The sequence below is a fragment of the Bradysia coprophila genome, unplaced genomic scaffold (assembly GCF_014529535.1).
Source record: "Bradysia coprophila strain Holo2 unplaced genomic scaffold, BU_Bcop_v1 contig_297, whole genome shotgun sequence".
Taxonomy (NCBI): Eukaryota; Metazoa; Arthropoda; class Insecta; order Diptera; family Sciaridae; genus Bradysia; species Bradysia coprophila.
In genome coordinates this window covers 6,056,554-6,300,346 of record NW_023503555.1, presented here as the reverse complement: position 1 = coordinate 6,300,346, position 243,793 = coordinate 6,056,554, and the positions used below count along the sequence as shown (strand labels likewise).

The window sequence follows — 243,793 nt, the reverse complement described above, 5'->3', positions numbered from 1 at the left end:
ACCATCAGGCAAACTAGAGCATCTAGAGCAAACGATTTTGATTTTGTCAATAAATTTTAAATTATTTCACTATTTGACCACACATAATTAGCCAAGAAACATCGAAAGCATCAAAAAGCAGCACATTAGACAAAATCACAAATCTATTTACACAAAGAAGCACAAAAACACTTTCAGAGAGCGACGTATAAACACGTCCGTTCACTATGCCGTTCACAGCAGGTCAACATTAATTACTTTAAAAAAAGCATTTACCGGATTTTCCAGATTTGCACATTTTTTTGTATTGATGGGGGCCATCTTGAATTACAGCGCCACCTGCATATTTTTTCAAGCACTTATATTTTTCTCGTATGCAGAAAGGTTCAAGGAACACAAGATTTTTTTCCCACTCAATTCGGATCAAAATTCAATTTTATAGAGCCGAAAGAAATTTTAGCTGACTGCGGCTCCCTGGCGCAAACCAGGTCGATCCCAGCTTGGCAACATTGCGATTCGAGTTCGTGGCCGACCCACCTACGATAATCAACCATAAAATCGCTTTTTACATTCAATATGAGCTAAGGAACAACTCGCGCCAGACTAATTTTAACAATTTTGTTAATAGTACTTTCCTCAACATCTGCCACTTGTGACGCAAAATTTTGTTGGTAAAATTTTTCTAAAAATTTTTTTGGCTTAATTTTTTAATTTTCTCAAACTTTTCACATTTTTTGTGTAACATTCCACAATTTTTTAGTCATTTTTTTTACTTCCAATGCCTCAACATTGAGCAACTTCTGAATTTCGTGAATTTTTAGGAATTTTCGGAAAATTTTAGAAATTTAGGGAATCTTAAGGAATTTGGGGAATTTTAATTCCCTAAAATAGGCCATGGGAAACGTCAGATTTTTCGTCCATAAATACCGAATTTTACACTAATTTTCAGTTTTCCTTTTTTCAATCTGCCAGATGCAAACCTTTTGAAGTTTCTTTAAATGTAAACGTAAAGTTTTTCTTTTCTTTTGAATTTTTCAAGTCCAAAATATGGCTATTATGATACAAAAGTGTCAAGAAATTTCATGTGTAAATTTGAAAAAGCCTAGAAGGCTGTAAATTTATTTTAAGTATAAAATATTTGTAAAAACTGTAAAGAATTTTGATTTGAATAAACTAAATTGATAAAAAAAAACACTTACACTAAATCCTGACAATAAAGGCATATGTCAAATGTGCCTATCACAAAACATAAGACCCGAATTTCTATGCAATCTTTTGCTATTTAACGAAGGGATGAGGTGGCGTTTGTATCGAACTTTCGGTTATGTTATACATGGTATTACCGCTCATATCATCGGCAACATAACTAAAGGACGTATCGCCGATATCTCAGAAACTACTCATCCGATATTGATAAAAGTTTTTTTGCTTGAAAGAGAGTGAAAAGTTATGAATCTTGAGCCTGACGTAAAGCGAATCGATAATATGGTTCGGAAGATATTGTCGAAAAACTGAAAAAAAAAGCTTTTTTCAAACCAAATTTGTAAGATATTCGAGCCGATTTTGATAAAATTTAATTTTTCATTGAAAGGTAAAGTAATGAATTTTGAGTTCAACATGAAGTTAATCGGGTTCGGTTTGGCAGTTATTGTGGAAAAACTGAAAAGCCTCTAGAGAATACGACAAAAAATACTGATTTCACTGAATTTTTTTTATGCTCAAAATTCGGAAATTGTTATTACCTTTCAGGATTTCTTTTTTTCAAAATCTGTTCAGTAGTTCCTGAGATATCGGAAATACGCCCACTATATAAACGACGAAGTACCCAATCGACTTCATGCTTCGAATTTGACACATCATAAGTGGTTGCGTGTAGATCATTTCCACGCAAATTTAAATTATCGGTAAAAAGGAAAGTAACATCACCAAAATTATTAGATTATTATTAGATAATCTAATATCACCAAAATTATGCAAAATTTCAGACATTTGTTTGAACAGTTACATGCGGAAATGGGAAGATATGACTCACCCTTGCAATATATATGCATAGGCGTCGACATCTTCATTGGACTTCGACTTTTCATCTCCAATCCACAAACGCCATGTCATCCGTTAATCACTGTTAATCATGTTAATCACCGGTTAATCACCCGAAAAAAGAAGTGGTTTCCCCCTCGTAGGAAACGTTCACTGATAGACGGTAAATAAAATCACCGTCCTTTACCCAGTGGCTCATAGTTTGAATGTGAATTCCCATAAAAATTCAAAAAATCGGATCCCAGCGCTTTTCTATGCAGCGCTAAATACCATATAACTAAACGCGTGGATTACATGATACTCTTGAAATTCCAAGTATATAATTCCGAAACAAAACTTGCATGTATGTGCACTGTTCATACGATCAAGGTCATGCAATCAGAGTAAAAACTAATCAATATCACATATAGACAGACTGTTATGATCAGAGCGAGAAAACTGAAGACTATAGTTATTATAACTTGCCTTGGGGTACTTGTCAAAGTATTTACTTCTCTTTCAACGTGGTACGTTGAGAGAGTTTAAACTTGCCTTGGGGTAGTTGTCAAATATATCTCTTTCTCTTTCATCATAACACTCTATAAGCAACATTCTTCTATGCTCGATGTGTTGAAACTGAGACCTTCAACTCCTTATGAAGTACAATTTCGATTTTGGTGGCTTTGCTTGGGACTAAGTTCTATTAGAAATTGTAGCTATGTTGAACCAACGAATTGCTATATTTTGAGAACGTAAAACACTATAGAGATGTTGCTCGTATGAATGCTCTGTTTTTAGTTAATTTAGTTCGTAGAGTGAAAATACTCCTTGCTCGATTTCCAACACGATGCTATGTTTAAAATCAATCATTTTTATTTGAAGTTATTGTCTACTAGTTTCTACAAATGTTCGAATGGTTTGCAAAATATCATGCGTGTCCAGAAAAATTAATCCGCAACGCTTGATCTTAAGATCGACAACTTTTCCTTTGAAGCAACATGCTGAATCAATTCTGATATTATTTCCAGTTACATCAACTCTCATTACTCCGCAAGCCTACAAAAAAGTATTAGAGTAATATAATAAGTCTGCAAAAAGGCTTGCTTTCACAATTTTTTTTTTGTAAAACGAGATTTCATTGATTCAAATTGTGAGTTATCAAAAGCCAAAGTCCACTCCAAGTATAATGAGACCGAAAAAAGTACATAAATCAAAAACATATGAAATTGATATTGTGATTATCGTTATAAAAGTGGGTCCGGATTATTATTTTATCAATGCAATTAGTAAATCCGACTTGTAGGAAGCCAGCGGCAGTGAGCTGGAATAGTTTTACTAAGATTTTAATGAATAACAAAAACATCCTCCAAAAGCACACGTTGGAAAATATAATTTTTGGATCGTTCAATATCACATTAAAATCTTAATAAAACTATTCCAGCTCACTGCCGCTGGCTTCCTACAAGTCGGATTTACTAATTGCATTGATAAAATAATGATCCGGACCCATTTTTACAACGATAATTACAATAACAATTTCATATGTTTCAATTGAAGGTTAACCACGTGTTTGTTGAGCTAGTCGATGTTGTTGGACGTCGAATATCTTATTATAAACCGAATGGATTTTTTCCGGCTCCATGTAGCTATGTTTCTGCTAATTAGATCTACAGATTGCAGTAATAAAACATTTATCCAGACGCGCTTTTAGAATAATAATCGAAAAATAAATAGAAAATTGACTCATCCACGTGTGTGTATGCAATCACAATTTTTTGACAGAACATTATTGTTAGTGTTTGAAATTAGAGGACGCCAGCTTTTTTGGACAAAAACGATAATGCCCCACAATAACAGTAATTCCCAACAATAATGCCCCGTCAAAAATGGCGACCATTGTGAATGCATTCACATGGACAAGTCAATTTTCTATTTATTTTTGATTTTTATTCTAAAAGTTCGTCCGGATCTATATTTTATCACAGCAATCCGTAGATCTAATTTGTAGCGAGCTAGCGACAATGAGCTGGAAAAAAACTATTCACTTTACAACGCGCTGTTCGACGACAAACATCATCCACTACACAACAAACACGTGCTTAACCTGCAAGCGGAACACATGATGTTTGTCGTCGTACAGCGCGTTGTAAAGTGAATAGATTTTTTCCAGCTCAAAGTCGCTAGCTCGCTACAGATTAGATTGCGGATTGCTGTGATAAAATATAGATCCGGACGAACTTTCAGCATAAAAATCAAAAATAAATAGAAAATTGGCTTGTCCATGTGAATGCATTCACAATGGTCGCCATTTTTGACGGGGCATTATTGTTGGGAATTACTGTTATTGTGGGGCATTATCGTTTTTGTCCAAAAAAGCTGGCGTCCTCCATTATCGTTTGTGTTTGAACCATCTTTATTGGCTGACGACCCCAATTAATTCATTCTAAGATCCATTAATATGAGATTCGACATTTATTTGCAAGAAATTTACGAAAATTAAAAATTTATTTATTAAATACGGATACATGGTCCGCCATTTCGATGTAAGTTAAATGAATTCAAATGTGCAATATGGAATAGAATCAATTCGAATTGGAATCAAAAATGTATCCATATTTCATAAATAAATTTTTAATTTTCGTAAATTTCTTGCAAATAAATGTCGAATCTCATATTAATAGATCTTAGAATTATGGCAATGAGCACAGCCCTGCTACTAGCATGAACACTGAATTGACAAATGTCAAATTTGGAGGCTTTAGTGATACGAGCTACCGCTTAGGATTGTTTGTATTGTATGTTTTAACTCATACAACAAAAACAAGTCATCTATCTGTATAACAGAAACGCAGTGCTGTGCAATGAGTTAATTTTTAAATTTCAAACAGCGATTGCTGATATATTCAGAGATGAAAAAGTGTCTGATATTGGCGGCCTCACAGATGTTAATCTTAAAAGCAACATGGCGTCAACTAACTCATTAATGTTGCCTTTATCGTAGGCATTTGCCGTTATCGTACGGATTTAGCATTAGTGTGTGGCATTTAGCATCAAAAGAATCTGCCGTTCTCTATGACAAAATCCCTGAATCTTACACGGAGAACACAAATTCACAGTAAACATCAGTAAATATTTACTCGAAACAATGTATAATGCTTGGAGTGGACTTTGGCTTTTGATAATTAGTTAGCATTATTTTCACTGTTATTGGTTGTGCATTGCTTGCCGAAAAACATTAACTTACTGCAGTTCTTTCCGAGAATAAAATGATGATTTCCCTCGTTTCGATTCTTTCTGATTCGTATGATATTTGATTTTTCAGCATTTTCGACAGAACGCTTTTAATTGCATTTGTGTTCACTGTTCCATATTCATTTATATCCGAACAAAATTTAACTACATCATTGATAAGGTCATTCAAATCACCTGGATTCCAAATCTGAAACAAATTTACATCATTTTTTCATCAAGTATATTCCAATTTGCAGCTGTAGCAACTACTATTTTATTAAATTCTTGTTCCTTTGTAGCAAGATACCGTGCTAGGTCGCTGTGCTGAAATTCCTCGAAATGTGCGCCAATAGTTCGTAACAAAGATACATATTGCCCATCAGATATTTGTTCATCGGCAACATTGACTGTGTATTGATCGTCAATGTGTAAAACAAATTGGATAACTATATTGGCAAGACTTTTGACCAATATAGCCAAATAGTAGGGTAATTGGGAAATTATATGTAAAATGTTGGCACGAGTTGCTCTCGCATGTTCATCATCTGCAGTAGCATGAAAAATTTGAGAATTCATTTCTAAGAATCCAATTTGCTGTTCGATTCACTGTCAAGAAAGAAAAAGTCAGTCAGGTTAAAAATCGTAATTTATGCACTGTAGTGCGCATATATTCCTTTTGCGTGCGTAAATATTTATTCGATAAAGTGTAAAATTGCTACAGTACATAAAATCTTGTTGCTAACTTGTGCCTAAACTGGAATTTTGCGCTTCGCCTTGGGTTGACAATTTTCACATCTATTGCGCAAAGTTACATTTAGGCACATGTTAGCAAAATAGCTATCATCCATCTACGGGAGTCAATATTTTTGTGACTGTGTCTAGTTTGCAATAATGTGTGTCAGAAATATATTTACTCATATCCTGACTTGTAGCAAACAATATGCAATATAGCAAGTCACTGCCTATCTTTTAGAAATTTTTTCTTGATTTTCTAAAATTTTCCAAGAAATTTTCTTTAGTTTCTTTAATTTTCTAAAAATTTCTTAAATTTTCTAAATTTTCTCGAATTTTCTTCAATTTTAAAAATTTTCTTGAATTTTCGTAAAAATTCCAATAAAAATGATTGATTCTGCGTGAATATAGATTCGAAAACAAGTGTTGGCCGACCTAGGAGTTCTGGGGCCAAAAACAAATTTATCACTTATTTCATAGAAACGAAAAAACGATGTTGGAAATTTTATTTCATTCATTAGCAACTTGTGCAAATTCATCGAAGGTAGATCGTGGAATTTTAAATCATCTTGCTCCTGAGTGACATAATTTGACGTTTTTCGTTACTTAAAAATTTCGAAATTCTCGTACTCTCATAGAGAGGTTTTATGCGGCTGAAAATGGATTTTCATATATATTTTTTCCGACGAGATCGAGCAAAGATTGTTGTTGAAATGGTTGCAGAGTGATTTCTTTGTGTTGATTTGGTTTCGTTTCATTTCATTTCGAGGTTTCGCCTCGTTACGATAAGCTAACGACTAGTACCGAAAAATTCTGCTTTGCATCATTCGTACTATTAAGGAACTGCGTATAATTTTCTTTTACCCAATAGAATCCAACGTATCAGAATAAAATAAAAAGCAGCAGAAGTTTTTTGAAAAAGTTGTCAATATTCGCCGATACTTAAAAACAATCGCTAAAACGAACTGGTGTGCATACGTTATTTTGCACCAGCTGGTCACATACAATTCCAAATGGGACCAGCTGGTGCAAAATAACGTATGCACACCAGTTCGTTTTAGCGATTGTAGTACATTTTGTTACGAGTGATGAAAAGTTGAATTTTTCGGTACTAACCGGTCCGCCTCGTTAGGACAAACTTACGACGTGTACCGAAAAATTAAACTTTTCATCACTTATAACAAAATATACTGTAGTTTTTGCACAAGTGGGCTCAAATTATTGAAAATTTTGTAGACTAGCTAGAAAAGAAAAGCTTTTGAAAACTGTGAGTGACAGGTGAAACAATCCAACCCAACACAACCCAATGTGATGGGTTGGGTTGTTTCACCTGAAATTGAGGAAAATGACTCAATCCGTTTAAACCGAATTTAGAATAAGTTACGAATATACACGTTTTCGCAACAAGTGACGAAAAGTAGGACCTTCCGTTGCCTTTATTGCGAAAAACGTTGTATACAACTCGGTTATAAATAATTTTTAAGGCACACGATGTGTATTGACAATCTACACATCATTTCATTTCATTTATTTCAGTTTAAATTCGATTATAAATACAAAAAACATCTGCGTAGCTCTAGTGTGACGAAGTCAATTCGAAAGAGCTACATCTAGTGCCTAAAAAAGCATTTATCACTCGGTTGTATAAATAACTATTTCCATACAACCTTTTACAGTGCGTGTGAATAATTCGCAACGGAAAAAACTGAAAATTCGTTAAGCGATTTTGCTCAATATAGCAACAAATTTAACTCGACTTTAAAATTAGGAAGAAAATTGGTTTTAAGAGAGTTCCGAAAGATTGCGTGTCTGCGTCTAAGATATCTCTGAAATACATCTATACTAACTTAGTTAGCAGTGAATATTTGCTTCGAGCAAAAAAAAATCGTTATAAACCAATTTGAGTTGCTCGCAAATAACTTCCAAGAAAGTAAAGCGGTCTTTCAGTTTATCTAAGACATGATGAATTGTTAATGAGTCCTAAGTGAAAATATTTGGTAAGAACTTTAGCAGAAAGCCAAATTAACAGTTTATGCCACAAAGCTTATTAAAAACCCGTTCGATATTTTCATCAATTCCAGTCAGAAAGCTAACACTAGCAGCCCATTTAATCAGCCTACAGGTTAAAAATATGAGGATATATGAGGACTTAGATATAGATTTATCCTTTGTTTCCATTCCATATGAGGGGCGATACTCAGAAATAACTGGTTTCCAAGTAAAAATAATCGTACTCCGGTTTCCGAAAAACCGGGTATCGATAATCTAACCGGTATTGCATTCCCTAAACGAGAATCGAGAATAATACATTCGATCTTTCACACATGTGACAAAGAGTTTCGATCGAAGTCCATGAGAGACGAGTTTCGACCCAAAAATGATGCCTGTTGCGTATTATCTACGTTTGTTGGTCAAAGAGTAATTTCAAATATCATAATTCCCTTGACTGAAAGTCAGGGTCTTATGAAAGAAAATACCCTTAAATGTCCGTAACGCTAAGTTCACTTTGATATTTTGAACATGTTCTACATTGGCAAAAAAACGTTAAATACAGAAAACGTCCGTACACTTGTGGACTCGATAACTCGAGTAATTCTTTACCGATTTGCAAAATTTTGGTTTTAATCGACGGAGAATGAAAATCATGAGGTTAAGTTCGTAGATGGGCAATGTTGGAGTAATGAGATGGGAGTAATTCTCAAGAGATTTTTTTACTTGTTACCGCGATAACTTCCATAATTCTTATCCGATTTTCAAATTTTTTGTTTTATTCGACGAAGATTGAAATTCTTGAGGCTGAGTTTGCAGATGGATAATGTTCGAACAACGAGATGGTAGAAATTCTACACAGACGCTTTCTCTTGTTACCACGCGATAACTTGAGTAATTTTTACCCGATTTTCAATTTTTTTGTTTTAATTGACAGAGAATGATAATGGAGTAGTGAGTTTGGAGTAATTGTAAACATAACTTGTTATACCACGACATTTTTGCAACGGATTTCCAGAAACAATTAAGAAGTACTTCCCAAAAGAGGTTTTGCTTGCTTGCTTGAGAAACCGATAGCTCGGATTCTCAGATGCTTCAAAAATCAATTTCGACCAGTAGCGTAATTCATGTGGTTTAACTCGAACATTGGAATTTAATTGGACTAGTAATCTGGGATATACGACATTTTTTGCGTGAAATCCGTATTCTGAAAAGAATTTTTTTCGTTCCTAAAATCTTTGAACATGTGTGAACACGAGTTTTATTTTTTCATGAGGTAGGCAGGAAATACGCCACCTTTTCAGCGCTTTTAGTAGACTATATAGGAGACTCATATTAGGTGTTAAATGTACCTCGCTGGACCTTCCACTCATTGCCTCATTGCACTTTTTAGGAGACAATATTCAATCGTTGTAAATATTGTTTATTTGTATTCTTCTCTGTATATAAATAACATACTCAAAAATACCTCTCCTGATCACATCGTGTTATAATTTCATATTTTCCATGCTTAGACTTATGAATATTTGAACGAGTATGAACTTTGCGGCCAGAGCGAAGCGAGGGCCGTAATTCACACGAGTATAATTTATTCAAGAGGTAGGCAAGAAATAAACCATTTTAAAAGCGTTTTAAGTACTCATATTTATTGGATGTAAAACATCGCTCGCTGAACCTTCGATTCACGCAGCTTCTCAGAAAATTAAATTAATTTTGAGTTTTCTAAACGCCCAGTGAAAATAAAAGAGATACTCAATTAATGATGTAGCAAATAGACCATTCTTGTTGCGCTTTTTCATATGACTATAATTTTATGTTCTTTATGTTTATGTTTATGTTTACAACTGGAATTGGAATTATTGAAAGTCAGTCAAGGGAAATGACCCACCCAAGTGGTGGGGCCTAGTAATAATAATAATAATAATAATAATAATAATAATAATAATAGCGTATGGTTATTGTTCAGCCGGGAGGACACACTTTAAGTGACAGATTCAGCTACCATTTGCTGCTATAGCTAGTGAAGGTACTTTTACATGGTATTGTAATGACCTAACACTAGGGACCACATGCTTAACGTGAATTCCGAACCGCGCCTTCTAAGTATTTTACACTCTGAATGATTTTTTGAATATTGCGCCTTAGTACCTATAGCAGTGCTGAACTCACTAAGCCGTGTGACAGCTCTACACACACAACCATACCAGATTTTTATGAATCGATTCAACCAGCTGTGTATTTGTGTACACGTCTGACAACCGATTTTTTTTCTGGCCTGGTTGAGACTCGAACCACCGACACTGACATCTGAATCGAGTATCGAAAAACAAACGTGCTAACCATTACGCCATTGACTCGTAATCATAATAGTCATTCTCTATGTATCGTTGCTAATTTGAAGTGCAATTATAAGTAAAGCTTATATAATTTTCTAAATTTTCTTAAATTTTCTTAAAAACTTTTCTAAAACACAGGCAGTGATAGCAAGAGAAGAGATAAACATGATTTCAGCTAATTTGACATAACTAAACACATCAAAAGTTTTACTATCGTAGATGCGTAGATGAACTCTTCCACACTATAGTTTGTATTATCAAAAACAATTTACAACACAGTCGCTGAATAAAGATATTAGATTAGTCAAAATCAGAGATATGGGCAATTTATAAGTATTTTCTTGATAACATTGTGTATCTAGAGTTACTGGTTGTGTAGGAATTTCGGCGAAAATACTGACGAGGGTAATATTACCAAAACTTTAAATTACGAATGTTACCAAACTTCATGTTACGTAATATTACGGGGTAATATTATGAACTAATATCTGGGGAAAATGTTCACATGTAGTTTTTTTTTAATAGAAAAAATTTCACTAATCTGTTCCGATTGCGAATCGTCAACAATCATCATCTCACTCGTACCACAAATTCTTTGAATTGTTAAATTCATACGCTAATAAATATGCATTAACTCTCAATCAACGATCAATTATTTGACGTGAATATGGTTTCGCGCAAATTATTTTCGATTCATTTGTAAATTAATCTATAATAAAATGAAGAATTACACAAAATTACACAAGTTAAATGTAGTTCTGCTGGTACGCCGAAACTGATAGAAGGATTTAAAATTCTAACTTCAATAAGTCGAAGTCGTTATTTTACTACCTGCCGCTGCCCCATGCGAAAGTTGAACATTACATTGCAATGTGCCCCCTACGAAAATGACATGTGGACTATTATTTGGAAATGTTCTGTGAATTTTCATGTGAAATTGAACTTTCGGATGGGGAAGATAGTGAACCAGACTACATTAGATACTGTTACGTATTTCATTAATTCGGAAACAATGTTTAATTTCATTCCAAATATAGACTTGATCAGGTTCCTTTGGAAACAGGAACTTCTGGGACTTGCAATAAAACAACTTACTATGAGAATGAATGTTCTGTATTAAATATTGACTTGTTCACTTGTACAGCCATCGATTGGCAATGAGTTGAATAATCGTAAATCTGACCGAACCAAATATAATGAGACCACAGTGTGGCGAATAAACATTCGGCAGTGATGACAGCTTAATTATTACGTGAACAAACAATTATGTGTTACTAGCAAACTTACTCGTGAGTTTTTGAGCAACTTGCTTGGTAACTCTTTTTCGACAAGTGTAATAGGCTACCTGCACGAGTTGTCAATACTATTTTATTCGGATTATTCAGGTCCTAATTTTACTGATTTTACTAATTTTTACCCATTACTACAAGTTTTGTTCGCTTAATTACGTTAATTAGTATTTTAAACAGCAGTTCAAATTTTTTGTAATTGTCGATGTCATAATTTTCATTTACCAGTAGTTGTTTACATCGGAATATGTATTTACTATGCTGGTGCATGTAATAAGGCTATTACATGTATAGGCAATAACCTTTACATCACTCGCATAGTAAAACGTCGTACTACACACGGAAAATAAAGTGATAACTCGTATCACGATGAGTAAAAGTACCTCGGGCTGCCGCCCTCGGATACTTTTTCTCATCTGGATACGAGATATCACTTTACTTCCCTTGCATAGTAATGTACTATTGTTAATATTTTCGTTTTTTTGATGTTGGTACGTAATAGTGACAGGTGTCTTACCATAGTATGAGTGTTACGTATAAACGATCGCACTAGTCTGACTTCAGACATTCCTCTTAAAATAATTTTCTTAATTAATTTTTTAAAAAACCGAAGGGACATTTTGATAACGTGTAATGGTAAATGTTGTTTAATTTTACATCAAATTTCATTCAAAAATGGTTTAAAAAGATTTCATGATTTCATTTTCGCCTTCGGCTCGAATGTGCAAACTCTACACTTGTCGGAAAGTCAGTTATCGAAGCTTGTTGCTCAAAAACACACTTGTGAGTTCACTTTTATCAGCAAATTGTTACTTCATGCAATGAATTACTTTCGCAGCATCCAATGTAAACTACTATAAATTTTCGTGTTATTCGTGTTTTCAATTTTTCGCCACGCCCCAGGTCACTTCTACAGAAAAAATCTTAAAAATAGATTGTTGTATATTGAAGAGACGTGAGTTGTATCTGAATTGACCGCTTCACAACCTTACTCTTTTTGATTCTCGTTAATTCTCTAGCTTAATTAACAAAGTTAATAAACATTCCTTTAACACATTAGCGCCGGGTAAGGTGGGATGTGCAAAGTGAAACGAAACAAATTGAAAAAAACGAAAACAATTCAGTTTTGATGACCATAAATTTTTCAACGGTTGTGCCTTGAATTGTATTAAGGCGAAGTTGGGTCTTTTGAATTTCAAACAATATTGACTGGGTCAGCTCGTACTGACATATTGTATTTTCCTGTCAATAATCTGTGACATCTTCACTTCGTTCAAAATGACAGTTTGTTTTGTTTCTATTTATTGGTTTAGTTTACCGTATCTGCCGAAATTACTTTTTATTTGTTATCATCGAAAAATGTGATAACAATATGAAGGCGGAGAGGTGTACAAACATAAGCTCAATTTAGATACCTTCCCGTGTCGGATGATATTTGGACGTGATCGATTTTAGAGGTAAATATTCAATATCGGAGCAGAACTAAAATAGTCAACAACAAATCCGGTCCATGCTACAAACATGTACTCCATAACCTAGTTTCCGAGCTGTGATCAAATTCGAAGTGAAGCAATACAAGCTAATCCCGAGAAATCGTAAATGTCCTTTGATTTGAGTGTCGCAAAATTTAGATGCTGTGATGGTGTGTTGCTGATATTTTTTTTTAATTCTTTAGCTCGAGTATTTAGTACATGTTTCGGTTGGACACTGTTTTGTTTTCGGTACGTAAGCTGATCGGAAGATTACAATCAAAATTGAGTGAAACCATGAGTGCAATCGATTATTTTCTCTTTTCAGATGACAACCTACGGACAGGGATTTTCGGGATGCAGTTTCTCGTATGGTTTCGGTTGGACACTTTTGTTTTCATAAATCAATTATCAATTCGGTACGTAAGCTGATCGGAAGTGAGATTACAATCAAAATTGAGTGAAACTGAAACATCCATGAGTGCAATCGATTATTATTTTCTCTTTTCAGATGACAACCTACACCTATACTTTGGGATGTCGTTTCTCGTATGGTTTCGGTTGGACACTTTAGTTTTCATAAATCAATTCGGTACGTAAGCTGATCGGAAGATTACAATCAAGATTGAGTGAAACCATGAGTGCAATCGATTATTTTCTCTTTTCAGATGACAACCTACGGACAGGGAATACTTACCATTATGTTGGTTGGCTAAGCAGTTTCTCAACAGGAATATTAGAGTCTGAACTCCTAAAAGTCGTTATTTGTTGTGATGTAATTGTGTTTTGTTGAAAATTAGTGTTTCGTTAATTGCTCCACTGAATAGAGAAATCGGATATCGACTAAAAAATCGTTTATTTCTTCATGTTCACAAAGTGAAAAATTGATTTTCGTGGGTATCCCACCAAATGTTTATATGTAAAGCCAAAGCTCAAAAATTTTTTATTTAGACGAATGTCTTGCTGGACTCGTCATATTTTCTCAAATCCATCTTTCTCTCTCTCCGAGAATTGGCCAGTTCTTTTAACATCGCTTCCTTGTAGAAGAAGACAAGTTTTTTTTTCATTTCGCCTTCAAAGAATGCATCATCTCGTTTCACCTCTACGATCTGGAATTGACGTTCTCCTAGCCAGATCATTAAATATGTCCATTTTCGTTTGGTGATATGTAAATCACCTTGGAGCTCAATGTACCACGCACTCTTTTTGTTTATAGTTTTTTCTCCGGATTTTACTGTCCAAAATTGCAAGTTTGCCTCATCTACTTTTTTTTGGTACTCTTTTAAAGGACACTTGATGGAGAGGATGCGATCAACTCCAACAAGTTTGAAAGGCTTGGCACCGAGGAACGGTAGTTCATCGTCGATAAACATACCACTTTCTTGGAGGATAAGTTCCGGAAAAACTCGCTCGAAACGTTGGAGCGCCTCGCTCTCTTGGACTCGCTGATGCCGATTCTGCGCACTGTTCCCGAACTGGGTGTTCGAGTACATAATTTCAGCTGCGAATGGAAGAACACAAAAAATTATTAAATGCGAAGGATGACTAGTGGTTTTGACGGGTCGACTGGGCCGCTTTTCATTTTCGATTTGCATTAGACTCATGAACATTTTGTATTGTAATCAAAAGTGTGCGTTTTTATGAGAAAAAGTTGTTGAAACGAATATAATCTTGAAATGTAGAATTGTTGTCTTGATCTCATACCTAATATGTTTGTGTAAAACTTCGGGCCTCTTGAGTTGATAATATTGCAGAAGTAGTGCGACAACAACATATCCCTGGACTTTTCGTGGTAAAATGATTCATCATATTTAGACAACTCCTCGATAGACTCGCAGTGCATCTGATTTCGATATAACTTTTCCAGGATTCTGTCTGTTGCAATTTTGAGTGCTCCAGGTTCCAAATCATCTGAATAATCACCACCATATGCCTGAACACCTTTTTCAGCATCTGCTCGTCGTGTTCTAGGTTTCTTCGCCCTAGCAACTGCAGTCTCTTCACATTTGCGTTTTCGTTTGTTTTCAAGTTCCGCAACGGCTGGTATGTCTGAGACTCCTCCGAATTTGTATTTACGGTATTCGGAACTTGCGTGACAACGACTGTTGAAGTGAACAACACCCATTGCCACTCGTGCAGTGTATGACCCGGCCAAAGAAAAATTTATTCTTTTTCCTCCTAGATACTTTGCTACGTAGCTGTTAAGTTGCTCGGCTGGGTTGTTGGTATACCCTGCCAGCAAGCTCTTGGTGTTGTTGCCGAAGGATGACTGCAGAACACTCTGTATTTCGTAGTACAGCCCGTCGTCCTTTAAACGCTTTATGGTGTCAGCTGCTTCTGGCAATGTTGCCTTCTCGCAAAAGTAGTTGTCGCACTTCTCATGATAACCGATATAATGGTCCAAGACATTCAGTATGTCTTTCTCGAGATTACGGGACTTGATTGCAAGTGTTTCATCAGCATCATTCCAGTGTTTCGTAGCTGATCGAATTGCCTTAGAAATTTTCGCACACATATCGTCGGTGATGATAGACTGTCGGCAACCGGAATCAAATTTCGTGATCGAACCCAAATTGTTAAACTTCTTGTAGAAGTTCCGGTACAAATGATTCACACATTCTAGTTTTGCGACGAATACATCCGGGTCCTTGTATATTCGAAGGTCGCGAATCAATTTGTACGTGTTCGAATCGCCATCGGAGATCATCACGTTGAATCGGGCTCCAAGTACGTCACACTCCTTAAATCCTTGGATAATAATGTCGCTTTCCATGCCGCTAGACGGTCCACTATAATTTTTGTTGCATCTGTGCTCTTTGACTGTTAATCCTCTACCGTCGGCAATTTTACAGGTGTGACAGTACTTATTTCTCGTATCGAAAAATATCACCTTGTTGGATCGCAGTCCAATGATAGCGGCGCATCCGGACAGCGATGAAAAAAATCTGCCATAGGATCGCTTACCCCAACTACCATCAGTAATTATTTCAATGAGGGCGTTTCCTCTGGAGTCTACTTTTCCTTCAGCTTTTGCGAGCTCGATTTCCTCTAGAAGGGCTTTCATTGATGATTGTTTCGCCAACTTGAACCAATCTTCTTGTTGCACTTTCTCAATGGAATGGAACAGATCGTAGCTCATTGAAGGAACGTTCAAGTTGGCGCAAAATTCTTCGACATGCGAAAATCCAAGTCCCACAGAATAGATGCCGAGCACAACATCTCGATTGATTCCCAGTGCATTTCGTTTTTTTTGATCTGTTTCGATACGACTAATAATGCCACAAACATCACATTTGAACACGAAAATCGAGGACATGCCCTTTTTGATTTCGTGTTGAAGAGTCATATCTTCAAAGTGGCAATCGGCTGAGTGCTGGCCAGGAGCTTGTATTTGTTTGAATGTATATCCCATGTCGACGATTCGGCGGCCAGACAGTTCTGATTGTGGCTATAAAAAACGATTTTTGTTGACTGTTTGGGACATGAGCAAACAAGTGAACTCTGAACCGCAATAATTTTTCTCGAATTTAAGAAATGCGTCCGAAAGGAATATACAAAAGTTCCGACTTTGTATTGGTACAAACAGGCCTGGTTCAGGAACACGACTACATGGCAGGACCTATTTTTGCTAATGTCATTCCGTAAAATTCCTAAAAATTATCAAAATTCATTCGAAGGATTTTTTTAATTGAAGAATTTTACGGAATTTAATTACCATTAATAGGCCATGCTACATAGACATCATCGCAGATCGACAATAGAAACAAACAATTTACACGAAAATTCATATATTGGAACACAGAAACGAGGGTACAGCACGAACACGTAGATACGGAAATTATCTTACTTCAGAAACGTCTTGATTTACTTCACTTCCCGACGGCAGACCTAATTCACTGTCAAAACCAGCGGCCTAAAACAATGATTTCATGTAATTGCTTTCAAATTTACATGATGAATCGACTCACATAGACTTCGTCTTCTTGTCCATCAACTAAATCCTCTTCATAGTTGCCACAGTCTGTGATGTGCTGTATCTCTAACACGTCATCTCCGTTCCGAATTTCAAAAGCACCGAACGAGCTATTGGAACTGCTATTGGCATCCTGAAAGAAGCCAAATATTTCAGCACATTCCTTCAACCTGTAACATGGAATGACAAACACTTACGATGAACTTTCCGTCATCATCTAAATACATTTTCTCCCAATCGTCGACGCCTTGCAATTGCATTTCTCCATCGTTGTCGCTCAGCTCCCCCTCTTCGAGATCATTAAATCGACTTTGTCCTTGAAAATTATCGGACGTGCTCGCGATTTTGACAAAATGATTTTCGGTTTGATTTTGAATCGAATGAACCTCGATCTGCTGGAAACTTTCAATGTCCTGCAGAAGAAGCAACGTCTCATTACCCTCCTTCGCAACAATCGATCAAATATAGTTGAAAAAGAGAACCTGGCACTGTTCGTTATCGTCGATGTTAAGATCCCACTCATTGTCGCTTTGCGGTGAAATTGGTGAAATGAACCGTGTCTGGAAATATTTGAAGAAAATGGATGTCAGTCCACAGAATTTGGAGAATGATTTTCTACACAAGCTGTTCCCAAATACCTCGTCGATATCCATGTACATTTTCTCCCAATCATCGTCGAATTGTTGGTTAGTGGAATGAGTCTATAAGCATTCGAAGAAAAAATATTAGTAAGCTGGAGGCCATCGAGAAATAAAATGTTGTAGAAATAGACTCGTTCTGCATCCTTCCTCAACTGTTTTGTAAACTGAAAATTGCATTCAGGAAGACATTCGATACTAATGGTAACCACAGATCAGGCGCGCCGACTTTTGGTTTGATCGTAACATGAACTTCGTATTTACATTTTCATGTTTGTGCAATTTACCTCAATTTCATCACCGGCAACCGATGGTTTGGCGACGTTGTCAGACATGGTTCTATATTTGTACAGAACGAATGAATTCGCAATGCAATGATCGACCTCAACGATGCTCCGTAATGTAACCTTAGTCAATCACTCCGCGTTCTAAATAGTCTTGGACTTTTCTATCAAACTGTTCGATATGTAAATGAAGTTCACTCTGAACAAACTGATTTTGTTTTCGTAAAATTGACAATGAAGTTGACAGTAAGAACAACTCTGTCTACTCAGTTGTAAAATTTTGACCGCTCTTTGATGTATGGCTAATGATTAGCGAAAGTGTATTCGAGTGTCATTTTAGAGCTTGATGTAATAACAATACGATTGGCCAAATTCTACATGCTTACTTTGAGGTTTGAATGCGCGAGATTACCTTTTCTTCTCCTTAGCCTGGTATGTGAAAAATTGAACTCTTCCTGATATCTTTCTGACGCAAATTATCGGTACATAGAACTCAGAATTTTTCATTGTCGGCATTGTGGTAAACCTTGTATCATATCAGGCGGTGTAATAGTAACATATCATTATCACTATTTGTTGATTATATCCTTCAAGGATTTTTGTTTTGAAATAATCTACAGCTTACAAGTTTATACTTACCAGCTTGCACTTGAATATTTTCAGAATTTCAGCTCACTCATATTATTGCACCCGGTTACTCCACATTGAAATTCGCGTATTATTCTTAAATAGTCCTTCATATTATTATCAATTTCTTTGATGAAAACAAATAATTAGTAATTTTGGCACGATAAACAAAAACCAAAACAAACTGACACTTTGAACGAAGTGAAGATGTCACAGATTATCGACAGTGCGAGCTGACCCAGTCAATATTATTGTATGAAATTCAAACGACCCAACTTCGCCTTAAGGTAACTTATCTGGGTCCGTGCTATCAAAAAATGATCTTGGTTCGCTTATGGGAATTTACATGCAAAAAATTTGATAGCACGAAGTTTAATTAGATGTATCTAGTTTCGTGCTATGACTTTTGTATGGTAGCACGAAGTAAGATTCATACAAAAGCACGAACCGCGATCAGCACGAAGCTGCATCATCAATAAAATATAAGTTGCTCTTAATTATTAAATCTTTTTCATGAAATTATTGATTTAATCGTTAATTAATTAAACATACTTCAAGTTGACACTCAGTCTAAGCCAATTCCAACAACACTTTCCACGTTATCAATGCTCAAACTCAAAATGTTGTGAAATAGCACGAGCTACGATAAATTACCTTAATTAAAACCACAGAATTTGAAAGTGTCGTAGCAATAATTTCGATGTTTTCAATGGCCAAACAATTTTGTGTATTTTTCACATATTTTACAAATCACTAGGTCCAGCCATAATTCAAAAATTGAGGAACCATCACCTGATGACCAAAAAGACGAGGATATTGTTCGATTAATTGTTTTCCGGCGTTCAGAATTAGTGCGACTCAATTCTGTCAGTAAACGATCAGAAATCAATTTCATTGAAGCTCAAGAAACATGAGAATGAGTCGAAAATCATTCAAATTTGTCTTAATGTATATAACTTACCGGCCAGAAAATTTTGAAATTGATTGAAGTAGCCGTTGTATTATTCTTCTATTGACACCGTAAGTGCGGTCGAAATTCAAAATGGAAAGTGCGTAATACTTTCTAACTCAGCGTCATTTTCATACAAGGAAGCGTTGAAATGTACTTTTCGGTTCCCTTTTTCATCGAATCGTTCACTAGAAATTCAAATTTTAGGCACACTTACGGCGTGAATTAACTAGGTTGTTATCGGAAATTGATAAGCAGTGAATCAGATGTTTCTGGAGACGAACGTAAATGGAAAAGACACGCAAGATGGACACATTGACGTATATTGAATCACAGTTCGTCAATGTCAATGGAGAGTTCAAAGGGTCCAACCGGCCTAACTAACGCAACGTTACACAACAGAGTAAAGTAACCCCGGTGTGTTTGGGACTAAGCCTCGATGTGTTTGGGACTAAACCTGCCTTGCCCGTTTCTCTTCTATATACTCATTGAAGAGTATAACCTGAAGTGAATCATAATTTGCCGATCCATAAAGCAATCGTTTATTTTACTCTGCCGTGAACGTTATCATACCCATTCACGATATTATGAGAGCGAATTCAATTTTATATTCATTGTTCAACTTTGTACTCGTTCTTTCTAAATACGCGCATTTACGGCTTTAAGAGTCAATTTGCCAAAACTTCGAACAACTTAAAAACAAGCCATCGGCGATTTTTGAAGGGTATATAGTAATTGAATCAGGGGACCCTCCTGGGGCGCAATTTCGGCCACTTTTTATCAATCTTTTAGCGATTGATATTTTGACACTTTCAAAATATACAAATTGTAAATAATATGAACTAGTACAAGATCGAAATTATTCCAGCAACATATCAACGTTATTATTACAATTTCGTCCGAGGTTCAACATTTTTACTTTAAAAAGGTGTTGACGTTATAGCTTGACCCAAAGGCACGGTGCTTTCCGTGATTAGGCAATGTAATAGCAATTTATGCGTCTCATCTTAATGATTATGAGAACACTCAATTGTTGTAGTGACGCAATAGACTTGATTAGTAACATAGCACTGCTTCAACATTTGAATATTTCGTTTTTTACTTGCTACCCGTGTTATGGGCTAAGAATGTTGAAGCAGAGCTGTGTTAGTAATCATTGATAGTATTTTGTAATGAAATATTTATAGTCTTAAATGATATGACACCTCCGTTTGGTAAGGAGAACCATTTTACCTGTATTTTTGTAGATTTTTATATGATAACCGGGAAACTACGCGAAAGAAAGTGCTTGTTGTAGAAAGTATTTAAATACTTGAACTACTTAAACTAAAAAGAAGTCACGTTTTTGTGAAAACCTCCAATTACGATCTTCATTCATAAATAAGATTATTAGTTATGAAATTCTTTTAAATTCTTAAAGTACGATTCCTCATGCGGGATTTGACATTTTTTATTATAAGTTTATTGCGTAAACCCTATAATACCGTTTCTTGTGCCATATTTATGTTCGACCTACTCATGTCTCTTAATTTATTAGCGAATTTAAAAATATTGATTTCGATAGTCATCGATTTTTCATTTGTCCGGTCAAAATTCGAGATGCGTTCCATCGGTATATATTTTGAATGTTGCACAAATGTAACGTGAACAGCAACGCTTTTACAATGTTGACTTTCCATCTAGTACAATTTACTTTTGACCGTGTTCGGTAGTAAAGACGTTAAATCAGCGCGACAAATTCTTTTAAATCAAGTTAGCCATGCGAATACAAAACGACGCGAGTGAGACTTTTTAGTTTAGTTGTTCGCCAAAAATAATCAAGATGCGCCAGCGAATTTCGCTCTTCCAAAAAGAAAGATTAGTGAGTCTGATAAAAAATCATTTTATAAAGAAGTGCGGATATTATGAAAACATTGGAAACAAACAAATCGACACGGAAACTTGGATTGAAATTTCCAATCGACTGAATACAGTGGGAAGGTGTAGGAAAACATCTTATGAATGGAAACAGGTAAACCAAAGTTCATAGATTTACATATATTCTGGTCGTATAAGCCAAGTTTTAGTGTTTCAATTACATGAAATGCCGCGTACGAAAATATGCCAAGATGGCTCGCCGATATGGAGGAAATGTTGAAGACAATTTGTCGGATACCGATTGTTTAATTTTCAAAATGTTTGGATGTGGTACTGATGCTTACGAGAACGATTTCGTGGATGACATGGACTGTGACGAATACGACGATGGGGATAATTATGACACGAACGACGACTGCCATACTAACAACGATCCGGTGTTCGCTCACGCTTTTGCAGATAACACCAATCAAAACGTGGCCCCTCAAATTTTGACTGTGCATTCAGCTGATGGTTTGAAAAGCTTCGATGATTCAATGATAGCTTCTGTTGACGATGATTTGTGTGAAACTGAACAGTTCGAGACCATCCCATCCGTCGAAGGAGAACCAAAATTTCGTTTACTACGTGAACATGTTAATTTAGAAGAGAGTGATCCAGGATGTTCTGGTGAATATTCTAACGAACCTGTTCATTTACTAGACGGAGGTAGTGGTCGAAAAGCTGTTCGCACGCGTGGAGGTGTTCGTACACGTGGAGGTGTTCGTGGACGGGAAGATGTTCGTGGACGAGGAGAAGTTCGTGGACGAGGAGAAGTTCGTGGACGAGGAAACATTCGTGGACGAGGAAACGTTTGTCGCCGTGGAGGTGTTCGTGGGCGAGCAGTCGCTCGTGGGAGAGGAGACGTTCGTGGTCCAGGAGGTGTTCGTGGAAATAGCCAGGTAATGTAAAGGAAACTTCAAATTAGAAAATATTCCATCCAATTCAAAGTCGGTGAACCACATCCAAAAAGAACGGTTGCTCCAGCTCATCGAAAATAACTTCTTGTTATCGGTTGGACATTTCTCCACTTCAAATGGCGCAGCTGCAAAAAAACAAGTCTGGGAAGACTTTGCTTCTGAACTCAACAAATTGGGTCCATGTCGAACAGGAACGCAATGGAAAAACGTAAGAAAATCCCTTATGTTTAGATTTTATTTCGTCTTCGGCTAATCAATTCCTATTCAGGTTTTTGATTACATAAAATCCAGTGCGAAAGCTAAGCTTGCTGATATGCGGAAAGACGTAAATCAACGGGGGGTGTCACTCACTCGTCTGGAAGAGAGATTGGTTGCCATTTGTGGACTTAATAACATAGATGGACAACAACAGCTAGGAGAAGGTGGCTTCTGCTACAGAAAGGTAATATACCAAATAGATTCTTTTATCATTCAAAATCCTCTATCATCATTCGCTAGAAGTGTTTCACATAAGATTTTGTTTCGGAAGTACTATTGCTTTCAATAATTTAACGCTTTCCCATTTTCCGTCGCTTTCTCAAGATTTAAGCCTGTAAAATGATCTTTAAAAAGCAGTGGAAAAAAGCGAAAATGATTCAGTTGCAAGCCATTAAGAAATTAAAATTCAATTAACAAACCTCAATATGTGAATTGTACAACTTTTATGCATTATAGACAGTACAAGTGTGTGACCTAGGTATCCCAGAATCGTCGACCGTCAGAGGATCATCTGAATTCGAAGAAGTGAACGATGTGAACATGTTTTTCTCAGACCGTGGCATGGACTCAGAGGAATATTTGGACGGAACAGAAACTCACGACATACACAACTCCACACTTTATCGTTCCACAGTTCCGAAAAGCGTAAGTATAAACCCAAGACAATGAATCCTGTTTATAGTTACAAGTTTCATGATCTACACCTATAATAGTAGATTACGTATCATAACTTAAGTTGTTTTACTCATACTCACTGAGCACCCTGGAAATGAGCTTTAACGCTCATGTGAATGATGTAATGACTCATTTCCCGGTGTAATAGTACATTAAGGATGAGGTTCGAAACTGTTATTTTGACAAATGGGATCGTTATAGTCCGATCCGAAGAGATACATTTGCAGTCATTTGGCATTTAGTTTTCCTAGTAATTGAATCTACTTTTCATTCTTGTCGGTGTGGATTTTGCTTCGAATATCTTTTCTGTCCTAATTTAGCTCAAAGCGAGCATTGAATCAAGCAATCAAGCTCATTTAATTCTTCGTCACTTTGCATTTTGGAATTGTAACTCAAGATTATTTACACAACAAATTTAATCATTTGAAAAACTTTAGGAAAGTCAATATTCAATTCATGAAACTTGAATGTTGTGCACTGTGAGTGCTAACGACATGCTAAACTAAAAATTCAATTGACATATCGAGGTTTGTAAAAATTGTTACATTTTTATGCACTACAGAATGTGAGTGATCTCGCCATCGCAGAATCGTCGACGCTCAGAATCTCGCCCGAATTGGAAGAAGTGAACGACGTGAACATAAATTTGTCAGATCGAGTCATGGATACAGATGAACATTTGGAAGAATCAGAAGCCAACAGCTTCCCAATTTCACCTACTTATTCGGTTAACGATGAAAATGACTTGCAACACGAAAACCTTTCCATCTTTCCGAGAAGCGTAAGTTCAAAGATTCTATGTCCCAAATATACGACGTTTCACATTAGACCCCTTTCCAAATCCGTAAAACAGAATTGACATTTGGTACTAAGCAGTAAGAGGGGAACAATTCAACCAATAAATAAAATAAAATTGTATCACGTGTGTTTTCGTAGCAATACGTGACATTCTTTGGAGCCGTTATATTTTCTTTGCGTTTTTGTAAATAGAATTTTAGATCAGAATAAAAAGGTGGTAGGAATTTGTAGTGTCGTACAGTTTCAAGTAATGTTGCAGGTTGACAGTATGTTGTTGACTAAAAAGGCTTAGGAATCGTAAAATAATTTTTACAAAAATGGATTTGAGGAACTAGAATGAGTGATTTAGACCATTGCGTGTTTTTCTGATCAGTTTTATTAACTCTGATGATTGCTGAGCACAATTGTCTTCGAAGGATTAAATATTACAAATTCTTATTATTTCAGAGCTTCTCAACTCATATAGAAGATCCACGGGAAACTGTCACAAGTGGCGCGTATGAACGGATTATCAATTCAATTATTGACACGACATCCATACCGTTACGTGGATCGACCATAACGGCTGTCACACTGGACGGGCGAAACTCTGGCAGACGCTCCTCTGCTACTAGAAATGAAAATTCTCGTAACCAACAAAGATCTGCTGGTAACGAAAGTCCCTTGCAGCGTGGTCAATTTGCCAGAATTGATTATTCTCGTAGTCAGCCACGATCTGCTGGCAATGAAACTACCATGCAGCGTGGTTTCACTGCAACCATTGATGATTCTCGTAGTCAGCAAGGATCTGCTGGTAACGAAAGCAGTTTGCAGCGTGGTCAATTTGCCAGAATTGATTATTCTCGTAGTCAGCCAGGATCTGCTGGCAATGAAACTACCATGCAGCGTGGTTTCACTGCAACCATTGATGATAATCGTAGTCAGCAAGGATCTGCTGGTAACGAAAGCAGTTTGCAGCGTGGTCAATTTGCCAGAATTGATTATTCTCGTAGTCAGCCAGGATCTGCTGGCAATGAAACTACCATGCAGCGTGGTTTCACTGCAACCATTGATGATTCTCGTAGTCAGCAAGGATCTGCTGGTAACGAAAGCAGTTTGCAGCGTGGTCAATTTGCCAGAATTGATTATTCTCGTAGTCAGCCAGGATCTGCTGGCAATGAAACTACCATGCAGCGTGGTTTAATTGCAACCATTGATGATTCTCGTAGTCAGCAAGGATCTGCTGGTAACGAAAGCAGTTTGCAGCGTGGTCAATTTGCCAGAATTGGTGATTCTCGTAGTCAGCAAGGATCTGCTGGCAATGAAACTACCATGCAGCGTGGTTTCACTGCAACCATTGATGATTCTCGTAGTCAGCAAGGATCTGCTGGTAACGAAAGCAGTTTGCAGCGTGGTCAATTTGCCAGAATTGATTATTCTCGTAGTCAGCCAGGATCTGCTGGCAATGAAACTACCATGCAGCGTGGTTTAATTGCAACCATTGATGATTCTCGTAGTCAGCAAGGATCTGCTGGTAACGAATGCAGTTTGCAGCGTGGTCAATTTGCCAGAATTGGTGATTCTCGTAGTCAGCAAGGATCGTCTAACAATAATTGTCTCCAGAATACCGCTTCCACCAGCAATATTCAGGATCGTCGGTTGCACAGAGCCGTTGATACTGTACCGCAAATGCCACATGAGCAGCGTTCACTTCGTACGGGTAGAATTCGTGAAAGGCATAGAAACGTAATTTCCTTCATTTCATCTAATTTATTTGTATTCAAGACTATTTTAGGGAGAGGTTAAATTATTTCAGCGGTCATTCACAAAGTACGCACGCTTCGAAGGGGGGGGGGGGGGGGGGTTAGACTAAACCGCGCGCTCCATACATTATCAAAGAGAAGTTTCATACATTTTTGCGCGCATGGGGGGAGGGAGTGTAAATTCGTCATTTTTAGCGTGCGCACATTGTGAATGGTCGCTTAGTACAATCTATGCAAATTTGGCAGAATTGAGTGAAGGTTTTTTAGAACACACTGTGTGACTGAATTCAAAAGAAGTTTTATTTTAGGCTACCCAAAAAATTAAACCTGAAAAGCGACATTTTTCATACATTTTCAAGATTCTTCAGAAAATGATGAAATAAAATTGTTGCCTACCGGCGTTTTTTAATTTTTGATCGATAAACAACATTATTCCATGGGGAAGGATTTAGCTTAGCACTGAGGAATCCTAAAATAAAACTTCTTTTGAATTCAGTCTCACCGTGAACAATCTTCAGAACGGTTTTGAATATATTTTGAAACTGGTTTTGAGATCGGGGGATCAAGGCTTATCCATACTTGTATATAAGTATGTATGAGTTCCATTTCGTCAAGGCCGTTTTCAACAGAATCTCAATATTTCACTGTTTTTATTCAATTTCTTAATCGTTTGTAGAGATTCACCAGCTATGATATGGTAGAAAGATCCATGAACAATCAAGAAAGACTTATCGAACAGAACAATCAAAACCATTCGGAAATGATTTACGTATTTACAACAGCGCTCAATGCACTTGGTGGTTTGTTACGACAATACTTAAATAACAGAAATCCTTAAAAATATCAATTTTTAAGTCACATTGCGTTTGTCACTTCAATTGCTTTTAATTTTTATCTGTTTCACTTAATTTTTTCGTCAAATTTAGTTTTAATTTTCTTCTCATTTTACTTTTTATTAACGTCTACTTTTATATTAACCTTGTTGGTCTTAGCTTTAGTTTTTTTTTCTTTTTTTTTCTATTGGTTTGACACTTCAAATTGCTTTTAATTTTTCACTTGTTTCACTTACTTGCTTCTTCTTTTTGTCAAATTTAATTTTAATTTTTCTTCTCATTTTACTTTTTATTAACGTCTCCTTTTATATTAACCTTGTTGTTCTTAGCTTTATTTTTTTTTAATTTCATTTCATCTGTTCACTGAACACTGAAATACAATTTTTGAACAGAAAAAGAATGTTAGGCTGTTAAGCCTTGCAGAAAGATGAAAATCGAACTTTCTGCAAGACTGAGCCATTCAACAATATATTGAATTTTGGTATTAGCTGTATTTGTATAAAAAAAGCTATTTCGTTCATATGTGTTGATTTTAGTTGTAAATTTACTATTATTTTACAATCAATTTATCAGAGTCATTTTGACGAAAATTCTGAATTGACTATGTGAGTGGAAAACATTCCATGTTGTATATAGTAAAATTATTTTAGAAAGCCTTCTAACGATTTTATTTTCCAACATCTTTAAACAATGAATTCGACTTCATAAGACAAAGACAAACACACCGACAAAAGTTACCTGAATTGTTTACTTTACAATGATTGATTCTTTTGAAAAACAGCCTACCGAAATCGGACCCGTTTTCTATTGGAATATTTTTTATGTAACCTAGAAAGGACTTCGACCCTAGATACCAAAACTACTTTCAAAACAATTCTTCGAAGCTTGTGTGGCTGGTGAAAGGTGATCAAAAACCGAAAACTTGCACTTTTCTTACAAAAATTTCTCCAGTTAAAGCACATAAAATTACCTTTTAAATGATACCTCACACGACCACACAAAGTGCCTCGAGAAATTTCTGTAAGAAAATTATAAGTCTTCGGTTGAAAACTAACTGCACATATTTCAGTGTGGATGAGTTTTAAGACCAGTAAATCCCTATTCGGCTCAATAGTACATGTGATTACCTTTCTAATGACTTCTCACACAACCCTGTACGGCTCGTGTAACTGGAGAACTTTTTGTAAGAAAAGTGCGGTTCATTTACTTTTGTACAAATCGAATGACTTTTGTACAAATTAAATTCTTTTTTGTACACAAAAAATGACATTTTGTACTTAAAATTTCCATTTTATACCATCCATTTTGTACTAAAAAAAACCATTTCGTTACTTAAAAATTACTTTATGAACACAAAATGTAATTGTTTGTACACTGAAAAATTGGCGGAAATGTGCCACAGTGTACATAAAAAAAAACATTGTACCCAAGGTTGCATTCATCAACCACTTTTTTAGCGACGCTATCGCTACCGCTAATTCATTGGATTCGCTTAGTAAAATTAAATGAGCGCGCTAATCCCCCGAACATTCAAGGGGGGATACTCCCCCCTTGACCCCCCTCTGCGGGGGCTGCCGCCCCTCGACCCCGCTTTTTTATTTTTTCAATTTCTTCACGGCCTGCGGCGCTGACTCTTCCATAAAAATAATAACATTATTAACATTTGCTATGGTGTACGTTCTTATATGGATCAAGTGATTTATAATTACAACCAATTACAATTTCTATATCTTCCAGTTACAATAAAACTTGATATATGATCTAAGCTACTCGATATAGTCGGTCGGATATAGTCGAAGATACTTGGATACAGTTGAATAGTCTCAGATATGGTCAAATAGTCGAATATATTCGGATAAGTCCAAATAGTCGAATATACTCGGATACAATCGAATAGTCGAATATACTCGGATACAATCGAATAGTCGAATATACTCGGATAAATTCAAATAGTCGAATATCTCGGATACAATCGAATAGCCGGATACAATCGAATAGCCGGATACAATCAAATAGTCGAATACACTCGGATACAATTGAATAGTCGTAGTCGAATATCTCGGATACAATCGAATAGTCGGATACAGTCAAATAGTCGAATACACTCGGATACAATCGAATAGTCGAATATACTCGGATACAATCGAATATACTCGGATATAGTCGAATATACTCGGATACAATCGAATAGTCGAATATACTCGGATACAATCGAATATACTCGGATACAATCGAATAGTCGAATATACTCGGATACAATCGAATATACTCGGATACAGTCAAATAGTCGAATACACTCGGATACAATCGAATAGTCGAATATACTCGGATACAATCGAATAGTCGAATATACTCGGATACAATCGAATATACTCGGATACAGTCGAATATACTCGGATACAGTCGAATAGTCTCGGGTATAGTCGAACAGTTGAAAATACTCGGATATAGTCGAATATACTCGGATACGGTCAAATAGTCGAATATACTCGGATACAATCGAATAGTCGAATAGTTAGATGCAATCGGATACAATCGAATAGTCGAATAGTTGGATGCAGTCGAAAAGTCTCGGATTAGTCGAATATACTAGGATTTAGTCGAATATACGCGATGTACTCGACTGTACTCGGACATACTTAAATATAGTTGGATATAGAATTTGTTTTCTGATGTTTTCAGCTGTGGCCAATTTTGCTCATACAGATACAATGTTTTTTTATGTACACTGTGGCACTTTTCAGCCAATTTTTCAGTGTACAAACAATTACATTTTGTGTTCATAAAGTAATTTTTACGTACGAAATGGTTTTGTTTTAGTACAAAATGGATGGTACAAAATGGAAATTTTAAGTACAAAATGTCATTTTTTGTGTACAAAAAAGAATTTAATTTGTACAAAGGTCATTCGATTTGTACAAATAAAATTAAACCGAAAAGTGCAAGTTTTCGGTTTTTGATCACCTTTCACCAGCTACATAAGCTTCGAAGAATTGTTTTGAACGAAGTCGAAGTCCTTTCTAGGCAAATACAAAAAAGTCCACTGGAAAATGCGTCCGATTTCGGTAGGCTGTTTTTCAAAAGAATCCCTCACTAAGAAATTATTCAATTTTGATTTTTTGATTAATATTGATAATTACCGATAACTATTTGTTTACTTGATTTCTTTTTATTGATATTTTCAATCGCCTCTCATGCCTATTACCACAGAACATAAAAAAACATAGAAAAATTGAAATCAGTAATGTCTTTGACGAGTTTTGATATCATGCAAACATATTTCGATTGATGTTCTAGATTTTTACCATGATCTGTTCTGATAGTTAGAATGTTGAATAATCGATTTTTGCGTATATATGATCAATGATGGCCTTTCACATTTATTTACATTTTAACATTTCTGTTTACACTTTCATATTTGATCATTGTTATTTTTGGCGATGTAGATCCTAATGATTACGAGAATTATCAATTGTTGCAGTTACGCAATAGACTTGATTAGTGATCATTGATTGTATTTTGTAATGAAATTTTTGTAGTTTTTACGTGATGCGGCAATGAATACAGCTCAGATGAAATTTGCATTTACATTGCCTACTCACATAAAGCACAGTACGTACGTGAGTCCAAATTTTTATTTTGACGAGTGGAGACGTTATAGCCCAACCCGAAGGGAAGGTCGGTATTCCCACTCGTCTAAATAAAAATTTGGACCCACGGACGTAATCTAATATAAATACAGTAATGTTCCAATAAAAATCGAACAAAATTAACTACTAATCGCGCACCCCAATTCCATTATGGTGCACAGACCAGACGTTTCGATGCTACTTCTAACGGCTGGCAAATTCTTAAAATTCGTCTTTTTCATCGTGTCCTTGAATTCAAATGTAATTTCTTGTTCCATTTCACCTGCATTTCTGACTATTTTTATGTAACAACGGTGAAATTTCGCAAAAGAAGTACTTGTTGGAGAAAATACTTAAAGACTTAAATGCTCGTCAACTAAAAAGAAGTCACGTTTTCCTGAGAACTTCCAAGTAATACATATTCTCGTATTACTGAAATTCACACGAATTTTCTTCAAAATTTTTATTCATACAATGGTCAATTGGGCTGGCACGACGTTCTTTTCAGTGCTTAGAATTATTCCCTCGATTATATAAATTAAACTCTGAACGTTCTTTTAGATCTCACAAGAACTAAATTTTCATAAGCAAATACACAAGCGGATACTCGATACAGAGCTCTACACTGGACTTTACATTCGACCGATGATGGAATGAATAAAAAATTTTCTGAAAATAATGATACCGTGTGTATGCAAGTGTGTGTTTAGACTTAGGTTGGGCGAGTGCTCCATCCACGCATAATGAGTTTTGTTTGTATGGGTGGGCCAGCTCAAAATCAGTTTAAGAGAATTCGATCTGAAAAATGGTTGTCCCTAACTATCGCAACTTTTCAGGCAAAGGGAACTAGGAATAAAAATTACAGAATTACAGAAATAAAAATAAACAACGGCAAACACTTTATAAAAAATTATGAAACTTATGTTAGCCGTGTTTTGTGCTAATGATTTAGCTCTTAAAATTTTGGTTATAATTAAGAAACTCGGGAGTTCGGTGATGAAAGTGAATATTTTATATCTGCAAATTAAATATAGCTTCGAAGTATATGTGGGTTTTATTATGTGGGACCATTAAGATGGAAGTGTGGAATCGTGTATATCCTGTTGATCCCTGATTCATAATTAGTTTACCGACATTTTTACTTAACTCGTTGATTTACTTCAAAACCTATAAGATCTAAAAAATATTCAGAAAGAAATGTTTTTACATCTTTATTTTCATTTAAATCGACAAAAAAATTTTGCAGATGCTCTCTTCGATTTTATATTTCAATTAACGAAATTTATTGCGACTCCATCTCTGATTCGACGACCTCGTTCCAACTCGTTACAGTTAATAACCATGTCAACGTTGTAGTTCTCAACCTCGTCATCGAAAATGGGTTCAATGTTGTCGACTGGGTAGTCATTATCGATGAGAAAATTGTGCAACACGGAGCAAGAATAAATAATGTAGCCGCTGATAAGAGGTTTGTAACGTAATTTTCTTTCGTTGAGTAAACACCGAAAACGAGCTTTCAACAAACCAATCACTCTTTCCACTAATGAACGCAATTTTCTGAGTCGACTGTTGAAAACCGTCTCTGCCCAATTGCAAGGTGTGTCGTACGGCTTTAAAAGCCACGGCTGCAACGGGTATCCGTGATCGCCGATCAAATAATACTTCCATTCTTGCCCATGTCTTTCTGACATTCTTTTCAACGTGGAATTAGCGAGAGACGACCTCCAAATTAGAGCATCGTGTGTTGAACCAGAATATCTAGCATTGACGTTCAAAATTCGAAGCTGGGTTGAAACGACAAATTGTGTGTTCAATGAATGAAATCCCTTGCGATTTAAAAATGCAAATTCGATCAATTTGGGCAAAGCAGAAAGGGCAATATGTGACCCGTCTACAATCGCGAAACAACCTGGAAAATCACTATGATTTTGAAGTTCATCATGTAACATTTTGACCTCTGCTAGAGTTTGAGGAAATCGAATGTGTTCGTCAATCATTCTCGTTGCAATTGCGTAGCTAATCGATCGAACGCATCTCGACACTACACTTTGGCTGATCATGGCCATACCATCGGCTGAAACTCGACGCTGATAACTGCCACTAGCGTAGAAGTTTAGTGTTGCACAAAATTGGATTGTAAGAGGGATTTCTGGGCAGCAGTTTATGTCGTTCATATGTACTTTAAGCAAATCGAGAAAATCCAAAGCCAGACATCGAGTGAAACGATACATTTCAATGAAACTAAAATGAATGGAAATACGCTCATGGTAGAATGTAGTCATAAAATCGAGTCTGTGTCATTTCAATACCGTTCGTCTGGAGTATCGAATGGATCCAATGTGTCTCTTAATGACCTTCGAGTCACTGCCATATAAACTTTGTTCCGATGATACTCATACGCCGACAAATTAAACATGTTTGTTTGTTTATTTATCAAATCACGATCACTTCTGTCAATTCGTTACAATTCGAATGTAATGTAATTGTAAGTAAAGGGAATCAAGATGTCCATGCGTTGGTAAAGGAAATATGCTAGAGTAAGTGTTGATATTGAAATGGCAGATGGTGACATTAAAAAAATGCTGGATTAATGTCGCTTTTGTACTAGTTCATATATTTGCAATTTGTAAATTTTGAAAGTGTCAAAATATCAATCGCTAAAAGATTGATAAAAAGTGGCCGAAATTGCGCCCCTGAGTCATTTGCAACAAAAAAAAATCCTCGAAGTAAATAATTATGTTTTCACGCCAGAAATAATGAAAAATTGTACTGAGTGAGGGTGACCAAAATAGTTTTTGTTGCATATCACCAACAATGTGTAACGCATTGATGTGAAATTATGGTGGTTGGCAGAGGTGTTGAGGACGCATATGTTGACCTTTAAAAAATATCGAAATTTTTTTATGTTATCGGTGCAGTAGCTATTTTAGGGGAAAAAAATTCCAACTTTTGGAGAGTGTTTAAAAAAAATTACAATGATAGACTTGGAAGATATGGGTATCGTTGCGTTGGTAGTGACATCTACTATCCATGACACCATGAACCTACCGCGGCACGACTTTCGTTGAGCTTCAATTTTGATTGAAGTGGACTAACTCAAAAATTCTGTAGAATTCTAATTTTTTCGCCTCTATTTTAATTTTTCTGACGTATGAGACAATTTTAAGTCAGGGCTGGAGTTACTGCCACCTTACGCTTCGGGAAATTTTGCTCAGGATTTAAAGCGTAAGGTGCCAGTAACTGCAGCCCTGATTTAAAATTGTCACATACGTGCACAAAAGTAAATGTTCATATACTGTCAACAGTATTTACTCATACCAACACTCTCTCTAGCAAACAAACTCTCAGCTCTCTGTTGCATATTCACATCTTATTTCTTTGTATTCTACAAACACTATTCTACATTTTGACTGACTGCGCTGTAATTTACATGTAAATTCCAGAGGCTACTTGATACTTTCATCACCTTAAAAAAAGTAGTTTGATTGCTAGAGAGGGTATTGCTCATACCCTTCTGTATACTTTTGCATACTAAAAGTCAGTCTGTCATGAACTCTCGTTGAGGCAGCATCCTTGTGAGGTGTCATGTGAGACCAATGTTCAAAAATAAGAAAATTCTCGAAACATTTTCTTATCAGCACACATTATACTGTTAATTCCGTTGTCGTTTTTCTCGTTAGGCGTATCTGTAGGGCTTTCTCTTGTTAGGAATATGTGTAGGGCTTTGTCTCGTTAGGTATTAGGGTTTGTCTGGCGACAACAGATATTAACGGAAAAATGTGCAACTGAAAAATTTTGTTTCATTGCTTTTCTCATTCTTTAATGGCAATAAAGATGGTGAGTAAACGAAGATGGACAATAAAAACCGAAAATGTCATATTTGCAACAATTTCAATTTTCTCACAAATGTCACCAGTGCGTCCTGAGTATATAAAAGTATACGATGATATGCTAAATCAGTACATGAAAGTGGATGACGGTATACTGAATATTCATATACTTACATATACTGGTTTTGTATGGGAAAAAATCGAAAAAAGGATATCCAAATTCACCGTTTACAAGGAAATAGTGATATACAATCGCTAAGCCAAACTGGTGTGCATACGTTATTTTGCACCAGCTGGTCACATACAATTCCAAATGGGACCAGCTGGTGCAAAATAACGTATGCACACCAGTTCGGTTTAGCGATTGTACTTTCATACACTTTTTCGTCGATTTTTTTTTTTTGCTCGGGGTGTCAGTCTGATGAAGAGTGTCAGTGTGATAAGAAGTGTCAGTTTAATTTGGAGTGTCAGTGTGATAATGAGTGTCAGTTCAGTGTGATAAGTAGTGTTAGTGTGATAAGGGGTGGCAGTGTGATAAGGAGTGTCAATGTGAAAATGAGTCTCAGTGTGATAAGGAGTGTCAGTGTGATAAGAAGTGTCAGTTTAATTTGGAGTGTCAGTGTGATAATGAGTGTCAGTTCAGTGTGATAAGTAGTATTAGTGTGATAAGGAGTGTCAGTGTGATAATGAGTGTCAGTTCAGTGTGATAAGTAGTGTTAGTGTGATAAGGGGTGGCAGTGTGATAAGGAGTGTCAATGTGAAAATGAGTCTCAGTGTGATAAGGAGTGTCAGTGTGATAAAGAGTGTCAGTGTGATAAGAAGTGTCAGTTTAATTTGGAGTGTCAGTGTGATAATGAGTGTCAGTTCAGTGTGATAAGTAGTATTAGTGTGATAAGGAGTGTCAGTGTGATAAGGAGTCTCAGTGTTTATAAGTAGTCTCAGTGTGATAAGAAGTGTCAGTGTGATAAGGTGGCAGTGTGATAAAGAGCGTGAGTGCCATAAGGAGTTTCAGTGTGATAAGGAGTGTCAGTCTGATAAAGAGTGTCAGCTTGATAATAAATACCATAAATCTGAAAGAGTGTGGGACATATCGCAAAATAAACATTTCGGATTAGATAGATGTGCATAGTCTGCTATTACATACTGAGAACGGTGAAAATAGTGCTTCCAACTTGTTTTGTATAAATACATAGGGTATCCAGAAAGGCTGAAAAGTTTTGGGGAGGTCACAAAGATAGCCATTTTATGGCAGCAAAGTTCAACTAATTAATGTTTTCCAATTAAAGAAAAGTTTCTCATATTCTCCTAATTTTACGTACAATGTTAAAAAGCTCTTTCAGTAAGAATCCACTGTAGTATCGTCACATATTATGACCCTAGCCGTGAAGCGCAACTATCATTTCTCTGGCTCTATACAGCATTGGATGAATGTAACCTCAAAATGATGTACCTTACGTGAACACGAGGCTGATGTAACACGCAGGACGGAAAAATCTAAAATTTATTGATCGGGAAGGAATCCTATTGGTAAATGTAGACTATGCTATGAGACGGGCTAACGCGTACATCGTCACCAGCAACAGGAAGAATGAAAGAAGCTACGGGCTGTAGAACACAAAATTTATTTCATAAAAATATTTTCATTTCGCTCGTTTCTTCACCGGACTATCATGTACTCGATGCAGAACCTTCAATAAAACGATCTTTTACTTTCAGTATAGTTGCAGCAATTTCACCCATTTTAAGGCCATTTCGAGGATCACATTTTATGTGTTTGATTAACTTAATGAAAGCGTCGCTCTGTCCCAGTAACTCTACACCCTCTTGTTGGTAGTATCGGCTACAGATTTCATATTCGTCTTCGTAACCTGTTTCTTGCATTTTATGTTTGTTGGTGATGAAGTACTTCATTTTGGCACTATCCGAGCTCATTAACAGTCGCGAGTATTCTAAAACGGAAGGAGAGAAAAAAGTTTTGTCTGAAAATGTGTTCGATGTGTGCAATCAACAAAGATTCGTTTCGTACCTTGTTCCACATCGTTCATTATCTGGGCTATTTTAATATCGGCTGATGGGTCCTGTTCTCGATTATCGCTGTATTCGAACTCATCTGAATCAGCCGATTCGTCGGAAGAATCATCGCTAATTTCTTCGTTTCCATAATTATCATTTCTTCCATTGTCGCCATGTGTCTCATCAGGTGGCTCATCGGTAAAATTAAAAATATCTTCGACTTTAAGCGCTGCTACCAAATCCGAACCGGCTGCAAATTTATCGGTAGCTGGGCCGCTTTTACTTCGATACAGCGATCCTAATGTATCACATTTGCGGCCGAAAATATCGAAAAACTGATTCCCAAGCAATTCCAGCGAAATTTCCGTCAGTCGAAAATTCAAAACGTCCATTTGATCAACCGTTAGATTCATTTATAATTAAGTGTAAACGTAGAACACACACAAGACAATCAATAATGACACTTTAGGCTTAAACGTTTGTCACATGTGTGACCACAAAAAAACAGTTTACGGAAATAATAATGATCTAGAGAGGTAAAATCAAATTTCCATCCAGAAACACAAAACAATCTGATCTGTCAAAATTGTTTGTATGTTTGGTATGTTTACAGAGTCAGTGTTGCCAGCATAATTTTGTGTCAGGTAAAATTTTAGTTCTGTCAAAGGCTACGTTCATCAAGACTGTAAACTTGGAGAGGTCACACAGATCTTCATTTTATTAGATACGCGGGAACACATCACTTCAGATGATCTTACTTGCAAAAAAAAATTCACCACATCATCAAGGCGACGAAAGTTGAATTTTTGTAAGAAATCGGCCATTTTATCATCAACTGTGGTGTGTCACCCGCGTATCTGTATCTACGTGACCTTCCCAAAGTTTACAGCCTTGAGGTTCATGAGACCACGAAAAATGCATGAAAAATGTTTGTTTGCATCATATGTATAAAAGGTATTTGACAGTTGGCTCATTGGCTCATACATTTTATGTCAAAATTTTTAACTTATTTGTCATTTTGCATGGGTCTATTTTTCAAGCTTTTTTCACAAACTGTGTACTCATCTTGAATGGCTTTTTGGATTATCATAAAGCAGACAATCACAATAAGATATTATGTATGACTCCGTTCAGCACAGTTTCAACGTCTCTTACTGACGGTAAGCATAAAGCATCAGAAAAAGAAAAACAAAAACAACTCGGTTTCAATGAGTTAGGAGTTGTAGAGAGTTTAAGTTCCTTTCTTCTTAGCGAAAGACGAGGAAAATTACACCAGAGAATGTGATGTAAACCTAACGTTCATGTATGTGTAGCTAATATAACTTTACGTATCGTCTCAGTACTGGGTGAAATGAACAATTATTTTATTTTATTCTGCTACGATACTTTACATTTTTTCAATTTTTCCTTTGTTTATTTGACAGCTCGCTCTCTCACGGAGTACTTTTTGTTGAGTGGAATGGACACTTAAGTTGCGGTTATGTTTGATGACAGTCGGTTGTTTTCGGCCTGTCAAAATTAATCTATACCGTACATACTACATACGCTGCTACTGAAGCCAAAATATTTAATTCATAAAGAAATTGTCGTTAAGAGATAAAATAATTCACGCCGTACTGTAAAAACAATTTTCGACAAGCCAAAAACGAATGAGAGCATCATAGCTTTTCCGATCATTTCGTAAACATAAATGTTTTGGTTATGGCTCTAGGGATGAAGTTTTGACAGCTCAAGTGACCTTGTAAAAGACCTATTGTGCTTCAGAATTTAAATTTTGAGTGGATTGAAATGAATTGAAAAATTACGTCTTTTTCCTGTAAGATTCATAACCCATGATTGAAAATAGGGACCCTGATATGAGAATAAGACAAATGGGTTGGCCTATAGAGGCGCCACATTTTTTTCATAGTACTTCATTCTATGTGGCTTATTTTCATGTGACCAACTTTACATTTGTCATAACAGAACAAATGTCACCATATGAAGTTGGTTCACATGAAAATAAGCGCAGTGACAGCAGTAATTTTATGACAGAATGTACTAAAATATGGGAAAACTCTATTATATTTCTTCTTAGTTTCTAAACATCATTCTCCTACATAGTGAATTTTAATGCTCGTCTTTGATAATATCGACAGTGTTACTGAAATTGAAATTCTTTCCAATACGGCATCACTGAACATTGACATCTAGGGTTGAGTTACCGATATAATAGAAATAACGAAAATGTCAACCCTGGATGACATGTTTACAAATGACTCACACTTGAAATTTGCGATTGATAAAAATAATTTTTATTATTGTTCTTTAAGATGGGATTATTTGGTAAATCGTCACAAAAGGACCCAAAAGAGCAGGTAAGCATTTCGATGGACGGTTTCGATTTTTGAAACTGTTAAAATGAGACTTAGACTGAATGGAAAAATCAAAACATTTCTGATCTTATGATTATTATGTGATAGAGGTGATGGTAAACATATACCATCGGTTTGTTTATGTATATAGTGTAACTGTGATAGCTGTAAAAAATCGCATTTTAGTGTTTCTTTCGAGGTTCTTACAAAGTTTTCTTTCCAGGTCAACGAATGGTGCCGTAAAATACGTAAAGAAGGTAGGTACACATGTTTACCATAATACTTTCAATGTTCGATTGCCAACATTATCGCTGACAAGAAGGGCCTTTTTCGCCGATTCTAATTTGTGTTTGCTTTAAGTGCACCCACCTTATGGGTTTGGTGTTTATTTTGTGACGCACTTATGACTACAATGATAAAAAACAGTTTAATTAGTCGAAACATTCCGGTTTTCCTTCACGAAAATGAAATTTGCATTTTTCATCCAACAAGAAGGTCAAGTCGATGATCAAAAATTTAGTTGCTTGGAATGTACAACGCAAAGCAGTCTGTGAGTGAGAGAAGGAATGGCAGACGATTCGACCTTGGATTTATTTTCAAGCGATGAACAGTCGATGAAATTGAACAGTTGATGGGATATTCTACTCTCAGATGTCAGCTATCAAATTTATTAGGCCCGACTTGCGATTATGGGCCCTTAAATTTTTTGTGTGAACGAAAGACATTTTTACCAATTTTCTTCATTATCTTCGGTCCGGCCCTGCGAATTCCCTTCTCAACACGCCAGTCATTTTGTCATACTGACATTGCTCTGCATGGAAAAATTGATGAATTGAGCAAGCGAACAAAATTGATTCCACCTGAATCTACCGAACCTTTTCCATCCAAAATCTCTGCTCTTCCACAGGAAATCAATTAGAACGACAAATCCGTGCAATCCGTGCCGAAGAGGAAAAGGTAAAAAGGACGCTAAAGCAGGCGGCTGCCAAAAATGACCGAGAAACATGCACCATACTCGCAAAAGAGGTCGTTCGTGCACGGAAGGCCGTCAATCGAATTTACACCAGCAAAGCGCATCTGAACTCCGTTCAATTGCAAATGAAAAACCAACTGGCTACTCTACGCGTAGCCGGTTCACTGCAAAAATCCACCGAAGTTATGCAGGCCATGCAAAGTCTTGTTCGGCTGCCGGAAATTGCTGGTGTTATGCGTGATATGTCCAAAGAGATGATGAAAGCCGGTATTATTGAGGAAATGCTGGAAGAGACGATGGATTCCATTGAAGACACCGAAGAGTTGGAGGAGGAGGCGCAAGGAGAAGTTGATAAGGTTTGTGATGGCTGTCGGTTTCATTCGTTTTCGATTTATTAATTCGATTTTTGCGTTTAGGTATTATGGGAATTGACGGAAGGTAAATTGGGCGAAGCGCCTTTGCCACCAACAACAGCAGCCGCTGCCAAAGAGGACGTTCGACAGCCTACACCCGAAGTGGAAGATGAGACGGAAGACTTGACAGAAATGCAGAGTCGTTTCGAAGCCTTACGTTCTTAGAGAGATTTTATTTTGTGATTTTTGTGTTGAAAATTTTTATTTTTACTTTATTCGAGTTTGCAACTAAATTACTACTTAGCTACCTACACGTTCTGATCGCTTAACAAATATTTAATGAGAGAAATTGCTTTGTTAATGTATTTCCAATGAAGCGGTTGATTAAACGAGCTGTTTTCTGCTAAATGTAACAAAAAGAGAATTTCGAGATTGTTTTTGTCTTCACCTCAGTCAGTTCATTTTGGCCCTAGACAACGGAAGAACCTTAGACGTGACAAACGGATACTAACATAAAAACCATTTTTCATTCATTCTGTAAATAGTCTTCATGAAGTCAAATGAATGAGGACCTACTAAAAGTAAGGAAAGGAAAATTTTCAAGGAAAATTGTTGCACGTTTTAGACAATTTTGTACTAAAAATGTAATTTGGTTTCTATCGCTCCATGCTGCTTGAAGACAATTAATAATACAAATCATTGAGAGATATGGGTCTTCTGGTCAGTAGTTGTACGTCGACGCACTAATTGGGTTGCAACACATTTAATTGGGGTGTGGTATACAAGGAACCTAAAGGGTAAGATTTACAAAAATTCCGCAGATAGGTACTGTTGTTAAGCCGAACTCTCCGAACATTTACTTTTATTTTATTTTCGGTTATAACTCCAAGGCGAGGCATCTGCATCGAGTGATGCCTATACTCCACTTGTAGGTCATTGAGAGGCTGACATTCATACAATATTTTAACTTTTAAAGCCATGTCTTGTATATTATACTTGAGCAATTACAACGCACTTCAAGCAAAAGTGATCATAATCGACGGCTGCCTTTTGTATGAAATGGTTTTTTTTACAGTAATTTACAGTTGTGTGACACACTGTCAAGTTTCAGGACTATATTTGAGTACCGCTCTTGAAGTATGTTAGCTATTACCGAAAAAGTACACACTGACATCACTGCTCTTTTGATCTGCTTACAGCGTAAATGGGCGACTTATCACAAAATAAAAATAAAAATGTGTGTTCTCTAGAATCGAACGATGCTCCTGGGTATTGACACAGACAGACAAATATCATTATTTTGTAATTGTAATTCTTGTTTAAAGAGCGAAGAGCCCAAATAATTCGCATTCGCTTAACGTTCGAGTGGCGTGGCTTCAACATCGATTCACCACTACAAACCTAAAATTTCTCGTATTGTTTCGAATTATTTTGCTGAGGTTTTCCAGTTTATGGATTTGTTTAGACAGATATACTAGGCTTAATGTGAGAAAGAGAAGCAGAAACTCAGATCAAAGATCGCTTGTTCCAGCTCCCTGCGCTCACTTTCATTGTCTGCGAAATTTCCTGTTCAGAAAGTCGTTGCGGCATCTAAAGATGTCAGATTTTCATCTTCCTGTCACATACGGCAAGCAGATTGAAGATTTTCAGAAATTAATTTCATAAATCTTTTACTTAAAATTTATTTTAACCATATTTGTTGGTATATAAAGACCTTATTACTCAGTCCTTGTCGTTTGTTATTGAGGTCGTTGTTGATAACAAATGACAGCCGTCTGTAACAGGGTAAAGATCAGAAAACCCGGATTTTCGTAACATAAGGCTGGTGTAAAGTGGACAATCCCTTAGTATATGCACACCGGTTTCAGGGGCTAGACCACAAGAGCAGATAAGATCGATTGACTTACTTTACAGATGAAACAAGAGGTAATGTTAAATAAACATTTGAAAAAAAATTACCTTTCTCATTAAGAAAAGTCTGGCTTCCGCGGCCCTGTGGAATTTCCCAAATGTGACCCAACTAAAAATTCCTCCATCCATTTTTCTTTTTGCTATTTCTACAATCAGTTGCTCCCCGTTGAATTAAGTGATGCGACAACCACTCAATAGAGCAGTGTGTAAGTCGAGGCTTCACAATGTGAAGTTCACATTGACTTACTGGAGGGTTGGGGGATTGTGGGTTCGAAACTCAACCGCAACACAAATAATTCGTTTCATCAGGTTGTGTTGTCCACAATAATGACATCTGATTGAATCGGTTATTAGGTTGCGTCTTGGATTTAGTATCTATAACGTCTCTTTGTGTCACATGTAATTGTTCGTAGGTAATGTGATTTAGTCAGTTAGACGGAAATTTAAAAAAATTATTTAGGGAGCACCGTGATTCCCGTAATAATTTTGACCTAAATTTAATTATTTAAACTCACCTTACCATATTAAATCATCATCACCAAGCCCATGCTCCATTGCATCGTTTGGACATTAAAAAACGCGTATGACATTACGACTAATTCTGTCACGTTTTCTGCTTAAAATATCACTCAATGCTTCATATAAAATCTCTTACTTCATTTGTTTAGTCATATCTTTCACTATATATGATTGGATTGACCAGAGTTTGTCGCTTATATGTTTGTTGTCATTGTCGATAACAGATGAAATATCGTTCTGAATTCAGTTTTGTACCGTATTACAGGGAATAACCTAATGAACACATAGGGTGCAAAAATTCTTCAGAATTTGAATTTTAAGCTCATAAAATGCTTGGATCGTTGCTAAGCTGACTGCAAAGATATTTTCCCCTTGAATTTTTGCTGAACGCAACATAACATAGAAAGTCTTCTTCAATTAGTATGAGCATAGGTTCGAAGTAGGTAATTATAAGACTCAAATACCATTCTTTACCTGTCAAACTTGATTTAATTTTGTTTCGTTCGGCTGAAATGCTACGCTTCATTGCCTCTTGTCCCATTATTTTTGGATTGGAATGTAAGATAGACGAACACATTTTAGGGGATCTTAGCTATTAGTGTATTTTAGCAAATTCTACATAGATCGTAAATTGCATGTTAGTTGTGTAGATAAGTACAGCGTTGTAGTAGTTCATTCTTCTTCTTCTCCATTTCCATATTTTTCTTCTTGTTTGGTTTGATGATTGGAATTTTGTTGGTAGAGTAGGTGTATTTCCTCACATTTTCCTTCTTCTTGGTTTAGTAGTTGTGTGATGGTATCAGTTGAAGAGATTTTTTTTTAAATGTTCTACTAACTTTTTTATGCTACATTCATCAATACGGTTAATTTCAGTGGTTTTTGGTTTCTTCTTTTTGTAATATTATTAATTTCTATAATATTTGTTTGTTTATAATTTTAAAATTCCATATTGTTAGTAACGACTAATTTTTTTCTGTTTTTTTTTATCTTTACTTTATGGTCTTAACTTTATATGCAATTTATAATTTATTAATCGAGCTCATGTGATGGTAATGTTTATGGCTTAAGCTTAAGTCATCCACGTGTTTTTGTTTTTTTTTTCATTTGTTTTTTAAAATTTAATTATTTTTTCTTTTTAATTCAGCGATTTAATATATCAATCAACGCATAAATTCTAATCAATTTCGGAGGGGTTGAAAGGTGTATTTCGGTTTATCAAATATGTCTGAAAATATATTCATTTTCAGAACGAGAATGGAGATCGGGGCGATGGATTGGTGGGAAGGGAAGGGGATTTGAAATAAAGTTTAATAAAAATTCATTTGGGCGGGATGTGTGAATTGTGTTTTCTTATTTTGATGTTCTGAGTGGATACCCGTGTGGTACCAAATAAATTTTAATTAAATTGTTTTCTTTATAGTGTAAACTGTTTTTTTTTATTGTTTCGGGTTATAGAAAGAAAAAGTTGGTACGTGTAGTGTTTGTTAAAGATGGTGAAGATATTTCTTTTTCAATTTTGTAAAATGTTCATTGAATATAATTGGAAATTGAAAATTATTTTAAAAAAAATAATCAGAGAGACGAACAAATTAGAGAAAATTTGAATTGTAAACAATTTAGATTTTTGTTGTCATTTTAAAATTCATATAATTTCGAGCACACGATGGTTAGATAAAACATATTTATACAAATTTCAAAATTTTTCAAAAATGTAATTTTGTGTACAAGTCATATAGGTGTTTCGGATGGTGGTGTAAGAGAAAGACCATGGAGGAGACATTTAACTTTTACTTAAAAAAAATTAATCCAAAGAAATTTTTCAAATTATTTCAATCAAATCAAATTCAAAACCTTTTTTGCATCTTTTTCCGTTGGTTTTTTTACTAGGTATTCATTAAAAACTTTGATTTGTTTTTTTTTTTCATAATTTTGTGTTTGTTTTAACGCGATTACATTATATTAGGAGCGTGTTCACTTTAATTTATTATTAAACTTACCTCGTTAGCTTATTCCCGTTTCCTCTTCAATTTTTTTCTTCTTCTTCTTCTGTTAGTTAGTTTAACTTGAAAGCATTAACACACACTTCTCCATTATACTCAAATAGCAAATATATTTTCATTCCGGACAAATGAAAATGACGACCACATTTTTTGTGTTGTTATTCTCTTTGGATTTACATTTATCTCGTAAATATTATGCTTTTTCATTAATTTAATTTTCTTTTTGTTAATTTAAATAATCAGCTGTTGTTTTGTTCACAATTTAAAGGTAATACAATAATCTTAATAATTCATTTTATTTTATTTTTCTTCTTTCATTTTAATCATAAGCTAATTTCTATCGCATTGATCATAAATGGGTGCATGGGGGTTCAATTGGAGAGATTGGATGGTTATGGGTTGTAAATTGATTAATATAGAAAAGGACACAAGTTTCCAGGTTGTGCAGATCTATATTAATGATTTATCGGGGGCATTTTGTCAGGGGGTGGGAGGGAGATTTTCTGCACGCAGACTGATCGATTCAATAGAACTAAAATTAAACTCTAAACTGTCTAATCATTTTTTTTCATTAAATTTTTTTTTGTTCAATTTTATTTTTTATTAATTTTTCTTTTTTGTTTAATTTGTTATTAATTCATAGGTATATTGTGTTTTGTCTCTACTCGATAATATAATTAAATGGTTTTTTTTACTCATTTTTCTTTTCTCTTTTTGCTACTGAGTTTTTAATTATTTGTTTTCTCTTTAAGTACAAACTAATTTGATTTTAATGTAACTTGCTTTTAAGTTAAAAATATTTTTTTTGTTTTTAAAATAAATTTTTATTTATTACGACATGCATGTCTCTCGTCTAATCATTTTGAGTGTTTTTTTTTTGAAATCAGATAAAGTCATAATAAAATTACGAACAATTTACGAGTTTTACATCAAACAGCTTTTTTCGTTTTTTTTTTTGATAAAAATTTAATTGAATTAAAAATTATTTTTTTTTTTCTCATTTTAAATATAGATCCGAGAATTAAAAAGTTCTATGAAAGCTTTGAAAGCAAAGTTTGCTAGTAATTGTTTTTTATTATTATTTTAAATTATTTATTTTTATTCTCATTTTTGATTTCAGCTGTTTTTAAACTTACAAATTCATTTTAAAATCTAAATTTAAACTTTTAATGTTGATTGGAAATGCTTTCAGTAAATGACTGACTGGTTGAAATTGATTTCGGATTCCGAGTTTTTTTTAGGAGGACGCGGGTGTGGGAGTTTTTTAATGCATAGTGTATCGTGTGTGTACGTGTCTGTCTGAGAGGAAATGTTTTCTGGGCTAAATACCGAATGAAATAACACCTAAAATTGTTTATCGTTTATTCGAACATCACTTTTATTCAATTTGTTTAATGTCTTTGGGGGAAAAAGATCGAAGAAAAATTCAGTGTGCCGCGCTGCTTTCTTACCTAAACAGTTTTTACTATTTATATACTTAACGTACTTAAACACATAAAAACAAATAAATCCTTAACCGAAATTCTATAAAAAACCAAATGAAGACAAAAAGTTTTATTTAAAACAAAACAAAATAAAAATTGAAAATTTTACATTTTGATTACATCATCCATGTCCGCACACTATATAAAGTTGTAGAAATATATTGAGAGGAATGGATGGACTTTTGACTAACACTAAAATGAATGTTTTGTGGATATCTCATGTTTTCCATATTTTTTTTCATGGTTTTTCTTATTGTGATTTCTCTCGGTGTTTTATGTAGTGATATTTTACATGATAACACATTTTCCTTTTTCGGCCCATGGATTGTTTTTCTTATCCGGAGCGTGGATCAGCGGGTCATTTTTTTCGTTTTCTTCCACATAGTCTCGCATTCTGTAATTGAAGATAAGAGAAAAAGAAATGTAATGAAAAACAAAATGAAAATATTTTCTGTTGCGAGATAATATATAAATCTCGTAAAAGAATCCTTCCGGTTTTAAGGTTGAGTTCGTTTTTAATACAATTTTTTTTTGGCTGGGATTTTTCCGAGTTGGGCATTTTTTTACTGCTTGCTTTTGTTTACATTTGCAATTTTTATTTTAATTATGTTTACCTTGAGTAAGCTTTTCATGGAATATTATTTGTAGATTCCAAGCACATTGTTATTTTATTGAAAAACGAAATACAAATAACAAAAAAATTCATTTCTGGATTTATTTGCAGATTTAATTAAATTTTTATGCTCTAGATGTCCAAACAATGTAATTAAAGGCCAGGTTTTATGTTAATAATATACAATTAGTTAGAAGGTCGTGAACCTTTACTCCAATTAATTTTAATTTGAAATATTTCCAGTAATCAAAACGGTTCCCACGACAAAAGATTGTTGTAGCTAAGTAAACGTACAATCAGATGTGCAGTCAAATTAAAATCTTCTGTTATCCATTCTTAAACATTTTTTCCTAATAACTACAGACCAACGTCCTATACACACACAGTCTATCTTTGAGAAAAAGTTTCTTTATTTTCTCGAATTTTCCTTTATTTCTCAGTTTTGATGAATTCACGCCGTAAGTGTGCCTAAAATTTAAATTTTAAGTGAACGATTCGATGAAAAAGTGAACCGAAAAATACATTTCAACGCTTCCGTGCATGAAAATGACGCAATTTTACCAACGTTTACAATTTCAAGAATTTTTTTTCTCGAATTTCTGGAGTTTTCTTGATTTTCTCGAAAGATTGCCCCGTTCCTGCCCGTTTCCTCTTAAGCGGACTTAAAAAAATCTGCATTAGACGAATTACTCTGATGGCCAACGACGACAAACATTAAGCGTATATCATTCGTGCCCCCTGTTAAAAAGTGTGGTAAGGTAGTTATACAGCGGGCTCGAATATAATACGTGCGAGACGTATTTCGATTTGACAGATTTAAAAATATGAATTTTATTGAATTTACCTACGATTTACACCATATTAACCAGTTTCCAGAAGTTATTATACATTTTAGCAGTTATTGGTAACAAATACTTTAAATTAAAAATTGACTTCTTCGGGAGTTGAACCGGGGACCTCTCGATCATGAGCCAACGATCTTTCTAATGTCGCAGTGCAGTAGTGTTGGTTGACATTTCTTATTGTTGAAGCGTACTTTGAAAGCCATAAACGTGTGTGGCGTATAAGTTACCCAGAGCACGTTATAATGTAACGCACAATAATAGTGATATGTCGTTTTTTAACATAACTGAATTTAAGTTCATAAAGCACGCGTAATTAGCTACGACTTGATGGCAAGATGGTTATGGACACTTATTATCAAAATGAAATTACTTAATAAAAAATGAAAGTATTTTGACGAGAATTTTTCTAGTTTACTATAACTACTACGTGTTAAGAAATATAAATATGATACAAATTCAATGTCTAAGGCCAACATCCACCATATGCGTTTAACATACGTGATGTGCGTTTAACTTCCGTCCCACTCGTAAGTTATTCATATTCCACGTATATCACCACAATACGTAACGCATGAATATTCAAATCTGACAATTGGAAAACGTAACTACGCTTTCAACGTGTTCCACGTATAGATAATATTGCCCATGTATCATGTGCGTTAATGAAGTATATTCCACCTTCCCGACGAATTTTACACATACCCGGTGTATTGTATGAATTTTCTTTTTCTGGGTGTAGCGTCATATATATTAAATGTCAAATTGTGCGAAAGCAATTTATTAAGCTATAACATTCCAACAAATTATTTTTAATGGACGCATAGCCGAGCGCATAGCGTGACTCTTAGCAAGAAATGGTTCCACGGTATGTCTCCAAAATTAACAGATTTTGTTATAAGTCTAATCTACGAAACGTACAGCCATCCATAAAAAATACGACATTTTAAGACATTCCCTCAAACACACGAGATACTTGAGAGCTACCTTGTTGCAATACATATTTTGATGAAGTAAACATACATTTACAATGAGCTAGCTCGATCAATTTGTTCAGCGGCAGTGATTGCTGTTAGTTTTTAAGTCTAAATTACACATCGAGTGTCAGCACCACTGTCAGCTCTAAGAACTGTGGGTAGAAAAGACTGAAACTAAGTGGTAATTCAGTGTCATGCTTTTAACTCTCTGGGATTATATATACATGCACTAGCTTGAGTGTTGCAAAACCAATGTCACTTAATGTAAGTAAATGGATTAAACAGTCTTAAAAGGAACTTATCCGACACAAAATACAAAGTTAATTCGTAAGTATTTCAATCTTAAAAGTTTAAATGAAGTGCTCAGCTCTTTCAAACTGAAAGAAATTTTTCTTGAAAACTGAAAGCTGACCTAATCACCACAGCCACTAACTGTCCCTCGAGAGTTTTACGAAAAAAAAACAAACAAAACAAAAATAAATGAAGTAAACTTATCACTCGAAAAATATTTCCCCCGACGGCCGTCGTCCAACAGTGACACGAAGATCTCTGATAAAACCTTGAAACAAGGAACTGTTTCAGATGAAAATAACCAGATGAATTTACCAGGAACATTTAAATTGAACAAAACAAAACCGAGTCTTACCGTACCTCATAGTTCATCCCTGTTCGTTGTGCTAGCACGGAATATGTATACATTTTCAAGTTCCCTATAGTTTCCAAAATGTATTCGAAAATTCGATGCTTTTAACACCATTTTCATGTATTTTGTATGATGCAAAGCAGAGAGCACTTGTAAGCCAGAATTTTGTATTAATTATGTAAATGTAATTTCCAACTTTATATGCCGGGAATATATGTATAAATACATATGTAGAGCAGAGCATTCAGATAGTGATCCCGGACAATGGTAATATTAATTAATGTTTTGCAGTTTTGGTGTCAAATGTATATTCCCAGCAACATATCATATGTGTGCTCCATTATTTAGAGTGATGCTTTATTATGCACACACCGAATGGCATTGTTATTTTAAACTATAATGTGCATTTCCATTTCGAGAATAGGCCTGACAACAATTGTTCCGAATTCAAATTAAAAACCAAAAACCGACCGAGCGTTAATTTAAAACACTTTTTAGCAATTGCATTTACAACTTGTAGGTGGAGAGCCCGCTTGTGTATCAGTTCATTAGTAGGCTAAGGTTTTTGTATCATTACAGAAGTAAAACATTTTGAACTGACAATTTCGAATTCTAGTCTAGGCCTTAACTGAAGAGACTAAGTGAAAGTCCGCGTATATCGTTGAGAAATCTGACACATTTCTTAGGGATTAACAGTATGCGACCGAATGTTTTTTTTTTTTGGATTAAAATTTATTTCCCTCTGGAATTACATTGATTTAAACCCGAATCATTAGGTTCTAGAGAGATTACATTTTAATCTTCCAAGACATTAGATCAGAATTTAAAAAACATGAAATATGAATTTTTTCCCCTTCGGGACAGCTGTCGATAGTCTTTACACTGTATTTACACTGAGCTATTGCGTTCTGAATCTTACCGAACTGTTGTTACCGAGAAAAATAACCCTCTAATAACCCCCTAATTAAATGTGTTTTCTAATTACAAATTCAATGTGCGAAAATTGTGAACCCTGGGCTCGATATCTTACCTTTGTTTTTACTAGTTTGTCCTTTGTATTTGAATTAATTTTTTTTCTCGAAAAATCGGTTCGACGATGAAACGAAAACTTAGATGGTCTGTATGACAGGGACAGAATCCGTGCTCCCTTCAAACATATTCTAGTTAGGGTTGGGTGTGGTTTTGTTTTACAGTGAAATGATCGGTCAATCTAAATGACTACAATTGTAAACCAGTTTCATTAAAAATGTAAAGCGTGAAATCATGTCTGTCACTATCATCATTTTAATCCCGATTCCAATCAACAGAAGATCTAAATTTCCTTAATCATTAGCAGGGGTTAAAATGTAATCCTAGACTTGCTGAAAGTAATCCCTCTCGAGATTAGAATTTTAATTCCTTATTTTTATCTGGAAACTTACAATCTAAGTTGACTGATATAAGCGTATATATTAGATCCCCCTAGCTTTCCCAACAACAAAAATGCCAGAATAAGCCCTTTTCGACTTATATGGAGAACAGCACGGCATAGACATAACCTATATACGATAGTTTTAAAACCGTGACCCTGCGAGGGACTGATGTACACTAAGGCTCTCTGTCTATCAATTGAAATGTAAATACAAGAAGTCATAGAGTATCTGGCACATGTATGCCATATTTTCATGTGAAGAATAATGATTCAAATTATGATGATTCATCGTCGGAAAACGAGAGAAATGATAAAAATAAAACGGTTGAGCAGGCACTAGTGTACTACAACTACATATATAATCTGAAACAAAATACGAGTCAAGTTCGTTCGATTTTATTTTGTCACTAACATCTTATCCACCGTACAAATAAATCGATAACATGATAATTATCTGCAGACATTCTTTTGGGATTACAAGAACATTTGAACCGAGCGAACAGAAGACAAGGCTCTATTATGCTTGCTCTTACATTTTTGTTGAAGTACATTTCTGGAGTAGTTTTTTAAGATCAAGATTATTGTGCACAAGCAAAATCATAAAATGTTTTATATCTCAGCAAATATATAGGCCACCCTACATATCTCACATAGAGGATGTGCCATCATGTATGTATGAGTGGTGTGCTAAACAGTTTCGAATCTTGCGGTAAACTTTTAATAACATTCTCATTTCTCATAAAGAAAAGCGAACGGTGTTTCTGACACTTATTTGTTCCAACATTATAATATTTAGCATTAGAGTCATTGATTTATTTGGCTGCTCTACACTTAGTCAAGAGCAAATTTTTTTTATGATGATTATGATGAATGTTCTTTGGTCGAACGTTCGTAAAATGGGTGAGGTTTTGGTGATGAAGTGCTTTGCCGTCGGTATCTTTGAATATATTTTTGAATTTTGGATTGAAAAACTATTTTAAGTTTTGAAATTATCCGCACGCGATTTTTTCTCAATGAAATCGAATTAAGGATTTTATGTAGCGGAATTATGTAAAGAAAAGTTTCTCGTAAAATTTATATTCATGCATTGTGGGCTGGGTGGTGTGCAGTGTGTGCATACATCATAATATAAAGTTTTAGTGTGGTATTTTCGCCCTGATAAAACTTTACACCGATAGAGACATGGCGACAATGCATTTAGAAAATGGTATTTACTTTGCCAAGCACAACTATCTACGGAAAATGAAATAGCTGTACGTGCATCGATTCAATGATCAATGTAAACGATTTTAAGTGTTGAGTCGAGAGAAAAATGAATTCCCAGTCCAATCACAACTCGTAAATTAAATGTATCCATCAGAATGATCCATAAAAATCGTCGAGGCAAGGATAGAATTACTTATACGATTATGTGCAAGAATTTGCTTTAAAGCTTTAAAAATCACCAAAGCTAATCGATACATTACCGCCCCATATACAGATTTAGTCAGGCGACATGTTAAAATAGATTCACTTCTGACCTTGGATGTCTTCGAACATAAAGTAAAACACTGATAGACTCTGACCCGAATCTGGGATTATTTTCCTATATTTTCATGAATTTTCTCATATGAGATCATATGCAAAAAAATATTTTCCCAAAATTAGTCCCTGGGTCAATCAGACCATTTCTAACCCACTTCACACAAAGCCACTGATAACTGCAACCATCAATGTCAATAATGTAAAAATACATCTGCTACTTATACCAAAGACAAACGTAAACAAAGTCATCAGACTAACGTGATCTTATATACCTAAATGCGGCGTTAAAACAAATAAAGTAGAAGATTTCACATCGAAATATCTTGACAATCAAAAGAAGAAATAGAACCGATAATTTAATACCACTAATATGCTAGTTGTCCGCGAAGGTTAACGAACGTAAATTTAACAAACTCATAACAGCTAACCGTCCAATATTATTATCGGGTCTATTACTTCCATAGATAAAAAATACTTGAATCGGTTGATTTCAAATCTTGTACTTCAATTGTTTTAACATGTATTTTTCTTTATAAATGACCATATTACACAGAGCTCGTCATTATTTTTGTCGTCGTTATCGATAACAGATGAATAGCCGTATGTGACAGGTTAGAGAAAGATTTTTCTGGAATTTTTACAAGTATTCAAGAAAATATATTTCCTCTCACTGCTGGTAACTGATCAAATGAGTTGTGTGTCTAGAAAATGGGCTGTACGATTGGACTAATGATTGAAATATTAACCTATTATAAACGCGCAGGGTAGCAATATGTGGTCATCAAATCTATTAATTAATTTGTTAACAGTATGCTACATATATAACCTCTAGGTTTTATCGTGCGCCATCAAACCACCTAGCATAGAGTAACAAAATATAAAACGTGTCAAATCTCTACTCTATTTTAGACCACTAGTACAAAGAACTATTTCCAAGAATATTTTTTGGAGAATTTTTCAGAATGTCGAGAATTTCAAGAACTTGAACACTTCAACCATTTTCATGAATTTCGAGAATTTTCATGAACATGGAGAATTTTGAAGGATTACTAGAATCATCTTCATGTCCTGACTATAGTACCATTAATCACAACACCAATAATGGTACTAATGGTATTAAATAGGAAAAGATTTCGAGTCGAAGTGTTTGACATTCTGAATATCCTATACCATGCTAGGTGTTTTGGCGTAATACTACAGCCTAGCAAGAACTCATCGTTTATTTTCATCGTCACTATCGTAAACAAATGATTAACAAAATTTCCACTTTGTATTTTATGTGTTGCAAAAAAAATGGATTTTCTCAATCACATCTCACCTCTCCCAACACCATCGATAACCATTGCGACAAAAGGTCTATTGTTTTAATTAATATCTGGAACGGAACGATGATCTTCCATTCTATTTACCAACAAAGTATAATCCCAAAATCAAACCCATGCTACAAAATCGATAGATATTTTTGTTTGAAACGTCCGAATATGTAGGTGTAACATAACATGGTGCTCATTGATTAACACCCTTGTCATTTATATATGTATGGTACGTTCACCGTGCTGTCATGTTCATGTATATTTCATGTATTTTCATGTATTGTATTGCGAAAATGTCTATCGTATGCTTACGCAATGGTATATAGAACAATCTCATTTTCAATCTAATTTCTCCGAAATGAAACATCCCCACACAATTCGGGTTTTTTTTCCTCTGTGCCATGCTCCGATTTTGTATCCGTTGTGGTTTTTATATCCCGAAAACATATATGTGTATAGATATAAAGTAACACATCGAACGGCACTTAAACAATATCTAAAAGCTTAGCTAACACCACGCTTGTTGTGTTTCTACCAATTTTCATAACAAAATTTTTTTCCGTTTTTTTCCAATTCATGAAAGTTTAAAATGGAATAAGCCAATTTCACGTTTTGAGTGAAGGAAAAATGATTCAACAAAAATCGAAAATTAATGCGATTTTGTGAAATATTTATTTTCTTTCAATCTTTTACACAATAAACGTCCATTTCGGTTTTGTTGAATTTTAAAAACGAAAAAAAAAATGTGAAAACAGCTACGATTTGTACGTTCCCATCGCACGAACATTGTATATGGGAAATGTTCCATCAACTCATAAAACATTTTTTTTTCGGCTCTACAATTTCCCGTGTATGTTCAAACAATTAAAAATTAGGAAAATTGTTTGGCCATGTGGCACTACCCAGAGAAATATCTACTTTGTAAGCTTTTACAGTCGCACATATATAAACCATTATTATTGAAAGCACCCTCGTACTGCCAATTTAGGAATGTTATGAGTTTCCATTATTTGATTTTGAGTAATGAGCCTCAACACAAATCCAGTGAATTTATATTCCAAAAAAAAAATCGGCTAAATCACCAGCCCATTAAATTCGGTCGATTCAATTATTAGCCTTATGCCATTACCATTTAACTATATTTCCATTTAACGATTCGATACATCAAGAACATTCCACATATATTTGGATGGGAAATATTTAGCATTAGAGATAATTAAAAACATCAAAGTAAAATGACTTTGAGACTATTTAGGTATACTATAGACTATACTACAGGGTCGTCAACGGTATAGGTAGCCGTCACGGTCAATTGTTATTAACAACTCTTACAAATAAGGCGGCGAACTGTGGCAAGCGTGATCTTATATAAATCGTAATGTGCGTTTAAACTATTGAAATACTAGATTTTCCATCAAATGTTAGGAAACGTCATAAACGAATGAAGTAACAGATTTCGTGATATTTGATAATTTACGATTTTCTGATAGAACTTTCAAGCAATACACAGTGTAGGCCTGGACTGTCCAAACTGTGAATTCGGACGATTCCCTTTGGTGTCCTTTGGATGTTTGTGATTTTTTTTATTACATTTTCTGGCATTATTTGTAAACTTTATTAAGACGCAATGGGGCTTTCTCGAGCCAGTCCAACAACATTTTCTATCGAATTCAAATATTTTGTTTAGCAAGGCTGGATTGTCTTCTCTAAACTACATACTTCAATAAAACATACTTCATTGAACCTTTAAAAAACGGCTAGTCATTTGCTATTGCTAACTTAATCGAAAATGAACGCTGAGATACGGATAGTCACATACACGTTTAGATTAAGATGCATGTTAAAACAAGTGAAGTAAAAGATTTTGTATCAAAGACTAGGTGAGTCTTTATATAAAGGAAGAAATAGATTGTATCGTATCTTACACTTTGCATACATTTAATGCTTACGCAGTGCCAATTTTAAGAAATTAAGTTCGTGTTGTGCAGTAAAAATAGCAACGATCGCTTGTAAAATTTAAGAATTTAATTCTCCTTAAAATAGGCCCTGGGTTACAGTAACAACGATGGCTGTTTGCAAAAGATGCAGAAAGGTAAAATTTTTGAACAATGCAGAATAGACTAACTAAACGTTAAACAACCCAACGGTGTTTTTCATAATCATAAAGCCATTCCGTTACGTATCTATTCTACTCCCCATCTTTCCTATCTAGATGAAAAGTTTCATTTCAAAATTCTTCATTCGTAATATTCATCAACGAACACTTTCCAAACAATGGGCACGGGCAGTTATCCTTCTTTATCACAAAAGTAATGTTCCGTACCAAACAAAAAGATTCCTTTTATCTCGACACAACGGGGTTTTTAATAGCATTCTCATTATGAAAAGAATACTTAATAAAATGCAACATGAAAAAAACCGCCTTCCTCATTATTAAACTCGCATGTGCAAGAGGAAATGTGGAAGTGACTCTTCAATTTAAACACAAAACCGGGAATAATAGGAAAGATTTATATAAAAAAGAACTCATGAAAAGTGTGAGATGTTGGCGGTTTAATATCCGTCGGAGAATTGCTTCTACTCGTACTATACCATTGTGATGTGGACTGCAGAGAATTTCGTTAGAGGAGATTATTAAATCTCAGTGTAGCTGTATCCGATAATGACGAGACTGTCAGGCAATTAAGTTTCTGTAAGCTCTTGTGAGAATTATCTCACAAAAAAACTAATTTTAAAAAAAATTGACTTGCGCTTCCTACGTCCTGCATAGTTTACCCGTAAGCAATAATTTATAGCTTGAAATTCGCTGTTGATATTTTGTTCATTTTTCTTTTATCCTCTATACCCATCAACTATGGAATTCTTCCTTTATGACGAAAATTCCCCCCACCCACTCCACTGTTTCTATTAAAAACTTTCCCGCCGAACCTCGTTACAAAACACACAATGGGTACAGAAATTACATTGTTCGATATTGAAGATCTTTTTGTGGAAGTGGAACTCTAGAATATTACCCTGGCTGATACACACTGACGGCGACGACGTATGGAATCGAGATTTGAACTATGACATATGGATATCAAACGGCACACCCTCGAACATATAACAATTCGAAAAAGTGAAAAAAAAATCTTTTATGGTTCTCTAGTTCAACATATTTTTGAATCTGAGAAAATCTGTGCTGTGCGGAATATGTAGCAACGGAATAATAAGAGGAAGATATTCTATTCTAAATTGGCTAGTAAATAAATCTAAAGCGAATAACGTTATACTCATCGAAGACGGAGGAAAAAGGAGGCAAAAGAAGAAGACACACACACAAAAAAAAACACGAACGAACTCCATTCGGATGAATAAATTTTTAGTGAATAATATTATTGAAGTGAAATCTCTCTTGAAAACATCGAAGATAAATTTATATTTTTCCGATATTGAATTCGAAATTGATGGTAAACGAATTCATCATAATCAATGTATGGAAATGGTTGCATCGTATTACGGGTGGTGTATATAGGCGAACGATGATTCGATAGTTTTTTTTTGTTGTTGCTTGTCATTTGTGTATTCCTAACAACTCGTTTGTATATTTGTACATAATCTTTGGGTAAACATGATTGATGACTGGAACAGTCACAAATTGAAGTAAATTTTAAATTTTCACAATAAAAATCTATTTAAATTTCAACTGAGGAAAGACGAAACGAGGAGAGGCTACCCACTATATGCATTCTATCTGTTATCGATAAAGACGACAAAAATAAGCTACATACTATTGGAAGTTTGGTCTTATCAAGCTAAATGTACGTTTAAGCTTTTTTTTTTTTTTTTTTATTAAATGCAGCTGTATTACTAAGTAAAACACGTACGGGGGCCACCGTTTGGGCCCATTGTGCTAGCTGTAACGTTGGGTTAGTCATTTACTGTTGGTTCGAACCGCCCTGTACTTGCAATGAAGTTCAGGATGTCCTTTGGATGTAAGCTTTTAATCAGGTCATACCTGATAGTGTACCCACCTAAGTGAATCCTTCTTTTTGTTATAAAAGCCGGACATTCGAAGCTAATGAAGTAAAAGAATTTTCATAAATTTCTTTAAAAAAATTTAGATCGAAAGAAGTACCAGATTCGGCAATAGGGTAATATTTGCCGTCTACGAAAGATTCCAAGGAATTGTTAACTTCACTATTTAAAGAAACTCTAAAACAAAACATGTCCTCAATTTATCTGTCAAATCTAGTACTTCTTTTATTCCAAACATTTTTAAGGCATTGATGCGAAATCGTTTACTTAATAGGAAAATGCTGTTTGGAAACTAAATCTTAAATGTTGTAGATTTTTGGATAATAATTTCTATTAAATTTCTCGTACATTTTGTTATATTTATATGTTACGGCATAGCGCTGCTTCTAGCATTAACATAGAAAATATTTGGAGGCTGATTCAGGCAGGAGTTATGCTTCCTTGGTGTGAGTTAAAACAGACAACACACACATGTAAGAACATTTGGAGACTTTTTGACATTTATGCAGAAGAGCAGTGCTATGGTTATGGACGACAAAAATAAGCGATGCGTTATGCGGCCTTTGATCTTATGTTTAAATGTACGTTAAAATGATGTGCCATATTTCGCATCAATTACTTAATAATGTTTAGATCAAAGAAGTACTAGATTATGTAATTACGTCAGGAACATGTTTCGTTTGCCGTCTATACGAAAGGTTCACACAAGAATTTTGAATTGTTAGAGCGCACAATTTGAAGCAAATTTGTACCTAAAAAACTTGAGATGTCTGGACCGGAACGACTTCGAGTAAAGAATGCAAAGACGAATTTTCCCCTCCATATCAATCGGTTAATTATAAATGGAACTTAATAGGTCGATAGAGTTTCTTTGTTTACTGCTTCTACATTGAATAATCAAAAATGTTCGAGCTTGAGTGAGTTCTGTGAATATATTTGCACCGGTTGCCAAGCTGTTTATTTTGAGGTGGTAGAAACTTTCGGCACAAATTCATCCATTAGAATTTCAATATCAATTTTCCAATGTTTGTCTTGATCAATTCGTCACAACAATTTAATGTTTAATTTTCACAGTTCATTGCTATCTGACTACGTTCAGCTCGCATATTACCCAGTACACCCAGTTCAAATTAAATTTTCTCAAAGTGACTTTCAGTGCTTTACGTTCCACTGACTCTCTCTCTATCTATGTATATACATCTCGACATAAATAATTTTATATATTTTTACCATCTGGTTTATTATCCGTCTGTCCCCTCACTTTCGCAAACGCTCTCATCATGTTGAATATAAAAGTTTTACGGTGCAAATGAAAGGATATTAAGATGAAAAAGAAAATTTAATTTCAACCCATTAGCCGTACTATCGAGTCTGTTCGGGTTCACCTGAATGCAGTATAATAACGGTCGCAAAATTGTACATAAAATGGAATGCAACGTAATTATTGTTAGCAGTGTCGGACATGCACTTAACGTATATGTATCCCTAGCGTTCCCGAAACGTTTCCGTTTTGATGCTATAAATTGTTAAATTTTTGATAATGTCAAACGGATAACGAGCTCAAAAATGAGATGATGATGGGACGAGGAGAGTAGATGGATTGTTTATTCAAAATATTTATTTTCTTTCCGAATTCAGAGTATAATCGCTTCAGGGTATAGAGAATATGTTGTCACGTGCGCTTACCATGTGAGTGGATCTTAAATGAAAAATAAACCGAAAAACGTTTTTTTCTTGTGTACACTGTACACTCATAGAAAAGAATTGTTCGAATGGAACAAATTCTCGAATGGAATCGAAAAAATATTTGAAAAAAAAAAATCCAATGGAAGTCACAGCCATTATGCTATAAATAATACCAACCGAAAGCAACGTGCTACATTATTTGAAATGTACTTGTAAAAGAAAACCTTGTAAGACATCCACAATTCATGCAGTCCACCGGATTGTACCTCATAAATAAACTGGACAAAATTGCGGATAATTTATATGTTTCGAAACTTCGAAAAGAGCTGAAATTTCCTCAACCAAAAGTATTTCAAGATTACCCTTGAGAAAACAGAGAACATTCACTTTTTTCTTCATCCCCATTTCGGTATCCAAACAATACAAAATAAAAGTTTTTAAAATAGCGCTGTGTGACTATTGTAATACGAAAACTTTACAGTTTTGAATGTTGTTTCTACACTTAAAATGTTGTGTATCGATTTCGGTTGAACTGTTTATAAATGGGCTTACGTGCGGCAGCAAAAATGTACATTTATAATTTTTCAACAGTTCGCCTTACCAATTGGAAAGTGAAATTATCGATTCGAGGGAAAAGAAGAACGAAAATTACCAGCAATAGCATTTCAAAAACGCAAAGAATTATTGCTTATGTGTGTGTGGAAAGAATGTCTCGTTTTTATAATAGAAAATGTTTTACGGAGTGTCAGAGTTATGGTTTCTTTCGGCGTAATTTTGTGGAAACTTTTGCAATTTTGCAGGAACGAAATGACCTTTGAACATTTCAGCTTTCTCTCTGGCTCTTTTACAAGACAAATTAGTAGTATGTGTTGAATCGCAAATTGACACACGATCAGTGGTTTTCTTCGTTGATACTAATAGATGTATGGGGATGTGGAGACCTTGTGTCGGTTCTTTACATTTTTTAAAATGTTTTTGAAGCGACTCTTTCAAAAAATATTTTTACAAGGGCTACCTGGCCCGAGGTGGTACTTACTTCAAAATAATCCCAAATTCACTGGGGACCCTTCGAATTGGTCCATATATCAAAATTTGTTATTAAACTACAGACTAGGTTCTCACGAATAGTTGGAAAAATGTTATTCAATCATCACAGGTTTAACCTCAGACTTCACAACTTGAGCGGAATCAGTCAACAAACTCAAAATCAAGAAAATTTGGGAAAGACACATTTCGTTTCAGCTGATACACTCATACAAACGAAAAGGCTGAATTTGGGATTGAAATAGTTACTTGTACGTTGTAGTGGTAAAACCGTTCAAAGACGTAAAAATGCCTTTGTTTCAAACAAATTGTTTGAATGAGTAGATCAGTTGAAACGAAATGCGTCACTAATTTCAAAGTCGCCGACTGTAGCCCCCTATTGAGAAATCTCGTGCGAAGCTTTCGTAAGAGTTAGAGCTGTCGCCCGGAGTTGCTATCACTTGCATATCAGTGTAGTCTACAATCAAAACTAAAACTCTGCGTGGTGAGACAGATGTACTAGCACCTCGATTTAATCATCAGTCCAGTAAACAAATATTATGTTAGTCGAATCTATTACTTCTTTTGAACAAAAATATATTTTCTATAAATTGATGCAAAATCTTGTACTTCGTTTGTTCGGACAAACATTTTACTATCAGTATAAAACCGCTTTAGACAAACCTCACCGCTCATTTTTGTCGTCTTTGCAAATAACAGATGACTCCACTGGTATTTAGAATAACGTCAATCACGTGTGTAAAAATTTGAAAAAAATCCTCACGAATTGAAGGCTGCCTGTTCAGTAATATATATTATTCACCTAGGTGAAATAATAGCAATGAAAAAGTGCTATTATTTCGCCGTCGGTAGATAAAATAGCATATACAACTCTGTCCAAATGTTTATTTAGACACTTGGGGTTATAACATTCACCTTCGGCTCATGCAATGACTCCCAAGTGTCTAAATAAACATGTGGACAGAGGTGAATAATCTCCTATTATCTCCCTAGACCAATAATTTCCCACTAATCCTTCTAGACCATTTTTGTTTGTCTCGGTATATATGTTCTCGGCAGATAAAAAAGTGTTTGCACATCTTACCAAAATTGTTATCTTGACGTGTAGTCATTACGATTCTCGCCTTAGGGCCTTAGGCTCGACCAGCAATACCCACACGTCTCGGTAACAATTTTGGCAAGAGGTAATCTTATATTACCAACAACTACCTAAATCACGAAAGGAAGAAAACACTCAAATCACGTATCGACACGGTATTTCCATTCAATGTCGCAAACATTTCATTATTTTTTACCTTTACAACATAATTCCATCAAAGAAAAACAAGAACCCGGAGAACATACTTTGATCGATCTTCTAGGTGTCAAAGAATAACTATTTTATGTATAACTAAAACATCTCACTCGAACGGTAGAATGACATTATTTGCTTTCCATCTTCCAACACACATTCCTCATCTATGCAAAATAGTTTGTGCTTTATTTTATCTGCACATGCCTTCGAGAACATTGCAAATAAAAATTTACGAGAGCATTTTTCCTGAGATGGAAGAAAGAAATGAAAAAAAAACGAGGAGAATTTTCTGCAGGTAAAAAATTTCCTTCCGTATGGAATTTTCCCTCCAGCGAATTGATAATGTAGTGGAATATAAAATACATTGGGATCCTACAAAAGAATATAATTCTCTTTCAGAATTAAATATAAAAAAAAAATTATTCTTTGTGAATGTAAAAGCAACAAACAATTTTTTGTCGGAAAATGTATGCTAAAAAAAAACGAAAAACGATTTCTAGTCCTCTTCTGCACGTGCTGTATATGGTGCGGTGTAATATAGATTTGTCGGAGATATATTGTCGTCTATTTTACGTATACTTATTATAGATATTGACTCGACCTTCTTTGTACTGACCAGTAAAAGGAAAGAAAATGGGTTGAGTGTCCAACATCGAAAAAAAAACTTTTATCAGCAAAAAAGTAAATGTTTCACTGAATCGAGACCATTTGTCATTTGTGCTAAATTAGGTAATCGAACCAATCTAACGAACAGATGCTCTAACTAAGTTACTGTTTTGCTGCTTGATTTGAGAAATCAATTTAAGTGAACAAAAAGTACAGGTGACATAATACCCAAGAGACTGGTTCGACAGCAGAAAAAAATATGCCTTCGTTGATGTTTTAGTAAATGAACTGTCCATTCATCCGCATGCATTATATTGCTATGAATGTACTATTATACACAACGCCCACACCATTGGTAAACACTCATTAGTTCGCCAAAGCATTCACACTTGAAACTTTTTCTTATCGTAACAGTAAATCGACAATGAAATAAAAATAATTTTTCTGATCGATAAAACACGTCCCAATCACCCAACGAAAAGAACCACTTTGATCCCTCAAACAAGGGACCATTAACGCATCAAAGCAAATCGTAATCAGGGTACATCTATCGAAAATTTATGTATTTATATAGAATCTGTATTATAGATGACACACCACTCACAGTTTGTTTCGTTCGTCTAAGACGGAAAGTTTTGCAAGAGAAAGATATTTTGATAACATATCAGGAACATAAATTAGAAAGTTTGTGTTGTTTATTGTTTTGTAGTTTCAAAGTGAAACCAGTCTATAAATGGGAAATAATGTCGGGAAATTAATCTGAAATCTTGTCACCCTTTTATATTGATAGGGAGCTTGTTGTAGTGGTTCAATGTGGTGAGAGAACTCGGGGGTCGTAGTAGATTTGACTGAATAAGCACAGCATTCAATAGATAAATTGATTATTTTCCTTGGAGAAATTTGCTCAGGTCGACTATTTTCTATTCATTCTATTACAATAGCTTGTAATAAATTTGGCAGACTCTTGTCAGCACGATGAGGACAGCCTTTTAAAAATAATTGCAAAAGTTGCTGCAAAAAATCCTAATGAAAATTTTCCTTTTAAAAATTTTGCACCAGGGGAACAAAATATGAAATTCTAACAAGTGCGAGGTTTATTGGTTAACATTGGTTATTTGTGTACCTGTTTTGGACGATTCATTTTAGGCAATTTCGCGGATTGTAGGCCGAACGAAGTGAGGCTTACAAGCGAAAGGACCTTAAATCAACCGTCCCAAACAGGTGCACATGTAAGTTTTCATGCAGAGGGCCAGAAACCCGAGAAAATTCGAAAAATTGCTCTCATTTCCGGCCCCGAAGCATGAAAAAATAATTCACGCCGTAAGTGTGCCTAAAATTTGAATTTTAAGTGGACGATTCGATGAAAAAGTGAACCGAAAAATACATTTCAACGCTTCCTTATATGAAAATGACGCTACGTTAGAAAGACCTCCGCACTTTCCATTTTGAATTTCGACCGCACTTACGGCGTGAATTAGATCGAGTTGGAATTTCCAATTGTTTCCCGATGGTGAGTTGAATTGGTCACTTCTCAGAGTGAAAGAAACGTAGATGCTATTGGCACGTCATTTCGCCTGCGAATAGTCTTTGTAAAAGGAAAAATTCTATTGACTCGGCTTCGCCTCGGGTCGACAATCAACATCTAGTGCGAAAAAATACCTTCATACCTACCTTGGTAGATAAATAACTAAAAACAAATCATCGTTTTCATCACCTTCCGCCGCTATAGTCCAAGATATAACATATTTATCATAATGACCGAATCTATTTTGATCAAAGTATTCCTAAAATCCTCAAGTTAAAAAAAATTGACCTAAAATCTTTTACTTCATTGACTGTAACATATATTTTGTTATATAAGACTACATTGACCAGAGCTCGTCACTTATATTGCTTCCGCCTTAGTCGGCAACATATGATGATCATGATGACTAAGTTCAAGTTTTTGTTTTAACATTGCGACTTTATGAGTACGGCTTAGCGACGCTAAGTATGCTTCTTCATAATGTGAGGTATGATTAACCCTATTTTCTGCACTCACAAGGTAATGACAAAATTAATAGAAATTTTCTTCCCCGAACTGTCAACATGGTTTTGTTGAAAAAATCTGTAATAAATTGATGTTTTTGTTTCGTGAAGAAAAACGATCAATCACATAGATAAAAAAAACGTTGTGTTCACCTCCGGTAGAAAATAAGAAACTACCACCCGAGCGATTCGTTGCCCTCGCTACGCTTCGGCCGCAAAGCTTGTTGGAATTTCCTATTTTCTTCGCTCGGTGAACAAATAACTATTATGATTGTTACGTGGTCTGTATGGGTGCGATATACCAGGTGAATATGTTTTTATTTTGCTCTGAAGTATGTTAAAACGAATCGTCGAATGTTCACTGAGTGAAGTAATTTTCGTTCGTGAACGAGACCCTAACATCAGGAATTTTCCAGGGGTGTCAGTGAAGTTATTTGTGAAGTTCTTTAAAAGTTTAGGGTAAAGTAACCACTTTCGGCGTTTTCGTTTCTTTTGATTTGAATTAAGTGAAATAATTCGTGCGCTCCACATAACCTTTTATGTTCGCTTTTCATTTCGCTTTTCGCAAATCCACTAAAATTTACGAAAAGCCGATAAATTTAAATTGTTCAACGGAACAAAAAGTTATATACAGTCAAACGTATTACGTAAACACCGATGGAATCTAAAAGATAATTCAGTTATTCAGTTCATGGTTTTTCACCGTATATTATGACGTTCTATCGCTATGTGTTAACCATGTTCGACTGATATAAACGGAAAATTTATACAATACAAACGACATCACGATCATCCAGTGAATTACTTCAATTATGTCAATCATAAATCACGAAAATATAACACACACAAACCATAGCCAAATAATATGGCCAAAAACAATTGGGATTATACAATTATATGACGACGTCAATTTCTACATAAGTATACAATGTGTATGACACCACCGGCACCATGCATCGGAATCGACAATTTAGTATATGGTGTATCAGTTTTTGGTTTATTTATACGCCTTTGATGGCAGTACTTCGTTTATTTCAGTTATTAATTATTAGTTTTTTTGTCAATCGCGAGGTTGTAAATTATGCGGCATCATGCATCATGTACACACAAGGCAAAGCAGCCGAGAGAAGTCGCTGTGGTGTGCAAAGAACGTTTTATTGATTTTGTTCCTTTGTAATTAGCTAATAAATTTGAATATGTCGATTGTCGACACTATACTAGTCACAACGCCGCGAGAGTAATGGGTTCTTGAGTTAATAAAAACTTAATTGAATTTACATGCATTAAATTCATAGAGGAAAAAATTATTTTCTCATTTAAAAGTTCCTAAAAATTGAATTTATTCACTCGCTTAGTATGAGCAATTTAAAATTTAAGCGACAAGCAATTTTACTAGACAGCAATTTCATGTCATCTTTACGCTTCTAATCTTCACCGAACGAAATATCTCTGGAGAGTTGCGGGACCAAGAAAACCACCTTTTAAACGATTATTCTAATATTTCAGTGGTGCTCCTTTTTCATCAAAATGAATGTGTAGTATTCGAATACTACATCGTAGACATATTTGAATGTCTTCTGAAGTTTCATCATATTTTTGATTTAGCTTCGATTCAAGCTTTATCAATTTTTTACACTTCCTGCCGAGGTCTTTCAAACAAACATAACCTTGAAAATCTAAACACTCAAAGGTTGTATTTTATGATATTTTTGACTTATTTCACCTTTTTTAGTGCTCTTTTGCAAATATTTTTCCTCACTGGTCTCGAATTTCCTCAACTTTTATACTAGACTTCATAAGGATCTGTCTATAGAAACCACATTTGTTGAAATTGGATGAAATTTGAGGAAATTTTCGCTAAAATTTATCATTTTTTGCATAGTTTTATGTCGCGCTGCAGCGTAATTAAAATCATCATTGATATTTTAACAATCCCTCGTTGGAAAGTTATCGATGAGTGCGAATAAATATGATGAAATGTGACTATTTTAGTCATGCACAAAGCGCTACAAAAAGCGATAAATTTAAACGAAAATTTCTTCACATTTCATCGACGAGATGTCCAATTTCAATTCATGGAGGTTCATTTTGTATAAGGAAAATGCCACTTTCTGGGTTATTGTGAATGACACGGCACGAAACTCCTCTACTCCCTCGACGAGCTCGAAAAAAGAGAATAAAGTTTCAGGAAATTTGATATCACAGAACAAAAATATTTGCAGAAAAGCGGTAGCAACTGAAAATATGTCGAAAATATCCTAAAATTTCAACTAAAATTGTTCAGATTTTTGTGAATGATGGCTGTAGAGAAGTACATTTAGTGCAAACAGGGAGGTAGTCTTCGAATACTTCTTATTCTTTTTGATAAGAGAGGAGACTCTCCAGTCCTCTTCAAGAAGTTTTAATAAATTAAGAAAATATTAAAATAAAGATTCAAAAGATGGTTTTCGTGCTCCATTCCCGCGGCTCCCCGCTCTTTTTTCGTGTATTTTAAAATTATGATAAACAAAAGAAGGAAGAAAAAATATTTTTCCTCGGCTATAATTTGCATTGTACGCCGTCGTTGGAAAAATATTTCTGAAGAAAATGAAGAAAAAAAGAGATCGTTTCGAACATAAATAACGACGAAAACGCAAAGTAAATTTAAAACAAACAACACTCCACTTATTACGCAATTTATAACACAACAACAATCTCACTTTTAATAATATCAAGCAATTTGCATATATCGCAATGCCGAAAATGGGAGATAAAATAGACGTCGACATGAGCCACTTAAGCTCCATGTCTTTACTGACTATCTAGCATTCGAGGCACACTTATTATGAATCTTTAGAATAGCACTCTCTGGTATAGTTTTATGTTAGATGTGTGATATAATATACATCATACAAAGCAATGGGAATTAAATAAATAAAACATTTCTGTGATGGTGGATAAAATAGATAAATCGCTGATTTAATGTAATGAATCGATGAACAGGGCGATGAAGAAAATATATGGCGGATTAAGTAGAATTTGTCTGATGTGATGTGAGACTATGAGTGGAGAGGAAACGACCTCGATCGTAATATCATGTCACGATAATATGTAGCTGAAATTGCGAAACTTTGTCATTTTGTCTTCATAAGAAATTGCCAGTGTTCAAGACAGGGACCATTTTTACGAGTTTTCAGAAAATTTCTTTAATTTCAATTTCAATTCAAATTCAATTTTTCCAAAAATGGTTTCCTTGGTAATTTTTGAGATAGTTTTCGGTCGGTGAAATTTCGAAGTTTTGAGATGGAAACTGCATTTCTCCATAGAAGACGGAATTTCAAAATTTCAACTAAACTTTTGTCATAAGATGTCGATCCTAGAAAATAGTTCTATGAAGCCTGAGCTGAGCATCTATTGAAATGCATTGGAGTCTAATTTGACTAGATAGGTATTCTCGGTAATCTATTACTTCGTTTGTCATTGATAGAAAATCTTTTACTTAATTTGTTTTAAAATGCGTTTTTATACATAAACCGACAGTCTAGCTCATCGCTTATTTTACTAAGGTCGATGCGAAGTCCCAATAAAATATATTTTTTTAAACATTAATTTGAATGGCGTATGTCATTTTGGCTTCAAATATCGACATCTTGTATGAAGATTACCTCAGTCAAGTCAACTCAGCCCTGCCTGGCGCAAATTACAAAAGTTTATGAAAATTGAGAAAACTTTGCTACCAAAATAATCCCTGACACAAGGAAATAATTACCACCCGCGAAGTAACAGACAATAGACTAGCTGTAGAACTTTGTCTGTCATTAACTATGCCATAATTAATTTTGTTTGGAAGTTAAACAGAGAAGTGTTTGGTTGATATTCTTGATTATGCCATGCCTTCGAGTTGTGAGAGCATTTTCCCTCAGTCTTTGTACATAAAATATTTTACTACTCCAATTACTTGCCGTCGCAGTCTATACGTAATTAGGAACATATAAGTTATTTCGTATACATATTACATACCTCCAGCTATATAAAAGAGCTCACAACACATCAGTCTTAATATATCTTATGTGCCTAATGGTACATTCATACATTATACGTATCTATTTACACGACGGAGTATAAGCTGTTCGAAAGCCGCCTATTCGAAATTAAATGCAAAAGGGTTACGGCAAAAATTTACACATTTGTACATTTTATTTGTGGATGAGGAAAAGAGACATTACATCAAACCCCCCCCCCCCTCGCATCATTAATACTCATTTATACAAATAGCTTCAATAAGATACACACACACATACACTTCATGAATCCTATGCGGATTCCATGTGACAATATGCGGTTGAAGCGGAATATTTATTTTAATTAAATCGTGAGAAAAGGAATTAAAATAACTTTACCCGTTGATGGTAACGAAGCGCGAAGAAAGTTAGTCCTCTACAATAAGGGCTGTTTAGTCTTTTACAACCGGCATACTCATATAGAAACGTTGAATCTTGTACTTCGTTTCAGTATCGCCCAGTGGTAGATGTCAAATCTTCTACTTCTTTGGTTGTACGTTTCGTTATATATTTATATAACAGAACACCAGTCTTAGCTCATTAATTTGTTCGTCGTTCTTAATAACAGATGAGTAACCGTTTCTGGTGAAGTGGACAGAACTTTCTCGTTTAATTGGTAGAACGTTAATTCAGAAGATTCAAAACTAAGCAAATTCTCGAAACGCAGCAAAAAAGACAGAAGAAATGTCAGAAACTAACGAAAAAAGGTGGTCAATCACACTTACTACCTTTACTGTTGTGCTGAAGGCTGAGGCTGCAAACACTTTAAAACAGATTTTCTCCAACTTGTGTTAAACTTCGTATGTTAATATATCCCTTCCTTCGTTAAGCAAAAGTAACTGTTTGCCCTTTGCCACGAAACGATTTACACCAGAATCGCGTAAATAAATTTTGCGACATTTAAGATTTTACAACAAACAACGTGGAACTGGAAAACATTGTTCATCTAACATCAGATCACACGCCGGTTCTATTGACCCTCAATGCATCAGTTGTACTAAAAAACAAAAAGGAAAATCTCACTAATAAATACACAGATTGAAACTTCTTCAGGAAATTAGTGGAAGAGTCAATAAACTTAAACGTCAGCCTAAAAACAAAACAGGAAGTTGATCTTCAGTGTGAAAAATTCATCAGCCTGCTTCAAGATGCAGCAAGAAAATCAACTCCGAAACTAAAACCAAAACCCATTCAAGAAGTATATTATTATAAGAGACTTAATCAAAGAAAGAAGCAAAGCACGGAGATACTGGCATAGAACCAGAAATCGGAATGACAAAAATTACTTCAACCACATTAGCAACAAAGTCAACAAACTCATAAAACTGCATAAACAAAAATGTTTAGACAAATACCTGAGTAATTTGGGATCGGGTAAGGAAAATGATTATTCATTATGGAAAGCTACAAGAAAGTTCAAGCGACCGTGCGTACAAAACCAACCTATCAAAGACTCCAATGGAAAATGGATAAGGAAGGATAGCGAAAAAACGGAATATTTTGCAAAATACCTAGCAGAAGTGTTTCAACCCAACGAGATACAATCGAACGTTGATACAACAAAATTATATCAACCATACAAAAAAATTAAGAAAATAACTCCGCATGAAATCGCAACGGAAATTGACAAGCTAAACAAAAAAAAGGCACCAGGAGTAGATGAGATTGCTCCAGGTGTATTCAAAGAACTGCCAAAACAAGCCATGTATATGATCACATATATTTTCTACGCCTGTCTAAAATTGAAGTGTGTACCAGGGAGCTTCAAGATTGCACAAGTAATCATGTTGAGAAAACCCGACAAGCCAGCTGAGAAAGTTACATCGTATAGACCAATTTCACTCCTACCAACAATCTCAAAAATTTTCGAGAAACTACTGATCAAACGTATAAAACCTCTTGTGAAAATCCCTGATTTCCAATTTGGGTTTAGAAACAAACATTCAACAATAGAGCAAATTCATAGATTGACTACTACAATTGAACGAGCGTTCGAAAATAAGGAATACTGCCCAGCAGCATTTCTAGATGTATCACAGTCAATTGATAAAGTATGGCACGAAGGACTCATTTACAAATTGAGCAAAATACTTCCAGAAAACTACTGTAAATTGCTTGAATCATATATGTCGGAAAGGAAATTCCGATTGAAAAACGAAGAAACTTATTCCAACTACTATCCAATCAGGGCAGGTGTACCACAAGGAAGCGTACTAGCTCATCTCCTATACACGATATACACTGCCGACATACCCGTCTCAGAGAACTCTTTCATTGGCACATTCGCTGATGACAAAGCGATCATGGCAACGGATTCATCTCATAGTGAGGCTGTTAAAAAACTGCAAGAATCATTGGATAAAATAAATCAGTGGACCATCGATTGGAAAATAAAACTCAATGAGTCAAAATCTAATCACGTCACTTTCGCATTGCGTCACATAAATAGCAATCTCCGCATCTTCCTAAATAAAAATCCAGTTCCACAGGCAGAGTCAGCAAAATATCTGGGACTAAATTTGGACAACAAATTAAACTGGAAACATCATGTGAAACAGAAAGCTCAACAAATTAAACTGAAATCAAGACAAATGTACTGGCTAGTTGGATACAACTCACAACTGAACCTGTATTGCAAGAGATTGATCTACAAATCAATATTAGCACCGATCTGGATGTACGGTGCAGCACTCTGGGGCTGCGCTAAAAAATCAAACATCGAAGTCATCCAAACATGCCAAAACAAATTTCTACGAATGATACCCAACGCATACCGTTTTGTGACGAACAAAGAAATACACAGAGATCTAGAAATAAAATGGGTAGCCGAAGTAATTCGAGAATATGCCATCAAGCACGAAACGAGGCTGTTAAACCCCACCAACATAGAAGCCATTCTCCTGCTCGACATCACAAGCGAAGTAAGGAGGCTGAACCGACTCAAACCACACGAATTAACGTAATGAGGAATCCGAACACTTCATTTGGGCCCGGTCAATGGATCGTCAACCCGCTCACGTTTTACTAATTTCGATGCATTCGTAAAGAAATTAGTACACTTCATCAGTAGTAATAAATTAACGTCAAGCTAAGATTGTACTATTCATACCAATAAAGGTGTTTTTTGAAAGAAAAAAAATTAAGATTTTACTGCTAGTCTTCGAGTCGCTTTAACATTTAACGTTTCAGACGTTTCTAAGGAAGCACATTCATACTCTGCAATGTCAAGTCAAAACTCCGTAACGCATTTGTGACCTTGCTTTTAATGAGCTTTCGAGAGCTTTAAGCTTCTTTTGTATTCCACTGAAATATTCCATTGTTCCAATGGAACGCTAAAGAAGGATCTCAGAGCTTTCAAGCTCTCTAAACTAAACATGCAATACGTGTTTGGCTGAATCGGCAATAGTTCTTACCGAATATTTGACTGTGACAATGCGCGCTTAATATGTACCCTTTACCAAGAAACATTTTTTTTTTAAGTTCACTTCATATCATCAGTCATTTCGAACTTTTATAGTTTCCGATTATACTTGCAAATGGAGTTCTACATTTCAATAACATCTTTACTGCCGTCTCACAATCCGATTGTGTACGTACAACACAGTCATGCATTTTTTCGGCAAAATTTATTCTCCCCGAATACATTCGATCTTTGAACAACAACGTTAACATTGTAACCATATCGAAATGAAAATTAGCAACAGCTTTCTTTGACAAGCATTCAAATTAAACGAAATGTAAATGAAAAATAGATTTAATTGAACGAGGGGCCCTCTTCTATGTATATATCGCCTCTAAAATTGGTATTATAATTACTTATGGTTTCGTTTCTGTGTTTGAAGTATACTCTAATCTACGATAAAAATGCGAATGATCTGAGCCGGCGCACCACCCAATGTTTATTGATAAATAAACCACTTGAACAATGAACAGTTCCAGTTGGACGACTAACGTAAATAAATATTCGCCATTCGAGAACTATGCTAATGAGCTAACATGTCAGTCATATGATTTCTACAATTTATGGAAATAATGTATGCTTAGCGTTAGGTCTTTGCATAGTAAAACACGACAAATGTGTTACTGCTCCGAATTAATGTACATAAATTATTAAGGTTACACGATTTGCAAACTATTTCAACTATGTAACCCCGGTATATTCCATGTGTGTATTACATATAAATTATGCACTTCTGTGACGGAATTGAACTGTTTCTCGCCCTCTCTGTGATATCGTAATGAGGATAAGATTATTACACAAACTAATGCGAAAACGTTTTTTTTGCATTCTAAAGTGCTGTTGCCAGGAGAGCCTCCCACGCATTCAGACCGCAATAACATTAACGATAGAATGCTTTATCTCCTATGTGTGGTAGTTTTGTCGAATTTCTAGTTCGACAAACCTCTCCCACACAGGCCACTGCTCACACCCTGAAAGTCTAAGAGGGATTTGAAAATGACCGTACCGAAATCAAACGCATTTTACATAATACTTGGAAGGGTAATTGCATGTACTTTCGGTACATTAAGGGTCTTATTGGGGTTATTCAACTACAGTTGAGCAGTTGAAAAATGGGTAAAAATATGAATATTTCAGCGAACTCTTCACGGTACCTCTGCATCCGAAGTACAATCGGTTAATCGGTAACATCCGACCCGACACGTAACAGACGACAATGTGGCAAAATCACTCTCAATATATGGACGCTAGTCTTAGCTTCATTCATGTGCATGTTAAGCGAATCGTGAGAATAATGTAAGACATTTTTGCATCGAAAATTTTCACAATTTTATTTTTCTTATGATTCGCTTAACATGTTCATGCATAAAGCTAAGACTAGTCTCGTTATATTGAGAATTTCTTTGTTGAGACGTAGTAAATGTTACTGACGTTTCTTGTCGCGAACATTCCTATTACAACAGTGTCACTCAGGATAGCAACGTGGCCAAGGCAATATGGTTTGTGTCGTATAATGTATGTAATATCGTTCTTTCGCCCTTTCGCCACGGAAAATAATTGATTTGGATACGAGATAACAAATTACCTCGGTTGAATCTCGGGTTGTATAGCAACACATTATTCCGTGTTTTGGCATAGAAACTGTTCATTGGGTCACAAAAATTGCTTGAGACTTTGCATGCAACACGAATCTTATGCTGATATATTCTTGCGTACGATGTGTCGAGTTCGCCTCGGGTTGACAATCGACATCTAATGCGCTAATATACCTTCATATGATTCTAGTTACATAAATACCTATTATGCGTCGGAATAAGTTTAAAATTTATGTAATCTAAATGAGTTAGTCGTTTGCCACATTGATGTTGTGTACATAATGCACAACGTTCTTGAACAATAGAAACCATTGCCAATTGAAACACACACAAAAAGTTGGAAGAACTCACATCAAATGCAATCTAATAATTCCGCTAAATAACATTCCAATAAATTAACCGAACAAGAACAACACTCATTCCGATTCCCAGTGTGTGCTGGCTTTTTTTGCCATATCAAGTACATATCAAGCCATATAGCCCCATATTGATGGTGGAAAATGATAGATCAATAAACAGAACTGAATTCTAACCAACTCTTATGTCGTAAACAATGAAGTCCATTTGTATAATTGCTGTCTGTCTTATACACTATCAATTTATACCTGTGTTTAGAGTACGTGTTGGGTGTTTTTGCTAAATTTGTTCGGTTTATGTATACTGGCTTGATATATTGAATTTTCTATTTTGGAAAAGCAACATTGAACGCGACTTGAACGGTATGTTTCGCTTTCTATATTATACCATCTGCCCTATTCGCTATTTTTGTTAGGTATCACTAATCCTACCCAGTCGTACAATACTACCATGTAGTTATGTTAATGCATCAAGCGAAGAATATAAACGTTGAACTATGTGAGAAACTATTCGTGTTTGTGAATTTATTAGGTGAAGTTGTGGAAATGTATTTTTATAATGCTCCGGCTACGAATTTGTTTCCATTTTTTAATTCGTTTAATCACTTTCAACTTCAAACCCATCAATCCATTATAGTGTCGTTCTATAATTGTTGCAAATGTAAACGAATTCAGTTGCTATATATAGGCAAGCACCCGCCGCCCGCAACATTTATTTTATCTTTACGCTAATAAGGCTTTACAAATCGTTAAAAAAAGAAACAAAATCTCACATTAAATATCGATAGCTTTTGTTCCCATTTTAGATTATAGTGGAAGCGATTACCCAACATTAAATTTGAATATTCGTCGGTGTGTTACGTTCATGTGAGGTTGAAGTCAAACGATTTTTTTTTTTGAATTATTGAAGTGAAATGACAAATGGACGTTGAAAGACAATTTAACGCTGACAAATGAAAAGTAAATCGGTTCATGAAAAGCTCATTTATCTATAATAATGCTCGCGCTTCACTAGGCTATCTCTATTCATAACTCAGTTTTTTTCTTCGCCAGCAAACATACACCGGAACAATGTGACATTGTAATGCTGGTCAGTAAATGTTGATATTATAAAACCATCCACGAAAGACGCCTGCTCTTCTTAGTGGGAGTGGTGTGTATGGAATTGGTATTCATTTAGGCAAGTTCTATGAAAACGTTGGACATTTGGAATTAGGTTTCATTTGGAGCTCATGTAAATTCCGAAAATAGAATTAATTGGCGTCTCATTAATTAAATGGATTGTTACGATGATCTGCAGGTAGTGATAGATAGAAAATTTAAATTCTAATTTCGTCTGCATGTCCATTAATTTTTGAATTAAATTAGAATTAAACGTTTCGATTTTTTCTTGAATTTTCCTACATTTTCGTTCGTTTTCCCAAAAATATATTTTTACGAAAATTCTGGAAAATGTAAGAAAATTTAGGAAAATATGGGGAAATGATTTTCCAAAAATAATGCCTGCATCCGATCTACATTCTGGATTACTTGAAATCGTAGAAATTCTAATTTTTTTGGTGAGTAAAATTCTAGCTGCATATGGCGACTTAGTAGTTCAAAATTTGAATTATGTGTCTTCTGCTTTGTGTAGTGTGATACGTCAATACACAGATGACGAGATTAATATTTACATTGGTTCACGAATTGAGACCTGTTCAGGGTTAAAATTACCGGGGACGACGTGAACGCGAAAAGTCGTAATTTTCTCGTAGTCTCGCCAACAAAACATATTTAGCTGTTTTCATTAATATTTGTGGTGTTAATTATTGCCTATAGTATTGGAATTGACTCATCGTAGCCTAGTGGTTGCGGATTATATAGAGTTTTATGATAAATCGACAAATCTACAGATTTATTCAAAAACAAATCAACGCCACGATAACATAACCTGTACCGTGCGATACGAAAAGACAATTGTCATTGAAAAGTCACGTTTGTCCGCTGTGGATGATGATTACCCTGACTACCAGTGTGTCCACAAGCTGCTCCTGCAACTATGAAATCATCACTTATGTACCGAACGATCCCAGGATCTACCGTTGGTCATTGCTATCAAAACATTCGTCGTATTCATACGCAATTATGTCCGATGAGTGACGACATACAATTTGATTTGCTATTTGTCAACGTTTTCTTTGTTTTTGTTAAATTTAATGTGAATTAATTTATCTTTGAAGCTAGAATTGTCTCATATTGTTGTGTTAGCTATGATAAAACATATACGAGTAAATAAATAAACCGCGATTGTACAGCTATATTCATCTGTACATCTGTTATCGACAACGACAGCATTAATAAAAGACGAGCTCTGACTTATGTGCGATCTTAAATAGCAAAGTGCATGCTTAAAACATGAAGTAAAAGATTTCGCAATGTCAGCAAAATTTTTACTTGAAAAGAAGTAGTAGACATTGTTGTCGTCTGTGAATGGTTTACTTCTCAATCTTGGATTTTCTATGATGTGGAGCATATGATGTGGATGTAGAACAAATGCTTATGACCAATGGACCATTCGCAAATTTGTAGCCTACATTTAGGAAAAGAATTCGTTTTTTGATGGTTTCTCTAAACCAATTTTTTTTTTAGAATAAAAACCACTAAAGCACACAAAAAGGGGTTAAGTTTGAAGGAAAAATTGGTCTGTGAGTCATAACTTAACCTGTGTAGATTACTAAATTTACACAATCTACAATAAGTTATCACCCACGAACCCACGTCTTTAAAAGTTACACATTTTTGCGTGCTTTAATAGTTTTACGTAAAAAAAGTGGATTTTGGTTCAGATAACTCATCAAAAAACATATATTTTTCCGCCTAAATGTAGACTAATAATTTGCTCATTGCTCTATGACCTTGTGAAATATGAAAATATTGCACAAGTCTCAATCCTACAGAATGATTCGAAATTTAATCTCCTCGTTCGATTTTATTGCTACCATATCCTGCCATTTCACTAGTTGTAACTTTTTATGAAAGTCATAGAAAAGAACTGCAGATGGATTTTAAGAAAATTAAATTTTTTTCGTTAATTTGTCTGTCAGCAGATGGTTGTTATGTGAAACCATTCAATAAAGGAAAATTCTTGTACAACTAAGCATTTCATTCAACTGATGAAATTTATATGGCTCAGAACTGTACAGATATAGATGTAGCAACGATAAAGGTACACTACACACTACCTATAGAGTCAACTAAAAATAGAACATTCGAAAGTCACATTTTTTCTGTGATATCGATTCATTTAAAGATGCTGGACATAAAGAAAAACGATAAGCTCAGCATTATGATTGAAATCAAATTACATGCCACAACTTAGAAAATCTCATCAATTATTTCTCTCTGGGTTTCATTGGTCCAGCAAGCACATTTTCGCAAAAGCTGAATGAAATCGGAAAAGCGAAATGAGAGACAGGAAAGAAATGTCTTTCCTCCTTTTCCACGTTGAAAGACATGTTGACAATTTTAATGTCGTAATTGTGTGTTTGTGCTGGGAAATATTGCCGAGGCAGAAAAATAATCTGAAAATGGCAAAGAAGAGGAAAATCGTTTTAAGGATTACCAGAAAAAAAAGTGGAAAACGATTCAAAAATTCTTTTGACGTCCAACATTTCAAAGCGTTTGTAAAGGCTGGTACAATTAATGGATTGACAACAGAACGTTGGGTTGACCAATGGCAATTCAGAAATCCACATACAAAGTGGTAGCCAGTGGTTGTGATACACCACACAGTTTTGATAAACGAATACTGAATGTGAATGAGCTTATGTATTTTGTAACGGATCACATAGCCCAGACATTATGATACCAATGTCTAAAAATTCAAATTCAAAAATTACCCTTCGTGATATTCTGTAAAGAATTTATGAACTTCTGGAAGAAAGGATACAATTTCGAATATTTTATGACGAATTTTTTGCGTAGGGGTAAAAATTGTTCATTTTTGTATATTTATGGTTATATCCGTCGATAGCAATGAGCTGTGTATATCACATCCTATAACATTACATCATATAACCTTGTTGCTAGTAGAAATAGAAGCAAAATATTTTCTTTACATAATTTGTAACCGCAACCGCGAAAACCAGAAACAGAGAGTCATATGTCAACGACAACGATGAGAAAAATAAACTCCAGCTGGCGTTTTCTCATTACAGCAAAATAAAAGTTAGAACAAAATTGAAGTACAAGATTCTATATGAACACCAGACGTAGCAGATGAAGAGTACTAGCGTGTGATTCCGTGATTTGATTGCACTTTTATACGCAGAGGACGCAGATATTGATAACCCGACGTAACGAGCGACAATCGTTACTCACGGTTGAAAGAAAAAACTTGCATTAGTGATTCACATACCTGTTTTGGATGAATCATTGAAATTTCGTTTGATGTAGACCGAGCGAAGCGAGGGCTTCATCCGAAAATACCTTATATCAATCGTCCCAAACAGTCACGTATACAACTTTAAATAAAAAGTGCGGTTTTGCGAGTAGGTAAACCACGATACACACCGAACAGATCAGACGTTTGTCGAAAAATTACTAAAAGCCATACACGAAGGCATGAACGAAACTGTGAGTTATTAGCTGAGAAACGTTAGTTAGACACAGGTTGGTTTGTGTCGGTGGAGTTAGTAAGTATAGACTTTGAACTTTGCTCATATTATTAACAGAAAAGACAGTGCCGTGTATAACATTTCGAGCACACTGGACCATCATAAGTAAGTAATTACAGAAAAAAAATGGCGCAAAAGATTTAAATGTATCAAGCTGTGCCATTTTTTTTTTCATGAATTCAGAGGGCCTCATATTCTCTCAGAGCCCTGGACCATGATCCACTTGGTATCCATGCATCCACGGCTCTGCAAAAATGTTTCATCTTTTTTAAAAATTAAATCTCGAATAGCAGAAACTTGCACCAAGACCTCGGTACAGAATGTTAAAACCCAACTGACGTTATTCAAATTATCGAGAGTTTTATTAAATAATCATCTGTTATCACCAACGAAGACAACAATAAACAATGACCTCATGCTAGTGTTCTTTTATGTGGAGATGCTCGGGTTAAATTTAATGAAGTAATAGATTCTGCGTGAAAAAATAGTTTAAACAACAGAAGTAACACATTCAATGATTATACAAAGATAGCATTGTCAAATGGTTAAATTGGAAAGTGTCCTATAGCACTTATGTATACATTTAATGAATATCTTATCCTTGAACATTTCCCCGACGGGATATTCATGATCGACTTATATTCTCTTTACGAAACAATTTACGACATCGAAACGCAACGAAAATTAATAATTCAAAATTATTTTAGGCAAATGAGATTGTGTCCATATCATTATTCATTAGCGGTAAATTCATCCGAAACGTTTAGACCTGTCTTCGGGGGCTGTCTGTGTGAAGAATTAATTGGAAAATAATTTTCATTTACAAAATCCAGTGAGAATTTTTCATTCTTTCTTTTTTTTGGAATATTTCAACATTTAACGTTCGCCGTGTAAACTGATTACCCAATTACGGCATTTTCTCGTTTCACTTTTGATGGGTACGGTATTATAACTCGTGTGCCGCGCCGTAATTCATAATTGAGTTACATGCGTGAACATAATTTGCGAAATTTAATTATATAATAAATGTGTACAAGACATTCGATCGATGGGGCGCCGCACATAACAACAATGAAGATAAGAATTTTATTTTTTGGCTAAAATTAATAACGAAAAAAAAACAACTTTCTTTTCTCAGGGAAATTCAATTTTAACATGTAAACACAAGCACACAGATCATCATCGAATTATTTTCAGATATATTTGTCGTATAAACATCATCTAAACAAATATTCACCGAAAATTTTTCACTTTAACAAAGAGAGAGACATTTGTAGGTAGCATGTAACGTAACACGCCCCACACTTTTCACGTTATATATATATATATATATTTTCTGCCATGTAGCTGATAACACCGCGTACACACATTTTATATCACAACCATTTATTTTTGCTCACCCCTATTTCTTGCATTATACCGAGAGCCAGTCGATTACATGCAATGGGGTATACGGTACATACATATACAATCGGTGATGTTAATTTCAATTTTTCGTTTAATTCCTCGTCCCGGAATTATAGTTACCAACAACAACAAAAATGTTGGTTTTCTCTTCTTCCAATCAAAGAAAATATTCAAATAAAGATTATGGTGAATTGTTACTTACGCGGCGATTGATTTAGATAGGGGCCAACGCTCCATTGAAGCTTGATACTTCATATTTTCGATCTGCTTTTTAAGCGCGTCCCGGTCCATAGTTGAAATGATACTGGGATCCATACCGCCTAAAATCATACCACATATCGTTGAAATACGGAGTGAACGATTCGTTGAATTGCCTGATGAAATAGAAGGGAAATTTCGGTTTTTTTTATCGAATGTGTGTGAAAATGTTTTACAGAATTTTTTTTTTGTTGATTTTCTTGTTAATGTCTGTATAGGTGGATTAGATGATGTGATGAGATATAAGATTAATTTAGTGCGGGATCTATTGAGAGGAGTTTTACGTTTTATAATGGATGAATCTGGATGTTAAGCATTTACGTGCTTGCGGGTGGAAAATCGTTCTTTTCATCGAATTTCATTCAACACGTATTAGTCATTTACAAGTCAGCGCACGGTAAATAGTATTTTACATAACTACTGATAAAAAGATGAAAAATAGAGTTTTCGTGGGAATTTTGTTCATCCGAGGCGAAGCCAAGGTCAATAATCATACGAAAACGTGACCTTTCATTTTTATCCCGAGTTATGTAATCCCGACTATAGCATGTAAAATAAAATACGTACACTACGGAAAAGCTAGCTTACTCTATCTGGAGATAATATCCCTCGCCTTCGGCTATGGATATAAACTTTACTCTCGTAAGTATGCAAATTTTCCCGCAGGTACGTAACATTAGTATATTACTTCCGATATATTACTACCTCGGAAGTACAATGCTTTACGTGGTTACGCAATGTAAATGAAAATGAAACATGCCGTAACACGTAAATTATATTATTAGATAACAAGGGATGAAAAGTCGAAAAGTCCAGTTTTCGTGTGAATTTTGTACATCCGAGGCGAAGCCGAGGTCAAATAACAGACGAAAGCTTGACTTTTCAACTTTTATCCTCAGTTAAGTATTTTGATTTAACATGCTAAAGGCTTGAAACATGGAAAGTACGGTTTTCAATGAACGTAGCTGGTGACTACATAACTCGGGATGTCTCATTTTCTTGTGTTCACACAAAAAAGTGGACTTTTTATCACTGGTCATATAAAAGACTATTACATAACAAGCAATAAAACATAAAAAGTCCAGTTTTAGTGTGAATTTTGCTGATCCGAGGCGAAGCTGAGGTCAAATAACACATGAAAACATGACTTTTTAACATTTTCCCGAGGTATGTAATGGATTTTACATGCTGAGGGTGTCGAAAGTAGTGCTTGAAACATAAAAAGTATGATTTTCGACACATGTAGCATGTGAATAAGGAATGGGATCTCTGAAAATATGATAAACGAGAAGTGAAGTCATGCAGCGAAATAAATAAATTTCAATCAGAGGAAGTTCTATACGGAACGGTTACACGATTTAACGCCTGCAAAGCGAACCAAAAAACTGTTTTACTGAACCTGTGTCGCATTAGTCTCACTCGGTGATGAGTTCTCTAAGCATTTGGCGAAAACCCCAAGCTAGGACCGTATTAGGGGCTTTAGGTGATTTGCATTACGAACGGGAATAGATTTGTGAATCGTTCTCCCCCTACAAATCTTATAATCGTGATCTTTGGTCGTTTATGGTTACAGACTAATTCCAGTTCGAAGTGGAAACAGACTAGTAGTTGTATGTTAGTTATATATTGGATAATTGTAGAACATAATTCTGAGTCTGAATCACATTTGAAACCACACAAAACTGCCGATCACCTTTGCGGCATAGATACCAGAGATCATGAGTAAGACGACCACAAACTACTGACGACCTATACAGAAATAATTCGTTCACACAACAGATTGTTTGATCAGACAAAATTGTATATTTTTGTTTAGAGCAAGTGTGCTCTCTGTCTGTTCGTATTGAATGTAGAAATGTAAGGTAAGCTAAAATTGTGTGAATTATTTGTAACCATACGTAAGACGAAGAAGATCACTGCGTATATATGCCCATTAATAATGTATAGATAAATAAATAAACAAAACGTTTTGATTCTGTTCAAATGCACGGAGCGTAAGAGTGTTAATTTTTGAATTGGAAGAAGAAGAAAAAAAAAACGATTTCCAGGTCGACATTCTTTATCGTGCACAGCAAGGTTAAAGATATATGTGTGGTGAGGTGGATGTTGTCGCCGATCTTGTGATTTTCAATGATAATATTGTATGAATGACCAATGAATGCACTTAAATCAAGCACAATTGAAATGCCAGAATGGAAAATTCTAAATCTAAAACTTACCATGAAACAGTGCCAGTTTTTTTGGGTGCAATTTGTAGTGATAGCATGCAATAAATGAAATTAATTGAAAATGTGAACGAAAAGCAGTTTAGAATATCAGAATGGCAAAACTCAATAGAATTTTTTCGTTGTGAGCAATTAACATGTTGTTGTTATGTGCATGGAAGAGGAATCAATGCCGCATTCATATTTATAGTTTCTGTTTACTTTCTGTTCTTTAACTCGGTTAGATATCTTTTTGTTCAATGCTGCACTGTCTGATGACGACAGAGATTTGTTATTGGTACTATCAACAGTGCCGTCACTTCACACAATTTGGATATTAGCCTAGGGCAAAATGGACTCAAACTCAAAATGCTCTATTTGGGAGGCGCGAAATTCTCTCTTTGATGGGGAAAAATTCTCTGTTTGGAGTCGCAAAACTCTCTGTTTGGGGCACAAAACTCTTTGTTTAGGGCGCAAAACTCTCTGTTTGGCGGTGAAAATTCTCTGTTTGTAGAGGAAAAGTTCTTTGTTTGGTGACCAATAAAATTCTTTGTTGTGTGCAACATTCTCTGTTTGTAGACGTAAAATTCTCTGTTTGAAAATTCTCTGTTTGGTGCGAAAAACTCTCTGTTTGGGGACATAAAGTTCTCTTTTTGGGGGTTCAAAATTTTCTGTTATGAGAAGCAAAATTCCCTGTTTGGAGACGTAAAATTCTCCGTGTGAAGGCACAAAATTCTCAGTTTGAGGGCGCAAAACTCTTTGTACAAAGACGCAAAATTTGAGAAGGAAAATAGTTTTTAAGCGAAACCCCTAATATAAATGGGAAAGACATTTTTTTTGCAAGGTTGGTATTGGCACGAGTATTACTTTTTCAATATGGACACTTTGGGCAAGTGTTCGTGGTGCCCGAAAAAAACTTGCAAACAATGACTAGCACAACATTTTTTTTGTATTTTTCAAAGCACCCGCAGCGTCACAATTAATTACTCACCCAAGAAGATTGTTAATGATCACCCAGTTTCAAGTATCTTCTCAAGTCTATCAACCAAAACTCTTCAACTATTCATCACAGCAAAAATTCAAATTTCATCCGCATAGTCCAAATGATCCCGTCTCTATACTCACCAAAAACTTAACGAATTCAATGCAACATACAACCCTAAAGATAAAAGTTTTCCATTTTCCAGTAAAATATTAGCGCAAGCGCTATTTTCCGCAATCAATAAAATTGGTTCGTTTCCGTGATACGAACATTTTTTTTTGTTCATTTCCAAAATGTACACAACGTAAAAGTCTTCTTTGTAACTTTTTGATCCAACAAAAAAATGTTTTTTTTTTTTGTTATGAGCACCATATGGGGTGACTTGAACAATAGATGGTTTATGCACTGTTTTGTTAACAAGTAAGGTACGGTACAGTGTTATGAATTGGGTAGAATTTTAATAACAAAAAGTTGTGCACGAAAAATGTGTTCATTAGCCAAGTGGATACACGCAAATGTATACAACAATGTGTGCAATATGTTTTTATGCGTCCTTTGCTTCATATTACTGTCAGCGATCGGGTGTTTTATCATGATGTTGATGGCTCATGTGGTAGACAAAATTCCATTAAGAGCGAAATGGACTTGTCGATTTTTTTGTGTTTAGTAGAATCTCCTCTAATTTGCATTCATGAAAGCGATTTTATGCTCAGAGGATGTACTCTGTACGTACACATATAGTATACTATAGTTACTGCTTTAAGGTAAGCTATTTATCATACGTTATCGACAGCGTTGAACGCTGAGCGTTCTATCTAATGTGGTCGAATACAAAAAAAGGCAGGTCAGAACGAATGAAGTAAAAGGTGCTGGGGAAGTAACAGATTCGATAATTACACTGGTGATTTGCTAGCCGTCAGTAACATAATAGGTTGGAGGTATACATTAAGAAGGTGCTACCCTTTAAGTCTGGCTTCGTCAAAATGCAAACTTAAAATGTACAGAGAATGTTGGGCGCATTTGCATTGCTGAAACACGTACAATCATTTAGAATTAAATTGGGGGATTTTAAATTTCTCGAGTTTCCGTCCACCTAAAAGTTACACTACATCATTGCATCAAAACTCTTGCTTTCAGGATATAAAGGTTTGGAATGACAAATATCGCATAATAGAAGAAAAATAGAAAAACCAAGTTTTCATGTGTTTATTGACATCGACTATTATTACCTGCAATGTGATAGAGTAAGCGGACGTTTTTCAAGTTTTCCACGAGGACTAGCGGTGCGTAAAGGGTTAATTGTGTGTGAGAGAGGGCATAACGTAGGTTTTCTTTGGTAAAAGATCTAAAAATTAAAAACTTTCATACAAAAATCCAAAAAGGCCTACGGGAATCGCACGAATTCACAGTATGGCCAGTGCTGGGCTGACAATCGCTGGGTAATCAAATCGCTATTATATCCGATCTAATTGTTATTGCTTTGGTGACAGGATCGTAGCTACATGAGAGCGAAGGTGAGTTGAACCCACCCTGGAAACTCTAGGCGATACTCTGTAAACATTTTATCTCAAACAAAAACTTTCTTATATTGATTTTCGACCAAGATTAACTGAAAATTTTCTCAGAATTTTAGAAGATTAGAATCTGTTACTATCGACGGATCACAACTCTTGAGGAATTATTCTAGTAGAAGGTACAACAAAGGATCCAGAAATTATGAGCCTGTGACCAATTTTGCTATTAAAATGTGTTTTCAAACAATCTGATTTCAAAGAAATTCAGAAGTAAAAGATTTTGTTTCAATGTGCTGAAAATCCTTAAAGGTAAGAAGAAGTAATAGATTACATGAGTTACTCTTATGATAGGATTGTTGTCTGTAAAATGTTAATTGATTGACAACATACGTGATAATTAATGTCAATTAGGTAGTAAGGTATGACTACGAAGTAAATGAGACCAGGACATCAGATCAAGATTGAAAATACTCATAACATTGGAAAATTGCAGAAACATTGCTCATCACATTATTTTGAAAGTGAGCTAAAACAATTGATCCAATCTATTTAAAAAGAAACTTTTTTTGTATTGTTAATGCAAATAAAGGTTATACTTTCAGCGCAATGATGTTTCATTGAAATCCGCTATAAAGTTTCTGAACACAACAAAGCTAAAAAAAAGACTGGCAAAATGTGAAAGCATTTTTCCTCCATCCATTCCTCCATCAAATGACCTAAATTGTTTGTACAATGTATATTCTCTAGCAAAAGTGCAACCACCCACCCACACACATGTTATGTATGCACTTATTATCGGCATATTATGCATTCATTTTTCACCTTCAGCTATAGTTATGTTGGGAAAAATTTCCCGACAGCATTTATCATTCCAAATTCGAATTTTATATAGAAACTCCAACACATGAGTCTATCTATTCGCCAACAATTTTAAACTTTTATTATGCCACAAATGTGTATAGTAAATATCCTGAGTTATCTTTTACCTAAAAGGCATAACAGCATGCATGCATTGCATATACATTGCACATCAGGTGGAATTGAAAAGAAAAATCCCCGGAAAATTTGGTGGCGTGACGCAACTCCCTGATAAGTGCTAATGAATCGATGAACGTCTTCTTGGTGTGATTATAGAAGTTAACTTTGGATAGTTCGATAGTTTGAATTCCAAATAGACGAAATTCATGAAAAAGAAGTTCTAGATTTAGCGTAACAAGTACAAGAACTATCGTTAGACCCGTATGTCACAAATTAGTCTCGGTAAATTTTTGGTGTGGGTAATGAAAAAAAGTTCACCAACATTTTGTGGTAATTTGATTTTCGTTGAGCACGTGCGTCACGACTGTTGTACTAACGAGAGACTATGTACCCTGATGAATACAGTTCTGGCACAATAAAAATAATAACGGAAACATACCTATGATCGAATGTATAGATGTATTCAAACACAAGTTCTTTCTGGTAGAGTTCGTAGATAAGCTGGTGAATCGATGTTTAGCAAGCAGATTACTTCGAAAGATGAACAGAGATTACAAGTGTTAGGAGATTATCAAAGCCTTTGAACTCGTCACGAAATTTAGAAATAGAGTGACAAAAACCAACGCTATGGATTTAAGAGATGTTGTTTAAGAGCACTGAATACCTCGAAGTACCAATTGTAGCATCTGTGCGTTTTTCATTATGTGTTTGATGAAACAGTTTTACCGGAATTCTTTAAAACAGTAATATCACGGCAGAGCAGTCGAGACAAATACGTTCAAAGAAGTGGCCTGATTCCCGTTGAGATTGTAACATACTTTTAATGTATTTGTATTACTCCAACCAACTTCATATTCCTACTTAAGAATTCACAAATGTGTCAGCCATATTAAACCAGCTTTGAGAATTATACGCAGCTTATGCAAACTTATGCAAATTACTGCCTTTTCTAAGAGCTAGTCTACCATACCATGACATCGAAATTTAGTTTTTATTGAAAGATCACCCATTTGTGGTGATTATTGCGGATTTTTAGCCCCGTACGAAGTACAAAGGGGCTTATAGGATTCCGATGCCGTGTGTAATTGATGGAATTCGAAGCAAACGGTAAGAATTCTTTTAAACGACCGTGACCGTCATAGCTTCACAATGAAATGTCGGTTTAAAGAATATCTTGGCCTAGAATAAGTTAATAAGCCTTAGTCTGCCATCGCATTTCTCCGTTTAGCACTCCGTTTACATGACAGTTGGTTTCAAACGATGAAAACTTCGTCTCTTGTAAATTGTTTAAGCGAGCTGTTACATAAACGGAGAGCAAAACTTATTTATGATTCGATTTCATTTATAAACGATGACTATAGTCATCTGTTGTCGACAACGACCGACAACGTTAAATAAACGATACACGGTTCTCTTATACATATAGTAAAATATATAATAAAACTAAAGAAGTACAAGATTTTACATCAAACGCTAAGAGTTGGTTTAAACAATTGAAGTAATAGAGTGTTTGCCTATGTTCATAGCTGACGAATCGGCTTAAATAAAAATTTTGTCTGTCCGTCTGTCACGTCAATATCTTAAGTAAATCAAATCCGATTTCAAAAAATTTTATTTTCGCTGAAAGGGCGAAGATGGGCGATTTTGGGTCGACCCCTCCCGAGCTGTGGCCCCAAAAGTGCTTTAACGTTTTCCAAAGATTTCTATGGCCATTTAAAGGCTACACTTGTAAGTTATACATCAAATGAAAGGTATTTACAATACCTATCGACAAAAAAAAAGTTTGTGGAAATTGGATGACCGACTCGTGAGTTAGACCCCTTGGTGTGACCTAGGTACAGGGTGGCAAGCCGTTTTTGAGCGTAGGTTGGCCAAATTTGAAAGGATTTTGATGGATTGTGCTTTATTAGATAGGTATTGACCGTACCAATCAGGGAAAAAGTTTATGAAATTCGGTTCACCGGAGCGTGAGCTAGGTCTCTTGGAGTGAGCTTATATGTGGCTACTCGGCCGTACAGTCAAGGTGGTCCCAACATCAGTTTGTATAAGATACACATTTCGTATAATTTTACACCAATACACGTATGCGTTCGCTTTTAATAGTTCAATTTGCCCTCTTAAAAGGTCAAACACACATACCAATAAAAATTTCGTATTTGATGTTGGGACCACATATTTTACGTAATTTTGTTCGAAATTTCCTCTCTAGGTATAATTACTCTTAGCTCGGATATCACACTCTTCACTTGTAGAAAAACAGTTGCCGAAACAAAAATACCAGTGGGAGTTTATGAGTATCACAAAATTGTTTCAGAATCAATGAATTACGTATCATACAATGAATTTCACATACAAATTCACGAAAATATTCCATTTGTAATCGGTCTTGTTCGCAGGTGGCAAACTGATGTGTAATGTTCAACTTTCGCATGTGGCAATAATAGTACATTACGTCCGAGGTTCCAAATTTTTATTTTGTCGAATGGGGACGTTATGGCCCGACTCGTCAAAATAAAAGTTTGGAATCTCACGTACACGTACAGTGCTTTACGTGCTTCTGGTCGGTAAATGCGTAAAATGCACTAAAAATATTCACAAGTGCCTGAATCAGATTTTATGCATGAAAAGTTTTCATGCGCTACAAAAACGTTTCCCCGTTTAAAGAATGCATCCGCAACGTACACAGCAAAAATTAACGCGTCAAATAACGCATGAAAGTGAATTTTTTTGAAGCATTTGTCCCGGGCCTACCGATCGAAAGATGTAATCGACTTAGTCTCTAAACTGTTGGTGCTGTGAATACTTAAATACAGAATCATAACATGTCATACTAGTGAATTATAAGAAAAATGAAAATTTATTCAATTAGCTCCGTTCCGAATAGTTCTTTGTTTTAATTTATCACAAAACGCTTCGATCGTCATCTCGAAAAGAGAACTAAATCAATGAAATTTAATTTCTTATAATTCACTAATATGACACGTTCCATTGCTGCATTTAACTAAAGTCTGTCGAAGATTAACTAGTTTATTTTGTCGGCTTTCTTAAATGTTCTTTTTTTGTCATTTATATTTAATTTCCTTTGTATCAGCATGACACTGAAACCAGTAGAACGAGCTGTTAAGAAAAACATCGTTGCGTCACCCGGTTTTATCGCTTTAATCCTTTTTCTTCATACATTATCCCATCGAACTTGATGTATAATGTAGCATAGCAACACCATAACTATGGCACTATTAAAAAATCATTGCAAGAATTGTCGTAAGAGTTCTATTTATTGAAGCGAAACCCAGATGCAACTGACAAATGCATTTCCATTTTCAAGTTTGATATTTTCAATTTATATTTCTTTCCTGAAATTTTCCTCTACTTTTATTTATGTCATTGGATTTTACCAATGGAGTATTAAAAGTAATAATTTAATGGTTTTTCGGTCGATACGTTCTTGGTTTGTCGAGTCAATTGTGTATGGTATCGACAGGAAAATGTTGAGAATTTTCATATGAAAGAAACGTACAAAATTATTCAGTTGATAAGTAAATTTCATTTGAATTTCAATGACGAGTATACTTCAGCAGACCGTAACTTCGTCTAATTGAAGTTTTTAATCAAATTTGTTGGATTTTAACGATTACATCGATGTGAATCATTTTTCCCGGTAGAATTCGATTTCTACGGAGACAATAGGATTCATCATCGGTACTTACAACCAACTTTTTTACTCATTCAACGAGTTTCATTGTTGGAAATGTGTTTTGAATTTTATTTTTGTTGGTTTTTTGAGCAAAATTATTTCCATCCTTTTGTTTCACTTTATCTCCAATTACAAATTTCATATTACATTCAGTGAATGAGATCACTCTGTTCTACGAAACGGCGAATTGGATGTAAAATTTTGTTCCTTCAGATTACAGCAAAATGACAATGAAATTGAAATTGAATTAAAACTTTCTGCACAACTCAATTATATAAGGCGCGCGTGAATGTTGGACAGTAGCCATACAAAAAATAAACTTTAAATTGAGATAACAATGAGAAAAATTGTGTTTTCAAACTGCCACTCCAGCAACGAATTACAGAAAGGATTTCGAATGACGCTTTCAAAACTTTTATTGTTTGCGATGTTACTGTTTTGGAGCTCAGCCGGCATTCGGACACATTTGAAACAAGGAAAATAATGTCACACCAGTCAGATCATAAAATAGAATTGTCAAATTTTTGCCATTCAACGGCAAGAAATGAAACTCGAATGGACGACACATTAGTCTCCTTCGAGAGGGAATAAACCTTTACCGTTGCTGGGCGAATCTCTTCTCAATCGTTGAAGTTTAACCACATTTTAATTACTGTTTAGTGTTTACATTCGTTCTACAACCATATAGTCTCTGGAGTATCCTTCAAATTGAAACCTTAAGTGTCTGCTTATGTGGGTTTGATTGAATTTTATGAGCAAATATAATGTACGCGAAGCAATAACTTTGTTATTGAGTGGGTGGAACGAAAACTTCGTGCCGTCTGTGCTATACATTACAGTAAACCATTCGAGACGCTTTCTGGTAGCTGTAATAATACTCAAAGGACGTATTGAAAGTCATCATGAAATTATTACGGGCATAACTTCAATAAAATTTTGTTTAATGAAATTGCATTTGTGGAACTTCAGTTGTGTTTCACTTGAGATTTAAAACAATTGAAGATCACGGCATTTAAACTGCGTTGCATGTTTCATGCAAATGACTTTTTGAAACCACTCGTCGAAAATAAGCGACTGGCTCTGGGCAGTGTTCTCTTTTATAGCAGAAATATAGGGAAGTAAAAGATGTGACCAGTACTCTTACACGGGTGCGAGTCCTAGACGATGAAGAGAACTGATGAACAACTTATCCTAAATTTCTAAAGAAAAGTGCTACGTACCATGTACGGAGCGTTGCGATAAGGCGAACGATCGAGGCGAAGATATAACTTTGTGTTGAGAAGAGACTTTGGTGAACCGGATGTTATGACAGTGGTAAAATTTCAACTGTTGAGATTAACAGATCACCTGACAACCTGATCACCTAAAAACAGGACCATTCCATTGCTATTTCGAAACAATGCAGATGGATTCACTGCGGAGAACCTGACCTCCATGCGCTGGGAGAATTTAGTTCAAGACAGGCGACGTTGGATCGACGTTCTCGAACAGGCCCACAGGTCCATAGGCGACCATAGCGCCGGAAAATTAAGGTGAGTAAAAGATGTGATACCAAACACTACGGGATACCAATCGAAATACCTAACTAATTTAAACTTCAAATGGCACAATCTACAGAAGGTTAAACTCTCCGATGTCTGTAAAACTATATAAAATGCAATATCCAATGGAATAAAGGGTTACATACCCAGTTTGCACACATCACAAGCAGAAAGAGCAAAATTTTTTGTTTGTAATGTTGCTCCTCATACAGAGTTCTAATCTGATATTAATTGTGGATAAATTATGGAACATTGTTCGTACAAGCCGACATGGAGCTAACACACGAAGGGTGAATTTTGAAGGTTCGAACCGAAGGAGCCGAAGGCGAGGCAGCACTACTTACACATGCAAAAATATTTCCTGTGATATTATCATCAAATGAGCGTGTTCTGCTATTTTTTGTTGTACTTTTTATCTACCTTTACGTAAAACGTAATCCTTCTATTGTAAGAAAATTTGTTAAGCTGACCCCTATTTTGTACTTCACACTAGTGTAAAAAGAAGTGATAATAAAGAACTATTTAAAAAAAAAAATCGTAGAAAATAGGTTTTCACGAATCAAAAAACATTTAGGAAATTGTGGGGAAAAGTTAAGAAATGTGAAAATGTTTTTCCTAAAACAGTCCCTGTTTTTTAATGAAGTGGTTTGTGTTTTAGTATTTGCTGTGTGGGAAAGATAGTCACCACACGACAGTTGAAAATTTAAATAGTCGCAGTGGCATTGTTGATAGTAACTTATTTTTTGAATATTTAATTTTTTTGATTACATGAATGCTTTGCTACCAAACTGTTTGATTTGTAATGTGTATTTAGATAATATGCATAAATAATACGAAAATTTAGAGGTACTCGTTTCCCCGTAAATCGATAAGTTTGTAAGTCAGAAAATACCTCATTTAAAACATGTCTTACAAAATCCTCTATAAGAACGTATTTGTAGGGGCTCTTCCTACACAATTATTGACACGTTTGAGCTTGATTTCAGAATTAACTTTTGTGAATGTACATCAGAGGAAATATTTTTTTTTAGTTTAATGACCGATTTTCATCAATTTTTTTAAATAATTATTTTAGTTAAAATCCCTTCCTTGGACAACTCAAATATCGGCAGAGTTTTCTTTTATTACTCATATTTTTTAAAATACCACCGGGTCTGTCATATCTCCTAATTCTCTCATTTTTAAGAGAAGTAAGGAAAATATAGAGAAATAATATACATTTAGAATAAAAAGACACCTTTGGGTGTACATTGGTGTAGCAACATCGATCGAACTTTTAATTAAATGACAAAAAATAGCGAAATGATTAATCTTTTGCACGAGGCAAGCACATCACATGATATTTCCAGAAATATGATGCGAAATCTGCTACTTCATTGGGTTTAACATTCTGTTTCCTATAAATACGCCCATAAAATAAGTCAGTAAATTTCAGTAATCTACTATTACTTACATCAATTACTTACTTACATACTTACCTCCCTAAATCTACTCTCTCCTTGTCAAACAAAATCACCTGTAACCCCTTACAAACGACAGGCGTATCATGATGTAGCATTTATATATATTATGCACCTGTTGCCAAGATTGGTATTTTGACGTGTAGGACATTATTGCCCTAGCCGAAGGCGTGGGTCATAATACCTACACGTCAAAATAACAGTCTGGCAATAGGTGCATATCATATTTTATCTGTCGAGAACAGATATATCGAGATAAACAAAAACTCCCTAGAGGGATAAGCTCGAGATTATCGTTCTAGACAGATAATAAATATTCAGGGATTCCACGGAGAATTTAAAGTGAAAAAGTCGAAAAGTGAGCAAATGTCACGAATATAGTTACTAGAAATAGTTGATTTTCTGATCAAAAAGTAGGTAAAAAAGTGAATTTTCGGGAACTTTTGTACCCTATTTTTCCCCAAAGGCAAAGGTTATTCCGCGAGTAAGTTTCTAAAAACAAACCCAACTATAAATTTGTTGTGTCACAGCACTTATCGAATGAATGTCCTTGTGAGAAAATGGATGTAAATTCAGAAAGCATCCAGGTGTCCAGGAGAAAGACATCGAGAATTTAATGATTCTGGCTAAGGAAATAGAGAGAGCTAGAGAAATCTGTTACCTAAATCTTACATTTGCTGTGACTCAGTCGGGAAGGCTTGACAAAAATTTGTAACGTTCAAGAGAAATCGGCAATACTTTAATGAAGGTTACTTTGCTGTAATTTTTGTGGTGAATCATCAGTATTTCAATAAACAAACAATTTGAGAGTTCAACATTTTTCTAAACTCTTGTACCTCTTGTTCTTGTGTCTGCCGTTTTCATGTGATGTTTGTTTCATTGAGACTTAATATGTACCTTATCTGAAACCTGAATAGTTACCATGAAAGTTGGTAAGAAAGTTGCAGGTTACCTGTAACTCACCTGGCATCTTCTGGAATCTGGCACACGCGATCATAGTATGCGCCCTTTTACTACATGTAACGAAAAGTTACGACTGTGCCAGATTCGCTCCTAGAGGTGAATCTGGCACACCATCAATTTGCACGGTGTACCAGATTACCCCACACCAACACACCTGACAGCTTTGAAGCTTTGATCAGATCCCTCCATCATAATAAGCGTACATTCTGTTTGAATGATTCAAGCAAATGGTACAAGCTCATAGTGAGGATCAAAAGTAGATTGGAATCGACCAAAGTTTCTGCGTACACTAACTCTAGAGGTAACATTGATAAATGCTAATGTATAAGACTAGAACAATAGGAGAGTATCGAGCGCCGCAGTCGAAATTTTGCAAATATGGTTTCCAACCTGCTTTAAGTGGTTTTGAAAAAAGTGAGTGAATGGACTGAAAATAGTTGAAAAAAGTGAGAAATCGAGCAAATAGTTTCTCACTTTTTCACATGTTGAAATTAGTTGGAAAAAGTGAGAAAAGTGAGTGCGTGGAATCCCTGAATATTATGCACGTTTGACAAAGCGGTCGAGGCTTGCCGAGACGGCTTGTCATACGTGCATATTCTTTTTTATCGCATAAGCGAAAACGAGACAAGAAGATATGCGAATGACACTTTGACAATTTACAGAAGTATAATGTTTGTTTATATATCCTAGGTGAATAATTTTTTCGGGGAATCACACCGCGTATGCGATAATAGTACATTTTCTACCTTGGTGTATATTTCGAGAATAACTTCGTATGTACAATTGTATATAACGAGCGCTACCGAGTGTATATACAATTGTACATAAGAAGTGATTCGAGAAATATACACCAAGGTAGAACAATGTTTTATCTCCTGCAAGCTGATATTTCATACATTAGCGAAATAACCACAAAAATTTGGATTTAAAATTAATTAATTAAGCATGTTGTTTTAAAACGCATTCACAACAAAAAAAAACATCATACAGAGAATCCTTTATTTACTTACTCACACACATATACTATCCACCTCAACATTTCGTTCAAATCACATCATTCCGACTACTCTGATTATTTGATCGATGTAGAAGTGACTAACGAACCACTACCGACACCAATTGCATCGCGTTATGTGATTTGTTGGCGTAGTGGTCAGCATGTTTGGTTGATATGCTGCTGGTCCCGTGTTCGCTTCCGCCTTTCGGCGATTTTTTTTTTTCAAATATGTAGATGGAAAGTAAATTTACCCTAGGTGGGTTATGTGTGAATTATCCAATCGTATAGGCTGTGGTTATGTATGTGTTTGTGTTTATATGCAGAAACGCGTAATGTATGAAATATCAGCTTGCAGGAGATAAAATCTATTACCTCCTTGGTTTACATGATTTACTGGTGTTCCCATCGTAGTCAGAAATTAAACAAAATCGAAATCGGAGGATTGAACCCCACACAAATTATTGGTTTGACTCAAAATCATTAAATCTTCTTTAATAAAAATTATTTGCTGAAATTCGAGACACTTATTTTGTCGCCACTTTGAAGGCTTTTTCATCGACCTGGCGATCTAAGTTTCTGTTTAATTCTACGTCGAAGTTGCCAAAATTACTTTTTTTCAAATATCAACTAAGAATGGTGTAATTCGAAAGGTGGTGAATCTGGCAACATAGCAAAAATAGTTATAAGGCGATCAGATCACTTGGATGGAACAGGTCGATGAAAAAGCCTTAAAAGTATCGATAAAATAATGCTTTCGAATTTTACCTAGTCGAATACCTTTACGAATAATTTTGCAAACAAAGATTCAGTGGTTTTGTGTCAAAACAAAATTTCTTGAGAGGTCTCTAATTTTTTAAGAAGTTTAACAAAATCTTTACAAATTCATTAATTATTGTTGACGTTGCTATCGATAACATATTTACATAATGAATGCAGCCTGCCCTAAGACAAACAGATGTTGCCTTTATCTACCCCTCGGTGTTTCAAATCATAAGAATGGACAGATTAACAGATTAAATGAATTAAATTATAATTTACAATCAGCACATCCCGATAAAAAAAACCTTCAACAACAACAACGTTGTTCTACAAACCAGCTATAATGTGAAAATAAATTAAATTCGTTGAGAGGTATTTGCACAAACAGATGTATTGTACTGCAATGAACAATTGAATTTTTCCACTTAACCACAACCGTCCAACGGACTCTCACACACCTCACACTCTTCAGGAACATAATAATTAATTAATTTCAACAACACAATATACACACTACAGGCATTGCTTTTCCCATCACTACAGAGATTAGATCTGGAGAGATAAAGCGTCCAGGGGACAATACGTATAATAAAAAGCATAAAATGCTAACGCAAATTTTTCTGTCCATTCGTTATTATTTGTAAAAAAAAATATTTTTAAACTTTTCCCCATCATTCTGAATGACTCATTATTCAAATACAACACAGCTTTCTTCCACATCATATTATTATCAGCAACGCCGAAGAAACATTTTCGTTACAACAGTGTTTCGTATAAAAACCTAAGCTCTATTACAGGTGAATTTTATCGGCACTACCTCCAATTAAAACTTGTTAATGAGCATAACAAATAACAAAACTTGTAGTAGAATGGAGTGAAAATTGATAAAATTCCAACAATTTGTAATTGGAAGGCAAATCACACTGTAACCACTAAAAATGCACTATTCATCGAGAAAATTGGTATTTTAATCAACGACTCCTTCACAACTCTACGTACCCGACAAGTAAATATTTTCACTGTTCACGCAACGACTGCCGAATAATATCTAAAAATGAGTCAACTAAATTTAAATAAATATTAATTGAATTTATTGTACGACTCGTCGTTTTAATCTGCAACAGTTCGTACAGTAAACTAGCTCATCAGAAATCGTTTTTGAAACTGTTAAGTTGTCCATTTTCAAACAATGTGGAAAGCATGAGGTTCTATAAAGCTTTCTCTAGTCAGGTGTAATAAATAGTTGTCGGATTCTACATTCGGTTTTGTCGAGTTGTAGTTCAATGACTCAATGAATCGGTTCGTACACTTTTTGTTTTATCATTTCGAATGCGATCTGTTGAACTTATCTTCCACAATTTTACAATAGATTTTATTGTCAACCAAACAGCATACGTAGCAAATATAAAATTCATTAACAAAGTATTAGATACGACGGTTATCACATGGATGTTGCAGATAAAATGTTAATCGGTTGTTGTGTAAAATCCATTTCAACGTTGAATTCCGCTACCAGTCTGGTTATATAATAAATATACTTAGCATTGCATTGGAAGTTCTGTTCACTATTTTCTGTGGATGGTACTGTGTTTGTTGTCGATAACATAAGGACGGTTATATACTTTACATTAATATGTAGTAGCTCGACACTCAGTACAGTGTGTATAATCTACTATAGAAAAGAATGTAGGTGTAGGTAGGTATGGGAAGAACGAAAATTGAATGAATCGTATAGTTGTTGTAAAATGTATAGTAATGTGGAAGCTGATGCTTTTTGTTATGCTTTTCTTTTGTATAGTGGATGGGTTACAGCAGCATCGAAGTACATCATTTCGTTGAAAAGCTATCGAGGTTGGAAACTCCTCTTTCGGTGGTGTAACAATTTGGTGGGTAATTCCACGTAAAATGTGACATTTTGGTTATGAGTAGTAATTTGATTTTTTCTTCTAGAAATCATCATTTAATTGATAATATTGTATAATATCGTGTTAACAACAAACAAAAACATGATTTTTTTTATTCAAATGGAAATAGATTAGCAAATAATCGAAAATTAGTGACCTTTTTAGTTTTTGAAATAATTGTCATTTACATAACTAGTATTAAAAACTTTATAATCATATTTTTGGGTGAAGATAGTACATGCGAGGCAATGCTGAGATCACAAAAAACACGATAACGTGACTTTTCATTTTATTCCCGTGTTCGAAACTCACAAACTTGACGGGCTTACCACCTCATAATGGCAAAATATTAGTCTTTGTGTTCTCTATCCTTTTGTTTTTCATTTTAAAGAGAGAGAGAGAGAGAGATAGAGAGAGAGAGAGTTACGTGTACTGTACATTTTGTCGCAAAAGGGTACACCTTGGCACACCACAGTACATTTTGGCGCAAACAGTACACCTCGGCGCACCACAGTACAACTTGGCTCACCACGGTACGCCTTAGTGCACCACGACCACGCACATTTTATAAACTTCTATACAGTCCACTAAAGGCCCAAAGCTTCAGTGTGGGCTATAACACTCTAATTATGTAATTTTTGAATTGACTGTGTGGTAAGACTAATATTATGCATCAGCTTGGAGAGGGAGTTTGAGTTTATCATTGCACCGACACATAATAAATTATACGCAAATGTGTCCAAATGTTTACTTTGACGAGTTAGTGATTGTGATCCTAAGCCGGAGGTTGGGCAGCACACAGCTACATAATATTTATTACTCGCGATGTCTTGCGAAAGTAAACTTGAATGATAGCGTCAAGCATGTAATGACGAATTTTCGCAAGGGGGTGCGAGTGAAAGTAACATGCTGAGTATGTCTAAAGAAGTAATCGTGCATAAATTATGAAACGGACGGGTTTTTTTTCTTTCAAATAAACAAGAACATCGGCCTTGCCTCATTAGGACAAGGCCGAAAAATTTCAGGTTTTCATCACTCGTAACAAAAAATACTATTAGTTTTAATATCTAACAATATCTGAGCGAATCATTTAAAAATTCAAATCCAGGCATTATCCGTAAAATGTAACACCACACACATTTTTGCAATACGTTCTTTTAGATCTTCTTTCTCCCACTATCTTTTTTCGCGCCAAATTGTTACGACCACAATCAAAAATTTCTGAGACAATATTCAATTGCAAACAAATTCTATTGTAATTGAATTTGTGCAATTTATTATCGGAGCAGAAGTTCATGGATTAGTCTAAAAATTTCAAATTATCGGCGTTAAGTAATATTACAAATCATATTACTTTAGTGATTAGCAAACAATGCCTGCGTCATCGGCAAAAAGAATGGCAAAGTTAATTGAACGGTTGAAATTGAATGGATTGTACGAGGAGTACAAGTTGAAAAGAAATGAAGCAGCAAAACGGCATCGGTTGAACAACAAAATAAAAATTGAAAGTCTACCAAAGCAAAAGTATGTTCAGAAGATTGGAGAGTGCCGGCAGAATGTTCGAGAAAGGGTTCGGAAGCACCGTTTGAACAAAAAGAAAACTTCTGAAAGTAATGCTGTGAAGGAGAATATGGCAAGAAAAAAGCGTGCTGAAGCTACAAAGAACAGGGTGCAAAAGTGTCGAGAACGAAAACAACTTAAAATTGCTGCCGAAATGTCCGCTAAAGGAGTGTATAACACTGACGCTGCTTTACGAAAAGCTACTTCGCGTGCTAAAACAACTTTACCAAAAAATAAATCAAAACGTGAAACCGTACTAATGAAGCTGAACGAACGGTATTTGCCGTCAATTGTATCGTCGATAGATAAAAAGGCAGTAACTCGGCCGAATGCAGGTTTGTCTGCCAGTGTTACAGATTCTGTGATAGCATTTTACAACCGTGTTGACATAAGCAGTCAAGCTCCTGGGCGAAAGGATTTTGTTACTGTGCTGGACGTCGATGGAAACAAAATTCATCATCAAACGAAATATCTGCTTTACCCGATCCGTGAGGTATATGCCAGATTTTGCGAGGAACATGAATCTATTCCGCTAAAGCTGAGCAAATTTTTTGAGTTGCGGCCTAAGTACGTTCTTAGTTCAAGTGAAACTCCGGCGAACCTCTGCCTGTGTGTGTATCATTCCGACTTCATCGACGCCGTAAACTCGATCAGAAAAATAATTCCTGAAATGCCAGAGTACGATGATAAAAATAGTTTTTATGAAACTTTTTTTTGTGATACGATGACGAAAAATTGCTGGTTGAACGATTGTGAAAATTGCAAAGATTATTTTTTCGATACTCTGCGTGCAATAGGCGAGACTCACCCACAACTGCCGGTAAACTGGCATCAATGGGTCAAGGATCCCCGATGGAAAAATGAGCTGTTCAAAGGGACGTTGAAAGATTTAATCAACCACACAACAGATATTGCTCCAAATTTTTTGCACCACAATTTTATAAAGAGATCGCAAATGAAAAGTTATTTGGAGATAATTGAAATTTCAAAAAGCAATCCGAAAATTTGTGTGGTTCATTGTGATTTCTCAGAAAATCACACTTGCGTATCTCAAGATGAAGCTGCCAATGCACACTGGGGACAACCACAGGTGACGCTATTTACTTCGGCCATATGGTGTTCTCTGTTCCAAAAGTCATTGGCAATTGCTTCTGACAACATGACTCATGCAAAAGAGACAATTGTTCCGTATATCGATCGGTTGTTTGAAGAATTACCGAAAGGCTCAGAAGTTGTACACGTCTGGACAGATGGCCCTAGTTCGCAATTCAAAAATAAATTTATGGTCGTCGCTCAAAATGCTCTTCAAAAAAAATACAATGTGCAATTGTATTGGAATTTCTTTCCAACGTCTCACGGTAAATCTGCTGTTGATGGGATCGGAGGAGCTATAAAACGTCAAGTGTGGTCCGCCGTTAAAACCAGAGTGTCTGTAGTTTCGAATGCGTCAGAGTTTATAGAAGCAGTCGACAAAAATTCGAAGGTTCAGATGATTCACATGGACAATAATAACATCACCGATAGGTTATCTGCTTTGAAGGTGGAAGATAAATGGAAAAATGCTCCTAATGTCCGTGGAATTTTTAACTTTCATCATATTCAAATCATCAACGGAAAAGTTTGCGGTTTTTTAACAACGGCGGAAGGAATGAATGCTTTAAACAAAAATTAATGTGACTTGGTCGCATACAATTTCACACTTGATTTCACACTGGCCGTTCAATTTTTTTTTATTATTATTTTGAATTCTAAATTGTTAATTAAAAAAATCTTTTCGAAATAAATATGCAAGGCATATTGTTAAAATTCACTTAATTTTTTTTTTAATTAAAAAATATCTATTGTGATAAAAAATATGAATATGAAATAACAAAGATCTAAAAAAATGCAAGAAATGTTGTAAAAATGTATAGTTTAAAACACTTCCAAAAATGAAGATTTAAAGAAAAGTAATATTTATTATAATATTTTTATTTCCTTCAAAACATTTTAGAAACGAGCCGTCAGAACAGTCGGAGCTCCGTGACCCTAAGTCCGTACATGTAATGCGTCCGTAACCACGATGCTAACGTAACTCTATTGCGTACTTTATTGTCCGCTTGGCCCAAGTACGGCACGCGCAATTTACTGAAAAAAATTCTCAAGAATCCTAAAAGCTCAAAAGGCAACCAAAAAAAAAAAATATTAAAATTATTTGATTGAATTCACTGGATGAAATTTATTCGATTTATGTATGTCCAAAAAACACTTAGGGCCGAGTACCGGCCTCAGTCCAAGGTCCCACATTTGAAACTTTTTACCAACATTCCAGTCACCATTCAATCATCTCTCTGATGAACCAAAAACTAGCAAAATCGGATGAGATTTACTCGATTTATGTGCAAAAAACACTTAGGGCCGAGGAGCGTTCAACTTCTAAGGCCCTGATTAACGATCCCCTGCCTGCTATCAAAAGGTATATTACAATGAAGAATATTGGTAAGTGAGACTAAAGCTTAAATCAAAGCTTTTAATACCGAAACCCTCGTGAAACACTAATTTCATTGTGGATGTGCTTAGTGATCACCCGAATGTAACGTAATTGACGCTAAAAAGTTGAATAAATCTACCAAGGTCTACCCTAAATGGTCATTTTCGATGTAGTTTACCTTATCCTTACTCAACTAAGATTAAAACGCAAAAAAAAAAAAATAGAATCACTTGGGAGCACTAAGTATCTAAAATTCCCATTTCAGTAACAATGTCAAATTTTTTCTCAGTGTATATTTTCCTACTGGATTCCAAAAAAACAAGGTAAAATGAAAGTCGATTATGTTGGCAATATCCCAAAGTGCAATAATCACACTCAGAGGTAGGGATCACTCGTATCAAACCTTAAAAAAAAAAACAATTCCGAGAATATTATGTAAAATGTAACGTAATTGACGATGGAATTACCCATATGGGAAAAATAGATGGATACACGATAAAAACGACTGTGTGACCATGTCAGTACGGTCAATAAGTGACGGAATTTTAATTTAGTTTTCTTTTCAAAGAGTTTTCCATTTTTTTTCTTTTTCCCATGTCGGAACAAGGTCTGTATTCGACATGCTATGCAGAAAACTACAGTTCTTCAGAGTAAAACTTGGGAAATTCGCCGGCATTTCATTTTCCTCGTAATTTTCTCTATTTGAAACATTCGCACAAATCACTTGAAAACTCTTTTTTTTATTCTTATTCCCTAGCCAGGGAATTGTCTCTCGTTTCAAAATGAGGTGGTAAGTATTGGCTGAAATGTTTGCACTGGTTTGGGGTAATAGTTCTTTGCTAACCCGGGGAAAAAAAAGTTAGAACTTTCATTTCGAGGTTATTCCAGCGTATCAAGAGCCACAAGTCACCCGAGAAATAGTTATTTACGTATCTGTGGTGGACGGTAGATTTTAGTCAATTCCACGAGTTGCAGCGAAGTAAGTGCGACAAACGAACCGTCCACATCAGATGCGTATGCAACTTCGGGAGCAAGGAAACTTCGGAAGCAACTTCAGATAGGTGAGAAAATGAATATTTCGACAACGCAGACCGCTGAAAGCCTTTGTTGTGTGTTTACCGTTTGAAAAAGGTTGGAAATTGCATTTCCTCGGGTGACAACATCCTCGAAATGCAGTTTCCCACCTTTTTCTCCATCGCTTAACAAATAACTCTTACATATGACGAGCGGATCGAAAATCATTCGTTTTATGAAATTCCATGACCTTTGAATGTAAAATGCAATATATAACACGGGAGTAACACTCAGTTTCACCTCGGTTTAACAAGACTTCACACATAATATTGACATTTTTATGTTTTCTCCCTGTCTCCTCGTGTAAAAGTAGCATGACTAAACGTCCCAGGTCAACAAGAAAACACATAGCATGACTAAACAATCGCAACACTTATCTTACACCACAAAAGTGTGTGTAGTAAGAGAAGCAGCGAAATATTTCGCTCTTCAGAATTAAACTAAATTAACAATTATCATGTTTCAATCTGTTACTCGGGGAAGTGTTTTTTGGGCATATGTAAGCACAGCTCTTACAGTCTGGCTTTGGCTGAACTTCACTCACGGGGTCCCCTGTGATCCAATAGTTGTTTGCATGAAAAGAGATAAAAAGTTGAGAAGTCCAGTTTTTGTGTGATCCGAGGCGAAGCCGATGTCAACAATCTCAGGAAAACTTAAATTTTTCTTCCGAGTTCTGTAATGGATTTTCCATACTGTGAGCCACTAGTGTTTTCCCTAGTCATGTAATAAACCACTTTCGATCCTAGGGAACTCAAAAGCATATGAAATAACTATTACATTTGGTGCTTTTGAAGAAATGGGTTGAATGCCCTCCAACGTAACCCGACATAATTTCTATGTCGTGCAATTACAACCAAACATGCATTCACTAAAATTGGAATCAATTTCGAAATAATTTTTCTGATTAAATAATTCAACTAACAAACTAAACGTACCACCGTATTTGTTTGCTGCTGAGAGAAAAGCCAAAGCAATTGAAGAATACAAACGAGTTTAGCATTCGATCAACAAAAACATCGCGTGCAAAAGAAATACAATAGAATTTGATGCCATATTTTATCAACGAGAAAAATGTTTTGTCTGGCTGGTTGGTTTTACTTTTTTCACATGACCAAAAATGAAAAGAAAGAACGCGAAAACCGCCAAAATCAATATGCATCGTCATAAATTGATATCAGTGATGCTAAGTATATCCTGTATGAACTGTTAACCACATAGATTGTGCTTTGAAATAAATTGAACGTAATCTAAATTACAATCTTGACACGAGGCGGATGTTATTTTTGGAGGGGAAGTGCGATATGTCGATAAGGATTTTGTTTTTACAACGATATGACTAGGCAGTTGCTTTCTCATTATATTGAAATTTCAATTGAAATTTATATTATGGAAATATTGAATCAACTGGTAAAATTAAAGGAGAATGGAAAGTCGAACTGAGAGCAAACAACGTCATTAGATGGAAACATTTTCATCGAGAATTTCATTGTGCTGTTATCGGATGTGTTTGCTGTCTGGATAGACTTTTGTGAAGTTATAAGATGGTTAAATAACTAATAATTTTACGGTTAACTAGATGTTACTCCGATTAGACGCTGGTCTGATTATTTTTGATTGTCGTAAAAGAAGGTAAAAAACGTTTCAACAGCTCAGATTCTTCGAATTCTAGTCGGAGCGGCGGCGGAAAATGACTTCTAGTGAATCTGATTCCTCTAACATTTAGTCATCTGACATTCGTTGACGATAGAGATGAGAAAAATAAGCGATGAAGTACGTTTACTGTTTTACATATCAGACCGTGTGTTGAAACAAATGAAGTAAAAGATTTTACACTCGGCAATTATGCTCAACAAAAGAAGTGACAAACGATATACTTAAACAGCCTCGATGAAGCGGGTAACAGTGGCAGAGTCGTTTTGTCGTTGCGTCATATTGCGACAAATTGGTACAACGAAAAAGTGACAGTTGAGAAAATTATAAATCAGATTTCTTGTTTTGATGTGGTTGATTTTGATGATTTTTCGTTTTTTGTGTGAAAAAGTGTGCAAAATTATGATTTTATTATTAATAATTGGTTAGCAATGTACCATCCGTGTACAGTGTGCTCATAGATATTAAAATCGGTGTTCAATGTTTTCAAAAACGTAAAAACCCGTGGCTAATGTTCTCGCTTTCATAAACATTAAAATTGTTTTTATGTGAATAGATCCAAAGAAACTGTTACATTGAGATATGTACCTAGGATAGCACTCACACGACCTGATTCATTTCCTGTGCTATAAACGGTCTAGATTCTAGGCATGAGACTTTTTCTGAATCTGTTTATGTGATGAGATTTTCGCTGTTTCAGTTCCTGTGATCAATCGATTAAAAACCTAAACCCAACCTGATTTCAATTAGACTTTCTCGTTTCAGGCTAGGTTTGAGCTGTTGCGAGTATTAATTAGAAAAATGCTGATTGTTTCTTGTGTACAATCAATTAAAATCGAATTCTTAAAAATTCAAATTCAAAAATGTTGCGCTAAGAAAATCCAAATTTTACGACAGAACCACTTTGTCGCATTTTCTCATGTCGTAAATTTCTGTCTCTGCCACTGTTACCCGCTTCATCGAGGCTGTTTAGTTAAAACTAAGCATCTGAGAACAAGCTCAGAGTAGGACAAAGAGCAATGGAACGAAGTATGCTTGGTATTTTGCTTAGAGATAAAATGACGAATCAGTGGATTCGGCAACAAACGAATGTCGTATACGTGGATATATATCTCTGAAGTGGAATTGACCTGGACACTGATAGATTCACAGACGAACGTTGGACCAAAACCATAATGAATTGAAGACCACCAATGACACGACCATTGGGCAGACCACCAGGAATATAGACGAACTCGATCAAGCGAATGGTGCAGACATACTGGCAGCAAATGGCAATGGATCGTTCAGAATGGAATACAAAAGGGGAGGCCTACATCCAGCAGTCGATATCAACGGGCTGATGAAGAAGACAAGAAGAAGATGCTTTGATTACCCAAAAATTAAAAATAACGAAAAGGTGAACAGTTAACACTGACCTTGAGAACTTCGATGCATATATCATGAGAAAGATCAAGATTGAAGTTTTTTAAGTGTTACGTTGTATTCAAAGTCATGCCAGCAACAAACACTGAAATCCAATTGATGTTGCCGACGCTGCCTGTTTACAAATTTCGCACATCATCAAATTATGCATGAGAAGTACATTGTAACCAATCTCTAAAATCACTATACATCCTCACGCAACATAACACACGTTACTCATTCCGAATGCCCCGTTTTCGTCCGATTTAATAATTTCATTACTCCTCCGATTATTCAATTTATTTCATTTTAATGGGACCTCCTCCAATGGAAAATATTATTGTCTCATATTTCAGTATTTTGTTATGAACCGTGCGGTCCAACCATGCTTTGCATAGTGCTACATCTAGCCGTATTATACGATCATATCGGAATAATTCGATGCAAAATTGTTATAATTAAACGGCTTTATTGCGAACAGAGAAATGAAATTAGTTTTTATTGTGCAATGGAACTAGACAATTTCGGACCACGAATTCAAATCGTTGGGACGAATTCATGATATTAATTAATTTTGTTTTAGAATATATCTAGTGAAGTGGTGGTATCATATTAAACAAATACTGAAATTTGTATGCAACCGAGCGTAATGAAACTACTAATTTAACTCGATTATAACATCGGAGAAAGTTTATTTTATTTATTTATTTTACTTGTATAAAGATAACGTATACGGTTGAGGATATAGTGGTGGTTATGTTAGGTGTATAATGTTCCTAACAGAAATTGAATTATTGATTTCGTGCGGCTAATTGAATTAAAACCCGACTCTGAAAACTTATATGTATTCCAGTTTGTTTTATCCAGTGGGGCCAGTTTTGTTTCAATTTATTTAAGATCAATAGCCGTATTACACGAGTTATGGTGATGATTTGTTTACACTATAAGCCCACCAAACCCTCCATGGCATTCGAGTTTATTCAACCCAAAATCATGTCCGAAATATTATTATTGCCGTATCAATAAGTAAACGCAAATCGTTTCAATTTTGCTGATGTTGGTTGGTTGGTTTGCCGATCAAAACCCTTTTCCATTGATATGGTCAATTTTGTGTTGTTTAACACGAGGATAGAGAACTTTATGTGCAAAATTAACAACATATTGAATGGTTTATGGTGATGGTTATGTGGTACATGTATTGTAATTGCATATATATGTTATATACGCCAGGGTATTGTTTACACAAAAATGAATGAAGGTGGGAACGAATAAATTGGAAAAATATTTGTAACTACTGGAGTGCTGTTCGTCAGAGAATATAATTTAAAAAATAGCAGCAGTTGTTGATTGAATTCTTCAGTACGACATGATTATCGTCGAATCTATTAGTTCTTTTGATTTAAATAGATTGAACAATTTAAACCAAATCTTTTACTTCACATTTTTACTTAACATTAATTCTGACATACGTATAAGACCACATTACTGGGCATATTTTCGTGAAATTGATACTTGGAAATTCTCAACTCTTGAAAAATCTAAAAAAAAATCCTGAAAATAGGTCACATTAGCCAGAGCTATCATTTATTATTGTCGTCGCTGTCGATGACAAATGATAAAGTTATGTCGATCGATATTTCATAGTATTCAAGAAAGAGCTAAATTGATGTAATCCTTATCGGTCTGGGAGAGACATCTGGGAGAGACTCTATTGCTCGCAAAAAAAATCAAAACGACAGACAACCTGTTTCAGACGGCTGTCATCTGTTATCGACAACGACGGCAAGAATAAACGACAAGCTCTGACTGATGAGATCTTATATAGCAAAAAGCATGCTTAAAACAAATGAAGCAAAAGATTTCTGAAATATATGTCTGAAAATCGTTGATCAAATGAAATAATGGTTTGAATTCATTTGTTATCGAAAGACAAAAATAATGACAAACTCTGGGTAATATGGTCATTTATGTGGTAAAATGCATGTTAAAAAATTGAAGTACAAGATTTTAATTCAACAGATTAAATAGTATTTTACATGACTAGGGATAAAAAGATGAAAAGTAGAGTTTTCGTGTGAATTTTGTTGATCCGAGGCGAAGCCGAGGTCAAGAAACACACGAAAACGGGACTTTTTATTTTTATCCCGAGTTATGTAATGGATTTTACATGCTGAGGGCGTCGAAAGAAGTGCTTAAAACATGAAAAGTACGGTTTTCGACGCATGTAGCATGTAAAATACTTTGATCGATGGAAGTAATAGACCCGATAATAATACTGGTCATATGCTTGCCGTCACAGACTTTTGATCTAGTTTATTACAGTAAAAGAAAGTTGCAGGGTCTTGTGGCGATCATAGATTGCTTTTAGATTGAATTCAACCCAGTAGACTCTGAACTTGATTATAAGTACCGTTACGCTGAAGAAATAAATTTATTTTGGTTGTCTAAGAATAAACAACGAGGTTCATTTCTTACCCATAAATTTGGTTATATTTTAATAAAATGGAGCGAATATTAGTTGTTGAGAACTGTGCTTCGATTTGAAGAAACCAGAGTTCAGATCCAGCTTTCCATAATTGTGACATTTTGATTTGTACGGTATTTGCGCGAACTCTGTTATCAATTTGTGCGTTGGGTGGTAAATCTCCAAAAATCTCATCATCGAAGATGTTATCATCTTGTTGTCCTTCAGCCATTAATGTTAACAAAGTTTGGGTGAATTAAAAGGTGGAATTTGTCCTCACTCATAGATCGGGACAGCAGAACAGTTGTTATCAAATATTTATTAGACAAAGAGACTAATTCCAGATTTAAAAAAAGCGTGGAAGCGTTAAATAAAGTTTGGTAAGAAATGAAACTCGTGGTTTATTCTTAGACAACCAAAATCAGAATGAATTTATTTCTTCAACGTACACAGTACTTATAATCAAGTTCATAGTCCACTCGGCTGACTTCAATCTAAAAGCAATCTATGATCGACACAATCTGACACCTTATTTTTGTCGTTAACAATGTCAACAGATGTTTAGCCCGATCTTAAAATCTAACGTCAAACGTCACTTATTAGCCCTGCATTTTTTACCTCTTTAAAAGTTTCCAATCGCAACAAAATGACGAAATAACTTGAAAATGGAATGAAGACGAGACGTTAGAGAAATTTTGAAAACACAAACAGACATCGCACATATGTATATGATCTTTAACCCCCCAAGTGAGTAGAACTGATAAGAAATGCTTAGTCTCATCTCGAATTTCAAGTCAGTTCGTTGGTGTTTTTCAGTTAATACGTTTGGTATTTTAGTAACGTGGTAACAAGTAAAATAAATTCAGTGAATCCTTTCTGCGTAGTTATTTCCTGAAAATCCATATCCGATTGTTGTAAAAGACACATATTATCATAGTTTGTAGTGAACGTACGGGTGTAGACTTCAGGATATATGATTTAGTGGGACTTTAGTATTCGGTATTGTGTTTCTAAATAACGTGGAACGAAGAAGACTTTTCATCATTTCATAGTGATTGATCTCAACGGAGACATTCGAAATGTTTTTGTGCAAATCTGTTTTTGTGCAAATCTTTAAACTCCTTTAAATGTTTAAAACCCTTTTTACCAGTGATATGATGTGGCTCCCAGTTTGAATGATTTTTTTTTTCATTTACTTCCCAATGAGAGACAACATGAAGACAAAAATTCTCTCTTGCGCATTTTAATTCTCTCGCGAAAAGTTCAACGGAAACTTTTGTCAGTATATTGATAGCGATACTATACTATTGGTGCACTAGACCGACAGTCTGGAGACGTTTCATATAGATTATGTTTGAATGAGTAAATGATTATGACCGTTTTGATGACGTTTTCTTCTACTAAAAGATCAAAGATCGTCCAGCAGAAATATGTAAATGCGGCTTAGAGTGGTTTGCGGCTATTCAACTGTTATAAAAAAAAAAGTCAAAAATAGACGACCTACACTGGCTAATGTGATGTTACATAGCAAAATTAACGTAAAAAAGAAATTACGTAAAAGATTTCGCTTCAACCAACGTATTGAAAAGGGTAGCGTTAGATCAAAGGAAGTAATAGACCAAATTATACGAAACATCAAACTTTAAAAATTATTAACCTGTTACAGACGGCAAGCACATGACCAGTATTTTATCGGGTCTATTACTTCCATCGATCAAAGTATTTTGAATAGGTTGATTTCAAATCTTGTACTTCAATTTTTTTAACCTCCATTTCACTGTATAAAAAACCATTTTATCCAGAGTCTGTCATTATTTTGGTCGTCGTTATCGATAACAGACGAATAGCCGTTTGTGACAGGTTGAGGTGTCGATGCTTTTGATTATATCTTTCCTACAGGAACCTTTTTTCAAAAATATAGGACAGCATTAACTACCACAAATGTTTTAACTTTTGACAGAAATTAGTTTTGGTTGCAGCAGCTTAACCAGCTCTTAGAAAACTGAGCAGTTTATAAAAATTTCGTTAATCTGTTCACTTTTCGCACTACAACCAAAACTAATTTCTATTTAAAGCTAACACATTCTCGGTCGCTATTGCGGTCGTACATTTTTCAAAAAGGATTCTGATGAAATTTTATTTCTGGTGATTTTCTTGATCCTTGTTAATAAATTAATTATTGGGATATTCTTCGGTCAAAAATTAAAAATGATATACGAGACACGCAAATGTAGGCCACACCGATGCCTCCTTAAAAGATATTCCAATATAAATGAACATGACGGATCTCCTAGGAAAGTTCTGTCATCAATCAATAAAGAGTTCGGTGATGTTTTTCTTATACTTCGCTCGAATAACGTAAAGACTCAGTTATATCAATCATCCGAAATATCTGTGATAAATCCTAGTCAATGTTTCTAACTAATAATTTAACCGGAAAAATGTCTTCGAACTCATTTTTCCGCTCTATGTGATAATAATTGCAGAGACATAATTTGGAGATGCAAAAGTCACAATACTTTATCATCAATGATAAGATCGAGGTTGAGTGGATAGCCGAAAATCGGTTAAAAGTCACCAGTCGTTTTCAATCAATAATAACTTGTTATGTCCCAGTAAAGACACACCAAGTGTACTGGACGTAAAACATTTTCACTCTTAAGCTGAATGTCGACCGGAAATTTTCAGTCAACCGACAAAAACCCCTTACATCTCAGCTCGTCCGTGTGGCTTGTCAGAATCATAATAATTGTGTGTGGCTTGATGTGAACAATATCGGCTACTCAGACATACCTCGTTGTCATAAAACATTATTTTTGATCGAAAATGACGGATGAGTTTAGGCCTTTTTTCGGCTCTTCGCACTGGATCACAAATTTGATTTTTTTTTTGTTCAGTGAGAAAAGAATTATTGTCCAATTCAAATTGACATCTCACTGACAGCAACATATGATTAGGACACTTTTCGAATCTATTACTTGAATTGTTCACACCGATTTCTTCAAGCTGAAATGAAATCTTTTACTTCATTTATTTTGAATCGTATTTTGCTATATAATTCATAGGTAGCTACTGATATTCATTTATTTATGGCCGTCGTTGCCGATAACAGATGATGATGTCGTCTGAGCATTCAAAACTATTCACACTATCAGCCGTTGACAAAATTTAGAGAAAAATAGCAGGAACATTGCTTATCGAATCAAGGAAATTATAAATTATATAAACAATTGACGACTTGGTACAATGTTTGAATAGATCCAACCATAATAATACCACAAGTTTATCATCTCCTGTTACTATCTATGTATATATGTGTAGAAGCCAAGCCCCTTTCTTACCGCAACGAGTGTTTCTTTAACATTTTAATTCCTTATCAACGAATACGACAACAGTAAGAGGAATTTTGGTAGACCGATAAAACATCTACAAAATTCAACTTATTGATTCCCTTGGGCATTCGACTGCCCAAAGAAACGACGACGTAACTAACAACAACATAATCAATTTTAATTCGGATTTAGTTTCGAGATATTAAGAAAATGATAAAAACATAATCAACAAAAATGTGGAAAAACGAGATGCACATCGGAAAAGACCGAAAAAGTGTACACAACATTTCGACAATGCTGGCTATCAGTGTATTTATATTATCAACATTGTTTGTCCCATTCAGCGAAGCGGAACAACGTAGTAAGTGAATTTTGTTGTAAAAAGAAAAATTGTATCGATAAGAGCGTACATTCATGAACACAGATGTTGGAAAAGGTCAGGCCATGACTCAATGTAGATAATTGCATTTAATGGCAAAGTGGTTGCCATGGTGTAAGATGTTATTGAATCAAAAATTCTATCAATGGATCTTCGTGCAATTTGTTGTTAGTTGACCAGAATGAAAGTGGCTCCACACAGATAGCAATATGGACGTAGATCTTAAGCTTTAAGGGATTAACAGTACAAGACCGAATCTCTTTCCGAAATTAAAATGTAATTCCCTCAGTAATTAGTTTCCTTCATCCGCAAACCATTAAATCCTTAATTAAAAATCCAAAAATATTTCAGATTTGGTGACGACATCTGTCATTATTAGAGGGGAAAGCTTTTTTAATCTTTACTCTGATCTATTCTTCATGTTTTCTGAGTTTATTTCGAACCGTTCGTTACAGAGAAAAAGAACCCTCGAGGGATCAAAGGTGAATTCTAATTGCAAATTTAATGGAAAGCCGTGAGTCCACTTGCGACATCTTACCAAATTTTTTAGTTCTGCAAAACCTTGTTTGTGGAAATTCGGTTTTAAATAAAAAAAGAGGATCGGCTTCATGCGAGAGAAAAGAACGTGATCCCTTTAAATATATTCTAGACAGAATGAGGCTTTGTTAGGTCTAGGACGGTTTTTGTTTGCGTGGCTTTCTTTTCTAATGAAATGATCGGTCTAACCAAATCATTCAAATTGTTGAACGGAGGACGTTAAAAAATGTGAAGTGTTTACAGACGAGAATTCATGTCACTATTATCATATTAATCCCAATTTTCAACGACAGAAGATTTGAATTTCCTTATTCCCGAGCAGGGAATTACAACGTAATCCCTCTCTGAATTAAAATCAAACAATCAAATAGTTTATAAGCACTCACAAACAAAATTCCCTTTTTCGTGAAGGCAGGGAAAGTGTGGTCGGAAAATAGGGAGACGAGATTTGTAGATGGCCTTTTTTTCGCATGAATGTAAAATCCTGGTCGTCCTTCAACCAATTAACACTGTGAATGTTATTTTCGGCATTTCCCATTTCTACTTTCACTTTTCGTGACGGCCCGTACAACTCTAGGTATAACATCGATCTACGAATAATTTTCACATTTTACACAAGAATTTTGTACACCAGAGAATCCCCAACAGCAACAACCCTTACGGCAACCCATCTTACATTATTTATTATCGAAAATTAGAGGGTGATTTATCGAAATGTTGTGCTATAGAATGAAAAATTGAGAATTTTATTGGAAAATTTCTCTCACACAAAAATAAAATCGTAAAAAAGTCTGTGCAAAATCGTTTACCGCTTTCGGGGGTATCTGTAAACATATTTACGGAGTGAGGTAATAAATAATGAAGTCCAATAACAATGTTACCGCTTACTACTTTCACTATCTCTCTGATAAATATCGTTCAACCACCCCACCATCATCGAAATATTTTACTGAATTTTCATTCGATTTTTCAGATCCAATGAAAAATCCATACGTATGCGGACGACCGGAATGTTCTACTGATGGGAATAAATTCAACTATGCACACAACATGAGATACAAATACAATTATCATGTCCATGTGCGATCAGAATTTTCCGGGAGCGGAGAAAACAGTTCTGATGTGTACATCTCGGCAAAGCTTTTGCTTACATTTCCCAGCAAATGCCAAGGTGTGTTATTAGTGCAGAACGTTGAGCTGAGGCATATGCTACCGCCCGAAAAGACTGACGAAGTGGAAACCGATTATTATTTCGACTATTCCGAAAAGGAGGATCTGTCATTGCATCCGAAAAGCTCACAATTTGGTGCAGACATTCAAGAGCATGAATTGAGGTACAATTGCATTCGGTGCATTGTCTCTCCACATTCAAAAACGTTGCGGGAAAACTTATTTTTTTTCAGATTTGCTTTCCACGACGGAGTCATTGGCGAATTGTGTCCGGATGAAGCCGAAGAAAATTGGATCGTCAATTTTAAGCGAGGCATTCTGTCGTCCTTGCAAAACACAATGCAACGGTTCGATGTGGATTTTAATAGTACGGAAAGTGATATTTCCGGTACGTGCGACGTAGCGTATTCGTTGAGCGGGGCGGAGGGAACCAGTTTGATCATAGAAAAGCGGAAGAATATCGAATCGTGCATCAATAGGTACAAGACGAATTCGATTCTGCAAACGACGCCGTACGATTTTCGAAAAGTAAAGAAAACATTTGGGATTTTCAAGTGTTGCCTTAACTCACGGTTGTCTGCTTGTTTTACAGAATTTTGCGATTTGGCCGCTTTTACGATCGCAGAGTTCTTGCAATGTAAGTGAATCGATGGAAAATGTAATTGTACAGTCGACGTCAGTGAAATTTAGGCTGTTTTTCAACTGGTCCACTCATACAATTAAAACAGCTTTATACAAGTGAAATAGTTACACAAATGGTACTGGTAAAACCGTATATATACGTAAGAGCAGTTTGGTTCGTATGACTGGACATGGTCAAGCTGAAAAACAGCTAAGGCAAATTCATGACTAAATTTCACTGACATCGACTGTACAATCACTGTACATCACCGACGCAATTTTTATCTTTAAATTTGTGTTAATCTGCCCTTCCCGCCAGCTCACCATCGACCACAATATCTACAAAAATGTGAAATGCTACGAACGCCATGTACTCGTCCCCTTTTCAAACAATCAAAGCGGAGCGGCAACTGAGTCATTCATCGAACTGAAACTGACCGATGAGGAGGAATACGAACCGTCCGGCTTTGAAGATGAAAAGGAAATCAAAACCAGATCGCCGCTGTTTTTCAATCACTATCCGACACCGAAACCGACACACAATGAGATCAAAGCTTCGCGTGAACTGCTGCGACAAATGTGCAAACTTGGCTTTCCGGATATTCAACGGGATTTTATCGATGCGTTCACGAAATTTCTGCAAACTGCTAGGCTACTGTCGCACGAAGCACTGTACCAATTGTTGTCGCGGGGAATAAGCATATGCGAGAATGGAAAGTACGTTCAATGTGTTGGCTTTATAATGAAACTCATTCGAACCTATTGTTAAGCATAAAGATTTGGCGAAGTGTCCACCACCCTGAGAGTCGTTTATAATCAATAAAGAATAAAATACGAGAAAGAAAACCTCGTCCCATAGAAGAATTAACGAATTCAATTTTTACCCACAAAATCCTCGTTGAGGAACCCAAAACTCAGATACAGTATTCTAGGAGAGGACATTGTAAGATCTTCCTTTTGAACGGTATGGGTCTTCACTATTTTTAGTAATTGGGTAATGTTCACTTCATAAAAGACGTCCGTACTGACCTCACTTACTTTCGTTTTTCTTATACCTTTAGCATTGTTTCTCCAGTTTTGTCAACCCCTTTCTCACCCTAAATCTGGACGTCTTTCATGGACATCCCTTTTAAAATACAAATTTCACTCACTTGACTCACTGAGATTAAAAAATATTTTTTCTCTTTTACCCAAAATTACACAGAAACCATTTACTTGAGAGTCTACCATACATCGGCAGTACTGCATCAACACAACTGATGCGCGATCAAATTGTGAAAAGGGCAATTCCAGACGAAATGGCCAAATCATGGCTCATATCTATGTCATATCTACCAAGGTAAACAAGAAATCGCCCGAGAGATAACACCATCGCAAATCTAACATGATTCATTCTGCGCATAGGCCAAGTGAAGACATCTTAAGCATTGTATATAGTCTGATGGAATACGGAACCGACCGAAACGAACCGGAGTTTATCTTAGCAACGACAGCCGTCGCTCATACATTCTGTCGCAACCATTTGAACTGTAAAAAGTCACCGGAACTTCAACAAATCGTTACATTTTTGGAGAGTAATTTACAACTTCATTTGGATAGAATTGGCGATGATTCAACTGGTCAAGAGAAGGTAATTGTTCATTAAAATCTGAAAGGTTACGAGAGCAAATATCCACCGATTGTATCGTTGCGTAGGCATTGATTCTACTTAAAGGTATCGGCAATGTGGGAATACTGAGCAAGGAATTCGTTCGGCCTTTTCAAAATGTTGTGCTTAATGAAACATTACCGACGGAAATTCGTCTTCAAGCGGTTTATGCCCACCGTAGATTGGATTGTGAAAGTAACAAGTAAGAATCAAACAATTTCTTAATTATTTGGCCCAGCCGGGTGACTAGAGCGCGAAATTATTGTCTGTCTCGATGTAATCATTGTTCCTCCTTTTCGTTTAAAGTAAAAGGCAGTGGTATCGAGGCTGGGAACAGGTCAGATCAACCTGAATTTTCCTGAAATCTGATTTGACCTGAACCTGATTTGATAAATTTTGAGCTAAACTGACCTGAATCATATAATATAGAAATTAGGTCGACTTATCAGATCAGGTTTCAGATTTCATCAGTTAGGGCCGACCAATACTGTTCGATGCACACAGATCAGTGGATCCTTTGTCATAACCCTGTCATCATTAAATTGGTCAGGTTACAGGTCGATCTATTTTTTTTACAATTTTGTATGAAAATTACTGAAAATTGCAGGTCAACCCCTAACCTGACCTGACAGGTATCAAACATTTTGGTTCAGGTCAGGACACGTCTCTTCACAAAAAATACCTGACCTGACCCGAAACAGGTCATCTAGTCTTTCGACCGCAGGTACCTTTAAAATCTGTTACTTCATTGGTTTGAACAAGCTATAAAGAGAACGCTGTTCAGAGTTCGCCGCTCATTCTTGTCACAGTTGTCGATAACATATGATTTCTAATTGGATAATTTCATGACTACGGCGGTTGCGAACACATTAATTTCTGATGGATGTCTGATACGACTAAAAATTTCATTTAATTTTCGAGTCAACTTGTCCACCTGACCTCCGACCTAAAGTATTTGTGGATAATCTACAAGTTTTTTCACGTTGACTTTGAGATTCGATTTTTTCTTCCGATCGCCTGTCGCTATCTCTAAGTCATTAGCCTGCTGCGAAGAGGAAAGATTTGTTAACTTTTCATCTTCACTTAACAGATCAGGTCAGTCGAGGTTTTTGTTTTTCAGGTCGAATCAGATTTCGGATTAATTCAGGTCAGGTTAAAGTTAAACCAATCAGTATCAGTTCAAGTCAGGTTCAGGTAACAACCTGACCTGATTCCGAGCCTTAAAAAGTGTCCAAGCATTTGTAGGTTTGATAGGTCTTTCTACAATCTCAATTGGCAAATATTTCGATTTTCAGAGACTTCTTTCTCGAGATCTACGAAAACTTTGCAGAGAACACTGAAATACGTATAGCATCATACCTACAAGCCATGCAATGTCCCAATTACATAGCAATCAAATCGATTAAGTATGTCTTGAAGACGGAAGAATACAATCAAGTCGGATCATTTGTATGGTCACATTTAACCAATTTGGCAAAATCATCGTCTCCGGTACGAGTCGAAGCGCAAGGACTACTGCTCGATCATGATCTGGGCACCAAATTCAAATTGGATCTGCGGAAATTCTCTCGCAATTTCGAGAAAAGTATTTTCTTTGACGAATACAATTTCGGTGCCAGTTCAGAAGCGAACTTGATCTTCGGCACGGAATCTTATGTACCCCGAACGGTTTCGTTGAATTTTACGGCTGATCTGTTTGGTGAGTCGGTTAATCTGTTTGAGATTTCAGCGAGAATGCAAGGATTTGAGCATATGATCGAGAAAATGTTCGGACCGAAAGGACCGTTGAACACAGAGAAATTTGCGGAACATTTCAAATTTCTGAGGAATTACTTCAATAAGATTCCAGTTGTGAATAGAGACGACAGTAAGTTGCTTTCGAAAGTGTCAAAACTAGGTTCTTAATTGCTTAACCTTACAGTTGAGAATATCGAGAAAATCAGATTCAAACGGGATGCGGTCTCGGCAAATGACGATGATGAAACTCCTAATGATCAAAAAGGCGCCATTAGTACAAGCATCCGCGACCTGGATTATAAATTAAAGTAACCACGAAACCCTCCAAACTCCAATTAGTATTTGTAACGTCTCCACCATTGAACAGGTACAACTTTAATGATCCCCGCGCCTCGTTCGGATTGAAAGTATTCGGAAATGACATCAAACACTTCACTCTACAAGGAGAAGCGAATGTGGCACAAGCGGTACTCCAACACAACCCCCTGAATTACATTAAAGAAATACTGTCGGGAAAGGAGATCACCTACACCAAGTCTGGCGTGTTCCTCGATGCATCGTATGACGTTCCACTAAGTTCCGGTCTACCATTATCCATTCATGCATTTGGTGCGTCGTCCATCGATTTACGAATGTCCGGCTACTTTAAAGGACCCGACTTCTGGTCGACATACAAACTACACGTCGAGGGAAAGCTTAAGCCAAGTGTGTCGGTCGATGTGATTGGAACAATGCAATCGGATTATTTCTACGGTGCAACTGGTATACGCGTGAAAAGTAATTTGTATTCGAGTTCATCGTACGATACGCAATTGAAAATACGAGGCGCAAAATTGGCCTCGGTTCAATTCAGCTTACCGCAAGATCGGAACGATATTTTCAGTGCCAGGTCCGAGATGTTGGTTTTACGTCACGATCAAGACATTGTGCAGAAGGGAATCCCGAAACGATACTCCAACTCGACTTGGTAAGTGCTAATTTCTGTTTGATTCTTGGGAGAAAGCTCACAACGTACTGGCTTATGTCTAGAGACTCGAGGGAGAATGTATCTAAATGTTTAACTGCAAATTGTAAACGTTTTTCCAGTACCTGGCCATTTATTGACCGTGCACTCGGCCTTAAAGTATGCGCTGAATACAGTTTACCGGATGTGAGTAACTCAACGATTCAACTACCAAGTTTAATATTGACTGGACCGATCAACTTGAACATCCACCTGGACAAAGCTGACCTCACAGCCAAAACATTTTTGTTCGAGTATCGGTCGGAAAACCGCACAAATGGCTCGGAAACATCGTTCGTGTTCCACACTCCCGATTCGGTGATCCCGCGAATTTTTAGTGCCAACCTAACATCGGGTGCTCAGAATTGGGACGTATCGATGTCCTTCAGGAATGGCGACTTGGTCCATTCTGCGTCGGGAAAGTATCGAAATACGTCCGACGAAGTCAAGTTTGAATTCTACTTAATGCTGGACGGTAAGAAAAACTTTGAACTGGAGGCTGGCTACAATAGATCTGTTGTGAAGAACGGTTACATGTACTATCCGGGAATCATACTTAAAGTGAATGAAGACAGAATTGCCGGCGTGTCAGGTACGCTAAAAATTACGGGAAAACGGAATATTGAGCAGTACGATGTGAATCTGGAGTTTCAAACGAAAAAACTTCGGGCACAACTGACCGGTCACGTTATCAATACGGAGGCTTCAATTGAGAACCATTTAATGTTACAGTATCAGGTGAGATATGCAATCGTGGTGTTGCACCACAGACATTCCGTCCCTTTAAAACCAGGTCAGTTTCTAAAGTTAAGTTTCGCTTGCAGTTTCTGAATCACAAGGTCGAACATGTTACACTTGACTGTGAATTAGCGAATCGAAGCAAAGATCCGACAACAACATACCAAGGATCGCTGAAAGTAATATCGTCAGCTTATCCTAAATATAATTTCGGAACCGAACTGGACTTCAAGAAGATAGAAGGACATTTAGTCACAACCATCAAGTTCAACAATAACGATGCCAACGTAGCCGATGAGCTGAACACAATGGTGCTAACGTTCAACTTTGCTAAAAGTGAAGGCGATCCCGTTCGACACATTGTTTCAAAGACATCCGCATCAGTTGCTCTTCAACGGCCCAAAGGACCTATCGATCTTAAATTCAAAATTATGTGAGCATGCGACTGCTGTTTGGTGAAAAATTAGTCGTTAAATTTACAATGAACTTACAGGCACGAAGAGAAGATTCACCGGGGAGTCGAGCACAACTTTTTCTGTGTCTTAGGCTATGCGCCACAGAAAGAAGCGAAGGCATCCTTTTCACTGTACCGAGCAAGTCGTTCGCAACTGATGGTTCATGTGGCTATGAACGTTACAATACCAGACTTTGATTCGTGTGCTGCTTCCGTCAAGATTTCAGAGAAAGCACGCAATGACTATAATGTTAGTGTGTGCATTTGAATGCAAAGCCGGGCGAGAGTAAAATTCGAATTTATCTTTCAGATCAATATCAACGGTCGCTGGTTCTCCGGACATTCCATCAGCATACAGGGCGTTTATCAGGACAGAAGTTCAAACGTGAAAACGTATCATCATTTGAAATTGTCCGTCATGAGTCCATCGTTCAGCGAAACAAACGTCGATCTGCGCTACTGGAGAGATGAAGCTGAACTTCAGTTTGAAGTGCAGGCTGACTACAATCAACAACCGTACGGAGTGTTGATCAAATTCTCCGAACGTATCGAAAACGAACAGAAAGCGTTTGCTCAGATCAAATTCCGCGAGAAAGTTTATTCGATATCGTCGAACTTGATGTACGGACCGCCGAAGCAACTATTTTTGGAAATTCATCTGGACAATATCAGAGATTTGCATCTAACCATCCGGGGTGTGTCGAACGAGTTGAGGAAGGAAATCGGATTCGAAATACTGTGGGACGCCAATCGAGATCCGACGCAAAAGTTTGCCGTTTCCGTCGAATTTAACGCACCACGGAAGCGAGTGTATGATGGCAATTTTCAGTTATCCTATCCCGAAAGGACGTTCAGCGGAACATTTGATCTCGATGCGTCCACAAGGGAATATGCGGGATCGGCCAGATTCAGTTGGAGTGCTTATGAATCGATTGAAGTGAAATTACAGGCGGGCTCGAAAATGGACGATGTGAAGGATGTGTGGGCATTCATAACCGTGAGCACACCCTTCGAAGGGTGGCGAACCAATCAATTGAACACTGGATTTTACTTCCATGACAATCACTTTTTGACCAACGGATCACTATTTTGGGCCAATAACCAAAAGCTTGCCCTAGCTGTGTTGGCAGACTACAAACATGTCAATCCAATTTTCAATCTGGAATTCAGATTTGATCTTAACAGCACGATCAAAGACGTTCCAACAGCTAGTGTACTTCTGAAGCATTTCCAAGACAGCAAGAAAATCGACACGGAAATCAACATTAGACATAAGGTGAACAATGCTGGCGAAACAGCTCCAACGGTTTTTGCAGCAAAATCCGCCTGGTTGATGGACTTCAATTTACATTACAAAAACGTGTCGGGCAAAGTGGAACTAGAATCACCATTCCAGGGATACAGAACCGGTTCGTTGTCGACCAGATTTTCCATCAGCGATAAACGGGAATTGAATGGCGGAGCTGATTTGGCCATCGAAGATAAACGATTCACGTTGGCCGTTCAAGGATATGTGAAAAAATTGACCGACAATATGCTGGTGGCGAACATTACCACTCCGATCAAGAAATTTAAGACCATCGTGGGTCGGTTCGGCATTAACGAAAGGGAACGACATATTGTGGCTGAAATAAGGGCTCCTGATCGAGCGTTGGGAATTGAGTTGCTCTTTGCAGTGAATGCAGTGGCGGATTTTAATACGAAATTCAATTTGGAATTGCCGATGGAAGGACTGGAGAAAGTGACTGCAGTCGCAAAAATGAAGCCGGAAACTGTCGAGTTCAAGGGATGTTGGGATAAAATCGTGCTAGGCTTTGAAGGCGTATGGAGGTAGTGCCATTGCCACACTTATTCAATAATCAATTCTTTACTTTAATTTCAATTGATTTTAACAGGCATGCCGGCTTAAATGACTTTGAATATTCTTACAAAGTGTTCACACCGCTGGCAAATCTAACCGAAAATGGTGTCGTCATTAAGCACATCTATAGGAACCGCTTTGATTTGGACTCTGAATTGTCGCTGAAATTAGCGTCTTTCAATGTAAGTTACCGTAAGAGTCCCCATTGAGGCGTCCGACACGAAACCCATTTGTTCTACCACTTTTGTAATCTAGCACAAGAAGGGCTAGAAGGGTAGGTTGGGCGTACCTGACAGATTAAAAATTTGACTTGTCAGGCACACCTAACCAGCCAACGAAAAACTTTTAATATCATTCCATGGCCTTTTGAGGGACTTAAAGTACCATTCAAAAATGATATTGAAACCTTTGTCTCCCCCAAACAGATTGGAATCTTGGTCAACGGTCAACCGAAACCAAAAATCTTACGCCAACTAGCAGCCTCCAAAAGGGATTCGCTCTACAGAAGCATATTGCGAACCGATGAATACTTAGGCACTGAAGAATCTGAAGATTCTGAAGAGGAATCCGAACCATATGAAGAAGACGAAGAGGATGACAGTTACGAGACGTGGAATTTCAAAGGAAACATGGAGCTGTACACATACGTGTGGCCGAAAATCGAAGGTTTCATTGATGTCGACGAAATTGAAGACGTTACCGTCGGAAGTGGAAACTTAGTTCTGCCGCAAGGGGTCGTTAAGTTCAAAGACTTTCTCTACTATCCCGATTTTCTGACGATACGAAATACGTTCGAAATCGACACTCCCTACGAAAAGTTGAAGGAAATGAGAGTAGTTTATCATCACACGGCAGAGCTGGGCGCTCACTATATCAATGGTATGAGCATCGAGTTCTTAAGCATGGCAGAAAGGAAGGAAATCGGATTCGCTACGAATTTTACTTACTCAACTGGTGACACTGAATTGCGGAACTATGATCTTGGCGTTGAGGTTAAGCTACCTTCGAAAATCCTACCCAAAATTGACTTGAAGGGTAACGTTGAAATCGACGACGGTGTCTACCGTGGAAACATTTCGGTGAAGACAATCAATTCACAGGTTTCGTTGGCCGGAAATTTTGAGAAAGATGAAGGTTACTTGGATACTGATCTAACGTTCAGTCTGATCGCTCCAGAGGTGCCACAGTACCTATTGAGAACGTTCTTGAAAAAGGACAAATCTGAAATTGAAGAATCGCTGAATTTCGGCTACGATCTGCTGGAAAATGGCACTGAAAGTACGTTACACATTGACACAATTTGGCATGTCGATGTGCAGCGTGATCGTTATGTTAAAGGTCAGTGCAAGATTAAGACGAATCTGGTGCCAATTAGTTCTCTGGAAACATCTGTTCTGTTGGAAAGAAAAGACCAGCTTAGCATGGCCAATCTTATGTTGATCTATACAACCGATGATGTCGTATCGGACTACCGGGCTCGGTATTCGAAAAACGGCAATGCCGTCACCGCGGAGCTAATATCACCTAGCCGAAATTTCGGAAACATATCATTCGTTGGGCAAACGAGCAACACCGGCGTTCCTAACGAACTTCAATTAACGGGACAACTTCATAAGAACTATCAAATGTACAACGTTGATGGCATTGTTCGTGTCCTTTCCGACATTCCACTCGAAATCAATCTAACGATGACTCCGCTGAACAAACAACAAATTCCGGCTAGGCTGCTTTACACCTATGTATATTCCGAGGAGACCAAAACGCAAAATCTTCACTTCAATTTCAAGGAAGACGAAACATTTGTTCAAATCGATGGATCAATGCAAACATTCCACACCAAACATTGGCTGTATCAACTTTCCGTTTTAACATCAAATGGAATTCTGTCGTCCATTCCCGATTCAAATAGAATCGGTCTGAACGTATCTTCGACACCGACTGGAATAAATCAATTGCAAGGCAACTTTCTGCTTGAGACTCCTTGGAATCATTTGGGCATCGATGCGGTCAAGGTGAATACTAAGATCAAAGCAACAGCAACGTCTGGCGAAACTCATACATCGTATGCACTATCGCCTATTGAAGGAAAGAGTATCTTGTCATGGTCTTGGATTCCAATGGAAGATATGCACTTTGCTATCGAAAATTCCGTGGCGACAAAGCACGATCCACAAATTCAAGACGAGCGCCCGAAGTTGCTGAAGTGTGGTCTCAAATACTTGAATCCCAATCGTAATCGTCAACGTTTAGCCTGTGGCGCTCATGTGAATGTTAACAACGCTTGGCAGCTGGAAGCAAATGGTTCGCTAATGCATATATCGAATGAGGATATTGGCGTGAACATCCAGCTTCGTTTACCGAAACCCATTGGTGATCTGCATAAGTTAAGCGGTCGATACAGAGGTAATTTTGGAACGAGTGATCCGAATCTGGATGTCAGCTATGAGGCTAAGTATGAAGCTGAGGAATCGAAACGACATTTCGCCTCCAGAGGCCAGTACCGCAATGTCACCGATTTACAGGGTTTGATTCTGGTCGAATGGGGTGATGATGTTAATGAAGATGTCATAGAAACGAACGTGCAAATGTTGCGTAAAGAGCAGAGAAGAGAGGTGTCTGCTCGACTGGTAACACCTCTGTACTCCGAGGACACGCTATTCGCAAGTGGTTTCTTTGATCGCCGAGATCCGTACTATTTAGTGGCTGGACACGTAAACTATCCCGCTTCCCGACAAATTGTCAAAGGTGATGTGGCTTTCGCTGCATTGAGCGACATGAAAGGTTTTGTTAATACAACGACACCGTTTCAAAATTGGACGTGGATCCATGGAGACTTTGACTTTACCACAACGGGATCCAAATCGAGGCGCTATCTCAAAGCTACTTGGCCGAATGATACGTTCTCGTTCGATTTGCACAGTTACTACACATCCACGGGTCTATTGAATCGTAACCTGAATGGAAACATCAAACTGGACTTTCCAGTTAGCACCCGACACTATGCAAATATCGACTACAATCTGAACACAAGTGAATCGGTTACTACGGGAGCGTGTACCATCGATTACAACAGTAAGAAAGTGTTAATCGGTCAATACAGCTGCAAGACCGAGTCTAGAGCCGGATACGACAAGGATTTAGTTGACATAACACTGCAGAACGACTTCAAGCCGATCGGGATCACATACCTTCACGTGGCACAGAACACCGGCATTGATTCACCGCACTACGATATGAAACGTGCTGAATTGTTTGAACTAGGTAACACTGCCGGGAAAATCAACGTAACCGGAGAATTTCACATTCGCTCCACATTGACCGGCCAGGACTACAAGGTAGTTGCTATCCATCCGAACCGAACAGTTATCTTCACATCCGACTTCGATATTCTGGACAGTACGTCGAAGCAAAAATCGAGATTAGAATTGGCACCGAACGTGTGGATTGCCTACGATTTAGTGGTGACGAACGAGACTAGACTGGACAACGATTCACAACGATTCACATTGGAATTGTCCTATCCGAAAAGGAATCTTTCAGCGGAAGGATGGTACGCTGTGACTGATAATTCATTAGACTCGGATCTAACATTCAAATGGGTGAAGAACGAAGACAAATCTGAAGAAGAGAAAGTTGATGACTACGACGAATACGTCGATCCGGATGCTATTGACGACTCTAAGCCGCGAATCATGAGAGCCGCATTGCAGTGGCGTAATGAACCTCTGCAAGGAATCGATAAACTCAATCAAAGCGCCGTGTTTTCGATTCGTCATCCATCGTTTCAGCAGGATGTCACATTCAAAGGATCTCTTTACCAAAGTCCGATCGATTTGATAAACGCGAATTTGATCATCAACTACTGTGAAGAACCAGATCATCTGTTGACGATGGCTGCTGTCGCTAAGGACCTGACTTCATTCGCTGGTTATCGCAATTACACTTTCAGCATTCTTGGTAAGCACGAAGCGTCGAAATTCGATTTGAGCGTTGAAGGAACAGCAGGAGCTCAGCCTGGTTTGTACGAGATGAACAGCAACGGAAAATACAGCCGCGATTATCTATCGCTGCAAGAAGGGCTACTGATGGCTATGCTTAATTTACGCTCGAAGGAAATACTCTACGAGAAGAGTTCCCCGTTGGAAACGTTTAAACTGTGGGCCAAAGGAGACGGGCAATATCCGTACCTGACGATTAATGGATCGCTCGAAAACACTCCCGACGAAATCGATTCGGAAGGAACATTCTATGTGAACATCGAAGAAAAACTTGTGAAATTGGCAGTGAACATTACCCGAGACGCGAGTCAAAATTTGCTAATGCTCGGCTCGATACCGGATGCCAGAAGTGCATCGTTCGATTTATGGAGAGATTACGAAGACATCCGTGTGGTAGATATTGCGTATTACATCCGAATGAATCATTCACGCTTGATCAGCAGTCAATTGATATGGAGACCAAAAATGAAAGCTGAAGTGGGCGCTAAGCTTCAGAACATCACGACATCGATCTACGAAAAAATGTCCAAAAATATCGACTATTGGGTAAAGACACTGTACACTGAATCGAAGGACACTATAAAGGGAGTCTGGGACATGGCTCAGCCACATACACAAGTCTTTCTGGACGACGTTGGGTAAGTAGCAACGCAACAACTAAGTTTGTTCACCTAATGAAACGAATGCACCTTTCAGAGGACTACGTGTACTTCAAGAAGACATCGAAGAGTTCCGACTATTCCTCAACCAATCCTACGAGGCCAACGATTTCTACGTAAAAACTCTGGTTAACATAACAATGACCATTCTTGACGAACTAGCCATTCGTGACCACATCGACTCGGTGCCGAAAATTATTAGTGAAATGTGGCAGGTGCTCGGCAATTCTGGCAAAGCCCTGAACAAAAGCTTCGAATGGTTGGTTGAGTCCATTAAAACGTCCTACAAAAAAGCAGTTGAATTGTTGTCGGGTCTATTCAACGGTGAGGCTATGGTACATTTGTCCGCTTTGATGGAAAAAGGTGTGCAGAACTATGACAAATTCGTGAAGGATTTACACCTGACGTTCATCAAATATGTCGAAAATATCTGGACAAAGATAACTCAGTCGATTGTGGCTTATTGGAAGGGAATTCTACATAAGCTGGAACCGTCCATAATGCGACTATTGCATTACATAGAGACGGTTGCCTGGAATATCAGCAAGGAAGTTTTTGGTAAATTTTTCCCTCCTCTCGGCTCATGATGTCCCTAACAATTCAATTTCTTTTCTATCTCTTCTGTCCCAAAGATTTCCTTTATCAGCGCACCAACGAACTAACTGGAACGCCATACTTCCATAAAGTCTCCAATTTCACTCAAGACATCGACCGATTGTACCGCGATCTTGTTTCCAACGATGCCCTAACCAACATTCGCAAATACTCGGTACTGGCTTGGCAATTCTTCAAAGAAAAGTATTTCCGATTGGTACCATTCGGCCGAGAACTGAACGACGTCGTGACCGAACTGATTGCCGAACTGAAGAAGCTACAAAATCTCGAGGCCATTCGTTTCGTTCAAAATAAGATCAAAGAAATACAAGAGAAACTCGACTGGTTTGCTAAGGAATTCCAAGTGGAAAAGAGGACGAAACAACTGTGGATGATGATCATCAATAAGATCAATCACTACCAAGAAACGGCGCTACAGGTTGAGGACAAGTACCGTGAAGCGAAGACTAAATTCATTTTCAATCCGGACATTGGTTTGATGAGTTTGGAACAGAAATTGCCGATGTCGTGGCATGCGTTCAACGAGACGCCAAAGTTCGAAGAGATCAGAGAACTGAAGATGCTGTACGACGTGCAAGAATTTTTCGGCGAACAGAACTTTTCGGCATACAACATCTACGCTATGCTGGACTATAAGTCCGTTTTGAATACAAAGTCGCTATTGCCACCGTTCAAATGTAAGTCTGAGTTAGAGTCCGACCGAAGAGACTGACGAACTATGATTCTTTTCGCAGCACATTCCCTACTTATTGGATCCAGACACTACATGACGTTCGATAACAATTTCGTTTCAATGATGAACAACCGACATTACATCATTGAGCCCAACTTCAAGCAGAACGATTGTTCGTACCTACTCGCCCACGACTTTGTCGATGGAAATTTCACAATTATTCTGGAACCATCCGTGAGTAGTTCTTTCGTTGGTCCATTTTACCTCCGATAGAAAAACGATTTTTCTTTCCAGATAACAAACAACAAAAATGAACTCGTCGCTACGCGGAAGCTGACCATCATAACCGAGGGACAGATACTTGAAATTGATATCTTTGAATCGGTAAGGGCGGATGCGTCGAAAATAACAGTTAGATAAGACTTAAACAATCTTTTCCAGGCAATTCGCATTGGTCGCAATCTTACCTCAACTCTACCAGTTCAAATAGGAGACTCTGTGATCTACCGTGTAGCCGAAGCCGTTGTTGTCAAATCGGCCAAGGGATTCCATCTCAACTGCAACATGAAATTCGACATTTGTTTGCTCGAGTTAGATGGTTGGTATTTCGGTAAAACGGCTGGTCTGCTGGGCAACATGAACAACGAAGTGTATGACGACACTACGTTAATCAGCACATCAAAATTGGAGACGCAATGGGCGTTGAATGCTTGCCAAGAGAACGAACACATTAGCAATGCAAACGCATCGCTGGTCGTTCTGAACACATGCGACGCTTTTTTCAAGAGTAAAATCTCCGATTTCGTTAAATGTTTTGCGATTGTTGATCCGACACCGTACTACTCGATGTGTTTGGACCTGGGTGCCGATTCATTTTTGAATGCCATCAATGATGTTGATGTTATAAATAAGGGCGTTTGTACGGCCGCCTTAGCGTACATGGAGTCGTGTGCTGCACAAAATGTTGCATTGAGAGTGCCAGTCACATGCATTCAGTAAGTGGTAGGGACATAATAATGGGATAACATTTACAGATTTTCTGAATTTCAGTTGCAATTTAATCAACGGATCGTACGTGCCGGAAGGAACGTTCGTCAATTTCAGTGAGCAGGATGCACCGTCCACAGCAGACATCGTATTTATCGTTGAGGCTAAGCCATGTAACAAGGACATTGTCAAGACGAAAAGCATGAGTTCGGTCGTTGTGGCACTGGAAAAGGAACTGAATGACATGAAAATTAAGGACAATCGGTAAGGAAGCCGACGAAGATTTCAACCAATTTTTCATCTGACCAAATCTTCACAGATACGCTGTCATTGCCTATGGAGGTCTGCCACCGTTTGATTCACCTAGAGCCATTGTGTACAACAACAAAATATTCTCGAACAGCAGTCAGACAAAATACTACTTCGATCACATCAAGACCGGCAACAGTAACGAGAGCGATACATTCGAAGCTATTTCGGTGGCACGAGATTTGATCTTCAGAGCAGGCGCATCAAAGACTTTTATTCTACTTCCGTGTAACCGTTGCAATGCTTCGAATATGAAGGTTCGTGGCAGACTTCGTTACACGTTTTCCCAACTAATGTTCCGAACGACTCTGGTTCGGTCTGACCGGAATGCGAACCTGATTTCGACTCGAGCCTCAACTAAGATTTAAAAGATTTGACGCGAACTTGTCATGAACTCGAAATTTGCTATTTTCGACCTGTATGGTTCTACCCGAATTTGACCTGATCTAACCTGAAATAGTTTCAGGTCAGGTGTGGGTCAAACCTGGAAGTAAAAGTTCAGGTTCGGGTCGAAAAAGATAATTTCAGGATCAGTTCAAGTTCGGGCCGAGCCTCCAAAATTAGTTCAGGTTGAAATCCAGTTCAGTTGAATCTGAATTGAAACAGGTCAACCCGAACCCGATCCGAGCATTAGTTCCTACTGATGTCCGAACTCATTTTGAATTTCCTTCCATTTAACAGTTTGACTACTCGACAATCCTGCAAGTCTTGCTGGAAGACAACATCCCTCTGCACATTTTAATGGATCAGGACTTTTCGCCGAGCAACAAACGAATTGAACGAAATCTGTTCGGATACGATCGAGGCACTGCTTACACGCAAAAATTCCTGAAAGAGCAAAAACCCGAACCGGAACTATTGAAGCAAGTCAAACTACCGAAAGATGTACTGGGCGAATGTATGCCACTGGCAATCCAGTCAAACGGATCAATTTTCACGGCTAGGAAACTGAAACCACTGAGCAAGGCCGGCATTGCGAAGAAATTCTCGTTGGTATTCGGTAGACGAGTGGCAAAAACAGCTGTTCCAAGCACTTGCCAAACGTGCGAATGTTCGGGACATGACACTGGTATGGCGTACATGAGCTGCACAAGCTGTAATAATCCGAATCCGTTGGCGTTGGACGACGGATTCAACGAAGACGATTATTTGCCGTTTATGCAAGAGGGAACTGACTTCGATTGGGATGAGTCGTTTGAAGAGGAGTCTGATTAAGGTTCTAACGATCGACGACGACGACGTTGTGGACGACCGTCGTATGTGGAGGAGGAGTAGTTTTTAATTTATTTTTTACTTTGTACGCAAGTAGTGGAAACGAAATAAATTTTTAGAGAAATTGGTAATTGGATGTGCGCAAAATGTTGACCAGAGAACGCAACTGTCTTAACTCATAGTTGTGGACGCTCCTTATTAAGTGACGATAATGTATCAATAACTTACCTTCCGTTTGACAGTTCGAAAATTTTGCAGAAAATTTTGAGACCAGAATTCGACGTCATAATTCACTGTACTGACCGGACAGTCCTATCCGCATTCGACGCAAATACCAATTCAAATCCAAGGTCTTGCTTGATACTCGGACTTTTTATTAATTCTTGTATGCTCCTCGTATCACAAACCAATGAAACTTAAACGAAATAGTAAGCCTTCCGGGCAGTGATGCCATAATCGCCAAGAGCTGGAGCCAGATCCTCCATTGTCAGTGTGTACTTCTTTGTTGCTTTCGGATTCTTAGCGGATCCATGACTGCCCGAACTCGGTGCATTGCTGGTTCTGGTTTTGCAATGCTGTAGGGCATCGTTGGCCACGTCGGATATGAACTTTTGTGCAGCAATCGATATGAGTCGAACACTGAAAAATGGGACAACCGAAATGTTACTAAAGCGCCTGAATGGTTGAAATGTAGTTGAAGTTACATTCGAGGATCAGACGTTTCGAATCCCGACGAATTCAGATAATGTGACGTAACCGCATCGGGGACCTAAACAAAAGAATTTTTTTGTTGTTGAAAAACTGTAAATTCGGATCCAAGTTTTACAGTTTCTGATCGTACCGTAGGAGTGTAGTCTTCCAATTGGACCAAAAAATCACTTAAGATTTGTCCTTGGGTCCGTTCTTCATTCGTTGTTGCGACAGCTCGATGGATTCCAAAGTTATCGCCCATTTTTATTTCGATTGTTAGACACAAAAACAGGGAGTCCGAATGAATCAGATGAAAGTTTACGTGAAGAAAACAGAAATGACGACTAAATTGTTTACATGAACGAATGACGTTTGTGACGTTTGAACCGATTGAATCATTTTGACAGAATGAATATATTGGCTGAGTTCTTCATACTATCGGTTCACAAAACAGACGGCTATTTTTAAAATTGACTGTGAGAGCGAATTGAGGGACTTGTCAAGCGTGAAAAAAAAAAGGAAAACGAGCGAATTTTGCGTTTGACAAGATCTTACCCTGGTAACTAATTCTTAAGCTTTAATTTGTTGCTTCAAATAACGTAGTGGCAAAGAAACATGGACCACGAACGTTTCAAGTCAAACGGTAATCGGTCAGGTCAAAGTTTCAGTTCAAATTCAGGTCATTTATGATCTGAAATTTAACTGTCTGTCCTAATCGTTTCAGGTTGAGATGATCTATTCCCGTGAATGTAACTCAAGAATTCACCTCAGAGTTTGAATCACCGTTTGAATTGGCCTGTAAATACGATATCAATGCAGTGGACAACAACGGGTTATGGGTCAGAAATCTTGCGTAACAGCCAAGTAGAACATTTTAGATTTTGCAATTTTGGGTGAATTTTGATTTGTAATGATGCCACCATCATATTTTCTTGTGACGCTTGTGACTAATGCTGTTGCACCCAAAGTATATAAACCACTGATCAGTGGTTTGTATGCTTTGGTTGCACCTGCCAAAGTATATAAACACTGAAGGTAATGCAGACCCTCAACGGATCAGAGAAATTACGGATCCAAACTTTCAGGTGAATTCATTTTCGTATGTTGTCTAACTTAGACTTGTGCAACATGACGGCCCTAAATACTTCCAATTTACCACTAAATACAACTTGGCGAAAACGAATTTTATATGTGTGCAACATAAAACCGCTAAATCGTTCCACATTCACCACTAGATGCAACTTGACGCAAAGGAATTCAATACGTGTATAACATGACGGAGGTAAAATTCACCTGCAAGTTTGGATCCGTGTATAACTGCGGATTTTCATTACCTTCAGTGTTTATATACTTTGGCATCTGCTACGTTTTTATGGAATCGAATTCACCTCACCCCTACCTGCAACTTGACGCAATCGAATTAAATTTGTATGCAACATAAAGAAACAAAAATTCAACTGAAAGTAGGGATGCTTACGAAACCAAGGCTGTAAACTTTGGGGAGGTCACGCAGATAGATACAGATACGCAACTGACACACCACTTGGCGATAAAATGGCGGATCTCATACATACAATAACCTACCTTCAGTAATGATTCAGTTATGTACAAATATCTGAATTGTTCAAGCGTATCTAATAAAATGATGATCTGCGTGATCATCCCAAAGTTTACAGCCTGCGAATATATGAAATAGTGTTATGATGAAAGAGAAAGAAATATTTTGACAAGTGCCTCAAGACAACTAATAATACACTGGTCTTCGGTCCTCTCGCTCTCAACGTAACATGTTAAAAGAGAAAGCAACATTTTGACAAGTTATAATTAACTAGTCTTCGGTTCTCTCGCTCTGATCATAACAGTCTATAGATTGTGGAAATACATCTGTTCGAAGATTATTTCAGCTGTCTCAAAACGTCATCCATAGGGACATAACCAAAAATTATTGTTGACAAAATGTTTAGAAAAGTTTTAATGTTATAGGTTTGTTGCAAGGTCATTTCGAAATGTCAAATTTTATCCACAGAAGGCAACTTAACCTCAACTTTCAGGTTGACAAAAATTTTAACTGTGTGGATGAAATCGGCGTTCGTGTTGTCAAAGTTCGGCGTTACATGTATTTGGAACAAACCTGTGGCTCTGTGGATGCTCTCGTTCGTTTTCGGCTTGTCAAAAATCATTTTTACCGTACAATGGAACAAACCTATTGTTATCGTCAGCAATGAAAGTCAACACCTATCATAAGAGGTGAGTTTGTTTAAATGAAATCACTATGTCCTCCGTTTTGTATGAACATGGAATATCCAATGAAAGTAAATGGATAGGTATGGCCAAACGTTCAAATTTGTTCTAGCCGGAGCACATACGGATTTGCATGGCGCCACCTCAAACGAACTCATTTCTAGTGCAAATTTCCACTAGAAATGAGTTCGTTTGAGGTGGCGCCATGCAAATCCGAATGTGCTCCGACTTGTATGGACTGGCCATACCTACTTATCTACTTTCATTGGAAATATCTGGTTTGTACATTCATTGATCGTCAGTATCGCGAATGTCAGCGATGGCGCAACCTGTGAGTCGGTCGTCTGAGCTTACAAATTTAAAAAAATTACGAAAAATCATATTATCGTAAAGTGTAGTGTGTCACCCGCGTAATCGGTGTAACCTCACCAAAGTTTACAAGCTTTGTGTATACATACAGCAAGCATTTTTCTGCATTGCGAGTGTTACCGGTGTTACCCCTCAAATCGTTTCTGGCAGCAAACTTTACTTTACATGCTGTCAGAATGTCTGGTAAAAGAAAGTCATACGGCGACTGTCACACCATTCTACACTTTTAGCCGCAGTCGAATATCTGAACCGAATGTGTCAGTGCACCTTCAATTCGTTCCTCCTGAAGTTGAGTGTTATTTTCCTTTATATAAAAAGAAAAGTTCTGGTTTAACTACACATTTCGATAAAAGATGATTAAGTTTTGAGTGAATCAACTACTAGTCATTGAAAAAATGTAACAAAACATCTAGCCTGCCGCACGTAAATTCGCTCGATCCTGGCAAATTTTATTTTGGCAAAGGAAATAGAATAATTTTCCTTGTGTGGTGGTTTCTTATAGATTCGCTTGATGGTTGTTTATGTATTGCTGTAGTGTAAATAAAGTGTGAAAAAGTGAGGGTTTTAATTGCCCACCCGTTCAAATGAGTGTTCTAATGTATTCACAAACAACTAAACAAGCAGAGATGCGATTTCGGGCTGCCAAAAGTATGCATTTCATGCAAAAAGTATTCGGATTATCGATGGTATTTTTTGTGGTGGTCCTGTATTTTATTTGGCTACTGACGGGTAAGTGGTTGCACTGAATTTTACCGATTTAGAATTGAAAAATTAAAAGTGAAATAATTTGGGTAATAAATCGTACCAGTCTAGACGGACAAAAGTTTTAATTAGAACCTAGCCCGACCGCTTTGAAATAACTTTTCGAATATTTTAGCACAATTAGCGGCTACCTCAACAAACAATATGCGCCAATTTTCGCATTTCATTTTATCATCGCTGTCCTGTTCGCTTGATATACCATTCAGAATTGTGATATTTCACCAAAAAAAAATATTTTCTTTCGCTGCCGTCCATATACTAATATTTGCTTAACATTTTCAATAATTTATGTCGTTCTGCATTTGAAATGTTCAATTTCGTTTCGTCCTGAATTTTTATATCGAATGATTTGATAGAAATATTATAAACGAAATGAGAGGGAGGAAATGAGAGACCGGCCTTTTTCCCGTTTGAAACGGACGAAGGGTGAAAACACAAGGCAAACAAATTTTATCGATGATTTGGAATTGATTTCGTTGAGCCTTAGAACCAGCTGTGTAAATGGTACTATGTTGCTCTTTTGTGCCAATTCATTTTGCTTCGTATTAGATCAATTCTGAGGGATATCAGCAGTTTGCTCGGTTATGGTTAGTTTGATTTGGTAGATTGAACCATCAGAAGCTCTTTGTATTCATGTAATTATCAGGCAAATATTCGGACTATTTGAATCAGTTGATTCTTCTTATACAATCTAGACAATGTAAGAGAACCACCGCGATTTTGAAGAATTTTATTCAGAACTAGCAACAGCTGGTCTTCCTTTAGCTGATCAAAACTCTGAAGTTCATAGTCTGAACCGATAAATCTTCGATCGTACTAGTAACGCAATGGAGACGAAGTCAAGTAAACCAGTTGTTGCAATAGGTAGTTGGGCATGTAAATATAAATTCGACGTTGTAAGGAAAATCACTTCTTAAAACGTCATTCTAAACCAAACTCAGTTTGATGATAAATAAACCGTGTGGGAGGGAAATAACAAAAGCAAACAGTGATATACGGACTGTAGCTGCAGTGGCGCGTTAGGGTAGCCATTTTTTTAATGACACCCATCTTGAGTCTTTATTCTAAAAAGCTTAATTTTTGTAACGTTTTTAGACAGAGAAATGAAAAGCTGGTACGCCTGTGGCGAATTAGAATGTCCATGTGAATGTCGGCTTGCATCTATGGGAGAGAATGCGAAAGAATTTCATACAAAATTGGTTCCATTCTCTCTCAACGATGCCAGATGTCATTCACATGTTCATTCTATCTCCCCACAGACGCACCAACTTATTATTTCTCTGTGAGATGAGGACATTTGGCGTCGAGTCAAAACAGCTTCACAATGGCCCAAAACTGAGGTTTTTAAATTTTACTTCATCGAGTCCATCTCAAAGAAATCTGTTTCAGGGGTTTCGAGTCAAAACAATATTACGATTTCGATTTTGGTTATTTCTGGCTACCCTAGTTTATGCAAACGTACCATACGTTTGTACATTTTATGCAAATAGTCAACTACCATAAAGGATAAAATTCTGATTTATAGCAACGACGTCCTTTACGGCATATCGTGAAAAATTGATGATGACGCTATAGTAGTTTTATATGGAAATACAAATATGAAATGCAGTGAGACGCAAATGCACTGCAAATATGATTACTTTATGCAAACCCCCCGATAATCAATTATTATCGTGATTGGTTCTCCAATTTCATTTTCTCCGATATTACTGTCATTGTCGCTGTAGCGAGTGCATGAGAAGATTCGAGCAAATTTTCAAATCAACCACCCTTTGTGACCTAATCTGTTCTCCATTTGGAGAATCCAAATCGAATGATTTTGCATCGATAAATTTTCAACGAACAATTTTTGAACATTTTTTCTTAGAGCTTTGGTCTTGTATTTCGAACAAAAGTCACCGTCACAACTGAACGGTTGAACAAGAAAATAAATGAATAAAAGATAGTCGGAACTGAAGACAAACTGTTACATTATTAACGAGCGTTCGGAAAGGATAACAAAATTTCTGTCTCTCGTTATCCAGCGAACCTAATGAACGTATTTCTTCGTGTAATATACAGTTCCAGCTCGTCGTCCAATCTACATTAATTATATAGGTCATGGGTCATTCATGGAATTGTATTCAGAATTACCAAAACTGCTAGTTACCATTTCATCGAATGTGTCTTTGGGTGACTGCAATGCGGGTGCTCGTAAATTAAACTTTAATCACAACAAGAGTTTAGATGGAAATAGGTGTGGGAATGTCCACCAAATAACAATTTTACGATCAGTGAGTGTAGGTAATGCAGGTCCGCACTACGGGACGAAAGGCAAGATAAATTGTTAAGGTTCAGAAATCGTGAAACTTCAAACGCAATAAGAGCTTCGATGGAAGTAGGTGGAGTAATGTTAATCAAATAACTGTTTTACGGTCATTGAGTGTAGGCAGGGCTTGTGATTGAGAATTTTAAGTCTGAAAATTCGGAAAAATTCCGAATAAAGCTAAAAAAGTTCAGAAAAATCCCTGAAAAAAATTCAGACTTTCTCGGAGTTTTTTCAGAAATTTTCGCGGAACGCGGAAAAGGGGCAGGCCCAAAATCCCGTGGGAACGAACAGTCGTCGACGAAGCGAGGAAAGCCGGGAAAGCCGGGAAGCCAAGGCGCTCGCTCCAAACCGAATTCGATGGCGACAATTTGTAGACTCTCTATGCTCCACCGAGGAGTAAGAAGTCAGATGATGATGAAAATTCACAATAATAAGTCTTGAGTGTAGGTAATGCAGGTCTGCACGACGAGTCGAAAAGCAAGATAATTGTTAAGGTGAAATCGTGAATTCGATTTTTTTTTTGCTTGTTTCTTACATTGGGTAATGAGTAGAGTAAACGGCCTGGAGCTTTCCATTTGTAAAAGAAAAACAAATTCAACTTATGGTCAGTACGCGCCTGACATAAAACACTTTAATTGCGAATTGCCACTCCTTTTCTGAAATCTTGTCCAGTTACGCTCTAATAGGCAATTTGCAGTAATTACTTATTGATGAACCACGTAACTAGTCTCGACTGTTTGTACTGCCCATTTATATAATTTGGGGTTTGTATAAGTCTCGAATTGGACATTTTATCACACTGAAATATTTATGAGATTCAGATCACTAAAGTGTTCGAATTCGTTTTGTGTAACGGGACTGGTCTTAATCTTATATCTACAATTAATTACGGTTAGTAATCTCTACAATAAACACAAAATCACGTCCATTTGTCTACTTCAAGGAAATGTCTTACACGAGATCAGAACACTGCAAAATGATTTTTCGCCCATTTTCAAATGCTGTGAAATAGCCTTGAGCATATACATCTACGATAAAAAAGAGGTGTTTAGGTGCAGTGTAATAAAAAATAAATATGCAGCGTTGCTATGGTTAAAGCTATAAATAGCGTTGTCAAGTCACGGACGGTTGCAGACGATGACGCGGGGTGGAGGTTTTTTTTGCATGGGGGCATGGGTATGAGGAAAGTTGTTTTTTGCATCTAACAAAGAGACAAAGAGTTTTAATTAGTAAACTCATAGCAGAATACAAGTCCTTTACAGCATTTAAATTGGTCTTGGAAAATGGGGTCTTTACAGTAGGGCTGATTTCGCATGAGGCTTGTGATTCGTCGTTTACAATTGAAAATCATTAGTTTCGTTGAGACATTCACCGATTTGACACGACTGTGGTTTGTGGTTTGATGGAGTCGTACAAAAATAACATTCTTTTATAAAGAAAAGTTTGAGAAGATAAGGCAACCATATGAAATAAGGCAGTCGATGGATGATGTTTGCTTCCTTGGATCCGCATTTATTTGTTTGAATCTGTTATTCTGTATTTGTTACTCTATTTAGTACTCGTTGGTAGGAATGGAAGAGACAAAATTTTCGTTATTTTATCAAGTGGCATTGTGTAAAGAATCCAATTGTAAAAATCGAAAAGCAATCAACTGTAAATCTATTACCTCGTTTATTCAAAATAATCGGTCTTGTGTTTAATACAAAATCTTTTACTTCATTTGATTTATCTCATGTTTCTATATATATACGTTCATGCTAATCAGAGCTCTCCGCTTATTTTTAACGTTTTTGTCGATATCAAATGACTATTCGTTGCATCAGACACTTCGTTTTTTCGAAAAATTACCTTCTCACGAGCAATTTTTTTTTTTGGGCTGCGATTGGGTTTCGTTTCCTCGAGGTCCTTGGGTTCCGCGAGAAGGCAAATCGGAACATAGAATCATAACTGAGTGTTAGATATACATTCCCGTTCAGGTGATAAGTTATTTGAGTGTATCAGTAGGTCAGATTTCTCAATGGTTACTTCTTGCCAAATATTTATCTACTTGCATCACTTCACAAGATTGAAACGTAAGATCGATTTGTTTTTGCTAATTTTATAGAGAATTCACTAGCAGTCTTACTTACTTACTTTTGAAACTTTACAACCGCTTATGGGCCTGTACCTGTTCGAGAACTTCGATCCAATGTTGCTTCTTTGAGCATAGTAGGTTTGCCAGTTCATAACTCCTACTGCCCGTAGATCCGATTCAATGCAGTCAATCCATCTTCGTTTTGGATGACCTACACCTTCTGCGTTCCACTGTATTGCATCGAAATAGCAATCTAACACATGAGAAATCATCACCGGCAATTGTCCTATTCGCTTTAATGTGGATGATCTAATCTTGGAAAATACATTAGCAAGAAAACAATGTACATTTACGGACATGTGTACAAATTGCTTGTACAAGCTATTTCTTATTCAAGCAATACCATAACGGAGCGTGATGGTAATGGTCCAACAGTATAACACCCACAAGGAACAACATCATACACATCGAAAATGACGTTGTCCCTGCCGATGATGAACAAAATCTAACCTCAGGCATTTTGGTAATAGCAACCCAATAGCGATAGCTATTTTGCTAACTAGTTAGTAAATGGGATTGTTTTGCGCACTAGATGTGATTTTCCCGATAAGTGCGATAGAATCCGTTAGATTTGCGCACGGACCTGTCAATTTACGCACTGACAAATGTGGCATCCACTACAATATGTGATAAATGATCGGTCAGTGTGTAAATTTACGCCGTTACTGAAACAAGTACACCAATCGTGAATATTTTGACATTAATGTAGATAAATGCTTTTTTCAACACTGATGTGTAGATTGTCATTGCCACACGCTGTGTTATTTTTAAGGAGATCAACTTTTCTTTATTGAGTTGGCAAACATGTATTTAAATTCTTTTGATTTCAATAGGGTAGAAAGTGATTTATTACAGCACTAAAGAAAACAAGGAAATTGACCTATAAGCTCAAAGCACGTAGAATCCATTACAACACTCGGGATAAAAAAACGGCTTCGCTTCGGATCATCGAAATTCACACGAAAAGTGGACTTTTCAATTACTTGAGCATTGGCTTTACTAGATTTTTCGGTTTATAATTGGTGGAAAGAACTAAACACAAATTCTTGATGCATCTTCAGTCAAATGGGTTATCTGTACTTTCATGGTCAAGGAAAGTTAGGAAAGACTACATATGGTAGAAGTTAACAAGAAGGACTTCTCAATTTTTTTCACTCGCCTTTAAAAAACCATTATGACACCGAGTGAAAAATGCTTGAAAGTTTTACTTTTTGACACTGAGTTGAGAACTTTTTCCCTTTAAAATCTGCTACGTTACACCCTATCCATCAGTTCTGAGTGCGCCCCAAGCAAGTAATACTATTCCCTCACTAAATATCCGAATATTATTTTCCCATCGAATTTGAAATTCATTTATGGTCAAATATTATAGGTAAATTAGCCGCAAGCAAACGCAATAAAATACCGAATATGACCGGACACCATATCGTATATTCTCACTCCTACAATCATTTTAGAATGAAACGAACACAGAGCTTTCAATTGATGAACGAGCGCTTAACGAGTGAACTAACATGAATTTAATTCAATGCCGAAAGAATACATCAACAATTAATAGAAAAATGAGTGAACCTCATAAAAACAACATTACGAATGCAAATCAACATAACGATCATTAGTATTTTCAAACATAAAATTGATTAAATTTAATTGTATAGTGGATTGCGAACTTGATATTACATTTTCCCTTTTTTTTTCCTTGTCCCCATGTCCCTAATGAAATATATGCGCAACTGTGTATTATCAACTTTGTTAGACCTACATAACAAAAACATTCATTTTTTTATGAAAATGGACACGCAACTTGTGGTTATGGACTTTAACATGTTATATCCATCTCGTATTATCGACTTTAATCCAGCCTATTTACCTATTTATTCCGAATTATACTTTTTTTTCACTAAAACTTTTTTGTTTTCTATTTAGATCAAAGGGGACGATAAATATTTTTGTACATTAATTCGTGTATAGTTGATAAAGGAGATTGTACCGACCTATACACACATACTACCACCTCGATATACACTACACATTTTAGTTGTAACGATTTAATGAATCCATAACTGATTAATGATGATTTGATTGTAATATCAAAATCACAAATCAAACGTATTCGATGTCGGAAAATTACTTTTGATTTACAGAAAAGGCTCATGTAAATAATACACCGCGTCGTCGTCGACTCAATTACAAAGCACAGAAGTGGCAAAAAAGACAGTCAGGCTAATGATTCTCAGCAGGGCTATTAGCGAGACCCACATGAATGTTTAAATCCGTTTAAAACAATCTGTTTATTCCGTTCTCGTACATATCTCACGCTATTTTACTGCAATTAGGGGTTTTCGTTGTTTGTGGAAAGGAAAATTATGCTCAACTGATGGCAGTGGTATATTATTTAAATAACATTGAGTGAACGTTCAGTAAAGCATTTAGCGGGGTTTTCAACAAATTGAAACAAATCTTTAGACAGGGACCACTTTTAGGAAAACCTTTTCAGAAACATTTTTCTTTATAAATTTTGAGGAGAAGTGTGAAAGTTTAGGAACAATTTGAAGAAAACATTTTTCCAAAAATAGTCCCTGGCTTTAGCCTAGAAATACTGGTTTCTTTTGATTTCTCAAATGATGTACATTGTGCAAATGACGAAATGACGCAGAGCTTAAGTAAAAGTAAAAAGTCAAATCTTCACCAAGCAACAGGCGACGTCATTGAAATTTAGACATGAATTTGCTTCAGCTGTTTTTCAGCTGATCCACTCATACATACAGAACTTCTCATACGTTTTTATAAGATTGTACCACGCACATTCTATTTCCTTTCTTTTTTTCAATTTCGCTGGTGAATAGTCGTAGTCTGCTGAAAATGTTACTGCGGTTACTGCGGATACGACATGCGTACAGTAAGGGCATTTAGGTTCTCTAAATTATCAAAAGAATTCTTGGAGAATTTCAGGATTTATTTTATGTAAAATAGGTTATGCGTACACTGTACGCCGTACAGTATAGTATAACGAGTATAACATTGATTAAAGTAAAGTGAGGCGCCACATTTTTTTCGGTTTCTGTACTGCTTTCTGAACGCTCTATAGAACTTAGAGAAGCTGAACCCACTGAACTGTCAATTTTTGACCGACACGCTGATCGTAAAATGATCTATGAGGTAAAAACTTTGACAATTTTTGAAAACTAGAAATTCTCAAAATCAAAGGAATGCCTAAAAATCAGTCAAATAATAAACAATTCTCGGAAAATCGTGGAAAATCCTCAAAGGATTCTCTTTTGAAAAATCTATGTCAACGAAATTTACAAATATCCGCCGCCCTTCGATTAATGTTTGAGTACCATTCTTGGGTGTCATAACGTGTTCTTTCATCATGTGCTGAAAGTACATCAAGTGTTCCAGTTCGAACAGTGTGTACAGTTTTCGATCAGTCAAAGCTGCTGGTACAAATTGTAGAATAAATTTAGAATGAAGTTAGTACCGTTAGTTGAGGCTGTAGGTAAAAAATATGAAGTTACCACTGTCTTCGAACAGTTGAGGCTGTATTGACGATTGAGGCTACAATAGTGTTATAACAAACTGGAGCGTTCTATTGTGTTAACACTGGAACATTTTATAGGATTGTTGGGAAAGATTGAACTAGCAAGAAGTTCGAAGTTACGCAACGGGTGGTTCCATCTGGGAAAAATGACCAATACCATCCTACAGTTCTCACATCATTTCTTGAATAACATGTAACGCAAATGTATCAAAACCGTTAAACTCACCTTTTCGTACGAGCCAAAAACGTGGCCGAAATGCTAAATATTTTACATAAAAAAGAGCCGAAACCATTATATAGATTCAAAAGATTTCCGTTGTATAAGCGTTTCCCATCCGATTGGATCGATATCTGTTTTTGATATGTTGACAACAGTCATTTAGACGGGAAATGAAATATTTAAACTGGCGATGAGAGAGGAAAAAAAATCGTTTTTTTTTTATTTGGAAAAGGATAATCAATCAGTAATATGGTTAGGGCAAACGTGTAAATACAACCACATTAAAAATCCAATCGAACAAATGAATTATCGTAATCTACAAAATGTGAATTGTAAAATTATTCAATAAAAATGCGGCGTTGGAAAGAGGCGACGGTGGTGGTGGTATCGCGTTCGCATCGAAATTGGAATGGTTAACATTTATGTTTTATTAATTTGATATATTACGTAGGTGTGTCACAGAAAATGCCATGAGTTATGGCATAAAAATACGTTTTAATGATTATCGATGGCAGAGATTCGATAATGTGGTGGCTTGACTAATTTTAGAAGTTGTTTTTTCTATTTCTGCTGCTCTATTGTATGTCATTTGAACTTTTTCTGCCACCCACTTCATATTTTTTTGAACAAAACTTTGACAAAATTACCATAAAAGAAATCCAACGAAATCGATGACGAGACACTAATCAACAGCAAGTAATTGCCATCATCATCACCGGTTTAAGGGGGTATACAATTAGCATCAAGTTAATTATTATTCTAAATGCGTTCGTCACCCTATCATGTATTTCAGATATCCTTGACCACTGCTATTTATTTCCAATATTATTTTTGTGTTACAGGCTGATTTCACGTATAATTCTCTCGATAATATGCATGTCCGCCGCATACTAATACATTTATAGGTCTTTGACTTGAGCTGGTTTTCTGTAAAAATAGAACGGGGAAATGATTCGATTTGCGATATAACCCAAGCTGAACGACATCTAATAAACGATTGAAATTGTGTGCTAAAAGCTCGTGAATGGAATACCAAAGCAATGAAAAAATTAAGTTCTTTCGTTCAAATTTGATGTGGGATTGGTTGTTTAAATTTATGAAGTGATGTGATTGCACAGGGAAAGCAATGGCTGTGTTAGTTGTTCGTCTTATTCAGCAGTTATTATTCGTGATCACGGACATTAAATATGTTTGATTTTATGCGTTAATGACACATTGAGTATGAGGGATTCTTTTGGAAACAACATCGGACACATTTTCCACCGGACTTTTGTTATAAAATATTTTTTTGGAAAATGCTGTTCGCACATTGTGAAATATACTAATTTGACTGTTCGCTTTATCTATGGTGTAGGGAAGGTGATCGGGTTGATCCTACTGAAATCAACCTTATACTAATTGCGTAAATAAGGTCTTTGGTTTGATACTATTGAATTGATTCTTCTTCTGAGACCAGTAGCGATCAGGGAAATCAGTAGTTTTCTTTGCATTTCGGACGCAGTGGAACCGCCAGAAGTTCACTGAAATAATACAATTTTCACCCATTTTACAACTACTCATATCTGTGTATGGATGAATTGTAAACCCCATTAGAAACCCGGTAAACCCAGTTTGCCCCGAAAGTGCAAGAAATTACCTTTATAATGGCACCCCACACCAGCCGCACAAACGTTGAGGAAATTTTTTTTAAACATTGTTTTGGATTCTTAGGACCCATACGTACCTTTCTATACACATAGATTTCGTCTGTTTTAGGTAGACTGTTTTTCAATCGCTGTTTGAAGAGTAATGTTCCATTTTGTAGCTTAACAAATAGTTATATATGTTGACATTCCATGAGGCTTGGATCATAAGTCCCTCATGTCTAGATCTATGTCAATAAAAACCAGATCAACACATCAGTTAAATTACAAATTTTTTGCAGCAATTTTTTTCATGACAAATTTGCTTTATCGACGTATCTATATCACAATAGCGAAACGTACTCTTCCTTCAGTTCAGGTTCAACTTGAAGTTGATCTGTTCAGGAGATTTAAGCTTGAATACGTTCCCCACAGTGTAGCACCATTAACCAACGTACAACGAAAAGTCACCGATGTCGACTAAAAATCATATCGCCTTTGTTTTATTGTCGACACTTTCTATGGGGATTGAACTAATCTTGCATTACCAGAATTTGATTTGTTCGGAGCCTAATGTAAATCCTCACTAGTGTAAAAAGCGGCAGTGGTCTCGAAATAATTGTAAAGACTTTAATACCCTAAAAAAGTGAGCTCACCTGTCGGCCTCCAATACCAGAAAATTAAAGATAATGTGGGACTAACCTCATCCAGCAGCAATCAAAAATGCATTCAATTAAAAAAAAATCCTTCGCAATGAATTAGCTTCTCGTTTAATGAAAAGCCACAAAAACGTAAATACCTTTCACAATGTTTTCTTATTTACTTGAACGGCACGCCATCACACCATTACCAAAATGTACAATAATTAATTACTGAGATTACTAATCTTTCCTAGACAGCAAGCATATCATTGATATTTACTGAAGCTATTACTTCCACTGTTTACAGTATTTTCAACAGATTCGTCGAAAATCTTCTACTTCATTTGTTTTATCACACATTTTGCTCTACAATTGTTAAAAGTTTCCTATGTGCGTGCAGAATGAGCACCAGCTGAATATCACCAGCTGGATCTACTAACACACACTTATTGTTGATAAACAATCGAAACACATTCTTAACAATGTGTTTACTTCATTCATACGTGTTATGTGCGCGCATAGATCAAGGCTGTATACTTTGTATACCTCAAAGCTTGCTTATGTTCTTCTGGTCATACTTCTATTCACTATAAATTTTAACTTTTGACGAAATTACTTCTGCAAATATTATTTTGAGTTATTAGAATCTGTTACCTGCTTGCTCAGTGAATTTCGTCATCACTAAGCAATCTAACCGGTTAACATCTTGTATTAGCAGTGACGACCAACACAATATTATGTACCTTCGCGGAAAGTTGTAGTTTTGACTAGTTGGAGGTGTGTTACCCGAGCCAATAGTAAGGGCTATTGTCCAGTAGTCAAACCAACAATTTCCAAGCAAGAACATATTGTATTTTACGTACTGAAGCGATCTATCAACGATTGCCAGTCACACACAACCGTTATTACCTATCTGAAACATGTAAAGTCCATAAACCCATTCATAAAAGTTTCGTTTCTGATATCACAATCGAAAATACGAAGCTATAGGACAGACAACAGTTGCCGCCGGTCTAAACGGAGTGCTTAAATAAATATTGTTTTGATGAAAAATGTTCTGATGATATGCGTTCGGAAATGTTTACTTTCGAAGCATGAAAATGGTTCAGTAATTCGTTATCGGTTCCTTGTTTTTATGACGGTTTGTCGAGTAAATCAAACAAAAAAAAAAGTTCACCTTAATGGGTTTTCGGGTTAAAGCAACATTATCGGGTGTAAATAGAAGCGTGTGAACTGGCATTAATGTCTGTGACACTATGAATTTGTTATTTGCTGTAATCAAAGCGTTCAATATTGAAAGTCTTTGTTTATATCGCTGACCTATCACACTAAAAAGACATTTATTAGTCCACACAACGAAAATGTTGTGTTGCTGGAATTACAAAGTTTTCGGTGTGTGTAGGTTTTTGGTGTTGACGTTGACGGTATGCATGACTGTTTTAACCTTCTGTTAAAAGGGTTTACTGCTCGACTTCATTTTTTTCATTACATGAAGAGACCATAAATGTATAAAATGCTACTAAAGCACCTCCATTTAATGAATTGTGAACCCATTTAATGTGTTGAATGGTTTAATGACTCTGTAAAAGCAGTAGACAACCGCAATTAAATTGGAAAATCTTTTACGACTGGAATTACTTAGGGTCTTTACCAAGCAGAGCACTTTTTCCAAATGGAACACTTTGATACTTTGTTGACCCTCCGTTTCGACAATTTAACCGTTTTTTTACGAAAATCATATTATTTTCTTGAGATCTGGTACTTCAACTTTGTCTGTTTACTTTATTTATTTTACCATGTATTTTGCTATAAAAGTAGATAATTTTGTCGTTTCCTTCGATAACACTCCATTAACAGTTATTTCCTCATCGATTGGAGAAAACAAGAAATTCTAACAAAAGCTGAGAAAGTAGAAATTTTCTCGCCTGTATTGCCATCAGACCAAATGTCATTTTGCCAAGATGGAGAAAATAAGGTTATTCACACCACACACGTCAGACTAATTTTTCATGCTTCTGACCCGAAAGTGAGCAAATTTTGCTCGTAATTCCGTTCGTTTGCATGAGAAGTTGTATATGTTGCTTTCCAATTGTGGCATAGAGACAATGAAAACTTCAAAATTTACAAAGAAACATAACCTAGAAGTTGCTTACAAAGAAAATTCTAACTTTTTTGCTTCGAATTCTTCATGAAATTATGCATTAAATAACGGTTTATTTGACATAGGTCATGATGCACCTTCAGTTCGAAATTTCACTCGAAAAGTTGAGCAATTTTTCGTTGGAAACAACACTTTAATTTTGAAAGGCGGTAAGTTAAAAAAATAGTTATTTATCTACCAAGGTAGGTATGAAGGTATGTTTTCGCACTAGATGTCGATTGTCGATCCAAGGCGAAGCCTATATACACTATACAACACATTGCAATGTGATGTATAGAGACGCGCTAAATAAAATCAAGTAGTCAATGCTTAGTGTGTACGCTTCAACAATACGTTCTGTATAATTGTGTGAGGTGTGACTCTGTAGCCGAATGGCTATGGTCGTTGCTTGGTGTTTGGAAGAATTTTGGTGTTGGATGTTCAAATCCTGGTCTGTGCATAGTTTTTATTTATAAAATTTAGTCTTTCTTAAAAGGTACTAAGCTATGTAGCGTGCGAGAAAAATGTGAAAAAGCCCAAGTGCGAAAAAAATAATCAAAAACGCACTTTGAAATAAATACCTTCAAAACGACATTAAATGGATGCATGGAAAATTGATGATTATGGCCCGGAATTGTGAAAAAATCCTTGGGCAATTATCTTATGGTATCGATGGTATCTTATATTCTCAGGTCCGGTCTCGCACTATACAAAAAGCATTTTATTCCGGCCAAATTTATATTCGTTTCATTCGCAAGAAAAGTTTTTCTCACACTCATTTATTAGCAATATAAATCTATGCTGTCAAAAACGGTTAACGATCCAGAAACTAAGATTTGTATAACTGTGAAAAATGTTCGGAAACATTCATTATGTTGCGTACGATGGATTTGGGAAAGTCATATTTCATTCGTTTTTCCGGTATTTTCAAATTCAAATTCTGGTATATTGGGATACGACCCATGAACAAAACACCATTTTGAATGATAATTCTACGCTCCTACATCTGCCACTTGTTTTGTCTATTTTTTTTAGCAACAAGAAATGAATTCGACTGATAGTCTGGGCTGCTATGGCAGAAAACGTCGTCTCGCTCGATAGGAAGTTTTATTGTATTTTGACGATTGGATATGAGTGAGGGGTCAAAGTTTCCGAACTAAATTTTGAATCTTTCCCTAAGTCTAGAAGAGAGTTCAAAAAAACTCATGGAACGGCCTGCTATCCTTGAGTTGGGAAAAAGCGGAATCTCCTGGAGTCATGAAATTGTAAAAAATGGAATGCTATCCTTGAGTTCTAGCTTCGGGGTGCGTGTGGGAAAACTCAGGATTAGTCATATAGTTGCAGATCATTCAACGGCATCAAGGTCTTGCGATTTTTAGAGTAAAAATAATTGAAATCCTTCGAAGCGTTAGTCATTTTCCTAAAGAAAAAATGTTTGAGGAAAGTACAGATGTTGCCTAGAGCTGAGGCTCCCGATCCTTTGACGTGTCGTGGCTCGGCCAGCTCTTGTTGAAAGGTTTGAGATCAGCTTTCCAAAATGCCTTCAATCATCAAAATTAAAAAATGGCCAGCGAAGTCAATCTCAAAGTTAGCGTTTTTTTTACACTTTTTCGGGAATCCTCTATACCTTGGACCGTTTCATACCCTTGACAAAAAGTTGGTCTAGTTTTTGTTATTGAACCAACCTTTCAGATCATCAACAAATATTCGCACTTGATCCAGATATCTTAGTTTTAAATTGTAGAGAAAAACCGTTTGTCACCGGTTCCATGAGACCCCAAGAAATCATATGTAATCGTCAAAATACATTAAAACTCACTAGCGAGCGAGATGACTTAGCATGCCAACCCGGACTATGACTGTATTTGGGTAAATTAAAGAAGAACATCGATACTTAACGCTGACGTACAATGTTTTTTTACTAAATAAAAAGACAACAAGAGTGTACTCTCTTCTAAATTGAACATTGCGTGACAAATTTGTTAGTACTTTTAATAGTGGGGCCCAAACCTTTAATTTATTTAAAAAGACAAATTGAAATTACGGTATCCATAATGATCTGTACGTACATCATGCATATAGGCTGTATTATAGCCCGCTACAGGCAACCTACTTTTCAAACTACCTTCTGGTCGCATTATGTACACAAAACCGATGCCATTGTAAATTCTGATAGTACTTTATCATGAACGTTTCGTAATTACCTTACCGGAATACGGTGTGTAGCTTTACTAAAAAAAAAATCTGACTTCGGTTGACATTGACCAAGGAAGCAACATTTTCATTGTTAAGCTTTCTGTGAGAGGAGTAAAAAAAATGTTTTTTGATAGGCGGATTACATTCCGTTTTTCCTTCCTTAATTGTTTTGTGTTCCATGGAAAATCATTTATTTATGACACAAATTCTACTGCGGATTGTCCTTTTATGGACGCGTACACATATGCTTTGGGAGGGTCATCATAAATTATGCCATCGTTTAACGTTCCTAAATCACTTTGTATTTTGAGTGGTGAATCGACCGGAAAAAAATGTTTAGTTCAGACTGATGAATAACCTATCGGAATAACCACATCATATAGTGGAAAATTCACAATGCTTAAACTGTGTATAAGGCAACAACATGCGCCGTGAATATACCAATGAATCAAAAAGGATTATTTTTCCATTCAAAAGCATCATTCATAAATCACAAAAATTAATTCGATTCCAATCGATTTAGCAGTAACTTTATCTGAGAGTAATACAAATGCGAAAATGTTGCACACATTGCGGAGACAATGTAAGCCTCACACGTCTAGACATAAATTGTAAGTGACATGGGTAAAATGTTGACTAGATATCAATGACAGTTTCTCCGTGTAAACTTTGTTGCTGACAACCATTTAACGAACACTTGGTTGCAGTTAGGATAGGCTATGTTGGACGTTAAATCAATCATTGCAGGGACAACATTTTACCGCATTTTCTTGAATTTCCACACATTTCCTTGAAAGCATTTTTGAGAAAACTTGAAAAAATGAAAGAAAATTCAGAAAAATGTATGGAAAAGGAAAGTATTTTTCCAAAAATAGTCCCTGGTTTCGTGTCATCCTTCGATCTCATTTAACAGTATTTTGAATGTTGATATTTGATGAAAATTCTGCCAGGCTCATGTAAAAATTTACTTCACTTTACCCCAAGGGAACAGAAAATCTCCATCGAATTTATGCTATTCCATGTCGACAAATACATACATGTATGTGTACACAGACGTAGAGAGATAATAATTAGATTGAAATAGTCAGTCGGTTCCTATAATTATTGAATAGTCATTGCATCTGGGAGCGTTACGAAAGAGTTGAAAGACTAACCTTCTGCGAACCATACTTCTTAAAGAGCTTTGGTAAAATTAACGAAGAGCTTTATGTACTGACAGAGTAAAATAAATGTTAAAATGTTGGTTTGTTTTTTTTTCATTTTCTTATCTACCGATTTAACCACAATCTCCTATGCGACCAACTCTCCGTGTTTAGTTTTACATAATTGTACTAAAAATGTTGTGTTAAACTCCCAAAAAATATACTTGTAGTACCAAAGACGTAACCGACTCGGCAACTACTAAGCTAAGAATTTTGCAGAAAAAACGTCCGCTAACAGCACATTCATAAGTGAAGACTGAATCAAATGTGCTACGTTTATCGCTACTTGATATGGGTCACAGATCATGCAAACTGTACATAATGATCTGCGATAATATATTAATTGGATACAGTGGTTAAATTTGACTTTTACATTAATTTTTCAAGCTTTCAAACGAAACACTTTTCTTCTTCAGTCTAATAAATTCTTTGTCTGTATTTATTAAAGGGATTGCATCGGTGTATTCCTGAATCGTCTTTCATGCTGCAGCGTAAGTGATGGCTTTTATGATTATTTTCGAGTTTTCCAGATTGATTTGCAGGTCTGGCAGCAGATTTGTTGGTATTCATGTCTTCATGTCATGTTAATCGAATTACATTTTCAAAAATTCCCTAATTTTTCGATCACTTTCTGTTATTTTCTCTAAAAAGACGGTACATTTAAAGGCATGTGCTGTTCCTACAGCGTTTTTAATTGTTTTCTATGTTTTGGAGCTACACTGATTACAATGGGATGATATTTCATAAGATTTAACAGGAATCAGAATTCAAGAATTTTCAGGAATTTAGTTCATTCAACGAGGCCCTGAGCCTGATATCTTCTTCATTTCAGAACTTCTAGTCTTCGTTGTGATCGTCGTTAAATATAAAAATTTCTCCAGAGTCAATCACAAGAGATAAGGCTTGGATTAGGTCAGCTTTTACAACACCTGAACCTGAAAATTGAAAGGTTGACCTGAATTTTGCCTGACCTAACTTAAATTTGACCTGATTCAAATCCAGTCCTTACCTAATCTGTTTGAGATTTAACCTTTAGAGGCTACTGACTATTTGGGTAGATGTTTTCTGACTTTGTTCGAAACATTTTAAAACAAACTTCGATAGCGACGGTTCTCATGCTCTTCTTCTTCTTCGTTATGAGTGGCTGAGTTTTGAGTAATAATGTTGACTGCCGAATGTCGTACTCGAAGCAAAGGCTATGACTTAATTCACTTCCGCACACAATATTCACAAACAAATACTAATCAGCCCCAAACCAACGTGTTGACTCATAAATTATGTGATAGCCTCGCTTTAATGCGGCAAATTCAACAAATTTAAGAGAAAATGATTGTCCTTATCTAACAGTCGTACTGTTGTGGGTTCCCTATGTGCATAGGAAAAATCTTTTTTTTTTGTTGTAAAATCAGACATTTATTGAAGCCAAAAATCACCTGATTTGAAGCTTGTGCGGGCAAATATAACCGTAAATATTACATCGCCTCTATCTGTTTTTGGGGACCCTTATGGAAAAGCGCGTGATGGCATTAATTAACACGACAAATATCGTCAGTCAGATAAACTTTTCGATTGTTAAGTGTCGATATCTACTAAACTTATAACTAAACTATTCGACATAATCTCGTATAAACAACCCACTGGGCATTGCTTGAACTTGGTAATAATGAAATTGAAATGGTAAATGTTTACTTTAACTTAGTTTTCCTGGAGATAAACATACTCAACTCGACTGCAACGACCTAGTTAACCAACGCAAATAAATAACATGAAAATTGGTAGAGACATACAAGCGCAAATACGTCGCCATCGTCATATTTCATTTTATGTTGTAGCTTTCCGAAAGTAATTTGCTTGTTAGAGCCTGTAATTTTATCGCCAGTTTAATTATAATTAATTGAGCTAATGAAAACACGATAAAAGAGAAGTGTACACTGTCTGCTAACGACAGGCGCTTGTTGATACAACAATGTTGAATTTTTTAAAACTTTGAAATTTTAATTTGATTTCACAGTCTTATCACAAATGAATTATCAAACCGTAAAGTCGTCAAAGTAAACTGTGGCGTGCACAAGCAAGCACACACAATTGTAGAATTTTCCATTCTACTTTGATTGGAAATGGTAGTGTTCGGGAGAAAAACAAACGACATTTCATGTAATTTCCATTTAATGTTGTGTATACATACGCTGCACAACATTAATTACGAACGATACGACGACGACCATTAGATTTAACTTTAATTTACATGCAACAATGATTATGCCATTAACATTTAATGGGCTGTGTTTATTCGATCGATCGTATAGGACGATATGATTCGGTTCCATTCATGATTTGTATTAAAGCTATTTTCGGTGTGATGGTTAATTTATGCGTGTAAATAATACAAATCGCTTTAAAAGGTTCGATTAAATATCAAATTGGATTTGTGACGGACAAGAAACCTCCAAATGTCCATCTACAGAATGTTCTACTCGGTTTTGAGACGATTAAACGTTAGATGTTGTTTGCACCCGGGTTCAAATAGATCTAAGTACACTATTTGCACCCAATTAAACGCTAGTTTGTATAAGAAAGATACAATTTTTTCTGTCGAAACCCCCAATAGAGTTAATACGGTTTGTACAAGGACGATTCATGATGCTTCTGTCGACGTACCCAATTGTTAAGCCAGTTTGAACTATACGAAGTTTCAAGTTGCTTCTGAGGAAACACCCAATTCTTACGACATTTATACAAGGAAGATTGAAGTTACTTCTGACGAAACACCTAAGACTATTTGCACAAGCATCAAAATAGCTATTTGTTCACTATTTGCACCAGAGTGCAGATCGTCGCTTCGTAAACGTTATTACCGACCAAACTGTTTATTTAATTTATTCAAATTTCACACAAGTTATCTCTTAAACGAAAAATTTTTATTCTCCATCTTGTCGATTGCGAAAAAGAATATTTTAATTTACTGATTATTAAGCCAAAAATAAGTGTTATGCTCCATTCATTATACTGCCGACAAACAGAACAAATAAACACTCACTTAGACGTAATCGACAATTTTTTTTTGGTGTGTTATGTAAAATAATGTGGTTTTGATATCCGATCTTCACAAATTTTATCTCTTTTTTTTAGATTGTCGTTAGAATATGAGACGGAGGGTAATTTATACGCATCCATCATAATCTAACGATATTATTTGGCGTTCGCAAGGCGTGCCTTATTTGTTTTGTCTCTGTAGACGTCATTCTCTTGAGAAGATTTCGGAATTGAATTTTCGATGGGGGTAGATACAAAAAATGCTGAAAATGTTTGCGAATGTCCTTCTAAATATCCTGGAGCAATGTCAGCAATGATCACTGTTTTACACAATATTGTAGAAAGTCAACCGACAGAGATTCCCATGGACTGCAACAGTAGCAAGACACAATTGATATGATAATGCAACAGTAAATTACAGCCGATACATTATGACCGAGAAATTGCTATGAAACGTCATTATCTTCAGCTTTAACCAAAATCATAGAATGGCGTCAATGGTCCGACGTGGATATCGTATATATCACAACAAACAGGCGCATCCGATAAAAACACAATCCAATTTCATTTTGTTATTGTGTTTTAAGTCTGCGCTTTTTTATCATGAGATAGACGATATATGTTCCGACGCCATTCATGCTCCATCCTTCCTCAAAAATTTGGCTCGTCCGCTATGCAAGATTTTGTGCTCCTCTGACGACTGACTTTTAAGAACGGACAACCGAAATTTCTTGCAATAATCAGGCCCGAACTGGCCATTCTGTGAAATCAGGCGATTCCCGATGGGCCTTTTGGATTTTCGTATGTTAATTTTTGTTCCTTTTACAAATGAGCTGTATGTAGCCTAGCCCCGAAGGGCTTTTTCAAGCCAAGCAGGTCATGGCAATACACTTACATTACCAGTTGACTCAGATTAAAAATGCAATGTCTTAAATCCTGCAATGTAAATCCTGGTGCAACAACGAAATGATTGTTAATAAATCCGAGCGATGTGATTTTGTTCTTTACATTTTATTCATTGATGAATGATTGCAGCGAAAGATCTAACAGACGGAGCCCATGAATAATTGTTTTACTTCCTCCGCACATGAATCAAAGTCGATTGGGTGTTTCGGGCTTGAAAAACCCTAATCTGAACTATCTTTTGTTCGGATTGAAAGATGGGTTCAGCATCCTCTTGAAATTAATTGATTCGCGGTTGATTTTAACCCTACTACCTCTATGTCAAACTGGTTATTTATCACCAAAACTAAGGGAAATATGTGTAACATACATTTGCTACAGATTTTAAAACTAATTTGTTAGACGATTAAAAATATAAAATGAATCTCTCAAGCGTTGAAGTAGAAATTGAACCTCGACCCTTTCGCTTTTACATCTTTTTTTTTCTTTATTGAACATTGTTAAATCTATTCACATCGTTTGCCGTATGGGATAGACGAAATAATTTTCGCGATAAAAACAAAAATTAAAATTCATGTTCTGCGAACATTTCATCGTGTTAAGCCTGTGTTATTATGAAAACTGTTTCGGCTATTCAATTTGATGGTTATATTGTGTGAAGATGCTCATCAATTTAACGATACCCCTTTTAACGGGTGTCTGAATTTTCAAATTAGATTGAATTGAGGAAACTTCCCATAGGAAAGTGAAAATTACTGTTTTTCGTCATCTGGGATGCCATATTCAAACAAAATCGTCCTTTCACGACGCGTACATGCTACAATTTTCTGTAAGCATCCATGCCTCTTAATGTACGATAGAAAATCTTTTGTCTGCTTGCGGCCAGAAAAAGACTCATTACCGTCTCTATCAAAACCGGTTTTCCACACGCCTTCACACGCGTCTCAACGGAAAATGTCTCAACAGGTCAGTAATGCACGAGGGATTCTTTTGAAAAACAGCCTACCGAAATCGGACGTATTTTCCAGTGGACTTTTTTATATGTGCCTATAAAGGTATTCGACCACAGAAGCCAAAACCTCTTTCAAAAAAATTCTTCGAAGCTTGTGTGGCTGGTGAAAGGTGATCAAAAACCGAAAACTTGCACTTTTCTTACAAAAATGTATGTACTCTATTGAGCCGAATAGGGACTTGTTGGGTTTAAAATTCATCCAGACCGAAATATGTGTAGTTGAAGTTTTCAACCGGAGACTTGCACTGTTCTTACTGAAATTTCTCGATGTGCACAAAACGAACATGGTCGTGTTCGGTGTCATTTGAAAGGTAAGTTTCAGTGCTTTTGGGCCAAATAGGGTCTTATGTGGTTTGGACGCATCTACGATGAAATATAGACACTTGAACATTTCAACTTCTATTTCATCGTAGATTCATCCAAACCACTTAAGATCCTATCTGGCCCAAAAGCACATTAAATTACCTTTCAAATGACACCCCACACGACCATGTACGTTTTGTGTACCTCGAGAAATTTCAGTAAGAAAAGTGTAAGTCTTCGGTTGAAAACTTCAACTGTACATATTTCAGTGTGGATGAATTTTAAAACCAATAAGTCCCTATTCGGCTCAATAGTACGTGTGATTACCTTTCTAATGACACCCCACACGACCCTGTACGGCTCGTGTAACTGGATACATTTTTGTAAGAAAAGTGCAAGTTTTCGGTTTTTGATCACCTTTCACCAGCCACACAAGTGGTTTTGGCTTCTAGGGTCGAATACCTAGGCACATATAAAAAAGTCCACTGGAAAATGCGTCCGATTTCGTTAGACTGTTTTTCAAAAGAATCCCTCACTATTACTTCAGCATTTCTAACTTGAGCTTTGCATTGTAAGAGGAACACACTAGCTGAGACCCATCTGTGAAACATTTTTGTTTGGCACTGTCAAGACACACAAAAAACAACAAACCAACATACAAAGAAAAAACAAAAATCAAGAAATCTGAGACGCTGATATATTACGGTAACTTCCCAGATATTTAGCGATTAGTATCCACCAGAATAAATTACTTGGAAGGTAATTAACACGAGTATGAACGATTCAATTTCCTCCTATTTTCAGTGTGTGTATTCCTTTGTTTGTTTATTTCCTATTCGCCCATTCCACTGGTGTAATTAATATTTTACCAACGATCTTCAATGAAACACGTTATTTGTCTGTTTATGATGTCAATTAGAAGATTTATTTGTTTTGTATTGTGTGTCGGGAGATGTAATTACACGTCTTCATGTTCCCTCCACATAACAATGTGGGAAATATAGGTCTGGTTATCATCGTCATCGAACACCATCGAAAGCTTTTCAATGGAAATTCAAATCTCAATCCCATGTACAACAGACACGAACCGTATAATTGAATCGAATAATATTCATTTGTGCAACAATAACAACCAATGACTTGTCGTTACATTCTCACCACAATTGTGTTTACCGAGTGCTTTATCATCGTCAAATGAGATAACCGTATACGACAAATAAACAATTCATTTGCGCTGTTCGGTTCTGTCGGCATCCAAAATCAAACAACAAACTTTAATTAGAAACCTTTGTCATGAACGCAATTAATGTCCCTCCTTCAACTTTCAGGTGACATGGTAAAACCGATAACATCGTCTCCAGTAACTATCAACGACAGCGCATTCGTTTGCAACGAAAAGCTCGACGACAATCGAAAATACTTTTATTCATCGTACTCAACGCCAACAACAACAGCACCATCACCACTTCCTACCATTTATTTTGTGACACCAACATATCCGAGACGTGAACAAATCGCCGAATTAACAAGACTGGGACAGACGTTAATGCACATTCCAAATTTACATTGGATTGTGGCTGACGATTATGATGGATGCAATACGTTCTTAGATTTTACGTTGAACCGATTCGGTATGTGATGGACGAGATAAGGGGGATATCCTGTCTCGAGTGTCCCATTGACAAATGTTTTGATTTGAATGATTTTGCAGGTATTCCATACACTCACATAGCTAGTCCTATGCCAGATATTTATCGATCATTTGCGCCGATACCGCGTGGTGTTGCGAACAGACGTGCAGCAATCAACTGGATTCGGAACAGTGGCAGAAAAACGGGCGTCCTTTACTTTGGAGACGATGACAACGCCTTCGATTTGAGATTATTTTCGGAAATCCGTTCGACACAACGGGTCTCAATGTTTCCCGTTGGACTGATTGGATTGTATGCTGTGAGCACGCCTATTGTGAAGAAGGTAATTTCAATCTTCTCACGACAACAAAAGAGCTTTGATTTATCAGACAACAAAAAAATCGTCCACAGGGAAAGGTCATCGGATTCTTCGACTCGTGGCCAGCAAACCGTTTATGGCCAGTTGATATGGCTGGTTTTGCTGTTAACTTAGAATACTTAGCATTGAGTCCAAACGCTACAATGCCTTATCGTGCCGGTTACGAGGAAGACGAATTTTTGAAAAGCATCGGTCTGCAGATGGCTCACATTGAACCGAAGGCCAGTAATTGTTCGGAGATATTGGTGTGGCATACGCAAACCAAGAAAGAAAAATCGGCTGTTGTGCGAATTGATTCGAAAGTTTTGGAATCGGATCAAACCAGTTTGGGGCCTTTACTCAGAGAATTGGAGGCGTTAGGTGTTAGTCATATAAGTTCTAGTTCAGGTGAGTTTAACCACATCTCGCCGCACTACCTTGATTCAATCATAGGGACATATCATCTAGTAATAACAAAAAAAGAATTTCTTCAAAACCTTCCATCGCTCGTTTGAAATATTTTTCAAAAAAAAAAAATTATAATTCCGCCTGCTTCCCTTGCACCCATTGGACCAATTTTTTTTCTGTGCCATCACAGTTTCAGTCTCTTTCCTTAATAAATTTTCCACCACACCCTTTGCATCCTTGGTTGCCATGGATGCCTCTGCATCAAATGGAACGGCCGAAAAATAAAATTTTTGGTTGAATTCCATTCTGCTGCACCGTTCTGAGCTTCAAGCTGTCTAATCTTTGAGTTTACTTTTTACTACCGGTTACACTTTGAGATAAATGTTTTATATATAGAACACGAAACGACCGTCTGTCGATGTAAAATATTTTATTTTCTTCAATTTGTTTTCCCTTTGATTAACAAGCGGAAATTAGAATTCTCCATAACATCAACCAAGCCGTTATTTCCTTCGACGCCCACAGACCTCTTGTCTAATACCCAATTCAATAAAATTGATACAAATACTATATGCCACCACTTGCTGTGACGCTTTATGTTCAACGCTGCGTTTTGAGGAGAAGCATAGAGAAAACAAGAACGATATGAAATTGACAGCCGAGCTGGGCTGTTCATTTTTTTCCTTTTTTAAATTTCAATTACTTAAATGACAAGCAATATTCAATTATATCGTCAACAGTTTGTTGTTGAATTGAGTGATAAAAATCGTTGTTGTCATGACGTGTAATGAGGGATGGTGTGGCTGGTGGGAGGTGATCGAAAAACGAAAACATGCACTTTTCTCATGGAAATTTCTCCAGGTACATGAGACGTATAAGGTCGTGTGGGGTGACATTAGAAAGGCAATTGCATGTACTTTCGGGGTCTTATTGGACAGTTTAAAAAATTGTTAGAAATTTGAATATTTTGTTGAACTTCTAGCAGTTCCACTGCATCGGAAACGACACGAAAACATCGAAAAGAGAATCTGAGTCTCTTGACACTTTAAAGGTACATCCATCGTGTTGCTAATCTCACCTTTGTAAATCCAATATCTCCAACAAAACTTTTCCGTCGTTCTTTTAGGTATAATAAGACCTAAGTGTATGCTTTCCGGAAGTTTGTTACATACTCTAGCCCCTCATTAAAATAATATTTTGAAAACCTTTATTTTTACCAGTTTTCTTGTCGATAAAGGTCTCATTAAATGAGTTATGGAAACGGTCTAGAATATATAACAAACTTACAAACCGCCTTATTATGCCCCAAAGAATACCGGAAGCTTATTTGTTGGAGATGTAAGAGGGATTTACGAAATTAAGAGAAACAATTGCTTTTGAGAAACACCTTTCAATCCAGTCCGTTTGGTGCCTTTGCAAAGCTAACCAATAGAGATCAGGGAAAACGTTTTGTTGACGTTTCCGTTGCGTTTCCGATACATGCGTCCAGTATTTTTTTGAAACTGATTTTGGCTTCTTGTAACGAATGCCTTTGCATATACCGTTCATATGAAAGTGTACACCGACCTTACCTTCGTACTTATGGTTCTTCTTTTCTAAACTTTTTCATTATCAGAAATCGTTCACTTTAATTTGACCGGCCCCGTATAAAAAAGTCTACTGGAAACTCTCCGATTTCAGTAGGCGGTTTTTCATCGGCCTCGACAACCTCATCCCCCTGTCGCACAAAATGTATGATGATTTCGAAAACTAAAAATGTATAACCGTCACGCAAGCCTTATACTTCGTCTGCCTCTTGCATTCCGTATATTTTGAATGACCCCTTTAGTCTACTAATTTCTCATTTCTTTTAAAATTGTTATTCAACAAATGTTTCTTGTCATTTTGCAGGCATCAAAGCTCAAGTGAGTAAAAATGGAAAATCGAAGCCGCTTTCGTCTGTGCTATAGTATGTGTGATAAGGACAGATTTACGAAACGTAAACCAGTTGTTTATAGCTCGTATGTTGTTTAAATACAATACAAAAATAAGTTTAAAGCAGAAAATGATGTGAAAATATCTGAAAAAAATTTGGAAAAATAATTCGATTTATTTTGTTCGGAAAAACTGTAGATGAAGGAGAAGCAAAAGAAACGTTTTGTTCCAGGGCTGTAAATAGATGTTAAGAATTTTTAGAAAATTATGAAAAATTTTGTTGTTTGTGTACTTTTTACTATATTTTTACTCGTAGAACATAAAAGATTTCCTTTTTAGAAAAATAATTTTTTTTACGGTTATTCGATCTAGTTTTACAAATTTACTGCACCAATCTTTTACACACATACCACGACATAAGACATATACATTACCTAACGTAATTTAGAACAAATATAAAAAACAAAAATGAGACTCACATTTCCGTGTGATATGAGGTGACTCCTTCCTACACATGACATGCATATTACACCATGATTCGGAATTGTAATATTGGAGCTATGAATTACTTGTCGATGGCAAAGAGTTGTGTCTGCATTAAAAGGCACGAACGTTTTCGAGTCATTGCTAATCTCATTATATCTAATGGATTTTATTGGGTACGGTTCGGCTTGACATGTTTGCATGCCGTATGGAAATGAGGTTTTCTTTTGTTAAAATTGAAATGACTTGTTCTATGTTTCTGTGACTCCTCACAAGTTTATTTTATGGCACAAGAACCGTAGCCCAGGTGCATGTCTTCTAAGGAAGTCGGCCCACTTATCCCATGTAAATAAGCTTACATGCTGATGGCGCCGAAAGTAGTGATAGATTTATGGAATGTGCTACTTTCGATGCATGTAGTATTTGTATACTGTTGGTACTCCGATTTCACAGTTTGCAAGTGTATGTTCCTTACCGTTGGAACAGCAAAACTCATTTAGTCATAATTTCACTGTCATATCAACAAGTCAATTTAATAAACAACAGCTGGCAACTGAAAACGGTTGCAGTTACAAATACTCTAGCCAATTTTCCAGTTGATTTTTTATGCACAATTTGCACGACAACGAAAATATGTTGGGTAACCATTCCGCAAACGATTTTGTTTTAGTTCACCATTCACACGTTGTTAAACGATCAGTAATTATCGCTGCTGCGTTAAGCCAAAGCACTATATCGCATTGATTGTGTGGTAAGGAGAGCTTTCGACAAGCTCTGAGGGTCTTTCGGATTCCATTGCAAAAGTGGAATATTTCAGTACAAAATAAGCTTTAAGCTCGTAACAGATTTTTGAAAGCAAAGGCACAAATGCGGAAGCTGTTTTGGCTGAACACGGTAGATGGACACACTAATTTTATAAGTAAAATAAATCGCCAAAATAGCCAACATATTTAAAAAAAAAGTTACATTTTTTTGCGGGTCGATGGCTGCTACTGAAACAACAGCTGCGAAAGTACTCAGTTCCGATCGTAACCCGAAAATATGTGAGAAAAAAATATTTAGGATTTTTGGTTTGGATGAGAGAGAAAATGAAGAAAATAAGAAACGAAAATTGAGCTTTACGAATGGACATAAATGTAACGTCGAATGAAATTTAGAGAAATTTGAACAAAAAAAAAAAGAAAATGTCGACCCGACATCCGTGTGTTACTATTTTTTAGTTTAGTTATAAGTTTAAATTGTTTAAGATTTGGTTGTTAAATTATTACGTTAAGTTTGATGGTCAAAACAAACATACAATTGGAAGACTGCACAAACGCATCTCACAAAAATCAATTACTTTTTCCATCACGCGTCACACGCTTTAATTAAAAAAAAAATTGTTTTCTACAAACTAGTCCAAAATGGGGTTGACTAAAGCTTACTCAAATCAAATGATTTTTCTAGGGAATATTCTTTTTAATTTTGTGCGAAGTAAACTGAATATTTTATGACGGTCGAAAGGGAAATGAAAATTCCATTCAAAATATAGCAACGTTGAGCCTAATGAAGTAAAAGATTTTTAAGCAAATAACAAAGTGTTGCTTAAAGACAATATAACATGTTATGATATGTCTTCACACGATGCGTCTTCATTCGTATTGCAATTAAAATCCCGTCAAAGCGACTATTACAGTTGGGGTAATACTGCAAAGCTGTTAAAGGAAATGGATTTTAAGGCTATTGTTTTATTATTCAAATTCTGGCGGATGTTTCGCCTGAGTTTTTGGTGGCTTTCCATTTTCGATAAATTAATTCTTGAAAATTCTCGAATTAGAAATTATTTCAAGAATTTAACTAACTTTGTAGATCTAACTAACTTCGTGTCCTAAGACACGTTTAAGGGGAAAGAATGATTAGTGGTATGTTGAGAGGAACACTGAGTAAAACAGCACTAACCATTATTTGTCTCCAAACGTCGGTCGGCTCACAAAAAAAAACGTCGATGGAACTTTTCTAGAATCTTTAAGCTGCCGAAGGTGCTGAGTCTGACTATTCGCCTACACCTTATTTCCAACTCTTGCATTATTGAAAGAATCTGTCGTCTAAATATTCATTGGAAATATCAATGAAAAGCTTGCATACATGAGAATGGCGCGATTGAACGTGACGCGGTAAAAGGGCATTCTTATGCTCTGGAATAACAAAAAATCCTGTACCCAAATATTGTTTGGTTTTCAACGGCGGTGTTATATGTCTCAAAAGAAGTTGTATAAACGTTTTAAAATATTCAAATCTTCGGTCAGCACTCCTTTGAGCATGTTAGACAGTTCAAAAACAAAAAACTCAGATAAATTTTTGCTCTACAAAAAATTGCTAAACCTTAAATTAATGAAAAGAAATAAAAGTTCGTCGACCACTTACGCACTCAACAAAACTTAAATAGAGTCGCGATACCACCTCTGCTTTTTTTCATGTTCTTATTGAGGGAGTCTAGTACTAGAAGGAACCACATTCTGTTCGCGGATCCATCCTGCCGTTTCGGAGATGGTTGTGCGGGACCAACACAGCTGGCTGTGGCTACGTGGTCAGGTTGTCGAGGGAAGCCATTTCAATACGAATTAGCTTAGAATTAGTCCCTCTATCCGTTGCAATAACAATCTGTATTCAAATCGACTCGTCGGTCCCGCACAGCCATAAGTGCCGGTTCTCCGAAACGGCTGGATGGATTCGCGAACTGAATGTGGTTCCTTATAGTACTAGACTCCCTCAATAAGAACATGAAAAAAAGCAGGTTCCTTATAGTAGTCGAGTCCCTCAATAAGAACATGAAAAAAAAATCAGAGGTGGTATCGAAGTTTTGTTCAGCCCACCGTGAATTAATCAACTCAGCCGAATTCAGATTTTCTTTTTCTTCGACGAATTACAAAAAACAAGGTCCAGCGTTCACACATGCTTGTACTTAAATAAATAATCAAACCTTTTCTGTGAACATTTTGCTTTTCACTGTTCACTTTTAATTTGCATCAATTTTGTCACACTATTGTCCTTATTTTGAAAAAATAAGCTAAACAATTAAAATGTACCACGCTTTTAAAGCAGCTTTCTTAAGAAATGAAATGGCACACTACATAAGATTAAGTAGAAATTAAAACAAAGATTTAAAAAAAAAAAATTATTAAAAAGTCTTCCTTGAACAAGAAAAAAAAAAACTTAAAAATTGACAAAAGGGAAAATTAAATTTAAATTTACGAATTAGGCTAACAATGTAAGACTTTATGAACAACAACTTGATAATGACGTTTTGATCGCAATTAATTTTTTAACAATAAATTCTTAGTCTGACTAAAGCTTCCAGGAGGGTAATGCAGAGCAGGGCCGTTCAGGAATTTTTAATTCCGAGAATTTTCAAGAATCAATTTCAAGAAAATATTCCCCGCCTTAGCGCCCATTTACATTTTACGCATGCCAAATATTCCGATTTTTAAACCATCTGCGCAGGGGGTACGCAAATATGAAGAAAATTTCTAAAATTATTTTAAGCGTAACCCGTTAGGGCATGCGTAATTTGTGAATAGCTCCTTTCAGTTTGAATTTTATTGTTGTTTAAATGATCGCTTCTTAAATGGCTCAATAGCGAAGAAAAAAAGCCGCAAAAAAATTAAAGCGAACAAATGTCAAACACTTGTCGATCAGAATTAAAACATTCGACCCTTAGCAATAGAAACATTGTGCCGATAACAGTGTACCGGACTTCAGACCTGCTAATGGCTATACCTGATCTTAAACTGATTTTCGAAAAAAAAAACGACACAAAATGACCCGCAGTATTTAGTGACATTATATAACCGAGACATTCTTCAAATCGTTTTTTAACATGAAGCAGACGATTCCGAAAGTCATAACAATTCTCGAAAAAAATCCTGAAAACAGGTACTGCCCATAAATGCTCATTTTTGTGCAAATGTACAAAAATGTCGATCAATCATGGCGTCTTCTAAATTTGAACAAAAATAAGAAATCGATTTGAAGGACATCTCGGCCAAAAATATGTCACTAAGTTCTATCCAAGATGGGTCTTTCCAAATCACTCCCAGGTCACTCCCTGACCTCAATTCATGTCAGGTGAAAATTAAATAATTCCGGCTCAGTGGCTAACTTGACCTGACTCCGAGCCTTATTTTAGGCAAGAACTAACAAATGAAGCAAAATCAAGTATTTATCTAAATCAAAGATTCAGCATTACAGTTCTAGGATCAACTCAACGTGGATTTAAAATTTGTCCATGTCGTGGCCTGTTATTGGTAAATTCATTCACTGAGATACATCAAAACATAAATTCAGTAAATTTTCGATAAGATGAGTAAATAAATTTACCAATAATATGCCCTGGTCCATATTACCAATCAAATATTAATTTATGTAAGATCGAAAAAAGGTTAAAAGGCAAAGTCCTTGCTCAAAAATTAAGATCTGTGAATCTCACAAAAAACGACAAGTGTTGCTCATAATTGAGGGAATGTGTGTTTTTAAAGGAAATGAAAACATTGGATTTCACTAAATGGAAAATGAAGCTTTTTCGACTGTAAGTTTGAATGAATAAATATTTACATTAGGAAAAACAAAATTGTTAAAATGAAACGCTTTTATGAAATAAAATTCATTCGAAAGACCATACTATTTCAATTGCATTTTAATTTTACTGACGTAGTTTTGCAAATAATATTGAGAAGAAGAAAAAACACAATTTACGGATGCTTTTTAATAGTCATTTGTGTACCTGTTTTGGACGATTGATTTAAGGCAATTTCGCGGATTGTAGGCCGAACGAAGTGAGGTCTACAAGCGAAAGTGCCTTAAATCAACCGTCCCAAACAGGTGCACATGTGAGTTTTCATGCAGAGGGCCGGAAACCCGAGAAAATTCGAAAAATTGCCCACATTTTCGGCCCCGAAGCATGAAAATGATTTTTCATACCTAGGACCCGAATCTCCGTCGGATATGAAAAATATTATTCGTACCACGGACTAAAAGTCTTTTTTAGCGTATTCGATTCCAGACCTCGCCTTCGGCTCTGTCTGGAAACCTCTCACACGCTAAAAAAGATTTTTAGTCCTAGATACGAAATATACTATTCTGTCTCCCGTCGCAAGGTGTAAGACTTACCTTCGACGAATTGTGTGTCTAAGGGTTATTTTACACGCGATGTGACAGACAAAACTAAAGTCTGCTTCAAAATTAAGATTTTCGAGCACATCGACGGGGATGAAAATGATGTGAAATTTGGATTTTTTTATCGAGTTTTCGTCTTTTTGCATAAAAAATTACATACGAACAATCTTGGAGGATTGATTTTAGGCACTTTCGCTTGTGGCCATCACTTCGTGCGGGATACAACTCGCAAAATTGCTCAAAGTCAATCGCCCAAAACAGGTACGTAAATAACAGCTTCATTTTAAATGATTGGCGTACCTGAGATAAAATTTCGCCTGATTTTAACCCAACTTTGTTAGTCTAGGTACTTGTGTACTTCCGTACGCCTTAAGTTCTTTAAGATTTTTCTTTTTTCCATGTTATGCCACGAAAAGTTGTGAAACAAATTTTTTTTCCGGAAAATGGAAAATCGTTTTTTCGTCCGGAAAAGCCATTCATATGAAAACCTTCAAAGTCTAATATCTACGAAAATACAATATCGTTTTGAAAAGTTTCTTCTGCTCTGTATGGCTCATTGCCAATATTTCATTGAAATTTTTTTTTTTGTAGGAGTCGGAATGAAACCAGTGTTAGGGTTTCACCAAAATGTGTCCCGGAATTGCATCGTTGCATTAAATATTACCCGTACTTAGCACCAAATCGATTGTGTTTGCTTATTTAATTTGGTTTTTGCGAGGAAGAAGTCACACTAGTCGTGTGACAAGGATTTGCAATTCACTTTGTATTTTCTACTATATTTCTGCAATCGATGGGAGGAAAACTTCAGCAGTGACCCTGTCTCAAAATTTGTAAGTCAACAATTTTGGTCAAGTCAAAGCAATACAACACTTTGTCAATGTTGAATTACTGACCAAGCAATACAACAATTTTATTAATAATTTGTAAGTGTCGTTTCGCCTTCAGATTTTTATATTTAAAATGAAATTTCTTAGTTACTCAGTATGTTAAGTTTCAGGTCAGAGATTATTTATTCATTTTGATTGATGACAAAAACTTTAATGGAATCTATCATCATATACCTTTGTAAATTTGGGTGAGTCGGGTCCCTCGCCTGATGAGATAAAATGCATATAAACAATTTTTTATACAAAAGTTGTCTCGAACACCTACATGCTCGAGGAATATTACCGGATCAGATTCTGGTATTTTAAATAGTTGAATAAATACCGCGTTCTCAGAAACGCTTCGTACATACATTGTATTATTCCCTTAACTGAAAGTAAAAGTCTTACGTCACTATGAACTGTTTCGACTGTAAAAGGCAGCTCTTGGACTGTTCCATGATCACTTTTGCTTGAAGTGCTTTGATGTAACGCTTGAAAACACGCTAACTTGACTTGATGAGTTCGGCAACACATCGTGTGCGCAAAACCCCATTTACTGACGTGTTAGCATCAAATTAGTTGAAATATTCATAATTTTCAAGCAAAATACATCAACACAAAATTCTGCTACACATGATCGAAGTAGGATTCTGACAATTGCGTGCGCATAAGTTGCTATATTGCTCGCTCCGCTCGTATCGGTAAACTCACATCTAGCGCGCAAAACAAGCCCATTTACTAACTAGTTAGTAATTTGGTTGCTATCAATACTATTGATAGGCCACTCACACTACGCATAATGCTATTTGTTAGAGACATAAAAATCAACAGATTCCTCTTAAACGACACTTATTTCTCGTACATTTCCTGCGACATGTGATGTCAAAAAAAAAGGTATTAGTACATTACTTAACAATGGGACAAGAGATGGAAATGGTACTTCTTGTGTGAAATTCGTATGCCGATCGAGGCGTAGCCGAGGTCGGTAGACCCACAAGAAGTACCATTTCCATCATTGGCCCTATTTTCAAGTAGGGCATTTTATTCAAAAACTTGACGTAAAGTTTTGGATCCGTGCAGTAAAGTTAACTTTGTGCCATCGAGAATTGAAATACGACGGATTTCCATATCGAACTAGATTGAAATGTCCAAAATTTCCACACCAGTTTGATGGGATATTTCAACACTAAAAGCAGTGTTGATATGGAATTTATATGAGTTATTACAGCATTCGTTTTATAAAATGCAACGTTCCGCTCGTAAGGAATACTTGGGTCTACTGCTGAAAAAATCAACATTACAATACTTGTAACACAACATACTATTACCTCACGTTGTTGAATAAAGATTCTAAAAATGAATATGGATACAAATTTCCGATAGCTATGATAATACGCAACCTTCAATCATCATTTACATTACCCGTCACCATCTTCAAAATGGGAAATGCAAACCACCTGTTCATACTAATTAAAATAATTACACGGAACAAAATTCCGCTCTGATCAAAAGAAGATTAAAGACAAACTACTTGCAAATAGTAACATGTAACTAAAGCGAGCCCGAAGCTTACACTCTAAGTATGTAAGTTTAATGCTCCAATACTCCAGCCGCTCGCAATGTCGAAGGACTCAGTTACTGACTAGGGATGGGAGATGTTCGAAATTATCGATAATATCAATCGAAAGAAATTATCGATAATTGATTAATCATATCGTTATCGATAATTTAATAATTATCGATAATTATCAAAATATCGATATTTTGATATTTATCTGAAAATTCATGACAATATACCGATATATCGGAATATATCGGTAAATATCGGATTTTCGGACCGAAATATCGATATATCGAATTATCGATATCTTGATAATTATCAAAATATCAATAATTATCGATTATCGATATTTTTTGATAATTTTCGATAAAAAATTATACTGACCCAACCGAGCTAAGTGAAAGAGGAATGTAGGAGGAATTTTCCAACTTTCGGCGCATGCTTCTCTTTTGATGCTTTATTTTAGGACCGGAACTCAACGGAAAACACTAAAAAACCAGGCCTTTACTCATCGATCAGTATTTATCGATGTATCAACATATGGATACATAAATTCTCTCAGTCTATCGTAAAACCGAATAACAATTTTTTTCTAAATTGAATAATATATTTGTGACACGTTGCTCCAATTATGTGTATAAATTAAGGATCCGCGGTTGGCTATTGATTCAGTATAAAAAATTTGTTCCGAAATGAATTTCAATATTTTTGTGAACGTTGTTCTCTTGATTGTTGCTGCTGGTGTAAGTTTTTAATTTTAGTAAATCTTTTAAAAAATTACTTGAAACTACTCTGTAGCACATCAATGGCCAAGATGCAATTGCAGAAGCAGCACCCGAACCAATATTTACAATCTTACCATTTCCTCTGCCAGCTACTAAATATCCAATCAAACAAGATTGTTCGCTTGTTAAATGCCGTCTTCCGACATGTACAGGATATATGAAACCGATAAAATTAGCGGGTGCATGTTGCCCACAGTGCGTATTGGATTGTACAGACATTCTTTGTCTGGATTGCGTGGGTACTAGAGAATTTGACCAATGCTGTCCCACATGTGATATCGGTGGACCCGTTGCTGAAGCTTATTGAACGCGGTAGCCAATATCCAGTTCTCATTGAATTAAAAATAAATTCTAAATGAGTAAACAAAATATTTTTTGTATTCGTCGATGTTAAACTAAAATTGAATTGAATTTCATAAAAGTTTATTGATTTCATTTGTTGTGTACTGTTCAGTTCATGCAACAAGATGTGTGTCCTTTTGAAATGGATTTTATCGCACCAAAACAGTCATCTGTGCAAGAGCTTTAGTTTTCCGATGTTTTAAGAGTCCATGTCTTTGTAAAGACATAAAAATAGTGCAAATTATTGTAGAATGGTGTGCTTTGGACCAGTGATTAATGTTGAAACGTAAATTTTAAAAACAATTACTAGTCCTTAAAAAACCCACACTTAACCTCTCCACCCCTTTTCAAAGTTTTCTGTGCAGAGGCAACTTTAATGAATTATTGTGAACTGATTTCTTCACCTATCGCAGTGATATATAGCTCAAATGAAAAAGGAAAGTCCAAGCTTTTTTTCAGTATACTGAAATTGTCCGGTTTTCCACAGATTTTCTAATTTTTCTTCAGTGATAGTTTTTAATTTGAAGGTTAAATTTAAATATCTTCAAAATTTTGTTCTGAAAATGAAAATTTCTTTTTGGAGTATTGTTTAGTATTTAATTAGCCGCCACTTTCCCAAAGAAACCACTCTTAGATGTTTCCAAACGTAGCGGCCAGCTGCCATTTTCGTGTTAAATTTGAGCCATTTTAAATGAAATTTTTTTGGTCAGAAAAACTTTTTATTTTTTATTTTTTTAAGCAGATTATTTGTTAAAGCTGCTACAAATAACTAAAACGTAGGAGAAAAGATGGTTTTTCAATTTTCGAAAAGGTTTATGGTAGCACATTTGCGTTTATTATGCAAATGTGTCACCCTTTGTGAACTTTGACCAACCATGTAACCATGAAAACAGTTAACATCATCAAAAAGCTGCAGATTCCAGCTTCAACACTCCATATTGAAACGAAAATGCGATTAAATTTTGACGCATTAGGTGTTAAGGAATGACGCAATCGTAGGAAAATGTATTACTTCGCATTGATTAGAAAAGAACCGATACGCAACTCGTAACTTTATTGTACTTACATTTAACGTGTTTTTCTTCTGTTTTTGATTTCTCTCACTTGCCACAATTGATCGCAGCCATTAAATTAGGCATCACAAATATTCAGGAGCATTAATGGTTATTTGTTTACCAAGGGTAGAAAATAGGAAATCCAACAAGAGTGAAAGTGTATGACCAGAGGGAAGCGAGTTGAAATTTCCTATTTCTGCCCGAGGTGAACACATAATTTTTCATTCGAGCGTGGCGCAAATAGCCGTTTTTATCCGCGAAACAAACACATCAGTTTGCTTCACCATTTTTCAAAACATTTTTCAAGTGAAAGTTTTACAATTGCTAAATGTTTCTCATATGCAGAATGAGCACCAGCTGAATATCACCAGCTGGTGTACAAACAACAACACTTTGTATTGTATACAATTCAAAGACAACCTACACACAGTGCATTTCTACGTTAACGTCATCTACGCGCACATAACACGTATGAATGAAGTAAACACATTGTTAAGAATTGTTGTTTATCATACAATAAGTGTGTGTTAGCAGATCCAGCTGGTGATATTCAGCTGGTGCTCATTCTGCATATGAAAAATATTTACAGGCTGTAAGTTCACCCATGGGAAAAACAAGAGTTGAAAAAATAAAAAATTTCTCACCTGAACTGTCATCAGAGAGCGTCAACAAAACGCCATCTTCTCGCCGCATTTCAGGAAAGAAAATATAGTTACTCACGCCGAACGTATGAAAATATATTAGGAATCTGTCAATGAAAATGCATTGAGATCACATGAAACCATTACAAAAATTTATTGAACGAATTACAAAAAATATCACGGTTTTCACTATATTGTTTTAAAACTGGAGAATTGTCAAGCAAATTGAAAATTATTTTAATTTTTGTTTGGACGTAATTCCAATATTCGATCAGGTCCTAAATTCATTCCCGCAAATTCACTCTTCATTTTAAATTCAAGGCAATTTGCGAAAACGTTAATGGAAATTTGAGGTAAATTTTGGGTAGGGAAATGTTACGTCGAAAATAGGCCCTGATATCAACGTTATTAGGTAGACGGACTTGTCGAAATATCGCCACTGCTCCAAGATCCGCATACATTATTGCCATTGCAGGTCGTTCTCATCATTGATAATACTTTTCAATGACGACGACGACACCAGAATCGTGTTCGCAGCCTTAACCAATATGCTGAAATGTATACGGTTAATGTAAGATTTATAAAGCTCGGAATAGCTCGACAAAGGTCAGCCACGATCAAAAACCAATTTGAGCCCCAATTTCAGGTCACAAAGTCTACACTAGACATCAAGTCACGTTCGACCAGTCTAATATCAGGTCTATTCAGATCAGGTGAAAATTGACCAAGGTTCAGTCAAACAGTTCCGAGCTTTAATTTAGGTAATAAGTGTTGACTGAAAGCTTAGCTCACAAACTTTTGATGAACATCGTTTGCTACAAAGCATTTGCTTTTAACTGATCGGTGAATGTAAGTCAAGTCACATACACCTACCTTTCAAGGGTTTTCAGATTAAAGGCGAAATTGCAGTAGTGTTGTTTCCCATTGCATAAACTGGAGCACTCAAAAGTTTCTGCTCAATGCAGCTTTCAGTCTACAGTTTGATCGATTGAAAAACTTACTCTTCATTCAAATCCACATCATCCAAGCAATTGCTATCTTCACCGGAAATAACACTCCAATCATTTGTTGTCGAACCGATCGATGTACGGGCCATAGACGTACTGACTATCGAACTACTGTCCTCGAACAATATTCCGGCTGTACGCATGTGTAGCAAAAAATGATTATTTTTAACGTTTAAAATAGAAAAAAATTGGGATTAAAGAATTAACGTCCATTCGGCCAGCAGCCTCATCTGCTGCTACATCGTGTGTCTAAAAGAGCATTTATATACTCGTTGGCATAGTAATTATTTCTGCAACGACACTGCGAAAAGCGAACTTTCTCATGCCTCATTTGGGTGACGTATAAAGAAGCTTTTTTCACTGGCTCAAAGTGGCTTTACTTTTCATACCGGATCCAAAAAGCGCGACAATCGTTTGGAATTCAAGGAATCTGAAGATTCCTATCTTCTAGACAAACTGTCTTTCAGTGCTGTTATATGGCTGTGAGACATCGAAAGTGACGAACTCGATAGCATCACAGATTCAAGTTTTTATCAACAAATGTTTAAGACGAATCTTGAAGATCTTTTGGCCGAACGTCATGTCAAACGAAGATTTGTGGCGGATAACCGGTGCTGAGAAAATGGCATTAATGATCAGGAGAAGAAAGTGGAATTAGATCGGACACACTCTACGAAGACCCAGTGAATACATAGCGAAAGCTGCGCTAGATTGGAATCCACAGGGAAACAATAAGAGGTGTCGTCCAAAGATTACGTGGAAAAGGACAATCATCGAAGAAGCGAAGAACCAATAAAAGACTTGGAGCGAAGTGAAAGCCTTGGGGCCGAACCGTGTGCGAAGCAATTTGTTGATGCCTTATGATCCCACGCGGAGTAGGACACGATGATGATGATGATGATTATATTGTAAACCAAATGCTTATGTTCCAAGCATTTTTCATGGTCTCACGAACTCAGTACTAGGTTTTTAGTGACAACAAAAACGGCGATTTACCAGGGGTTCTTCTTTTTTTTTTTATTGAGTAAAACGGGCGTTCCACGTTGGTTACCTTGTACTTGTTTCTGCTTTGAGTACACCATTTAAAAACCAAAAATCATTTTTTTTAAATTTTGCTTTTTTACTTTTTGTTTTGTACGAAAATCGACAATCGATAAAATTAAATTTAATTTCATAAATTAGAATGGATGGTTCGTAGGGAGAATTAATTAATTTCAATTTCGTTGCGTTTTTTTTTGTTGTTGTTAGGCATTCACAGTATTAAATGGATTAAAGTAAATTAATATAGAAAGAAAAATAATTATAAAAAAAAACGAATATAAAAAGTGGTCCGTTGTTGTGACATGTTGTTCAAAAGTTGTCGCCCTTTTATAGTCTGGTAACTTCTGTTGACTTTTCGCTGCTGTCATCTTCATCACTGCTTCCCAGCGAAGCGACGGAACTACTTCGACTCATTGCCATAGAAGTAGCTAGGCTGTTCGTACTTTGATATAATTTCATTGAACCGTCTTCAACTGAATCAAACATAAAAAATAAAAAAAATGAAAAATAAAAAAATAAAAAATAAAAATTAAAAAAAAAACAAAAAAAATCAGAATGAAGGATGTACCCAAAAACCTATCGCCTAGACATGATCCGGAAATAACAATGTCACAGACATAGCACTGCGTCTAGCATTAACACTGAATTAATAAGCGTCAAATTTGGTGGTTTTAGTGCTAAGGACACCAACGCTTAAGATTGGTTGTATTGAATATTTTAACTCATACAACGAAAGCAAGATATCTATCTTCACGAAAGAAACATAGATCCCACTGTGAGCGGTGTGATTTCATCAGTCTTCGAATATTTTCTGTATCAATGCCACAAGAAGTGCTATGCGTGAGGTATTTAATTCGCATTCTTAGTAAAAATCAGACTTTAAAGTTTCCGCTTACCGAATGCCTTAGGGGAAAAATAAAGATGGGGTTTTCAGATCCCTGCCACCATCCACTGTCACACACGAAAAAAATTATGAAAACTTTAAAATAACGTATGGACTGTCACGCGACGGCGTGGGGTAATTTGGCACACGGTGCAAAAATAACAACAATAGCAATTTTCAACCGCGTAAAAGGTGGACTCGCACACAGTTTCACTAAAATGTCGTAAAAGGAATAATTAAGTTGATGACAGAGCTAACAAATATTTAAAGCATTAAATTTCCGTGTACGAGATTGTGAGAAATGAAATTTAAAAATGTCAAATTTTGGCTTCGTGTGCCAGATTACCCACGCGACAGTTTAACCGGATTCATTTCGAAGCTTTGCATCGTTTCATCGTTTCCAACAAACGACCATTGTCGAAGGTTTAAATTCCGCTCATTCGTTAAATTTCGGAAAACTTCGCAAAAATCTCTCTTCAGCGTGGGACTCAATTTTAATAGAGGACCGAGAACAACAGGGAGTTTTGTTGGAAACGAGTGAAAATCCTTGAATAATGTTAACAGGTTATGGGACTGGGTGATGGCACCAGTCTTGAGAACGCAGCCTTTGACGGTCGTTAACCAATATTAAATTGAGACAGAAGCCATAAATGAACCCAGCCAATGGGTTTGAATATAATTCGCACATGCTTCACATCTGCATCTGCAATCTAGGGTGGGCGACACCTATTGTTCTTTCATTCAACAGCAGATAAGACTGTTATGATGATTTACCACAACATATCATCGAATCAATCAATTTTTTCATGGGAATACCACAAGAGTTTTCAAAGGAATAAATTCATTCACACATTGCACTCAGTCCCATAATGCTTACTGAGGATCTGTTCGTTGATTTTTCAATCTCCATAAATTCCCCGAGTCAAAATTAAATTTTAAATGGATGCAGTGACAAGTCACACGCGGCAAAAGGCAATAGAATCTGAGACATAAGAGTTTTTATTTCCACAAATTAAGAATCAACTTTCGCTCGGGCTTCGGGCATTTATTAAGATTGTAGGAAACAAGTGAAAATTTGGAGTCAGGTGCATCCAGAAAAAGAAACTTCAGACAATACTCCGGATATGTGTAACTTACGAACATTTTAGTTCAAAGTTACGGGAGCTAAATCTTGGTGAAACAAAATAAAAAATATTTGAAAGGACATTTTTAAGCTTTCACGTTAATTGCAAAATGTTTGAAAGGTGCATGGTCCGTACATGATCACCCTAACTGATTAAATCTAAAATATACAGACATGCTACTATATTTTCTAATCAAAATTTGCGAGATATTGACCCGAAACGTCGATAAAATTGAATAAATTCTTTCGTCAAATACTCACCCAAATTATCATCGGTATCGTACGAGAAATTGGACACAATATCAGGAGCGATTGCTTCTTGTCTGCAAGAAGAAAAATTTGAATCAATTTTGTTGCTTTGGTCGGTTTTTTTGTTTGTTAATGTAACATTATAGCCCAAGGGTTCTAACTAAGAAGCATAAGCATCGAGCTTCATTACAAATAAATTGTCAACACAACACACAATTCCCAGCGAAGGTTTGTTACACCTTCATCGAATTATTAGTATGATTTGGTTATCTTAAACACTTTGTCCCAATTTTTCTGATTTGGCTTTGTTTTGTGTGTCTGTTTGTTTGCATGTTATTCTGTTGTCCTATGTAAGCTGCCACATAGATCAACAATATGTATAAGGACGACACAGATATAAACGTGATATTAGTCACAAATTCGACTGACAAAGCGTATTCATTTAACAGCCAAATTACAATTGTACCTATGAATTGGATACTTCGGCGGTTTTATCCATTTGTGCAAAAAGGAACGAGACGTCCTTGTTCCTGATTTAACGTACATTCCATTCGGGCTAAGTTAGGCAAATTAAAAAAGAAAATTGGAGTAAAAACCAGAGATGTCGTTTTAGGGGTTCAATGATTCGGTCAGTCAATATGGAGACCTGAACTTTCATTTCTCTGCACGTCGTCATTTCATATTCCGGCTACCTAACTGAACCATTTTATTCTTAAAAATCGAAACCATTCGGATGGGAACAAAGTAATGAAATGAACTTGTTTCTAGAGCAAAATGTACGGTCTTGCGGGAAGAATCAACCTTAGAATCAATTGACTTTCGATAAGCATGATCCAGAAAGAGCTGGGTAACCGTCCGGATGCGAGGGATTGACTTTCTCAGGTAAGTTTTGTCGTATTTTGGAAGCAGTTCCTAAACTCAAATTTGATCAAGCGAGAGGAAAACCCTAAGTGCAATTGTTGGTACAACCTATGAGCAAAAAAAAATGAATTTTTCGAATGAGGAACAAATTTTGCCTAGTAGTGGTTTCTCCCACGTTCGGAAGCCATGACTGATAAAGTGCTATTTGTGACTGTAGCTGCAACTTTTTATCGATAGTCCCGCAAGTATAAAAAACTTAAATTTAAGGAGCCTAGGATTAACGATAAACACTAGACGAAAAGTTGATGAAAATTCTGAGAAATGACAACAGATGTCGTTGTGGTGGAAGAAGAAGTTACTCTGTTCGCTTTTCTCTTTGAAAATTGGATCGGTAACTAGTCACCGAATTTTTCATAATTTTTACTTGATACACTGGTCGCATGGAACTCTCCAAACAAAAAAATATGGCAAAGCCCAACCCTGATGGGAAGAACTTGATGACTTCATAGAACAGTAAGTAAGTGGATAGTAGATAGCCTAGGTGCATATTGGTCCCACATAGTCCAAGATGGGAATTAGAAACGATCCCAATTCTCTGATAGTAGACCGGTCATCCGGACAGACCGGACAGATCATCTGATCATCAGTGAATGTGCGATGCAGAACGCTACGTGATCATTTCATTCGGCTTCGACGTACCGCCGCTAGAACCCTAATTTTCCGGCAGGTTCCTAGAAGGGAACCTGATTTTCATGATGAACAGTAGTAGCAGCAAAGTACCATACGACCTGTGTTTCATGGTCTGGAACTGATCATCCCAGCCTGACAAATCTAAATCATAGTTCCAAGGTCCAAAGTCTAAAACCAACGGTTGAAAGACATCTCTTGTTAAGAGCTAGGAGTGCCCTAACTCGGACAGGACTAGAATATATCTCAGCCATCGAAGACAATCGAAATTGGCTTCGAAATGAAGTCATTGGTCACCAGATTGGTGCCAGATAGGGTAAATTTTCAATTCTTTTCTCATGACAAGCCGTTCAAAATGTGTTCCAACTTTGATAAGAGCCCACCCAAAAAAAATAGCATTTCTCGTATCGAGTGGGGTAATAGTAACATGTGAGTTTCAAACCGTCGCCCTATGAAGGAATGATATCCAGAGACCATCCGTCTACCTATAGAGAAACTGAATCCAGTGCAACACAAATTGCTTCCCGTGCTTTTGTGGCATTTTTAGTATGAGGAACTTGGGGTTGTTACTGCTATCTATTGAATTGTTACAAGGAAATAACTTCAAAACATTTTACCTCATGATGACGGTCTCCGTAGTTTTCAGTTCATTTTGAGTGAACAATGATTTCCGCCGACCAATCTATTGAGACCGGAAAAAGAAAACCGTAAATTTCCAGCAATCGAAACAACTGCACCCTTCCGAACTGTCTCACCTTAGATTCAATATTCGGCTCAATAAATTGACCCAACGGATGCTTAGGCAGTTCACGAGGTAGCGGTGGCGGTGGCAAGTCCATTTTGTGCCGCTTCAAATCAACCATCGATTGTTCCACGGCTCGTATCACATAATCGTCGTCGTAACCAAAGTCTTTGTGCAATTGCGATTGTAAAAAATCAGTCATCAGATCCATGTCTTTCATTTTCAATAGTTTTGTTCGATGCAATCGCAAAATGGTGAAGGCCATCGCAACGACCACCCTCTCGCCTTCAATCATATAAATGTCCCAAATGCGCAGGCACAAACTGAACGGTATCCGTTCCACAAAGATGACGAAAAACCATTTTAGCGAGTACAATATCGAGTCCAAATTGTGCTTCATGAAATGTTTTTGCAATTTTGGCATAAATTTCGTGACGATCTTGTCATGATGGTGCAGGAAGCGCGTCAATTTGGGAAAACCTTCGATAAACAGTCCGTGCATGGCGTATTTACTGTCGCTCATGAACGTGTTCAATGCCCAGAACGCTTGCTCGTCATCCATATACATCAGCAATATGCCGGCAACGCCGGCCATTCCTTGGCAGTAACCCAATTCCATGTTGTACATGGAATAAGCGGTAAGAACATTGAACAGTGCTTGTTGCTTGATGCTGTACCGTTCCAGATAGTGGACGTGTTCACGGAATTGACGATTCACATCCGAATCGATTTGTCGCACCTGTGAAAAGGACTAATCAGCTTTATTGGTACATGTGTTTCTGATCAAGTTCTGTGGAAGCTAAGTGATTCGAATGGTGAAATGTGAACCTTTCAGTGGAATGCCTGGCTAGCACTTGACTTCCGGAAGAAAAAATTGTTTTGCGTAATCTTTTCCTTAATATAGCATGGCCTTTAACAGGCCCGTAATAACCATAAGACCAGTTCGGACCTGGTAAAGGTCATGTTAAATTTAGGAAACTTTTCAACTTTTGTATGAGCCCGATATGGGTCTTTTTGTAGCCAGTCTGGTACTGCCCTTTACATGAGCTTCTTATGAGATTTTGTTAAATGAAGATGAAGGACGAGAAGCTTCTGTTAATTGATTGACAACGAACCTCGGTACTAAATTCACGTGCCAGATCCAGCATTCGCTTGTACACTCCCACATTATCGGCCATAGTTTTCTCCACATTCAATATTTTCAGCCATGCCTGTAAGACAGAATGTTACTCTCTGACCGACCACCGAATGCAATTCAAAATGGATACCGCCGATCGCAATTTATTCGGAATCCCTTTGAACACTCTTTTCTTCAGCTTCTCCACCGTATCCTTTTTATTCCATCTGCGTAGCATGTGCAGCCACTTCTTCTCCCGTTCCTGTTGTACATAGAAATTTTCCGTCACCTCTTTGCGCTGCATGCGTTCATCGTGAATGAAACCATATCTGAAAAATGATGATCGAAAATGAAACAACAAATCCCCAACGAGCGAAATGCGACGACAGTACTTGTCCATTTTATGGTAGATTTCCAGTGCCGCATCTTCCCACGGATCAATATCATTGTCTGCCGATCGACCTTTGTCGTATCGCTCGAATATCTTTTTTCGCTCTTCACGAGCACGTGAAATCAACAGTTCATCGTCCATTATACACATTTACCATCACGCTATTCCGGGATTATTGGTTGATGCATTGTGAATTTCTGTCGAAAAATAAACAATTCTTGGATTATTATCAACGTTGCACAATACTATATGACAGTGTTGGATATACATAGCAACGATAGCAACGCTAACAGAAATCGTGAAACGAAACCGCAACAAAAAAATGTTTGGAAAAACGTGTTACTGATAACACAGCCAATCGAAAGTAATTGAAGCCTTTCGTTATCATTGCAATTCATACGTTAATGTTACACCAATTTAGGTAATTCAGTACCGTGTCGATGCTAGTGATTACGTCACGTCAGACCCAGAGTGTCTAGCACTTCAGGAAGTGATAGTAGAAAGTGTTTCATGTAAATATCGATCCCTGATTGACACCAATGCTCATGCTCATCGAATTACATGATGATGACCATACTGATTCAAATAAATTCAGAGCGAGAGAGGAAGAGAGAGAAATTCGAAAGAGGATATAAGTCTTCGTAGAAATTCCTTCTAAAATGGCAGTACAGATTCGAATTGACCCAAAATTTGGGAGGAACACAACGTTTTCTGTGGCATGTAAAGGTAATGGGGCACTCGAAAATTAAGCACTCACCCAAGGAAAAAACGATAAGTTCTCGAAAAGTGAACGTTCCCTGAATTTTCGTATGTTCAGTTCATCCATACATTACTGTGTACTGGAACATAACTATTTAGCACATCCAAGCAATATTGATGGCATTCGCGGCCGATGCTGACCTCTTGGGAAAAGGAAAAATTAAATTGAAGGAAAGTCTGGTGGAAATGGACAAGGAAGTTGCATTGTAAGTAAGAATAGATCCAAGAACCTCGTACTCGATAGGAGCCAGGGATCCAGAAATAGACAGGACATAACCATGAATGAGTACAATTTTGAGGTTGGTCAATGTTTTAAAAATATCTCCGCTATTGTCAACGTTGGACATGATCTAGTAGAAGAGTTGATGCAAGTGCTTCAACTTCAGAAGCAATCTGTTGAAATCCATATTACCACGAAATATCGGCTATAGAAAACCCTGGTCAGTTGTCATGAGCGCAAATGGCAAAACCAGAGAAACCTGGATTCCAACAACGAATCAGTAAAGCAGGCGAAACTGTTTTGAAAAGAAAACTCAACGTTCAATATGTGGACCAGTCGAAGTGGGTCGTATGTGGAGAATAAGGACTTGCTTCTTGTTGTAATTGCTTACTCAAGAGAATAAGGACAATTAGTGAGCTCGTTAACATTTTCGGTGCCGAAAACATTGTAACCGCTATCAAAGCAGTGCGACTAAGATGGGTGGGCATAGTGATCCGTATGAATGATGACATAATGGCAAAGAGAGAATTTTAAGGTATAAGACCCAGAGAGCGTCCAGATAAAAGGTGTATTGGCTGCGCAGAAGGGAAGCTAAGTTCCATCGATCATGAATGGGATGTAGAAGATGGTGGCACATTACCTGGTTACATTTCTTTGTGGCACAATTGGAAAGGAACATTTCTGATTTGAAGTGATTTGAGCTGAAAGATTGTCGTGACTTTAGTTAATCAACGGTAGCAGATGCATTGTTAACAAGGCACACATCCAGTGCTGCAACGACCGAAACTTCAAAAATTTGTCTCTTCTTACAGCGCTGAGAAAGTTAGCAAGAATGGTCAAATGCGCTGTTTGTCTTCAAATGCGCTACTTGTCTTCAAATGCGCTATTTGTCTTCAAATGCGCTATTTGTCTTCAAATGCGCTATTTGTCTTCAAATGCGCTATTTGTCTTCAAATGCGCTATTTGTCTTCAAATGCGCTATTTGTCTTCAAATGCGCTATTTGTCTTCAAATGCGCTATTTGTCTTCAAATGCGCTATTTGTCTTCAAATGCGCTATTTGTCTTCAAATGCGCTATTTGTCTTCAAATGCGCTATTTGTCTTCAAATGCGCTATTTGTCTTCAAATTCGCTATTTGTCTTCAAATTCGCTATTTGTCTTCAAATTCGCTATTTGTCTTCAAATGCGCTATTTGTCTTCAAATGCGCTATTTGTCTTCAAATGCGCTATTTGTCTTCAAATGCGCTATTTGTCTTACAGTTGGGACGAGAAGGTAGATATAAAAGCAAACTCAATTACCTTCTCCAATTCAATTGGACCTTTAAATACCATTTGCAGTCGCTGCAAACGGATGTATAATTTCATCACTTCCTCTGCGGTGATTAAATTTGTTATTAATCTACCAGAATGTAGATTGACAGCAGTTAACCCTTTGTCCCTTCGAAAAAATTTTCACTTTTGTCAAGAAGACTAATTTGTTTAAATGATTGGTTAAGATTCAGTCTCAGAAATAAAACATTCACAGACAACCGAAAATGTGTCTACTGAACTAAATACACGAAATAATTGCGGGTTTTTGTCGCGCTTAACATTTCGTTAGTCACTAAATAAATGGTGCAATGAACCATGACAATATAAAGAAGCAAAAAGTCTCAATTCCATTTAACTAGATGTACATAATTTGAAGCACATTGACTCGTTCAGTGTTTTATCAGTATGGTTTCGATCTGATCGGCAGATCATAGCAATAATGAACAGAAAAATTAGGGAAACTTGCTTAACGATATGCACTGCACGTATACATTAAATGAAATCATTTTTTTAATGGTTGCTCGTAGGCAAGTTATTTCGATCAGATGAAGGCAACTGTTTTTTGAGCGAAACCATCAAGAAAACAGAGCATTCCACTTCTGTGATATTGAAATTAATACGGTCAATTATCTACACTCGAATTAAAATCCAAAGCTGCTTGTATACGATGTAGTGGGTTTGATGAGTACAAAATATTTCTTGTTAACATCGAATGCGAAGCGCATTCCTTCCAGCTGAAATTACATCACAAACACCTTTGAGTGTTAAATCATTCATTGCCTGGAACACAATTTTAATTGAATGGTAAATTGATGGTACTTTGTACTTTGTTGCCGACATAGTCATTACAACTGGTATGGAAAAATTGATTTCATTTTAACAGGTTACCCCCTCCCCCCACATAAAACGCACAACAACTGTCTTTCACTATCTTTTCTGCCAAAAAATTTGCATTAGATAGCAGAAACAGGAATGTTGTAACAATACGCCTTCAATGTCACTATACAACAATACAATAATTGATGACTTAAACACACTTAACACACCACATCAAAACATTAAAATACGAAAATACCTCGTAAAATACACTCGGTGATAACAGAAGGTTTTTTTGTTGCTCGAGTTTAAAAATTTTGCTGATAAGTTTCGTTTCATAGATTTCCTATTATTACAACTCAATATTATTGATAAGAAGACAATGTCAAAAAGCGATATCCTAGCTCAACAAAAATAATAATTCGGAATGCATCTCACTCACGAAATAATAAAAAAAACAACATCGAACGAACTGCTGTTCAATGTAACATATTTATAAAGATGCTGAAGCAACAAAATGTAATAAAATGAAACAAAAACTCTCATACCTTCTTCGATGTGGATAGGTCAATTAAAAACAATTAAATTTCTTTCGATTTACATAAAATAAAATTGTTTAATAATTATGTGCGGTTGATATTGTCTGCGAAGACTGGTCTGCCGAGTATTTTTTTGTTGTTTTTTTTTTCTCGTTCTGGAGCAATTTTATCACATTTAATTTTTGTTCGTTTATTATATTTGCTAGTGTCCAATAGAGACACCGTTTCGATTAATTAATGAATTAGAATTGTTTTGGCCATGCGAACTATGAATAAAATGCACACCAAAAAATCAAATTGTTTTGAGCTTTTTTTGTGTTGCTTACATGTTTCCACTGCTATATCCACTATGAATTTAAATTGTCAAAAATATTCATCGCGAGAGAGTGGAAGCAGTGGAAGAGAGAGAGGCAGTGCGTACTTTTTGTATATAATAACAAACATCATAGGACGAACACTTTTTTATGTTTGCCTTTGACGATTGTTTTCAGACAATTTCACAAATCGAAGCTCGAACGTGGTTACAAACAAAAGTTCCTAAAATAATCGTCCAAGACAAACATAAACTGTTTGTTTCGTATTTCACAGCCGAAAATCAGGATTTTTCAAGCCCTTTACCTTTTTCGACCTCTCATTCTCACATGAAAAATGTTTTCGCTTATCTGTTTTGAACGGTTGACTTTAAGCACATTAACATATCACATCACTTCTTTCGAATCAAAATTAATCGTTTACACGCAAATACCCACAGCACATCATAACGATATACGAAATGACTTCGATATACTGACGTTTCTCATATGGACGAAATATCAGTGATCGCTTGAAGTGACATCAAGTGACTGTAGCGGTAGCTATACATAGCGACGTGAAAGGGACTTCATTATTTTTGTTTGTAATACTGTCAAACTTGACAGAAGAAAAAAACTTTGAATCAGGTTTTTTTCGCGTCGTAATATGCAGTTAGAGTAACATAAGGCAGGAAAAGGTCTTTTCTAAAGTTATCTCAGCTGTCACAACGTAGTGACGATATTGACATAACCAAAAAATTACTGGTGATGAAATGTTCACAAAAGCAAGGCTTTATGGATTCTATCGGCTTGTTAAAAACCGCTATTTTAGCGTTAAATGTAGTATTCCTCATATGTTGGTTTCTGTTGTCCGTGTCAAGGTTCTGAAAGGACAGGTTAGGGCACTTCTGAGGTGATCACAAATTTTGACAATCTAGACATGTTTTGTTAAACACACTTATTGCAGATTGTTTGAAATGTCAACTTTTACACAATCTCTAATGAGTGTGCTTAACAAAATTTATCTATTTGTTAAAATTTGAGTTTCACCCGCCTTCGTAAGTGTCTTAACCTGCTCTTTCAAAACCTTGGTCTGTGTCACCAAGGCCCAAAGTTTACAGCCTCTTGTGTGTTGGACACGAAGGAGCTATTCAATATTGTACAGCGAAAGATTTTCATTTCCTAGTGACTTGAACTATCGACTGTTAAAAACTACTGTCACCTTGTTTAAAAATTGTGAAGGTCGTCTGATAAACACGAAAATTTCAAACGTTAAACGGAACGCATAACAGTGAACTAACTCTCACAAAACGTCAATCATCATTTCCAGTTCAGAGAACAGCCGCACACAGCTGGCCATTTTTTTACTGCCATCTCATTTCTTCATGTACTCAAAAATTAGAATATTCTCAGTTATTTTGGAATCGGACCCTCCTGTTCGTGTATTTATGTTCAGCGTACATGAATGTGTCTGGTTTGTACGTGTGTGTGTGTGTGTGTGTGTTACATTCGATAGAAGGCTCCTTCGGATTTGTATTTATTTCTCTCTCCCGATCGAAACAGAACACAAAATTACACAAAAAAAAAACTCCCAGCCATTTCACTAGTTTAATGTTTCAATCCGAGGTCAGAAAAATCAGAACTTTACGCAAAACACGATTTCGGAAAAATTGAAGCTCGTTTGCATTTTATCTAAAAACGTCGAAACAAGAAATCACTTCCGTTTGCAAAAAATCTTTGTCCGTGGAGATCGCTTTTCGTTTTCTTAATTTTTTTTTTATTTAAATAATTTTCTGTGTTTCAACGCTGGCGTACAACAAACGTGAAAAAATACAATGGATTGCCCACATTTATGCGATAGTGTTAAATTGAATCGTGTTTTTATAAAGAATAAAAAATGTGAATTAAGTACAGCGGCTGATGGGACTAGTCTATCGGAAAAAGTCTGGAAATGTTTCGGTAAGCATTTTTTCTTCATCAGCAATCGTTGACTGGTTAGAGTTCGATTTTTTTTTTTTGCATACGACAGGGCTATTTTGTTTAAGTGTTAAAACTCCTGTGTTCGTAACTGACGATGGGACAGAAAAAAAAATCAATACGTGGACGGGAACTCATATTCGGTTTGTAATTTCATCTATCTGTTTTCTTGGCAAATTATAATTACTTTGCGAGTCATTTGGTTTCGATTATCCAACTTCTCATCATAATACGCAATCATCAAATGCTACAATACAGTGATGTGCGTGCACAGAACCACCTTTTTCGATCGAATTCGCCTAAATGATAAAAGTCAATACAACAAAAAAATCAAAGTCCAATCAACTCCCAATGATTCGGTTTAGTCATCTTGCGATGACTTTATTGCTTCTTTCTTACATAAAAAAAAACCTCTCATCGTCTTCGTCAAATCGACGACATAATCGGTGTGTACACGGACCTAGCAATTTGTCTAAAAATTTTCCATTTTTACGTCATCTAAGTGGGTTCAATTTTAATGCCCCGACCACTTAAAAATCGAGACTTTTTTGCCTGATACGTTTTTTCGTCGACTTTTTTTTGTCTTCAGTTGTCTTGTATGTACGCGAGATACAATCATGTTCTGTTCACGGTCGCTGTTGAAATAAAATGGCTTTCTGCGATACACAAATGTTTGGAGATAAAGCCACTGTGTGTGATGTTCGGTTCAACAAAATTCTCGCTGGCGTATTGTAACACTATACGGTGTATAGATGGACAGTGTCTGTGTATGTTTTGTGCGCATTGAGTGGTACCAGATGATAAAATCATTGTGTGTGTCGGGTATATGGTTCTGTTTCTGTTTTACACAAAGAAAATCTTGAAGGCAGGGCCGAATTACACTTGTTCGGATATAATGTTGGATGTGTGTGGTGTGTATAGAATTATCTTATCGGTGTGTTGGTTGGTGTCAAGGGAAATACGTATTCTTTTCCTTCGGATAGGCAGGGTGCAATTTGCATTTTTCTTAATGGGTTAACAGGTCTTGGTCCTGGTTTTCTTTTTTGCCATCATTACGAAATCGGAGAAAAACTGAGATGCGGAAGTGGTGAATGATAATCTGTGAACATAGAGTGAGGGTGGACCTAGTTCAAAGTTTTTTTTTTCATCCTTTTTTAAGGATATGTTAGGGGTAACTCAAATGGTGTGCACTCCATATTTGCTGCACTCTGCACTAAATGAAAAATCTTTGGAATTATCTCAAAAGCACGAAAGGAAGTTTTAGTCAATAAATTAACCTACCAAACCATGCCCCTGCTATCAGTATAAAAATAACCAAACGGTCAGTGCTCTCGCATCATGTCTATAGCTGCCCTGTGTAGCGTTACAGTCCGAAAGACCATTTCATAAGGAAAGAAAAATCGATTTCTCATTCTGTCAGGTTGTGGGCGGTCTCGTTTTCTGTTAATGAGCAGTTGATCGTGCCTCTGATTGAATGATTAAGTTCCTATGCCGCCTCACCCATACAATTTCATTAATGTTCCCCTCAATTCTCTTTTAGAATGCACATCGATCAAGGACAATTGGATGTGCCTAAATTGTGGCACCGTGTTGTGTGGACGTTACGACAATAGGCATGCATTGAATCACTCCAGTAAAAGTGTCGACCACGATGTCTGTTTGAACACGTCGAACGGGTCGGTGTACTGTTACAAATGTGATGACTTTGTGATCAACGACACAGACAAAAATGCATTGTGCGATCTGCGACACGAGCTGCGCGATGACGATTCACTATCCGAAACATCAACCTTTGAATCGTCATCGACGAAAACACAAGAAACAGCCAGCACATCGTCCAGTGATTCGGGTTGGGAGGAACCGAATCGGAAATTGAGACCGAGGAAACGGACTACGTCGAGCGACAGTACGGAAGTGGTGACGAAGCGAAAGAGTTTGCGGAAGGTGAGATTTGGTTTCAGTTTTCAATATTGAAACGGCTTGTGACCGTCCACCTGTTCCTGATCTCAGTGAATTATGAATTTAATTGCAGGTAGTCGGACTGCGAAATCTGGGCAACACATGCTTCATGAATTCCGTATTGCAATCGCTGAGTAACATCCAGGAATTTAGTTGCTACTTCAGTGCGCTACCTTCACTAGAATCAAAGGCGCAGAAACGCGTCTACCATTCCAGAAGCTTAAAGGAGAACATGAACGATGCGAACGTCGTTGAAGAATTGCGTAAAATTTTGCGTAATTTGAGTGACGGTGGCGACGGTTCCAAGGCCATATCGCCGGAATGTCTGTTTCTGGTGATTTGGAAAGTGGTGCCACAATTTCGCGGTCATCGTCAGCATGATGCTCATGAATTTTTGCGTTACATGCTCGATCGTCTGCACACAGAATTTCAACATTTAACGGTACCGATGGACAGTCTATCCGGCGGTAAGCCAAAAGTGTTAAATGCACCGAACGCAACAGACAATGGAAGTATTATGTTTAAAGGCCGTAGTTCGATAGTGACGAATGTGTTCGGCGGCACCTTGCAAAGCGAGGTGACAATACGATTTGTTCATTTGATGAGTCAATTTTGCTAAAAAAAATTCTTTCAATAAAAAGGTTCGATGCTTGATCTGTGGTATGGAAAGCAAGAAACATGATCCGTTTTTGGATCTATCACTCGACATTCCTGAAAAGTTTTACAAAGAGTCGGATGACGATAAAAAGCCTATTTGTCATATAGCCGACTGTTTGTCCAGTTTCACAGAGGTAAGGCTCACGAGACCATCATTTCTCATCTCCTACTACATTCAAACTGAACGTTTTCTTTCCCCTCCAACCCCACATCCACAGATTGAAGAATTAGCCGAAACCGAGCTGTATTACTGTAGTTCCTGCAAATGTAAGCAGAAATCAACGAAACGCTTCTGGATCCGTCGGCTACCGAACGTGCTATGCTTACACATAAAGCGGTTCCGATGGAACAACTTCTATCGAACCAAAATCGATTTGCGCATTTCATTTCCAATCACATCCATGGACATGTCACAATTCGTATTGAACAATGGACCGGAAACGAGACGTTCGAATGCAGGCAGTAATGTGTACGATCTGGCTGCGGTGATTGTCCATCATGGAAATGGGTTAGTTGAACGGACCAATAGATCGTGATCGATTTGTCTAAGAAATTCTTTATTTTTTTTGCCTCTTTCCAGTTCGAGTTGTGGTCACTACACCTCGTTCGCTATAAACAATGGAACCTGGCTACATTTTAATGATCATACGGTGAAAGAGGTGGGCGTGAAGGCCGTAGCCGAATGTAAACCATACATTCTATTTTACAATCGACGAGAAATGAACAAAACTTTATGAGATTAGATTATAAGACTGAGAGTGAATTAAACATTAAACAGAAAAAAGAAAAATTGGAAGAAGATTCAGCTCGCGAGCATTTCGATTGCGGTCGGGTCCACCGTTCGAGAGGAAAGGTAAGTTGATTTTGTTGGGGACAGACGTTGTTCTCACAAGTTATTTTAAATCGTCGTAAAATCAATGCACCGATAATGAAGTTACAGGAAAGGGCAATTAAATGTCAGCCAAAATTTGCGTCAGCTGATTATCAGCTGACTCATACAAACAAAACTGGTTATGCATGTTTGTACGGTTCTACCACACGCTGTTAAATCCGCATAAACACTCATAATCAGTTTTGTTTGTATGATTGAATCAGCTGACAATCAGCTGAAGCAAATTTTTGCCGTAGAAATATCAAAACAGGGTCATGCGGTCTGAAACTGCAGTTATTGATCTCTGCAATAATTTTAATTACTCTACCAAAATGCTCGGAACAGGTTAGGTCAAACCTGAACTTAACACGAGAAAATTTGATTTAAATCAGGTCCGTTTCAAGTTGAACCTGTACTAAACTGGACCCGAAAATTTACGTTCAGGTCTGATAACTCTAGGTGAGGTTCAAGTTAACCTGATGTAGATTTTAATGGTAAAAATGAAAAATATTCATTGATTTATCTTTGATGGCTCATGCGATCCCTTTCCACCACATTTTGAAATTGCACGCACATCCGGTTACAGTCTATATATGTGAAGTGAATTTTCCAGTGTAAATAATACCAATAAGCAAGTAAATCATCGACGAGTTCTGCTGCCGTGTTAAGCCAAAGCTCCGTATCGCTTTCGAGAGCTTTAAGCTTGGACTACTTAAATATTCCGCTTTTAGATGGAATCCAAAGGAAACTCAAAGGTCAGATCTTTTAAAAGCTGTTCAAAGCTCACATACAATGTGATACGGCGTTTCGGCTTGACAAAGCTGTCTGACTCCGTGGAGTAAATCACAGAAATTAGTGGCAGGTATAAGAGAAGAGAGTTACAGATCAGAAGACATCTTCCTTTTCCGGAATTAATTTTTTAGTTCGAGAATAGAGTTGCAGTTGATTTTCGCTCAAAAGAATACTGTAGTCGGTGTACGTGCAGTGACTTTTAAGGAACGTTTCATAGAATTCCACAATATTCAGGACAATTCAGGATGATGAATTGAAAGGATAGAAGTAGAATGGTTGAGACAAATTTAATTCCAGCCATTCCAGCAGATAAAATCTGTCATCGTCATCTACATCAGCAAAATATAAGCTTCGAACTCTCTTCTCTTTCAAAGTAAAAGATGCATGTTCAGACTCACTGACCTAAAAATGTATCTAGAAGAAGACGAAAATGGGAAAGAAAGTTTCATGCTAATATTGACAAAGTTTTCCTTTTGGTCATGATTGAACAAACACTTCATTGATCACTCTTTTAACTTATTGTTACATTAATGCCGCTAGGTCTTAAAAACAAATCTAAATTTCTATGTGCCTTTGGGCGAGTTTATTCATGGGAGTAAATTGATTGTAAAGAATGTACAAATCTTAAACTAAGTCTGGGAAGAATTTTTAATTCGAGTCATGTAATGCAACGATAACAGTGAGATTTTCCGATTATTTTCGCCAATTACAGCAGCGGAACTACTACCCCACCTTCCTCCAAACGCAAGTCTTATTATTAGCCGGCATATCCACACACTTTTCCAACTCAAACCCGAATTGACGACAAAATTCGCTTAACATTGTCAAATCTCGCACACCCCATCGAGAGTCATTTCTCCGCAAACTTCTATCGAAATCGACATTGCTTTGCGGTGTAATTTTTCCATCCACCCCATATGGTCCATAAGTAATGAGAGCCCCATTCGTCTTCAACAAACTCGACGAATTTCGAAACAAACCTTCAGTGCATTCGAAGGGGGAAATGTGAATCATGTTGATGTTGAGAATGTAGTCCAGCTGACCGGTCATGTCTTTAAAATCAGTGTTCTGTTGCCCGGTTAGGTACGGTCCCGATTTCGATGGATTTACACCCCAATCTTTATGCGGTGTCATCACATTTATTTGCATCGGTGAGCAGATATTGTCTGCCTGAGTGTCCTCTTTCCAACATTGAATACTCTCCAACAAACTGGCATCGTATTCGGTCGGTTGGAACGTTATGTTAGGAAAATGTGGTGCAAAGTATGCGGTATGTTGGCCTGATCCCGATGATATCTCCAAAAGTTTTAGGCCTGGCCGCTTACCATCCAACACCGTTCGCAGAACATTCAATATTGGTTCGGAATTTCGTTGGGCTGCCGGATAGTTTTGTTTTCTAAAACATTTGATCATTGATTTAGAATGGATTAGCCGACCCGTGATTGTGCTCAGATAGACGATGATATGTCTTTTCAGTGAATATATGTGCACAAGAATGGGAAGGATAATATTTTCGTTTTAGAAAATTGTAATTTGTTCGTATACGCGTACCTCATAGTGACTGTTTGTTTTGATTGTTTAGTGTATCTCTTAGACCAGTAACTGTAATTACTCCGCAACAATTTGAAATGATATCGTAGAAGTTAATCAATTTTTTGGTGAATTTACGTGACATAGATGACATAAAACAAAATAAGAGGTGTAATGAGAATGTTACGGACCAGTTATTGTAACTTGTCTTGGAGAGGAAGTGTCAACATGACAATGTTAAAAAATAGCGCGCGTTTTGATGAGTGGGTCAGGCCCTTTGACTGTTGTAGTTATCAAATCTAAAGATAATGAAACATTTTCTTATTCTAACTTCAAAACTCCATTCTTCGAACAAAGAATTGGGGAATGCAGTACCAGGCCGGTTCTCGATAACACGAAAAAACACGATTTTGGGAATCCTTCCCCTTGCATTCGTATTTTTTATATTTAGATGCGCCCGAATTAATATACTTACCAATGGACGACGTTTTTGTCTAGCCTTACCCTTTCTTATAAAAATAGTTCACACACTTTTCGTATGTTGTCTGACTTACATACATATATTTCAATTTCCAAATTTAATTCGTGAATTCACTTTGTCGATTATTCAAACAAACTAATGTTAAAAATGATGTAAAGATTTTGCGTAATAATTTGAAAAAAGTTTGATAAATAGAAGGAATAGATTTGATAATTCTACTTTTGCTATCCATGTGTCTGGGAAAGTTAACAAATAAAAATGTTAGTAATGTTGTCGGCGGGCGAAAGCGACTTTTCAGACTCAATGCTGGTTGGTCTTATGCACAAAAAACATTTATTTATCTTCTCCCGTATCAAATAAGTTCATCTATTGCATGATCATTTCAAATAAATTTGGTCATACTACTACTGAGTGTGGAAATAATCGATTGTAGACGCTGGTTTAGAAGCTAGGACCTTCTTAATAACGTTGTCAAGCACTTTTTAGTGCCGTAATTTTTCCCTTCTTGGGCTTGTAAAGATTCGATTCGTAAATTTTCATAATAATTCCGAACAGAGTTGAAAACACTTTTTCTTGTCGCGGTCAATTATAGAATCCAATAACGTGTTTTCCATGTTGCTCCACTATTTTAGTATCAGGAAACAATTTACTAGAAAAAAAGTCGTTTCTTGGAACCGGTTACAGACTCAAAATAACCGTGTTCCGGTACTCAGAGCACCGTGTTCCAGTTCTCAAAGAACCGTGTTCCGGCTTCAAAGAGCAGTGACCTCGAAGAACCGTGTTGCGGTTCTCAAAGGACCGTGTTGCGGTACCGGTTTCGTATTCCCTATAGAGAATGACACTGCAAAGAGTTAAAAACTTCAAAAAGACACAATACAATCAACACGGTAAATCCCAATATGCGTGTGAGATCTATAAGTGGACTTAGCACCCCCATTTTTTGGCATATAGCTGTGTAATGCATATTGCGAAGACTGTAGTTAAAATAGCTGTGTAACTTATATTATAGCTGTGAGACGCGTTTCAAATCTATCTCGAGAAATAAAATTTTTTCCTGAACTTTCATGAATTTGCGGTCACCCATCCAAGTACTAACCGCGCCCATTGATGCTTAACCTGAGAATCCGACCGTCACCAATGCTGCTGTTGTGCTAATTTTGCTTGTGCTTTAACACGTTCTTATTTCGAAGCGTTGTTACCGCAATATAAATTCTGCAGCTATATTATAAGGCACACAGCCTAATTCAAGTCTGTAGTTTTCATATTTAGCATTTTTACTTTGGTGAGTTGTCATTGGAGCATTGTTTCAGGTTCTTCCTGCGTGAAGAATCGGCCATTCAATTGTTTTCTGTGAAATGCCTAGTTTGACATTTGGGAGTTACTTGGCTTAATTCGTTTCTTATGTATTGAAATTTCTGATATATACTGATATATACTTTCATTCGTCTGTGTTTCCACGGATTTTGACTATTGAAGAGGTATTTCTATAACCTGACAATCAAGCTTTATTAAAATCAGCCAAGCTATTTTACGATTTTTCTTTATCTGTTAACATTGAGTCCGACCAAGCGTCAGTACGAATCATAACTTGAATGCCATACATTTTCTGATATGCAGCACACAGCTATATTTTTCATACGTCAAATATGCGTTACACAGCTATGATATAGAGTACACAGCCACAATATGCAAATCCTAGCTATAACATGTGTTGTCGATGCATAATGTAGCTCTGTAATCTATAATATAGTTGTGTAACTCACATTGCAGGTAAATAACCAACATTAATAGGATATGCGTTCAGTAGCTATATTTTTATAAGTCTTGCAGCTATATTATAAGAACTGCAGCCACATTATAAGTTACACAGCCTTTAACGAAATCCACGAATTTTCCGTGAACAGCATAGGTTTAGGACATTCAAAAATAATTGTTCTTTTTTAGCTATCTTGTAAAACAAAACATGTGTCTACTGACGTAAAGTTGACGGCCGAAAACGTATAGGCCCAAACCACGGCAGAGTAAAATAAACCAGGCAGGAGCAGTTCTATTTCGAAACGTCAAATAAGGGACCTAATACACTGGATGAAAATTTAATAAAAATAAACACTGACATAATGTGAAAAATTTTATTCGCAAATAATATAGGGCTATTAGATTATTCAGGTCCCTAGTCAAATCAGCGCTCCTGCATGGTATACTTTACTCTGTCGTGCCCAAAGGCGCTGCAAAAAGTTCAAAATGATTGCAAATTGGAGTAGTCGAAACAGAAGCTTTAGAACTTCTTAACTGCGTGACCTAGGCTCTCGAAGATCTAAAATGGCCGGTCTTATATAAGACCTGGGGTTAACAGTGCTAGTTTAGCACTGCTAGTATAGAAACAACAATTAAATTCAGAAAAGTTTATTTCCTGCAAAATCTGTTTTGATAACTTTACCCAAGTAGGTGCATAGTGGTAAACTCTTTACATTCGATTCGGCCTTTCTGCAGATACATGTTGGCTTCCACACAAACAAGTCTCTGTTTGCCGAATCATCTTCGTTCCTGGTACAATTTTATGACATCTATTTTTGCATCGATTGCATGATCCAAAACAGAAACTGCTGTTGCAATCATAACTGTCTAATCTGTCTTGCTCAATCGCTACTTCGCTCTTTTCTTTCTCTAGTTCTTCGACGGTCATAGTTCTTGCAGTAACAGTAGTTCTTATCATAGATTTGCAATCCATGCATAATTCAACATCATCACCTGTAGGCATGGTATCAGATATGCATCTACTGGATCTGACTGTATCATATAAGTACTTGTGTTGCACTATTAATTCTTTCTTTAAGCTGTTCAGTTCTTCAATGTCAACGGCATAATGACAAGCTGCGATGTTTAATTTATCATTGAAAGCTGTTACTTTCCTATTGTATGCTTCTATCCAACCTTCTAATTGGTCCACATCTATAGCACCTGATAATACAAATCGTATGATGTCTTTGCACTTGGTTCCAATGAGATTTTCAACTTTGGTCTGTCCATGATTCGTTGTTCTTTCCACGTATACTTTAACTCTCTGTAAGTCTTCAGCGTTAAGATTTCCAATCTTTCTGAATGTGTCAGTCAGCAATTTCATGTCTAATTGGCACAATTTGCTGAAATGGACTTTATACAGTACTTGACCATCCATTTCAAATTGTTCGTTTTTTGATAGACTAAAGAATAGAGCCTCACGCCGACAAAAGCTGTTGTCTCTGTAATGTCCAGGGACGTTCTAAAATTCATCTGTAAAAAAACTTGTTGAACGAAATTTGAAAAATGAAACTTGAACACTAACCAGAAATGAAACGAGTTGCGACGCCCGCGACGCCACAATTAAACGGTCATTATCAATATTTGTTTTATAGAGATTCACAGCACGACATGAGCTAATTTGGAAGTTGCTGACGATTCCACAAAGTTTTCATTTATCAAAAACTCATTGCCAAAGATTCAATTCATATTGATAGGCTATGTTATGCAGAATATTTTTATTTTCAAGCCGGTAAAATGTCGGTAACAACTTGAAATTGTATCGTACAAGAGGCAAGATATTTTTGGTGAATTTACGTGACATAAAATTCAACATAGAGGCGGATGTGTAACAGGTATTATAAAAGCACGACATCTGTTTCTGTTGGAATGCACTAAACGTTTTGGGTGCCAAATTTCAAAACTATCCATTTGACAAAGTGACAAAGTAAAAATAACATTGATTTACCACATAGTCTGTTCGTGATACATTGTGGTTGAAGTAGTATACTCGTTCCGAAATATTATCTTTCATGCTGACTGTGAAAAAAATGCGGTATTTTCTCTCCGCCTTTCAGGCTTTCTATATTCTTAGTTCCTCAATATCAGAAGTTCGTTTTCTCTGAGGTTTTTCTAAGGCGTACCTAGAGTGGGAAGGTAATGTCATTTAGACGCGCAGTAACTAATATGCTAAAGTTTGATGTTAACGACACTGGTTGGTTGACTATAGGTCTGTTCGAAGGTTGTTGGAGCTGTCAAAACGTCGTCCATAGAGGCATAACCAAAAAATTATTGTCGACGAAATGTTTTTACAGTACGATGGAAAATACCAATGCCCTACCAATCTCTAGCAAACAAACATCATTTTGACGCTGTCAAAATACCACCTTATTCCTTTGTTTGTAAAATCACGACAGAGTAAAGTTTATTTTGCTCTGCCGTGGTAGAATCGTACACTGTTGACTAATTTCTAATTTAACATGTAAAATGCAAAGGCTCTGTTGAACTTTTACCACCTTAATAAATGTAGTAAGGTTGCCAGAGATGGTATTGCACAGATCCCGGAACAGACCTATGATTTACTTGTGTTTCATAAAACATTGTGTCTATCTCAAAACAGATGTTCCGAGTCTCTATGAATTCTCTATGATTCTTTGAAAAACAGCCTATCGAAATCGGACGCATTTTCCAGTGAACTTTTTTATATGTGTCTAGAAAGGTATTCGACCCTAGAAGCCAAAATCACTTTCAAAAAAATTCTTCGAAATTTGTGTGGCTGGTGAAAGGTGATCAAAAACCGAAAACTTGCACTTTTCTTACAAAAATTTCTCCAGTTACACGAGCCGTACAGGGTCGTGTGGGGTGTCATTAGAAAGGTAATCACATAGTACATGTAGTACATGTACATGAGCTGAATAGGGACTTATTGTGTTTAAAATTCATCGACACTGAAATATGAGCATATAAAGTTTTCAACCGAAGACTTACACTGTTCTTACTGAAATTTCTCGATGTACGCAAAACATGTAGTGTGGGGAAAGTAATTTTATGTGTTTTTGGGCCAAATAGGGTCTTATGTGGTTTGGATGCATCTACGATGAAATAGAAGTTGAAATATTTAGGTGTACATATTTCATCATAGGTGCATCCAAACCACATAAGACCCTATTTGGCCCAAAAGCACATTAAATTACTTTTCAAATGAACACGACCATGTACGTTTTGTCTACCTCGAGAAATTTCAATCAGAACAGTGTCTGTCTTCGGTTGAAAACTTCAACTGCACATATTTCAGTGTCAATGAATTTTAAACCCAATAAGTCCCTATTCGGCTCAATAGTACATGTGATTACCTTTCTAATGACACCGCACACGACATGTACGGCTCGCATAATTGGAGAAATTTTTGTAAGAAAAGTGCAAGTTTTCGGTTTTTGATCACCCTTTAACCAGCTACACAAACTTCGAAGATTTTTTTGAAAGTGGTTATGGTTTCTAGGGTTGAATACCTTTCTTTACGGCACATATAAAAAAGTCCTCTAGAAAATCCGTCGGATTTCGGCAGGATGTTTTTCAAAAGAATCCCTCTATGCAATTTATTTGTTTTTATATTAGTGAAACGAAGGCGTTTGCATCTCCTGATTCTGTTGCGTATGACTGACACTGCCTCCCCACTATATCCACTTTATCAATTATGCTAACTAACTTTTCTCAAAGAGTATTTTCGAGGCATGGTTCGGAAGTCACGTCAAGCCAGACGGTGGTCCAGACTACACGTGTTATTGGCTATAAAAGGTTGTTAGGGAGGCCTCTAGAGAGAGTACAAGTTCAATCAATTTTGTTTCGTAAACCGAGCAAAACGGAAGGAAAACGTAGAACTTTTTCTAAATCTAAGCTTTAGCAGATAAGAGGTGACTATGATTCTAGCTTTAGCAGCAAGTTCTACTCGCTCCAGCCCAAACCTGGTTCTCATTCGAATAAAGAATAAGACGAGAGTTATTAAAAGAAAGATATGAGTAAATGTCTGTTGATGCAAGGCTAACACAGATATGTTTGTCTCATTCTAGCACTCGGGATCGAAAGACTGAAGTGCACTCAAAGACAGCAGATTCGATTCCCGAGGAAAGATTGGTTGAATCAGTTAATATTATACATTCAGCCCCAAAGATCTCACTAACGCTTCCTTATCAATCAATGACTAAGATCAACGCACTTCAAGCAAAAGTGCTTCGATTGACAGGTGACAAATAGAGTAGTTTTTGTAGAGAGTCGTCACTAAATATTTTACGAGGTGACAGTCTGGTACCATGAGCAGCAGCACGGAATTTTAAAATCCCATACAAATTTTAATTCGAATGAACGGCTCAGTATAGAAGCCGTATTTTTATTTCTAACAGTGCAGTGAAATAAACACTGTCCTGTATATTATACCTACTTTATTTAGGGTACCACTAATGCTTGAAGTGCGTTGCTTCAGATGAAATGAACAGCGAACTAAGCGAAACTGAGTCTTCTCCATTATCTATTTGCTATTCTCCCTCTTTGATTAACAAATGACCATTTCAACATGTTCCGCAAAGAAACGTACCTAATAAAATAGGAAGCGAAAGTGGTGATAACAGCCTATTTACAATGGAATAGGTACTCGAGAAAATTATCTGCTGTTGACTTGATTTTTATTATCTTATTATCGATGACCACTTCAAATTACGTTAAACTTACAATTATAAACTTAAATAAACTAAAACCGAGATAAGAACAGTAGTGCAAATAGTGCAATCATTGTTGCGCTAATTTCCGATATTTGAATCACCGAAGTACTGCTGGAAGTAGCACCAGTCCTGGTAAAATATGGCAGCACCGATAAATTTGCCGGATAACTGTACAACCAAGTGGGTCCAGTTAGGGTATCTCCGGTATTTTCGTCTTTCCACACTCCGCGAGGTAGATAAATGTCTCGTGAGACCATACCTTCCACTAGAACTGGTGCAACCAAGATATCTTCACCCAACAAAAATTCTATCGAAAGAAATCGACATTCGTCCGTTAATTTGTTTCTCCCAAGACGATGTCGGAAACCCAACACTTACCGTCATTGGTGTATTGTGCAACCCGATCGTCAGGCGCTATCCACCAACTGGACAAAAAGGAAAATTTATTTCAATTCGTTCACTTTCCATAACGATTCAACTTACATTGGAGGATTGACAGGATCACCCTTTTCGCTAGCCAATTTGAATCGTTCCATTATCACATCCGTATATTTGGCATGAAGGTCGGTGAACGTATGGCTAATGGCAATCGTTTCAGCATCATAGTCCCATGGTACGAATGAAAATTGCAAACTGGGCATGAAAACGTTCGCCTGTAGCCAGCGAATGAACATTTCCTTATTCGGCGGACGATTATTGTAGCCATTTCCTCCAATCATGTCCGGAAGCACTAGCGGATAACCGACCATATTCAATTGAAGTAATGTGGTCACTAAGGTGGGTAGACCGTTGTTCCAGTTCCATTCTGCAAGACAAGAATAAGAATTCGGAGATGATATCTTGCCTTCTGAATCCCATATCCAGTGGTCATTTGAACAATGACCAATGAGAGTTTTAGGGTAATCATCAACTCACCAGAATCTTTGTCGATCATTCTCAGGAAAATTGGCATTTCTTGGTTACGAAAAGCTGAACGAACTTCTTCCATTGCACCGAATTTCGAAACGGTGTTTATGTAATCAGTGGTGATAGCAAGCGGATGACGCTTAGGAGTTGCGCTGAGAACGGGGTCGTATGGTGCCCAAGACGATTCTCCAGCATCAAACTTAAAACTGTCAATGCCAGCATCTTCTGCCAGGACTTTTAGCTTGTCGGAAAACCAGGTCGCAGCAGATGGCTTGGTAAACTTGAAACCGTTTCTTTGTCAGCATTTTTACATGATTCTATGCTACGGCATCATACTCACATCAATGTAACCCGCTTCCCCCCTCTGACTGTTCCACCATTGTGTCGACGCGTTACCATTCTGATCCAACACTAGGTACCCATTGATTAGAGCATCTTCAAAGTATGGGCTGCAATCCTTATTGATGAACGGATGGATCCACAATGTAACACGAAAACCTTGCAATTTTAACGAATCGGTCAACTCTTTGATGTTGGGGAATTTCGTGGTGTCGAATGCGGTGGCACCGTAGCATATTTCCCATGCATCGTCAATCTCAAACTGGCTGTTGTTGAATTTGTATTGCAAGATCTCGTTGGCAAACGTAGTCAAAACTGATTCGTTTATGGGAGCATAATATCGAGCCCACGTCGACCAAATGGGATGTCGAACCATTCTTTCATCGGGGTAACCAGTAGGTTTCTTTAACACAATTAAAATGGGATTGAGGGAATGATTAGCATTTGAGTGCATAACGAGGCTTTTCGAATACTAAAAGCCGTTTGAGCAGGCTCGAACTGGGTAAACTAGGCTACTGAAAGTTACGATTTTTCGAGCCTTTTTTAGCAAACATCGCCCGGTCGCAACCAGTCCGGCCCTGCTTGAAGTGAGTGTCAATTTCAAGTCTTTGATTCACCTTCAAGAATTTGTCTATAGCCATCATGTGTGCCTGTCGGGCATCTGCAGCAATACCGATTTTGTAATTGAAGGAGATCGTTTCGTTGTCGTGTGCGTAATAGGGTAACTTCTTCTCAACGGTCAAGCACAGCGACTCCATCGGAGCTTGATTCAAGAAAAGTGGCGCTTCTGCATCGACATAGATGAAAATACCGCGCGAATTCAACCAATATCGTTCAGCAACACCACAGTTGTCGGCCTCTTTCGTTATATACGAATAGTCTTTCAGATTTAAGCGATCAATTGGCCAATATTGATACTTCTGCTGCGGTCCTCCATACCAACTAACTTCCTGCGAATTCAATTTGAAACAGTCGTCCATTGTGACCGCTTTCTTTGAACTTCGCGTAACCGACACAATTGCATACAGTTCGGTGTCTTCTTCAATTTGAAATTGCAATGATGAATCGGATCCGTCAAACAGAAAGTTGTTGGCGGCTTCGGTCAGTTTGAAATTTTGACCGAACTGTTGATTTATTTGGGACACATGAACGACTTGTTGGCCTAACAGAAAGTCTGGTTTAAAGTTTCAGTGCAAAAAAGTCATTTTGATTTATGGTTTACCCTTCCATAACGAATAAGTTAAGGAACTTGGTGATTGGGACGCATCATTTGTGAAATATTCAACGCGAAGACGAGTTACGTCCGGTGATTTCGTCAATTGAAATTCTTTGATGAAAGTTTCGGCGTTCAACGAATTTAATCCAATAAGCAAAATGAACCAACTGATGAAAAACATTTTTTTTTGTACTGAATGACTGGCCGTGTAATTTCACATATAGATTCACCGATTGTCACTACACATTTGACCACACTGCATTACAAAAAACACTTTGTACTATTCCCATTCAATGCAATTGCAGTTATATATAGCCGAGAGTGATTGTAGATAAGAAGTCATCAGCGAGAAATATTTTTTTAATTTTTTTCAATTTACGATAAATTGCAAAATGATTGTTACACAAAACGTAATTAAATCGTCAATTGAGTGTTGATAAATCGCCCCCTAGACTCTTGAATAGGCTGAATAGAATAGACGATAAAATATGTTTAGTGCATATGACCAACGGTAAGTTTTGAAATTCTCAGTACATGAACTGTTGTTTTAGCATTATTAGTAATTATGTAGCGTAGCCTTCCATACTACATTCGGGTCACATCATTTACGTACATCATTGTAAAATAGGTATTTTCCTAACATTTACCTAAATGGAAACTTTGCGCAACAGATGTGAATATTGTCAATCCAAGGTAAAGCCGAGCTTGACAACATATCGTATTCAAAAGGCCCTAAAAATTGAAACTTTCATGAGAAAATTGAAAGGGGACGGAAGGCGATACCTGGTTTGAAATCTCAAAATATTTAGTTAAGCGATGACATGAGCGAACGATTGCTTTATGGAATGAGTTAACTGAAGTCGGTATGGCATATGTTTTGTTTTCAAAACAATATTTTTAATTCAGGCTAGAGCGCTAGAGGTGTGCGCCGGCATACGGCCGACAGAAATTGAGAGATATATGGCGTCATTTTGAGACCACTAATGCTTTACTAATAGATCAGTGTCAAATAACTGTTCTTCTCTCAAAATAGTGTCAAATGAGTTGTCAATTTCACAAAGCTAACCTCAAACAATAACAGCTCCATATAAATTTTTGTAACATTTTGGTTAGCTTTGTGAAAATGACAGCTCATTTGACATCTCAAACGACATTGACAATGATCTATACATAAGAGACATCCCAACAAAAATCTCTTCGAGAAAAGTGTGACGCAGTCTTTGAAATACAATTTCTAAAATGAATGATATCGCTAGAGTTGACGCTTTCAGCTTCGTTACGCAAAAATTAAATTTTACACCCAATTTTAGTTCAAACAAGCTGGCTTAGTTTTTCTCATTATCTGCCAAATAATTTTTACCAAAAAAAAATTTGACTGGAAACAACCAAAATTTTACCAAAAAAATCTACGTCGCAAAGTGGCAAATGTTCAGGAACAGATCAGCAAGAAAATTTATCTGCCGCATGCGACGCAGATTTTTTTGGTAAAATTTTGGTTATTTCCAGTCAAATTTTTTTTTGGTAAAAATTATTTGGCAGATAATGAGAAAAACTAAGCCAGCTTGTTTGAACTAAAATTGGGTGTAAAATTTAATTTTTGCGTAACGAAGCTGAAAGCGTCAACTCTAGCGATATCATTCATTTTAGAAATTGTATTTCAAAGACTGCGTCACACTTTTCTCGAAGAGATTTTTGTTGGGATATCAGTCGTTTTAGAAGTGTAATCAACACTGCTTTTTATAACAGTTTACAGTTTTAATTCAAAAATTTTACGAAAATCGAAAATTTGACGAAATTAGAAAATTTGACGAAATTTGACGAAATTCGAAAATTTGACAAAATTTAACGAAATTCGAAAATTTGACGAAATTTGACGAAATTCCAAAATTTGACGAAATTCGAAAATTTGACGAAATTTGACGAAATTCGAAAATTTGACGAAATTTGACGAAATTCGAAAATTTGACGAAATTCGAAAATTTGACGAAATTCGAAAATTTGACGAAATTTGAAGAAATTCGAAAATTTGACGAAATTCGAAAATTTGACGAAATTCGAAAATTTGACGAAAATCGAAAATTTGACGAAATTCGAAAATTCGACGAAAATTAAAAAATTTTACGAAATTCGAAAATTTGACGAAATTTAACGAAAATCGAAAATTTGACGAAATTCGAAAATTTGACGAAGAAAGTAATTCTTTATCTGCCACCATTCAAGAAATATCTCCAAAATCCCAATTGACCCACCCATTTCCAACTTTCGACATTTTTCGCAAATGCCCTTCTTTTCTACTCGTAAAACTCTGAGACTTTGCCGAAGAAAGTAACTCTCTATCTGCCACCATTCAAGAAATACCTCTAAAAACATAATTGACCCACCCATTTCCAACTTTCGACATTTTTCACATATGCCAATGTGTTCTACTCGTAAAACTCTGAGACTTTGCCAAAGAAAGTAAATCTCTATCTCTCATAAGCCAAAAAATATTAGTCCTTTCATCCTACGCTCGAGTAGCTCAAAATTTGGTCACTCTGACCACTCTAGCTCAACCAAATCTGCACCAATTTTTCTAATTATTTTTTTGTTCGATTCGTGTGGCAAATACCTTTCATTTGATGGGTCACACGCCCCTGCAGGTTTCAATACAGCTGAGCTACAGCTGAAAACGCGTTCCCGACCCTCGAAAACCACACTCAGAAACCACTTCGAGGCCAATAAAACAAAATTCTGGTTTTTCCTGGGGTAGTGGCGTATCACATTTTCATTTTTATGCCCACCCCGAGGTTCCTGCAAAATTTCATGGAGATTGGCTGACTAGTTTCCGAGATCGACCGTCGATAGATAGACAGATAGACAGATAGACAGATAGACAGATAGACAGATAGACAGATAGACAGATAGACAGATAGACAGATAGACAGATAGACAGATAGACAGATAGAAACATACAGAGTAAGTTGAAAGATTTTGATTGTTTGGAAAACGTTAATTTGGTGCATTTTCTATCAAAATGACCAACTTGAAAACGATGTATCTCCGGCAATTTTAAAGTTACATAGTCGAGTGATAGCTCGTTTTGCTCGTATTTGAAGCGCGAATAAGATAGAATAGGATTTGTGGTGATACAGGTCAAAGGAAAGAAACTTAAATTCTCGCCTATATATAGTTGCCGCGTCTCAAAAAATTTTCTTCGTTCTTTTTTTGGAAGTTAGACTGCGTCAAGTCCTCCGCTATCGCTCCGGACATGATAAAAAACATGTTTTAGTACTAATTTTCAGGTCGAAGATGTCGTAACTGTCAGAATAATTTAGGAATTTTGCTATCCTGTCAATGATACTCAGTACCAAAACCGACCAAAACCTGATTTCAATGTATCATGTGCATTGAGTATAAAAATGACTAACATTAATATGAAAACTCACCATTAATACTCGGATATATCCGTCCTCGATTTCGACAGATATTGCTATATTAAGCCTCTGACGTGACGAATCAGACCCACTTAGCTTTCATTGAATCATGTCAATATTCTAGATTATTTTCAGTGTTCTTTTAGCCGATAAATATGGGCTCAATTGCCCTAAGGAACGTAATTGCCTATGCTGGTGCTGTAGAATGTGACAAAATCACAAGATCTAGGTTTTAGGAAGCAGAGAATCTTTGACATTTGTTATCAATAGGGACAATCATGAGGTCGGGTTAATACGGTCTCAGATACCAAATTGTGTGACAAATCCAATGAAGTAAAAGATCTGTTGTAAAATGTTAGATTATAAGAAGTAATAGATTAAACGTCACTCCATCGATATTTCTACACTTTTGCAGTTTGTAAAAGGTCAACATAGCGACTATGTCTTTTAGTTGTTATAAGTTGAACCCAAAAAAAAGTTCTACGTTTTAATCGCCCAAAAACACGATAAGACCAATGGTTTACTCATCCGTACACCATGTACATTTAAAACGTACAGTAAGTGTCATACAGACTTTGACGTTTATTTGTCAATTTAAAAATAGATCAAAGCTAATTAACGATTGGTAATGATACAATCATATCATATCATCTGTTTTTTAGTTTGGAAAAAGGATCACAAGCATAAATAATAAAAGAAAAAAAAACAAGTTTAGCTGGATTTGAACCGGGTACCTCTCACACGTCGGGCTAAGACTTTCCTGCTGAGCTAACAGGGCGTTGAGATAATCAACGTGAATTTCGACCGGCTTCAAATTAACGGTTAAAAAGTAAAGTAAATAATTGATTGGCACAGTCGTGCTTTTTTAGTTTCAGATTCGACGATTTTGTAAAAGTTTTATTTCGTTTTAAAATATTTCCCGACTTATATATCCAAAAAGTATAATTTCAAATCGAAGTTGGCAAAATCTTTTAAAAAATGACGTTCATGTTAAAAACTGACACGACAAAATTCATAACATCTTGTCAGTCATTAACATCACCTGCCAAATGACAGTCTTCCGCCATCAGCAAATAGTTTTTTCTACTTCCTACGTCTGTTGTGCTTCAAGCCTGTAGTCAGATTTTAACCTAAGTGGGAATGGTAGACAAACTAGCTGCAAATTTTACGAGCAACCTTACATTTATCAATCACCTTGATCGGCCTCATCAGATCAAAGTTAGGAATTCTTGATGTGGCTGCCCTCTCCGTAATTTCGAATCAAACCCGCATCAGATTTTTTTTAACATTTTCATTTAATTTTTTTAAATTCCACAAATAAAAATTATTGTTGTCTAAGAAAATAATTGCAAAAAAGATATCTGAGGAGCGGAATGAGGTCAAATTGGTTGAAATATAGAATTCACAATTGCAACTGTGACAGTTGAACTGTCACATGATAAGTACGGATTAAATGTACAACAATGTACGAATAAAGTGTACATCAACATACGGATAAAACCCCCAAAAACACGATAAGACCAATGGTTTACTCATCTGTAAATTGTACATCCAAAACGTACTTTCTACGGGTTACTCGTAGAAATTGGGCGATTTTAATGTACATCCAAAATTTCATTTTTTTGGGTGAAGGGTCGAAGTTTGAACTTTTACTTTTATGACAAACTTTCTTACATTTTCAATGGTTTCAACAATTTCAATAATTTCCAAGAATTTTCAATTTTAAATTCTCGAAATTCTAGAAATTCTTAAATATTTTCGAATTTTTCGAGAAAAAAATCTTCAAAATAGGCCCTGCGTCCTCAAAGCACGTAAATAAATTACGGTTAAAGCAAGTAATTATATGCATGTCACAAGCTCTACTATTGTTAATCATTTGCATTGTTTTCCGTTCGATGCATTATCGCAGCGAAAAACAATGATGTAAGTCGATTAAAATAATTGAAAAATGTTACCGTCTCACATTATCACCTGTTATCAGTGCAGTTTTATTTGCTCATCAAAATACAATCAAAATACAATCAAAATACAATCAAAACAACTCGAATGATTATCATTATAAAGACATCGTTTTGCTGTGTCAAGTCAATCGCGTACTGATGATAAAAAATCGAAGGAAAAATGTAATTTCAATCGCTACCTTCACTCTGCAATAGGTCAGGTGCAAATGCAACTGATGATCCAATGGTTCGATGATTATGTTCGATACACAATAGAGAATAATTTCTAACATTGCCACTATTATAGGTATAAACAGGGAATTTCTTATATTTAAATTTTTTAAAAAATCTTCACTTTATCAATCGTTGATCTATTGAATCATTCTTTCTCGAGTGGTTGTGCTACAGAAGTTTTTTTTCTGTAAATTATTGTTTAAAAAAGTCACCGTTGTTGGTACGCTATTATTGCAATCACACATTTCAAAGGCATTCCAATGGTTGCCGGTATATTGTTATCGACAAAAAAAACCACTTACAGTGGAAGTGTGACGCAAGTTCTTTTATTCACTTACTCAAGAATTGATTTCGCTTGAGTGACGCTTACAGCTTTTACACGCGATACAAATTAGAATATTCCCATTTCCGAAAGTGATCTCAGCTTCATTGCTGTAGTTGTTTCCGTTCCTTATTATTTGTTATTTGTGACGCATTTAATTTTGTGTATCGAAGCTGTAAGTGTCACCGCCACCAATATCAGTTATTTTGTAAATAGATAAAGGACTTGCGTCACTCTTCCACTGTAAGTGGTTTTTGTGCAATGTCAGTTCTTATGTAACTATAAGAAAACAAAGGGCCATGCAGACCCGAACGGTTGTATCCACCTCTAAAACTCAGCCGAAAGACATGGCTAGACTAGACACTCAAAACATGTTGACTGCAATCCAAAACTATATAAATTTGCCTCTGAACCGAACTTTCAATCTGCCATATTTTATGAGATATGACTCACATAGCTTATAACGTTCATAGCTCTCCAATGCGACTTTTGGGAAAAAATCTGAGAAATATGTCGACTAGAATTAAAACCAATTAAAACAGTTGGTTCAATCTAAAAAACACATTTAACAGTTTTTCAAGAGTTTTACAGGACATTAATATTCCCGGTCAATTCCCAGTCAGTGATATTTTGGCGCAAAATACGAATACGAAATTATTGACCTTTATGAAAAATCCTTCAAATTGGTTTGTTAGACGTAAGTTTTTGACTTAACCTAAAAGTTTCTGAACTTTGAAATTCAGTATCTTGCTTGTTAAACTCGTTAAGATGCCCGGATAAGGAATAGAAAAATAATGTTCTAGTGGAGGTCGAAAAGGTCGTGTAATTCCTAAGGCTTGATTTCCACCTACCAATGAAGTACTATGTGAGAGAGACAAATTTGATTTTTTTTAAATTTTTGCTTTGTTTACTTAACAGCTTGCTCTCTCTCACAGCTCTCACACTGAGTTCTTTTTGTTGATTAGAAACCGTATTTAAGTCCCACGGAAAAATTCAAATTTTTTAGTGTTTCAGGACTTGCGTCACGGCGCTTTATTCACGTGGCGCCATGATAGCCACAATGCAACATTTTATTTTCCAATTTTTACCAGCAACAATGAAAAGCGCACACACTTTTTTGCGGAGGTGAGAGAGGCACAGCGTAAAAAATTGAAAATCTGTGATAATTTTCTTCAATTGTTATTCGAAAAGTTAAACACGAACAAAATGCAATAAATAAAATGTCAAATTCGAAAGGTCCTGTTTATCAACATAAATCCCATCCAATAATTTTTCCCGTTTTGTATCACAGACAAATACGGCTATACGATAAGGGATGAAATATATAGAAAAGGTTATACCATTCACCAGCCAACATTCATCGACACAATACAAAATACGTACCTACACGTATAATGTACGGCAACGGATAGCAATGGAAAATATAGCTTTAGCTTTTCGGTTAGCGCAGTCACAGCCACACAAAATCACAACTTTAGTTATATAATTCATGAACCGATATAATAATGCCGCTCTCCATCTCTCTGTATAGACACACTACACATTCCTAAAATATACAATTCCAATAATTCATCGGCAATAAATATATTATATCAGGGAGAACATTGAGATTCTCCGCAATGTGTGTCAAACCATTTTAAATTTTCACAATTTTCCATATTGTGTGGTACAATGGGCTCCAGGCGACAAATGCAATTACGCGTATTGTCACACCCTTAATTCATATCTCTGACAGATTCAAAAGTTTAATGTAATTGGGTAATTTGTTTTATGGAATCAGTTCCTCTTTTTTTACCCCCGGTTGGGACAATACCGAGAAAAAAAAATATAAAGGGGAGAGCTCAGCCCTATGCACACTGTGGCATGTGCTACAAACTTCTTCTTTTTATTTTATCTTTTTTTTCGCCTCGACATTTTTTTGGATTTAATTTGACTTCAATTTACTTGCATGAATACTAAACTAATTCGATTGATTTTATTGCTATCGTCGTTGTAATTACATGTCAGTATAAATATTTGATTATTTTGAAATCATGTCTGACGTTATAGGTTGGGGTATTATGGAAACAATAATTCAATCGTACAGTTGAGTTGATGTTGGGGTCTTTTTTGTTTCATTTTTAATTTTATCTGCATATTACTTTTTCACAGGAAAAATCAAATTCCGCGCAGCAGGTAATATGTTCCGGTGACAGAATCTATCCCCAAACTCGGGTGATCGTTCGAAATCTGCATTTGTTCAGCCTAGGGCTCTCTTATTGGCGTAACGAAGAGTAAAACTGAAAAAGTATAAGATCTACAGAGGATAAGACAATAGGAACTTATTGGGTTTAAAATTCATCGACACTGAAATATGTGCAGTTGAAGTTTTCAACCGAAGACTTACACTGTTCTTACTGAAATTTCTCGAGGTACACAAAACGTACATGGTCGTGTAGGGTCTCATTTGACAGGTAATTTAATGTGCTTTTGGGCCAAATAGGGTCTTATGTGGTTTGGATGCATCTACGATGAAATAGAAGTTGAAATATTTAGGTATACATATTTCATCATGGGTGCATCCAAACCACATAAGACCCTATTTGGCCCAAAAGCACATTAAATTACCTGTCAAATGACACCCTACACGACCATGTACGTTTTGTGTACCTCGAGAAATTTCAGTAAGAACAGTGTAAGTCTTCGGTTGAAAACTTCAACATCACATATTTCAGTGTCAATGAATTTTAAACCCAATAAGTCCCTATTCGGCTCAATAGTACATGTGATTACCTTTCTAATGACACCCCACACGACCCTGTACGGCTCGCGTAACTGGAGAAATTTTTGTAAGAAAAGTGCAAGTTTTCGGTTTTTGATCACCCTTTAACCAGCTACACAAACTTCGAAGATTTTTTTGAAAGTGGTTATGGTTTCTAGCGTCGAATATCTTTCTAGACACATATAAAAAAGTCCACTGGAAAATGCGTCCGATTTCGGTAGGCTGTTTTTCAAAAGAATCCCTCATTGCATGTCGTCTTGATGATGTCTTATAAACTCAAAGAATTTCAAATTTGACGCATCATCGTTTCCAAGGAAACTATTTTAAGACCTTCGTAAAGAGGAAAGAAACATGATCGAGTAATGGAAACTTGAGAACTTTTTTTTTGGAAAATAACAGTTACCTGCGGAAATGGGAAGATATGACTCTAAAATCTGTACAATCGGCAAATGTCATGACACCAGTTAATCATGTTAATCACTGGTTAATCATGTTAATCACTGGTTAATCATGTTAATCACTGACATATCAAGTTAATCACATTAATCATGTTAATCACCCGAAAAAAAGTAGTTTCCCCCTCGTTACATGGTGACACGCTTGTCGTATTCGTATATAGTAGGTTGAAGCATTTTATTATAGAAATTCAGCGACGACAAAGTTAAGTTATGAAGCTCTGATTAACGCTGCTTTATACATAAAAATGAATGGTAAAACTAATGAAGTAAGATTTTCCAATCTGTTTTAAAAGACTTCTAAAAGATTCTAAAGAGGTAAAAGTGTCGATAGTTTGATGAATTGCCTGCTCTCTGAGAAATGTTAAACCAAACAGGCATATGCAGGCTCTAATTTAAAGGAAGAATATTTCGTATATTATCAAAATCATTCCCTAACATTACCGAAACATTTCACTTGTAATTCATAAGAAACTGTATGGCTGTTTCGAGGAGCACGAACGACAATTGAGAATGTCATAAAAGGAGTCAAACGGCAACAAGGCTGTATACAGCCTTGAAACGGCAAGCCTTTGTTTACGAAGTTAAAGTCCTAAATTATGAACTGATGCTGACCGTTCATAGGTAATACAAGTGGCTGCAATAAAATATAAAATCTCATATTCCAACAATATAGCGATAGACGGGAATCGAAGTACGTTAAAACGAATTAACCGCAACATAAAATATAAATTTTTCGTATTCCACATCGCAGTACATATCCATATATAATATAAACCGTGGCGCCTCATAAAATTGTGTCGGAAGCTGATATATATAGGCACCTATTCCCCCCAATTTTAATTTAATATCTAACAAACAGAGGAACGATTCATAAAAACCAACCATTTTGTGTAGCCAGCTAAAATGCTAAAGTTTTATCACGAAATTATGGGCCATTTAATTAAATTATTAACGGAACCAGTTCGATAGATGAGTAATCCGAAAATTGAGTAATTCGGAAAGTTGACTATAAATTGTTTTATTATTCGAAATTGAAATATTGAAATATTTGTGTTGATTAGGGACGGTAAAATGTAACGATTTTGGAATGTATATGCATGCACAGTAGACAGTGTATAGACTCTGATGAGTTCAATTGTAATGAAACCTCCGAAAACACTAAAAAAATGAGAGAATCTACTCCGCATATCATCATTTTCATATCATCTATAAAATAATCATTTTTTTTACCCCGGCCATACAAGCTGGTATACATGTTGGGAAATCTCAAATTATGCTATTTCCTTTGTTGTTAGAGAGGTAGTTATAAGACTAGAATATGAATAGGGTCGTGTTAAACAAGACCGCAATATTTGATGGCACCATGTGTTGATCATGACTATGCAGATTGCGTGATTTAATTTAAAATTTTATCTTCTATACCCAGGATGATTTTATGAGTGTGTTTTAGTTGAGTATTGTAACGGGAAAAAAAAATTTGTTAAATTATTGGTAACGTTGAGTAGATTATGGTTGTAGCAGCAGAAAAGTCGAAGGCACTTCAAGGCGTGTATAGATGAGTCGTAACGATTTAGTTAAATCTCTTACAAGCTTCGTCCGGTCATATTCTTCAATCTATTTCGTCTTTTGTTGAAAAAATCGTCTAGTGCTTGATACTAAATCTTGTACGTCATAAATGTTAACGGACGTTTTGCTATATTAAAGACAATACTTTCAACCAATCACTTACTTTACCCTTTGTTGTCGGTAGCAGATGATGTGTAGCCGTTTCTAATCACTACTGGGGAAGCAGTTGAATTCTAATATTTTATTCGCCAAGTTGTTTGGTCTGTCGAGGCATCACTTTTTTTCGTATAGTACTTCATTCTGCATAGCTTATTTTCATGTGAGGCAACTTCACATTCGTCGTTACAGAGTGAAAGTCGTAATGCATCGGTAACTGTTTTTCGACATGTGTAGTTGTACACCTCGTCTTCGGCTCGTCTACACTTGTCTAAAGGCCAGATACGGGAGTCTGTTGCCCAAAATCGCACTTGTGAGTTTGATCTTATCACAATATTGTTACCTCATGTAATGAAGTACTTTCGCAGCATCCAATGCAACCTACTCTTTCGATAGATTTCGATTGTTACTGTTAATTAAAAGTTAACGTAAATAGCGAATAGCTTGCTGTACTCTATTTAAAATTCTTATCCTTTCACAGACGGTTAGCATATCGAGTCTTTTACTTCTTTTCAAGCATTTTTAATGGATTAATGCGAATTTACTACTTCAACACTTTTAACATAAAAGTTTTGAATGCAAATGTCTACGTTTTGATGAATATTTCAACGTAGATTGTATGCACCAATACATACTATAACTATAGCACAGTACCTCATAGATAAAATCAATTCCGTGAACATGAAACCATTTTAATGGAGAGCAATTGATGCAATGCATTTTAATTAAAATGGAATTCAAAAACCTCATTCAAAGATTTACAGCCGATTTATTCAAATCAATCAAACAAAATGATCAACAATTGATTTTTATTGATTTGAAGAGAGACCATATAAAATTGAACTCGATTAAAGTGAAAATTATGAATGGAAATGTTAAGTAGAAATATATCCAGTCGAAACACTCAGGGCAATATATAGATTTTGCATTCTGATTTTACATTTCCATAAAATATATTTTCCACCGAAAGCGTTTGGTATATTACATTAATGTGACAGAGCGAATTTTGTATTTGCATTTTTTTATTTATGTATGCCAACACAAATACCCCATGCGAAATTTCAACCCTTCACCAAATAGCACTTCACCACAAACTTCAAATCAAAATGCAATTTTCCGCCATGACTTTTAATTTTATGGGTCATCTTTTTATTTGAATAAATCAAAGTCAAAATCGAATTTTTCATCACACATAAAATAGCACAACCGGTATTATGTACAGAGTGTATATGAATATGGATCTGTATCATATGCAATATGTTAAAAAAAAAATTCGTTCAGAGAAAATCTACAACATCACGAGACATCTAAGTCTTCTAATATTTAATGAAAAATGGTTATGTCTTCATTGATGATGATATTCGGATAGTGTGACGAATTCATCACATTACAAAGTGCAAATTTGCTAGCAAACATCTAGTTCCATTGTGAGTGTCTTTTGCGCTGTTTCTGATTATCACAGAAAATTAGTGCAGATCGTAAAATTGGTAAACGTAACATTATTCATTCGACACGACTCAATCGAATGGATCGAATAAAAGACTTGTTAAATATTAATATCGCTAAATGTATGGTAACGACGAGAACAATATCCGATTAGAATCTTCAGAGGTGACTATTAATAGCCGATTTGATAAATTAAAATTCATTGTAAAATATGGAAAGTATAAATCGATGAATCTTGTCTTGTTTATCATAGTATCGTTCGTAGTATTTTCAATTCATTTGACTTTTGTTTTGTGGTTGCCGCCAGTCGCCATTCGTTGCACGTGCTGAAGTTCGTGATTTGATTACAGCCGATATTACAGCGCAATTTTAACGAAAAATTATGCGAAAAAAATTCTATAGACACCAAAGCTACAATGGACGTTAGTGAAATTTAGACATACATAAATTAGCGTCAGCTGTTTTTTTCATAGTTTTTCAAAGTTCTTGTACTTGACGTTCGAGAAGTTTTGATTGAGTGGATCAGCTGAAAAACAGTTGAGGCAAATAAATGTCTAGATTTCACTGACGTTCGTTGTATTTTTTGAAGGTGTTTCGAGAATCTTTGTGAGTGGAAAAGCTTCTTATACTTCACGATCCGAATATTTATATTCCGAGCGTAAGGAGTGCAACTATAACCTTTAGAAAACACAACTTTTTTTGAGTCCTGAGTTAACAGTGTAAACTTTATACCATACAGGAACATTATGTTTCGATGTTTCATACTGGGGCAAAAGAGATAGCCTTTTGAAGTAGTTGCAAAAGGAGCTCCATAAAAAATATTTCCAATTACGAATTTTGCAGCTACTTTATGAATTACTTCAGGCTGCTCACAACCATTTGAAGTAGTTTCAAAAGTGGTTTCAAAAAAACCTTTTTCCCTTTACAAATTTTACAACTGCTTCAGGCGGATAAAAATAGATTACCTGCATGACATGTGTAGACAGTAACATATTACCATCTGTTATCGACAGCGACGAACAAATGAAGTAAAAGATTTTATTTCAGTCTGTCGAAAATTCTTAAATCGTATGAAGTAATAGATTCGACTGCTGTCCTAATGACACGCTTTCCGCATGTAAAAGGTTAAGGTAAAAACTGTTGCTTTGGTGGATTTTGTTGAGGGACAAAATAATCAAAACATGAAAGATGTATCCGTGAGAATGACGTTCTAACAGCCTGACGATATGCCACTAAAAGTCGTGGGGAACTTTAATTCTCTAAAGTTTGGTGAAGATTGATCGGATATTTTGGTCAAAATATCACTTAGAACATTTGTGGGCAAACGAGGACGGTTATCATATAGCAGTCGATGGCACTGTGCCGTGTATACATCTGAAACGTTTGGCAGGGCCTATTTTCGATAATTTAAATTATCGAAATTATCGAAAAATTCTCTAAATTCTCCAAAAATTATCGAAATTCATAAATTTACTTTTGGAGAATTTTAATAATTTTTCGATAATTTCTACAATTTTTCGATAATTTCGATAATTTAAATTATCGAAAATAAGCCTTGGATTGTGGAAATTGTTATCGTCACTACTGCAAAAATCAGCGTTGTTGGCCCACATTTTCGAGCATAATTTTGATTTTGAATGATTATTGTTCACAGAATCGAAATTTTGTCTTTTTATTTAGACTGGTAGCTGTCAGCTACGGGCTAGTAGGTTTACTTTTAAATGATTAAAACGAAGCTAAATGCGTGATAGGCTCATAATAATATGGAATTTTGGTTTAATTGCAAAAAGCGCTTGTTATGCAGTTGGGAATATTGAAATTTCATATCTCACAGAACGTTGTTTTAATTTTTCATTGTAAGGACCCTGACCGTGATTTGTGGTATCGTGACAATTTTTAAAGCATGCATTCTTTAAACATTGTGAAGGAATAAAGTGGACGATGCTTATTTATTGTAACTTCTGTTTTTGAAAAGATCGATTTTTTACTGGCTGTGCACAGTGTGAGCACTGAGCAGTCTTTCTTTAACTTCTTTAATTAAGTTTAATATTTTAATTGGATCGAGGTTTGCGTTATGGTGTCCGTGATTTGTGGTATTTTGTATCAAGTTCAATAGAGACCGCAAATCAAGGTCCAAGAGAATCGTGATTTGCCGTATAATTTATTTTACATGTAAATTCACATAAGCAAATCATGGTCAGATTCTCGCGTCCGCAAATCATGGTCAGGTTTTCGCGTCCGCAAATCATGGTCAGGGACCTTACTTAATTATTGTACTTCAAAGTACAACAATGCGAAAAGTTAGCATTGATATCGTGGAGTTTTAGATACACTTTCAATGACTGGAATTAGATGTTTTAAGTATTAGCCAAAAATTCCATTTATCGGTTTGATTGTGAGATCTATCTATGAGCAAATTCCCGCAGCTTCACACAGTTCACGTAGCATTCTTTATATTCTCAGCTAGCATTAACAACGCTTTTTTATAGCTCATTGTGGAGTAGCGACCAAAACAGATATCTAACATTGACTTTGGTTAGATAAAGTTCAGAAAAATCTTTTTTCCTCCCATGGACAAAGCCAAACCCAAAGTCGTCGCCTGTGGCATCTTCTCAAAAATCAAAACCAGAATAAAACTTAACAATTTTCGCTTTATTTCTTAATAAAAGATTCAATAACCTGCTTCTCGTCCAACGGAACGGTTGTTTTGACATTAATGGGTATGGTACGAGGTGTCTTGATGAAAATGGCTATGAGCAAAGAGCTGCAAATACTCATCACACACATGATAGTTTGGGGCACTGGAAAGAATAGAGGAAAATAAATGAGGACAAGTTGTGAAAGCAAGCATCAAAAGACATATTACCAAATTGTCCGTAAACGACAAAATAACCGATGAATGGGGCAATGATCACAAATGTCCTGGAGCATGTGACCCCAGAGTGATTGAACATTTTCCTTTTATCCGGCTGCACAATTTCAGCCATTGAGGTAAGGAACATGTTTATGCTAGTCGAGATCGCTACTTTAAACAGCATTGCGGCTGCCATGTAAACTATTGTTCGTTCCAACGGTGGATAGTTGTGTGGCAAATAGTTTGCTGAATAAGCAATCAACGACAGTGCAATATTTAGTTGGCTCATGTAGGTCCACTTTCTACCCGTTTTCAGAATCAAGAACAGTGCGATGAATGTGCCCACAATTTCACTGACGCCAGCAAGAACTGTATTGACCTGTAAGTATCTTCGACCCATCGCTCGAACATTTAAAAGTGAGGCATAGTAGCACATCAGGTACACCGACCATCCAATGTGTGCAACGACAAATCTTAGTCTTATCTTCGCGGGCACCTTCCAAATGGATAGTAACGTTGGCTCAGGTGGATCGTAGCGCATACGCTCGGCTAATTCGGCTAGCTTTTTGTACATGTCATCTTCGGAGAAATCGGTTTTTCCGTTGACCCTTGCTGCATCTTTTAAAACTTGCAACGCTTCGTCAACTCTTCCGTGTTTTAGCAGCCATCTCGGTGAGTCGGGAATGTAATACCAAAGCATTATCAACGGTACAGTCGGTATTGTAATTGCGATATATGTTGTGCTCCATAAGGACCACCAGCTGGACACAGCCGGCAGTAAAATGACTCCAATCGACCAAAATTGTTCGAACAAACAGACGCCAATGATTCGATACTTGCCGGACGTTATGTCTGCCACTGTTTCACAATATCTTAAGTGGTTGAGTACAAATTACAGTATTGCAGCATCTTACCGATCATGATACCGATGCACATCATGGAACAAGTTGCAGCAGCACTACAACGGAACAGTAAATGAAGCTCATAATTCGGGGCGAATCCTGTCAAAGGGCCCAGAAATATTTGTGCAATCATTCCGATTACCATGACCCTTCGAGGGCTAATGCTATTAACGAAATACAAACAGAATGTTGAAGACCGATATAGCGGGCAGTCCAAAAATTCATTTACCTTTTCAGCATGTAATACGCTATTAGTCCTCCAAGAAGAACTCCAAACAAATGAACGGACTGACTAAGAGCTACTAGCGCTTCTCTCGAACAAATCAGTCCGTACTCATGAATTATCGAGTTAAACGTTGGACGGTGTTCGAAGCCAGCACATTCCACAAATGTGTGCGTAACGTTTTCAGAATTAATTTCGATTTCATCGGTGACGTTTTTCTTAACCAGACAAAAGTTGATGGACTCTTCATTTTCGATATTGTTAAATCGCTTTCGATGAGCTGCTTCAATCCACGCTGTAATGTTCTTCACTTCATATGAGGGCTTGCAATAAATTTCCTCGGATGTGGGAGTTCTGGCTGTGAAAATCAACTGTAATTTAATGCTTTCATTGCATGAGTTCGAGGTCCTTAAGGGGTAGTAAAGCAAGAAAATGTGAAACTTACGCAAGCCATAAACCAAGCAGCTGGAATTTTAACCAAGTAAATAAGTAGCGTTGATCTCAACTGCCACTTACCGAATGGTCCAAGGGACTGTCCGACAACATCAATTTCTGACATTTTAGTAAACAATCATCACTAGAAACTGGAGACAGATTGGTGAGATTTAGGTTGAGTGAATCAATTGAAATCAACAGAATACTGTCCCAGTCCCATTCGTAGGTTGCCGAGACTAATCCACTTGCATCGTTACTGTTTCGAATCCGAATACTTTTGAGTACAGGAGTTTGAACTACATTTCGGGCTATCGTGAACTTGGAAGGTTACTGCTACTCCGGTAAACCATCGGAACTGATACCCAACATACCTGTGTAGCGACAGAGAAAAGCAAATATGTCACACATCTCGCGTACATCGGCTGCTATCAACGCTCAATTCTTGGATCAGATTTTTTCCATATACCGGATAGTAGTTCCAAGTTCATGATAGTCCAAAAATTCTGTATGGTAATCTACGAAAGGCACTGGGTGTGGATTTTCTCGTTGATAAAATCGATCCACCTTTACTGAACCTTATTCTCTCTTCCCGCTTGACACAATCTAATTAAAAACTATAACTGTCTTGGCCTGAGTTCCCTACGTGAGCTATCACAACTTAATTCGAAACAAATTTATTTATTTTTTTTAATTCACCATGAAAATGAACAGTGTTAGTCTAGGCAGAAAAAATGGCTCCGTTCGCCAAAAATGTTCTGAAAAAGTCGATTTTCAAAAAAGAAAATTTGTTTTTCAACTTTCCATTCCCTATCATGTATGATAACTGAAAAGATCGAAAAGCGTCGATCGTATTGAGACCAGTGACCCGACTATTGTGAACTCTTAGGTCTTTCGGTTTTGTTTGTCCTTCTTTATGATGATATTGTGGACTGTATAGGGTAGAGAGTAGAACGGGTCTGATTCAGTATAGTCTTTAGATTTTTGGTGCTCAGGGTAATTCTTAAATAGGCTCCAAATGTAAACTTTGAACAGCAAATGTAAACACTAGGCGCCAAATGTAAATTTTCTAGGTGATTTGTAGAGTTGGGCACCAAATTCTCAAATGGAAAAGTGGTCACTGATCTGATTAAAAAATCGTGAACCGACAGAACAATTTTTTTTTCAGCGTTACGGTTGCTACGGTCAGACAAACAGCGGATCCGAAACGAGTGAGCCTATGGGTAAAAGTTGCTCCGTTATTTTCTGAAAATGTCAAATGATACCAAACATTTAAATATCCGAGAACCGATGTTTTAAAGTTGGTCGATGAATTCTCAAATTCTTTCTTAAGAATTTTCAATGTACATCAGCCCCTCAAAAATTTCCAAAATAACAATGTCCGATGGAAAGTGCGGATGGAAATTCCTCGAGTATTTTTTTTACTTTTAATTTCTTTCAACGGAGCACCAGGAACCTCCCACAAAGAAAATCCAAGTTCAATATCCCGGTAAGGGGAAATTCTGTGTAGGAATTTTTCTCAACGTGTGGCATGAAAGTAACGTTCCTATGCGTACCCAAGCTTCACATCTGGGTAGCTGAGGTGATGCCCTCAACGAAACATACACAGAAGAATGACATGAATGATGTATCTCATTCACAATGAATTCTGTGTACAAACATCTGAAGTCTAACTATAGGCACAAATATCAACCGAAAAATCCTAACCTATAGGCGTTGTTCGGAATTCACGTAAAGCATATGGTCCGCACTCACCAGCCCGCACTGGCCCGCGTGATGTTTTATGGCTAAATACCCCTCATAGTGGTTTTCATTTGTTTTTGAAAAGATCCTTTTTTGAATTGAGGATTCAGAATTGAGGTCACAGTTCTAATAAACTGATGAGACAGAGACATCTGCTATAGACAAAACTACGACAAAATTTTATGGAACACTGGTATATGTTTCCTTATTTAAACTAAATTGTAAGTTCAAATTAATGAAATAAAAGATTTTATAAATTTATCAAACAAACGAAGTAACAGATCTGGTAACAGATTCACTGGTGATAACATTTTGTACGAAAGTACGATTGTACTCCAATACGCAGAAATTTACTAAGAGATATGCTTGCCGTCTCTAAAAGGCTATCATTCCTCGATCAACGAGCATAGAGTCAATCAATAGATTCAATCCAGTGTCTCAGCATCCTAGTGAAAAATAATTTTTTCTCACCATAATTATTCGATCAATAATATTCCCATTTTGTATGCCCGAGTTCGTCTCATTCACCCAGTTTACCCTACAATAATGCTTCAAACATAGCTTCGGCAAATGAATTGTTTAATTTTTGTTGTTCACTGAGACTGCGAGAAGTTTGATTTTACTGAATTACTTCGTAATTAAGACAACAATGAGCTTTCACAAAAAATTTTCTTCATTATAACATTCCGCGTCTATTCGTTCGGACCGTGTCAATTCAGCGAGCATATAAGAAGCAAACAACAAACCTACACACAACCTACCGATCGAAGTTATTTTTTTCAACTGAGCATAGTCATTGTACATAAAGCAATTACAACATGTCGTTTTTGCAGTTTAAAAAAAATTGCTAAACTGTGTTATAGGTATAGTATAGACATCGCATCTACACAGGTCGAACATCCAATAACTTTTAAGAATAAAATTTCAATGTACCTATACACACATGAATGGTCCTGTCCTTTAAAAAGATACAATAAAAAACCTCTGAAGTATGGAGAATAACCGAAAAAAAAACTTTCGCTCGTTATACCTGAGAAAAAATCTATTTGTTCGATTATTATGAACGATCCAACCGAGTCAAATATTAGCAATTCACTACGCTTACATTCTCTGAACATTTTGTTTTCTAAATTATCAATAAATTCTGACGACGACGTGAACAAATTTGTCGGAATTAATAGCGTGTAAACGTCGTCAAATATGATAAAATAGCAAGAAAAATTAAGAGAGAGACGAAAAAAAATTGGTGATCTTAAAGCATGTGATCTCCCCACAATAATGAATGATCAACAAACAGATAGTTTCAGCAAAAGTTGAAGATATTTATTTTACGAAACGTTAGAACGTACTAAACGGCAATGAGCAACAATCAGAGGCATTTTAATTCGCATCAGTCACTTTTCGATTATTTGTCTTAATTGAAATGTTTTGGGTTAATTTTTTGTCTCAATAATTATTTCAGAGCTTTAACAGAGTTGACGCAATTGATGTCTGGCGAATTAAATTTCTGTAATTAATTAAAACGAGTCGGTCCAACAAAGCTTTGTGTTGTATACACATCGAGTATGTTACATAAAGTCATTGTAAATTCTCATTCTATTGATTGTAATAATTGAAAGGCATTTGGATCTAATGGCGAATTTTGGTCAAATAACAACAATGAAAATGTTTACAGAGCTTCTATTGAATCGAAAAAAATTCTTGATTCACTGTCGCCACGAATCGTAACTTTATAATTTATCTCTGACCGAAGAAAAGAGAGGATGAAAAAGATTTTTATTTCCTAAGTTTTACAACAATAACCGTTGTTCCGTCTCAGATTCAGGTAATCTAGTCATAATGAATAACACACAGTGTCACATACGGCTATTCATCTGTTATCGATAACGACGACCGAAATAATGACAGATTGAGCGTAAAATGGTTCTTTATAAAGTAAAATTAATGTTAAAAAAATTGAAGTACAAGATTTGATATCAACAGATCAAAAATACTTTGATCTATGGAAGTAATAGACCCGGTAATAATACAGGTCATATGCTTGCCGTCTGAAACACGTTAACTTCCACATAATATAAACATAATTATTGAATTTATTACTTCTTTTGATCAAAGTATTTTTCGGTCGATCGATGAACAAATCTATTACTTCACTTGTTTTAACATAAATTCTATATTTATAAAACCACATAATGAACGTGTGATATCCGTGTTATCACTATCCGATCAATTGGGAAGGTGAATATGATGTTTTTTTCGTTCTAAATTTTTACAGCAACCGTCGTTGTGTAATTAAATATGAACCGATCACGGTGTAAGTTCATTATCGTCTCAGATAATCTAATCGTAATAACATAAGACACACTGTGTGTTAACAAGTGATGATGATGTGATTTTGTTTTTGTTAATTTATTTGCCATTCAAGGTGTATTTACGGGAGAGAGAGAGAAAAATCAATTCTGGCCGTTGAACTTAAAAATAATTTTTCTTCTTTAATGGATATACCGGGCGTATAGACGATGAATGGAAATAATCACTGGAATTTATATTTTTATTCGCTGGGGAATGGTTTGATTTGCGAATTTCGGGAGCTTTTTTTTCGTCATAAATTATTCAAATTCTTATTCTTGAACCATTTCCACTTTAAATTTGTCTTTTAACAACAAAAAAATTTCACTATAAAATTCGGACAACGTATAAGACACCGTTCAACTGATTTAACACAATTTATAATGGCTCAACGTTCGAATTAAATTTTTATAAAATATTCCTCTATTGTACAGATGTAAGCTCAGATCTTGTCAGCTCGTATCAGATAACAATAAAACATTTTTTTTTCTGACAAATTCTACTGCTAAAACTTTACATTTTAATGTTGTTATCTAACAACTTATTAGAGAACAGAGCAAATTCTATATATTATGGTGATCACTTTGCGTTAGTTTGAATAACAAAACAGTTAAGCGATTTACAATGTGGAACTAATTTACAATCTGAAACAGATGAGCAAAAATGTATATAAAATAATATTCAATCACGATGACTGTGACTGGGGAGATACAACAACCATTGATCGGTATTAGGTTTAATTTTATTTGTACAAATCGAATGACCTTTGTACAAATGAAATTCTTTTTTGTACACAAAAAATGACATTTTGTACATACAATTTCCATTTTGTACCATACATTTTGTACTAAAAGAAAACCATTTCGTACTTAAAAATTACTTTATGAACACAAAATGTAATTGTTTGTACACTGAAAAATTGGCTGAAAAGTGCCACAGTGTACATAAAAAATAACAGTGTATATGTATGGGCAAAATTGGCCACAGCTGAAAACATCAGAAAACAAATTCTATATCCAACTATATTTAAGTATGCCCGAGTATACTCGAGTACATCGCGTATATTCGACTATATCCGAGTATTTTCAACTATTTGACTATATCCAAGACTATTCGCCTGTATCCGACTATTCGATTGTATCCGAGTAAATTCGACTATTCGATTGTGTCCGAGTGTATTCGACTATTCGATTGTGTCCGAGTGTATTCGACTATTCGACTGCATCCGACTGTTCGATTGTATCCGAGTATATTCGACTGTATCCGATTATTCGATTGTTTCCGAGTATATTCGACTATCCGAGTGTTTTCGACTGTATCCGACTGTTCGATTGTATCCGAGTATATTCGACTGTATCCGATTATTCGATTGTTTCCGAGTATATTCGACTATCCGAGTGTATTCGACTGTATCCGATTATTCGATTGTATCCGATTATTCGATTGTATCCGAGTATATTCTACTCTTCGATTGTATCCGAGTGTATTCGACTGTATCCGACTGTTCGATTGTGTCCGAGTATATTCGACTGTATCCGACTGTTCGATTGTATCCGAGTATATTCGACTGTATCCGATTATTCGATTGTATCCGAGTGTATTCGACTATTTGACAGTATCCAACTATTCGATTATATCCGAGTATATTCGACTGTATCAGAATATTCGATTGTATCCGAGGATATTCGACTATTCGATTGTATCCGAGTATATTCGACTATTTGACTGTATCCGAGTATTTTCGATTATTCAATTGTATCCGAGTATATTCGACTATTCGACTATATCCGACTATTTTCAACTATTAGACTATACCCGAGACTATTCGACTGTATCCGAGCATATTTGACTGTTCAAATGTATCCGACTATATTCGACTGTATCCGAGTATGTTCGACATTCGACTGTATCCGAGTATGTTCGACTATTCGATTGTATCCGAGTATATTTGACTATTCGATTGTATCCGAGTTTATTCGACTATTTGACTGTATCAGAATATTCGATTGTATCCGAGTATATTCGACTGTATCCAACTGTTCGATTGTATCCGACTGTTCGATTGTATCCGACTGTTCGATTGTATCTGACTGTTCGATTGTATCCGAGGATATTCGACTGTATCCGATTATTCGATTGTATCCGAGTGTATTCGACTATTCGACTGTATCAGAATATTCGATTGTATCCGAGTATATTCGATTGTATCAGAATATTCGATTGTATCCGAGTATATTCGACTATACCCGAGACTATTCGACTGTATCAAACTAACCGACTGTATCCGAGTATATTCGACTGTATCCGAGTATGTTCGACTATTCGATTGTATCCGAGTATATTTGACTATTCAATTATATCCAAGTATTTTCAACTATTCGACTATACCCGAGACTATTCAACTGTATCCAAGTATTTTCGATTATATCCGGGTATATTCGACTACATCGAGTAGCTTAGATCATATCAAGTTCGATTGTAATTGGAAGATATAGAAATCGGTTGTAATTATAAATCACTTGATGCATATAAGTCCACCATCGCAAATGTGAATAATATTATTATTTTTATGGAAGAATCAGCGCCGCAGGCCGTGAAGAAAATGGAAAAATAAAAAAGCGGGGTCGAGGGGCGGCAGCCCCCGCAGAGGGGGGTCAAGGGGGGAGTATCCCCCCTTGAATGTTCAAAGGATTATTCACACGCTTTATCAGTGTGCTACTTGAAGAAAGCTTGAAGGCAAAATATAAATTTGTTCCATTTAGACACAGCCATTATGACCGAGTTTTTTATGTCCGGGTTATTTTGTCCGGAGTTATTTAGTCCGAGAGCCCAACCTTGGGTACAATGTTTTTTTTTATGTACACTGTGGCACATTTCAGCCAGTTTTTCAGTGTACAAACAATTACATTTTGTATTCATAAAATAATTTTTAAGTACGAAATGGTTTTCTTTCAGTACAAAATGGATGGTACAAAATGGAAACTGTATGTACAAAATGTCATTTTTTGTGTACAAAAAAGAATTTAATTTGTACTAAAGTCATTCGATTTGTACAAAAGTAAATGAACCTCGGTATTATATCAAAATGATGTAATTGTACTAGCTAACAAAATCATATATCTGTGTGGTGTATCGGAGAAGAAACAAAAAAAAACGCCTGTCGGTTTTAAGAGTGATTGAGTGATTCACAGATAAACTTCGAGCAATTTTTAATGTACAGCCACAATTGTGAAACTAGTTTTAATTCATTACGGATTTGATTTTCGGAAAGTTGATTTGGTTGGTGTGCGATTTTTAGTTCTTTTATTTTTGGCCGACAAAAACGACAAAAAAATCACCAAAAGTTACGTGATATTAATGGTGAATTGAAATGCACGAAAAGCTTTTATTGAAATGTGAAAGTAAACGTGATGTTGATGGTATTAATCAACCGGGAAACTAAAATGTTCGAGTTGAGGTCAATGCCGCGGCAGAAGGAAATTATTTTAATTATTTCGGGTTTTATTGCAACAGAGTCAGTTCTGCATTACTGCAGAGCTTTTACCACGAAAAAAAGCAGATTTTTTTCAAATTTTCTTTTTAGAGGTCAAATTAGTCAAAATATTTCAACAAAATTCACTCTCACGAAGAATTTAAATTTTTAATTTTTAAATTACCAAATTCTTGTGATTACTAATTTTTGCCCCATTAGAAATGCGAAAAAAACGGTACTTTGTCTCTTGGGAGTGATAGCGACAGACTGGTTTTTTCGTGGTAGAAATTGTTTTTTAAATACCGTCAAGGTCAGTTCAGTTTCGAAATTTACGTAAATTTAAAATTCTATTGCCGAGTACATTGACGGAATCGAACGAGACGCAAGTCCGATGAATTAGACGGTTTCTAAATTAGGTCAAGATAATATTAACATTGAGAGCTATATCATCTGTTAACAACAACGATGTCACAGATAAGCATAAGCACAGGTCATGACGTCTAATATAGAAACATTTTTTGTTAAAATTAATGAAGTAATAGATCTGCATAGAATGAACCATCAGCTTGCTCAAATTTTAACGTTTCAGGCACACCAACGAAAATTTTAATTCTCAATTCCGTTCTTCATTTGGTATAAATGTTTTTCATGTCGGCATAGGCTTAGGTTTCAAGCCGTGGCCTTATGAGGGACCCAAAGCGCAATGGGACACTGGTCTAGTATAATCTCTAAAACATTTAAATCTAGGTCTGCCTGTGACAAGTAGTCTAATATTTCATTTGCTAATGACTCATTGCGTAGTGCAAATTTGACTAATGGCTTACACTGATAAAATAGTCTTGTCTAAAGATATAGATCAGATACTTATAGGTGTCTGCTACCCGCTAACATTGATGCAGGTTCAAAACACAACCTTTGTTGACCTTTGCTGTCTTTGCTGTTACTTGATCTTTCACTCTAATTGAATAACGTTTTCAGTGGTGCTTATAAATTAACAAATTTTACAAGTTACACGCATGGACTGGTGTCACTTTTAACCGTTACTATAACATGTGAAATAATTAACGTAATTATTACACAATTATGCCGGTTTATAGATCAAAATAAATTAAAATTCAAGGCTAACACACCAAAGAGAATCAAATATTTATGATCTGGAGTGTTACCTATTTGATTAACATTTATCTTGACTTTGTTTATAGGAAGTGAATTTATTTTCCATTCAGTTCCTTCAATTTTGAGTTTATACTTCAGTTCAAGTGTACACCGGTTTTGAACGTAGTATCGGTTTACAGGTGTAAGGAAATTTTTGTGTAAGAATGGGTAAAAAGACTGGAAATTTTGATGGCTTGGGAATACGAATTTTCGTAGGCAGTCTAGCAAGAGCTGATGTAAGACGCTACACATACACCATGGTTGTATGACTTGAGCTCGGTAGTTCAATTTTGTGTATTGCCAATAACACATTGTTTAGTATGACGTATATTGTAAGTTTTATGGCCATCTTATCATATAACTTCTGGATTGGCTGTAACTTACAGCCCTGCAAGAGCAGACGATCTAACTAGGGGCAACGACTACAATAAGAAATTGTAGACATTCTATCTGCGATGTAGGGCTTACCCTACTGTCCATTTATAACGTAACACTTTTTCAGAGTTGTTATCATATTTAATGATTTAAAAATAACTCAAAAATTTTCTCGTGAATTTTCTCGAAATCAAGAAAGTTTGAGAAAACCGTTCAAACTTTCTAAAATTCGAAAGAAAATAATTTTTAAAAAAATTGAAAATTTTTCTCAAATATTTGCAGTGCTCACCAGTATGGAAAAGTACGAATAGAACTTAAACTTCATATGCGCTATCACAGCTGGTCCAACGAAGGTTTTAGGTTCGTCCCATCCACTTTAAATATATTCTAGCCACATGCAAACGATATCGTATCACAACCATATTCAATGAAATTATTATCTTGATTGCAGTTCACACTGCTGCAGACTTCAGCAAATCACATTCACATAATTATGTTTTTCATTTTATCGTACTTCACAGAAAATCGTACGATAAATCTTCGAAAAAATAAGAAAAGAAAACCTCTCAGAAAAACCGTAAAACCGCTTTCTTATTCCATTTCGATTTCTCCACCAGAACCCGATCTAATGGAACAGGTCGAATTAAAATTGTACCAGCAGCTGCAGAACAACAAAGGTACGACATTTTTCGACATTATGCCATTCCACTGATGGGAATTCTTAGCAACCTTTTTTTTTCTCTTGTGCTTCTATTTATAAAATACAATCCCAATTCCCTCAGTTAATAATCGTCTCTGTAATTTTAATCAAAAATTACATTTTATTAAACTTTAATAGAAACTTTGTAGACTTTTTAAAAAGTAATCTAACGCATCATTTACAGAATGGGAAAGTTGTAGCGCGCTTAGTTTGGAAGAAAGTTATAATTCTTTGATGTATAATAAGTGAATTTTAAGTAGATGTTGTGCTTTTGCGATTTAGATTAATTACAGAGCAGAAAAAACAACAGCTTCGCTTTGTTGTAGAATTAAAAACCTTAAATCTGTATCCTTTTGGACAGATTTGATATTTTATGCAGGTTCAGACGGTTACTTTAATGATGAAGGATCAAAATGAAGGATTAGCACTTAAGAGCAGTGAGAAAAGTGATATGTACACTGCTGTTCAGTGGTCCTTTCCCGCCTCTTCATTTAACCAATTCATCGATTTCTATGTACAAATGTCTTTTGAACCAACAGCAACCTTCAAAAATGTGTCTGTGCCAATATTTATGAGTTGTATTAATATTGACGTTAATACCTGTCCAATTTTAAGGAAAACATTTTCACAATTTTTCTCGAAAAAAATGTTTTTCTTGGAAATTTTGTGAAAATTTTGGAAAAGTTTTTTTCAAAAATAGTACCTGATTCAATGTAGTAGATTATCGGTGTGCGAAGTGACTATTTGTACCTAGATGCAAATAGCCTAAAATCCACTATTTTCACCCATAGAGTCTCGCAGCAGTTAATTTTTCATGTAAATTCTGGCCTGACAATTTGGCGTTTCATCAGAAGTGACTTGAATCTTCATTGTACAAACTGGCCTAAAATTGGGCGTATCGTTAGAAGCAACGTAATTCTTCCTTGTACGAATTGGCTCAACAAATTGATGTTTCGACAATTGTTAGCTAAAAGCGTTACATAACTATGACTACTCTGCTGCAAATAGTGCATTTTAGACAATTTACACCTTGTCCGGGTGCTAATAGTGACAAATTTCTAGGCCAGTTTCATTCCGGACAGGTTCAAATCAGACCATCAGAAATATGTCTTTTAGTAATTTGAAATACTCTAACGGTAACCATGGTCTGTGCATTGTTCGCCGTTCTTAGATATATAGATTATCATAAAGACTACATTGCAATCATTGTCACCAATCCAACATTTTATGCAAAATCTTCTACTTCATTGTTTTGAACATAGATCGGCTTCGTCGAACACAAGCAAACACAAGCTACATCCCAATTTATGATTGTTATCACCAAAAGTAGATCCAAAATTTTCAAGTAAAAATATTCCGTGCACACTAATAAAAACAGCTGCGACTGCACTCGGCTAAATGCAGTAGAATTATCATATATCCTATCCATTTTAGCACACCGTGCGGGTGGTTAAACGGAGAACTTTCTGTCGAGACACGAAGTCGTAAATCGTCCTCCTATTTATCATTGCCTCATTGTCACACAAAAAGAATAATCCAATTAATTCACACTTCTATTGCATGAGACACTCATCCATCAATACTACACTAAGCGTAACAACCTTATGGTATTTGTTACGTGTCAATCGCTGGCTGCTTTGAATGAGCCATTTTCTTTTTATTCTTTTTCTTAATATTATTTTGATGTAAAGGAAATCAACCAGACGCAAGCCAATTTATTCCGAATCAAATTTCTTTTATTGAATTTGGCAGAGTTAGACTGAGCAAATGTTTATACACCGAGACATTACGTCTCGACCCCATTTCATAACTTTTGAAGCTTTTCTGAAAACTTTACAGATTTGGATTTAAAATAAGTCGGTGATTCGTTTGTATGTGATAGATTGTTGTCATAACATGTACTTCTTGTGCACTTCTTGTATGGAAGACATCAAAATGTTAATTAAATAACGACTTCGATACGCTTGTAGTCGCTCCCAGATAATCGATTGAGGTAAAACCAGTTAATAAACGACCGAATAAGAAATTGAAAACGTGTCAACTAACTCCTCAAATGGTTACTCAAAGAATCGTTCTCGCTTCCACTGTATGAGTAGGAATCCCAAGAATTTTGAATTTAGCAGGTCAAAAACTGTTTGCTCCGCTTATGATTTCACTCAAATCACTAATAAAGTGCCACAAGCTAAACTCTATTATTGACGGATTCATCTGCTATCGACCGCAGCGACAAAAATAAACGATGACCTCCGGTTAACGTGGCTCTATAAAGTAAAATGTAATGTTAAAACTATGGAAGTAAAAGATTTTGTACAATCAACTCAATGATACTTTGAACAAAAGAAGTAACAGAATATGGAAATCTATTTTTAGGACTTACGATTGCAGTTCCTGCCGGTAGTTTCTCTTTTTACGAATTATTAATTGAATGGTGATTCGCGCCAGCGTTTTTCATTCTAGCGAATGTGAGAACGTGTGCCTTTAATAACGTGACTTCGTCTTTCTTCTGAGATGTGAGAAAATGAGCATTAGGCGCACATAAATTGGTGGTAAACCATTATGAATTTTGACAGAAAATACATGAGAAAAATGTCAAAAGTTCTAGAAAATGCCATACTTACAAAAGTATTTAAACATTGAAGCTAATGCAAATCAGCAGTTATGCACGGTTCCCTCACGTGATTTTTTTTTTTTAAGTGAGTATTTGGTCTGAAAATAGTTGGAAAAAGTGAGAAATAGATCGAAAAGTTCCTCACTTTTTAAAATCTTGAATATAGTTGGAAAATGTGAGAAAAAAGAGTGCGTGGAATCCCTTTGTATACTGATTTAACAGTATGTTCATAGTCAGTTTTGTTTGCATGATTATTCACTCAAATTGATATTGATGCAAACGGCTGCAATTTAATTGGCTTTCCCTAGGAAAATTTAAGAAACATTGGAAAATGTCTACACAAAAATAGTGCCTGACTTTCTTACCTTAAGGCCAGGCTAAGGCGTTATATATGACTAAGTGTTTACATTGCCATGTAAAGCGACCTAACGTTCTTAAACGTTCTCCACCTACATGATAACAAAAAGTTTTCTCCTGAAAAAAATTACAGATTTTTATAGAATTACGTACGCGCAATGGAATGAGCCAGATAGCCAAAAATATGAACGTGTTTTCGCTATATTAATTAGTGTGTGATAACAAAAAAATTTACATTTTATGTCTAATCGCCCGATCACCGGCATCAAACGCATGAACGAACTTAAAAATAGATTTTTTTCTATCTAATTTTGGAACAATTTAATTTAAAAATTTCGATTTCCAAGAAAATGACAAAACATTCAATGCCCACTCCGCAATGATATAAATAAACCATTTTATCGATTAAAAACACCTTGACCGATAATGGTCTAGCCAAATATTACATTTTGCTACAAATTGTGTCCATCGAATAAAATGACTAATGTCTGTGACCAAACAGCTTTTGCCGCCAGCAGTAATTGTTCCCTACTTACGATGTACACCTTTCCAAACATATCAAACAAAACGATATAAAAGCTTTCAGCGAAAAGACGTTAGAAGGAAAAAAAAAAGATTTAAGTCAAACATTCTTTCCGTAACTTGTTCCCATCAAACTTACATGATTTATGTGCACACCATTAAACGCTCTGAGGTGTTATTGATTAATGGGCAATGTTTGGTTTTTAATACCCGTTAGATGTAACTTTTTCATCATCAATCCCGAATAAGATTGTTTGGTGATAGGATTTCGCTTATGGTTGGCTGCAGCTATACCATGGATGAGGGATATATACGGTGTTCGTTATACCTTTTCGGTATCAATATTAATATAAACATATGTTGTAACATAACGAATGTATAATTTAAGGGAAAAAAGCACACATACACTTTGCTGCTTGCTGGATGCTTGTGTGTAGCAGCTCGATAAAAGAAAGTTGATTTTTTTGCCCCTCTCTCCGTGTACATATATTTTCCGATATGATTGATGGAACAACACACTCTTTGACGGATAACATGATGTAATATGTTTTCAGAGCATTTTGATGTCATGAAACTGATTTAGAACCAAATTTTATCCGGAATATTTATCTCAGTCTTTCATTTTGTTGATTTAAGATTTAAGCAAAGAATGATTCTTTGTGCTTGGGGTGTACATAGAAAGAAATGAATACGCGTAGTTTAAGCAGGATACATTTCTGAACAGTTATTAAGAGAAATGTAGAGGAAACCTACACTGCACTCTGTGTGGATGCGCCACCATTTTTTCAGTACTTTATTTTTTGCGCTCTGTTTTCTGGTAAAATAACTTCACACTGGTAAATGTCTATGAAACGTCATAGTAGTGAAGTAGGTTATTTTGTAAGGACTAGCAACACCCTTTGAGGGTTAAAAAAAATAGTTTGACTACTTCAAATAGGTTAGACTGTGTTTCATAAAACTCAAAATCTAGGACTCATCATGGGAGCAGGTTGTTTATGTTAGAAATAAACCAAATTCATTGAAAAACCAGGTGGAAGTTGATGAATGCTAGAGAAATCACTTCGAATCCCGCAATCTAGGAACCACCATAGAGCATGTGAGCTATGTCGAAAATAAACCAAATTCATCGAAAAGCCAGATGAAACTTGAGGAATGCTAGAGAAATCCCTTCGAATCCCGCAATCTAGGAACCGCCATAGAGCATGTGAGCTATGTCGAAAATAAACCAAATTCATCGAAAAGCCAGATGAAACTTGAGGAATGCTAGAGAAATCCCTTCGAATCTTAAAATCTAAGAACCACCATGGGAGCAAGTGGATTGATTATGTCGACAATAACCCAAATTCATCGAAAAATCTGATGGAAGTTGAGGAATGCTGGAGATATCATCCCGAATCCCAAAATCTAGGATTGGTTTTGTCGAAAATAACTTAGATTTATCGGAAAACCTGATCGAAGTTGAGAAATGCTAGAGAAATCACATCGAATCCCAAAATCTTGGAACCACCGTGGGAGCAGGTTGGCGTTGGTTACGTTGTAAATAAACCGAATTCATCGAAAAACCTGATGGAAGTTGCCCTAAAATTCAGTCAAAAAGTTGGTGCAATGCATTGCAATGCTATTATGTTAATAGGTCCCAACATTTTTTTGTCCTTTTATTGTATAGTATTAGACTTGTCTCACGAATGCTTAGCGTGAGGGAATGATGAAGTAAAAGATTTTCTATCGAAAATTACGAAATACTTTACTCATTTCAGATTTAATCGGATTGATCGCATTGATATAATATGTCTCTTGGTGTTTTTGTCGTTTGTGAAGGGCAGAAGCCAAAACTTAATTTGATGTCATTTGAAACACTTGGTATCAATTTCTACCTTCCAATGCGCTTCCGAATCGCAACCACAAAATGAAAACCGAAAGTACAAAAATTTTATTGATTATTTTAAATGCTTTCAAGCGGCTATCTACCGGTCAACAAGTTTATTTATGTCACCCAACAATCGTAAACACGACTTTTTGAGTCCACTATAGCATTAACACGAAAATTGTTACATGTCTCTCTGTTAAATATGTGTGGATGTCGCGGACATTTGTTACGCGTTTTCATTCCACAAAACAATAAATTTGGTATATTGTCCTGAGTCCCACATAAAGCTTGTATTATACCTATGTACGTCATGTACGTATGTAAATGCATCGATATAATCGTGCTATAGAACAATGTTTCATTTATACCGCCCGTACATAAAATGCTGTGCAGACGGAAGAAATTACGTATTTTATTGCAGTTTAATTGCAAAAAATTCTTCATGCATTTATCATGACGCCAGAATTGATTTATTCGGTCAGTTTTGTTGTTTGGGGCGCTGTTGTGCATTTATTGTGTAATGTTTGTGGAGGACGTTTTTAGCTTTCACTGAAAAAAAAAAGAGTGAGAGAGCAAAGAGTTCAGCTGTTGATGCTGTATGAAAATGGGAAAAATTCGTTGAAATTTGTTTCAATTGAGTTGCAGCGCGATTCTGAATTTATGCTGCTGGAAAATTGTAATAAAAAAGTTAAAGTTACGCTCCCATGCAAGGCGTAATAATGCACGAATTTGATCTATTACTATCATTTGTCCGTCAAATATACGAGATGAAATGTGTTAATGTTGTGTACAGATCGTGCGATTTTTATTATGAAAACTTCAACCTTTTTGAATTGGCAAGCGTATCACGATGATACACTTTAATATCGTCTTTTGTGTTATCAAATCTTTTACTTCACTTGTTTCATCATACTTTTGATGTATTCGAGAACTGTTCTGTCGTGTTAAGCCAAAACTTCGTATCGGACAGTTTGTGTGCGTTAATAAGCTTTCGAAAGCTTTGTGCTTCTTTTGTATTCACAGTCAACTTTTATACCGTTGCAGCTTTAGCAACGGACTATTCGCACACACACACATCTCCACGAACCACAGGTTGTTCATTTCAGACCAAAGCGAAGACAAAAAAGGTTAAACCTCTCGAAAGCTTCTTAAAACAAAGACACAAATGCGATAGGTTGTATTGGTTTAAGGACAATGTACCATTTGTAAATTTGTAACCTACATTTAGGCGGAAAAATCTTTTTTTATGATTTCTCTGAACCAAAATCTTTTTTTGAAAAAGAAGAGTTATTAAAGCATGCAAAAATGTGTTACTTGTAAAGGGAAAATGATGGTATCTGGATGATTACTTATTCCACTTGGAGTAACCAACCTTTGCAGATTGTGTAGATTTATGTAATCTGCACAGAGGTTTCTCCAAGTTCAAGTCCGCCAAAAATGTAAATATTTTCAACTGGCAGTTGGACAAAAAATTGCTGACTTTATGTAACAAATGTCAGATGTCCCGATATGCGTTATGTTTTGAAATTGAAGGCGCACTTACGGCGTGAGCTATCACCCACAAACCAATTTTTCCTTTAAAAATAACCCATTTTAATGGTTCTTCTTTTTCAAAAAAAGATTTTGGTTTACAGAAATCATAAAAAAAGATTTTTCCACCTAAATGTAGGCTACAAACTAGCAAAGGGTCAATTTCAATTGCTCTTAAAACATGGCAAAATTCTCGAGTTAATTTTGATCAACGTATCGTTGTCAATAACATTTGACTAATCATGCACTAAATCTAGAATTGCACAAAACAATATTTACGTATGTACGAAGGACACTTAGGATATTCGAAGCTGAAGCTGAAGTATTTTAGGAAAGCTAGATGGACAAATAGTCCTAAATTACGACTCCTAATAAATCTTTACTGTGTTTGTAAAATCTAAAATGGTAATCGTCTTTGTTCCATTACTTTTCATGAAAGTTCCGGAATCTATTTTTACATTCAATCGTATGAACTTGCTTTCAAGTGTACCATTTGATCTTTTTACGGAAATAACGGCAGTTATTCGAGTATCAAACAATGTAGTGGCTAAAATTGAACAGTGTCGTACTATTCTCGAGCCGAAGTACGACACAATTCGGATGAAAATGAACCCATTCTTTGTGGCCGACGCAGCGAATGGTTGTAAGAATGTGTGCATGCCGTTAAAGCAAGAGCCATATATGATCGCACGTCTTTATGCACTCGTCAAAGTTCATAAGGAGGATTATCCTGTTAGACCGATAGTGTCTGCACCGGATTGTTGGGCCAAGGATCTCTCGTTGTGGATACTGAAGAAGTTAGAATTAATATCGGTGTTACTTGATGATTTCAAAGTCAAGAACTCGGAGGGATTCATGAAAATGATATCAAATAAGAAACTGAAGTCCCAAGATCATCGGCTAGCAACGTGGGATTACGATGCGATGTTCACGAATGTCCCATTCCAGTTTGTAAAACGGATTATTGTGCATTATTACTATGAAGTGTCAAAAGAAACTTCGGTTCCGGTCGAGCTCTTCGTTGAAGCTGTATCTTCCCTTGTTGAGTTTTCATGTTATTTTATATTCAACGGCGAGATATATAGGCAAACGAAGTGCCTCACTATGGGTAACATGTTGTCACAAATGCTTGCGGATATCGCCACCAATTATGCAACGAAGAGAGCCGTAGATAGAGTGTTTGAAAATGTTTCAATGTTTGAAAATGAGTTGACGAACGTGATAAAAGGTTTTAAAAATAAAACGGAAGGACGAGTCGTCAGCTAATTCTGTGACTTTCTTGGACATGATGATAACTAGGAAAGATTGCCAATCGGTCGTGTCAAGGTGGTGGTCGAAAGAATGCAGTGCAAGAGTCATTCTGAATTATCATTCTTTCCATCCGATGAGCATGAAACGCAACATTATCGAAGAATATATTCGGCATGCTATAAGGGTTACATCGCCTGAGCTGATGGCTATTACGGTCAAAAATTTAAGGTTGATATTGAGAAGAAGCTCTTATCCAACTAGTATTTCGGAACCGATTCTCAAGATCCAGCTATCAAAACTTGGAGGATTATTCGTGACGTCAACTTATGGATCACCTGATGACGTTGTTGATGTTGAAAGGGAAATTGGATTTGAAGACAGGTACGCACATTTGAAGAAAAAGGATGGAATGAGAGTGGACAAGAACATGCTACATATTCCGATGCCATTACACGATTTCGGTACGATGAAAAAGCTAAAGAGTATTTCGAGAACGGTGTACGGTGCAGAATAGCCCCAAGAACGACGCGATCGAATAGAGACAAAGTGTTCTCGAAGTTGAAAGACAAGATGGATTTCACGAGCATCCGGTTTGCGATTTTCGAATTGAGATGTCGGCACTGTTCATTCAAGGAGGTCTGTCGCACAAACAATCAGGATTTGATGAGGACCATGAATTTTCATCTCAACCGGCCAGGGTCACTATTACGGTCGCATGTAGAAGAGAACCCAAACCATGTAATCATGGACCGTCCTATGGCCATCAGAGTGTTTAGATCTTCGTACGATCTAGGGTTGGTGTATTCGCGAGTCAAGTAATATTTGGTTTAATGAAATAAAAGAAGAACAATGATGATTCTTTGTTGCTTTTATTTTGTAGTAAAGGTTGAGCCTGGACCAGGAGCACTGACTTGTGACCAGAAGTCTATGCCGCCGCGAGAGGTTTCCCGTGGTTTGCCGTGACGGTTTTTTCTGTGGATGATTCATAGTTTTAGGTGATTGTTATGTAACCGGAGTCTTCGTTCGAAGTTTTCTGTGGCGAATTGTCTGTAGCTTACCAGTGAGAGGTTTTGTACAGGAGACGAATTTAGCGAAGACTTTCCGTGAGAATCATTGGTGTGTGTGACCCTGAGAGTTGTGACGAGTTTGGTTCCCTTGTTGAGTGATCGGTTGATCACATTGCCTTTGTGAAATTGGTATATTTTGTCAGCGGTGTTCGAACGGTACAGTTTGAGTTTTCACTGGTTTCAACTTTTCGGCTGGTTAAACTTACGTTTGCGGTTTTCAATTTTCTGCTTGATTGGTGTAAGAAGGAAGAGGTACCGAGTCTAGATGGCCAGTTCCGAAAGTGGTGAGATAAAGGTGAGAGATTTTCTTTCTTCTTTTCCTTTGTTTGTCAGTTTTGGAGAATGAACCTTGCCGGTGCATTCTCTTTTTTGTTTTTTCTTTTTTGTTCGTTAATTTTGGAAGACGGACCTTACCGCTGCGTTCGCAGTCGAATTGCCTTTTGTTTTATAGTTTCCTTTTGTGTTGCAGTCTTGTTGTGATTTTGAAGTTGATTTTGACGTTGATTTTGATTTCGATTTTGCTGCGTTTAGGGATGAATTTCATAGCAGCTTCCAAGAATGTCCGAACTTCCATCAGTCGATGGCAACTAATCTGAAAAAACTGAAATCACTTGTTCGATAGTAAAGTTTTTCGCTGTCTTGTGTAAGAGGCTAGCGGAAGCAACTGAAGAGGGCCAGTCCACGCTGACCTAAGACCGCCGCTAGTTCTCGAGGTCGAAACAGCTTTCTTTGTCTTTGTTACCACTTTACGTGATGTACGGGCAAGGGAAGAGTTAAGACTCTGTTTGTCGTACGAAAAGAGCTTTTATTTTGAAGTTGGAAGTGTGAAGGTGTAAGGTGTAAGGAGGAGTTCAGAGTTTGGAGGTCCAGAGAGTGGTTGTAAATGATACAGAAAACTGCATGATGAAACTAATGAAGTAACAGATTTTGAATCAAATACTATAAACAGAAGAAGTCATAGAGCTGATAATGATTGTAGCAGTGCACGTTTACGGTTTACAAAAGGTTAAATGCCCTAATTTCGGTATAGTCATGATGTACCATTAACCTTCCAATCACATCCAAAGTTGCAATCAATCTGTGGACGAACGGTGGATTGAAGTGGTTGCGAATGTAATTTAAATTGCAAAGCAGCGTAATTCAAATCTCTCGTTTCCAAAACATCGACGAAATTCGATTTAAAATTTACAATGAAGAAAATCTAATCTGAATCCTAAATCATTCAAATAGCAATTTTGATTGACTCAAAATGCATAATATGATAAATTTTCAATTTAACCATTGTATATGATGATCCATTAATAAATTTAGTCTGATGAATGTTGAAACCAACATAAATGTACGTACGTGTACGGATACGTGTACCACGTACGTATATATTCACTTTGTAACTGATGCACTCATTTATTTCCAAAGCAGAAGGGTAATGAATGTTGATGAGTATTGCGACTTTCGTTCGTTGATGGATTTGTTGTTGAAAAAAACAAACAAAATAATGGGAATTTAAAAGAAGCGAGTTACAAAACATGTTATGCAAAGGTGATTTTTGCTGTCGCATTGTCAAAAAACGAATATCAAAATATGGGATTGATTCGTTTGGGACATTCCAAAAAAATGGAATTATTGAGTTTCGATGTTATTTTTCTGATTTTCATTTAGAGTTCATTTGAGCATCGTAAAAAGTGTAGATGACATTGTCGACATCATCAAGAAGTAGCGCGGGGATATCATGTAATGTTAAACCTAATGAAGTAAAAGATTGTCTTTCCTTACTAGCAACTACATAAACCTTGCTTACAAAATGAGGAGGCCTTAAATCGTCACAATGAAAAATAATAATAAATTATTGACATATGAGGGGAAGGTCCGAGGCTTGACCGGTCAATTTCAAATAATGTCTGTTTATTATACGGTATACTCGACGTAACACCACGTAGTCCTTACCCTCGATTAATTGACGTTAATTGCGTTCAATTTACTGGTTTTTACATGAATTGTTCGTTCAAGGTCATGAAAATGATGTATAAGTAGTGCTAGGACTATAATAATTTGGGGAAACATCGGGCATATTCAATAAAATCTACTACTTCGATTAATTTTTTGATGACGCCTGTTAAAATAATGTTCAGCTCAGAGCTGCAAACTTTGGGAAGGTCAAGCAGATACAGATACTCTGGATGACACATCACAATTGACGATAATATGACAAATATTGATGCGCTGACATTGATAAACGGACTCAATAGAGATTTTGTGTGAAATCAACTTGGAGAAAATGCTTTTTAGGGAAATTCGGAATTTTGTTTTTGTTAAGTTGCCTTTTTTATATGAACTTCGTAGCTGCTGACGCAATTTGTGTGTCACCGCCTTCGTGATCAACTCAGACTCAGAGTTGTCGATAACGCAATTTTCAGTACAAACGTTTACAAGAGTTTTCTGCTTAGATTTCACCCAAAAATACTTCTAAAAGTATTCTAACAAGAAGAGACAGGAAGCTATAGCAAAAATACAAATTTCTCTTCTTACTAGGACACATTTGGGAGTTTCTTTGGATGAGATTTAAGCAGAAGACTCTTGTAAACGTTTTGCGTTATCGACTAGACTATATAGCACGACACAATAAAAAAAAATAAAAAATAAAAACAGGCAGGAGCGGTTCATTTTCGAAACGTCAAATAAGGGACCTAATACACTGGATGAAAATTATTCAAATGAACACTGACATCAATTGAAAAATTTTATTCGCAAAAAATATAGGGCTACTAGATTCAGGTCCCCATTCAAGCGCTCCTTCCTGGTTTACTTTACTCTGTCGTGTGTATAGCCTGTTCTTTCAGAACCTTAGACGAATTTTCAAATTAAAAATTTCAATGACAAAACGCTCTCCGATTTTAGGTTTTCCAATATTGTAGACAAGGTGTATGCATTTGCATTGATCTGACAATTATATATTGTTTCTGGGATGCGTCGAAAGAGGTTGAATTGACCATGATTCGAGACGTTTACGAAATTTGCATGAGATAAATTGTTTGATGGAAATTTAAAAAAATGTTGACCCTAGGCAACTACTTGAGGTGTAATGTACATTTTCAAAACACAGCCCTGACAGCGTTCTTTGACCTCCTGTCGACGTTGAAACGCAGCGGTAATTTTGTCAAAAATACAACTACCTTACCCCTTTCTAATTCACAACAACAAAAATCAAACCCTATTCTGATGATGGCAGACAATCAGATCATAACGAGTATTATTGGATTGAAAATAGAATTCTCTAAATTTGTAATTTTCGCTGGAATGTAAGACTATGAAGATTATGCAAGATTATGTAGTCAGACAAAAACCGTTCTGCTTTTCCCCCTCTTTCGATCTAAATACACTTTGAACAGCTTTTATATATTATGGAGTACCGAGACACAGATCGAGAGACTGTGTCAACAATGTAATGTGTAGACTGTAGACTTATAGCATGGTGCATAGCCGGCTCAAAAGAGTGTATGTAATATGTTGTGACGAGATGATATACCATGCTGCAATGTGAAAATGAAAAGGAATATTGATGACAATGAAATTTGCATATTTGGATGTGTAGCATATGTTTCGTAGCGATATTTAACTTGAAATTTCACATTACAAAATGATAGATCCGCCTAAGTTGATTCTATGCGTTACATTCTGTGATTATAATAATAAACAGGAAATGACTCTTCAAAACTAAACAAAAGGATAAGAATTTCGATTATACCTTTTTTGACGACATGAAACGATTAACCCTAAACTATTAGTAGTACGACAGAATCCGAAATACTTCCTCAAATTTTTCCAATTACGTTTACTTGCAACGCCTCACCAAAACGGGGTATTGCCATTACCACTGAGTAATTACAGGGACTATTTTTGGGAAAACATTTAACCAAAATTTACAAAACTTTCCCACGTTTTCCCGAATTTCCCTAAATTCTTCCTTTTTTGCAAAAACAATTGAATAAAATGGAGAAAAATATTTGAAAATCTTTTTCAAAAATTAATTTGGACCTCAAAAAGATGCAAACGTTAAGAAAAATTGTAACGCAAGAGGGGTTGGGGCAACACGATTGATTAACAGTTCATTCCCAAATTAAAACTGAAAACAGTTTTGTCATCTTTAACGTCAACGTTGACAAAAAAAAGGTTAACATCGATACACTGTGTGGCATTTGGGTCAATTTTTCGCTTCGCTCGTCTGAGAAATCACATATAGTCAGAAGAACAACCCCATTTTTCAACTTTTTGTATAAATAACTAACATATGATATGGGTCTCGAATACCACAACTATCCAACTTATGAAGCTTTAATGAACTGAGGGACATTTTATCAATCTTAAATTTAGGGTAAAGTAAAGGACGAACTGTCACCAATCGTTTGAAAGTACTTAGACCATTAGATGCAATAGTTTCGATAAATTATGTCAGCTAATGTCTGCCAATTTTCAGCACTGTTCCCGGAGGCACTGCTCCCAGGTCGGAAATGATTTAAATATTTTAGGGATCATTCATAAAGTACGTAACGTTTTTTCAGTGCTGTCAGTGAGTAGAACATAGTCATAACTTCGCAGAGGTATTTAAAATTTAATATTGACTACAGCACTGAATTTTTTATTAGTAATTTATGAATGAGCCCTACATATCATTCAATGGCGAAAGTAGGCAGCCATAGTTTAGACTTTTCCTCTTGTATTGTAGAGTGGTAGACCTGAGATTTCCTTGGACCGAGCCTGGACTCGCTCTTGAGCGTTGACAATTTACCCTGACTACACAGCGAGAACGTTTAAATTTCAAATTAACTTTGGAGCGAGTGTTTTCCAATGTTTAAATGCAGTATGTCTGCCCCCGGCGTTCATGTTACATAAAGTTTTAATATCAGCAATCGCATCATTCATTCATTCATTCCACCAACTAAAATCATAACACGCAGCACACACATTCCACTCACAACATTTTCTACAAATTTATTTCGAAACAAAATTGTGATCATGCAAATGTACAATGTTTCACATTTGATGGCGCATTCCGAAACCTTTTGCCTTGATATTACATTGAAGTAAAACAAATTCAAAGATTATTTTCCTTTTCCAACTTGTCGTTTTGGATGTGTTTTATACACACAGTGAGAGCGGAGATATTAACATACCGAAGTTTTTCCTGTTTGCTGGAGTGTGTTTATATGCTGTGTTCTTACACTATAAATCGAGTTGCTTTTGGAAATGAAAATAAAATTTTCAGACAGTGTTTTCCAATAAAATGTCAGCACAGCTGTGGTTCACAAGAATTGATTAGAAAATATTTCCGCTTCCATACATGGAGTGTATTGTATATAATAACATAAAAGCGAAGGAGTCTCTTCCATATATTTTATTATTACAACGTTTGAACGTCTGATATGTGGAACCCCCCGCTTCTTATTTTTATTAATTCGATTCGGATAAAGTGAAAAGATCTTAGTTAAAATTCAAAGGAAGTATGATCTTACATGTCTGTGAAGAGGTAGCAAATTGAAACTTCGCATTTTTACCTAAATTATGTTGGGAGTAGCGGGAAACAGTCGGTTTATGAACAATCAACGTAACATTTTTTTTCTTCGCAAAACGAAAAGGGACTCGTGGTCAGAGTTTTCTCAAAAAGTGTCCCGGAAAATTCATCATATCCCATACTACTTCCGAATCAATTTTCTAAAATGAAGGGCCATATTGGAAAGCTTCACTCATATACTACTAACTTTAGCCGGCCAAATATTCCCCAGAAATAAGGACTAGGAAACGCACCAGCATAGCAAAGTATCTTAATTATATGAACTTGTTTTTATAAGTCGAATGCATGGTACACCTACCGAATGTGGTGTCTGAAATCCAGATACGCAAATGCTGGTGCGTTGCCTCATACTGATTTTTCAAGTTGTTCCCACATCGATACGTGTATTTTTGGTTTGATTAACTTATTCAGGTGTGTCCTGCACAGTAAAAAGTGTCTGCGTAAAAAGGTCAAATTCTAACCTATTTCCTAAACCACGTTTCAAAATCGCTTGAAATTTAGATTCTTTTTGGAGAAAATGAAAATTGTCAATTTTCACTAATTTTCTGTTTTCCAAACCTCCTACACCTGTTATTATTTTCTCATCATCTTTCAACTACTATATTTTCACGTACAACTTGATCGAAAATATCAATATGACACCAAACTGATCATTTCTTTTAAATTGGAGAGCTCGAAAGACCAACTCGCCGGCAGGGCCATCGCTGATATTTGCGGTAGTCACGAGAATCCCCACAAGTTATTCATTGAAATGCATAACATCCTTTTTCATCAATGACTACTCCTCGTAAATACCTTTGTAAGACTGTCAGTCAAGAGAAGGAATGAATCCAACGACTATCATATACGTAGTTAGTTGCCAAACAAGTTTCTTTTTTTAAAGTTAATTTCCATCATTTTTATGTACGAAAACAATTGTATCGAAAGTGTAGACAATTCAAATGTTTATTTAACTAACCGAAAAAAGTTATAAATATCTTTTCTCGAAAAAAAATGTAAATAGACACTTGTCAATGAAATTAATTAGACTTAATTAAAAAAAATTCCAATAGAGCAATTTCGTATACCTTTCTTAAGCAGAGCCCATTTTATAAAAAAACTTTTTCTAGAATTTTCTACAATTTTTAAACTATACTAATTTTAGAATTAGTGAAAGTGAACGTATCCGTATTTCTCTATTATCACAATCATATTAAACTTTAATTTCTCTCTCAATGTTCACAGAAGATATTTAAGAGAGTTAAAAGTGCGGGAGGTACCGAGTTCGAATCCCGGTGGAATTTTTTTAAAATTTTATCGGAGAAAGGAATTGTTAAAATTGTACTTTAATAGAAACATTTTTTATCAGATAGTATTATTATAATAGTTAGCAGTGCCCCAATACCCAATTTGCAATGGAATTTAAACACAATACGAAACTGCAGTCCGTAAAAATTTTCTTTTTAGTTTTTGCTTGATCAGAAGAGACAACTACCTACATACTACATACTACCTGGAGGAATTATGACCCGAAATTCATTGGAAAATTATATCACTTATAGTGGTGTGTACTAATACGAAAACGTCAACTTTGCTTTATGGTCACAACCTCCATATCTTCTGGACAGATTTTTTATATCGTTACAACCTCCATATATTTTGGACGGACTTTCTATTTCGTTACAACCTCCATATATTTTGACCGGAGGCTGCCTTCTGGTCACTTCAGAGTTGTTCCATGGGAACAAAATTCTAGAAGCTGTAACTCGGAAAAACAGTCTGATACTTTCTTCATATTTCGGATTATGAAGTCTTATTACACGAGCTTTCAAACGAGTATAATAAGTCACGGGTACGTGGGTGCCTTCTGAACAAAGAATTGTTCTTGAGAAACTTTTTAAGAAATTTTATAACCCTGAGGTCTCCCCAATTATGAGACCGAACCTAGTGGCACCGTTTTTATCCATCCAACCCAGATACACAGGTAGAATTCAGCAAATTGAAATAATTCTAGTAAAGGTTATTCAGGATGATTTACTAAGATTCCCAAGAAATGATATTGTATCGCTCAGATTGATTTCTGAAACATTGAATTTTCGAATGAAACAGCACAAGTCTCTAAGCATAAGGTTTGAATAAGGTTTTGTTTATAATGTACATACATTGAGTAAAGAGAGCAATTGAGACAACAAACGTGCGAACGCACTAGTACCCGCGTGCCTCGAGCAGGTCTAAAAAGAAAAAATAATATTTGCACTGAGCTATTTACAGCACTCAAATTATGCAAATGTTGCGGTAAATTTATATTTTTACCAAATTTTATGCATTTTCTGTTTGAACAGTTGCAAAGTCAAAATAGATTGTCTCCGAGCAAGATCATCACCTTTGTTTGTCGTATAAAATGCTGAGAAATCCATCACTAAGCATCAGTGGTAAAATAATTTCCTTGAAATGTTTATCGCAATACTTGTACTAGTCGGCGCCGTAATGGTATCAAATTCAGTGGAAGGGTGTCTGTGTGCCAACAATTACGCAGGCACACATTGTGGCCGAAGCCCATTTATGAGTGGCTGTGAACCGCACAATATTTACCAGTGCAATGGAGTCTACAATTCACCGGCGCTCGATTATGGCTTGTGCACTATAGGCTGTCGTTATTCGGGTATTTCTAGAGATTATTGTCAACGTTAGAATGAGCTTGAAAATATACAAGATTGGAAAATAAACAATTTTTTTGTAACACCATCACCATCTCTAAATTGTTTCTCAGCGACATTGATCCCTGAATGTGGAAAACTCTAATTGAGGAGTACATTAAAAGATAATAAATGCTGTCCGTTCTTGATGTACTTTACTTAAGCGTTTCAGCAGGGCCTGACTGGATCGAAAATGACCGTTGGATGTTGTTTGAAGAAAATTTATAAAGAGGCTGTCTTCGCTGTCATTGTCCTTCAATCATGTAAAACATAAAAACTCTTCGAGCTTTGGCTCCGTTCTTGATGTACTTTACTTAAGCGTTTCAATGATTCCCTACATTTGATTTCATTTATTTATTTCATTGGAAATTTAAATCTAATTCAAATTAATACAGCGTAGCTATATTTAGAAATAATCATTTTCTCACCCAATATGGCTGAGCCCGCCATTTTAGGAGAGAAAATGCATATTTTCTCACATATAATAGCGCCTCTCAGAATGACAACAAAACTTCATTTTCATAAACGCTACATAGTGGGCAAAATAAGGATTTTCGCATCGCATGAAAAAGATAATTTTTACCCCGAAAATTTTGAATAATTAGGCCCGTCATAGGGAAATGACAGGGCAGTTTCCCGAAAATGCTTGGAAAGTTTTATCACAAAAATTCACCGAAAAAATCAAAGAAACTCACCTCTTATACTTTCTATTGTATTCAGGCATAGTCTCTTTAGGTCGTCAAAAACATAGAAAATATTTTGACACTAGAATTCTAGTATTAAGTACTAGAATGAATGTTTGCTGTGTTCACTTCGGCGGTAAAATATTTTCTTTCAAAAAAGTGTAATAAATGCTCTGCCATTGATGAAAGAATGTCCGTTGAGCTCTCGTAAAGCTTTGAAAAACGGTCGGTGAAACTTAAATGTATATGCTACTTTTTGTCAACTGTTTGATAATTTTTATAAAACGTCCGACTCTTTTTTGAAAGAAAATATTTTACCACCGAAGTGAACACAGCAAACATTCATTCTAGTACTTAATACTAGAATTCTAGTGTCGAAA

At 36.2% G+C, this 243,793-nt stretch overlaps 15 protein-coding genes and 3 long non-coding RNA genes across 41 annotated transcripts; 9 read left to right on the top strand and 9 right to left on the bottom strand.

Annotated features, from left to right (window-relative positions):
* The first annotated feature begins 12,860 nt into the window (after positions 1-12,860).
* On the top strand, positions 12,861-14,718 carry LOC119078489. Of its 2 annotated transcripts, none has more exons than XR_005088017.1 (5): positions 12,861-13,032; positions 13,251-13,296; positions 13,373-13,463; positions 13,556-13,636; positions 13,713-14,718. It is a non-coding gene; the product is annotated as an uncharacterized LOC119078489 (long non-coding RNA). The 2 variants fall into 2 exon arrangements; XR_005088016.1 differs by having other exon boundaries at positions 13,115-13,296.
* Positions 14,719-16,824: 2,106 nt separating this feature from the next.
* Positions 16,825-18,744, bottom strand: LOC119078484. The gene is made up of 6 exons (XM_037186040.1): positions 18,579-18,744; positions 17,656-17,718; positions 17,500-17,577; positions 17,215-17,430; positions 17,013-17,150; positions 16,825-16,957 (listed from the first exon to the last, which is right to left on the bottom strand). The coding sequence occupies exons 2-6, from the start codon at positions 17,674-17,676 to the stop codon at positions 16,883-16,885; spliced, it is 528 nt and encodes a 175-aa protein (XP_037041935.1). The 5' UTR covers positions 17,677-17,718; positions 18,579-18,744; the 3' UTR covers positions 16,825-16,882.
* A 2,588-nt stretch (positions 18,745-21,332) lies between these two features.
* On the top strand, positions 21,333-22,634 carry LOC119078630. The gene is made up of 3 exons (XM_037186226.1): positions 21,333-22,313; positions 22,363-22,539; positions 22,623-22,634. The coding sequence occupies exons 1-3, from the start codon at positions 21,594-21,596 to the stop codon at positions 22,632-22,634; spliced, it is 909 nt and encodes a 302-aa protein (XP_037042121.1). The 5' UTR covers positions 21,333-21,593.
* LOC119078483 lies at positions 22,612-24,951 on the top strand. Its single transcript, XM_037186039.1, has 3 exons — positions 22,612-22,773; positions 23,046-23,234; positions 23,827-24,951. The coding sequence occupies exons 1-3, from the start codon at positions 22,645-22,647 to the stop codon at positions 24,121-24,123; spliced, it is 615 nt and encodes a 204-aa protein (XP_037041934.1). The 5' UTR covers positions 22,612-22,644; the 3' UTR covers positions 24,124-24,951.
* A 6,553-nt stretch (positions 24,952-31,504) lies between these two features.
* LOC119078473 (putative nuclease HARBI1) lies at positions 31,505-32,957 on the bottom strand. Its single transcript, XM_037186027.1, has 2 exons — positions 32,576-32,957; positions 31,505-32,507 (listed from the first exon to the last, which is right to left on the bottom strand). The coding sequence occupies exons 1-2, from the start codon at positions 32,680-32,682 to the stop codon at positions 31,535-31,537; spliced, it is 1,080 nt and encodes a 359-aa protein (XP_037041922.1). The 5' UTR covers positions 32,683-32,957; the 3' UTR covers positions 31,505-31,534.
* Positions 32,958-35,699: 2,742 nt separating this feature from the next.
* On the bottom strand, positions 35,700-36,696 carry LOC119078480. Its single transcript, XM_037186037.1, has 2 exons — positions 36,123-36,696; positions 35,700-36,045 (listed from the first exon to the last, which is right to left on the bottom strand). Exons 1-2 carry the CDS (start codon positions 36,520-36,522, stop codon positions 35,765-35,767), a joined length of 681 nt encoding a protein of 226 aa, XP_037041932.1. The 5' UTR covers positions 36,523-36,696; the 3' UTR covers positions 35,700-35,764.
* A 1,623-nt stretch (positions 36,697-38,319) lies between these two features.
* LOC119078482 (charged multivesicular body protein 3) lies at positions 38,320-40,213 on the top strand. Its single transcript, XM_037186038.1, has 4 exons — positions 38,320-38,466; positions 38,687-38,720; positions 39,371-39,792; positions 39,853-40,213. Exons 1-4 carry the CDS (start codon positions 38,422-38,424, stop codon positions 40,012-40,014), a joined length of 663 nt encoding a protein of 220 aa, XP_037041933.1. The 5' UTR covers positions 38,320-38,421; the 3' UTR covers positions 40,015-40,213.
* Positions 40,214-43,041: 2,828 nt separating this feature from the next.
* Positions 43,042-95,698, bottom strand: LOC119078487 (guanine nucleotide-binding protein subunit gamma-e). 2 transcript variants are annotated; one of them, XM_037186045.1, is made up of 4 exons: positions 95,664-95,698; positions 95,564-95,612; positions 79,417-79,534; positions 43,042-46,097 (listed from the first exon to the last, which is right to left on the bottom strand). In XM_037186045.1, the coding sequence occupies exons 3-4, from the start codon at positions 79,527-79,529 to the stop codon at positions 45,992-45,994; spliced, it is 219 nt and encodes a 72-aa protein (XP_037041940.1). In that variant the 5' UTR covers positions 79,530-79,534; positions 95,564-95,612; positions 95,664-95,698; the 3' UTR covers positions 43,042-45,991. The 2 variants fall into 2 exon arrangements, with proteins under 2 accessions (XP_037041940.1, XP_037041939.1); XM_037186044.1 differs by lacking the exons at positions 95,564-95,612; positions 95,664-95,698 and having other exon boundaries at positions 79,417-79,559.
* LOC119078494 lies at positions 87,797-104,609 on the top strand. The gene is made up of 3 exons (XR_005088022.1): positions 87,797-87,806; positions 98,132-98,137; positions 104,436-104,609. It is a non-coding gene; the product is annotated as an uncharacterized LOC119078494 (long non-coding RNA).
* A 3,264-nt stretch (positions 104,610-107,873) lies between these two features.
* LOC119078457 lies at positions 107,874-129,154 on the top strand. Of its 4 annotated transcripts, none has more exons than XM_037185993.1 (26): positions 107,874-107,934; positions 110,615-110,783; positions 112,312-112,672; positions 112,742-113,036; positions 113,101-113,145; positions 113,449-113,846; positions 114,334-114,468; positions 114,534-114,759; positions 114,825-114,979; positions 116,073-116,644; positions 116,699-116,822; positions 116,882-117,481; positions 117,601-118,255; positions 118,342-118,688; positions 118,749-118,959; positions 119,020-120,539; positions 120,605-120,752; positions 120,996-125,206; positions 125,265-125,785; positions 125,860-126,519; positions 126,577-126,749; positions 126,810-126,899; positions 126,957-127,510; positions 127,566-127,766; positions 127,822-128,068; positions 128,493-129,154. In XM_037185993.1, exons 2-26 carry the CDS (start codon positions 110,657-110,659, stop codon positions 129,024-129,026), a joined length of 13,110 nt encoding a protein of 4,369 aa, XP_037041888.1. In that variant the 5' UTR covers positions 107,874-107,934; positions 110,615-110,656; the 3' UTR covers positions 129,027-129,154. The 4 variants fall into 4 exon arrangements, with proteins under 4 accessions (XP_037041888.1, XP_037041886.1, XP_037041887.1 ...); XM_037185991.1 differs by having other exon boundaries at positions 107,887-108,089; XM_037185992.1 differs by having other exon boundaries at positions 107,893-107,941.
* Positions 129,155-129,376: 222 nt separating this feature from the next.
* On the bottom strand, positions 129,377-130,081 carry LOC119078486 (transcription initiation factor TFIID subunit 10-like). Its single transcript, XM_037186043.1, has 3 exons — positions 129,865-130,081; positions 129,728-129,792; positions 129,377-129,662 (listed from the first exon to the last, which is right to left on the bottom strand). Exons 1-3 carry the CDS (start codon positions 129,973-129,975, stop codon positions 129,440-129,442), a joined length of 399 nt encoding a protein of 132 aa, XP_037041938.1. The 5' UTR covers positions 129,976-130,081; the 3' UTR covers positions 129,377-129,439.
* A 2,445-nt stretch (positions 130,082-132,526) lies between these two features.
* Positions 132,527-159,100, top strand: LOC119078472 (galactosylgalactosylxylosylprotein 3-beta-glucuronosyltransferase S). The gene is made up of 5 exons (XM_037186026.1): positions 132,527-133,052; positions 155,669-155,971; positions 156,052-156,314; positions 156,383-156,737; positions 158,628-159,100. Exons 1-5 carry the CDS (start codon positions 132,908-132,910, stop codon positions 158,684-158,686), a joined length of 1,125 nt encoding a protein of 374 aa, XP_037041921.1. The 5' UTR covers positions 132,527-132,907; the 3' UTR covers positions 158,687-159,100.
* An 8,265-nt stretch (positions 159,101-167,365) lies between these two features.
* LOC119078488 lies at positions 167,366-167,866 on the top strand. Its single transcript, XR_005088015.1, has 2 exons — positions 167,366-167,455; positions 167,511-167,866. It is a non-coding gene; the product is annotated as an uncharacterized LOC119078488 (long non-coding RNA).
* A 1,819-nt stretch (positions 167,867-169,685) lies between these two features.
* On the bottom strand, positions 169,686-181,644 carry LOC119078465 (USP6 N-terminal-like protein). Of its 13 annotated transcripts, none has more exons than XM_037186008.1 (10): positions 181,290-181,644; positions 177,638-177,833; positions 177,397-177,574; positions 177,244-177,339; positions 176,142-176,879; positions 176,004-176,068; positions 174,305-174,394; positions 173,851-173,912; positions 170,537-170,675; positions 169,686-170,086 (listed from the first exon to the last, which is right to left on the bottom strand). In XM_037186008.1, the coding sequence occupies exons 2-10, from the start codon at positions 177,784-177,786 to the stop codon at positions 169,996-169,998; spliced, it is 1,608 nt and encodes a 535-aa protein (XP_037041903.1). In that variant the 5' UTR covers positions 177,787-177,833; positions 181,290-181,644; the 3' UTR covers positions 169,686-169,995. The 13 variants fall into 13 exon arrangements, with proteins under 13 accessions (XP_037041903.1, XP_037041902.1, XP_037041905.1 ...); XM_037186007.1 differs by having other exon boundaries at positions 177,638-177,835; positions 181,295-181,644; XM_037186010.1 differs by having other exon boundaries at positions 181,607-181,625.
* Positions 181,645-183,058: 1,414 nt separating this feature from the next.
* Positions 183,059-186,953, top strand: LOC119078463 (ubiquitin carboxyl-terminal hydrolase 3-like). 2 transcript variants are annotated; one of them, XM_037185999.1, is made up of 6 exons: positions 183,059-183,529; positions 185,088-185,491; positions 185,580-186,083; positions 186,148-186,297; positions 186,382-186,671; positions 186,744-186,953. In XM_037185999.1, exons 1-6 carry the CDS (start codon positions 183,406-183,408, stop codon positions 186,898-186,900), a joined length of 1,629 nt encoding a protein of 542 aa, XP_037041894.1. In that variant the 5' UTR covers positions 183,059-183,405; the 3' UTR covers positions 186,901-186,953. The 2 variants fall into 2 exon arrangements, with proteins under 2 accessions (XP_037041894.1, XP_037041895.1); XM_037186000.1 differs by lacking the exon at positions 183,059-183,529 and adding an exon at positions 183,574-183,690 and having other exon boundaries at positions 186,744-186,940.
* A 1,429-nt stretch (positions 186,954-188,382) lies between these two features.
* LOC119078479 (methyltransferase-like 26) lies at positions 188,383-189,489 on the bottom strand. 2 transcript variants are annotated; one of them, XM_037186035.1, is made up of 2 exons: positions 189,378-189,489; positions 188,383-189,294 (listed from the first exon to the last, which is right to left on the bottom strand). In XM_037186035.1, exons 1-2 carry the CDS (start codon positions 189,380-189,382, stop codon positions 188,550-188,552), a joined length of 750 nt encoding a protein of 249 aa, XP_037041930.1. In that variant the 5' UTR covers positions 189,383-189,489; the 3' UTR covers positions 188,383-188,549. The 2 variants fall into 2 exon arrangements, with proteins under 2 accessions (XP_037041930.1, XP_037041931.1); XM_037186036.1 differs by having other exon boundaries at positions 188,383-189,222.
* Positions 189,490-196,272: 6,783 nt separating this feature from the next.
* LOC119078460 (myogenesis-regulating glycosidase-like) lies at positions 196,273-199,250 on the bottom strand. The gene is made up of 7 exons (XM_037185997.1): positions 198,793-199,250; positions 198,188-198,732; positions 197,572-197,973; positions 197,241-197,511; positions 196,809-197,130; positions 196,704-196,750; positions 196,273-196,632 (listed from the first exon to the last, which is right to left on the bottom strand). The coding sequence occupies exons 1-7, from the start codon at positions 198,965-198,967 to the stop codon at positions 196,355-196,357; spliced, it is 2,040 nt and encodes a 679-aa protein (XP_037041892.1). The 5' UTR covers positions 198,968-199,250; the 3' UTR covers positions 196,273-196,354.
* A 14,463-nt stretch (positions 199,251-213,713) lies between these two features.
* LOC119078464 (organic cation transporter protein-like) lies at positions 213,714-220,208 on the bottom strand. 5 transcript variants are annotated; one of them, XM_037186004.1, is made up of 6 exons: positions 220,103-220,208; positions 215,507-215,645; positions 215,068-215,432; positions 214,851-215,002; positions 213,949-214,794; positions 213,714-213,883 (listed from the first exon to the last, which is right to left on the bottom strand). In XM_037186004.1, exons 2-6 carry the CDS (start codon positions 215,618-215,620, stop codon positions 213,735-213,737), a joined length of 1,626 nt encoding a protein of 541 aa, XP_037041899.1. In that variant the 5' UTR covers positions 215,621-215,645; positions 220,103-220,208; the 3' UTR covers positions 213,714-213,734. The 5 variants fall into 5 exon arrangements, with proteins under 5 accessions (XP_037041899.1, XP_037041896.1, XP_037041901.1 ...); XM_037186001.1 differs by lacking the exon at positions 220,103-220,208 and adding an exon at positions 219,742-219,997; XM_037186006.1 differs by lacking the exon at positions 220,103-220,208 and adding an exon at positions 219,786-219,997.
* Between the last annotated feature and the right edge of the window lie 23,585 nt (positions 220,209-243,793).

What these genes read in the sequence shown, in the direction of transcription:
- LOC119078483 (XM_037186039.1), top strand. Translation starts at nt 22,645, where the DNA reads ATGCGGAAAGACGTAAATCAACGGGGGGTGTCACTCACTCGTCTGGAA. An exon ending in GTGGCTTCTGCTACAGAAAG is followed by an intron (nt 22,774 to 23,045) that starts GTAATATACCAA and finishes TATGCATTATAG; the next exon opens with ACAGTACAAGTGTGTGACCT. An exon ending in GTTCCACAGTTCCGAAAAGC is followed by an intron (nt 23,235 to 23,826) that starts GTAAGTATAAAC and finishes TATGCACTACAG; the next exon opens with AATGTGAGTGATCTCGCCAT.
- LOC119078463 (XM_037185999.1), top strand. Translation starts at nt 183,406, where the DNA reads ATGGATTGCCCACATTTATGCGATAGTGTTAAATTGAATCGTGTTTTT. An exon ending in GTTTGTCCAGTTTCACAGAG is followed by an intron (nt 186,298 to 186,381) that starts GTAAGGCTCACG and finishes CCACATCCACAG; the next exon opens with ATTGAAGAATTAGCCGAAAC. An exon ending in ATTGTCCATCATGGAAATGG is followed by an intron (nt 186,672 to 186,743) that starts GTTAGTTGAACG and finishes GCCTCTTTCCAG; the next exon opens with TTCGAGTTGTGGTCACTACA.
- LOC119078464 (XM_037186004.1), bottom strand. Translation starts at nt 215,620, where the DNA reads ATGTCAGAAATTGATGTTGTCGGACAGTCCCTTGGACCATTCGGTAAG. An exon ending in GCGTATTACATGCTGAAAAG is followed by an intron (nt 215,003 to 215,067) that starts GTAAATGAATTT and finishes TTTCGTTAATAG; the next exon opens with CATTAGCCCTCGAAGGGTCA. An exon ending in GTGCATCGGTATCATGATCG is followed by an intron (nt 214,795 to 214,850) that starts GTAAGATGCTGC and finishes ATTGTGAAACAG; the next exon opens with TGGCAGACATAACGTCCGGC.
- LOC119078473 (XM_037186027.1), bottom strand. Translation starts at nt 32,682, where the DNA reads ATGTTTAATTTGTCGGCGTATGAGTATCATCGGAACAAAGTTTATATG. An exon ending in TTCGATACTCCAGACGAACG is followed by an intron (nt 32,508 to 32,575) that starts GTATTGAAATGA and finishes CATTCATTTTAG; the next exon opens with TTTCATTGAAATGTATCGTT.
- LOC119078630 (XM_037186226.1), top strand. Translation starts at nt 21,594, where the DNA reads ATGAAATGCCGCGTACGAAAATATGCCAAGATGGCTCGCCGATATGGA. An exon ending in GTGTTCGTGGAAATAGCCAG is followed by an intron (nt 22,314 to 22,362) that starts GTAATGTAAAGG and finishes TCCAATTCAAAG; the next exon opens with TCGGTGAACCACATCCAAAA.
- LOC119078465 (XM_037186008.1), bottom strand. Translation starts at nt 177,786, where the DNA reads ATGTGTATAATGGACGATGAACTGTTGATTTCACGTGCTCGTGAAGAG. An exon ending in CACGTGAATTTAGTACCGAG is followed by an intron (nt 176,880 to 177,243) that starts GTTCGTTGTCAA and finishes AAAGCTGATTAG; the next exon opens with TCCTTTTCACAGGTGCGACA. An exon ending in GATGTGGATTTGAATGAAGA is followed by an intron (nt 170,087 to 170,536) that starts GTAAGTTTTTCA and finishes TATACATTTCAG; the next exon opens with CATATTGGTTAAGGCTGCGA.
- LOC119078457 (XM_037185993.1), top strand. Translation starts at nt 110,657, where the DNA reads ATGTGGAAAAACGAGATGCACATCGGAAAAGACCGAAAAAGTGTACAC. An exon ending in AGCATATGCGAGAATGGAAA is followed by an intron (nt 113,847 to 114,333) that starts GTACGTTCAATG and finishes AAAATTACACAG; the next exon opens with AAACCATTTACTTGAGAGTC. An exon ending in AAATTGATATCTTTGAATCG is followed by an intron (nt 126,900 to 126,956) that starts GTAAGGGCGGAT and finishes AATCTTTTCCAG; the next exon opens with GCAATTCGCATTGGTCGCAA.
- LOC119078487 (XM_037186044.1), bottom strand. Translation starts at nt 79,544, where the DNA reads ATGATTTTAGGCGGTATGGATCCCAGTATCATTTCAACTATGGACCGG. An exon ending in CTATCTAAATCAATCGCCGC is followed by an intron (nt 46,098 to 79,416) that starts GTAAGTAACAAT and finishes CTTCAATTACAG; the next exon opens with AATGCGAGACTATGTGGAAG.
- LOC119078486 (XM_037186043.1), bottom strand. Translation starts at nt 129,975, where the DNA reads ATGGGCGATAACTTTGGAATCCATCGAGCTGTCGCAACAACGAATGAA. An exon ending in TGGAAGACTACACTCCTACG is followed by an intron (nt 129,793 to 129,864) that starts GTACGATCAGAA and finishes TCTTTTGTTTAG; the next exon opens with GTCCCCGATGCGGTTACGTC. An exon ending in GAAACGTCTGATCCTCGAAT is followed by an intron (nt 129,663 to 129,727) that starts GTAACTTCAACT and finishes CCCATTTTTCAG; the next exon opens with TGTTCGACTCATATCGATTG.
- LOC119078484 (XM_037186040.1), bottom strand. Translation starts at nt 17,676, where the DNA reads ATGTACATGGATATCGACGAG. An exon ending in ACGATAACGAACAGTGCCAG is followed by an intron (nt 17,431 to 17,499) that starts GTTCTCTTTTTC and finishes CTTCTTCTGCAG; the next exon opens with GACATTGAAAGTTTCCAGCA. An exon ending in GACAAGAAGACGAAGTCTAT is followed by an intron (nt 16,958 to 17,012) that starts GTGAGTCGATTC and finishes TCATTGTTTTAG; the next exon opens with GCCGCTGGTTTTGACAGTGA.
- LOC119078460 (XM_037185997.1), bottom strand. Translation starts at nt 198,967, where the DNA reads ATGTTTTTCATCAGTTGGTTCATTTTGCTTATTGGATTAAATTCGTTG. An exon ending in AATGATCGACAAAGATTCTG is followed by an intron (nt 197,131 to 197,240) that starts GTGAGTTGATGA and finishes CTTGTCTTGCAG; the next exon opens with AATGGAACTGGAACAACGGT. An exon ending in GATCCTGTCAATCCTCCAAT is followed by an intron (nt 196,751 to 196,808) that starts GTAAGTTGAATC and finishes CTTTTTGTCCAG; the next exon opens with TTGGTGGATAGCGCCTGACG.
- LOC119078472 (XM_037186026.1), top strand. Translation starts at nt 132,908, where the DNA reads ATGAGTGTTCTAATGTATTCACAAACAACTAAACAAGCAGAGATGCGA. An exon ending in TTTTATTTGGCTACTGACGG is followed by an intron (nt 133,053 to 155,668) that starts GTAAGTGGTTGC and finishes TTCAACTTTCAG; the next exon opens with GTGACATGGTAAAACCGATA. An exon ending in GCACGCCTATTGTGAAGAAG is followed by an intron (nt 156,315 to 156,382) that starts GTAATTTCAATC and finishes AATCGTCCACAG; the next exon opens with GGAAAGGTCATCGGATTCTT.
- LOC119078480 (XM_037186037.1), bottom strand. Translation starts at nt 36,522, where the DNA reads ATGAATCTAACGGTTGATCAAATGGACGTTTTGAATTTTCGACTGACG. An exon ending in AATGAACGATGTGGAACAAG is followed by an intron (nt 36,046 to 36,122) that starts GTACGAAACGAA and finishes CTTCCGTTTTAG; the next exon opens with AATACTCGCGACTGTTAATG.
- LOC119078482 (XM_037186038.1), top strand. Translation starts at nt 38,422, where the DNA reads ATGGGATTATTTGGTAAATCGTCACAAAAGGACCCAAAAGAGCAG. An exon ending in AAAAGGACCCAAAAGAGCAG is followed by an intron (nt 38,467 to 38,686) that starts GTAAGCATTTCG and finishes TTTTCTTTCCAG; the next exon opens with GTCAACGAATGGTGCCGTAA. An exon ending in CGCAAGGAGAAGTTGATAAG is followed by an intron (nt 39,793 to 39,852) that starts GTTTGTGATGGC and finishes TTTTGCGTTTAG; the next exon opens with GTATTATGGGAATTGACGGA.